Source organism: Erythrolamprus reginae, chromosome 1 (genome assembly GCF_031021105.1).
Source record: "Erythrolamprus reginae isolate rEryReg1 chromosome 1, rEryReg1.hap1, whole genome shotgun sequence".
NCBI lineage: Eukaryota > Metazoa > Chordata > Lepidosauria > Squamata > Dipsadidae > Erythrolamprus > Erythrolamprus reginae.
Window position 1 is genome coordinate 96,069,500 of NC_091950.1, and position 274,263 is coordinate 96,343,762.

The 274,263-nt window shown below is 41.1% G+C and overlaps 5 protein-coding genes and 1 long non-coding RNA gene across 16 annotated transcripts in view; 3 read left to right on the forward strand and 3 right to left on the reverse strand.

The window, feature by feature from the left end:
• Positions 1-7,781: 7,781 nt before the first annotated feature.
• Positions 7,782-143,137, forward strand: PHF21A (PHD finger protein 21A). Of its 8 annotated transcripts, none has more exons than XM_070760365.1 (18): positions 7,782-8,277; positions 47,051-47,092; positions 47,749-47,905; positions 65,256-65,288; positions 67,533-67,598; positions 110,291-110,476; positions 114,972-115,223; positions 116,373-116,459; positions 118,282-118,581; positions 120,222-120,320; positions 125,916-125,967; positions 126,864-126,943; positions 128,522-128,582; positions 131,129-131,151; positions 135,361-135,516; positions 137,522-137,597; positions 137,869-137,972; positions 141,574-143,137. In XM_070760365.1, the coding sequence occupies exons 3-18, from the start codon at positions 47,852-47,854 to the stop codon at positions 141,826-141,828; spliced, it is 1,884 nt and encodes a 627-aa protein (XP_070616466.1). In that variant the 5' UTR covers positions 7,782-8,277; positions 47,051-47,092; positions 47,749-47,851; the 3' UTR covers positions 141,829-143,137. The 8 variants fall into 8 exon arrangements, with proteins under 8 accessions (XP_070616466.1, XP_070616440.1, XP_070616457.1 ...); XM_070760339.1 differs by lacking the exon at positions 131,129-131,151 and adding an exon at positions 131,203-131,363; XM_070760356.1 differs by having other exon boundaries at positions 7,797-8,277; positions 116,370-116,459.
• Positions 143,138-155,787: 12,650 nt separating this feature from the next.
• On the reverse strand, positions 155,788-159,313 carry LOC139171829 (uncharacterized). Its single transcript, XR_011559809.1, has 2 exons — positions 159,019-159,313; positions 155,788-158,095 (listed from the first exon to the last, which is right to left on the reverse strand). It is a non-coding gene; the product is annotated as an uncharacterized lncRNA (long non-coding RNA).
• A 3,016-nt stretch (positions 159,314-162,329) lies between these two features.
• Positions 162,330-240,426, reverse strand: LARGE2 (LARGE xylosyl- and glucuronyltransferase 2). Of its 3 annotated transcripts, none has more exons than XM_070760299.1 (15): positions 240,366-240,426; positions 187,279-187,424; positions 184,589-184,848; positions 182,605-182,687; positions 181,495-181,618; positions 176,878-177,049; positions 176,005-176,109; positions 173,639-173,751; positions 173,142-173,267; positions 172,833-172,979; positions 170,234-170,397; positions 167,992-168,270; positions 165,171-165,317; positions 163,324-163,519; positions 162,330-163,219 (listed from the first exon to the last, which is right to left on the reverse strand). In XM_070760299.1, the coding sequence occupies exons 2-15, from the start codon at positions 187,364-187,366 to the stop codon at positions 163,022-163,024; spliced, it is 2,202 nt and encodes a 733-aa protein (XP_070616400.1). In that variant the 5' UTR covers positions 187,367-187,424; positions 240,366-240,426; the 3' UTR covers positions 162,330-163,021. The 3 variants fall into 3 exon arrangements, with proteins under 3 accessions (XP_070616400.1, XP_070616391.1, XP_070616384.1); XM_070760290.1 differs by lacking the exon at positions 240,366-240,426 and adding an exon at positions 213,152-213,430; XM_070760283.1 differs by lacking the exon at positions 240,366-240,426 and adding an exon at positions 210,936-210,957.
• Positions 240,427-240,661: 235 nt separating this feature from the next.
• On the forward strand, positions 240,662-265,704 carry PEX16 (peroxisomal biogenesis factor 16). The gene is made up of 11 exons (XM_070760386.1): positions 240,662-240,879; positions 243,878-243,913; positions 248,367-248,443; positions 250,113-250,246; positions 253,402-253,502; positions 255,870-255,950; positions 256,082-256,234; positions 260,377-260,449; positions 261,686-261,805; positions 263,926-263,990; positions 265,280-265,704. Exons 1-11 carry the CDS (start codon positions 240,744-240,746, stop codon positions 265,336-265,338), a joined length of 1,035 nt encoding a protein of 344 aa, XP_070616487.1. The 5' UTR covers positions 240,662-240,743; the 3' UTR covers positions 265,339-265,704.
• Positions 265,705-266,943: 1,239 nt separating this feature from the next.
• Positions 266,944-270,426, forward strand: FREY1 (Frey regulator of sperm-oocyte fusion 1). Its single transcript, XM_070760520.1, has 3 exons — positions 266,944-267,005; positions 268,546-268,619; positions 270,222-270,426. The coding sequence occupies exons 1-3, from the start codon at positions 266,944-266,946 to the stop codon at positions 270,356-270,358; spliced, it is 273 nt and encodes a 90-aa protein (XP_070616621.1). The 3' UTR covers positions 270,359-270,426.
• Positions 270,427-271,040: 614 nt separating this feature from the next.
• Positions 271,041-274,263, reverse strand: part of MAPK8IP1 (mitogen-activated protein kinase 8 interacting protein 1) — an 89,467-nt gene continuing 86,244 nt past the window's right edge. For both annotated transcript variants that reach the window (XM_070760469.1, XM_070760477.1), the window contains exon 11: positions 271,041-272,993. The gene's annotated coding sequence lies outside the window, so the exon portion shown is untranslated. The remainder of the gene's footprint in view (positions 272,994-274,263) is intronic.

Consider the following 274,263-nt stretch of genomic DNA (forward strand, 5'->3'; position numbering starts at 1 on the left):
CTGGCAACCCCACTATCCCAGGGTATCCAAAGGGACCTGTCTCACCCTCCTCAAAATCTGACATTACCAGAGGTGGACAAGGAGCACTCACAACAGGAACTAATCAAGGATAGAAACAACCTGGAATTAAGGAGAAACTTCGTAACAGCGAGAACAATTATTCAGTGGAAAAGACTTTCAGAAGTTGTGGGTGCTTCAACACTGGAGATGTTTAAGAAGAGTCTGGACAGTCACTGTCTGAAATAGTATAGGACCATGATGGCAAACCTATGGCAGGTGTGCCTGAAGTGGTATGTACAGCCATCTCTCCGGGTATGCAAGCCATCACCCATTGCTCTTCAGGGTTCCGGTGTGCCAATCAGCACATGGGGAGTGCCAGAAACTAAAAGATCAGCCGACTAGTGCACATGCCACCATCAGGGAAGTGAGCTGCCCCAGGAGGGTCGGAGAAGAGCACAGCTCCTCACACATGGAGATGCTGAGGGGTAGGAAGCGTGCCAGCCTGGTAGTGGGCTAGGGCAGCGTTTCCCAACCGGTGTGCCGCGGCACAGTAGTGTGCCGCGAGACATGGCCAGGTGTGCCGCGAGAAGCTCAAGCTGGGCAGGGCACTGCTGGCGCCCCTGCCTGAGTGTCGTCCTGTGGGTGGTCTTGGGCTTCACAGGCACTTCCTGGTTCCCTCTCCTCCCACCGCCTGTGTCTCCCGCCGTCGCCTCCCACCAAGCCGTCGCCCGTTGCCGTGGGTTCCTTGAGTGGGAGCTGCCGCTTCCCTCCGTCCAGCTCAGCCACGCTGCCGTAGAAAGCACAGAGGTTATTGCCACCGCTTCTGCCTCCACTCAGGGAGCCACCGTGGTCACCGCGCCTTTTCCTCTCCCTCAGCTCAACCACGGTGGCTCCCTGAATGGAGGCAGAGGCGGCGGCAATAACCTCTGCACTTTCTACGGCAGCGTGGCTGGGCTGCCTGGAAGGAAGTGGCAGCTCCGAGGAATGAGGCGCTGGCGGTAGACACAGGCGGAGGGAGGAGAGGGAACCAGGAAGCCACCGTAAAGCCCAAGACCAGCCACAGGACGACCTTCAGCCAGGGGCACCGGAACCGCGCACAGCCATGGTGGGAGCAGCATGAGGTAGCAACGAGGCGCGAGGACAAGTAGGCAGCTTGGCGGAGGGGAAGCGCTGAGGGGCTCTCCTCCTTCCCCACCCCCGCGCTTCTCTCCCGCCCTGGCTTTCGCTTCGCCCCATGATTTCCCCGCAATTTCATCCAGGCCACCTCTTGCCTCCTGCCTCCTTTTGAACTGCGGGGAAATCTGCGGGCAAAGCAAAAGCCAGGGCGGGAGAGAAGCGCGGGGGTGGGGAAGGAGAGCCCCTCAGCGCTTCCCCTCTGCCAAGCTGCCTACTTGTCCTCGCGCCTTGTTGCTACCTCCTGCCTTTTTCCAGGGGCCTTTGGAAGGCACCCAGGGAAGGGGGGGGATTGGGGGTGGCTGCAGCGGCTTCTCGTCCTCCTCATCCGGCTGCTAATGCTCGCCCGGCCCCTCTTGCAGTCCCTTCACGGAGCGCTTTTGTCCCAGGCTGTCAGCGAAAGGGCTGCAGGACAGGCGGGGCAGGCGTTCTTCTCACAGCTGAGGCAGAATTTGGAATGTCGGGGGTGTGTGCGTGCGGGCTCCGCATCCCCCTGCCACCCAGAACATTTAAAATAAGAAAAACCTTCGCCGGCCTCCGCAGAGAAGAAAGGAAGAGAGAGAGAGAGCAAGAGAGACATAGCAAGAGAGGCAGAGAGAGAGAGCAAGAGAGACATAGCAAGAGAGGCAGAGAGAGAGAGAGAGACAGAGAAAGAGAGAGAAAGAGCTAGCAAGAGAGAAAGAGAGACAGAGAAAGAGAGACAGAGAGAGAGAAAGAGAGAAAGAAAGAAAGAAAGAAAGAGAATGAAAGAGATAGCAAGAGAGGCAGAGAGAGCAAGGGAGAGAGAAAGACATATAGGGAGGGAAGGAGGGAGAGAGAGAGAGAGCAAAAAAGAGAGGAAGAAAGAAAGAGGGATGGAGAGAGAGAAAGAAGGGAAGGAAGAGAGAGAAAGAGTGAGGGAGAAATAGAGCGAAATGGAGGAAGATTTTTTTTTGTCAAAACTTTTCTTTAGCCACCCCCCCACCCCCCGTTCAGTGTTCCCCAGGATTTTGAAAATATGAATAATGTGCCGCGGCTCAAAAAAGGTTGGGAAACACTGGGCTAGGGGACACTTCATCCTGGTCAGAGTCAGAGTGAAGCTTTCCCACCTGTTGACCTCCCAACCTGAGCCCTGGGAATGCCCTTGCCCCTTCCCTCTGAGGCCACGAAGGGGTGCTAGCTTTCCAGCAAAGGGAGGCGGCATTCCCTGCCCAACTTTCTCTCCCTCTCCAGGACCATGGAACTAGATCATCAGTGGGGATGTCCTGCCACCCCATTGGGGACCAGAGGGTTGGGCAAGGAGGCGTGAGGACTCCTGAAAAGCCAGGTGGAGCTGGCGCATGTGCACCAGACAGCTGGTCTTTGTGCGTGCATGCACCCCAGAAACCGGAGGCCAGGTGGCTAGTATGCATAGCTTCCATTATGTGGGTGCCCGTGCGCTCCAGTTTTGGCACTCGGTGCCAAAAAGGTTCACCAACACTGGTAGAGGACCTCCTGCTTGAGCAGGGAGCCTGCATTAGAAGACCTCCGAAGTCTCTTCCAGCTCTATTCTGATTCTGAAGTAGAGTAACTTAGACTTTAACGCTACTAAAATAGCTGAAACTTTCAACTGGCTTTTGACAATCTTGAATATTGGAATTATCTAAGAACATTAGCAACTTTAATGTAACTCCTATGTCTCACCTGGCCCAATTTTCTATTTCTAAACCAGATAAACATAGAATAAAAAGATCAATGCAGCATTCAAACTAGAATATTGAAATAATTTTAAAAATGAATAAAAATAAATCAATGCCAATTTTCTTTTTAGATTTCCAAATTCGTGAACATATTTTCTTGAAGATTATCACATTGAAACCAGAACTTTTTCAGTAAAAACTGCATCCCAAAATTAAAATGGATTCTACTACTAAATAAGCAAGATGATGCTGCAGAACCTGGAAATCCATTCATTTTTTAAATTTATTTCTTGGTTTTGTGTAAAGTTGAGTGTCATCATCAAATTCTTTTTGTAATAAACAATACACTCTCCCCTTTTGAAATTTTTGCACAGAAGTTCAAAGATATCTGGAAATGCAAATTTTTTATTGAATTTCTGTGCTCACAGAGTAGAAGATTGTAATGCTGCTTGCTTTTGGTTTCGCTTGTATTATGAACTCAATTATCATAGTTTATAAACTTATTTTTAACTGTGTTATATAAGCCTTATTCAATAAACCATGATTAAAACATACTATGCTTAGTGTATTTATATCATCTCAGTTTGGAGGTCAAAACAAGGGAGGAGGGGAAAAAAACCTGGCAATAGGACCTATCTAGGCAAGGAATCCCTATGTATGTTTTCCCGTATATATCCATAAGATTTTAATAAAAAGGCAGAATACAACTATCAATAGTGTAACACTGAACATCTATATTGCCTGCACTTTATCTAGGAAAGAAAGAAATGCCCCAGAAATTATCAGTATGACTTTGCAAAAACCTTCTAAATGCAGAATGGCATTTACAAAATCAGTATACTCAATAAAGGGCTTATAATGCAGTAATTATATTTGAAAGGCATACTTCAGAAACAAAAATAATTATACCACAGGTATGCCTCAATTTGTGTTTCTATTATTTATCTAAGTAAGTCCATTAAAATGGGTTAAATGCAAGTGAAGTGATTAAAAAATGTAACTGTATGGTCCTTAAAAAACCAATTTCAAGCAAAGGGCAGTTTACTACTTATTTAAAGTACTTTTATACTGTCTTGCTAAAGTTTCCTAGACAAACACTCTACAACTTTATTTCTCTCTCTGTGTGTATGGCTTTTTGTGTGTGTGTATACACATACACAGCACATATATTAAATTATTGCAGAAATTACATAAAGAAGTAGCAAAATATAAATCTATATAGCAATTGGGAAATGATTATGTACTATTCAAAAGTAAAATTATGTACTTTACAAAATATAATTATAGAAAATTAATAAATATTCATTTGAAGAAAGCATTTACATTTATTAGCCAATTTCTTACCAATACAAAATAACAGAACAATATTCTCTAAGGTTATCAGTTTTTCGGAATCTGTGGCTTCCCCTGTATTGCCCAATTAAAAGTTGTGCCTACAGTTGCAGGAAGCTTTACTATCACAGAATGCCACAAGCTGCTCCTATTTTAAACATCAGCAGAAAGTCCAAGATTATAAAATATGTTACTGCCATATTACTCCCATCCTCTACTCATATAACAACCACTAGCTTATCCACGTGTTTGAATTGGTTAGAATGATTAGTATGTATGCTATTAAATTGTTTTAGTTTTAATGATGATTTTTAGAAATTAGTTTTTTTTCCTTGACTACTTTTTATTATTATTGTTATTTTATTATTATTGCAATTTTTATACTGCTGTAAGCCGCCCTGAGTCCTTCGGGACTGGCGGCATAGAAGTCAAATTAAATGAAAATGAAATAACTATTGTTACTAATTGCACAATTAATTCATCCAGCTTTCCCAAACCATATATTTATCAAATATAGGTCATAAAGTTTCAAAACTGTTTGTGCAAGGCACCTTTCTCTACTGCAGCCCCAAAAGACAGTGGACTGGATCCAATCTTTGGAGATGCTGAAATTAATGAAATTGTTTGAGAGATGCCCAAACATGCTTTGTGTTAACCAGAATACTTAGTGTGAATGTAAGTAGCATCATCTCAACCTGTCCATACAGCTCTTCAATTTGTAGCTTATCTAAAGGTGAGCATAGTATCTGAAATATTTTTGGTAAGAATGAAGTAAACTTACATTTAGTCCCTTGTTCATTCTAAAACTGAACCCAGCCCAATTAAGAGGGTTACACATCTTATTAACTACTACAGTGATTTATTTGGGATAATATGTATTATGTATTCTGTCAAAGTATTCTCATTTATAATCCATGGAATAACGCTTAAGGAACTATGCCATAGCTTCTTTAGCACATGAATCATTATTACTCCCTTGTAGCTGCTGTTAAATGGCCTACTGCCTTTGAAGTCGATGGCTATATGATCTAATTATCAAATGGTTAATGGCTAACAAATTCATATGTTACCACACACACACACACACAAACTTTAAATGTTCTCATTCAGGGTATGGATATGTAAAGTATATTAAACTTTTAGCTGTCTATTAAGTATTATGAAGGGCATAATCAATTCAATGCATAGCAGAAATTGAAAACAAACCATAATATTACATCTAACATCATAATTCTAAATATATCTGCTGTCATTAAATTTTGCATGTTCTGCAAATAGTTTGATATAATCTGGTAAAAATTACACAGTATGTGCATAATACTTTATTCACAATTATATGAAATATCACTTATTTATTTTGCATGAATTTTAGCAATATATTTAGAATCCAAATTTTAGTTTGATCAACGTTAATTGATCTGAGTATTCAATTCAAAATACTGTAGAGCGCAAGTATACAGTCTTTGTAAACTGTACATTTATAAATAAAAAAGTTATAATAAAACTTTATTGCATAGACAAAATTTCCAACAAATCCAACATTGGATAACAAAGAGAAATCGTATTTTCACTTTCTGTTAATTTAATTTCTAACCTTAGGTTAGTATTACAGAAGTTGTCTGGTGCTGAGAAAATCTCATGAACAACCAAAAAGACATTATAAACTTCAATTAAAACCCAACATTAAGACACCTAAAATAAACACAAGCAAGGAAAGAATCTTACAATCAAGTAAGTAAACATAGATATTGATTTTGCAGAGTACACCCTTGCTCATTCCAAATTATGCCTGGGATGCTAATATGATAAGTCTTATTTCTACTTTGGTACACTGGCAAAGTATTTCCTCTGGTAGTTGCTTTCCAGGATTTGCTAAATGGTTCCAACCGCTGATGCTCCAGCCTTACAACCATTAACTAACCCCACTTGGCTCAGTTCACACACCACCTTCAAATTAAAACATGGTCGGCTGGTTTTGTGATCAGCTGTAACCTCAGCTTGTCTATTGTGAAGTCACTCTAGAACAGTGTTTCCCAACCTGGGCAACTTGAAGATATTTGGACTTCAACTCCCAGAATTCCCCAGCCAGAATTTGCTGGCTGGGGAATTCTGGGAGTTGAAGTCCAAATATCTTCAAGCTAACCAGGTTGGGAAACACTGGTCTAGAACTCGCCCTCGCCTTTTAAATTTTACCCAGCCACCCCTAAACACGTTAACTTTGTAGCAGCGACCTCCATTTATTGCAGCGATGGTTTTCTTTTCCGCTTAGGTAGAATCCGAGGGCTCTTCCCATTGTTAAGGCTGGTGCATGTATAGTTATTTTTCTCTCTCTCCTTCCCTACTCGGCAACACCTCCCCCCCCCCCAAAAAAAAAACCTCGCAGTCCTTCACTGCCCTGTTGCATCAACTTCCTGTCCAAGCTCCTCGCTTTGGGATGATGGTGAGAATCCTTGGGTCTCTCACACCCCTTTCCCTCCTCCGGTATGTCAGCTTCCTGTGCAAAAATCCCGTCCGCCAGGCTAAAAGATGCCTGTGTGCTGCCGCCGCCGCCGCTGCCCTTGGTGCATCCACTTCCTGTGCAAAGCAAGCCCCCTTGCATTGGGGCGATTGTTCCTCTTTTTTAAAAAATAAAATAAAATAATTATTATTATTATCCCTGCCATTGGTGCATCAACTTCCTGTACGGATTCTTTTGCAAATGGGTGAAGAGCACGTTTGCGAGGACACTGCCCGCTTTGCTGCTGCTGTTGTTGTTCTCCCCCCCCCCCATTGCCCTGGTGCATTCGCTTCCTGTGCAGAATCCTTTACACTGGGGCGGGGTATGGAGGGGGGCGAGCGAGGATGCTCGGCTGCATTTCTCCACATTCCTTAGTGTATCCGCTTCCTGCGCAAGAGCCACTTGCAATAAGGGGGTGGTGGGAGGGGGGCAGAGAAAAAGATGCTCGCACTTCTGGTTTCCTCTCCCTGCTGCTACTCCCCACCGCCTGCCCCGGTGCGTGAGTCCCGCTTCGTTTCCTCCCCGCCTGCCTCCCTCCCTCCTCCGCCTGCCCCGGTGCGTGGTCTTTTTTTCCCTTGCCACCGCCGCTACCGCTGCTCTGCGAGAGTTTGCTGCCCTACTTCACTCTACTTTAGTTTCACTCACTTTACATCCGGGTTTTTTCCCTAGGCAATGGGTGCCGCACCACAGCCCGTTCCTTAGGCAAAGGGAAATAAATTCGCTGCACCGACACGTCAAGTAGTCCCTCTGGAGAAGCCTTGAGGCGCCCCCCTCCACTCCCCGAGCAGGCCGGCCACCCCACCATTCCTTCCTCCTTCATTCATAAGGTGGTGGGGAGAGCCCCGGTTGAAAGGGGGAGGTCGCCTCCTCCTCCGCTTTTGTCCCCCAAAACCTCGTCTCCTTCCTTCGCTTTCGGCCGAAGTAAAGCCGCGTTTTAACGTGAGAGAGAAAGAGAGAGAGAGAGTTGTGTCGGGGGCGCGCGGGCAAAAAAGCGGAGGGAGCCAAGGAGCGCGCGGGCGCGGGCGCGCGCGCCGCTGTGGCAGGCCGAGGCAAAAAAGCAAAAGCAAAGCAAAGCGAAATAAATAAATAAATAAATAAAAAATCGGAGGGCCGGTGGCGGAGGGATCCAGGCGTGCGGGTGCTGCGGCCGGGCCGGGTGAATGGGATTGAAGAAGAGTTCAAGCTTTTCTCGGCTTGTTTTTGTGTCACAGTTTTCTTCTTCTTCTTGCGCCTCTCCTGCTTCGTTCCTCTCTTCCTGTCCGCCCCCTCCTCCCCTCTGCAGGAGGAGCCCCCCTGGGAAAGGGGAAGGAGAAGGACCCCTCAGAGGAGAGAGAAGAGAGAGAAAAGCAGGAGGAGGAGGAGGAGGAGGAGGGAGCAACCAACCAACCATCTTCCACTCCCAGTTTAGATTAAAGAAAGTGAGAGGAGGAGGAGGAGGAGGAGGAGGAGAGAGAGAGAGAGGAGCCAAGAAGAGGGGGACGGGGAGGCCCGGAGGAGCAGCTGCACCGCCTTCTCCATATGAAGAGGATTCCTTTCCCCCTCCAAGAGAGGTCCTGCCAGGGGGACCCCCAGCCAGATCACCACCTCGGCGGCAACAGCACCACCACCACCAGCAGGGTGTAGTATCCCACCTTTTGGATATTCTCTCTCCTCGTCCCCCCCCTTTCTTTCTCTCCCCCCCACCTCCTCTGTTGCCTGCCTCGGGAGTTTCGGGGGGTGGGTGGGTGGATGTGGGGTGGGGGGAGAAGAAGGGTGGGTGGTGTGTGGGGTGCGCGCTTGGGAGGAGGAGGAGGAAAAGAGGGAGTCCACCATGGAAGACTCCGGAGCCAACTTGGAGATGAGGAACCACAACTTCAGGGTAATTCACCCGACCCCCCCTCCTCCCTCCCTCCTTATCCCTCACCCGGAGGTATAATGCCGAGGGATGCGGGAAGGAAGGGGGCATGTCCTTTCTCTGTCACCTGTGAGGATTGAAGTAAGTTTCTGTGAGAGGAGGAGGAGGAGGTGGTGGTTGGTGGTGTGGTGGAGCAGCAGCGGGAGGGGTTAGGTGACACATTGGAGTGTGTGTGTGTTTGTGTGTGTGTGTTGGTGGGGGGGGGGAGAGAAATGACACATTTTGCAAAAGGAAGAGGACGGTTTTTATCCCCCACTCCTTCTTTCCAGGATGATCTTTTTTTCCTAGGCCGTTTATTTTTCCGTGGGGTTCATTTTCTTCCCTGATGCTGCCGCCGCCGCCGAAGGAAGTTTTATTACCTTGAAGATGCTCCTGGCTTTGATGATCGAGGCTTCGTAGTAAAGCTGCTGCGGCGGCGGATTTTCCCCCTCTCCTCCCTTCTCTCCCCCCCCCCCCCTTTTGCCTTTTAATTTGTCTTGGTAGCCCGAGTAGTGCTGGGAAAATTCCGTTTCTTCAGCAACTTGTTTATTCTGAAGTCTCTCTTGCCCCCCTCACCCTGGGGCAGCCCATTTTGCATGGATACAAAGCTCAGTTGCAAGGACACCTTTGGGATTTCACACTCCTGCTCTGGCACATGTTTGCAGTGACTGGAGATGTGTACCTACTTCTCTCTCTTCCTCCTCTTTTCCTCCCATTTTCTCGGTGTTAGGTACAAAGAGTAGGGGGGGGGATTGTATGTGGGACTGCCATTTGGTCTGGTTGTTTTGTGCATGTGTATCTTGTTACTTTTTCGATGTGTTTGTTTCTTTGTTATTCAGAGCTTACTACAGATGGGATTCTGTCCCTCCCCCCACTTTACATGTCTGCAGTTCAGTTGTTAGTTTCAGGATTAAACAGTTGATACTTTTTTTGTTGTGGATATAAAAATGAATTAGATGAAACACAATTAAACCAACTGGCAGAAAATGAGGTTTTGTGATCAGTATGCATTTATCTATGATGCTTTTGGGATACTGTAATGAAGAGCTTTGCTAGTGACAAGGATGTTCTGAAAGGTGTGAGGATGTCATTCCACTAAAATTGCAGGTTATAAGTCCTTATTTCAAATGACACATTTATGTGGAGAATAAATTGTTAGTAAAATTAGTGAAAACAACTCCCAAGTAAATGTGCTGTTGCCATTTACTGTGTCATGTTTGTAATAAACTTCTTGAACTAATGATCTGCATATTTTGATGAATTAAATCTTATGTTCTTGATTATGGTACAGAGATCTTGGTTGTTGAGATTGGGGTTTTCAGATATATTTTCAATCAGGATGTTATCTTAAAAAGTTAAGACTCTCATACAAAACAGTATAAATATGAGGTAGGATATTCTAAACATAATGATAAAGTTACATGTTTTTTCACTGAATAACACTAGATTTGAAATTAGTAAACCTAGGCATGCAAATCAGAATAAATTATGTATTATTATAATACAGTGTTCAGGAAAAGTGCAGTTCCATCTCATTGTTGAAATACTATTATTCTGTAGCACTAAAGAGTAGCAACAGCTTTAGGGCAATCATTATTAACAATTTTCAAAATACATATGATTCTGTAATATCACATTCCAGTATGTTGCCATACATACTGTCCAGTCTTAAACAAATGTCTATTGTATTTATGGAACTTTTTGAAATAAAAAGTTTGATATCAGAAGTTTTTATAGAAAGAGAATAAGAGTTTTAGGAACTCACTTTCATAGAACTGCTAGCATTTTATTTATCATTTCCTTTGGCAGATCTTGTCTGGTTTCACTTTCTAACTATTTCTTTCCTTTATTTCTTTTCTCTTTTCTAATGGCCTAAGTGTAGTGACCAATACAATCTGAGTATATTAGTGAATATTAAATGTTCTTTTCTTATGGAAAGTAAGATGAAATGGGATTGAAAGTCTTGTTTAACATTCTGGTATTCCAGGGAAAACTGAAATTAGCTGTCATAAACACTAGTGATCTTGATAAACATGTGAGGAACTTTGCAGATCCCTAACTTTGAATATATTTTAAAAAATACTTTTCACAAAATATTGTCTTATTATATAAATGATTCAGAATTTTAAGTAAAAGCACTATATTTTTACACACTCTAAGAATTTCCTCACAATTCTAATTCTTATTCTGGATTTGAGGTAGTGTAAATTGGTCAGAAACTTTGGAAAGTGTTATCTCTAATAAAATACATTGTAGCAGCATATATAACTACTGTATTCTTAAATGACAAATTCAAGCTTAACTTCTCAGATCTCTTCTACAGTAGTGGGTAGTCTGGAGAAATGAAAATAATACATTGTTATGCTTCTTTTTTAAAATGGACCATTTGCTGGGGAAGGGGTTGGCAAGTTTTGTTCTTTTGATTGGTATAACAACTGCCAAAAACTTTACTGGTCTAATGTTGTGTATTTATGGGAAAATGAGAGGTGAAGGCTATCTTGACATTTCTCTAATATGCAGCATTGAAGATGTACTTTTTAAATCAAAGTGCATCTTGAATTGGGGTATGTTCTGTTTTACTATTTACATATGATGGTCTTCCAAACTGATCAAATTGTTTACTTCCTTAAGACTGTACTCTATATAAGCCTTGGTTGGTCTTTTGAGTAAACATGTTGTAAATGCAAGAAAACAGGTGGATATTCTTCTGCTCTTTTTGTTTATATTCTATCAAATTAAATGTATTGAATTATTACATTTTATTACAGACTGTCAAACACATATTTTTGCACTGCAAACAGAAATTTATGTGATACTTCGTATCAATATTGGGGCATATTTTCAAGAATAGCTTCCCCATACTAGTTAGACCTGACTTCCACTGGCCATTCCTACTGAGGTATTAAGGCTGTTGAACTCCCAACGGATTTGGAGCAACAGTTAGGTGAAGCAGATCTAGACTATACTGTATTTGAAAAAATAGATTCAAATGTGGAATCGGTTTATTTTCTCTTTCAGTATTATAACAAGTTATTTTGATCTTGAAACACGTAACATTTTTGGTACTGCATAAGTGTTCACTACTGGGCTTCAATATTTATTTTTTGTAAAAACAAAAGTTCTTAAATTCCAATAATTATTTTGATGTAACCCATCTCTTAAATTTATTTTAATTTTAGCAGGATCGGATCTAATTTCATGCTTAAAATGTAATTGAAATAATGCACCTTGAATATAAGTTTAGGTGAAGTTTTTTCTTTTGTTAACTTGAGTCTATATGGAAAAAGTTTCATTGCATTTTTGGACCATATACAGTATTTCTTATACTATAGCATTAATAACAGAATGTAATACTAAAGCAAAGTTTTACTGTTTCATTCACATACATATGGAGGGAATTTTTGCTAAGCACTGGCACCCTAATTGTAAGGCACCTATACTGAATTTAAATTGGGGTGAATTTGTTTAGTATTTTTGGAATAGATTCAGCACTAAAATTTATTGGGAACTTAAGTATTCAGGGTATTACTTTGCATAGCTTATTCCATTCCATATTAGTCCTAATTAAAAAATTATTAGACTATGTACTTAACTGGAAGTCTGTTGAAATTAATGGGAACAATTTCTGAGTAGAGATGTATAGAATTACAATAGTGAATTTGAAACCTATATGGTTAAAGACACATTTTTTCATTCTTTTCACTTTTAGTTTGAATAATATAAGTGGATAATATAATATGATTCCTTGTAAATTTTGGATATGAATCCATTTCTTTCTTTTGTGTTGTATGGTTTTAATGTGGGGTTTTAGATGTGATGTTTTTAATATTAGATTTGTTATATTGTATTATTTGTTGTGAGCCGCTCTGAGTCCACGGAGAGGGGTGGCATACAAATCTAATAAATTATTATTAATTATTAATTCTTGCTTTTGTAGAAACTTTTGAATAGTTTGTCTTTTTAAAGAACTCACGGTGCAAGGAGAGATCGCTGCTTCTTCATTAGTTTAAGTTTCACATTTTAAATACAGTTTAATGAAGTTCCGAACTTGAACTAATATCTGATATAAAGTGATAATTTAAAGGATTAAGGTATTTTTGGGTAAAGATTTTTATTTATTTACACAATGCTGTTTATGTTCCCCACTTTTGTAGACTGTAGGTGGTAGCTTCATAGCTCTATGAAAAAGCCATGTTTTGAGAGGAAGTGGTCTTTTTTTTTCTTTTGAAGGCCAGGAAATTAGATTCATTCATAACACAGGATACAATCACAGGCCCTTTTTGTGAGACTCCATGGGATAGGTTGAGAGAGGTGGTCCTGAAAGTGCATTAATTGCAAGGAGAAATAATTGATTAATTTGTCTCTAGCTGAAAGTATTTTGGGAATGGTATATTTTAAGTTGAGTAGATATTTAGAAAGTGATGTGTTTGCAGATAATTGAGTATGTGGTAGGAATATATTGACTGCAAATATGTCAGAGAATAATGAAATTCCCAAGTTGTTATCTTATTGCTTCGGATATTACGACTAGCCACTATAACTGGCTTATTTATTATTAAACTATATAAGTATTGTAGATTTTATTTATCTTTGTTATTTTATTTATGTTTGTAATTGCTGACAAATATTTTACTAAAGTGTTTGGAGAATTAAATTTACCGTAATTTGATTATAGATCCATGGATTATAAATTACAGAATAACAGAGTTGGAAGGACCTTGCAGGTCATCTAGTCCAACCTCACAAACAATTCCTACAGTAGCTATGGCATTTAAAAATCCTCTGATAGTTAATGTGTCATCCATTGGGAAATGTTTTAATAAGAAAAACCTCTTTGCTATGCTTTTGCAAGTTTTTGAGGACTGAGGTGTTTCTGAGAGTTTTACCCTCATTTCACTTGGTGTCATATTTTTATTTTCTTTCAATTCTTGTAGTATTTTTATGGAACATTATATTGTGTTTTTACTATGTGAGTTGCCTAGATTTGTTTTTGATTTTGGCAACATAGAAATGTTTAGCGATTAAGTGAAAGTTTTAAAATTTATCCTTGTCATATGTTCTAAAATTTTAATCTTGTATTACTGCTTTAAAACTAAAAACTGGAAAATGACTTAAATGTAAGATTTCAAACTTTTAAAAGAACTTGAGACTTATATAGAAATAACTACATTTATAAACCTTACTTACATTTAGAACAGATATAACTTAATTGTTACATTGTATTGAAAATGTGTCCTCCTGTTTAATACTTTACTCATTATTTTCTACAACCAAGTCTGGCAGTGATTATCTAAAACAAGAATTCATCTCATGATAGAATTGAAATGAAAGCTGGGAATTTTAGGATTATAGTATGTAGTACTATAAAGTGCAAGTTACTTAGAGTAGACAGTAAAAATGTGCATTAAATGCTTCACTGGTTGGAAACTTATTCCATATATTCTATGTTTTACTTGCTCAGGACAAAACCAATATTTTATCATTCTAGACAGATAATAGATGCAGTATTTGTTGTCAACAACATAGATATGCAGTCCAGGAGAATGTTCCCCATAGAAGACATTAGGAACTGTAGAAGGGGTTGGAAAATGTATGGTATATGGAGCAAAAGGAAAATTAGTCATATATATATATATAGTTTATTAGATTTGTATGCTGCCCCTCTCCGAAGACTCGGGGCGAGTCTAGTATATGGGATTCTGCTTAGGTCTTCTTGATTGGGATCCATAGTGACTTTTGTATTGTTTATCAACAGAGTTAATCATTGCTACCTTGCAAGTCTCCTGTCTGCTGATTGTATAACAAGCAATGTATAGCAACTGAGGAAAGTTTAATTTCTATCCTTTCAGTGAAGTAAAATAGTGAAATAAAATAGTTCTCACCATGAAAATAGAAATGGGTTTTAAAACCTCTCTTGTTGCCCTGAATAGGAAAAAATGAGAAGAGTTGAAATGTGTAAGTGGTAAAATGAAAAAAAATATGAGGCCTAACACCCTGATCACTCTTTTTGACTCTGTCAGTAGGGCTATATATTTTTTTAAAAAATATCATCAACCCTCACATAAAATGAAAATGTGTGTGTGTTTTGTTTTTTGACTGCATAAGGAACACAAACTGTCAGTACTTGAAGAGCACTAGCAGAAAGGCATTGATTCATTCTTTTCCCCTCCTGCTGTGTATCCTAGTATTGTTAACCATGGCTGTTTGAAGACAATATATTTGGTTGCAGAATCATAGTTGATCTCCTCAGTCAATTAGCCATCCAAGCTTAAGGATCTTTTAAACCCAAACTTCTGAGTAATCACAATATTTTTTCTGATAAACTGACTTATAGTAGCCATGGCAACAGCTGTCTTGGCTTTTTATGGACAGTTCTGTTGCTGCATCTGCAGGCTTCATCAATACTTCTGCTGCCTACAGAGGAAAGTGCAATAGAATGTCTCCCTTATACTTTTGACAGCTTTGCATATTATACTGTTGCGATGTACTATTATGTACTTCCCATGTTTCAAAACTTTATAGACTGTTCTTTTTGCCAAATAATTGTTTAGATGCTGGAGTTTTAAGTACTGCCACTGTACTTAAATTATGTGACAACCGTGTCATCCTTTTGAACATAAATTGTCATAAATTGTTTCTAGGTTCTTCACTACCCCTATGGAAGTTATTTTAAATAGATAGATACAGTACATTTAAGATGATGTCATCTTTACTCAATTTATTTGAAGAATTTCCCTGTCTTAAACTTCATAGTAAATACTTCAAGATGACTTTTTGTTGGAAAAAATACAGGTTTGTATTTAACGTTTGAAGAAGGGGAAAGACAAATTTAAGCAAATGGTTTTTAGCTTTGGAGTAATCCATGTCTTCAAGGTACATGTTTTAAGTGATGTAATTGATATGTTTACCAAAACACTTTAAATAGAAGAAATTCTGTCCTAATAAATGGAAATGAGAAAATCATGTTACATGATTTTAATTTAATGAACAAATTTAAAGTACCGGTATATACTACTGATTTTTTTATAATATACTGTATAGTATCTTAGAAATTCATCAGTGGTAATATATCATACAATTTAGTATAAGGATAATAAAATATACATAATATATCAGTTGAAGTATTTGATGAAGCAGTCAAAGTGTAGTTGCTGTGCTAAAATGTTTATTTTCATAGATATATAAGATTACTTAGAAATTACTTCAATGTGAATATTTTATATTTTAGGACATGAAAACTTTGATCAGGGATATAGACTTTAGAGTATAAACTTCTGAATTTTTTAAGAGCACCCCAATTGACTCTAAATGGTTATTCTCAGAATTTTATTCATCAAATAGGTACAGGATTAAATTATTTGTCTTTTTTTATTATCCTCATCTCATATCCTCAATTTGGATCCGATTAAGATGTATATAAGGAGAGGAAAATAAAAGGACATCTGACAATATCTCTATATCATATGGACTCTATATTCTGGCATATAATCATTATGTTGTGAATTATTTTAAAGTAATTACATTGTAAAAGTAGAAAACTCCAGAATGTAGTTGTTTATGATCTACTTTTCATTTAGTAAATGTGATAAAAGTGATGGTGATTATAATTATAATTAGCTAGCACTGTTTGGAAAAGACAATGTCTCTTTGAGCTAATTCGTATTTTGATATATATGATTGATTTGATGATGTATCTATGTAAATATGGTTCAAGGCAAGCCTTTGCACCCTTTGTATGGTATTTTTGTTCAGTTTTATCCACTAATTGAATTGTTGAATTCTAATTGTGTTGTTTGAAGAATGTCCCCACGTAGATTTTGGATTAAAATTTTTTGGTATTGATTTACATGCTTGATTTTGGATGTATACACAACACTTGTCATTTGGGTATCCTTATATTATTGATCCTTCATTTAGCTTCATTTCAGTGATGGCAGAAACAGAGATAAAATATTGGGGATATAAAAGATTCCCATAGAAAGATCTGTGACCATATTTAGCTTCTATAGATAAGGTGACACAGATTCTTGACCTATCTCTAACAGTATGATGGGTTAATACTCTCATCTATCACAAATGAGATGAGATTTAAACACAAATAATTGCATGTTTAAACTTGCTTTATTGCTACAGAAAGTGTTTCTATTACTTCTATAAAAGTAAAATCGTGTTATATGGAAAATTTCATGTACTACTTTGCATTAGTGCACTCTTATTTCAGTACCAGCAAAACTGATTGTGTGTTTGAGTTTGAGTTTAATCAGATTTGTATGCCGCCCATCTCCGCAGACTCGGGGCGGCTCACAGCAACACAATACAATGTAAAACAAATCTAATATTTAAGTTAATTTAACTACTTTAATTTTTCAATTATGAAATAAAGGACAAAACAAAATATATTTTCGTATTTATCTGACTAGAAAAACATGCTGATATTTAGGACCTTGGCAGAAAATGCTTCCAGATTTTTGTAACACTTATGGTTAATGTTTTTTAATATTTGAAAATAGTCTCTTTAACTTTTCTCCTTTATATATGCGGCCAATACTCTTACTTTCTGGGCTTTCCCTCTCTTAATACTTGAACTCTTAAAAACTATATTTGAGAATGCTGTGAAGTTAAAGACAATGCAGACTTTTAGTGGATCTTAAAAATTAAAAGCCACATGTTTATAGCAACACAGATAATAACACCTATACATCCATAGAATAAATGTGATTTTGTGCTTACAACTACTTTTTCGTTTAGCAATTGCCCTGTTTAACAACTGTTGATAGTTACAATGTTGAAAAAAATAACATTAGGACCAGTCCTTGCATTTATGACCTTCTAGGTCTGTAAAACAAAGGAAAACACAAGGTTATAAGCATAGTTGCAGTTTCACATAGCAACCATTTTGCTTAACCAGTTTTGCTGTTGCTGATCCAAATTGTGGAAGTTAGTTGAGGATTACCTGTATTTTCTCTGCCCACATGTACCGGTAACACTCTATTTACAACCATTTCATTTAGTGACTATTTGATGTTGTAGCAGCATTGAAAAAAGTGACATGGTTGTTTTTTATACTTGTCCATTGCAGGGCCCCTGTGGTCACATGATCAAAATTAGGATTCTTGGTAGCTAGCATGTATTCATTACAGTTGTGGTAATCATGTTTTTTAAACTTTTGATAAGCAAAGTTGATGGAGAAGCCAAATTCACTGTTACTAACTTATCTTCAATAATTCACTTAACAAGTGTGACAACAAAGGTGGTAAAATGGGAGAAAAGTCACTTAACAATTGTCTTGATAGCAGTGGAAATTTTGATCATAAGTTGTGGACTACCTTTACATTGGGGATTTCTTTTAGGAACTATGACCAAGAAATAGTAATAATAAACAAAATAATAAATTTTCTTTCTAGGAATACATTTTTGACTTGCCCATACATTAATACCTAAACTATGGTTGATTTTCTGAATATACTGTATAGTAAATAACCATGGATTGGAGCAGAGATGGATGATATTTGAATTTCAGTTCCCAATAGCTTTACTCCGTATAGCTATTGGTGATTGGAAGCTGAATATGATGGTTCAGAGCTGAAATGCAAAATGTTTTGGACTGAATTAACTGCAAAACATCCGGTTCAAATGCAAAATGGCTGTTTTAAGTATTTTGGAGTCTGCTGCATCTTACATTCAGAATAGTCTTTTTGATCTGGGAAAAATTCTCCATTCAAGACAGATTGCTTTACCCCCCACCCCCACCCCATCTCATTTGAAATAAGTTACTTTGAGTTTGTTGTATTCAAACGTTTTGCACACTGCTAATTCAGAGTCCTATTCCTACTCCTATTTTAAATGAGTGTTGTTTAGTTTCTTCCCTTACTGATTTTTAGTTCATATTGCAGAATGATTATAATAATAATTGGACAATGCATTGAACTAAACTTGAGATGTACTGGTTTTATTTTTAGAATCTTTGAGGAAAGCAGTTTATAAAGACCTCTTTATAAATTTATAGCAAAAATTAAAGTTTAACATTTCCAAAATATCAAAGATAATAACTGTGTTAATGTTATGTGTAAAATATTTGCAAATTGGTTTATATATTTGTTAATGGATATAGAATTTCGCTTAACTTATAGAGGGTTCACACTGAGAAATAATTGTTTTTTAGCTAAGTAACATAGCGAACACTGATTGCTGGATCACGTTTGGTGTACTTACTTCTTTGTTATGTATGTATTTATATTAAGTCATTATAAAGCTTCATATTTTAGAATTACATTTTAAAGTACAGTATATATTATATTGGCTGTTTTGAAGATTCTTTAAGTAAAAACCTAACTGTGTAAAATGAAGTAAATATGACAAAAAGGAAGAAAAAGCTTAATAAAAATCTATATGATTATCAGGGTGGATTTGATTTAAATCAAATCAATTTAAATCACAATTTATATCATGATTTAAATTACTAGTAAAATGGCTTGATTTAAATCAACTCAATTTAAACCATAATTTTTAAAGAGCACTGTCATCTCTTTCCCACAGTGGCAACTCCTCTGACCCGCGACCCACCGACAGGCCCAATATTGCAGAATATATAGCCTTAGTTACATAACTAAGCTCCATTTCATTACTAATGTATCTTAAATAGAAAACTATCTTTAGATTTTTACTCCAAAAGCATTTTATTAAAATAAATTTAATAAAAATAAAAAAAACCCGATCTAAATCAATTTTTTAAAATTGATTTTTATCCACCCTGATCATAATGAAAATTCAGTTATTAAGCTAATTGTTAAACTGTGTTGCAACTTACTGTGGCAGCTCATTTTTAAGAGACAGATTTTTCAAAAGTAGGTAATTTATATCCTGGATCCATTCCTTAAAATCAAGGCCATATCTTTCTGATTATGTGAATTTACCTTCCTTACTCTAGGTTCAATAAACCAAACTCTTCATAAAATGATAAATTCCAAACTTTAGAAATATAATTCAATCTCTCATTAAGATCTTTATCTATAGTATTTCTTCCCAAGAATAGATTAATACAGTGGTGGCGACCCTTTTTCCCCTTGGGTGCCAAAAGCCTGTGTGCATGCGCTATTGCACATGCGCGAGTGCCCACACCCATAATTCAATGCTCGGGGAGGGAGAAAACAGCCTCCCCCGCCCCTCTTGGAGGCCAGAAACAGACAGTTTCCCAACTTCTGGTGAGCCTGGTAGGCCTGGTTTTCACCCTCCCCAGGCTCCAGTGGCTTCCCTGGAGTGGGCAAAAATGCCCTCCCCCCTGGAGACCCTCCGTAAGCCAGAAACACACTCCCAGGATCTCTGTGCCAGCTGAAAATTAACTGGCGGGCACACACATGCACGTTGGAGCTGAGCTAGGGCAATGGCTCACGTGCCAGTTGATATGGCTCCATGTGCCACCTGTGGCATCCGACATGCCATAGGTTTGCTATCACTGTATTAATATATGCCGTAACTTTAAGCCAAAACAAATCAGTAACAGAATAAAACCAAATCATATGGGCTAAAGAGTCTTCATGTTTCCCTACATAAATAATCTAGTTTCCATTCCTTCTTTAATAGTTGTTGAAGGCTCCGACACAAATTAATGTTTTATGAGGAATTTATTTCATTTTTTAAGTCATAAGAAATTTATCTTTAACCCTAGATCAGTGGTTCTCCATAGTATTGAAGGGAGGTCTTGGATAGATTGCTCTACTCCCATAGCTCTATGGACTGGGTTGAATTTCTGAGGATCTGCTTCCCTGGTGATGTTTCCTAAGTCGTTTAACTCAGTCCTCATCTCATGAATGCTTTTTCTCAGCTCCTATGAGCTTTGGGTCTGCAGTTTGACTTTTCCTGCATCTTTCCTGAACTTTCCCTGGTTTTTCTCTCCAATTGCCATTGGAGTGGCAAACCGTATAATTCTGCCTATTATTCAACGGCAAGGCCAGCAGGTGAGCACAAACTTGAGTCCCTCCAGCTTATTTTGTGATCCCAGCAACCTTACTTCCTTGGGGTCAGGGCCCAGGTTGAAACTGTGCCTGCAATGGGCCATTAACCCTTTAGGGATTTTCCACGACACTGAGCTGGCAGCAGGCCTTTTTAAGCATGTCTGCCTTTTATTCTATATCAAATGCAGAATAAATGCTCATGATGTTATTCATGAGCATAAATGCTCATGATGCTATTCAGTGGTGAAGGCCAGCATGGGGATACAAGTTTGAGTGATCCCAGTGACCTTACTGTCTTGGGATCAGGGCCCAGGTTCCAATCGTGCCTGCAGTGGACCATTACCTCTTTGGGTATTCTCCACAACGCTGAGCTGATAGCAGGCATTTTTAAGCGTGGCTGCTTTTTATTCTGTATGGAATACAAATAAATGCTCATGATGGAAAGAGAGGCAGGGTCTGCATTGCCTCAGACGGGGGCTTGGTCAGCCCCACCCTCGATAGAGCTGTCAGAGCTCCAGCTAAGGCCAGGTCTGCTAGCCTGGTGATGTTGGAAAAAAATCAAGGCCAAGGCCTCTAAACATGACATTTCTACCAGAGCGAAGGAGAAGGCTGCCCACAAAACGCAGAAAGCCTTGGACAAGAAATTCACCAGGGTGCAGCAAGTCGCCGTGAGTCTAGTAAGACTGGCCCCTGGCTAAAGCTTCCTTTGGCATGCCACCCTTCTCCGTCTATTCAGCCACAGGAGAATTCCCCAGCCAGCCAATGTCCTTTCTGGAGTGGATCCTGAACTCATTCAGCTGATCCAAGTCCCGCAGGTGGATGCCCCAGTAGTGACCTTGACTTCTACATTTAGTTTTTCATGAGATGCAGATGACGCCTTGAAGGCAGATGGACGATGGAAGGAGATGGGTCTTCGCAGGGCTCATCAGGATGATTCCTGGGCCATCTGGGCCTCTGCCACGGTGTCCTTTTTTATCAGAGCGTCTGTGAGGTGGCTACTTCATCTGCATGACTGGATCCCTCTGGGGGACCTCCAGGTCCACTAGGATCTCTTGAAGATTGTTGCAGCTGCAGAGTACATGGCATCCGCTTCCTTGGCAGCCACCAAGTCCTTGAACTGAGCTATAGCCTCTTCAGTGATGGCCCGCCAGTTGTTCAGGCATTGGCACCTGGACATTTAAAACTGGTGGAAGCTGGCCTCTGGCTCATTTGAGGGGCAAAACCTCTTTGGGCAGTCCCTGGAGCCCTTTCTTGTGTAAACCAGGGACAAAAGAAAGATTCTTTCCTCCCAGAGCACAGGTCCGACCTTTCGTTCTTTGCCTTATTTCAGGCGGTCCTTTTCGAGGCAGGGGGCAGCTGGGGCAAATGTCTCATATCAGTACACGCCCTTCTAGGCCAGGTCTGAGTATTAGACTGATCGCCCAGCCTTTAGCAGCAGGGGCAGGCAGGCAGCAGCAGCAGAGCAAGTATCAGGGTCGAGGTAGTAACAAGCCTTTCCATCGGCAGAAGTAACTTTGGGCTTCACCCTCCTACCAGGGAGACTAGGCCTGTTTGCAAAATGCTGGAAGGACACTACCACAGATGCCTGGGTCAGGGGGACCATAAGATCAGGCCTCTCCCTGGAATTCCTCTCCCTTCCTCTGAGGCTTTTCCTCTATTGCCCAATTTCCGGAGACTTGATCCGCTGGGGGTTCATAGAATCTACAATCCAGCATTTGCTGGACATTCAGGCAATTCAGCCAGTACCACCAGAACAGCAGGGGAAGGGCTGCTATTCCATTCTGTTCCTAGTGCCCAAGACCTTGGGGGGGGGGGGGGGGGTTGGAGGGAAATTTTTAACCTCAAGGGACTAAATAAACACCTAGTTTACAGAAGGTTCAAGATGCATTCCCTTCATTCCATTTTAGCAGGAATCAAGGAGGGGAATTTCTTGACCTCAGGGAAGCGTACCTACATGTCTCTATTTGTCCAAGTCACAGAAGCTACCTGAGATTCTCTATGCCGGCTGCCATCATCAATACACATCATTCTCCTTTGGGCTGGCCTTGGCCCGGCGGACCTTTACCAATTTAATGTCATTAGCAGCTTTCCTCAGGACGATCCCTATAAGGATTCAGAGTTATTTAGACAACCTGCTTATCCAGGTGTGCTCCTAGCAGCAGGCGGAGAGAGATCTGGCCACCACAATTCAGGCCTTCAGGGGCCATGGTTTCTATGTGAAGGTGGCCAAGTGCCACTTGGTGCCCATCATGAGGCTGGCCCATTTAGAGGCCTTGATAGACACTGTTTCAGGTAAGGTTTTCCTTTCTCAGGAGCAACAGGACAGCACCATGTCCTTGATAGGCAGGTTGCAAGTGGACAAGATGGTCTCGATTGTGCTCCTGTCTGATCATCTCCTGGGGAAGATGATCTTGTGCCTGGAAATCATCCCTTGGGCCCGGTTCCATGCCAGGCTGCTCCAGTGGCTCCTGCTACCCCATCAGTGGGCTGCTCATTGCTCCTCTGGATTCCACTAGATGTGTTTTAATCCTTCCGTTGGTGGCAATTAAGAGGGAATTAACAAAGGGATGATATTACAGAGATCCAGTAAATCTAACTAACTTTTTATGCCAGCCTCTTTGGCTGGGGGGCCCACTTCAGCTCCAGGGTTGCACAAGGCTTGTGGACACATCAAGAACTCCAGCACAACATAAATTGGCTGGAGCTCAGGGCGGCCCATTTATTCCTCAAATTATTCCAAAGGGTTTAACGGATCATCATGTCCTCCTCTCGACAGACAATTTCCCTACGAAGGCCCATGTGAATAATGTGGGGAAAAAGTGTCAAAAAAGAAAAAAAATGAAATATATCTAAAGTTAAACATAAGAAAAAATCCACTGCAGCTAAATGCTGAAAGATACGTTAAAAATAATCTTAATAATTTCCCTCCTGGCAGGATAGAAATCCAAACAAATAAATAATAGATCTAAAAGACTTAAAAACGTTCTCACCTATATTTAAGAGTGAAGAGGAACAAATGAGCCTCTTGATATTGGTGAAGGAGGAGAGTGCAAAAGTTTGCTTGTATTAAGAAAACTGAGATCATGGCATCCAGCTCTTTCAATTCCTGGCAAATAAGTGGGAATAAATGGAGGTAGTGACAGACTTTATTTTCTTGGGCTCCAAGATCACCATAGATGATGACTGCAGCCAAGAAATTAAAAGACGCTCCTGGGGAGGAAAGCTATGACAAATCTAGACAGCATACTAAAAAGCAATCATCACCCTGCCAATAAAAGTGTGCATAGTCAAGGCTATGGTTTTCCCAGTTGCAATGTATGGCTTTGAAAGTTGGACCATAAGGAAGGCTTAGCGCTAAAGAATTGAGGCCTTTGAACTCTGGTGCTGGAGAAGACTCCTGCGAGTCCTAGAGGAGATCAACTCTGACTGCTCTTTAGAAGGCGAGATCCTGAAGATGAAACTCAAATACTGTGGCCACCTAATGAGAAGGAAGGACTCCCTGGAGAAGAGCCTAATGCTGGGAAGGGTTGAGGGCGAAAGAAGGGAACAACAGAGAATGAAGTGGCTGGATGGAGTCACTGAAGCAATCGGTGTGACCTTAAATAGACTCCTGAGGTTAGTAGAGAACAGAAAGGCCTGGAGGAACATCCATGGGATCGTGATGGGTTGGACACAACTTCACAACTACTGTAACAACAACAACATAAATGACTTAAATGTTTATGTGAAAAACTTCATGTAGACTTTTTTTTTTAAAGTAATGTTTTTTCAGATCAATCCATGCTGTTGGGATTAGGATTTGAGCAAAAACCTAGATTTAAAATACTAAACTACTAAAATATTTAATCATTATGGTATGATAATGACCGCTCCGAGTCTCTGGAGAGGGGCGGCATACAAATCTAAATAATAATAATAATAATAATAATAATAATAATAATAATAATAATAATAACAACAACAACAACAACAACAACAACAACAACAACAACAACAACAATGATAGTTATATTATACTATACCATATATCTATGGGTATATAAATTTGGTATGGATTTCTTCTCAATGTTTATAGCTTGATAGCCATGTCTGTTTATGTATTGTATCTTGAGATCCAAAGATATTTCAGTATACAAGCCCCTTTATCAGCCACAGGTGTAAGGATACCTGTGGTATATTTTCAAATTTTGAAATTAAACATTTTTAGAAAATGGGAGGCACTTTGTTCTCTAAGGTCTGTCACCACTTGATCTTGTATCTTAACGGTCCTGTTGCCTGTTATAATACTTATTTTTAGGACGTTAGCTATTGAGAAATACAATAAGAAGTAATAATAGAAATAGAAGTACTGCTGGAATATTGGTCTTCCTCAATCTGCTGTCCTACAGGGGTAGTTGGTTGTACTTGCCATCACTCCTAATCTGTTGAATGTAGATTGTGAAGGTTAACATTCAAGATATGTGATAGTTGCTTCATGTTTCATTTTTATCATCAGGGAGGACAAGGTGCTTGTCTAAATTGTAATGTGAAAAGTTAGATTTTTTTCCCATGGGCAGTATGCAAGATGAATTTAGAGTTATAGTCTGATTAATACACACTTTTTCGAAGTAAATATGTCATGTTAAAAATGTACACATCCCAAAAATTTATTCTGTATTTTGAATTTGAGAAAGAGAGTCTGATGAAAACAAAAGTGGGAGATAGACTTACGGTATCTCTGATTGTAAAATGGTAATTAGATGACACAGACTTTCTTGCATTAAAGAGGTCCTTAATTCTTAATAATTATTGGCCTTTATTTTAGCTGTATAAAATTGCTTGATGAATTCAGATATAGTTTTAATGATATTTCCACAATTTTTTTTCTCAATGTTAACTATCCTGAGAGCTGAAAATAATTTGTTAGTTTTTACAATGTGAAATAATTTATTTTTATTGTAAAGTAGTAACATGGCTGCCCCAAAATGGCCATGTAGAAACTGGATTAATGTTTCTACATAATGTATGCTTTGTAATCTGAACCCACAGCCACATGAGATATGAAAAGTACAATAAATTCTAAAATTAATTAATTTGCAGTTATGAAGTAAATGAATAATCAAGAAGCCAAGTGAAAGAAAACTCTGTCCCTATTATAACAAAGAAACCAGGAACATAGCATTCTTTGAAGCATATGTAGTTATTTGTGTGCTTTCAATATTATTATATTCAAGTCAGATTCTTTTCATTGGCGTTTACAATAATTTTTTAAAAATGTTTTTTTATGTATGTATGTATGTATGTATGTATGTATGTATTTCTTTAGGACTCGTGTACACACACACACATATACATATTAAACATGGCTCGGCATGATGTGTGCTATCTGTCTGTCTGTCTGTCTAAATAGGCTGAATTCATACATCATGCCAAGCCCTGTTTAATTTTCCAGTAGTTTATTGAATAAGCCTTAATAGCTTGCTTCACACATTACCGAAGTATAAAATGCTGAATTGATACACGTCATGAAGCCAAAATCAACTACAATATGATTTTGATTATTTGGTCAACACTGTAGCTTTGAGGAACACGTTTTTAGTTGGATAAATTTTGAAAGGGACCAAGTGGACTATTGTCCAGTTATTAGTATTTGTCAAAGTAATGTTTATACAGTATTTAGTAAAGAAGAATCTTGTATCAGTGATGGTATAGCTGTTTTAGCAAATCTATAGGGAATAGAAGTGGTCACAGAAACAAGGAAACACAAAAATAGTGTATCAAAGAGTTTTAAGTGAACAAAAGAGAAATCATAATCTTGTCAGGTCTAGCAGCCAAAATATTAATCAGAACTTCAGACAAAGAATGATGTTTCATTATATTCAACAATGTCATTGTAGAGAACTCATATCTAGTGATAGGTTTGTAGAGGAACCTTTGATAGCTCAGTAGGTTCGTTGTGTTTCAATGTGCATTCCTTGTATATAGGAAACTATATTTTACTTGTTTGACAGTTTAGCCTAAAGAATTTAACTAGCTAATCTCCCCTGAATTTAATGAAGCTATTTAAATTTTATTGTTCTATAGTGTGAACTTGTTTTATTTTTCTTCTTTCTTAAATATTGTTCTTCTGTGTTCTACATAACAAAAAAAAAATCCAATTATAACATTACATAAACATTTACTAGAGAAATTAATTGCTCAATTTACACAAGATTTATTTGACGTAGAAGTTCAAAATGTACAGGTAATCCTAAATTAACAATGGCAAATTGGGACCAGAATTGCCATTGCTAACTGATAGAAGAAAATGTAGCTCAGGGTAGAATTTTGGATTTTTGATGTTCTTGAGCTTTTTTGTTACCTTGCAGATTTTTCATTATCCAACTAGGTAACATCATCAGTGCTAGAAGGGAATGGGGTTTCTCTCTGTTTAGATACAAATCGCTTTCCCTGTCAATGTTGGTAGTTCTTTGGTTAAGATGCTGTTTACTGTTGGATAGTTTGCCTGTGAGTTGCTTCTTAATTGTGTTGTTTATAGTTTGGTTCTTAATATTAGTGTTAATCTATTTATCTGGGTGGTGATCACAAGCAAGAAGGTGTTTTGGTCATATTTATTTATTTATTTTTTAAACTTAGATTGTTCTGAATGGTATGTAGATGTTATTTTTCTCTATGTGCCTGTTGATGGCTGACTTGTCTGAATGCCATGCTTCTGAGAATTCTCTTAATATTTTTGAACTTTTGTTTGGTCTATGTTTAGGATGCTTACAGTTTCCCAGATGAAACTATGGTTAAGTCCATGTGTTGTGAGTTAAGGAATTTCCATCATGTCTTCTGACTGATAGTTGGTGTTCATGTATCACAGAGAATTTCCAGCCAGATGACCATTAATGTCCAGATTTGAAATCTATGTTTCTGAAGGAAACTCTATAGTAATTAGGGAAACTGTAACTAATTAACATTTAAAAATGCAGTTTAATACAATCAAAGTTAAAGTGGGAATTGTGTGCAAAAAGTTAAAAATAATATCATACAAAAATTGACAAGTAGAGCTGAAGATTACAGCAGAATGAAGAGCCAGTGAGTAAACAGGTTCTTTGATTATACATCTCTGGATAAGGAGAGAGGCCTTGAGATCACTCACAATTGTTCCAGACAACTTCTCCTTGTGAAGAGACTGCAAAATAGCAGTCTCCAGTGGATCTAGAGTTCTGGGAGATGAGGGCATAACCATCTTGTTTGAGCTATGGTCATCGTTTTTTAAATCATTTTTTGGAAATAGCTTCTTAATTGCTATTGAACTACTAAGAACCTTTGGATTAACGAGTTTTATAGCACTGAGCGAGTTTTCTTCAATTCCTAATGAAAACTCTTAACTAAAAGTTTAAAATGTTTTTTTAAATGATGAGTGTAAGTGCGTGTGTATTTGTATGTGTAATAAACAGCAAAACAGTAATTAAAACTTTGATTTTAGAAAGTTAAAAACTGATGAACAGTACAAGATAAATTTGAAATCAGATTTTTGGAATTATCAAGAATCCTTCACATGGGAAAATGCTTTTGATTTGAATTTTGTTTTTTAAACAAACATAGTAACATTTTCAAAATTGCCGTAATTTTCAGAGTATAGGACACACTGAAGTATAAGATGCATCTAGATTTAGATGTGAATAACAAGGGAAAAAGTATTCTGAATCAAATGGTGTAGTAATATATTATTTAATAAAATATCAGTGCATCAGAATACTTTTACAAACATGTATACTTTCTACAACCATGTACACCTTTTACAAACCTCAAACTTGACAGCTTTAAGATATCAACTCCCAGAATTACTCTTCAAGTCATGCTAGCTCAGGAATGGGAGTTGAAGTCCACAAGTCTTAAACTTGCCAAGTTTGAAGACCCTTGCACTCCTAACCTGTAACCCAGGAGTCTTCAAACTTGACAGCTTTAAGACTAATGGATTTCAACTCCCAGAATTCCTCCTCCAGTCATGCTAGATGGCAAAACAGTCCCATTTTTGAGGGGGGGGAAAAACAGGTTGGTTTTTTGCCCACTTTTTTTGGCAAAAATTGGGTTGGCAAAGGTCTGGGAATCCTGCAGGGAGCTCCTGGGTGCTGGGGGAAGACAAAAATGCTTCCATTTTTGTGAAAAAGTTTTTGTGAAGGATCAGAAAATTACAATTAAAGGAAAAGAACACTGAAACTCAATTACAGAATGAAGCTGAACCCATTGGATATACTGTATTAAAAATTATTTTGAAAAATTGACTCAGAAGTTAATTTTCAAAGTGTCTTCCTATATTGATAAACTTTTTTGAAAGGATGTTATGGAAGAGAAACAAGTTCTGCTAGCAATGTCAAGACTGAATTGAAAGTGGATTTCTATAAAAATGACAAAGAAAAAGATGTTATGTTGGACATAAAAGAAACTGACTGATGTCTTAATAATTAAAATGGATAAAGAAAAACCAAACCAAGATAATGATCTAGATAATTTTCCTATATTGGATTTACAAAAGGGGTTAAAATTTTGAGAAATTTTGTGACAAAGAAAAAACGAAGGGAAAAAAATCAAGCTCTCTGGCATTATTTGAAGATATTAATGATTACTATTAGAAGTAAAATAATGGAATATGAAGTTGATTTGTTTGATCAAGATTAAAGAAGTATGTTATTATTTCTGGTAATCCTTAATGGATTTTTATTAACATGTGTTTATTAAATTTATTTGCTGACCATCTCACAATTCAGAGCAGTTTTGGGTGGATTACAAATGTGGACATCAGGTGTGAAATGATGCTTAATGAATCTGTTTATAGAAAGATATGGGATATGGAAGGGAAGATATCATTTGTGTTTTAAACTAGGGTGATAAGTTACAAAAACAGTTTTACTTGTGATGTAGGTGGGAAGTACCGGTAATGTATGTATGTGTGTATGAGTACTGTATATTATACGAAAAATATAAAGATTTTAAAAAGATATATTTCACAAGTGTGCAGCCATTATAAATCAAATAAATAATTTAAATTAAAAACACAGTGCTGAGGGTGAGAAATTTAGAAACTGATCTCATAGAACCATGATGGCTTAGCTCCACCACACAAGCCTCCCGTTGGCCAGCTGGTTTTTGGGTTTGTGCCGTGCATATGCGGCGGGGGGGAGGGGGGGCAGGGTGCACATTTCTTTTTTCATTAAACATCTCATTATTATTATGGACAGTGAAGGCCTGAGAAGTTTTCCACTTTTCTTGAATACATGGGAAAACTCTTGGATGGGCTTGATTCTCAGGGCTCAATTCTGCAAGCAGCAGCTCACAGGATAGATAGACACCACCCCAGGCAAATCTGTATTGTGCACACCCAGCAACTATTGCTGAAGGCCACATCAAGGATGACTGAGATGGGATGGTTTATTTTCTTAAGGCCTCTGGGGTCATCAGTCTTTTGAGCGGGGAAAGGGACCCATGATTGGAAGGGATTGAGCAAGCTCAGCAGTTCTGTCTGGACGTTGTATCATGGCAACTAGACTTTTCTTGTTGGTTTGAAACATTTTGCTGGTTATCCAAGTAGTTTCTTCAGTCTAAGTAAGTTGATTTGGGAGAATGTGCATGATCTGAAGTTTCCGAACACTTTTCAAAGGTAGCCCCATGTAGAGAGCGTTACAGTAGTCGAATCTCGAGGTGATGAGGGCAGGAGCAATTGTGAGCAATGACTCCCTGTCCAAATAGGGCCGCAGCTGGTGCACCAGGCGAACCTGTGCAAACGCCCTCCTCTCCACAGCCGAGAGATGTTGTTCCAATGTTAGCTGTGGATCGAGGAGGACGCCCAAGTTGCAAACCCTCTCTGAGGGGGTCAGTGATCCCCCCCCCCAGGATAATGGACGGACAGATGGAATTGTCCTTGGGAGGCAGAACCCACAGCCACTCCGTCTTGTCAGGGTTGATTTTGAGCGTATTGACACCCATTCAGACCCCAACAGCCTCCAGGCACCGGCACATCACTTCCACTACTTCACCGACTGGACAAATAAAGGGCCGATGTTAACAACTATAAGCCTCAAGAGCTATTCCTAGGTACCTGTATTCTTTTGATCATCCCTAGAGTTGATCATGTTTTCTGCCCTATGATATAATGTCCTAAGGGAATAGTTCTGCTTTCCTCAGCCTGCTTCCCCTCTAAATTCTGCTTAATAAAGCAACTGGTCCCTTATGGAGCTTTCTACACTTCCATTCCAATGCTCCTTCAACGCTCTTCGTTCTTTTCCTTCAAGGAAACATTCCTATGTCCACACAGCCAGACACCTAATAGCTTCCATGTTATAGAAGCTTGGGAGATGGTTGTCTAACTCAGTGTTTCCCAACCTTTTTTGAGCCGCGGCACATTATTCACATTTTCAAAATCCTGGGGAACATTGAGGGGGGGGCGCAAAAAAGTTTGGACAAAAAAAATCTCTCTTTCTCCCTTTCGCTCTATTTCTCTCTCCCTCCCTCTTTCTCTCCCTCTTTCTCTCTCTCTCCATCCCTTTCTTTCTCCCTTCCTTCCTCTCTCTTTTGCTCTTTCTCTCTCCCTCCTTCCTCCCTCTTGCTGTCTTTCTTTCTTTCCTTTCTTTCTCTCTCTCATTCTGTCTCTTGCTATCTCTTTCTTTCTCTCTTCCTTCCTCTCTCTTTTGCTCTTTCTCTCTCCCTCCTTTCCTCCTCTTGCTGTCTCTTTCTTTTTCTCTCTCTCTCTCATTCTGTCTCTCTTGCTATCTCTTTCTTTCTCTCTTCCTTCCTTCCTCTCTCTTTGGCTCTCTTTCTCTCTCCCTCCTTCCACCCTCTTGCTGTCTCTTTCTTTCTTTCTCTTTCTCTCTCTCATTCTGTCTCTCTTGCTATCTCTTTCTCTCTCTTCCTTTCTTTCTCTCTCTTGTTCTCTCTCTTCCTTCCCTGCGGAGGCCAGCAAAGCTTTCCCAGGTAGACTGGCTGGGGGATAGAGCGCGTGCGCACACGCACCCCCGACGTTCCAAAGAACCTTCTCCGACCCTCGCTGTGAGAAGGTTTACTCCGAGCACTCGCCGGAGGAGCTGGAGAAAGGGGCAGATCGAGCGGGCGGGCGTCAGCGGCGAGAAGCCAGGGGCGCGAGGGGAATGGAGGCAATGGGGGGTGGGGGCAGCCGCGGCGCCAGCCTCCGCACTTTCATCGCTCCCCACCCCAAACTCCCAACGCCCAGCTCCTTGCGCGGCACTGGAAAAGGGTGCTGCATTGCCGGCTTCTACCTGGTGCTGCCAGGGAATCTCCAGCTGGGCAGGGCTCTCCTTAAGCTCTCCTTTTTCCCTAGGAGCTTGGCGGCACACCTGGCTGTGTCTCGCGGCACACTAGTGTGCCGCGGCACACCGGTTGGGAAACGCTGGTCTAACTGTTACCGAGTCTCCTAGCCATAGTTCCCTCTAAGCTGAGCAGTGAGCAATCGCTCACTTAAAAATCATCATCAACTCAGAGTTTTCCAAACCTGCCCAGAAGCCGAGAGGGAAAGAGTGAGAGGGAAGGAGAGAGAGAGGAAGAGAGGAAGAGAGGAAGAGAGAGAAACAGATAGAAAAAAGAGGAAGGAAAAGAGAAAGAAAAAGAATGGGAGTAAGGAAGAGAGAAAGAAAATCAAAATCTAGTTTGAAACTAGCTCAACTATATAAGTGGCATTTTGATATTGATAGAGTTGCCCTATTATGAGCTCACTGTTATAGACACACAGTACAGTATTTTATTTTGAAATTCTCTGAGGCAAAACAGGGTGGGTTTTTTGTTTGTTTGTTTGTTTGTTTATTTGTTTATTATTTCTGTGCCGCCCAGTCCCGAAGGGACTGCCGCTCAGACACTATACTTTTCCGCCCACCCCCCAAAAAATTAGAGGGAACACTGCTTATAGTTGTTTTTAAAAGTACCTTCAGCAGATATAATAACACTTCTCTATTTCAGTTGACTGCCCTTTTTATTTTTTATTTTCATAAGTTTTTTTTAAAAAAAATTAACTTAAACATATGAACATGTCTGCTTGGCCGGGCCGAATTAGCTATAGAGACAGTGGCTGAGTGTGGCTGAGAAATTACGGCTCGTGGAGGGGATCCAGCCTTCCCAGATGAAGCTCAAGTGATTAAAATGCATGTTTTACACCTTCTACTGTTTATAAAACTCTAGAAGTTGCTAACAAACTTACTTTTAATTAGTAGGGATAAAGATGCCAAGATATCCATTCCAATATAAGTTTCATATTTCTAACCTATACTTGAGACCTTATGTTCTTTATTATAAAACTCTTTTTAAAAATTTATTTATTTATTTATTTAATTTATATTTTATTGGGTTTGCTCTTATAGAGCAAAATTATAAATTTAAACATTTCCCCCTTATGAACCTATTTCAGTTTTTTTCCTAGTTCAGGCTTGTCCTTTATTTTTTCGAAGAAAATATATTAGTTGTTCACCATGTAAGAAGTATCTTAGAGGAATTTCATCTATGGAAATTTATATTGAGAGCATTCAGTTGGAATATAGGTTTTATCTAAAAATTTTGATCGTAGTTCTATTCACACTATCCTTCACTCCCAGGATACAACTTGAAAAAATTTGACTTACAGTATGATACCCTTATTATGTGAACTGATGAATAAAACTTCAACTCAAGTGAGATCTGTCAATGAATCCATGCTGGTTTTGCCCCACACCAAGTTTCCAGATTAAAAACAATTTTCATTGATTTGGTCAATGTTTCTCAATAAACTTGTTAAAGAGTTCATAAAGTATTGATAGTATTGAATAGAAATTAAAGTTCATAAAATATTGATACTATTGAATAGAAATTAAAACCAATGCTTTAAAAATGCAATCTGTCTGATCCATATAGTACTATTTTTTTCCTTGTAGGTTTCTCAGGTGTTTTTAAACTTGTCCTCACTTGGGAGGGAGCGTCCCTTTGCAAGATAGAACCCACAGTTAGTAATTTGTTAGGTAGGAAAAAAGTATTGTAATTTAGGATCAGGGTGATCATGTTATTCATTTAGGAATGTCTCATTAGCCTGTCAATTTTATTTGGAGTAGAAAATACTTTTAGATATAAATTTGTCCATTTAACAGGTATTAATTTAAACACGTTCCATTGTACTTGGTTTCCATGGAAATAGTGTACAATTAATGTTATTTATAAGGTGGAAGTAAAATAGGGTGTCTAATGGGACCCCCTGCAACTCTGATGAGGAGACTTTGGGGGAAGGATGAAGGCTCATGGGATTTTTAACAATGTTAAATGGAAATGTCTTGTAACTGCATGTAAAAGATCAACATAAACATTAACTATAACTTCATTATTAGAAAAACATAGTTTCTAACTTCTTTGTATTTGATTTCTTAAATGTGTGTGTCTGTGTGTGCCTGTGTTTGTGTAAAAATCCTAAAATATGAATGGAAGATTTGAAAAAGTTTATAGAAATCTCCATTACAATAGACTTTGGTTAATACATACCAATAATTGTCTGAAGCAATTTTTAATAACTTTTTGTATTGGGATTTTCTCAGTGCTTTTGCACACCAGTTCCCCTTGTATCAAGTACCCCTTCTATCAAGTACTTTATTGATTAATATAATAAAGTAAGTATAATATGAATTCTATGCAGTTTTGTTCAAATTATTTGTTTGGGTTTTTTCCCCGGTCCTATATGTCCTGGGTGACTTCCTATCTAAATTGCTTTTTACACTCAGGGACTAAATGCAGATTCCCAATGCAGGATTACCAATGAAAACATTACAAAGAGCATAGCATATTTCCTTCCAACTTTTCTAACAAACAAATAATAACTCCATAGTTTGAATTAATCCTGTTACACATGCATAATTTCTAGTCCATTTCTATTGTGGAATATTGTATATCTGCAACATTTAAAATAATGAAATAATTATTCCTGTCTATATTATTGTGCTAAAATACCGTATTTTTCAGAGTATAAGACACACTGGAGAATAGGACTCACCTTAGTTTTGGGGAGGAAAATAGGGAAAAGAATCTGCTTTATTATTTATTTATTTATTTATTTATTACTTAGATTTGTATGCCGCCCCTCTCCGAAGACTCGGGGCGGCTCACAACACGTGGAAACAAATCATAAATAATTTGACAAATTTAAAATATTTTAAGATTTAAAACAGACCCCATATACTAACAGACATACACACAAGTATACCATATATAAATTAAACATGCCCAGGGGGAGATGTTTCAGTTCCCCCATGCCTGATGGCAAAGGTGGGTTTTAAGGCGTTTACGGAAGGCAGGAAGAGTAGGGGCAGTTCTAATCTCCGGGGGGAGTTGGTTCCAGAGGGCCGGTGCCGCCACAGAGAAGGCTCTTCCCCTGGGGCCCGCCAACCGACATTGTTTAGTTGACGGGACCCAGAGAAGGCCCACTCTGTGGGACCTAATCGATCGCTGGGATTCGTGCGGCAAGAGGCGGTCTCGGAGATATTCTGTTCCAGTGCCATGAAGGGCTTTAAAGGTCATAACCAACACTTTGAATTGTGACCGGAAACTGATCGGCAGCCAATGCAGACTGCGGAGTGATGGTGAAACATGGGCATACCTAGGTAAGCCCATGACTGCTCTCGCAGCTGCATTCTGCACGATCTGAAGTTTCCGAACACTTTTCAAAGGTAGCCCCATGTAGAGAGCATTACAGTAGTCGAACCTCGAGGTGATGAGGGCATGAGTGACTGTGAGCAATGAGCCCCGGTCCAGATAGGGCCGCAACTGGTGCACCAGGCGAACCTGGGCAAACGCCCCCCTCGCCACAGCTGAGAGATGTTTTTCTAATGTGAGCTGTGGATCGAGGAGGACGCCCAAGTTGCGGACCCTCTCTGAGGGGGTCAATAATTCCCCCCCCCAGGGTAATGGACGGACAGATGGGATTGTCCTTGGGAGGCAAAACCCACAGCCACTCCGTCTTATCCGGGTTGAGCTTGAGTCTGTTGACACCCATCCAGGCCCCAACAGCCTCCAGGCACCGGCACATCACTTCCACCGCTTCGTTGACTGGGCATGGGGTGGAGATGTAAAGCTGGGTATCATCTGCATATTGATGATACCTCACCCCATGTCCTTGGATGATCTCGCCCAGTGGTTTCATGTAGATGTTGAATAGCAGGGGGGAGAGGACCGACCCCTGAGGCACCCCACAAGGGAGAAACCTAGGAGTCGACCTCTGACCCCCCACTAACACCGACTGCGACCGACCAGAGAGGTAGGAGGAGAACCACTGAAGAACAGTGCCTCCCACCCCCAACCCCTCCAGCCGGTGCAGAAGGATACCATGGTCGATGGTATCGAAAGCCACTGAGAGGTCAAGGAGCACCAGGACAGAGGATAAACCCCTGTCCCGGGCCCGCCAGAGATCATCCATCAACGCGACCAAAGCGGTTTCCGTGCTGTAACCGGGCCTGAAACCCGACTGCTGGGGACCTAGATAATCGGCTTCTTCCAAGGACCGCTGGAGTGCCACCACCTTCTCGACAACCTTCCCCATAAAGGGAAGGTTGGAGACTGGACGATAGTTGTTAAGGACAGCTGGGTCCAGGGAGGGCTTTTTGAGGAGGGGGCGCACGAGCGCTTCTTTATAGAGTGATGGAAAAACTCCCCTCCCCAAAGAAGCGTTGGTAATCTCCTGGGCCCAGCTCCGTGTCAACTCCCTGCTGGCCGAAACCAACCAGGAGGGACACGGATCCAGTAGACAGGTGGCGGAACTCACAGCTCCAATGGCCTTGTCCACTTCATCAGGTGTCACCAGATCAAACTCTTCCCAGACAGGTGGACAAGTACGTGCCCCAGTCACCTCGACTGACTCATTGTCAGTTGACTCTGTTTTACAATTGGAGTCGAGGTCGGCCCGGATCTGAGCGACTTTATCAGCGAAAAACGTGTTAAACTCCTCAGCACTACTCTGCAAGGGCTCCCCAACTCCCCCCTGGTTAAGAAGGGAGCGGGTCACCCTAAACAGAGCGGCCGGGCGGGATTCCGCTGATGCAATCAAGGCGGCATGGTACGCGCATCTTGCCGCCTTGAGCGCCACTTTGTAAGTCTTAATAAAAGCTCTTACAAGTGTTCGATCAGATTCAGACCTACTCTTCCTCCATCGCTTCTCTAGACGTCTCTTTTGGCGTTTCAACTCCCGGAGCTCCTCGTTGAACCATGGGGCTCTACAGGGTCTAGCGCCACGGAGAGGTCGCAAAGGCGCAATCTGGTCGAGGGCCTCCGCAGCAGCCGTATTCCAGGCCTCCGCAAGAGACTCCGCCGAACTGTGGATGACTGCCTCTGGAATAACCCCAAGCGCCGTCTGAAAGCCCTCTGGGTCCATCAGGCGTCTGGGGCGGAACATCTTCATTGGTTCCGCCTCCCTGCGGGGAAGGATTGGAGCCAGGAAGTCAAGCCGTAGTAGAAAATGGTCTGACCATGACAAAGGCAATGCTTCTAAGCCCCTTAGTCTCAGACCATTTCTCAATTGCTCGGAAAGGAATACCATGTCAGGTGCGTGCCCTCCCTCGTGAGTCGGACCCTGTACTACTTGAGTCAGGTCCATGGCTGTCATGGTGGCCATGAACTCCTGTGCCAACCCAGAGGTTTCGCCGAGCGACGGCAGATTGAAGTCCCCCAGGACAATGAGTCCGGGGAACTCCACCGCCAACCCGGCTACCTCCTCGAGTAGCACAGGCAGGGCTTTTGACACACAGCTGGGAGGCAGGTACGTGAGAAATAAGCCCACCTGGACCCCTAAGTCCAACTTCAACAAGAGAGACTCGCAACCCGCAATTTCCGGAGCAATGAGTCTACGCAGGCAAAGGCTCTCCCTGGCTATAATAGCCACTCCTCCCCCCCTTCCCTGGGGTCGAGGTTGATGCCATATCTGAAACCCGGCTGGGCAAATTTCAGAGAGAGGAACACCTCCCTCCGGGCCCAGCCAGGTTTCAGTAATACACGCCAAGTCGGCCTCCTCATCCAGGATCAGATCCCAGATGAGGAGAGCTTTATTTACCACCGACCTGGCGTTAAGCAGCAGCAACCTGAGCCCAGGGCCAGAGTTACACTCATCACCAGTACCCAAGATTGGGCTCACGGAGCCAGAACAAGGGACCGTTATTAAGCAACGGTCCCTCGTTCCCCTGGAACGGCTAGCTCTGTGGCCCCCGCCTACCGGGTATTCATCTGGCTAGCATCCTTATTCTGGTTATTTTATTCCCTGGTTAGGGCTTAAAAAAACTTTATTCTGAGAGAGTAACAATGAAATAGCTTGCAAGCGAGTAAGAGCTCGGAACATCATTAGCACCTGGTCAGAGCTGGAAAGAAACTTATTTGGAGCAAATTAGAGCAATGAAAAAAACCCTGCAAATATTTAGGGCTTGGAGAACATTCTTTGCAGAGAGAAATAATGAAAGAGCCTGCAAGGTAAGAACTGGGAAGATCATTAGCAGCTAGTTAGGGCTGGGGGGCGGGGGGGGGAAGAGAGAAGAAGCTACATTCAGAGTATAAGACGCACCCAAATTATCAGCCTCTTTTAGGGAGGAAAAAAGATGCATCTTATACTCCGAAAAATATGGTATATATATATAATTCTTTTTTGTGTTTTCTGATTATTGACCCACTGATGTTTTTGAAAAAATGCTGGGTATTGATTTAACTGGTATTATATTTTCCATCTAATAAAAGAAATAACATTTCTGACTTAAATCTACTCCTGTTGAGTTAGGGTCATTAAGCAGAGTATATGAATGCCTTGAAAACTTTGCATCTGAAACATATAAATTGTTTATATGCAATTGGCTGTGAGCATAACTATTTCCTGAACTGGATATTAACCACCACAGATAGTCCTTATTTAGTTTCCACAATTGGTGGTCACTAAATAAGCACATCCTGGTGCTTACGGACAACATGGTGGCGAATCTGCACATTAACAGACAAGGGAGCACCAGATTGCGGACCCTTATGATGGAAGCCAAGAGACTGGGGCTTTGGGCAGAGTGCCACCTCCTGTCAGTCTTGGCAGACTATATTTCCATGGTGTCCAATGTGCAGGTGAACTTTCTAAATTAAATGACCATCAACCACACCAAGTGCGCCTGCATCTGGACATCTTTCAAAAACTGATGGGTCACTTTGATCATCTGGATCATATGGACGTCGACCTCTTAACCACCCCGAAGAATACTCACCTGCCGAGATTCTACTCCAGGTTACAGACACAAGATGTGGCAGGAGTAGATGCCTGACATTGCCAGTGGCCTCCTGGCCTGCTCTATGCCTTCCCTCCTCTTTCCTTGCTTCCAAAGGTCATCTGGAAGATTCTGTAGGAAAGGGTGGCAATCATTCTGTTGGCTCCGCATTGACCCAGGAGGCCTGGTTTGCAGACCTTGTGGCCTTATCAGTGGCCCAACCCTGGAGGATATCTCAGCACGGAGCCTCCCTCAGCCAGGTGGCATTGGTCCATCCGGAGTGCTGGTGGTTCCAACTGACCGCCTGGTGCTTGAGAAGAGAAGGGGAAGCTCTCAAAGGCTTAATGGTCAGAGAAGGAAAATAAGAAAGGATACACTCTTAATTGGTCAGAAAATTAGAAGTAATGGCGGGAAGTTTGTACTTTTATTGTTGGAAGATTCTGTTGTTCCGCTTTACAATAAAGTGGAAATAACTCATGTACAAGTAGTCCTTGACTTACAAGGTTATTTAACAGCTGTTTGAAAGTAAAACTGAATCTCATAAAACACTTCTGGCCATTGTCTCTCTCCGATCACACGATCCATTTCAGATGCTTGTCAACCAGCTTTCTTTTACAACTGGCTGCAGTTGCAGGCGACCTTGGAAGGATGGAAGGATGAGTCAACCTTGAGCCTATTGAGATTTGATCTGCCAAACTGCTGGCAGATGGTGATCAGCAGAAGTTGCTTGCAGTACTACACTCAAAACATTGCGCCACCAAGGCCCTTATACTGATTAATTATACACAGCTAATAGTGTTGACATGATTGAATATAAAATAATTCTAAAATTGTTTATAACATTCCGCCATCAAGCTTATATAAGAACTTTATACCCTACTTAATTATATACAATTACCTAATCTCTCTTCCTTTCTATTGATCTTCCCTTTTTTATCCATTCTCTTTTGGTCTCTCAAAAATTCCACTTTTTGTAGGTTTTTCCTTTCCAATCCCTTCTCTTAACTTATTCTTTCTTTTATTTTTATGCCAATCACTTCTTTTCCCCCCCCAAATTCATTTTCTTCCTTTTGAGTACAGTGGTTCCTCTTCTTATGAACACCTCTTCATACAAATTTTTTGAGATACGAACCCAGTGTTTAAGATTTGTTTGCCTCTTCTTAAGAACCATTTTCACCTTACGAACCCGAGCCTGGGTGCCTGTGCTCTCTTACTGCGCGTGCGCTCCCTTACTGCCGCAGGGATTCCCCTTCCTTGTGACTGCCACCCTGCAGGGATTCCCCGCTTCTGGACTGCCAATGCCGACTGTTGCCGGCTGAAGCGCCTGGGATTTCCCATTTGCTTGCGGCAGCAGCCTGGAGGTGGGGAATCCCGGTTGTAGCAAGGACCAGCGCTTCAGCCTCAGACAAGGCTCCCTGGCTCTCACTCCGTGCCTGGCACCCACTTCCTCTGGGGGAGTCCCTTCAAGGTGCCCAAAGCAGCGGGCTTTAATTCCTCCTACCTTCCATCCCCGCAGACGCTTCCCAACGCCTCCCTGCCAACCGCCGAGGAAAAAGAGAGCAGAAGGACCCACGTAAGGAACTAGAAGGAATCCCGTTGGGCTGGGTGGGGAGAGCCAGGCAGAGGAGGAGGAGGGCGCAAGGCAGGGTTTATGCCAAGCCTTGCTCCTGAAGGCCAGGCTGCGAAGCAAGCATCGGAGTCGCCGCGGTCTTTTGGGCAGCACTCCATCATGGAGGTCTCCAAGTTATGGCTACTGAGGGCTTCGGCGCCCAAAAGCTAAGGACAGGTGCTCCCTTCTGGTGAGGGGGACTTGGACCGAACGATCCTCCATTGGAGTTTTTGCCGATCCATGGTGAGAAGCCAGGGCTGCGGCAGGAAATATGTCGCCACCGCCACGCTTTGGCTTCCCAGGACCGCAGTCCTAAATCCCTTCTGCCTTGGTGGGGTTTTTTGCCTGTCACTGCGAGATTTCCCCAGCAGCAAGGAAGGCTCGATGTCCTGACTCCTGAGGACCTCGTTCGCCGGTCTTCCCAGTCCTGAAATCGCCTTGCAAGGAAAGGAGACAACGTCATCTCTGCGGGTGAAGATGGAAGGAGACAGTCCCTTCTGGACAGGAGGGAGGGCTAGACGATGCCCGGGGCGGAAAGCCAAGGAGGCTTGTGTCCCAGCCGGAAAAGGTTCCTCTGGATTTGTTTTCACCGCCGCTGGAATCGCTTCATCTTCTTAGTGACTTTTTTCTTTTTTTTCATTCAGTTAAAAAAGCCACCCTTCATTTATTCCTTCTTTTCACCTCCCCCCCACCTCTTTCTCTTTGTCTCTCCGAGCATCTGGGCTTTTTGAGTGAGGCTGTGTTTATTTTCTTTCTCAGAGCTTGGGAAGGAGAGGACGGGGCAATGAGAGGTCCCTGGCTTACCTGCACCCCCCCCCTCGCCTGCCTGCGTTTCCAGTGACACTGCACCAGAGCCATGCTGAATCAGGCCAAAGCCCATTGAGTCCAGCATTCGGTGTCACAATTGTACATGGGGATCTTGAGTAGAAAGAGAAGGCAAAACCCTCCCTTTCCCTTGATCCCCAACAAATGGTACTCAAGGGAATCCTGCCTGCCTCAACCAATATAGAGGCATCACATAGACATCCATTTCAATAACCATCGATACACTTGACATCCATGAATCTGTCTAATCCTGCCATGAAGCTATCAAGGCTGACAGCTGTCATGACCTCTTCTGGAAGTGAATTCCATGTCCTTCTCTCAGAGATGTGCCCAGACGGGTTTCAAGTACTGCATCAGCTGCGACCCCAGGGAAGGGATGGAGGAGTGGCAATAATTGTCTTCAGAAGTCTGCTTCCTTGCAGGATTGTTGCCCTGGAGATTGTTGAGTCTGAGTCTCCTCTTGAAGTTGGATGCAGGGGTTCCGTTGGGCTTATTGCTGATGTACATGCCTCCCAGCTGCGTTATAGTAGCCCTGCCTGTACTGCTAGAGGTGGTAGCTGAGTTGGTGGTAGAGTTCCCTAGGCTTATGATACAGGGGTACTTTAACTTGCCATCACTTGGTGAATCCTCGGATGCGATTCAGGAGTTCATTAGTAGCAATGATTTCCTCAACTTGTCTATTGGGCACATATATATCTCCACCCACCATCAATTCAGTGAACGGGGTGAGGTGGGGGTGGGGTGGGATGGGGGGGTAACACGAGGTTGGCTCCAGGCATTAGTTAACACATCCTTGAGTGAGGGATCATTTCTGCAACCGTTAAAGGACGGTTGTGAGACCCCTTCTCAAGAAGCCTTCTCGGAATCCAGCTGAATTAAAGACCTCCAACCTACTCTTTGCTATATAGCCACTCATTCACTCCCTCTATTTTAGAGTCTCTTTTGTTTCCTTTTAAATTTAAAATTCCTTTAAAATTTCTTATTTTTATCATTAAATTGGCCAAACACTCACCCACCTTCAGCACTTCTTCATCTCTCTCCAGCACAAGCGCTTAGATCTTGTCACCCAGGCAATCCACTATCTCTCCATTTCATTTGTTCCGATTGTGGCGACAGAGTTGTCTTTCTCAGCTGCTGGCCGAGAGGCTGGTGCTGTTTCTCTGGAGATTTGCAACCACCACCACCCGCCCCCGCAAAAAACTTTGACTGTTGCCTCTCTTCTTTGCCACCCCTTCAGGGTGGATCTCACCTGGTTGCAATCCAGTTCGAGGTCTTCAAACAGCTGGGTTTTTGTGATTTCCGATGGAGTGTGGGAGATAATCGTAGTGCTGTGTGACATTTGCTGTGCCCCTTCCCAGTCATTTTACTCTTTTTACAGGCATTCAGATTAAAAATAATTTTTAGGAACTTCTGTTTTAGGCATTGTTGAAAATAAGATTATCTAATTATTAGATAATGAGTTAATTTAGGAATGTGTGTTTTTTATGTTGAATGAAAAATTAAATAAAGGCAGACTAGTGAAGGTCATAAACATAAGCATGGGTTGTAAAGTTAGTTTTTCAACATTGCCATAATTGAATGTTCTCTAAATGAGGCAGTTGTAAAGAGGGATACCTGTACTCTAAACTGGCTCTTTCATAGTCAGAATTTAGATACATTTAGATAATATTTAGATTAATAATATTTAGATTGTACATTTAGATAATATTTAGATTTATTTATTTATTGTTAATTGTTTATTTATTGTTATTTACTCTCATAGGTCAGTGATGGCAAACCTTTATCCACTTGAGTGCTGAAAGTATGTGTGCACAGACACTGTCACACATGGTGCGAGTGCCCCCACACATAATACAGGCCCGTCCCACACATCACACCCCCTGCACATGCATGCATGACTCACCGCCCATTCAGGTGCGACCATCACCCCATTTTGGCCTCACATCCCAAAACAGCATTGGGAGAAGGGAAAAGCCTCCCATCCCTAAATGTAGCTGGCCTGGGGGTGGTTATTTGGAGTGCATGCCCAAACAATGCTGGGGTGGAATCGCCAGAGATTTGGGAAGGCTCTGGCTGCAGAAAGTAAGGAGAAAGCATGAGCTTGTCTGACCCGAAAATCAGCTGGCCAGTGGGAAGCACTTATATATGCGCAGTGGAGCTGAGCTGGTTAAACGCTCTGAAGAGGGCTCTGGGTGCCATTACCTATGACCGTGATGGCGAACTTATGGCATGTGTGTTAAGTTCACCATCATGATCATAGGTAATATGAGAATTTAGAATCCAAATACATATACCGCATTTAAGGGAAGTTATGTTATATTCTGTTAAATTACTATAAAAGGAATTAAAAGAGCTAGAAATTGTATTTTTTTTATTCCTGTGGCTCCCTAAAGGTCACAAATAACAGAAATTGCTTGATGAAATAGTAAACACTTTGAAGATATTGAGCATTCAATTCATTTTTTTATGTCCCTTCCCTCCATAATTATGGAATACATTATTTCTATATACAGCCTCTACATTGCATCTGTTAAATATTTTGTACATATTCTCCATTTCATGGATTACAGTATGAAATTAAAGTTTACTTTTTAAATTTGTAAGTGAGCACCTGTATTTTGAGGCAATATGTGTTATAAATCACATGTTGTAGTACTGTATATATATTGGGGCTTTCTAATAGGAAATATAATATATGAAGTTGTTAAAGAATTTCATTCTGCTTTTTTGTGTGTATCAAGATAATTTAGTGTGGGAGTGAAATAATCAGGATAGGATCATAAATTGTGCAGAAAGTTATATGACCCTAGGAAGAGCTGAATTTGTTTTTCAGTCTAACTTAATTCACATTTTTCTTACGTTTTTCTAATTTGAAAATATAACAAGCAAATTTGCATAATTTAATCTTCTAGCATATAACTGTGTAGTGAGGATATAATCCATTTTTAGATGTATGCGTAATGTCAGTTAATTTCAATTAAAAATTTAGCTTTTCAAATATTTCTTGGTTTGATGTTTTGTTACTTCTCAAATTTTTACTAGTGTTTTCGAAATCTGAGTTACAGGGGTGTAGAATTTCAAACTTCAATTGGGAGGAATTGTTAAGGAATATTTATTTATTTAATTCAATTTGTATGCCAGCCATCTCCTGAAGGACTCTAGGCCGCTTACAACAAAGATACACAAAATACACATAAATAGTACTAAAAGCTCTAAAAAAGCCAACCTAAAAACCATTTTAATCCCACAGTTAAAAATCATACATACATACATACATACCATTTATGGCCAGATCTTGATGGCACACCATCCAATCAACAGCCCCAGTCCTGCCGGAGGTTCCTGGTCTTTACAGCTTTCCAGAAGGCCAGTAGGGTGGGGATAATCTGGATCTCAGGAGGTAGCTTGTTTCAAAGAGCAGCCATACAGAAGGCCCTCCCCCGTGGATACACCAGCCGACACTGTTTAGCTGACAAGACCCGGAGAAGATCACTCTGTGGGGCCTTATCGGTCACTGGGAGCTATGTGGTAGGAGGCGATCTCGTAGATAGTCTGGCCCTTGTAGAATAAAGAGAAAAACAAGTATTTGTAGAACTGTTTGGATGGTTATTATCCATCATTGTTTCTCAAAATAGGCCCAGAATTTAAATGTAAGCCTCACAAAAACTAAATACCTTTATTAAGTAGTCTATGGAGAGGGGCGGCACACAAATCTAATAAATAAATAAAATAAAAAAATAAATAATTGTTAGATCTTGGCTAAAATGACAGCAAGTGGTGTGTGTTTGATCAAAATGCAAATAGCCCCTAGCAGGACCTAGGCTTGTTGATGCATTCTGGATATTTGAGAAACCAAGGAATACTGAAAAGATGTCTATATGTGTTTCATTGATAGAAACACTTTGTGTTGACCATATCAAGATGTAGAATATGTTTTGGACAATGGGAATTCTAGAAGCTCTTATTATCTTTATGCAAAAGCTATATACAGCATAAGAAGCCATAGTCTGGATGAAACAGCAAAATATGTTATCTCCAGGTCTAGAAGTAATAAGTCAAGGTTGGCCCCAGTCAAACAATATGATGGATATATATAGAGGATAGCTGGCTTGGAAGAAGACGTGGAAGGAAGGCTTTAAAAATGGAGAAAGAAACATAAATAATTGTCATTATGCTATTGATACTACTATGGTAGCTAAAAATGCAAATGATCCTGAGGTCTAGTAATAAAAATCAAGGGAGGCAATAAAACGGGACTAACATTATTAAAGAAAAATAAGACTAAGAAAACTAATGACAACAGGTAACATAATAAATCTAGAATTGAAAGTGAAAATTCTGAAGTTACAACATGTCCTTTAAAATCTATCAAGGGTGTTTTAGAATCAACAGTGTACCAATCAGCTATGCACCACAGATATCATTTAGTAAAAGCAGCGAAAGCCTTAGAAAATATTCAGATATGTTATGTCTATCCCCATAAAAATCAAAATTGTGGCAGTGAGTTCTCCGTACTGAGAGAGCGGGTCCAGAAGTCACATGAGTTGCTCGCTGTCCAATCCGTCGAGGACCAAGCCTAGACTTTAAAAAGCCTGCTGGATCTGCCCCTACCCCAGAATTTGCTCGGTCCTGCGATCCCGCAGGACTCTTGGTTGCTCGTTCCTCTCGCAAAACACCTTCCCTTCGTCTTCTTTCTATCCAGATAAGTAAAAATTTATTATTGCCTTTTACTTAAAGCTTGCCTTGGTTGCGTGCCAGCCTTACTGGGCTGGACCCGCTCTCTCAGTACGGAGAATAGGCGTTGATTGCTTACCTGAATGCCTCTTCTCGTACGATGAGCAGGTACAGCAGTCACTTCCCTCCCTGTTTTTCATTTCTAACTATGGTTATTCCTTTAACCTGTATCTTTTCTATCATGAGAGTTGAACACTATTGAGCCACCACAATTGAGCCTAAGTCTACGGATTCGCGAATTCTGGGGAAGGGGCAGATCCAGCAGGCTTTTTAAAGACTAGGCTCGGTCCTCAATGGATTGGACAGCAAGCAGCCCACATGACTGCTGTACCCGCTCATCGTACGAGAGGAGGCGTTCAGGTGAGCAATCAACGCCTATTTCCTGTGATTGGACTTTGGAGAACTAAGGAAGAAAGTCTGCTAACATTTTTTGAAATCAGAATACCGTGAGTGGCCAAGCAACCATGCATCAAAGAATTAATCAACCCAGAGCTCTCATTTGGGGGACAGATATCTAGGTTTAAATTATCCTAATTTTGGACAAAATTATGAGAAGTAGTAGTTGTCTAGTGAAGTCTGTAATACTTTGAATGGTGGGGAAAAAGGACAATCAGTGGCAAGTTGGATGGACTTTATTGCAGAGGCAGTGGATGCACCATTGCATGACCTGAAAGTATGATTGCATTGATTTGGTGGCATATCATCATCATCATCATAACTCAGGAACCAATAACTATTGATTAGAAAGTTGGTTTATAAACTGGAGAGATCCAGGTTACTTAACAAATATTAAGGAATTTTTCAGTAAATTTATCTCTCAAAATTATTGAGCAAATTAAATAAACCCACTTAACAACACCACAGATATTTAATTCATCAATTTATTCTGGTTTGGAGTTTGGCTTTGCTTTGAGGTATTTTCAGCAAGCAAAAGGGAATAATAAGCATTCAATTCAGTTTTAAATACTTGTCCATTTGGAAAAAGAATTTTACCCCTTTTCTGATATAGCAAAATTCTCAAAGCTACTTCACCCACTTTCTTCAATTGTAAATTTCCTTCCTCTCTTTATTTAATACATATTGTCATAATTTTGTAAACACTATTTTTAACAGTTGTCTCCTAATTGTATTTTTATTCAAAAGTTAGTATTACCAGTATATATATTGTTAACGGATCAATTCCTTTCTCTCTTTTTCGTAGGGGGACTAGAGGACTGAAGAGGATACTTGTTTAGCAAAGTTGGTAAGCTGCTTTACCCTTTTGCAGTTTCTACACAAGGGAATTTAGAATGTACACTTTTTAGCTGACATAAAGTATATTGTGTGAAATATTTATTACAGAACATAATGTTCTCAGAAGAGGATCTTAAAGCACCAGTATAAACTTGGCATATCACACTTTAAAAGGTGGCAAAAAGGTCTAGATTCAGAATTATTTAATTGTAGTTTTTAATAGTTACCTTATGGCTATTATAATGGCTCTGGAAATAAAATGTTACAGATATTTTGTAAATTAATTATTGAAAGAAGTGATTTAGTTTCTCAGTTTTAACTTATTTTCATTTACGTAATATAAAATTATTTTGCTTAGTAATAACTTGTGAGATTACTTAGTATTTGTCATTTGCTTTAACAGAATATTTTAGGAATATGCATTTTCAATTTTATGGACATTGATTATGAAATAAGTTAAATCAAATGTTTAGGATTTAGTAGCAGATAAGTATGTGGCTCGTAGATGTGTTTTGTAAGACAATTACGTTGCAAAGTTGTTGAAAGTCTTGAGATAAAAAAATAGGATTATACAGTATGCTTATGTGTTTTGACCCCAAAAGTGGTTCTATGGATGGGAGTTTATGATTTTTTTCTCTTTTCTTTTATTAAAACACTTCTTTATAGGACTACTGTAAAGAGCAAAGGTTTTTCTTTTCATTAAAACAAGAATCTGAAGGTGTGGGGATTTGGTAACCTCAACAGCGCAAGAAAGTGGAGAAGGCAGAGAATGGAGTTGCAGACTCTACAGGAGGCTCTGAAAGTAGAAATTCAGGTTCACCAGGTAAATAACTCCCCCCCCCCTTTGTTTTACTTGCAAAACGTATTAGAAACAGATCTAATTTCAGGAGATCGGGCTAAAAGATACTAGTTGCTTGGTAAGTTTTTGCACATTTCTAAATTCAGCACAATGGTTAGTGTTTATCTGGTCTCCACCCCCTCTGTTTATTTTCTACAATTTTCCGGGACTCAAAGAAATATTCATTGGTCTTCCATAAACTGTAAACTTCACATGCATGTACATATGAAACTTACAACTGATATTAATTAAAAGTCTTAGGAGACAGGCGGAAAAAGGCATAGAAATAAATCAAAAATAAATGTAGTAGTGTGTACTCATTTTAACAGTTAATTCTCCACCAGTTTTTTTTTCTCAGCTAGCTGAGTTCTTTACCTTTTTCTCAACTTTTTGAATCCATGTATATTACTAAACTATTTACTTGTTTTCAATTCATAAACTATTGTTATTTTAATCGAGTTTAACATATTCGGTTCTTACTTACAATCCATGCGACATTAAAAACCTAAAAAATATCCAAGTTGCAGTGATCTCACTTTTCCTGAAAACATTGTCTGCGATCTGTCCTTAAATACCACACTTTGCATCCTACTCTGTTACAGAGCCTCAGACGATGACATCACACATGCAAACAAATTAACCTCACTGCTAACGTGGGCAGCCTCCTGCCCATACCCTCTTTTCTTTCTTGGAAACTTCAATCTACCTCTCATTAACTGGACCCTAAATGAATGCATGACTGAACCCACCCATAAAACCCTATACAACGCTGTTACCAATCTGGGATTTGACCAACTAGTAACAAACAATACTAGACTCAACAACTGCCTTGAATTCATGTTCTGCAACAGGAAAAGTGTAATTTATGGACTACAAATAAAACAACCCTTTTCCAACAGCGACTACAGCATGATAGACTTCAGCCTCAATCTACACCATTTCAAGAATCACCTTAATAAGGGGACTACAACTTTAAAAAAGCCAACTATGAACTCATAGATGCCAGCTTCTCAAGTCTTGACTGCCAAATTATACTTTCTGGCTGTAACACTCGAAGTCAAAAGTCAAAAGAACTATCAGACTACATGTACCACTGATAACCACCATAAACAAGAAAAACAAAGCACCTATGCCAATAAGGAATTTACAACCCCCCCCCCCAAAAAAAATCCCCCTGGTGGAAAAATAAAGCAGGCTATGTAGCTAGCTTCAAAAACCGCTACAAGAATATATGTTTAGTTTAGTTTAGTTTATTTAGATTTGTATGCCGCCCCTCTCCGAAGACTCGGGGCGGCCAACAACAATAAAAAACAATGTAACAAATCTAATATTAAAAAGTAATCTAAAAAAACCCAATTTAAGAGACCAATCATACCAACAAACATACCATGTATAAATTCTATAAGCCTAGGGGGAAGGGAGAATTTTTTTTTTCCTGTCTGGAACGCACACCAAATAAAGATGGAATGCTATCACAGCAAACAAGAGGAAAACCTTATTCGCACAAAATCCAACTGTGCCTTCTACAATTTTGTAAATAACAAACTCAAGGACTTGAGACCCTTCCCACCACTAAAAGGGCCCAATAACAAAGAATGCTATGATGAAACATTCAAAGCTAACCTCTTCAACACATTCATTGGCTCAGTCTTTGTAAAAAGCAACAGCTCATGCCCCAAATTCCCCAGTCGTATCACAAATACAACAATTTAACACAAATAGACTTCACTGACAATGTTGAAAAAGCACTACATGACCTAAAACCTTCCCTGTCAATTGGACCTGATGGAGTATGTGCATACTTCCCAAAAAAACCTCCATAGCCATAGCCGAACCACTAGGCATAATCTTTGAAAAATTCTACAGGACTAGTTCCCTAACAAACCTATGGTCACTAGCCATGGTCATTCGCATCTTCAAAAAGGGAGATCCCAGTCTAGTAGAAAACTACAGACCAATCTCTATGCTGCGTTACATGCAAAGTCATGTGAATAATCGTAAACCAATCCATTACCTTCACCAAGAAAGTAACAACCTACTTTCAAGCAAGCAATTCAGTTTCAGGAAAAAATTGTCCTGCAATCTACAACTACTACACTGCAAAAACATATGGACCTCAAAACTTGACCAGGGCAAAACAATAGATGCAATTTATATAGACTTCTGTAAAGCCTTCAACTTAGTGGTTCATGATAAACTACTTCTGAAACTGAAATCCTATGGCATCTCTGGATCCCTGTATGACTGGATAACTGTGTTCCTGTCAAACAGACAACAAGTCAAAATAGGGATCGCCCTATCTAATCCTGTTCCTGTTATCAGCAGTGTATCCCAAGGCAGAGTACTAGGATCAACATTCTTTATACCCTATATAAATGACCTTCATGATCACATTACAAGCAATTACGTTCTCTTCATTAATGATGTAAAACCATTCAACACAACTGACAACACTGCTACCCTCCAAAAAGACCTTGACTCTGTGTCAGAATGGTCAAACATCTGGCAACTCCAAATCTCAACCAACAAATGTCCTGTCCTGCACATTGGCAAAAAGAATCAGAACCCCAAATACAAGCTGAATAAACAAATCCTTGCAGATGACCCTCACTCTGTCAAAGATCCTGGAGTACTCATATCAAATGACCTAAGTGCCAAAGCCCACTGCAACAACATCGTCAAAAAGGCTTCAAGAATTGTTAACCTAATCTTACGTAGCTTTTTCTCCGGTAATATCACACTACTAACCAGAGCATATAAAACATTTGCCAGACCAATCTTTGAAAAAAGCTCATCTGTCTGGAATGCACAGTGCATATCGGCCATAAATACATTAGAAAGTATCCAGAGATACTTTACTAGAAGAGCCCTTTCCTCCTCTGCTTGCAACAGAATACCTTACGCAGCCGTCTTGAAATCCTGGGCTTAGAAAGCTTAGAATTACGTTGCCCTTGGCACGACCTAAGCATAGCTCATAAAATTATCTGCTACATGGTCCTACCTATCAACGACTACTTCAGCTTCAATCACAACAATACACGAGCACACAACAGATGCAAACTCAAAGTGAATCACTCCAAACTTGACTGTAAAAAATACAACTTTAGCAACAGAGTGGTTAATGCCTGAAACTCACTACCTGACTCTGTGGTTTCATCACCAAACCCCCAAAACTTTGCCTTTAGACTATCCACTGTTGACCTCACCTGATTCCTAAGAGGTCAGTAAGGGACATGCATAAGCACGCCAGCATGCTCACTGTCCCTGTCCAATTGTTCCCTCTTATCAGTACCCATCTTATGTATGTAAACAATGTTATACAGTGGAACCTCGACATACGAGCAGCTGTACTTACGAGCTACTCGAGATAAGAGCTGGGAGGGGAGAGACATTTCTGTTCGTCTCCCGAGCTCAAATCCGGGATACGAGCTGAGAAGAGTCGGGCTGGTTTGCTTTCCTTCCTTCCGGCGCTGATGCAGAGCAAAGCGTCAGGCCCCCCTGGCGCTTTCGGCGGCTTCCGAAGCAACGCTGGGCTCTTTTGCCGCCAAAAGCGTCGGGGGCGTGACACTTTGCTCTGCATCAGCGCGGGAAGGAAGGAAAGCAAACCAGCCCGACTCTTCTCAGCTCGTATCCCGGCACTTGGTGAGTGGAGAGGCGGTCGCCTCCCCTGCCGCCCCACTCTGCGGGTCCTTGGCTTCTGCTGGGGGTGGGGGGATCTGAACGCTTTCCTGAAAGGGACGGAGAAAGCCCTCTCGCAGCGAAAGCGCTCCCAGCCAGGGGTCTGTGAGAGAGGGCTTTCTCCGTCCCTTTCGTGAAAGCGCGCCGCGCCCCTCTCACAGCTCAGAACTGACAGGGCGCTGCTCTCTCTCTCTCTCCCGTGAGGCGGGAAAAAAAAGAAGCAAAAAACCCCTTCTTGGGGGCTGCGAGAGGGGCGCGGCGCGCTTTCCTGAAAGGGACGGAGAAAGCCCTCTCTCGCAGCCCCCTGGCTGGGAGCGCTTTCGCTGCGAGAGAGGGCTTTCTCCGTCCCTTTCAGGAACTTCCCCGCTTCAGGAGTCAGCGGAGAAGCGGCACGCCTGTTTTAAAAGATCGGAGCCGGCCTGGGGGGGCTTTCCAGCAACCCCCGAGCCCCCAACCCGGGCTCCGGGGTTGCTGGAAAGCCCCCCCAGGCCGGCTCCGATCTTTTAAAACAGGCGCGCGGCTTCTCCGCTGACTCCTGGCGAACTTCCCCGCTTTAGGAGTCAGCGGAGAAGCCGCGCGCCTGTTTTAAAAGATCAGAGCCGGCCTGGGGGGGCTTTCCAGCAACCCCCGAGCCCGGGTTGGGGGCTCAGGGATTGCTGGAAAGCCCCCCCAGGCCGGCTCCGATCTTTTAAAACAGGCGCGCCGCTTCTCCGCTGACTCCTGGCGAACTTCCCCGGGCTTGCACGCATTAATCGCTTTTCCATTGTTTCCTATGGGAAACAATGTTTCGACATACGAGCTTTTCGACGTACGAGCCTCCTTCCGGAACCAATTAATTTCGTAAGTCGGGGTTCTACTGTACATGTTTGTATATGTTATAAACAATGTATATTACAAATACATACTTGAATAAATAAATAAATAAAATAAAAACAAGTATAATTCATGAAACTGAATTACAAAATTGGAATCCTAAAACTTTCTGAAATGATTTATAAAATTTACACTGTAAGCTTGAAGGCAGCTTATATACAGATACTACAAGTTATTGCAACTGACAGGCATGCCTTTTTTGTCTTATTGTCTTCCTGACAAAGCTATAAGAACATAATACTATGATTTTAACATTTGTTTTCTCTTAAAGATACAGTAATTTGGCTTTGAATTGAAAGATGTTGAAGTCACTCTGGTCTCTAATATCAAGATTTAAGTGGGTGAACGTTAAGGAATTTCTATTTCAACTTCGTTGATTTGAATTCTTGGTGAAGTGTTAATATCCACCAAAGGGATTCCAGCTTCTGCTGGTAACCAAAGTGAACAGAAGTTGCCCCTGGGCTAATACATGAATGTCAGTGAATAAATAGCTTGCATATTCCCACAAATGGGATAGAACCTTTTTAATTTTGTGTTAGTGTCCAATAAATTAATCACTTTTGCATATTATATTTTTTGCACTGTAAGATGCTCCAGAATATAAGATGCACCCAACTTTTGGGGAGGAAAAAACAAACAAACGATCTGCCTCTGCCTCCCAGCATCCATCTGGTATTCATCTGGCTAGCATCCTTGCAGCAGACAGCCTGGTTAGCTTTAGCACGTTAGTTATCGCAGTCCCAGCATGTGGCTCGTCAGGATTCCGCTTCGTTGTTACCATTACTGGTTAACTGAGTTAAGCTGCTGCTACCGGCGAAGAATGCTGGAGCCTTCACTGCTTATCAACTGATTGGCGGTTGGATTGGTGTCATGGAATACCGCTGATCAGTTGTTCTAGGAGGTGCGGATTGCCGATTGCTGCTGCTGATCACCGCTGCTGCATGACGATTGGTAGTGGTGATAGGTGATCCCTGCTGCCTAGAACAACTGATGGGCGGTATTCCAAGAGACCGATGCAACTGCCAGTCAGTTGATCAGCAGTGAAAGTTCCAGCATTTCCCAGCAGCAGCGAATGGCAGCAGCAGGGACAGGCAATGGCAGTGATCCCCCTCCCCTTCCACCCCACTTCAATATTTGCTCTATAAGATGCACAGACATTTCCACCCACTTTTATGGAGGGAAAAGTGTGTCTTACAGTGCAAAAAATACTGTATTTTGAAGTTAACTTTTTAGATGGCCATTGGCATTTTAATTCCAGACATTTTAGATACAACTGATTGTCTTGGTTATTTCCAACTTACTTGTTCAAACTGTTATAGTTTTCTTGATAGTGGACCTATAATGAGAAAAGAGAGAATACAATCCTGTTATTTTTTTTTCAAACTTTCCAGTTTAAAAAATTGAAATTGATCAGTTATTTTGAAGATGAACTAGTTATACCCCAGAATGTTAATCTACACATGCTACCAAAATTCATTGGCAAATAATGCTTTAAATGGCAGAGTAGTAGAAAACAACCTACAGTGGAACCCCGACATAAGAGCTGCTCGACTTAAGAGCTACTCGAGATAAGAGCTGGGAGAGGAGAGACATTTTTTAATTTTATTTTATTTATTACTTGGATTTGTATGCCGCCCCTCTCCGCGATACGAGCCGAGAAGAGCCGGGCTGGCTTACTTTCCTTCCTTCCCGCGCTGATGCAGAGCCACTCGAACAAAGCGTCGCGCCCCTCTGATGCTTTCGGCGGCTTCTGAAGCGACGCTGGGCTCTTTTGCTGCCAAAAGCGTCAGGGGGGCGTGACGCTTTGTTCGAGTGGCTCTGCATCAGCGCAGGAAGGAAGGAAAGTAAGCCAGCCCGGCTCTTCTCGGCTCGTATCCCGGCACTTGGTGAGTGGAGAGGCGGTCGCCTCCCCTGCCGCCCCACTCTGGGGGTCCTTGGCTTCTGCTGGGGGTGGGGGGATCTGAACGCTGTTTTGAATTTCACATTCCGAGTGGCCCAAACGCCAAAGGCGAACTTCCGCACCTCAGGAGTTAGCTCGCAAACGGCGCGGCTGTTTTAAAACATCGCTGCCGGCCTGGGGGGGGAGAGGGAAAGGGGGGAGAGGGGGGAGAGAAAGAGAGAGGGAGAGAGAGAGAGAGAGGGAGAGATGCTCAGTGAGCCTTTCTTTGAAGTTGCCTTTCTTTCTTTCTTTCTTTCTTTCTCTCTCTCTTTCTTTTTCTCTCTTGCTCTCTTGCTCTTTCATTCTTTTTTCTTTCTCTTTCTTTCTTTCTTTCTTTCTCTTTCTTTCTTTCTCTTGCTTTCTCTCCTTCCTTCCCTCCTTCCATTTCTTTCATTCTCCCTCTCTATTTTTATTTCTCTTTCATTTTCTTTCTTTCTCTCTTGCTTTCTTTCTTTCTTGCTCTTTTTCTTTCTCTCTTTTACCTTCCCTTCCTCTATTTCTTGCTTTCCTTTTCCTTCCTCCCTTCTTTCCTCCCTCTACAGGATTGGGTGGCAGTGAAGTTACTCTCCCCTTTCATAAGTTTCCTTGCTTCCTTCCTCTGTTCCTGTCCCTTCACCCTTTCTTTCTTCCTTTCTTCCTTCCTTCCTTTTTTTCTTTCCTTCCTTCCTTTCCTCCCTCCATTTCTTGCTTTCCTTTTCCTTCCTCCCTTCTTTCCTCCCTCTACAGGATTGGGTGGCAGTGAAGTTGAATAAATAACTACAGTTTAATGAATAAAAATAAAAGTTTGCCATGTTGATTGTTTTGGGTAAAAAGAGGAAGGGAAGGAAAGCTCTCAGCTTATCATCTTATTAATAAGTAAAGTTACATTTATTCTTGCAATGTCTTTTTGCATAATTTAGACTAACTTTGTGAGTTTTTTGAGGGCTGGAACCAATTAAAATTATTTACATTAATTCCTATGGGGAAAAGTCGTTCGAGATAAGAGCTGCTTGACTTAAGAGCGCAGGTCCGGAACGAATTAAACTCGTATCTCGAGGTACCACTGTATTTAAAAGAGGTGCTTTTTTCATCCATGTATACATGCCTTCAAGTTAGTTGGCACCTGGTGACTTTATGGACAGTTTCCTAAGCAACATTTTTATAAGTGGTTTGTCATTGCCTTCTCAGAATTGAGAGAGATTCTATCATAAGGCAAGACTAGAACTCAATTTCCTCCACTTCCATTAGCTTAAACAGGCACTTTTGGAAGAATTGGGAATTTTAAAAAGTATTAAAATATCCCAGATTGCATGTACTTGACATTTCTGATTATATGTAAAGTTCAAAAATAGCTTTCAATGTATCCATTTATTTCTAAAATAATGGCAAAACAGATATATATTTTAATAAACACACAAGATGTGTTATAGAACTTTGTAACTTTGTAACAGGAAATAGTAAAAGGGCAGACTAGATGGACCATGGGGTCTTTTTCTGCCGTCAGTCTTCTATGTTTCTATGTTTCTATGTAACTGGTTCAGACAGCTTAAATTAGTTAGGCAGTGATGGCAAAAGTATGCTGTCTGTTAAGATAGTGATACCTTTCTTCCATATCTTTCTGAAATACACGTTAGGCAATTGCCAGTTGAAGAATATTTGTTTATCCACAAATCTTTAACTTGTGGTTTGTTTGACTTTGTTCTGATCCTGTCCACTTTACTCTTTCACTCTTGCCTTTGGCATGCCACCTAATGCTGAATGCTGCCATCAACTTGGAAAAGGTTGTCTGTTCATAACGCTTTGAGGCATAATGTACCTCTTAATACGTGGCTTCTGGGAATTGGGGAATTCCTTTAATACTGTAGTTGCATTTGAACCTGCAATCACTATTTCCACAAGGTGGTGCTACGGGACTATTACTCTGTATTTTGACATTATTTTGACATGTAAAGTAGGCCTGAATTTTATCTCCCATAATATCTAAGAACATTGTGCAATATTTCAGGTCACCCACTAATTTGGGATGATATGCTATCATTTTGCTAAATAACATCTAGCTCTGATTTCAAGTGAGTTAGTAAATATGTATCTCTGTATATCAGTATCTTATTTAATGGAAAGTCTGAATAAGGGCCATTGCACTTTGTCCATGAAAAAGCTAGATTTGACAATAAGAAATTCATTAAATTGAATCAGCTATTGTGTGTGTGCCATTTTGTGGTCTACTCAGTACATGAAATCTGGGCAGAATAAATTTCTACAATACATTTTATATAGAGCTCTCTACAAAAATATCTTGACATTTAGTTGTTATGCTTTTGAGTAAAAAACTACATTGCCCAATCATCATCCAAAAATGCTTTAGAAACTGGATTGTCTTAAAGGAGGCATGCATATCAGAAAAACTATACATAGGATGAAAAAGATTTGATAGATACTTTCTTGAAAATAATTTTGATGACCATTTTGGTGATCAAATATGGCTTGGATTACTTTTAGAAAATTGTTCCAGCTCTTAAAGTTGATTATAGCCAAGTATTCATTTTAGTAAATGTTGTTATGCTGCTTCCTGATTCTACACTTGTTGAAATTCATTTTTTTCTCATTAATCAACACTCAGTATCCCATCATGACAAAGTGAAAACAGAATTTTTAAAATGTCTATAAATTTCTTTTTAAAAAGTCTATAGGCCGATAATCAGTTGCTTGTACTAATCAGGTTCTACTCTGTTTGCTGCAAGGAGGAAAATTGCTAGGAGGAAGAAGTGGGGATGGTTGAGTGAGGCTACATTTGGTGTATAAGGCACACCCAAGTTTTCACCCTCTTTTTTGGGGGGACGGGGGGGAACGGTACGTCTAAATATTTTAAAAAACACAGTGTATGAATATGATTTTGAAACAGCTGCTTCAGAAGTTCAGAAAGAGATGCTTTGAACATTCTTCTGGACTTTCTGCATCTTTTAAAAAGACTTTTACAACCCAATTATATTGTTTGCTGAAGCAGCTAATACTTTACTATCTAGGCTGTTATGCTTTCGACATACAAATGTCTGTGTAAAGGTCTTCTCATCTAATATCTCAAAATTATTACTTTTTCAGCTGAGATTTTTTGAGCTTTCAAAGAATTATAATTTTTGCAACCTGTTCACTTAAAAGAACTAGCAAATTTATGCTTTGGCAGACCTGTGATAGTAGTATATAAGGAGTAATAGTTTGACTGTTAAAAGGATTGTCCATATTTTAATTGTTTTCAGTATCAGAAAAAGCAACAATAAAACATAACTTATTTATAGCATCTCTTGGAGTGATTTTACAATTTTAGAAGATCAAAGGTGTATCCTTCAATATATATATATATATATATATATATATATATATATATATATATATATATATATATATGTAGATTGTTCTGAGTTCGGGTTTTGCCCTGTGTAATGTTTTGCATGTCTATGCGACGTTTCGGTAAAATCACATTTACCATCATCAGGCTGGAGTTCCAATCTCTGTGTTTTTGCAAATGAATATTAGCAACTGACATTCCTTCTTAGCATGTAGTGTGGGGGTGGAGATTTGCTTTGAATGTAGCAAATAGATTGGGTGACTATGCTTCCGTGATCTGATTGGTTGGTGTAATCATGGTTATAGAAGGAATGGTATGAAGATTATGAAGTGTTTTGTTTAAGTCTGATTTCCAAATATAAAATTCTAAAATCATAATAATTAAAGGATTGACATATTGATTATAATGAAGTTTTTATTTTGTTTAAGGCTGGTTTCCAAATCTCTGGCAGACGTGAGGTATCATCCCGTTTATTTAAACAAAAAGATCTTTTTTCAATTTCAATAGCTTCTAGAGAGATTCTTTTATATAAATTCTCTGTTTTGTGGAGTAATTTAGTTTTTTCAAAGTCAATTTCGTGCCCTGTTCTTTTAATGTGCTGGACAAGGGAGGAGGTCTTCTCCTGTTTCTTGACTGCATTCATATGTTCTGCCATGCGCTGGCTCACTCTTCGGTTAGTTTGTCCAATGTATGTGGCTGCACATGTTTTGCAAGGGATTTCATAGATACCTTGGTATTCTAATTGGATTTTATCTTTGGGGCTCCTTAGGATATTAGATATTTTTTGGTTAGTGCAAAATGAGGTTTTGATGTTATGTTTTTGTAGAATTTTACTAATTTTATCCGTGGTGCCTTTGATGTAAGGAAGGATGGTGGTGCCATTGTCCTGTTCTTGATCTTGTTTTTTGGGGGGTGTCTCTTTATTGATTAGGTTTGTTATTGTTTTCTCTTTGAATCCATTAGAAATTAGTACATCTTTGAGTTTGTTCAATTCAGTTTTTAAGTGCTCATGGTCAGCTAAGCGTTTGGTTCTGGTGATGAGAGTTTTGGCCACTGAGGTGATTTGTGCGGGGTGGTGGTGTGAGTGTGCATTTAGATAACGGTTGGTATGGGTTTTCTTTTGGTAGATAGTATGTCCTAGGCTGCCATTGGGTTTTTTATAGACCAGTACATCTAGAAAGGGAAGTTGATCATTGATTTCTGTTTCCATAGTAAACTGTATTTTGGGGTGTAGGCTGTTGAGATGAGTGAGGAAATTGTCTAGTTTTTCTTTACCATGTGGCCAAATTACAAAGGTATCATCAACATATCTCAGCCAAAGTTTGGGTTTGTATTTGGCTTGCTCTAAAGCATTATTTTCGAAATATTCCATATAGAGGTTGGCTATGACAGGTGATAGAGGTGATCCCATGGGGGCTCCCTCTATTTGTTTATATCTTTGTTCATTATAGATGAAGTATGTATTGGTCAGGCAGTGGTTGGTAAGGTCTAGGATATATTTGGGGGGTTTGTGTTTGTCTTGGATAGCTGTCAAGGCTTCTGTAATAGGTATTTGTGTGAACAGGGACACGACATCGAAACTTACAAGTAGGTCATCGGGTTGTAGGTTTTGTTTTTTAATTATTTGTATAAAGTGGGATGAATTTTGAACATATGAGGTAATAGTTTCTGTATATGGTTGAAGGTATTTGGCTAAAAATTTGGCAAGGTTTTGTAGAGGGGAGCCTATAGAACTGACTATTGGCCTGAGAGGTATTCCTTCTTTGTGTATTTTTGGAAGGCCTTCCAAAAATACACAAAGAAGGAATACCTCTCAGGCCAATAGTCAGTTCTATAGGCTCCCCTCTACAAAACCTTGCCAAATTTTTAGCCAAATACCTTCAACCATATACAGAAACTATTACCTCATATGTTCAAAATTCATCCCACTTTATACAAATAATTAAAAAACAAAACCTACAACCCGATGACCTACTTGTAAGTTTCGATGTCGTGTCCCTGTTCACACAAATACCTATTACAGAAGCCTTGACAGCTATCCAAGACAAACACAAACCCCCCAAATATATCCTAGACCTTACCAACCACTGCCTGACCAATACATACTTCATCTATAATGAACAAAGATATAAACAAATAGAGGGAGCCCCCATGGGATCACCTCTATCACCTGTCATAGCCAACCTCTATATGGAATATTTCGAAAATAATGCTTTAGAGCAAGCCAAATACAAACCCAAACTTTGGCTGAGATATGTTGATGATACCTTTGTAATTTGGCCACATGGTAAAGAAAAACTAGACAATTTCCTCACTCATCTCAACAGCCTACACCCCAAAATACAGTTTACTATGGAAACAGAAATCAATGATCAACTTCCCTTTCTAGATGTACTGGTCTATAAAAAACCCAATGGCAGCCTAGGACATACTATCTACCAAAAGAAAACCCATACCAACCGTTATCTAAATGCACACTCACACCACCACCCCGCACAAATCACCTCAGTGGCCAAAACTCTCATCACCAGAACCAAACGCTTAGCTGACCATGAGCACTTAAAAACTGAATTGAACAAACTCAAAGATGTACTAATTTCTAATGGATTCAAAGAGAAAACAATAACAAACCTAATCAATAAAGAGACACCCCCCAAAAAACAAGATCAAGAACAGGACAATGGCACCACCATCCTTCCTTACATCAAAGGCACCACGGATAAAATTAGTAAAATTCTACAAAAACATAACATCAAAACCTCATTTTGCACTAACCAAAAAATATCTAATATCCTAAGGAGCCCCAAAGATAAAATCCAATTAGAATACCAAGGTATCTATGAAATCCCTTGCAAAACATGTGCAGCCACATACATTGGACAAACTAACCGAAGAGTGAGCCAGCGCATGGCAGAACATATGAATGCAGTCAAGAAACAGGAGAAGACCTCCTCCCTTGTCCAGCACATTAAAAGAACAGGGCACGAAATTGACTTTGAAAAAACTAAATTACTCCACAAAACAGAGAATTTATATAAAAGAATCTCTCTAGAAGCTATTGAAATTGAAAAAAGATCTTTTTGTTTAAATAAACGGGATGATACCTCACGTCTGCCAGAGATTTGGAAACCAGCCTTAAACAAAATAAAAACTTCATTATAATCAATATGTCAATCCTTTAATTATTATGATTTTAGAATTTTATATTTGGAAATCAGACTTAAACAAAACACTTCATAATCTTCATACCATTCCTTCTATAACCATGATTACACCAACCAATCAGATCACGGAAGCATAGTCACCCAATCTATTTGCTACATTCAAAGCAAATCTCCACCCCCACACTACATGCTAAGAAGGAATGTCAGTTGCTAATATTCATTTGCAAAAACACAGAGATTGGAACTCCAGCCTGATGATGGTAAATGTGATTTTACCGAAACGTCGCATAGACATGCAAAACATTACACAGGGCAAAACCCGAACTCAGAACAATCTACATACATATACCCGTGAAAATTTACGAAAACAAATATATATATATATATATATATATATATATATATATATATATATATATATATACTTTTGCTTACACTTTATTTAAACTAAATTTGTATATTAGTGATTGCATGACATCTGTAGATGCCATATAGTAAATAAAAATAAAATAAACTGTTCACCACAGATGTCAAACTCTAATCACATCACGTGATATATTGTGATTTTTTTTGCCTTTGTGATGGTTTGTTAACTTTTAGGCAGCTACATCTTTTGGAAGCTCAAATCAGCATGGCTGATAACTAGAAATATTGAAAATTATAATTCAGCTGTAATTTCAAGTTTATTTTTCAGCCTGCTTTTAATTTAAATGTTAAGTCAGGAAGCTTTGAGACAAAGTTTTGGAATTGAGCGGCAGAAGTAACAAGATTTTTTTTTTACAATTTTTTTTATATTTTTAAAATTTAATTTTAACACAGAATTTTAAAGTTTCATTTTAAAAACATTTGTTCTAGATATTTTTCACTAATTTGTTTATGCTAAAAAAATCTGAAAAAATAATAGGGTCATAGGCATTTTTTTAAAATTTTCTCTTTCGAAGCTTATACTAGGTAATATTCCCATTTGCCTGAAAAAAATGACACGAACAGTTTTCCTACTTATTGCAACATCCCCACAGTCACATGATCAAAAATTGGGCACTTGGCAACTGGATGTATTTATGACAGTTGCAGTGTCCTGGGAGTGGAGTATGTGCTCTCCATTTGTAACCTTCCCATCTGGCTTCCTGCAAGCAAAGTCAATGGGGAAAGCCAGCAAAATTCACTTAACTGCAATGATTCATTTAACAATGGTGGCAAAAAATGTCATAAAATGGGGGCAACATACTTAACAGCTTCCTTGTTAGCTACAGATGTTGGGATCAATTGTGGTTGTAAGTCGAGGACTACCTGTATTTTACTCTCACCTGGTATTGCCATAGCAATTATCCACTTTCTTTTTTTCAATCACAATTAAGTATGGTGTGAAGACTTAATTTAAACCAAGACCTTATCAGTTCGGAAGTCCCACAGTACTTTAATCTGCTGGCTTTCCATGTTTCTTTTCCTTTTTATGTTCCTACCAGTTTTTAATTATTGGCATACAATTTTTACATATGTTCCAGTGAATCATTTTGGTGACTGTTAAGGTGGTGTTTATAGGCAATTTGTGGTACAGTTTCTTCTGCTTCTTTGCAAAGTCTGCACTTAGAATTGGATGTTTTTCTCAATCTTGGCCTTGATTGGCATTAGTTCAAATGGCTTGCTTTTGAACAGCCAAAGTGACATAGGGAATTTTTCATGAATTATGTTAAAAGATAAATCTTCTTTTAATACTTTTATTAAAGAGCCCTACCTTCTATCACTGAAGTTATTCTAATTTAACTCTTTATTTCTTTCACTTTGTCCCAAGGAAAATTGTCCACTTGTGCCAAAACCACTATGATCCAAAAATCGTTTCATATTCAAAATTTCACATTACCTTTAATTCTTCGCATATTTTGTCAGTTTTTCATCACAGATCAATAATGCTTTTTAGATTTATGTTTCTTATTTTGCTGTTTATATGTAAATTGTATATGTATATATGCGTATATGTAAATGTTTACTTACATTCTTTGATTCTGATGCTGTTGTAACTTCTGACTTACAGTCTTTGATTAAGGGTTTGTGTCTTCTACGTGACTATTTCTAAAACAGTATCTTTATTAGAAATTGAAACATGTAAAATGAAATCCATGTAATCTATGTGACCTTTAGAATAGTAAGTTTGAATGTCTTATCTTTTTTAATTTAATGATGAAGTGTTTTAAACCCATGAAATAAGATTCTATTGACTTTAAAATTGTTTTTTTAAATTTTTTTTATTACAAATATATACACATTTACATACAATATATGTTTTATATTAATACAAGGCTAAATCAACGCATAACAAATAAACAAACAAACAAACATGACAAACAAACAAACAAACAAACAAAAAGTATTCTTAAAAAAAAGATCTAATTGCTTATTTAAGTACATTAATAACAATAACTATTCACTTAGCATATTATTATAATATTTGTACTTGTATTCCCTTCAGGAGGTAAGTTTTGAATGATTTTTGATTTTAAATTATTTTCTGCTGAAGTATATTGTGTCCTCAGCGTATACCATTTTCTCTTGTAGGTTGTCACTGTTCTTTAAATCATTTAATTCTTTCTTATCCTCCTTCTTTTATTCGTATTCAATTTCTTTAATATCATACAGATCTTTCTTTATAAAAAGGTTTTTTTTGGTATATATGTCTTTTAAAATTGTTAATTCAGCAAAATAATCATACTTCGGATAACTGAGATAATGTTTAATTACGGTATTTTCTTTGTTATTGGAGATACAATAAAATGTTAAAAGGTGAACTAAGAACACAATTTATGCTTATAATACTTTGGCCACATTTTGGATTGAAAGCATAGGATTGTAAGTGCAACTCTATAACGAGTGCTGCCACTCAGTGATGCACACATTTCTCCAAATTATATCTCTAGTAAATGGAATCTGTCAGTGTACTAAGATTAATGGATACTTTGTGCTGGGGTGATACTTACCCAGATTTGCATCTGGCTTTGTGGATGTCAGTTCTTTGTCACCCATATGATGTAAATTTGATATTTAATTGCTACTGAAGAAGTGCTTAGAATGCTGCCCTGTTAGATTTTTGGAGTTCTGTTTACATCATTGTAGTCTATGGAAATGGAACACTGTTAACTTGATCCTTGCCTAACTTGGCTGATAGGTTCTAACAAAGCAGTTACCGACTTGGTAAGCATAAGTGCAATTGAATGTCTTGTAATCACTTCTGAAAAAGGCAATGTATGCCCTTTCCTAAAGAGAATCTCCATGGGTCCAAAATAGTTAATATGCCTGCCTTGATTATAATGACTGAGAGTCAATTTTAACCGCTCTTAAATTATTCTAGTTAACATTGGTCTTAACGCTATACTGCAGTGGTAAACAATTTGAGGGGACTTATAGGCATATTATGTTTTAATAGACTTCTATCACCACTCATCTCAATTACAAGTAGCAGTTCTTGACTTATGACCACAATTGATCCCAAATTTATGTTGCTAAGTGAGACTTTTGTTAAGTGAGTTTTGCCCCATTTTGCAACTTTGCTTGCCACAGTTGTTAAGAGAATCACTGCAGTTATTAAATTAGTAACACAGTTGTTAAGTGAATCTGGATTCCCCATTAACATTGCTTGTATAAAGGTTGCAAAAAGTGGTCTCATAACCTGGGACACTGCAACAGTCATAAATATGTGTCAGTTGTGAAGTGTCTGAAGTTTGATCATGCGACTGTGGGGATGCTGCAGTGGTAATGTGTGAAATATGGTTAGAAGTCACAAGTGCCATTGTAACTTTGGATGGTCACTAAATGAATTATTGTAAGTTGAAGACTTCCTGTACATGATGATTCTGGGTAGCTAATAACATTAAAAATACCAAACATACAAAAAACATAAAAACATGTAGAACCTGGGAAAAATGATAAAAGACATCAGTCAACACAGGCTAGCACAGAATCAAGTCTTCAAAGTAGGACTTATCGCAGGCCAACAGAGACATGGACAATCCAACCTCTGGAGGATGGGTGCCATAAGAGGAAAGGTTCTCTTAGATCTGTCGTGTGATATTCTTTAACAAATGGTATCTATAGAATGCCTCTCCTACCTGATCAGACAGGAATGGTGGAGACAACTGGGGATAGTCCTATAAGTAACCTGACTCCAAGCCATAAAGGGCTTTAAAGGTGACTACTAGCACCTTGAATTGTACTTGGAAGTGTACTGGTAGCTAGAACAGTTCATGGAGCAGTGGTATCACATTTGTTGAAAACAGGCAACACTAACCTCATCTTTGCTGGACTTTACTAGAATCTTAGAAAGTCATAGAAAGTACTGTACTAACAAAATCTATCTTCTGTTTTCAGAAATTGGTTGCCCAAATGAAACAGGATCCACAGGTAAAATATGCTTTATATGTATTCTTAAATGAATGCTTTATTATTGAATTTTCATGTAAGATCCAATTTTATGTCTTTGTCTGGATTACTTTTTGAAATTAAATTAAAACATTCATAAAATATATTCAATATATTAGTATGTTTGATACTTTGTTTTGCTCTTCAGAAAATTATGATTAATTTTGGGTTTGTGTTAAACCAGTGCCTTAAAACTCATGCTTGCTTTAATTCATAGTTTGCAATTCTTGTTTGGCAGACAAGGAAAATCATAGTTCACTACCACTGGTGAATCTATAATTTGCTTTTAATCCAGAAATAAAATTAAACAGAGCATGGAGCTAGCATAGTGAATGAGGTCTGACATGAGGTCATGTTACAAGTAAACTGCAGTTGAACCCAACATTTCTGTTGCTAAGCAAGATAGTTCTTAAGTCAGTTTTGCCCCATTTTCTGGCCACAGTTGTTAAGTAAATTACTTCAGTTGTTAAGTGAATCATTTGCTCATTAAGAGAATCTGGAAAGGTTACAAATGGTGATCATAAATACATGCCAGTTGCTAAGCACTCAAATATTGATCATGTGACAAAGGGATGTTGCAGTACAGTGAACCCTCGAGTTTCGCATCCTCAAGGATCGCGAAAGGGCTATTTCGCTAGTTTTCAACCCAGAAGTAAACTTCACCATCTGCGCATGCGTGCCCTTCCACGCATGCGTAGATGGTGGAGTTTCCCCGCCGGGCAGAGGCTTCCCTGGGTCTTCCCCCTCTTGCCCCGGTAAGACCCCAGCGGCGGTGGGCTGGAGCGCGAGCTTGGGGCAGCCTAGCTCCGCTTCCCAGCTGGGAAGCGGAGCCGGCAACAGCGTGGGCGGGCGGGCGGCGCGCGCGAGCTTGGGGCAGCCTAGCTCCGCTTCCCAGCTGGAAAGCGGAGCCGGCAACAGTGTGGGCGGGCGGGCGGCGCGCGCGAGCTTGGGGCAGCCTAGCTCCGCTTCCCAGCTGGGAAGCGGAGCTAGGGTTTCCCCAAGCGCGCGCGCACCCCAGGCGCGAGCAACGGGGTGGGCGGGCGAAGGGCGGGCGGCAGTGGAAGTAAAAACACCATCTGCGCACGCGCAGATGGTGTTTTTACTTCCGCACCGCTACTTCGCGAAAAATCGATCATCGCTTGGGGTCCTGGAACGGAACCCTCGCGATGATCGAGGGTTCACTGTAGTCATAAGTGTGAAAACTGGTCATTAATTTTTGTTTTCAGTAACTTTAAATGGTCACTAAATGAATTGTTATGATTTGATATTCCAGAATAGACTTATATTTTTATTATGTATGAATTAAGCAGTAATATCAAATTATATAGTTTAGTGTGTTTTCAAACTTCAAACGTTCTCCTAAAACTATGGTTTATATGGAAGTTATGACAGATTGTATAATTCATGTACATTTCCTTATAAAAAAGCCATTCATGCATTGAATGTTGAAGGAATATTTTACAGTTGTAGCTTTATTAAATATCTTACAATATAGGGCACATAGTTTGCAATATTATAAAGAAAAGTGCTTTGCAAAGCATTTAATGGGGTGTTTAGTAAAGTACTGAGTTCTGGGTACTGCAATTTCTGCACACTTGTGTGTAGTCTCAAGCAAAGCATTGTCTCTACATATACACTACTCTAGTAAATTGTGTTAGAATTTGAAATAAAAATTCAAGATGTATAGCTAATTACTAATACTAGGTTTATCATCTTGCCTTCAATGCAGATAATAGAATTCCATTGCTCTTGATTTTAAGGAACTTGATAATGTTCAGTGAATTTATAATACATATGTGTATACATTAAATTTTTTGAAGTATATCTGCTTTTATCTCATGCACATTGTAAGATCCAGCGGCTGGACATCAGATTTAGAGATGGGCGATAGTTTTCTATTAAAGATCTTTTGAAATAATTTATTATTATTTTTTTTGCAAAGAATAGCCTATAGAGCTTCCATATTTACTTTAATAGACTATTTAAAGTCCTCTTCATGCCTTTATTAAACATTTCCAGTAAATCATACTTCATATTTTACCTTCTGTCAACTGTGACATTAGCCTAAGAGTCACTAAACAAATATAGTACTGTACCAGGAAATTCAAATGTTCTTTGTATGTTTAGATGCTTTATTATTTTTAGTGTCTTTTGCTTTATTAAAGCAGTCTTATTGCAAATCTCTGTTAATAAGCAGAATTGTTGTTATCCTTTTTTTCTAAGCAGAATGCTGACTTGAAGAAGCAGCTTCATGAACTCCAAGCCAAAATCACGGCTTTGAGTGAAAAACAGGTAGGGAACTGATTCCAAACATTTACTACTTTAGCAATTTTGTTTGTGCTTAAAAATAGATGTGGCAAGCCAGCGTTTTAGATTTTCTTTAGTGTATGTACCAAAACAGAAATAATTATTTGGTATTTGTATTATGTATGTATGTATGCCTTTGAGTCATACCGTCTTTCACCTTTAGCAGCTACTTGGAGAAGTCAATGCAATTTTCTTTGCAACATTTGCCAGTTTCTCAGGATTGAGTAAGTAACTGGATTGAAGTCATGCAATTGCTTTCTGTGCCTAAGGCAGGACTTGAATTCATAGATTCCCAGCTTGTAGTCCCAGTGTCTTTAACCACTACACTAAACTGAATTTCATTTGGGACAATATTTTAACTGCAATTTATCTGGGGATGTTTGATTCTGGAATCTAGTTTTATTACTCTAATGTCATAAAAGAGTATTGTGTATACTCTAAAAGGTGCAAATTGGAAAAAAATGATAACTTAAGAAGAGAAGTAACTATCAAGGATTGCATACCGCTTCCAGTTTGCCATTGCATTTGAATGTTGGTGGTGAACTGCCAAGTAACATTATCTAAATTTGGGTTAAACATCAAAGATAGGGAAGAAATGAGAGGTAACTAACAATTAGGCTTTTACGGCTTTATATAAAAAACATCCATTAAAGTATACAAATGTATGGGATTGCTCTATTTATCTTTTAACCTTTTCTCATATTTGAAAACCTTATTTAATGAAGAACAGTTGAATATTTGAAAACTCAGTCTGTGTTTATGTGTATGTAATCACCTAGATCTCTCAAAAGCATCTCGCTAACCATTTCGAACAACAGATTTTTCTTTTACATTTTACTTTAATATTTTTATAGATGATTAATTAATGGGTTAATTTTCCCTTCTGGAACAGCCTTTCCCAATCCCTTTCTCCCAAAAGGTCCATGAGGTTTGCTCTCACTTCTACCATTTAGGAAAGGAATTTTAAAAAGGGAAGATGCCAGGAAAGTTTTCAATTGTTAAATCTTATAGTTCGGAGATGCTTACTGCTGTGTGTAATTCTTATTTTGTGTTTTATTATATTTTCTATGCTGTGCATTGCAGTGCTTTGAGACTGGATGAGTGGGTGGGTTTGGATGGATGAAGTGAATGAGTGAGTGACATTACATGTTTGAAAGGCCTGTCTCATATGTTTTCAAATGTATATTATTCCGGAATTTCCGATTGATGGAGTATATATATATGCATATAAACATTCAAAGAAGAAATCTCTGATATGTATATAAATTAAAAAATAAATTTATATGGCCCACCTCCTTGTCAGATTGACTCTGGGTCAACATTAAGAATACATTTTTTTAAAAATCCAACATAAGTAAAATTATAAACTGACATATTCTGGCTATCAAATACATATATTGATTCTTTAAAAATATTTAGGAAAGATTGAATCAGTGTAAGATACTTAGAATTGGTTACAACTCAAGTTGTTATAACCTAAATAAATACAAGCAGAATTCATAATCCTGTCAAAACTTTTTCTTAAAGCCTCAACATTTTTTAAATTAAATTCTGGAATGTTCTGAATAGAACCCCCAAAAATGTTTAAATCATACAGGGGCTTGAGTTGTACAAAGGCTTTAATGTGTTTATTTACTTGCTTTATAAAACCACCCATCTCACTTTTACTTGAAGCAGAAATAGGAACAATTCTTTGGTTAATGTATGCCTCTAAATTATGTTCAGATGCTCAATGAATTATATTTGTTAATATATACCATCACAATATTGGGATGAGGTCTGTATAAAAATAAATTGTGTTGAATGCATTTTTAAAGAATTGATATTTATCCAATTTGTCTTGACTCCCAATGACTGGGGAACTCACAACAGCTAAAACAAAGAAAATACAATAATAACAGTATAATACTCAGTGAGAATGGCAGACTGAGCAGGGATCAAGCAAAATGTCTTAACTTTTTCTTGCTCAAAACCTGAGCAAAGATCCATATCTTCAAGCCCAGACAGAATTGTTAAACCAATTATGTAGCTCGGAATATTCTTATAAAAAAATAATACAGAGTAATTTAGGAATAATGATTCTCACACTTGGAAAAATAAAGCTATTTTAACTTGGACAAAGTAAAAATGATCCTAGTTAGGAATAAATTGACTTCAAACTATATATGTATATATACCGTTATCATATTTAAAATATTTCTATTGTTATCATGATATTTTAATACATTAGCTTTTGCTTGAATTGTTAAATGAAAGTACAGTTTTACATTTAAAAGGAAATTTTAATTTATTGTGACTCATTTATCTTATATTGTCCAATTTAGTTGGCCAATGAATTGAACCTCACCATTAGAAATCTTCCTTTAATGCTAGAAAATTTACTATTCAGCTGGGTGTATTTTTGTGTTCATAGTGGCATGATCATTTGGAAAATGAGATTTTAGTTTCTGATTTTCAGTAAAGTTTTATTAGCTTTGTGCCATGAATTATATTACCTAATTTTTTTTTTTTTGGAGGGAGGGTAATTTTCATACTTTAGAGAATTTTCAACTTCTACCTTTTTCTGAGAGAGAAAAAAAGAATGATCAGGTTGCAATAATTATCTGTATGATAAGAACTAATTGTGCTTTCATGGCATCAGTTATTTAAATTTCTCACATTAATTAATACAGTGAACTATTTTTAAGTGAGCCCATCGGATTTTCCATCTTGGGTGAAGCCAGCATTCAGGATGGTTTGTACTTATCTATTTAGATAAAGGACCGAGTCTATCTGGTTTTTTGCTTGCTAGGATCTGCTCTGCTGTGACCCAATTTTGACTCGGTCCTTCAGCGGGATGGAAATGGGTATAAGGTTTCCTTGCACGATAAACCAGGAAGAAAACTCCATATAAAGTCCAATCACCCCACCAATGAGGAGGACCAATCTTCCTTGGGCCAACTCTCTACCAAGTCCCATATATCTCAATCTCCTCCTTCCAAGGCAGTTGAACGAGCTGACAAATGCATGGACAAAGCCCTGCAGAAAATTTATAATAAGTAAGCCTGGACTAGATCAGGCAGGCTGAAGATGACCCCACTAGCCCTGGATGCTCCTGGTTTTCCCAGGTCAAACCCAGACCCCTGGGGCATTGCGGAGATTAATCCTGCCCCTTGTCTTCCTGCAGCCCCCATTGTGTAGGCCCACCCAGTAACTGATGCCAGTCCTTAAGCAGAGGTACAACCACATCAGGCAGGGCCTCAGGAGATCTTGGACACAGCAAAATTTTAAGCCCTGATCATTTCAACTCTCCAGCAGGTTCTTATCGCCAGTCTGCAGTCATTGGTAGGCCCTCTTCCAAGGGCATCAGGCCAGTCATCAGAGGTCCCCAGGCAAGCAGCCCTTCCTGGCCCTACTGTGAGATCAGTTAGTCTTGATAGATCATCTGAGATCTCTGTATCAGGCAGTCAAGTTGAGGAGGAGGGCAGCGTGATATGGGAGCTATCATAGGATGAAGGGAAAGTTCCAGATCAAACCAGTTCTTCTGGTCTATTTCCTCTCAATCTGTTGTCCCTTTTTTCCAAAGCCCATGTGGTGTCAAGCTTTGAGGTTTCATCTGTAGAGTCGAAAGCTCCAGCAGGGGGCTAATTGGACCCCCTTTTCGGAGGTCATGTCAGAAATGGAAGTCATCCCTCCATCATAGCATCAGGTCCATCTACAGTACATCATCTATGGACAGGAGATTCTTTAATGTGGACTCAAATTTGTCTGATATTCTTGCTGTCCATACAGTTGACGCCCTGATTCGGGCTTCACACTCCACCACCACCATGCCAGGGAAGGCCGAAGAGTTGTTAAAACCAGAAGATTGAAGGATGGGACTCTAACAAAGATGTGCCAGGTGGCTGCCTGGGCAGTCAGGGCCTCTTCTACATCTTCATTCTTCACTCGAACCACTTTGATTTGGCTACATCAGATTTAAGATCACATTCCCACTTCTAATTTAGAAGCTCAACAAGATTTAACAAGGTATTCGTAGCCATTTAGTTTCTCCGGATGCCACTCTGCATGCCTCTCGATTCGCCTCCAAGGCCATGGCCACATCAGTTGTGGCCAGACACACACACTGGCTCCTCCAGTGGCCCACGGATTCCAGCCACAAGTGGCAACTAGCTTCTGCCCCATCAAAGGGAAGTCTCTGTTTGGGGAGGCCCTGGACCAGCCCCTGGTGGAATCAAGTGATAGAAAGGTCCTGCCCTCTCTTTCCTGAAGAGGATCACCTCGGGGTGCACTGTATTATCGCTGGCCCTTTCGATTGTCTGACCAGGGCTCCCACTTTCCCTGGGCCCCAGGTCAGTATAACTCCTGTAAGCGTCAGTCAGCAGATAGGGCAAGCAGATGAAGGCAGTTCTGCAGACAATCAAGGGATGGGACTGGCAGTCACCTCTTCCAGAAAACAGGTGGTGAGGAGCATTCTTTCCCAATAGGTGGCTGTCTGGCCAAGTTTTATCATGCCTGGGAATCAAGCACTCAGGATTCCTTGGCGAGGGATACCATTAAATTTGGACTCTCATTTCAGCGCTTGCTGAGTTGGTGGCGTTATTTGTCCATCTCTCAGGGCAGCCTTTTCCAACTTCCTCACAAGACAATAGTCACCATGGATGCCAGCCTCTCAGGTTGGGGAGCTCACTCACAGGACAACCCTCCCTCTCTCATCCCACTGCCTGCGAGCTGGAGGAGTTGAGCGGCACAATTGAAGAGCAGGGCTAGAAACGGCTGTGCACAGCTCAGCTGCGGGAGGAAATGAAGTGAGTCATCAAGACTGTGTGGCACTTGAAAGCACTGCACTGAAGTTTGGTTTTGTATGTGTGGTCACATGGCCGTACAGCTTAGAGGGAACAGTGGAGGCCAAATGCTCAATTAATTGGCTGGAACTCCAAGGGTTTATCTGGCTGTTTGCCATTTCCAAAACTGGATATTAGGAACCCACTTTGTGGTCCTCACCAACAATATCACAACTAAAGCATACATCAGTCATCAGGGAGGTACATGGTCCAGATCTCTTCTGAAGGAGGCAATGCACCTTGGTCTATGGGCAAAGCATCACCTTCTCTCTTTATCAGCAGACCTCCAACAATCCAACAGTGGACCAAGAAGAATGGTGCCTTCACCTGTCGTTGTTTCACGAAATCTCATGCTGTTTTGGTCTCTCACTGGTAGACCTCTTCGCAACTCCACAGAACTCTTACCTGCCAAGGTTCTTTTCTTGATTCCAGTCACAAGGAGTGGAGGGAGTGAACACTCAGGAGTCTTTCCTCCCCTTCCAGTTCTGCCCCCAGCTGATCCAGAAAATTCTAGAGGAAAAGGCAGAGGTCATCCTGTTATCTGTTCTGGGATTGATGAGCTCGGTGTCAGCGCCCCAAATAGCATCTGAGAAATAAATCAGATTCCAGTCCAAATCTCTCATCCAAGGTTCAATTTATTAACAGAGCTATGTGGTCACACTGTTGCTATTCCTATATTTATGCATGGTATGTCTGTGTGTGTGACTGTTAGCATATGGGGTTTTTTAAATATTTAAATATTTTAAATTGTCTGATTGCTTATGATTTGTTTTTTACATGTTGTGAGCCGCCCCGAGTCTTGGGAGAGGGGCGGCATACAAATCTAAGTAATAAATAAATAAATAAATAAATAAACTTCCTTCCAGTACCCCACCCAGGTTAAGGTTCATCCCTCATCCCCACACCCACAAGTTCATTACGAGGACCAGTCCGGTTGCAGGGATTCCATCGACCTCCTTACATCTGCTGGTGTAGAACAAAGGGTGACTTGGACTTCAAGAATGGAATTTGTTGTGGCTAGTAACTTTCCCTCTCATGCAACTCCCCCTCCCAGTGGCCATGATACTATTCTACTGTGGCAGGCCAAAGTCTATAACTCCCAATGATGGCTTCGGCCTGACACTTGGTTGCCTGACTTCAAAGCTCTATCAGTGGCCCCGCCATGGCAGTTGCCTCATTCTGCAGGGATGCCCAGTCAGGGAGCCTTAGAACATCGGAATCCTCTCTTCCTCCAACTAACTACCTGGCGATTGAGCAGAGCAATCTAAGGCAACAAGATTACAATCCGGATGTAATCCTCACCATTCAGGCATCCCGTCGGCTGTCTACCGAAAGTATCTACTCAGCAACATGGAAAAGCTTTTGTGCATGGTGCAAATCAGAGGGGCTCTCACCATTGTGTATACCCAAAGATGCTACGATTCCTACAAAGAGGTTTTCATAAGGACCTTTCCCAGAGCATGCTTCACAGACAAGTAGCAGCTCTCTCATCTGTATTGTCCTGTGAACTAGTTGATTCATTTGTCCAATTTCCTATCATCTGACATTTTCTCCAGGGGGCATCCAACCTACAACTGCTGAGGGTTCATCAATACTCAACATGGGATCTTCCACGTGTGCTAAACTCTCTCATTGGGCCTCCATATGAGCCTCTCAGAGAAGCTTTTCTATGGCACCTCTCTTTCAAGGTGGCGTTACTCATAACCATTACATTCGTGCGATGGATTTCAGAGCTCTCTGTACTCTCTGTAAGAGGGGATCTCTACATTTTCCATCTCAACAAAGTAGTCCTCCAATTGGATCCTTCCTTTCTTCTGAAGGTGAATACCACCTTTCACAGAGCTCAGTTCTCCCTTCTTTCTGCACTTGATCATCTCATCCTTCTGAGTAACATTGGCATTCGCTCAATGTACACAGAGATATACATTGAAAGCACTCTTTCCAGAAGTCAGAAGCTCTTTTTGTGGCTTTTCATCCTCGATCATTGGGCACACGAGTTTCATCTTCTACCATTGGCGGCTGGATCAGAGGCACCAATCCCAAGATATATGAGTTAGCAGCTCTGCCTTAATCCTCAGACATCACTGCCCACTTGACTCAGAGCGCAGCAATGTCCACAGCGTGGGCCACTCAAACTTCTTTGTGCCCTGCAGCTACGTCTCCGTCCCAGTTTATCTGGCATTATAAGATTGACATCTGCACCAGCAGATGCAGCTTTTGGCTGGAGGGTGTTACAAGGGATGGTCGAGCACACATTGTAGACAGGACAGACAGTTTCCACCCAATGGGACTCAGAGCTTTGGTGTGTCCCATCCTGAATGCTGGCTCCACCCAGGATGGAGAATAGGTGTTGGACTTACCTGATATGCCTCTTCTCATCAGATGGAGCCAGCATTCAGTCCTGTCCTTGTACTGTCCATCTCTTTGTACGTTCCTTCTGATCCATTGAGTACACCTCGGCATCAGCTCTTCTTGCATAACATATGAATGGGAGTCCCAACAATTAGTTGTTAGTACCTGCAATTTACCACGTCGAGTCTAGTCTTTGGGTTCGTCAAACCTGGGTCATAACAGGTGGATCCTAGCAAGCAAAAAACCAGACAGACTCGGTCCTCTATCTGAATGGATGAGGACAACCCATCCTGAATGTTGGCTCCACCTGATGAGAAGAGGCGTATCAGATAAGTCCAACACCTATTTTCTAATAGTTTCAGAAAATATGAAATTGCAATTATTTTTTAAATAAATAGAGATAAAATAGAGTTTTGCATTGTAATGGGGTTTATAATTTTGTTAAAATAGATATATGGTGTTTTCCTAATTTTGTATCAGAGATCCTTCATTGTAGGGAGCTGCATTCTGTTACGAAGACTTGTAACACTTAACATTTTTAAATTTGTGAACCTTTGGAAAATCTTCATTTTTAACTATTAATCTTTTATTGCTGTATAATATATATTAGTGACAAAAACTGTCAGATAAGAACAATGTAGATGGTGCTTCCAGGAGGTTTTGATTGAATTCAATTGAATTGTTAATTGATTATAAGTATTGAATCTTCTGCAAAGAACTTTGTATATAAGTTATTTTCATTTGGAAAAGACTACCTAGTGTTGATAGTATCTTGACAAAATAAGAAAAAGACCTAAATTTCATTGTGAACGTGCTAGAAATAGGGCTCACATATTTGTAGTTCAGCTGCTTGGTTAGTCCTACTCTATGTGATGACTCAGGTAATGCATTTTTTGAAAAAATGTACTTTGATGAATCTTTATATGACTTTCCACAAAAAGTTCTTTTTTTTCTTTCCCCCCCCAAAAGGTTTGCCCCTAGAATAAAAATAAATTAAAAGCACAGGTTTTTTAAAGGGATTACAATAAGTTAATTGGTTAACTCAAGGTCACCTGTGTCTTTGTGTTTAAGGTGCCTAAGTTGGGACAAGAACTCCGCCTTCCAATTTCTAGCCTAATGGCTACACTAAAAGTGTCCTGCACCAGTTTTTTTTCTCAAAAATGGGGGTGTTTGTGCGTTTCCCCAAAGCCCGCAGGAGTACTCTGCAGGGTTTCCAAGCCCTCTCACACCCCATTTTTGCAAAAAACAGGCCCATTTTTCAGCTAAAATGGGATGCAGGGGCGGGGCTTTGGGAGGCCAAAAATGGTTGTATTCGGTGTATAAGATACACTGACATTTACCCTCGTTTCCAGGGGGGCGGGGGAAGATGTGTCTTATACTCTGAAAAATACGGTATTAATACTATAGGAGAATCTATAACAAATTGACAATTTACAACACAACTTGCAAAGTTTCAAAGGTATTAATTTTTAATTTATCTCAAGTTTTTTGCCTTGTGTTGTGGTTGGTGGAAGAAATCATTTTTGTTATTATTGTAAATTTCTGCTTTATTTTAGATAGTAATTAAAAATACTCTAGTTTACTGCAAATTAGTAAAGTTGCTGGGAATCAAAATATATTTTAAATTATGCTCCCATAGCAGTTTTACAAGTAGGAGCATAACTTTATTTTGACTTCTATTTTTTATTTTACTTCATTTTCTTTTCTTTCAAATAGATACTTTTTTAAAGCACATATATATGGGCTTAAAATATATGCATTTATATAAATATAAAGAAATGAATGGAATTCTTTTCTTCCTGTTATGGCTTTATTCTGCTTTCATAATTTGTGGCTTTTGGTTTATGTCTATATTTATATTGCTATTTTGATTATTATAAATGGTTTGAAGCAATTTCCAACCCCAGGCGGCAATTGAATAAATCAAGAAACATCTTTCTGCCCTTATATTAATTGTGAGCGGGTTTTTGGGAAGGGGCTTTCTTATTTTGAATATAATGTAACAACTTATGTTTTCAAACCAAAATAGAAGTTACTTTGACACATTTATTCTGGAGAGATCATGAGAATAAGTTCTACACAAAATTGGTTTACATGGGTCACTGACTTATATGACATTCTGCAAGTGAAGAATATTCTTTTGTACTTTTATTTGCAGTTTAAAGGATTAACATTTTTATTAGATCCTTTTCCTTCCCTATAGTTCAGGAGAAACTATAAAGAATAAAAAAGAAGTGTGACATTAAGCAGACAGTTTTTTGCTTTCATCTATATATGGAAAAGCACAAAGTTCAGGGAGGCACGTCTATAAAGCTATGCCTAAAACTAATATTCTCTTGGTGGAACACATGTTTGCTTGCAAATTAAATGTTCTCCTATTATAGTTCACTTTACACCAAGGTGTCAAACTGATGGTCTGTGGGCTGGATATGTCACGTGCAGGCCATGACCACCCCAGCTCTGTAAGGGGGAAAATGTGATACATTGCATGATGGCAATGTGACGCCATGAGTTTGACACCCATGTTCTATACCTAAATCTGTTCCAAATGATTAAAGGGCCTTCCAAAATACCGTATTTTTCAGAGTATAAGATGCACTGGCGTATAAGTGGGGGCAGGGGATTCCCCTCTGCCTGCCACAGCCTCCCTCCCCTTTGACATTGGAAGGAGGATGGGTGCGCGCGGTGTGTGTGGGGAGCGTTTCTCCATTGGGAAAGTAAGATGGCGGCAAGTTTCTTGGTGAGTTAAAGCCACCGCTGAGGTGGTCCCCGCCGAGAAATTTGCCACCATCTTACTTTCCCAACGGAGAAACGCTCCCCCCACACACAGCGCGCGCCCATCCTCCTTCCAATGTCAAAGGTGAGGGGGGTAGGCAGAGAGGAATCCCCCACCCCCACTACCCCAGCCTCCCCACAATGGGATTCTGGGGGTGGGGATTTGATGTCATGGAGACGTCACTTCCTGGCCAGCCGAGGCGACCGAACGCCGAACGCGACCCCGAACTTTGCCCAAAGTTTTTTAAAAATTCGTGTTCATGTTTGGCATGCTGAACACTACAAAGTCCGCATGGACCCGAATTGTGCAAGTTTGGTTCGCCCAACACTATAGAACACTAATAAAGCAGTCTTTAAAAAATAAGTCTAATAATTTGAACATTCTATAGGCATTTATAGTTGTTGACTTACCATCTTGAAGCAAAAAACAGCCAGTTTCAGCAGTTGCCTTTCCCTGCAGCAATTTGTCTCAGTGCACTTTTAGTTTCACTTTCATTTTAGCACTTGGGCCAGCAACTTCAGTCAATCAGCTGAGTGTTGGAAGGCAGATAATCAGTGGCTTGTGCTAATCAGACTCTGCTGCTGTTTGTTGCAAAGAGGTAAATTACTCTGGGGATGGCTGGGAGTGGCTACAGTTGGTGTATAAGACACACCCAAGTTTTTACCCTCTTGGAGGGTAGAAAGGTGCGTCTTATACTCCAAAAATACAGTAGTTTTGAACAGCATGTGAAAAAAACCACACAACAAATGATGGGGAAAGAATGCTGAATACAATTTACGGATACAATTACTACTGTAATTTACATACTGATACAATTTACTAATTCTTTGATTTCAGAAATTTTTTAAAATTCAGAAATAATTTACCTTGTTCATTTGACTTGTATACAAGCAGAACATGCTAAGTACAGTGGTACCTCAAGATATGAACCCCTCGTCTTACGAACAACTCAAGATACGAACCCAGGGTTCAGAAAAAATTTGCCTCTTCTTACGAACTTTTTTCGTGTTACGAACGCCAAACCCGAACTTCCGGGTTCAGCATTCGGGGGGCTGCTGGGAAGCCCCCCGGCTGTTTTAAAAGGTGACAGCTGGGCTGCGGGGCTTCCCAGCAGCCTCTGAACGCCAAACCCGGAAGTTCGGGTTTGGCGTTCGTAACACGAAAAAAGTTCGTAAGAAAAGGCAAATTTTTTCTGAACCGTTCGGAGGCTGCTGGGAAGCCGCGCGGCTGTTTTAAAAGGTGACAGCCGGGCTGGGGGGGCTTCCCAGCAGCCTCTGAACGCCGAACGCAGAAGTTCGGGTTTGGCGTTCGGCTTCGGGAGGCTGCTGGGAAGCCCCCCAGCCCGGCTGTCACCTTTTAAAACAGCGCGCGGCTTCCCAGCAGTTTCCGAACACCAAATGCGGAAGTTCGGGTTTGGCATTCGGCTTCAGGAGGCTGCTGGAAAGTCGCACGGCTGTTTTAAAAGGTGACAGCCGGGCTGGGGGGCTTCCCAGCAACCTCCCGAACCCCGAACCTTTGCCGAACTTCCGGGTTCGGGGTTCGGGGGTTGCTGGGAAGCCCCCCAGCCCGGCTGTCACCTTTTAAAACAGCCGCGCGGCTTTCCAGCAGCCTCCCGAAGCCGAACGCCAAACCCGAACTTCTGCGTTCGGCGTTCGGAGGCTGCTGGGAAGCCCCCAAGCCCGGTTGTCACCTTTTAAAACAGCCGCGCGGCTTCCCAGCAGCCTCCGAACGGTTCAGAAAAAATTTGCCTCTTCTTACGAACTTTTTTGCTGTTACGAACGGCAAACCCGAACTTCCAGGTTTGGCGTTCGGAGGCTGCTGGGAAGCCCCGCCGCCCAGCTGTCACCTTTTAAAACAGCCTGGGGGCTTCTCGGCGGCCTCCCGAATGCCGAACCCGGAAGTTCGGGTTTGGTTTTCCGGCGTTCGGGAGGTCGCTGAGAAGCCCCCAGGCTGTTTTAAAAGGTGACAGCCGGGCGGCAGCGTTTTTTTGCGGGGGTTTTTTTTTGGTTGCACGGATTAATTGACTTTACATTGTTTCCTATGGGAAACAATGTTTCATCTTACGAACCTTTCGTCTTATGAACCTCGGTATGACTGTACTTGAAATGCAGATACCATTGATTTGTATAAAATGTTAAAAATCAAATATTTTCATGGAACTTTGTGAGATTTTTTTTCCTTATTAAAATAATTTGACCTTTTGATCCTAGCCAGCATTGTTTTCATTTTTATAAAAGCATAGCAATTTGTAAAAGCCACTTCCCCTCATTTAGAAGTAGTTGACTTTAATAGATTGCTGTAAAATAAATAATATTTGGCATATCTTTCATGAAATAGCTGTTAGTGATATAAATAATGACCAGAACTTTTGCTTTGGAATACAGTGATCCCCCGATTATCACGAGGGTTCCGTTCCAAGACCCCTCGCGATAATCGATTTTTCGGGATGTAGTGGTGCGGAAGTAAAAACACCATCTGCGCATGTGCGCCCCTTTTTCCATGGCCGCACATGCGCAGATGGTGGAGTTTGCGTGTGGGCGGCGGGGAAGACCCAGGGAAGGTTCCTTCGGCCGCCCAACAGCTGATCTGCTCCGCAGCGCGGCAGCAGCGAGGAGCCGAAGATGGGGTTTCCCCGTTGCCCAGGCAAAGGGGAAACCCCATCTTCGACTCCTCGCTGCTGCCGCGCTGCGGAGCAGATCAGCTGTTGGGCGGCCGAGGGAACCTTCCCTGGGTCTTCCCGCCGCCCAGGCAAAGGGGAAACCCCAAGATCGCTTGCCGCTTCTCCGTCACCCGCCCGGCCGCTCGCTTGCCGCTTCTCCGTCACCCGCCCGGCCGCTCGCTTGCCGCTTGCCGCTTCTCCGTCACCCGCCCGGCCGCTCGCTTGCCGCTTCTCCGTCACCCGCCCGGCCGCTCACTTGCCGCTTGCCGCTTCTCCGTCACCCGCCCGCCCAGCCGCTCGCTTGCCGCTTGCTGCTTCTCCGTCACCCACCTGCCCGGCCGCTCGCTTGCCGCTTCTCCGTCACCCCGCCCGCCCGCCCGCTGCCTTGCCGCTTGCCGCTTCTCCGTCACCCGCCCGCCCGGCCGCTCGCTTGCCGCTTGCCGCTTCTCCATCACCCGCCCGCCCGGCCGCTCCCTTGCCGCTTGCCGCTTCTCCGTCACCCGCCCACCCGGCCGCTCCCTTGCCGCTTGCCGCTTCTCCGTCACCCGCCCGCCCGGCCGCTCCCTTGCCGCTTGCCGCTTCTCCGTCACCCGCCCGCCCGGCCGCTCCCTTGCCGCTTGCCGCTTCTCCGTCACCCACCCGGCCGGCCGCTCGCTTGCCGCTCGAGAGCAAGAGGGGGAGAGATAGAGAAAGAGAGAGAAGGAAAGAAAGAGATGAGACAGGGAGGAAGAGAGTGTGAGAGAGGAAGAAGCAAGATAGAGAAAGAGAGAGAGAAAGAAAGATGAGAAAGGAAGGGAGTGACGTCATCGGGTGGAAAAATCGCGATATAGCGTTTCGCAAAGATCGAGATTGCGAAACTCGGGGGATCACTGTATATTATAAAAAGATGTTGATTGCCAAGTAAGGCAAAACTTTATGAGAAAGAGTTACATATTCTTAAAACGGAAAGGGATTCTTCAGAAAATATAAATGTTAATTATTTTTGCCCATCTATTTTTTCAGTATAGAATTCTGTGTACAAAAATGTAAGATAATTTTGTAATTTGACACTTATCATCATCTGACCAATTGCAGTTTATTGCAACTGTTACATCTGACTCTGAGCCAGCACAGTTGTGTTAAGTATCTGATGTTTTGCAAGTACTAGCTGTAATTCCTTTGGGAAAGTTGTTCAAGAAATAGAGCATTATGTACTGATGCACTATCTAATATAGAACAAATATTTAAATGTGGAACTGTTGGTCCTTTAAAGCTTAGAAGAGCACAGAATGAATTTGTACATTCATTTTTTAGTTTGTTCCAGTGGGAGAAAATTGACATGACACCAGCAGAGGCTCTGTAAATGTTCCTGACACATTAGGTTTTTAGCCTAGGACTAAGAAGATCCAGTTTTATATATCCAAATGATGATAACCCTCACTAAGGAAGCTTTGGCCTGTTATTGTATTTTATTCTAAGTCATATGGCTATTTATTGTGTGAGGTTAAGATATTACTACTTTGAATTTCTATACGAAAGATTTGATACAATATAGTAATGAAACAAATGACTTTAGGGCTGAAAAATATATCCACATCAATTCTGAAGCTTAGTCATTAGGGTAGAATCGATTGATTGATTTGATTGATTATGTGCTATCCAGACAGCATCGACTCGTGGGAATAACGTAGTTATTTCTCCCTGATGACCTGTCCCTAACTGGTTCTTTAGAACTTAAATTGTGCACCTATTGCCTCTATAACTGATTCCACCTATGTTGTTTCCTTGCACCAAAACAATACCAGTTTTGAAAAATGGTGCACCTTTTAATCAATGGCAAAAAATTATACCTAAATTAATATACCAAGATTAAAAAAATCAAAGGTTAAATATTTTTTTTTTCAAGATGTAGAAGAAAGATGAGGATTAGGATTACTTTACTTTAAATTTTTATTTTACAGCCTGCTGTTTGGTATGGATTTTTTAAAAAAGGGTTCCGCTGAGAAATAAAATAATGCTAGATTTAGTAGAACAAAACAGAGATTTGGTTGGCATGGATTTTATGGTATGGTAAACTTAATGTAGACTTTAAAACATCATGGGAGAAGTGCCCTATTAAGAATATCAAGTTGTGCCTGAAAATAGCTTTATAGGTTTCAGCACAGGAAATATTTTATTAAAAATAACAGGCAAAGATCAATACCAGTAGTTAACATATCAAAATTTATTAATACAAGAAAAAGAGGAATTTAAGAATCCATTGGAGATTATCAGTTAATAAAATATACTGTTAAATAAATAAAAATATTATATAACATCAGATTAAATAATACAAATTTTGAATTGTTGAAATCTTGTGAGTTTGCTAAATCTTCTGAAAATCTCATTTTTTTCACATGTGATTTCAAGGAAGAATTTTAAAATATCAGATGAATTCAAAAATCTTTTGTTATAAGATTGCTGAAAACTTGCAATATTTCGACTATTTTCTTTTTTCTCACCAGTTCCTAGCTGATATAAGCGAATTTGCTCACTGAATTATTCCCAAATACTTTCTGTTCACATTTAAGAGACAAGAAAATGAAACTGTTTCTACAGAAAATATGAATTACTTAATTATATTCAGAAACAGTCTACTGAGATTTTGGAAATTTATACTAAAGAAGATAAAGATACAGTGTTCTCCAGTCACCCTCTGACCTCAGGTGCACATAGTTATAACTTAAGAATAATCATATCTTTTGAAGACTTGTTACTGAATTTTCTATATTTTAAAAAAGTTATGAAAATTGCAGATATATCAATGAGCTGCAGCAAGGTACTTACTATACAAGATTACATAGCTTTCATTATTTTACATGATAGGATATGGAAAGAAAAGTTTGCAGTGGCCAGCATGAGCTCTTCCTGCTTTGTTTTCTCCCCTGGGACTTTTAGGCATCACAGAGAGCATTGCATCACACCTGGTTTCCAATTATAAAAGGAAAATGCTGGGAATGACAGAATCTAGTTATGTGGAGGAAGATTTGTGTTGTGCAGGGGAGCAGAAAGGAAGAATTTGCAGTTGAAGGACTGGAGCAGTTGTCAGCTCGACAGGCAACTGAGGGTAAAGGAGGAGCAGATTTGGACATAATTAAACCAGTTGACGGGAGAAGCAGAACCCACCAGCTTCACTACTCCAGCAGCTGACAGGTAGTCCTCAACTTACAACCACAGTTGAGCCCAGAATGTTGGTCATAAGTTGTAGTTCTTAAGTGGGCCACCAAGTGTCCAGTCTCAATTTCATGATGCTCTTATTAATTTGTAAAGCAAGTCACTGTTTTCTGTTAGAAAATGGCATTTTTTTAAATAAGTCACAGTTGTGGGATACTGAAACTGGTGTTCAAAATGTGATTATGTGATGCGGGTGTGCAGGAGCAGCAGTGTATAGATTATAAATTGTGTGTAACTTTTGTCTTGTCCCAGGCAAACACATACAAATACCCACAGGGGTGGTTTTGTCCTCTGTACTAAACTAGACTTGCAAACGCACACTTTTGCAGTATAGAGACAAGTCCCTGTTCCCTTACCTCCCCTTCCCAGATTTAGCAAGTTTGGCTTGCAAGTCTTCCAAATCAAAGCAGCATGCAGAAGAATGTATCAAATGAAGTCTGAAGGTCCAAGTTTGTAACAGATTTGACAGCTAGTCCAGGTTCTAAGTCAGGGTTATGAAGTTTCAAGGCACATGGAATGGACTTAATGGCCGGTTGTTGCCAATAGAGATCTTGAATTTGTTCCGTTTTAATAGAAGCAGGGCCTCTTGTAACCCATTTAGCTGGGTGAGATTCTTTCTGCATGAACAGTCCCACAGAGTCCCTTTGCTCTACTCTCTTTGTAGCCTGCAGCCTTGTGTTGGGAGCTGGCACTAATTCTACACTCTCATCATCATCATCATCATCATCATCAATGTTGGCTTGTCTCGGTTAGCTAGGCTATGAAACCGTCGCAAAATGTCCCAACACTTGGCAGCTGAGCTCTCACCACGAATGTGAGCTAATTGCTGGTCTGCAAGCATAAGTCCAATCATACTGCGAGCTCTTAAATTGTCCCGGTTAAAGTCCTTTACCTTCTTGGCATCCTCCTCCACCTCAGGATCCAAGCCATCCAATTTGGGGGGTTCAACAACAATACCCCACAGTCCCTCACATTGCAACAACAGTGCATTTCTCAGCCCATATGCTGTAGTTGCTTCCATCCATCTTAGCAATGGAGAAAGTTTTAGAAGACTGAAACGTTGCCATTTTTCTCTTCTTGTTTCTTCTCCAACAATACTTATAGCAACAACTAACTGTGATACAATGCTGGCTAAAATAAACCACACATTAACAAGCCATGATTCTCTGCCACTGGGCCCATAACCAATGTTGTCTTGTCTTGGTTAGCTAGGCTATGAAACCTTCGACGACACCGAGCAGAGAATTTTAACAGAGCGTGGATGTGTGATAAAGCCAAGACACCGACTTAGTTAAATAAGTATTATTTACATATAAACAAAATATAAACAATCAAGAATAAGCATGAAGCTAATACAAAATAATAAGCACTGAGCAATTACAAGATTAGAAGCACAAAGCAAAATACAATATAGATAATAAGCACGAAGCTAATACAAGAAGATACGCACGAAGCGTAAACACAACTCCCCCTCTCTCAGGCAAAGTGAAAAGGAAATGACTGAGCAGAATACTAAGCTTTTATAGCTTCAATGAGAAAGTGACGATACAGCCTTGAATATTAACTCTTCAAGTACAAGTTAACTCTTTAAGTGCACATTAACTCTTTAAGTACAATTTTGGTACAAGTGTACAATATGCAGTTTACAATGGCAATCCCTAACAACCATGTACCCTGTGCTAACAATCATCATCATCATCATCATTATTATTATTATTATTATTATTATTATTATTATTATTTATTATCATTTATTAGATTTGTATGCCGCCCCTCTCCATAGACTCGGGGCGGCTCATCTTCAGAGAGTGATGGCATGTTTCTGTGATTTTACCCTACCTCTGTAGTTGCCCCTGTGTATTAGATGGCAGTCTGTCTGATGACATTAGAGCTGGATGCTTGTCTGTCAGTACTTCTGAAGCTGGCTTTGTTGTCAGCTGCTCATCATCGGTCTCCTCCTTTGACTCTGAATGTGAGCTCATCAAGACAACTTCAGACAATCGTTAAGTGACTGTTTCTAAGTTAAGGTCTATCTGTACAGCCATCCATTCTCTTCTCAGCCCAAACTGAAAAACTGCTGTGCTAATACTTTCAGCAGTAGGTTAGCAAAGCACCTAATAGCAACAGAAGCCAGTTTAAAGGTTGCTACATATTGACTCAAAGCAGTGAAGATTCAAGCAATAAAGAAGAATAGATTGTTTAGAAATAGGAAACACACATAGCTTGGTAGGCATATACTGTACCTGTATTTCTGATGTCCTGCATGAGTTCAATGCATCCAAAAGTGTTTTGTTGCTGATTTTTCCAATGCAACTCATTGCTGTGTCCAACAATAGTCAGACAGCATTGTTGCATCAGTTGCTGTTGATAATATTTTTTCATTATAGCAATACCCTTCTTGAAACCTTTCACATGTTTGTCACTGACTGCGCCTAGAGTTTTGGGAAAGAAGTCCAAATGTTGAATGCAGAAAATGAATCTTCAGTGACATGCTGCACTTCATGGCCTCGCATGCTGTAATAAGTTTGTCAACCACCTGAATATAGTTTGGTGTTCTGTAGTTGCCAAGAAAATTCTCAATGACATCCTTGAATGCTTTCCAGATGATTTTCTCTAGCCCTACTAACAGATCTTTGACCCACTTGTCATTGATGATGTATCTTATCTCTGGACCAACAAAAATGTCTTCATTAATCTATACAATATTATTCTTGAAAACTTTTGTCTCAAATAAGAAAGCCTTCACCTTCCTTGTTCATATCTTTCACAACATCTTTTATCAGTCCAAGATTTTTATGATGTGGAGGCAAAAATACCTTCGTTGTTTCAAGAAGTGATTCATTTGCTACATGTTTTTGTCCTGGAACCCAGTTTTTTCAGAGTGGCTATTTATTTTTAATGTAATGCAGCTCTCTTTCACAGAGGTCTCATTCACATATGTAACAACAATACTTGATATATCTGACCTGCATTTCAAGCATTAGCATTCCACTTGTACTTGATGTACTGGATGTGCTTTAACAACAGTTCCATGTTTTTGTATGTTCCTTTCATGTGTGCAGCGTAGTCAATAGGTATTGAATGGTGTATACTGCAAAACCAGATTATTTCTATAAAACGGTACATGATAAGTTAAATTATTGGTTATTTTTGTGATTACCAGCCAAAGATCTAAGATACACTCAAATGGTGTTCATGAAACAAAATATTTATTGTTCAAGCTAGACATTTTAAAATATTACAATGAAATTTTTTGTTATTTCACTTGGTTTTCATGGTAATTTAGCAAAATACAGGAAAAAGCTATTCTTTATTGGAGGCAAAATTTTAGGACAGCAGGATTCTAAAGTACAAGTGGGCCTTGAAATTCAGGCATTTGGCAGTCTGTATACTCTTCCGAGCAACCATAGAGTGCTACAATTACTTCTACCCACCTATCTCTTCCCCCATAGGCCAAAGTCTCCAATAATTGCAGCCAGGTAGAACCCAAGACTTGAGAGGGGAAGGTAGGGGGTTAAACCCTAAGTGGTGTTAATGAGGGAAGCTACTAGCAGGGTGTTTTGGTTGTGGTTGCCATGCTTGGTGAAAGACAGAATGCATTAGCTTTAATGGCTTCCTGATCCCTGCTGCCTGTCTTCTTGTCCCAAAATGAGTGGAGCTTCTGGTGTTTGGCCCTTTGTGGAGGGGCCCCTTGCCCCTCTTGGACCTTGCTAGGCATTTGACAGTGCCCAGACCATGGCACATTTTCACCTCACTGTTGGGTTAGATGGGCAGCTGTGGCTTCTTTTCCCAACCTCCCTGAACTTACACTGTATGCAGCACCTCCCAACTAGCATACAACCTGTGCTCAGCCTCCCAGGGTCTTCCCCATCTTTCTGAGGTCTACTGAGAATCTGCTCACATAATGACTTACAAGATTACTAAATGACCACTTTGTTCAAGAGCTAAGATTCTGATCCCAATTGTTGTTGTAAGTCAAGGATTAATTGCATGAGCCAGTTATTAAATATTTTCATGATGTTACATAGAAAAATGGAGAAAAGATGGAAAATTAAATGCTAATTAATTTAGTGTTTGTGTTTCAGTGTATAAAAGAGTGCAATCAAAATTGATTTACTATTGAAGATAGAAGTTGGTTTCATTTTACACTTTGTTAATTTTTGATCAATTTTTGCTATTACAATTATTTTTTCCTAGCTGTCTTAACAACCAAAATGATGCCTCTATACATGAACTTCACCTGATGGAGTATATATATAAATTAATTGATTGTATTAGTATTACAGTTCATTGCAAAGTCATCTAGATGTTCAGACTAGATTTGGCATTTTTTTCTACCTATCTCCAAGGACCTGGGATAGGCAGATCTGGATGTTTGATGGCATTATTGATATTGTTGCAGCATGTAAGCTGTTCCAAGTGAAGACATCTTTTGCAATTGACTGATGGTAAATTTAGTGTCCAAGTGGTGTTCCAGATGTTTTGGGATTGCACCCAAGGTACCGCCCACAATTGGTACCCATGTTTTCCTGAAAATAAGACTGAGTCTTACAGTAATTTTTGCTTCAAAACATACATATTTTCAGGTCACAAATGAACCCCTTTCTTCCCAATGTGTGAGTGCTGACAATGTAATGCTTAATTTTTAACTTGAAATGCAGCTTCAAAAAAATGTAGATCTGTATTTTAGCGGCACATACAATACAAAAAGATTGATGTCGAACTTATATGAATAATAATACAAATAGGTGTAATAATCTCTGTTATCAATATTTTGTCTACTACAATAGAAGAAATATACACACAAAAAACTTATGTAAATAAACAAAGAACGCATGAAAAATGGAGTGTTTGGAAGCTGCTGTTAATGCTTCTAGAATTGACTATTTATAATGCAAGACCCTTGTGTAACACTTTACATTGGAACAATTGTGCATATTACTACTTTAAAAAAATACAGATAGAAGAAGCTAGGTATATAGATAGTCCTTGGTAGTTCCCAATTCATGAATGGAATTGAGAGTGAAATTTCCATTATTAAGCAGTGCAGTTGTAGAGTGTGATGTCACATGATGGCATTGCTTGGTTACAGCACACCCACAGTCTCCATTGCCTTCGCTAAGTGAGGATCATGTGACATTCAGCAAATCCCAGGCAGCTCATCAGTAGGCACTTAAGGCATGGAGTGGCTGGAGAGAGTTGCTGCCCAATGGGAAGAAGTACATGAATGCATAGTTCCCTCTAAGCTGAGCAGTGAGCAATCGCTCACTTAAAAATCATCATCAACTCAGAGTTTTCCAAACCTGCCCAGAAGCCGAGAGGGAAAGAGTGAGAGGGAAGGAGAGAGAGAGGAAGAGAGGAAGAGAGAGAAACAGATAGAAAAAAGAGAGGAAGGAAAAGAGAAAGAAAAAGAATGGGAGTAAGGAAGAGAGAAAGAAAATCAAAATCTAGTTTGAAACTAGCTCAACTATTTAAGTGGCATTTTGATATTGATAGAGTTGCCCTATTATGAGCTCACTGTTATAGACATACAGTACAGTATTTTATTTTGATATTCTCTGAGGCAAAACAGGGTGGGTTTTTTGTTTGTTTGTTTGTTTGTTTGCTTATTTATTTATTTATTATTTCTGTGCCGCCCAGTCCCGAAGGGACTGCCGCTCAGACACTATACTTTTCCGCCCACCCACCCCAAAAATTAGAGGGAACACTGCATGAATGGCCCACAAAACATGGGGTGGATTCAGCCTATTTGGGCAGGGGACAGTGCAAATGATTTACTGCCAACTTTCCCATTGACTTTGTTTATAGGAAGTAGGCAAGAAATGTCACACATGGTGCTTGCATGATTGGGATGCTGCAATCATTATAAACCAGGTGCTTAGTGCGCAGATTGAAATCATGCAACTACAGGATACTGGGAATGGCTGGACTTTTGAGGTCTGCTGTTGCAGATATTCCTCTTTTACCGTTGCTATGTTCAAAACAAGATTTGATATTCAAATTAGGCAACTTTTGATGTGGGTATTTGTAGTAAGGCATACAGCTTTAGTGAAATTATGATAATTCATGCCGTGTTTTACGGCAGGCAGACAGTTATCATAAGATTTGCATGTCAACATGCCTGTTATTTATAGAACCAATAAGTGTTTACTTACTTCAATGGCCACTTACTTGTTAAAAGCTGAATCTGAAATAAGTGGTCATTTATACTGGAGGGCAGAGCAATTCAATCGGTTCAGTAATTGCTAAATCATTTCCTTTAGTAGGAAGGATTACAACTCTATTTGGATTTGAAATGCTGTATGAATTAGAAGAGTTGCATATGTTGCATTTATTTACCTTATTTGAAATAGCATGTCATTGAGGACAACATCTGATTTTTAATATCGTGTAATATTTTTATTTGTAATTGTATGCCAAATTAATTAGAGTAAAAAAAAATAGACATTTGTTGTCATTACAAAAATCTCACTATTCAGAAAGGTTTTTCAAATATATATATCATTAATATATGCCAGCATGCTGTAAATGAGAAATTGAAACAAATTAATCTTCAGCAGTGAAAATATCCTATCAAACTTTTAATAAAAACATGCTGATTTTGCAAGGGAAATTTAACTCTGCTATAGTTCATCATCAACCATTTTATATAAAATAAATAATTTGTAATAGCATAGTCTTTAAGCTTCAACTTTTAAAGAAAGTAAATCTTGTATTTTGACTATTGAAAAAACATTAATTGATTTTTGTTTTCATTTTCATCATGTGTTTCATTTTAGAGTTCTCAAACCTTTATGTGAATATAAAGTACCATTTGACCATTCCTTAGATAGAATAACAGAGTTGGAAGAGACCATAGTGGTCCTCTAGTCCAACCCCCTGCTCAAGCAGGAAACCATTTCAGACAAATGGCTGTCCTGTCTCTTCTTAAAAACCTCCAGGAAGCATCCGCAACTTTGGGACACAAGTTGCTCAACTGACTGATTGTTCTATCTGTCAGGAAACTTCTTAGTTCTGTTTTATGATGATAAATTGAATCTCATGAGTGATTGAAAAATGTTGCATGAACTACTGGTAATACTTATTCATTTCTCCGTATGCTTATAGTGGGAAGGAAAACCACAACCACTTTATATGTGTTGTCTGCTTGTACATATTTATTTTTGTACAAACATGTTTTACACCAATTTGTCTATGCTTTTATCTTTGGCCTAGAGCTTTTTACAGATAATTTCTAAGCAGTGGTCAATTATGTAATATGAAACAAAAGAGAGCAATGCCTAGAACTTAATAGTAATTGTTTTAGTATTGCCCAAAAGCATTTTTGCTTATTCAGATGTTTACAATAGTTATAAGGTTTAAAATATTTTAAAGCCCCCCTTCCCCCCCTGCAGTTTGATTGCTTTTCTATTTCATATTGACAAACTTTAAAAAATATACCTTGGAATGAAGGATAGGACTACAACACCTTAGTTGGGAAAATCTACACTGATTCTTGTAGCCTTTAATAGGGTGAAATGGTGCACCATTTTCTACCAAGATACCTTAAATGGGCTAACTTACAGAATGCGTCCAAAATCCAGACTGATGACTCCTGTTGGAATTGAAATTTGGCAGATTTCATAACATATTTTAATAATAAATATTTTATTATTAAAACAATAAATATTTTAATAAAAGCAGTTTGTGATATCAGTAATGTTTCCAGACGGTATGGGCCACTCTGTAGAGTGGAAGCCAAGATGGAGCTGCGCGTGCGGTTCCATGTGATCAGAGAGTGGGCTCATGCGCCCGTGTGAAATTTGGCTTCTGCGCATGCTCAGGAGGCCAAATCCTGTGCAAGGATGCTCGCAGGATATGACAGAACCTAGAAATTTGAAGGTGCCAACGAGTTCATGGCTTAAATCAATTCTTAATATGAAACATTTGTGAAATCTGCCCTACAAATACAAATTCCAATTATCATTATGGACTCTGGAATTAAGATAACCTCGAATACTGAATGTCAGGTCCTAAACCATTTCATCAATCATGCATGTTGCCCAGTTGTACGAGGCCTTTCTTTTAGGTTGGAGTAGTGTGTGCTGAGCTGCAATCTTATAGCATAGTTGGGTTGTTATAATTTTACATTTTAATTATAATCTTGCTCGTTGAACTGAAAAAGCTACTCTCAGTGTATTTTGCATCGGCTCTAAAATATAACCCATTTTAACATTATAGGCATGGATATGCTTAATTGCTCTCTCTCATCCTTTCACAGAACTTTTATGAGAGCTATATGATTGTCACATTTTAAGAAATTGATTAAATAATTCCAGGCATGCATCATTATATTTCACTGAACTTCGGTTTTGGGGGTTTTTGGTCCATTTTCAGTATGCCTTTACTTTTTCTTTTGATACCAAATCTCAGAAAAATAACTGCTCTAGGTATTGTTTTTTCACACAAACATACAATACCCCATAATTTAATTGTATGAATTATTGTTTTTAAAAAATAACAATCAAGTAAATATAATAACTGGATGCTGTCAGTGAAGATTCTTAGTCAACTAGGTAGGGTTGTCTGGAAATTGAATCATGGCCACTGGACTTATTTTTGTTTGTTTGAAATATTTCAATGCTTGTCCAACTGGCTTCTTCAACTGGATGATGTAACGTATACATACTTTTTTCAGTTGAATATAGCAAATTGAAGTGTATGTAAATAACACCAAAGATTATAAATAATAGAGCATATCTACTGATTTGGTGTAACTGTTGCTGGCCATATTCGTAACTATTTTTATTTATTAATTTAATTTATATGCCAACTCCCTAAGAACTCTGGGCAGCTTACAACAAACAGAAACAACATTGAAAAGGAACAATTTTAAAATCTTTATGGTGTTTAAATTATGATTATGATCATAATTATGATTATGACAACTAATATGAAATTATTAACCGTTTGTTTGTTTGTTTGTTTGTTTGTTTGTTTGTTTGTATGTTTGTATGCTGCCCCTCTCTGAGGATCGGAGCTTGTTTTTTCTTTTCTGTGGAATACTTTTTTAAATATAGCATTCATCACAATTTAATTCTGATGGAAATGTAATGTAATGAAAGAGATTCAATCTTTTTAGTATTTTTCATTCTTCTTTAATTTACATGATTTGATTGAAAATCTTAAAAAACCCCACTAGGTGGCAATCTTGGCAACTATTTCTGAACATCTTTCATAGTTTCTATACAAGTTTGTAACAATTCATGGACAAAAGATTATCTTAGATGATATCCAGTGATAGATTCTATTGATCATATATCCACATCTCCGCTATACTGCTTCTAAGTTTGATTTTCTATATGAGAACTGGAGAGGAGAGGAAAGAAAGTCCCATTACATAAACCACTTGCTTAATGTTTGTTGAAGCCTATTATGTTTCTCAGTTCCCCACCTCCCTTTTTGCCAGTGAACAAAAATAGATAATAACATGAACTATTTATATCTTGAGAGTCATTTTGATATAGTAGTTAAGGTATCAGACTAGAAACTAAGAATCTGTGAGTTCTACAGTAGAACTTTAGGCCTAAACCAGCTGGATGAACTTAGACTAGACACACTTTCAGTCCTAAAAAGGAGGCAATGAGAAAAGTTCTGAAAAACATTTCTAGGAAAATGTCAGAGACTTGTCTAAGCAATCTGTAATGGCTGGAGATTCAATGGAAGGGGTGTTTGTGTGTGTGTGTGTGTGTGAAAAACACATCTGAAAAAATTCTCCTAAAACTCCCCTCTTCATCAGTTCAGCTTTCTACTTATAAACATAGCTGCAAGTAATAAAGTACCTGTATCTGCCTTTATGTAGTTTATGAAAATAAAATGATTTTTTGGTTTATTTTCATGTAAGTTGAAAATATATTTTATGACTATCTGAAAGGAGGTTAACTTAAATGCACTGGGAAGTAAAGATTATCCTATGAAATAAACACTCTATATTTAAAATTACTCTGAAAGCTAGTATTCAAAGTATCATCCATGCATATTTCTTAGGTCTTGAAGTGCCTGATCTACATATCCAGTGAGAGATCACACAACTTCTATAATGATGGATAAAATCAAAAGTACGGTTATTTTCTATAATTTGACAATAAATGTTCTACAGATGGGAAACCAGGTGATTTCATGAGTGTACATTATGTTAACCATTTGTTCACCTATTATATAGCTTCTGCATTTTTGTATGTGGATGCTTAACCAAAATAAACAAAGTGTGTATATAGTACAGTGTGGTCAATATTGGACACACTGCTGTCATCTTCTAGATCAGTGATGGCGAACCTTTTTTCCCTTGGGTGCCGAATGAGCGTGGACACACGCTATCGTGCATGCATGAGTGCCCACACCCATAATTCAATGCCCAGGGTGGGCGAAAACAGCTTCCCCCACCTCCTGGAGGCCCTCTGGAGGCTGGAAATGGCCTGTTTTCCAACTTCTGGTGGGCCCAGTAGGCTCATGTTTTGCCCTCCCCAGGCTCCAAAGGCTTCCCTGGAGCCAGGGGAGGGTAAAAATGCCCTCCCCCATGCCCATGGAGGCTCCCTGAAAGCCAAAAATGCCCTCCCAGGGCCTCTGCGTGAGCCAAAAATTAGGTGGCCAGCACACATATGCACTTTGGAGCTGAGCTAGGGCAACAGCTCATGTGCCAGCAGATATGCAGAGCCATCACTGTTCTAGATCAATCTGTTTGCTTCTGGGAGACAAATGGGAGGAAGGTTGGTACAGCACCTTAGTGTATAAGAGTATTTTGAAAGACAATGGTAATTTTAAAATATTCTTCATTTTGTTTGAGACAATTAACCATGTTAATTATGAGTTTCAGAGGGTGTACCTTGTGGTTAATCTTTCCAATTTTTCAAAAGTTTGCTTGTGTTTTTATTGAGGTCAGTCCAACATGTGTGGAGTCAGGAATATTACAATCGGCTTGGCTGCTGCGAGAATTAAGCGTAGCATCAGTGTTTTGTTTTAAACTAGCAGAATTGCTCTTATATTCTCATTTTCATTTTTACCAATATTGCAATAGTAATAGTGTTTCTTTCTGCTCTAATAGGTCTCCAAAATTCTTCGTTGAGCTGCATCCTGAGATATCTGCCTCTCTTGGCTTTGGTTTCTCTTCTTAGCAAGTTCCATTACTTGCTCTCTTTTATCTATCGTATTTGAAAGTCCCTTTTCACATTCATCCCTAAAAAAATTCTTTGATTTCATTCCATAGTTCCTATAGTGGCAAATCAATAATTATGCAACTATAAATAATGTTGCTATATTTAGTGGCATATCAGTAATTCAAACAACTGAAATGTTCTTAAAAATTGTGATATATGATCAGGATCAGAAACTGGCTGACTCTGTATTTCCTCTCTAGCTTGGAATTTATATATGAGCAGATTGTGAGTTATTCCATAGTCAATTTGTAGTGATACCTTTGGTGTTATAACTGAGATTCTTAATTTTTTTATACCAGTAATATAATCAATCTGATTTTTGTATATTCCATCTACTGATGTCCATGCAAATAGGCACTGTTTTAGTTGTTGGAAAACTCTTATAATGATGAAACCATGAGATCAACAGAAACTAAGTATTTTCTAGCTTCATTTCTGTTTCCAAAGCTATATATTTGAATTATTTTTCCTCTTTCTTATTTTTAACTTTGGCATTCCAGTCTAAACAAGTCCTCTCTGGATCAAGAGAAACAAATTCAGACTCAGCTTAATCTGGACAGTACAGTATTGCCATTTTTTTGTTAATAGAAACTTGATGTGCAGATTTATTTATTTATTTATTATTTAGATTTATATGCCGCCCCTCTCCGCAGACTCGGGGCGGCTCACAGCAAGACACAACAATTCATAACAAATCCAAATAAATTTAAAATATTTAAAAAGAACCCCATTTTTCTAACAAACACACACACACAAACATACCATGCATAAATTGTACATGCCCGCGGGAGGTGTTTCAGTTCCCCCATGCCTAACGACAAAGGTGGGTTTTAAGGAGTTTACGGAAGGCAGGGAGAGTAGGGGCAGTTCTAATCTCTGGGGGGAGTTGGTTCCAGAGAGTAGGGGCCGCCACAGAGAAGGCTCTTCCCCTGGGGCCCGCCAACCGACATTGTTTAGTTGACGGGACCCGGAGAAGGCCCACTCTGTGGGACCTAATCGGTCGCTGGGATTCGTGCGGCAGAAGGCGGTCTCGGAGATATTCTGGTCCAGTGCCATGAAGGGCTTTAAAGGTCATAACCAACACTTGGGGCTTGAGCTTCCTAAAACAGCAAGGCTTGGTGTTCTCTTGCATTCATGACTCCACCTAGAGAAGCGGTTAACAGATGTGGCCCTTGCCCAGCTTTAGTTAGTGTGCCAATACAGTTTTGCCTTGAATGAGGTGCACTGAGAGAAGTAATTCTTACCATTATCAATTCCCATTTTGATTATTGTAACTATATCTACTGTAAATGGGATTGTCCTGGAAACCATCTAGAAATAGAAATAACATATACTGTTTCACAGTAATTCACATCCCTCTCTACGCGGTTTACAGAGTCTGCACATTGCCTCCAACTTTCTGGGTCCTCATTTTACCTACCTCAGAAGGTTGGAAGGCTGAGTCAACCTTGAGCTGGTCAGAATCAAAATCTTGCAATACTGCATTCTAACCACTGTGCCTCCATGGCTCATAAAATTAGGCTGTTGCAAATTGAGGCTGCTTGTGTTCTTGTAGACTAGGCTTGATAATACATATCATGCTATAGCTATGACATTGCATTATCTATGGCAGTGATGTCGAACCTTCTTTTCCCTTGGGTGCCGAAAGCACATGTGTACACACTATTGCGTGCATGCACATGCCCACACCCATAATTCAGTGCCCCATGCACCCTGCCCCATGTGCATGTGCCATGATCCCCCCATGCATGCGCGCATGACCTCCCTCCCTAGCTGCCCACTTTTTAGACTTCCAGTGGGGCCTACCTTTCACCCTCCCCAGACTCCAGAGCCTCCCTTGGAGCCTGGGAAGGGCAAAAATGGCCTCCCCTGCCCCTGGATGCCTCCGGAGCAGGGGTCCCCAAGCTTTTTACACAGGGGGCCAGTTCACTGTCCCTCGGACTGTTGGCGGGCCGGACTATAAAAAAACCCTATGAACAAATTCCTATGCACACTGCACATACCTTGTTTTAAAGTAAAAAACAAAATGGGAACATACTATTTAGAGAGGGGAGAAGGTCTGAAATTCATATATGTTTATGTTTTGTTTTTAATTTTCTTTTGTTGACATCTGATTGGGTATACAAGGTTTTCTTGGCTTATGAAAAATGTATAAAGAAAGAAGGAAGCACTTTGGCATAACGGTTAATAAGTTAGAAATATAATTGGTGTTGCACTTTTTGAAGGAACATTAAGGAGGAAATTTGATTAAAAGAAAATGAATGTAACTGGATGACAAAATTAGAAAAAAAAACTTGCAACTTTTTTGATGATTGATATTAGTTACTAACAAAATACTGCATTATATTTATGGGAAATTAGATGGTACACTGTATTGTTTGAATGTATGTTGAGAGAAAAATTTAAAAAAATTACCCCCCCTCCAAAACAGTCCTTCCTTCCTCTGTCCCTCCATACATTTCTTCCTTCCTTCCTTCCTTCCTTCCTTCCTTCCTTCCTTCCTTCCTTCCTTCCTTCCTTCCTTCCTTCCTTCCTTTCTTCCTTCCCTCCCTCCCTTATTCCTCTTCACTTCTCCTTCCCTCCCTCTCTTTCCCTTTTCTTTCTTTCTCTCTCTCTTTTCCCTGTGCTCTTGTCACTCACCGGCGGGCCGGATAAATGGCCCGCGGGCCGTAGTTTGGGGACTGCTGCTCCGGAGTCTGGAAACAGCCCCTTTACCAACTTCCTGTGGGCCCAGTAGGCTAGTTTTTCACCCTACCTATGCTCCAGAAGCTTCCCTGTAGTCTAGAAAGAACAAAAATGTCCTCCCTTGCCCCCCAGAGGCGGGAAATGCCCTCCCAGAATCTCCCCGCAAGCCAAAAATCAGCTGGCGGGCATGCCCATGCATGTTAGAACTGAACTAGGCTTGCGTGCTGGCAGATATGGCTCCTCATGCCACCGATGGCACGTGTGCCAAAGATTCGTCATCATGGATCTTCCGTTTATTTATGGTCTGGTTTATGATGCTGGCTGTATGTGGTAGAATATGCCTGTCTGCTGCATAAAAACTGGGTCTCCAGAGAATCCCTACCCATCAGGATATTTAAATAAATGAACACTGAAGCAGGCATTCTTGCTAGGACCTCCCCTCCTGTAGGAATGCTAGCTCAAAGATTCTTCAGAAGACTTTTTAAAATTTGGCTACTCTGGGAGGCCCTTGAATTTTATTTTTACAATTCTGAGATTAATGTAGGGTGATGGATATTACAGTGCATTAGAAGATATTCTTGTTATTTTTTTCTTATATAACGCTTACCATTTAACTTGCTGGCTGATTAGTTGTGATATGAGTGAAGCATCATAATAGATCATGGCAATAAATAATGAATTTAAGGTCCATTATATTTTATTGATCAGAGGGTGGACTCTGTCATCTAAATTATCTTGTTCAGCTTTATAATTCTATAATATTTAATACTGGTAAGTAGCATCAAGCACGTCTATAAAATATTAGACCAGAGAAAATTGGTTTAAAGTATTCTGTATCACCTATTCTACAATAAAATGTGGGATCAATTTTAATGTTGAAAATAAGTGAATTTAGTTAGTGTTTATGCATTGCTAATGCATTATTTAGAGAAAAAACTTCTTCACAGTGTTGACAACAGGAAATATTCTTACTGTAATCATTCAAAAGACTGTCCATCTGACAGATGTGTTTACAAGATACCACGCAACTTCCTATCTTCTTTGTATATGTCTGTGGATTCAGCAGTATTTTAGAGAATATTAATGCCTGATCTCCATGTTAAAGAATTGCTGTAACTTACCATTGAATGCTGACTGACTCAGCTGCCTTTGTGCCTTAAAGTGAATTGCTAATATAGATTAAAAAATGTCTTTTCTAAACAATTTGCTCATCTCCAAAACAGTGTGCTGAGCCAGCACAACGTATAAAGATAAGGCATTTTTAAGTTTGTATAGTGAGCCAGATGATCACCAATTTCTGTGTTGGGTAAAATACAGACATGTAGTTCTCTTAATAGGAAGCTGATGGTGTTTTGATAACTGCTGTCCACATCTGACGTGTTTTGGAATAGTGGGGTCTTCTGGATCACCTAGCATTGCAAAGTGTGCAAGTCTGCAGTGGAAATGAAATATACTCTCTTTTTTTCTTGATTGGTTTTTGAAACTCTCTTATGTCTTTCATAGAGCTTTTTCTGCAGGTTTCGTACATTTCTTGCCTATAGATGAAGAAAGAGTCTTGTGATGGTGTTCAGAGTGATGGCGTTCAGGAAGAAATTGTTCTTGTGTCTAGTTGTTTGGTGTGCAGCACTCCATAGTGACATTTTAAGGGTAGGAGTTGAAACAATTTATGTCCAGAATTACCTTAGACAAGGATACAGGGGAAGACTGCTTCTGATCTTAAAGAGTGACCAAATTGATAAGCTAAAAAATGTTTCTTGACCCAGGCTCATTTTAATCTTTAAAGGTAAGAAACAGCATTCTTAAATTGGTGCTGGACATTTTCAGCTCAAACACCAGCTGGGGAGGTGGGCCAGAATGTTTTTTTTTTCAATTAAAATGTTCCATAGTAGTTTTAAAGTTGTATGACAGGTAATTTTTTTAAAAATAAAAGATTGAAATCACATTGTAGTTTCAGATTATTATATTGCCTATTGTCCAACATTGTTTCCGATATAGGAATAAAAATATTTTTATCCACAAATGAAATTTTTCAGGGATTTGTTTTTTACAGTGGATGCTTCAGACATCATAAACCAAGCTAGATTTATTACTTTCACATCATATAGTATAGTTTAATTTTTTTAGGAAAACTGGTGGTATTAAGGTGAATACCTTAGTTGAATTCCTATTTACTTGCATAGGATTTTCTATGGAAAACACATTACTTTGCTCCTAACATTTAGACCATATTCTGTATCATTGAAAATGTATTACAATATTTCTAGATTACTGAATCCCAACAGGCAGATTTACAATATAAGAGTATAAAACACAAAACATTAAAACACTTCATCTGAAAAAGAAACAACATAATAATCCCTGAGGTTGGAACAATTCCTCTATTATTCAGATGTTCTGTGGAAAACCTGTTTTGACTGTCCTCCATAATGCTATAAGAGATGATAATATTTGAATTATATTCAGTTTCCTATTGATAGACAATGCACAACCAGCAGCACTATTGTTGTATGGCCTTGCAGCTTTTTTACAGCACCACTTCTTCAAAATCAGTCCTGTATAGAGTCTACTTCAATTAATAGTCTAGCAGGGATGCTAGTACACAATAATTGTGGAAGGGACCACAGGTGAGATATCACATATGCCAGTGAAAAGTGCACCCGATTACCAGAGATTCTCCAGTGAAACATCTACAGAATCCGTCACTTCTGTCAAAATTATAAAAGCAGTGTTGCAGGGCTAGTTTCTTCTCTTTTGCTTGTGAATATGATGTCACAATCTATACATAAAAGGACACAGCTTGCAATGTAACACAGTGCTACTTTCATCATTTGCCCTCTTCCAGAGTATTGCATACAGTTAGCAATCCTAAGGTTACTTGTAAACTCTTGTTTAAAGTCATAGTTTAGTTATTTAGTTGTTTAGAGTAGTTTCTTCACATCATTTTGCACTGTCATTTTTCCATTGACCCCATCCATCATAAAATAGTCCCTAGATGTTGGTTCATGAATTCCATATTTTTTTTAGATGTGCAAATGGCAATGTGAGATAGAGCCATGCATTATAAAGATATTGATTGTACTTCAACCAAAACCTCAGTATAATTTTCCAAACTGATTTAATATAGATGTTGAAAAAGACGGAATCTTGCCTAAAGCAAGTAACTTGCACTGTTTTAAAGATTAGACGAACATAATCTATCAGTGTAATAAAACGTGAGTAGTTTTGGCAATAGAGTGCTTCATAAATGTGAGGTGAGCCAAAATAAATCATTTAAAAAATTATTGTAGAAAGAAGAGAATTTTGGTATCCTGGCAAAAAATGATAAGGAAATCTACCATATTAGCTGAAGGAATACTATTGGGGAAATGCTGTAAAGGGAAAAGCAACATGATTTGGTTACAGATTGTGTATTCCAGGTCCATATAAAGGGTACTGATCTTATCTAAATGTTGCTTCCTTTCACAAAAGGCTTGTTTATTGTTTATTTGTTTATTTGTGCTGAAGTATTTGTTGCTTTCTGTGCTTTGTGTTGTTGACATAGTATATATAATCCAATAAAAATGCAGAAAGTAAAAATATAAATTTTCACGGGTACAGGTATGAAGGTCTTGGCATATTCTGGCTACTTCCCGTGTAAGTTTCAGAGATTCCTGGCAACGTTTCGACGAGGTCCCACTCGTCCTTATCCCAGCCAAGAAAACTGACACCAGACCCAGAACAACCCAGGACACCACCACCAATCACCCTTACCAGACTCAAACCCACACCCACCCTACAGATCAAATACAGCCACCATCAGAAGCCAAACTACAGCAGCGCCTCCAACTGCTGCACCCCCTCCAACATGCACACAAAGCAAACTGACACACACCATAAACATGTGACCAGACCACAAACTCGCAGCCAAACCAAAACCTCGGGATGTTACACCACAGACATACATTACAAAACAGCTGACTAGTCTGTAGGCTACAACTGCCACAACTACTCAGGATATCACCCCTAATCTGCAAACATAAATTAATCTGCATACATCAATTGCTCAAGGTGTTACCACACCAACTAAGCAGGAAGTTTCAATACAACTTGCAACAACTAAGCCAGCACTCCACATCCACCCACCAGTATTTATATAGAGAAGACAGCTCAGCTCACATTTTGTTTGCCCTAGCACAAAGCCGAAAGCACCATCCTGAAGATAACAACTGGGACCTCGTTGAAACGTCGCCAGGAATCTCTGAAACTTACATGGGAAGAAACCCGAATATGCCAAGACCTCTGTTTATCCAAGCCTCTTTTTTCTGTTCTTCCGCTTTCTCCACCACTGGAATTCAACCAGGGAGCAGTTTGAAAAGCAAAACCACTGCCCCCTCTTCAAGAGCTTTTTGACTTTTAATACATATTGGCAGCTATTTCCTCTGTCCATAAACCTTCAAAACGATCACTTTAAAAAATGTTCTCGCCCAAGTGACTCCACTTCCTTACCTCAATTCTTCAAGCAATGGCTGTCCCGGCTAATGGCGACTGAGTCGCCTCTTCTCAGCTGTAGGTTGGGAGGCTGCTATCTGCTCCCTGGGGGGGAGGGTTATGATTCCCCATCAATTTATGCCTCTCTTCTTCACCTCTCCTACATATAGGCTCTGGCTCGATTTCTTCCAATTTTTGGCCCGCTATGGTTGGAAATTTCAGGGTTTTCTCTCAGGGTGAATAATCCCTTGTAGTGATGAGATGCCTGGCCACGCCCCTCTCTCCCAACTTTGGCATTTCAGTCTTCAATGAACTTGCATATTCTGCTACTTGCATATTCTGCTACTTGCATATTCTGCTACTGCTTGTTTAAGCTGACCTTCATGCCTTGGAATAATAAACTCTTGGTAAATACTCCTGACTTCTTTTTTCACGCCTCCCTCTCCTCACTGACACAATAAGGAATAAAGCAGGATTTGTTGAGGATCTAGCTATACTGGATTTAAAGAGCTTGGAATCTTATTTATGTTTCTCATGTTCTAAAAGGGACATATATTCATTCAGAAAATATTGTCTTTATGTTTTTAAAAAAGTTAATTGTGAAATTACTTTGGTCCAATTTTAGAGTACAGTGTTCCCTCGATTTTCGCGGGTTCGAACTTCACGAATAGCCTATACCATAGTTTTTTCAAAAAATATTAATTAAAAAATACTCGGTTTTTTTCCTATACCACGATTTTTTTCCATCCGATGATGTCATACATCATCGCCAAACTAATAATTTTTGCAAATAAATAACAAAAATAATAATTATTGTTAATAAATAATTATGTTTATAAATATCAGGATCACTATTCAATGGTGAGTACCAGTAATAATGGTGAGTAAATGGTTGTTAAGGGAATGGGAAATGGTAATTTAGGAGTTAAGGGTAATTTAAGTGTTAAGGGATGTCTTGTGATACTGTCCATAGCCAAAAAAAATTGTATTTACTTCCGCATCTCTACTTCGCGGAAATTCGACTTTCGCGGGCAGTCTCAGAAGGCATCTCCCGCGGAAATCGAGGGAACACTGTATTACCAAAGGGGTGTTGGTGATTTTTAAATCAAAATACATTGGCAGGCCAAAGTCTCTGAATCCACATGATGGCTTCGGCCTGACATATATATTGTTTCATTTACAAGAAACCTGAGTATTATAGATAGGTAAATTAGCATCAAGAAAAGATAGCATTTATAATAGTGTTTCAACCAGGGTTATTTTATTATTGTGGAAGTGAACTGTTGTCTGTTGTGTCATCTTATCCTTTGTTGCTTTTCTTGTATAAATGGCCCTGATCATGCTGAATGGCCTTTTGGGAAGGATTGTGCAATGAAAATGGATCACGATAATTCTTTCAATATGACAAGTAATCTTATTTTTTATTTTGTTTCATATGTATTGAAGTTTTACAGAAAGGTAGGTAGAAGAAGATTACCTTAAATCTTTTCTAAGCTGAGTGCATGTGATATTAAATCATAAAATTGTGCTTAGCCTATGTTTAAATGTTCAGTATTGAAGTGATTCTTTTTTTTTATATTTCCCATTCTTGCAAACTCCGTACAACCTTATCAGAAATGGGCAGTTGGTGCTATTGGTATGAAAGCACAAGGGAACTCTCATGTAGAAGGTTAATGGAGTGTAATTATAAAGAAAAATGGACTGTTCACACATTCTATCTCACTATACCTGTTATGAGAGTGACAAGCAGTTGATCTTTTTAAAGCTCTAGTGCAGAGGTTCCACAGTCTATAATTGTCACAGTCACATTGTCAAACAATTGTTTTATGAGCTATTGGTGAACTTGATAGGAAAGTTTGCATTCTGCTATGTAGCATTTATTTTTACAATAGTATGTGAAGTACAATTCTTATATTTGTTATACTATTTTAGAGACATTTTATTTATATGATCAATGTTGACATTCAGAAACATTTTGCCCCATCAGATGTCAAATGAAATCAATACTTCCTCTTCAAAATTGTTGTTGTGACAGTTCTAGCTGAGAACGCATTCAGTCTTCCAAGATATGGTGTCCATGACCTTGTAGATTAGGTATTAGTGGAAACGGTAACGTGTGACAACTGCCACTCCTCAGGAGTTAAAGCCCTCCCCCCATGAATACCACTGAACAGAATGTAATGCTTAATCATAAGATTAGCAGCCTTTGAGAATCAAGGCAATTTTTCAAAATGGTATTCTACTACATACTATTTTATTCTCTTCATTTTTTCTATAAAGGATACTTTAACTGAACTTTCTAATTCAGGAATGGTTTATTTATGGGGGGGGTAGAGTTGTATTCAGTCTTGTTTAGTGCTGAAGGACTACCTGCAAAAATGGCTCTGTTGACAAAAAGTGAATAGGATAAAAAATATGTTAAGTCCTTCTAAATAAAAAATATAAATGAAAACAGTCATTAAGCGCTCAATACAGTGGTTCTCAAGCTGGGAGTCGGGACCCCTTTAGGGGTCAAACAGCCATTTCACAGGGTCACCAAAGACCATGGGAAATGATTAGATTAGATTAGATTTATTGGATTTATATGCCGCCCCTCTCCGCAGACTCGGGGCGGCTTGCAACAATGGCAAAAACAGTACATAGTGAGAAATCTAATATTTACCAATCTAATTACAGTTTTAGATTAAAAAATTCATAAAAGCAACCCCAATATATATAAACAAGCACACAATCAATCATACACCAAAACAACATGGGCAAGGGGGAGATGTTTCAATTCCCCCATGCCTGACGGCAGAGGTGAGTTTTAAGGAGTTTACGAAAGGCAAGGAGGATGGGGGCAATGCTAATCTCAGGGGGGAGCTGGTTCCAGAGGGTCAGAGCCACCACAGAGAAGGCTCTTCCCCTGGGTCCCGCCAGACGACATTGTTTAGTTGACGGGACCCAGAGAAGGCCCACTCTGTGGGACCTAACCGGTTGCTGGGATTCGTGCGGCAAATTTCTATTCTGGCGCTTTGGAAAAATTTTCTATTCTGGCGCCTTTTACAATCCAACCAATCAGGGGTGTCCCTCTGACCTTCCTGCCAATCAGCTTAAAGCTCTGTTGGGAGAATTGACGCTGGGGGTCACCACAACATGAAAACCTGCATTAAGGGGTCACAGCATTAGAAAAGGTGAGAACCACTACAGTGTAGAATGAGCAGTTGTGTAAATATATGAATGCATTCAGGATAGCTCTGCTATATTCCTTAGCTATTATGCACAATTATTAATTTTCTTAGGATATAATTATTATTCTTTGATCATTATAAATCATGGTTGTGTCACCTGACTCAAGTATATTTTCTGCATCCAAAGCCAAAGTATAATTGCATCGAGCTCAGCTTTAAGGAAGGTCTGAATGATCCTAAATGGAGTTGGATGAGTAGATGGCAGAATGTTATAGACAGGTGGTGTGGTGAAGCTTCAGCTGAGAAAAAAGAGATTGAAAGTGGAAATGCTTACCAAAACAGAAATTGATGTGATTTACAATATATCAAAGACATATTAGAGGAAATGGATCCTATGTAGCTGGGTAAATTAAAAAATGGACTGATACTCCTGGAAAAATATTACATACAGGATTACAAAGAATGCAGTACTACCCTTTATTTATTTTGATTTGTATGACTGCTTTTTTCATTGACATGATTCTGGGTGGCTTACAAGAGACAAACACAACCTAAAGAGCATAACAACAAATACATATAAGCAACAGCTTGAATAAAACTAGAAACAAAAATACCTGAAACTGAGATTGTAAATACATCCTCCTCAAAAGGTAAAATAGGACACACATTTGCATTAGAAACATGTAATAGATTCAGTCAAACCCATAGGCAAATAGAATTACTTTATTAAGAGCAATGATGCCAAGAAGACTGGATGGAATGACCAAGCTTCTGTTTATGTAGTTATAGGAATTGAGTTTGACTTAAAGGATATTTTCTGCTTGTACCTCAAAATCCTTGAATTTCTGAAATTCATTTTTGACCTGGGTTGAAGACTTTTTGTAGGACATCTATACCAGATGACCAGTATGTTTGCATTAAATTATTTATGTATTTTTATTTCACATATGTCTATCCTACTCTAGCCTATAAAACCAGTTAAAACATCACTATGCTAACTTTGCATCAAGGGAGTAGCAATCAAATTACCCAAACAATTAAAATAAAAGTTAAAGATGGCATAATGAAATCAGGGGAACACTCTCCAAATTCTTCTTTTGCTAATCCTGTATATCAACAAGGAGGGGGGCATCCTTATCTCTGACAGGAAAGTTGTTCCAGAGTCTTAGCACTACCACTGATGCACCTTGCTTTCTGGCTTCAGTTCCTCAGACCACATAATAATGTCGGATTAATACATTTCCAAGTTGATCTGATTTGTTGGGCCAGTCCTACTTGTACTATACAGTATAGTGTTGCAGACACTTATTTTATAGTATTCCTATAATACTCTTTTCTGACATCAATTATATTGTTAATTGCTGAAATAGAAGATGAATGAAAGCAATATCACTTTTAAAAGTTCTAATCATTATAAAATTATTTAGTTTCCTTGGAATAAAAGTTCAGAAAGTTAAAATTCCTAATGACCATCAATAAACTCTCTGTATACAGTATGTCACAGAAGTGAGTATACCCCCTCACATTTTATAAATATTTTAAATATATCTTTTCATATGACAACACTGAAAAAATGACACTTAGCTACAATGTAAAGTAGTGAGCATATAGCGTGTATAACAATGTAAATGTGCTGTCCCCTCAAAATAACGCAACACCACAGCCATTAATGTCTAAACTGATGGCAACAAAAGTGAGTACATCTCTAAGTGATAATGTCCTAATGGGACCCAAGTAGCTGTTCTCCATAGTCGGTGAAGCCAACATCCAAGAATGGGATGACACTGTCCATTCAGCCAATGATGACCGAGTCTGTCAAACTGTAGATCTCCGCCTCTGCCTTCATTTCCCCCTCTTTGACTCAGTCCTTGGTCTGACAGGACATATTTTTTTCAATCTCCCTTCTTGTGATATCATCTTCACCTTGCTATGGAGTCAAGATTATGATATTTGAGAATTTTCCCTCAGCTGACTCCTCTCAATATTGTTTGGAATCACTGAGGTTGAAGGCAGCTCAGAGCTTCAGCTCTAGACACTTCCCATTGCTGAACTTTCAGCTGAGGGCCACCTAACAATCAAAGAGGGGGGGGGGGGAGATTTCCTTCCCAATTTACCTTTGCAGCTTCTAGCCCCAACCTTTCAAATATCCAGCTGCTCACAGGTATTGTGGGTCTGGCCTCAGAGTTCTGGCAGGCTTAACAAGCTTGCGCCTTACAGCTGATCATAATTTGAACTGCCAGCGTGCACTCTGCCTCTCTGAACTAGCCATAGTGGGTCCCCACTGTCCGTAGTCATTCCTGCCATTTGTGACAACAATCATGCCCCTCCTTGACTGGAGTCAGACATTTTAAAGTGCCATGATGGTCTCTGTGTGACAGTGGCTATCTTGTTGGAGGGCTAAACCACTTGGTAAAGCAGTGGCCATTTTGATTCCATAAAGGGACAAGTGACAAGGTAGCCCCCATTTTGAATCCTCCAAAGATGTTACATGAGGCGCTGGCCATTTTCCAGGTCATCTGCTCCTAAGGCTAACAGAACGGCGAATGACATGGGCAGACTAAGTCTTCAAAGCCCCAATCCACCAAAAGGCAAAAGAAAACCCACAATCCATCAGGCCCTGTGGAAGAGTTGGGCTACTCCCAAGCCTCTGCCAGACAGGACAGGATGTACAGTCTGCCTCCCTCTGAGAGTCTTTCCCAGACCAAAGCCTCCAGGGCTACTCAGAGGGACAAGTCCCACAGAGACAAGGCCTTGGAGAAAATTTGCACCAAGTCCAGCCACACTGAGGCCTCAATCTCACGTGGTCATCCTATTGATACCAGTCAGCTGGTTTATGACCATCCATGACTGCCCTGTAACTGTCTATGGACAGTCCGAGCCTTAATATTCCAGATGTTGATTGGTGGGGTCATGTGGACCTCCATCCACTGGCAGGCCTTTACCTTCTGCAACCTTTACTCAATACCTCCGGGTCGAGGGATTGTCTATTTGAGGAAGCCACTGCGGAAACCAAGGTTTTTGCAGCTTCTCCTCTTTTTGTGAATGAGATTCTGTGTCAGTGGCACCTTCAAGCGCCAGGGTCTGGCCCGTTGGCGGCGGATACACACTATTACAATGTAGCCACAGAGCCTGAGCAGAATCTCCAGATCCCATTAGTAGAGGGGACAGCACATTTACACTGTTATTCAAGCTGTATACTCACTACTTTATATTGTAGCCAAGTGTCATTTTATCGGTATTGTCACATGAAAAGATATACATAAGTATCTACAAAATGTGGGGGAGGTGTACTCACTTCTGTGACAATACTGTATATATAGCAATAGCACTTAGACTTGTATATTATTTTCACAGTGCTTTACAAGACTCTCTAAGTGGTTTACAGAGTCAGCATATTTCCCCCAACAATCTGGGTCCTCATTTTACTGACCTCAGAAGGATGGAAGACTGAGTCAATCTTTAGCTACTCATGAACGAACTTGTGTCAATGGACAGAGATAGCTTGCAATACTACATTCTAACCACTGTACCACCAGGCTCATTATACATACAGTATACAGTATACACAAACACTGTACTTCAGAGAGGGGCGGCATACAAATCTAATAAATAATAATAATAATAATAATAATAATTATTATTATTATTATTATGAACTTATTGCATAACTACGTTAATTTTATGAAGTAATTAAAATAAACTCAAATTTTGCCTTTGTGTAGCTGATCTTTTATAAATGGAAGGTGGTAGGATGTGTATTTTGCCAAAGTTTTCTAGCGAAGGCAAAAAGAGCAATGAAGAGCAACATCCTTTTTCTCACATGTTGTAGGTAAAGCCTACTTTCAAAGAATTTTGAAAGCTTACAGAAATTTCATTCTTGGATTTCCTTAATCAACAAATTTCTTGAACAAGACAGCTGGGAAGAATTGTAAAATTGAAACAGGATACTTGACTTTTGTTCTTCCTAACTTTTCTCTTCTGATTGATTTATTCTTTTTATTGCAACCTAGTTTGGGAATCTTCAAGCCTAGCATCTCTTGCCAGTTCTCTAGCCAGATAAACTAACATATATTCTTCTGCTGTGAATAATTAGAGTAACAGTTTGGCATGTATAATTGGCTTCTGTTCTGTTATTTTCCTGATGGTATTCTGCTTCCTGCAAATGATCCTTCTGTTCTTGCCTACACTTGCTGACACATCATTTTGTACTTCAGAAAGAAACAGTAAATAATGCATCAGTATTTGAATGCCTAAATAAAGAATATGGAACTTCATTGTCCTGATCTCTGGGCAAATACATTTAGAACTTGAGTCGATAAAAATAAGTGCCAAGGTTCTAAAATTTCCATGTGTCTATTGGCTTATAAGAATTACTGTAAGATATTTAAAGTCTTACCATCAGATAAACAAAAGTTTGGGTGAAATGAATTATAAGAACGGTAAATTGTATCAGAATACCACAAATGACCTACATAGGCATGTATGAATAACGGGCTAACAAAATCAGTGGAAATGTTAATGGTACGGGTATTATTTAAATATATTCTTCAAGCTTAAAAAGGACAGAAATAATTGAATTCCAAAAAATGTGGTACAGTTTAAAACATGCATCACTTCTATGCATGTGGAAAAGGCTTGGTGAAATAAACATCAGGAACACCATGAATAGTTTTGATTATAGGATTGGAGATCACCCAGACTGGGGAAGATCATTCTTTTATATTAGCAATGCACAGAGCATATGCAGGATTTAAATATTTTGATAATGCAAGATTGTTGTTGCTTATAGCACATACATAATTTGTTATAAAAGTTTGTGAAAGATTTGAATGATTAATGTCCTCATTTGACTCCACATTTTTATCTGAACTGTGAACGAGCAATAGTTCCTGTGGGAGGGGCGCCTTCGTTGAATTGCCTACAACTTCTGATTTTAGTGATATGTTATCCTTGTATAAATTTGCTGTTTTGACATTGTCAGCAATTTTCAAAATATGAATTTGCTTTCTTTATTTGATATGAAATTTATGTAATCAAATGTTTTATAGCTTACAGTGAGTTTAACAAACGGTGATAAAAAGAAACATTATATTTAATACCATTAAATATAAATACACATACACATATATGTAATAATAATTAAAATGAAGCAGAACTTAAAACTCATTGTTAACAAAATTCACAATTTTATTAAGATTAATACAAAACTGACTATTTAATATAGAACCTTAAAGCAAGGTTCATTTTATAACCGGTTACATTATTTCTATTTGTTTTTGAAAAATAATTCTTGAAATGTATTTTAATGTAATGCAAAAAAGTATATGATGCTATTTTTGTTTGCTCTTATTCTTTTGCTAGAAAAGAGTAGTTGAACAACTCCGAAAGAATTTAATGGTAAAGCAAGAACAGCCTGATAGCAAGTTTCAAATACAGCCATTGTCACAGACAGAAAATAAAATACAAACATCACAGCCTCTACAGCAGCAACTGCAGCAGCCACAGCAGCAGATCACAGCACCCTCTCCAAACCTGCTTGGATCACAGGTAAAGGGTTTGGAATAGTTACTATGATTTTGGAAAGCTATTTCTTAGGCTGAAATTCATCTCTGTATAAAATCAAGGTTAGTCTAGCGACTAACATTTACTAGAAACTAAATCATTTTGATCTGAATAGGAATGAATGAATATTTATAAGATCGGGTAATCTTTAAGTAAAAACAAAGGTACTTATCTTCTGTCTTTGCCATTTTCCTCTCTACCCTTGACTAATGCTCATCTTGTTTCTATTTGGTTTTATTCCAGATGACATCCAGGGATCTTGAACTTTGATCAGTTCAGGTTATTTATTACAGTGAATGGCAATTAAACTACAGGGATAATGTATTATTAATTGTTTGTAAATAAAGAGGTACATGCAGAATAATATTATGATATCAACTGATAATCAACCATATATTTTCTAATAAATCTAAAATATATAAACCGAAGTACTTACCCATCAGTCTTAACAACTGCTTTTGGAAAAGTAATCTCTGCATGAAAAAGCTTCTTGTTGCTATTGGTCAGGAAAACCTCTACAGTTTATAGGTTAAATGATGTTAATTGCCATTCATAAATGGTGGAGAAATGTTTTCTCCAAAAGTGACTATAAATAACATAGCGGAAAGCAGTTTCTTTTGTCTTGTCCAATAAAAGATTGTGTGCGTAAATAGTGGAGATAATGAATAATTCTGACCTTTAAGTTCATTTTTAATAAAATGTTAACGCATTTCATACTGCCTAACTTCTCAAACTGAGGATTACATTTTCTCATTGCATACTCTGACACTTATTTTATATAGGCAATAAAGTCAAATATTTCTTCTCTTGAAATTCAGTTTTGGACTGAATTACAATAAGACTAGAACAAATTTTATGTATGAATTCTAGTCAAATTGGTGAAGGCAGCTTTGTGAACAAGATAAAGTAAATTAAGATTTTTCATAAAGAAACATTTTTGGCAATTTATTGTGTAATAAAATCTGAGAAGAATATGCCAACAGGAAGTAAATGCATTTCTATCCTCAAGTACATGTACCTTGGAACTAAAGAGCTTGGTAAAAATAATACATTATAGTGATGGTGTAATGATACAAAGTATTTTTGGATTAATATTCTCTATTCTTACCAAATTAACATAATAATTTAGAATACTAAAAACAATGCTTGACTAAAAATTATTTTGCTGTCCAACTAGTCATAGTAAAAGGTAACAAATTGAACCTCAATTTCCCCCCCAATGACTGTGATGTATTGCAAGTAGTAGTAAAGAGAGTAAGGAAGTACAACTGCAAATATCAGTAGCCCTATGTGCAATTACCACTGCCATTAGTAAAATAGAAAGACTGTTTTTGACTGTTGGCCAACTCCAGTTGGGGGAAAAAATTATTTAGTCATAACCCACCTTTATTATTATTATCAACTCAAGGCAGTAAACATATCCAACACAATTTTCTTCTCCATTTCCCCCACAACAACAACCTTTTGAGGTGAATTGCACTGAAAGAGAGTGACTGGCCCAAAATCACCCAATTGGCTTTCATGGCTAAGGCAGGACTAGAATTTATGGTAATTATTCCTTTGATAACAGCATATCTTGTAAGCCGCCCTGAGTCCTTTGAGATTGGGCAGCATAGAAGTCGAATGAATGGATGGATGGATAGATAGATAGATAGATAGATAGATAGATAGATAGATAGATAGATAGATAGATAGATATCGTTGTCCCTTTAAATTACTGGGAAAAAATAGTCAAATTATACAAACACTGCTGGTAAACCAAGAAAAAATACTATTCAATTCATAAATTTTAATTCTAGAAATCCTTTCTTATGAAGTAGACATTTAACTGGTTAGACCATCTTCAGGTTTGAAATTTTAATTGCAGAAAATTTATTTTCTGACTGTTTTGATTAATGTGCTGTTGAAAGTAATTGACATTAAGTAAAACATACAGAAATTGTATTGATTAAGTTCATTTTGAATAATATTACATAATTTATATTAGCTAGAAACTGTGATGATTAAAAGATTACAATTGTAATAACTTTACTCTGTTTTATAGTTTAACTTGCAGCTAATATGCTGCTTAAACAAGATGATATTTAAAACTAAAGAGCCCTCTAGTGAAATTGCCTTAAAATTGCTACACTTTTTTCTACTATTATTCAGTTGCAGGCCTTTTAAAAAAGTTTTAAACTTATAAACCTATTTGTTTAATAAGAGAAAAATTAAATTAATCAAAATCCCAAATATTACATTGTTATCTAAATTGCATATGGACTTAATTCTGATACAACATAGAACTTCGAAAATTATTCTTTAAAACTGTCAAGTCCAATCATTTGGAAGAATTAAATTAGTTCTTTCAAAACATGGTGTAGCCTTAGAAAAGAATCTTAGAGGATTTTAAAGATGTGCACAATTATGAAAAGGAGCTAGAAAGAAACACTAGTGATAACAAATTATAATATTTGTAAAATTCTTAATTGTAGTACTGTGACCATACTGAAAATTCATAGTTTGCTGATGTTAAAATGTTGAAGTGTTATTTCAACTTTTGCCAAACTTCCGGGTTCGGGGGGTTGCTGGGAAGCCCCCCAGCCTGGCTGCCACCTTTTAAAACAGCCGTGCGGCTTTCCAGCAGCCTCCCGAAGCCAAACGCCAAACCCAAACTTCCGGGTTCGGCGTTCAGAGGTTGCTGGGAAGCCGCGCGGCTGTTTTAAAAGGTGACAGCCGGGCTGGGGGGCTTCCCAGCAGCCTCCGAACGCCAAACATGGAAGTTCGGGTTTGGCGTTCAGCTTCGGGAGGCTGCTGGGAAGCCCCCCAACCCGGCTGTCACCTTTTAAAACTGCCGCACGGCTTCCCAGCAGCTTCCGAACGCCAAACCCGGAAGTTCAGGTTTGGCGTTTGTAACACGAAAAAAGTTCGTAAGAAGAGGCAAATTTTTTCTGAAACGTTCGGAGGCTGCTGGGAAGCCGCGCGGCTGTTTTAAAAGGTGACAGCCGGGCTGGGGGGCTTCCCAGCAGCCTCCTGAAGCCGAACGCCAAACCCGAACTTCCGCGTTCGGCGTTCGGAGGCTGCTGGGAAGCCCCCCAGCCCGGCTGTCACCTTTTAAAACAGCCGTGCGGCTTCCCAGTAGCCTCCGAACACCAAACCCGGAAGTTCGGGTTTGGCGTTCGTAAGACGAAAAAAGTTCGTAAGAAGAGGCAAATTTTTTCTGAACCCCGGGTTCGTATCTTGAGTTGTTCGTAAGACAAGGGGTTTGTATCTTGAGGTACCACTGTATAGGTGAAGAAATCTTGAAGGTCCCAGTTCTAGTTTATTGTAACATAGCATATGAAAGGGTTAAAATAGAAGGGTTCCTCCTAAAATCCACTATTTAGCTTCAGATTGTTATGGCTGAACCACAGGGCCAGTTGTTCAACCTCCCATCTGTGTGTAAACTCATCACTGTCTTGAATGAGGCCAGTGACAATTGTACTGTCTGTGAACTTCAGAACTTTAACAGAGGATATGCTTCTTTCTGATAAAATAATCCTATCCCAATTGAAAATATAATACAGCAGCAATAAATCTAATACTAGATACTTACTTTGAAACTTCTTCTAAGATAAAAAATACTTTGCCAGTGCACATTATCATATGATATTTGTAACTGCTTTTCAATTTTCAATGACTGGGAGTTTCCAAAAGTCATATAATGTTCTTTTAATTTTGGGAATTTCTTGTCTGGACTAAATTTCACCTATTAACCTTTGTCTACTTGAACCAAAAATTGTTTCTAAACAAATACAGTTTTATGACATTCTACAGATAGAGTGACATTTCCATATACTGTACATATTCACATCTATATTTATTGCATTAAGCACGTAAGGTAAAGGTTTGCACAAATTAGAAATTATGTGCCATGAATGCTTGGCTGGATTGTCCTAGACATATCACACTTCAGAATAACCTGCAATGTGCAACATTTTGGTTATTTCTGGATTTTCTTTCAAGAATAGTCCAAAAAGTTAGAGAGTAAGATAGAGAAAGAAAGACACAGCTCACCCCTCCCTTCTCCCTCATAGTTGACATAGCAGCCATGTATGGGTTAATCCTGTCTTCAAGGATAGCTTGTGCACGGAACATTCTGGATATTACTAATATAAATTGTTAAGAAGAGGCACGCCTTTCCAAAAGTCTAGAGTTATGATAAGGATACATTCCAAGGAGCCGAAAGACAAACATTGAAGGATGCATACAAAAATTGCATTGTCCATTAACTCTGATCAAATCATGACCTAGTATTTCTGCATGAGTAGTTGTCAAGTATATATGAGATTTGTTATGAAGTATTAATAAATGTATTGATTCCAGGGGAAGGATATCAGTGTTTAAATTTTCCATAATTTCCCCATTGTGCTGTTTTGCTTCTATTTCCTCACAATTCTGAATAATAAATTTTTCTCGGTGGGCAGTCTTCCAGAAAAACTGTGTTTTCTGTTTCTCTTAGAAAACTGTAACTACAGCTTCTATGATCACCACTAAGACACTACCTCTTGTTCTGAAAGCAACAGCAACCATGCCTGCCTCTGTTGTGGGTCAAAGACCTACAATTGCCATGGTGACTGCCATCAATAGCAGCCAGAAAACTGTCCTTAGCACTGATGCACAGAACACGCCTGTCAACCTCCAGACAACAAATAAAGTCACCGGTCCAGGAACAGAGGCAGTGCAAATAGTGGCAAAAAATACAGTCACATTGGTAAGCAAGCTGGGTAACTCAGCGCTTGAACCATTTTTCATAATAAGCATAATATGAAGTTATGTATACTAGATAATAGAGTGTATTATTTATATATATTTTAGAGAATATATATTATATTCTGATGCTTTGCTTAAATTACAATTAGATACCACACTTATTTTAGAAATTTTCAATTTTAATTACTATTTTAATGCTGGTTAATATCGTTACAGTATTACACAATTGTGTTCTTAACATATGTTCCAATAATAAGATGTTAAATTGTTTCTGAATAATTCTTAATCTCCTTGCTGAAATGACACAGATTCCTTAATCTTGATTGTAAAAGTTTATGCTTGGAGACTCTTTATTTGAATAGTATAACTTCTGACATAGTTTATTTTTTCAATTTCATTGCTTGCGAAAAAAACAATCCATCAAGATTTGTTTAACTTCATTAAATATTACTGCTACTGGGTCCATAAAATGGTACCTTGCACAATGAGTTCTTGCCAGCATTTTTTCACTCTATAACAATTACAAGCAATATTACAATCAAGGATCAGTTGACAAAATGTCAAACAGTTGAAACCTATTAAAATGTAAAATTTAATTTTGAATGTGAAGTCAGCTATTTCAACAAATACAATTTGGATTAGAAAGATAATAATAATTATCAGTGTACTGTTAAATATATGAGCCATCTGAATGTTAACATTTGAGAATTAATCCGGAGATACAGCTGTAAGTAAATCTACTTACGACCCTAGTATTCTAATAATAAATTATTTCCTATGTGTTCCTGGTAATTAGGAGAATAGCTCATTCGGCAAAGCAATGCTTTGAGATACTTCTTAACATAGTTAAACTTCTTGTGAAATACCATTTGAATGGGTAACAAGACTGATATTATATTCTAATTATTGTAGAACAACCTGTAATGTATAAAAATTCAAAAGATTCAGATGGTCTTACGTGATAACAGGTTTATGTATTTATGAAACAAGCAAAAAGGCTAGTTTTATACTAAGTAAAAAAGACAGGTTCGGTTTATTATGGAAAGACTGGCTACCATTATATAAATTTAAAATAATTCATCGTACCTATACTTTGCTTAAAGCTGCTTTAGTTTCATCGCCACCTGAGCTCACTCCTGTTGTTTAGCAGGTTCAAGCTACAGCTCCTCAGCCTATCAAAGTGCCACAGTTCATCCCTCCTCCCAGACTTACTCCTCGTCCAAATTTTCTTCCACAGGTGAGTCTGTTCAGAATAGAGGGCAACTAACCAAACTGTGTAAAACTCAGCTATGACTTTGATTTGCGGTTTTAAAAAGACAGCATTAGATATTTCACACATTCAATAAGAATTAGGGGCTGTCAAATCCAAGTCGCAAAAATCTGAATGATCAGGAGGGCCATTCAGATTATTAGATGACAGCAGTGAGCATTAGCATTATAACTACCAGTACAATTTATTGTTGAGTTGGATTCTTGCAGTCCAGGCATGGTAGCTAGCAATAAATTCTGCCCAGTGAGTTCCTTTTAATATTAAAGCTCCATTTTTGAATAGTGTTTTTGTTCCAATTGTTTCTACATGTTTCACCAGAGCTGGCAAGAGAGGTATGCTTCCGGCCTTGTCAATTAAAATGTCACCTGGTGGGACCAGAACTTCGCCTTTTCCGGCTCAGAACCTATCCTTTCTATCCAAGATCACTTTGTCCCTAACCTTGCTGCCATTCAAAAACCCTTTAAGATCTGGCAGTTCTCCCAGGCTTGGAGGTCAGGAAGTTAGCTGAGGCTGCGAATGGGGTTAAATTTTTGTTGCTGGGCTGTACCCAATTGCACCCAGTTGCTTCTCGGTATTTATTCTGAGCTTTTAATTTTGTTTCTTTTCATTATACTAAAGTATACCAATAAAGTCTTTGTCACCTAGTTGTTGACATGGTGATGAGTTTGTTTGTAGTTTAACTAGTGCAAATTTCTCTTATTGTTTTCTACAAAGGATCAAATTTGCCATTGAAAGATTGGTTGAGCAAATAATTTTCTGAAATAAATTCTCTCCAACTATTGAAGGCAAAATATACAAGAGTAGTATAGAAATCTAGATGATCATTAGATTGCAGCAGAAAGTTAGACTTTTCTTATTGTTTTAATGCAATGTAATGGTTATCCTGAATTTTGCATCCCACAAGTGGTAGCCATACTTGTAACAACTTACATGCAGTGCTTTGAATGTCTACTAGTTTCTTTCACTACGTGGTTCTTATACCTCAGTGATGTTACATTTGTCACCTTCAGCTCCATTCCCTTCTTTTTAGCGAACCAGTTTTCCATCTCTGAAGCATAAAGTCAAGATTATATTAAAAAAACATCGTAATATTTAGATTCAACATTTAAAATAATAACTTAAAAATGTATACATTTTCTCAGCAGAGATAGTTAATATAAAGGCAGCTGCATTTAATTTATATTTATTTTGCATAGATAATTCAATTTTACTGTTAATATTCTTAAAGAATATAGTACTAGAAATTCATTATATTCTATGCTATCATATCAGGACTTGAAAAATCACATGACCGTGCTAATCTAAGAAATAATAGAAAAGAAAATATAGTAATAGAACATATCAATGAAAAAATAGAAGAAGAGATATAGGAATAGAAGAAAGATATAGGAGATATAGGAGAGCAATAGGACAGGGGACGGAAGGCACTCTAGTGCACTTGTACTCACCCCTTACTGACCTCTTAGGAATCTGGATAGGTCAACCGTGGATAATGCAAGGGTAAAGTTTGGGGGTTTGGGGATGACATTAGGGAGTTCAGTAATGAGTTCCACGCTTCGACTACTCGGTTACTGAAGTCATATTTTTTGCAGTCAAGTTAAGTATGTGAAGTTTCCTGATGCAGAGGCAAGGAAGTTTTTAGTACCATTATATTTAGAATCTGAGACAGATTTCAAATTAAGTAGCTTTGTGCTGATGTGTATTTCAATGTAATACAAATACTGTTGCATGCTATGTCATATTTGTAGGAAATAGTCTGATACCTCTGTCTGTCTGTCTCTCTCTCTAGGTTCGACCAAAACCAGTTGCTCAGAATAACATACCTATAGCCCCAGCTCCACCTCCTCCTATGCTTGCTGCTCCTCAACTTATTCAGAGGCCTGTGATGTTGACCACAAAGTTCACCCCCACCTCCTTACCCTCTACACAGAATTCCATACACCCAGTTCGTGTTGTGAATGGGCAAACAGCAACCATAGCCAAAACTTTTCCAATGGCACAACTCACCAGCATTGTTATAGCAGCCCCAGGTGCCAGGCTTGCTGGACCTCAGACTCTACAGATCAGCAAACCAAATGTTGAGAAGCAGGTACAGCTAGAGGAATGTTGTTTGATCGGTCTGTTTGCCAGAACTATTTTCATTTGCCTTGAAAAATTTCATTTTCAGCAAAAATAAGTTTCCATTATTTTGCTAACATTTCTAATTAATCTGACTTCAAAATGAGATAACAATTTTGCAACAATCTTTAATTTATCATTGGTATACAAAGGTGTTTAAATACTTTACAACCTGGACAGTTGAAAGAACATTGCCTTAACACAGGGGTCAGCAAGCTTAAACATTCAAAGAGCCACAAAGTTCCTAACCAGAAGCCCCCCATTCAATTCTGGAGCCGATTGGAAGTCCACTTTCCCCATAATAGATTCTCCTGCTAGCGCAGCATCCTTTTTCCTCTACCTATCCTAACTGAAAGTCCTATCAATTGTGAGCCAACCGGAAAACCTGTCCTTTGCTCCCCCCTGGTATGCCCTGCTTCTCCCCCCCAACCAGAAGCTCCTCGCAAAATTGTGGTGCCAACCAGTGACAGAAAGCCACAGTAGTGGGATGAAAGAACCACATGCGGCTCTAGAGCTGCGAGTTGCTGACCCCTGCCCTACCATAACAGAAGGAGTCATCATTTTCCTGGCAACACGTCTTTTTAAACCTGATTTTGAAGCTTGCTAATTTGAATTGTGAAAAATTGCTTTTAAGTTTGACAAATTGTCCATTGATGTATGAGGAAAATGATCCATTTTTTGTCTCTTTTAGGAAGGTGCAACATATGCATATATTAATTCACAGTATATACCAAATTAGCACTCTGATTTGCACAGAAAGGAAGGAGAAGTGTTGCCTTCTATTTTGAACCAACAAATCAAACTGAATTCTAACCGACACTTGAAATATATATTCTTAATAACCTTAACCATGATTGACTTACTCAATAAATGGCGCCAAATGTTTCCAATGCTGTTTCACAGTCATGCCAGAATAGACTAGACCATTAAAATAAACTACAGTTCCAACAAATGTTTCAGACATAGCCAATATTCACCCATAATATAAGCCAGTTTTTAACTATATTTTATTGAAAAATCTATAGCACATTAGTTTGTATGGCATATGAAAACAAAAAGAAACAAACCACAATGTGGCTTATTATTAAGTACAAACCAATCCATATCTATATTCCACATATTGCTCATATAGCATGCTGAGATGAGCTTTGTCTTCTTGGAACAGATTTATGACTTCACAACCATGTCATAATTATTGTGCCATTGTGGAGGAACTTATGATGCAAAGGATTCTGCCATATACTATGTATACTTCAGGAAAACCCACTTTTTCAGGAATCATGGAGAACTAATTTTCAGGCACATTTCATGTTAATACTAAAGCATAGAGTGCAGAGTGCCTGTTCCTAACAAAATGGTGTCTAAGCAAGCTTTTCAGGGAGATCATTCTTTAAAATACCAACTCATCTATACTTCTGCTTCCCAGGTCTTTTACTTAAGCGTTGGAATTTGGGGAGCAGGGTGGTGGGGGCATGGTCTTCTGAAAAATTAAGTATTATTTGGGATATTTTCACATAATTGAGTCTCATCATTATTGTGATTTTGGCATTGCTTTTTTGGTTTTGTTTTATGTTAAATCGAGGAGTATATATTCAGTTATTTCTATTTCAGACAGTCAAGCCCCAAGTAGAAACAGAGGAGAAGCCAACAGAGATTCGTACTGTTACCTCTCCTGCACCTCCCAAGCCAAAACGCGAAGAAAACCCACAGGTACCAATAGTTAAAATATTATTTTCTGGAAACTAATCTAATATATTGCCAGATTTTAACTTGGCTTTTGTTTATTGTTTGAAATCTCATAAGTATCTGGGAATACTTTTTCCATAATGCTTTTGAGATATATATTAATGCAATTGATGGTATAATTCGGATTAACAGTAATACTAACAGAAAAGTGAAAATACTTATGAATGTATGGGGAAGAATAAATGTGAAAATTTCAAGATTAGATTACAAATTTAAGAGAGATGTCCCTATTCCAACTAGATATTTTGAATAGATCATTAAGCTTCTTATGACTTTTTAATAAAATGGTCAGACCCCAATGTTCTTTCTTTGAAATCTAATTACATATGAAAATGAAGCTTCTTATTTTGCAGAATTCTATTTGTATTATTGAGAAAATAATAACTTTGTGGCAGTAGCCATGGTATTTTAAGTATGGTTTATATAACCATACATTTTAATTTTTTAAAAAGAAGGTAATATGAGGTATATTTTTAAGTATTAAAGGCAGCCAGATTTATTTGCATGTTATTGAGAAGGATATTCAAATTTGATCTTATAAAAAAGGATACTTATTTTTGTTTTTAATATTATATTAATACTTTCTCTGGAGTGACATGTACATGTTGGTTGGTTAAGTAAGTAAGGGAAGAAGGGGAGGGAGGGAAGGAAGGAAGAATGGAGGGAGGGAAAGAAAGAAAGAAAGAAAGAAAGAAAGAAAGAAAGAAAGAAAGAAAGAAGGGTTTTATGGAATGATACCAATTTAGAAATGGTGGATAAAAGTGCTTGTACATTTAATTTTAGCTTTTGAAAATTCAGCTGGAAAGGGATTAAGATCATATTAAGGATTTCAGTATTAATTATACATTTCTCTAACTGAGAAGTACAAAAATAATGTAATCTGCCAAAAGAGACTAAATGGCAAGTATAAATAAAATATTTACATTTATAACAAAAATATTTGTTATTTCCCCCAATTTGAACCTTACTTTTTTGGAGAATATAAATTATAAGAAAGAAAGAAAGAAAGAAAGAAAGAAAGAAAGAAAGAAAGAAAGAAAGAAAGAAAGAAAGAAAGAAAGAATATAAAAAGACTCAGCTGTCTCAATTTTAAAAAGATGTTAAATGTGTCTCATAATGTTTAGAGGAGATTAATTCATCAAAACCTTATTTAAATATATGGGACAACTCAGAAAATTTCAAAAGTAGTTATCTATTTTTCTAGATTGGATATGCAGTATATTTGAAGATTTGTTAAAAATGTATTCAAGAGGCCTCTGACAGTTCTATGGTGGTGGAATATTCTTAATGTTATTATTAAAGTTTCAGCAAGGGATTTAAAGTTTTAAAATGCCAGTTTTTTGATAAATTGTATTTTAAAAAATCCTTGAATTTTGTGAATAATTTGGGGGTATATCATATCACAATTGTTGAGGGAAACTATTGTAAAATTTTCGCAAAGATACTAATTCACCAGATGTCAATGTGGATTGAAGAAATGTATGCATTCTGAGTCTTTGAATTGATTCTTTATTAGTATAACGAATCAATTCTTAAAGTATCTAGCCAATGTGTCACTCGGATCTTCTGTGAATTGCAAGAGATGACAGTAAGCTTTATTGTGGTTGGAGATGGGGTGGGGCACAGTGGACAATTAGTTGAGGACATGATGGATTTAATAAAAGAAGTTTTCTTTACTATTTTCACCAGTATTTAACAGTTACCGCCATGTTCTGCTACAAATTCTCTGCACAACTTCTATCAAGTTATTTAACTATCAGATCAAAGGGCTGAAAAATCAGTGGTATGCTACTGTATGTCCTGTGTCAATAACACACAGTCACCCCAGTCACCATGGAAAGCAGGAAATGGCATCATTCAGTTGTATCTCAGTATCCCTGGGTAAGAGAGTAAGGGAAATTGCCAGGCATATTCTTCACAATGCAGAGAATCTGTAGTGGGTAAAACAGGTGCTATTTGTCCCCCCTCAGTTTGACCTAGTAATTATCTTGTCTAGTCTATCTCACAGGATTATCATGGGGGGAATATTAGAGAAAGGGGAACTCTGTATATTTTTTTGAGTTCCTGAAAGGAAGATGTCTTATGCATTTATCAAATAAATAAGTAAACAAATATATACTCAAAGCCTTTAAATTAATACTTTTTAAAGAATGCCTTTAAAATAATCTATTAACAATTCGTGATTTGCCAGGAATTACATGAGGTTATTTTGAATGTCTTTTATTAGGGACTTAATACCACAAAGATTCAACCACATTCAAACCCAACATTTTAAGAACGATGTAGTATGCTACTCTGGAGTTAATTCCTACACATTTCTGATGGTGACACTTTTATTAATTTTTTAAAAAGCATCATTCATATGAACTCTAATTTTTGAATTTTTTTCTTATGGTTTACATATTTATATTCATTTTATCCCAGCTTAGGATAAACTAGGAGAAAATGAGTTACTTGTTACTTTATTCCCAAAATGGATGTAAAATATACTATAATTAAAATTGTAACATATTTTACTGAGAGTGATTTGGGGCTGCTTCAGATGACATGTAAGGAAGCCAGTTCCCTAGACCAGCGTTTCCCAACTGGTGTGCCGCGGCACAGTAGTGTGCCGCGAGACACGGTCAGGTGTGCCGCAGGAAGCTCCAGGTGGGCGGGGCACTGCCAGTGCCGGACCGCCAGTGCCTCCAACCTGGAGCTCCCACTGCAACTGTCCCCCGGCTACTGCCCGATGCAGCTGTTTCCGGCTGGGCCCCAAAGAAGGAAGGCGGGAAAAAGGAGGCAGGGGCGGGGAGGTCCGGCAGTAGGAGTAAAGGGAGCCGCGGCCGCCCCTGCCTCCCCACGGTGCCTCTGGCCAAACGCGCCCCTGGCTTCTCTGCCCTGCCCCATTGCCCGTCCGATCCGCCCACTCTCCTCCTCCTCCTCCGCCGCCGCCTCCTGTATTGGGGCGTGATCCGCCCCCTCTCCTTCGCTGCCGGAGAGAGAATGGAGGGCGCCGTTGTCTTCGCCTCCGCCCGCCGGCTCCCCTCGCCCTCCCAGACGTCCCCAGCGCCCGGCCGCGCGCCGCCTCCCGTTAGCCCGGCCGACCTTTCCCTGCTGCCGTTTTCATGGCGCTCGCTCGCTTCTCCGGTCAGCAAAGCCATCTGCCCAGGAAAGCGCCGCGCCGCGCTTGCTGGCCGGAAAAGCGAGCGATCCGGGAGTCCGGGACTGTGTGGCTTTGCGCCATGAAGAGAAAACGGCAGCAGGGAAAGGTCAGCCGGGCTAACGGGAGGCGGCGCGTGGCCGGGCGCTGGGAACGTCTGGGAGGGCGAGGAGGCTGATGGCTGCTGTTGCCTCTTAGCTGCAGAGCCGGCGGGCGGAGGCGAAGACAACGGCGCCCTCCATTCTCTCTCCAGCTCTCTCTCTCTCTTTCTTTTTCTCTCTGTTGCCGGCATGGTGAACGAGAGAGAAAGAGAGAGAGAGAAAAAGGAGGGGAGAGAGAATGAGAGAAAGAGAGAAAGAGAAAGAGAGGGAAAGGAAGCAAGAGAGAGAAAGAGGGGGGAAGGAGGGAGAGGGAAAGACATGGAGGGAGGGAAGGAGGGAGAGAGAAAGAGCAAAAAAGAGAAAGAAAGAAAGAGGGATGGAGAGAGAGAAAGAAGGGAAGGAAGAGAGAGAAAGAGGGAGGGAGAAATAGAGTGAAATGGAGGAAGAGATTTTTTTTTGTCCAAACTTTTCTTTAGCCCCGCCCCCCGCCCCCCCTTCAGTGTTCCCCAGAATTTTGAAAATATGAATAATGTGCCGCGGCTCAAAAAAGGTTGGGAAACACTGTCCTAGACATTGAGTTTACAGTACTGAGTAAATAAATAGGAGGTTGCCTATTTAAGTTTGACTAAGAATATGGAAGAGGTAGGAGAGATTTGAAGAGAGAAAAAGCCAGGGAAGATGAAGACTGGTGATTGATTACATCTGCTGACTATGGAGATTCTCAATCATACAAGACAGGGCTATAATAAAGCTGCTTTTCAGAAGGCAACTGGATTTCTGCAATCACTTTGGGGCTTCTGCTTACTCTTTTTCTGATAGTCCAATGGGCTGCTGATTGCTTATTATACATGATTGGACATTTCTTGCAGTTTTTCTACTTGTGATGAAGCTTGTGGGGAAGCCAACACCCCAGCAACAAGCAGATAAGAGATTGATGGGGAAATTTCTGTATAGGAATCAAGGAGGTTTTATGTGTGTGTTATTCATTCTTTCTTTCATCAGAGGAACACAGAAGGAGAAAATTGCTGTTGTGATCAGTAGGAGATGTTCCATATTTGTTTTCTTTGCTGAAGGCAAGAGCTCCAGTGCTACAAATGCAAAAAGATTACCATCCCAGAAGAGAGGTTGAAAGAACTATAGATAACATTTTCACTCCCTAGTTTATCAGGAGAGATAGGGAATTCATAAATAGGTCATGCTTGTGGAAAGACAGCTGAATTAAGAAGCCCTCTAGAAAATAAAGCAAAATGGGAGGGTTGGAGAGATGGAGGAAAGCAATCTGGCTTTTAAAATTTAATCTATCCTGTAGAATAGATTCCAGAATATCACTGTTTATTATATTTCTGTATTGAAAGAAAAGCAGCTGCCATAAATCTAAGGAACTGAAGAAGTGGGTACTACAGATTCTGCAAAAGGAAGGATGCCATCCTCTTCCCGGGGGCACAGGAAACAAGTGTTAACCAACCAGTCTATCGAGAGGAGTATGATGCCTTTCTGGGCGCACATTTGGAATGTGACAAAAAGCTCCCCAACCCATTGATAAATACTCCTTCCTTCTGATCCAGATGGGAGCAAATACATAGCCAAATACAATCTTGAAATCATTGTAAGGACTAAGAAGCACTGGACAGGAAGGCAAAGTTACTTGGGGCTCAGTTTGTGTTCTCTTCCATCTTTCCTGTAAAAAGGACATAGCTTAGAAAGAGAATCCTCCAAAAGAACAATGAGGTCTACTGATTAGGTACCAATGAGAATGCTTTTGTTTCTTTGATGTTGGAATGCATTATTTGGGATTCTTCGCAAGAGATAGGTTGCATGAACTAGGAGTATAAGTTTGGAAGCGTCCTTAGTCAGGAGGACTGAATCCTATAGGAAAGGAGAGGACATAATTGAAAATAGTATGATGCTGGTAAGGAACTGCAGCATGTAGTATCAACTATGAGCATGTAAATACCAGAAGAATAGATAGATCAGTAGAATAGATCAGTATGTCCAAGTATTCCAGCATTGTAACACAAATGCACAAAGTGTGGGACACAAGTTAGAATAATTAGAATGCTTAATGCAGGAAGAATATGATTTAGTTGTATTACTGAAAGCTGGTAGGATCAAATTCATTATTAGAAGCAAAGATTGAAAATTAGCATTTTAATTTTTCAGATCTGTCTTGAAAAACCAACAGCCAAAACTGCAGAAGAAATTCTTAAGAGTTGATACATATTTTGAATCATTTGTGTTAAGAAATGGTTATCAGATGATTTATTTTTTAAAAAAATTACTGTGTGATTTCATTTTTTTTTGTTTCTCTTAATTTAGAAACTTGCCTTTATGGTTTCTCTTGGACTTGTTACGCATGATCATCTGGAAGGTAAAAAGATAATCAAGCTTTTTCATTATTTTTTAATCAATAAAACATCCATTAATAGGGAAAAGTTCCATTTCACCTTATTGGGCTTATTTTCAGAGAAATGCTTGGGATTTAGTGTGAGTATAGACAAAAAAAACCCAGTTTTATACTACCCAGAAAGAACTATGTGCTTAATATATTCTAAGAAAATCTCAAACATGATAAAGGATATGTCCTTTTATGGTTAAAAAAAGGAAGTTATATTTTGGCCTGCAACATATATTTTTAAAAAATCTGATTTACTAAGTGCACCTAATCAGGTTTTATGTTTCATAAAAGGAGTTTTTTAATTTAAGAATTATTAAAATATTTCAACAGATAATTTTATTTTCTCCTAAATAACAATGAATGAAATGTTTACATATATTTTGATGCATTTTTCTATGAATGTGTTCGCAGTTTTTAAAAAAAATAATCCTTGTATATTTGTAACCTGTCACAGACTTACTGCATGGAAAAGAGTTGCAATATACATTGAGCAACTAAATAGGTCTTTATACTTCTCTGCAGCTGTTGATTTTGACTTTAATGCTTCTTGTCATTAATTTGTAATACTCATGGTAAAAATTCCTACACTATAATGAATCTTGCTCAAGTGAAAATTTCACTTGATTCATTAATTGATAAAAAAATATAAAATTAGATTTTTGAAGATGTAGGCTGTAATCTTTTAAGTTTAATTGGTGTTGTTTACTGGTGTATTTTCAATCTATTTATATAATACAGCTGCTTCTTTAGGATTATTTTTGTGTAAGGATTATCAGAAATGATAGATTCTGATTCCTGGTTTCTCAGACTCAAACAAAATCTTGTGTGCTTGGAAATTACTTCTAACCAAATTATTTCTTTTCCTCAAGAAATACAAAGTAAAAGACAAGAAAGAAAACGAAGAACCACAGCAAATCCCGTTTACAGTGGAGCTGTTTTTGAACCCGAGGTAACAATCTCTTATTTATACATCAGAAATGAAATCTGATTGAAAAGAAATTGCTTTGATGCTCTTGTGTCCACCCATCCAGACATGGGATGGCCAAAGAAGATTAAAATTACTTTCCTTCCCAGGGAAATTTAGCAAATGACTTCTAAGAATGATGGCTATCCTTACTGCATCTGAGAGAAACAGGGTGGTTTTGGGTTGCTCTGCTTTCACAGTTCTGGGTTGCTCTGATATATTTCTAGAAGTTATAGACTAGTCGTTGAATGATAAAATTCTTTATTGGCCAAGTGTGATTGGACACACAAGGAATTTGTCTTTGATGAATATGCTCTCAGTGTAGTCTCCCTATTTGGACCGGGAGTCACTGCTCACAGTCACTCATGCCCTCATCACCTCAAGGCTCGACTACTGTAATGCTCTCTACATGGGGCTACCTTTGAAGAGTGTTCGGAAACTTCAGATCGTGCAGAATGCAGCTGCGAGAGCAATCATGGGCTTTCCTAAATATGCCCATGTTACTCCAACACTCCGCAGTCTGCATTGGTTGCCGATCAGTTTCCGGTCACAATTCAAAGTGTTGGTCACCACCTATAAAGCCCTTCATGGCACCGGACCAGGATATCTACGAGACCGCCTTCTGCCGCACGAATCCCAGCGACCGGTTAGGTCCCACAGAGTTGGTCTCCTCCGGGTCCCATCAACTAAACAATGTCGTTTGGCGGGACCCAGAGGAAGAGCCTTCTTTGTGGTGACTCCGACCCTCTGGAATCAGCTCCCTCCAGAGATTAGAACTGCCCCCACCCTCCTTGCCTTTCGTAAACTCCTTAAAACCCACCTCTGTCGTCAAGCGTGGGGGAACTGAAACATCTCCCCTTGCCTATGTAGTTTTCTGTGTATGATATGACTGTATGTATGCTTTTTATATATTGGGATTTCTTGTTTTTTAGACTTTTAAAATGTATCATTGTTATTTTAGAATCTAACTATTAGATTTGTCATTATATATTGTTTTTATCATTGCTGTAAGCCGCCCCGAGTCTACGGAGAGGGGCGGCATACAAATCTAATAAATAATAATAAAATAATAATAATAAAAGAAAATATACATTTGTCAAGAATCATGAGGCACAACACTTAATGATTGTCATAAAGATCAATCAATATTAATAAAAATCTTAAGGATACAAGCAACAAGTTACAGTCATACAATCATAAGTTGGAGGAAATGGGTGATAGGAATGATGAGAAAAAACTAGTAGTAATAGTAGTACAGGCTTAGTAAATAGTTTGACAGTGTTGAGGGAATGATGAAGCTTTAGCATTAAATTTTTGTTGCTAGTGCAAGTTGGTCTGCTGTGTTCTGTCAGTGTTTCCATGAAAGTCCAAATTCTCTGGAGTAGGTGTTCTAGTTAATACAATGATGAATGCATTCTTTAAAATACTGAAAGCTTGCTCAAATCTTTAGAAATGCTTTTTAATAGCAAAGCATGTTTGTTTATGTTATATATGCATCAATGATTCTATAGATTTCAGTTACAAAATATCTTCATAATTATTTTTTTCCTATCTTTTACAAAGCGCAAGAAGAGTGCGGTCACATATCTGAACAGCACAATGCATCCTGGGACACGTAAACGAGGTAAATTTCTAACTAAGAGAAGGGATGATACATGAATCAAATATGTTAAATAATCATATAAACAGAAGAATAACTGTTCTGGTTTCAGCTAAGTGCCATCATAATCTAGAATGTTGTTTCTCACAGTGGCCAACCACATGCTTCCATGGTAGTCACATAAAGCAGGGGTCTCCAACCTTGGCAACTTTAAGGCTCATGGACTTCAACTTCCAGAGTTCCTTAGCCAGCTTTGCTCCCTCCTTGGCCGCCAGAAGCACTCTGTAGTGCTCTGTATGGCCCATTTTTGCCAAGAAAGGGCACATTTTTGACCTGCAAAGTGCTTCTAGGGGCCAGGGATGGAGAAAACATGATGTGCGGGGGGCTTGGAAGTCCCAAAACAGGCCTGTTTTTGGCAAAAGCGGGACATGCAGCGCACTGCAGAATGCTTCTGGAGGCTTGGGAGCGGAAAAATGCAACATGCAGTGGGTTCGGGAGGCCCAAAATGCCTGGATTCAGTCTATAAAATGCAGCTAAATTTCCATCCATTTTTTTTGGGGGGGGGGGGGTGTTTCTTATACTCCAAAAATACGGTGCTTCCCACATTTTTTTTTTTTTTAAATTCTCATTCCAAATTTGAATTTGTAAAAAGAAGGTGTGCCTCTTCAACAATTTTCAGTTTGATGGCTTAGTCACAAAGAACATGTGTGGATGGCCCAGACCTGGTTGGTTCTTAAAATATTTTCTTGATAATATGCCTGAAAAAGCTTCTTCAAACATTTATATTTTGTTTTGGGTGTAAAATATTGCTGATGTAATCCAGTGTGATGGGTGCTTTATTAGTTGCACAATAGAGCTGAGTAAGCATTATTTAATATCTGGCCTTGATTTTGTTAATGATTTTTAATACAGTAATTCCCTTGCTGCTGAGCTTGTTTAAAAATAAAGTTGATAACTTGAAATACAAGCTGTAATTTTAAAACAATACTTTTTAATTAAAATGTGTATTGATGAACTTTAGTTACTGTTCTTCTAATAGTGTACTTGAATGTACTGTTTAAATGAATATAAGTGATTAAAAGGCTTAAGAGTTAATTGTAGGTTCCACTGTGCAATTTTTTTTCTTTTCCAAAATATGTCATTGTAAAGTGAGGTTTTCCAAAATACTATAGGGTTATATTTTCAATTAGAATAATTTTTTACTTTAGAATAATAGTTTTTACTTTATTAGGCAATGTTATGTCATAGTTATTTTACGAATAACAAAAGTGCTCTTTATATTTATGATTGGTCTAGACTCAGAATGCTTTATAATTTTAAAAAATACTTCTTAATAAACCAAAAATATTTCCCAAATCTCTGGAGTTAAGTGTTCTAGTAATAAATATTCTTGCCTAAATGAAAATGTTGTGGACAGCCTCCAAATGATATCTCAGTTGTTTAGATTTCTAAGAAAAAGAGGAAATGACACTTGGAAAATGAATGAAGTACAGTGAACCCTCGATCATCGCGAGGGTTCCGTTCCAGGACCCCACGCGATGATCGATTTTTAGCGAAGTAGCGGTGCGGAAGTAAAAACACCATCTGCGCGTGCGCAGATGGTGTTTTTGCTTCCACTGCCGCCCGCCCTTCGCCCGCCCACCCGTTGCTCGCGCCTGGGGTGCGCGCGCGTTTGGGGACTCCCTAGATCCGCTCCCCAGCTGGGGAGCGGATCTAGGGAGTCCCCACCCCGCGCGCGTTGCTGGGGAAAGCGCGCGCGTTTGGGGACTCCCTAGATCCGCTCCCCAGCTGGGGAGCGGATCTAGGGAGTCCCCACCGCGCGCGCGTTGCTGGGGAAAGCGCGCGCGTTTGGGGACTCCCTATATCCGCTCCCCAGCTGGGGAGCGGATCTAGGGAGTCCCCAAACGCGCGCGCGTTGCTGGGGAAAGCGCGCGCGTTTGGGGACTCCCTATATCCGCTCCCCAGCTGGGGAGCGGATCTAGGGAGTCCCCAAACGCGCGCGCTTTCCCCAGCTGGGGAGCGGAGCTGGGATGTCCCCAAGCGCGTGCCGCCCGCCCGCCCACGCCGTTGCTCGCGCCGCCGCTGGGGTCTTACGGGGGCAAGAGGGGGAAGACCCAGGGAAGCCTCTGCCCGGCGGGGAAACTCCACCATCTATGCATGCGTGGAAGGGCACGCATGCGCAGATGGTGGAGTTTACTTCCTGGTTGAAAACTCGCGAAATAGCCCTTTCGCGATACTTGAACACGCGAAACTCGAGGGTTCACTGTATTACTAGATACTGTTTTAAGGATATTTCATTCAATCTTTGGGGATATGGATCATGGCAACTTTTGGTAGAAATCATGAAGGGAAAGATTGAACATTCAAAACATTAAGACTGAAATGACATGCCGTTGTTAGGAATAGCAACCTTTATCCTTCTGAAAAACTGCAGTTTTTTTCTTCATAATATCCTTTTTGAAGTTATTCTTGTAAATGTCTTAAAATTAATGTGAGAATCTTGGCTTCCTTTCACTTGACTATTATACTAACTACCTCTCTGTACCTCATCGCTTCCTTTTTCATGCTAGCCAATGAGGAGCAATGTCCAAAGGTATGTAAGATTATTTTCCTCCCCTTTTTGTTTCCTTCTGTTAATGTGTAGGTCGTCCACCTAAATACAACACTGTGCTGGGATTTGGGGCTCTCACCCCCACATCCCCTCTGTCCAGTCATCCTGATTCCCCTGAAAATGAAAAGACAGAGACATTTACTTTCTCTGCAACTGTTCAGCCTGTATCCTTACCCAGCCCCAGCTCCATGGACGTAAGTAATTCTTGCTGAATAATACACAGGTGGAAGCAAAGCTACTGTGCAGAAACTGCAGAAAATATCTCTAGGATATTTTCTCTCCATTCATCTTTTCAGATGCACGGAGAGATTGATGCAGGTGTGTGTGTATGTTTTAGCAAAGGAGTGGCAGGAAGGAAATCAAGTTTCTTTAGTGTCCTGTCATATTCAGATCATAAGAATTCACGATGAATATGAATCATCAACAATGGGATGAAATAATTCCTCAAGCGTCACCAAATCAATATACAGGCAAACAGTTACAATGGTTGTTGCCAGCATCGTGTGCTTTTACAGATTCCCGGACAATGGATTCTGCTCTCTTACTTTAGCCTTCAGTGGTACAGAGTGCTTTGTAAAATCAGTCCTCTGTTTGATACAGATTTGTTGTTGTGTAAAAATTGTTCTAACCCTTTACTTATATGTATAATTAACATTCATAGGAACAACATTTGTTCTTATGATAACCAATTAGAACTGGAAGTTCTGGATTCATATCTTTAATCAGGCTTCATTACTATTCAGCTACTTACTCCAGAATTTTATCACGTGAACTACTCATTGTTCTTGCCATTATTGGCTTCAAAATGCATGGGTCTACCATTATGGAGAAGCTGCTCACATTCAATCTATATGGGATGGGTGGAGTCTAAAACAGTGTGCTGTGGCCAACTTGCCACAGCCAACGTGTGATTAAGTCGCCACGGCCAACTCCCCACCGGATAACTCATCACAGCCAATTTGCCACAGAATAATTCAAATATGTATTAATTGTTTCAATCAATTACTTTTACTATTGGTGACGTTTTTGTCATAATTATTTAACACTTGTATTTCTGGATTCGTTTTCTTGAATTTATTATTATTGACCTCTGTTCTGTTGAAATTAATGTAACTTTTGTATCTGTTGGATTCTCCTGCAATTAATTGTCCTGTGTTGAGTTGGCTGCGGTGAGTTGGTCACAGTGATTTGGCTGTGGCGAGCTGCCCCATCTGGGGAGGAGTGCAAGGAGTAAACAGTTGCTGTCCAAAAAGACCCTCCAAGCAAAACTAACATTTATTTGTGAACACCTATACAAAGACCAAGATTTCTGAAATAATGTCCTCCAGAGAGAAAAAGCAGGTTGTTTGGCACAGTACCAAAAGACATGTTCGGCAAAAACAAAAAATACTAACCATAAAGAATGGTGACTAAAGCTTTGCTATATCAGAACCTGGGCAGCTCACCATTGTAGAATCCACTAGATTTTTTTCATTGATACTTAAAAAATAATGTGAGATCATTTGTCAGAATATTTAAGCTCAATTGAAAGTGGACCTTTCAACATGACAATGACCCTAAATCTTCATAAAGAAATGGGGGGCGGGAGGATTCTTCCCAGTCTATGCTAGAAACTGGTAGATGGTTTTAAAAATCGCCTAGGTCAGGTTGCTTTTGCCAAGAGGGGCAGTACCAGGTATTAAAGCCAAGGTTGCTTTTTCCACGAAAGAAATGGTACATCTGTTAGGTTTCTGTTAAATAAATGAATGCAAAATCAATTTTCATAGCTTTTTTGTTCAGTTACATCACATTTATATACTGTTTAAATGAAGATTAAAATAATAATAACCCTAAATTAATATTAGAAAAGAAAAAGGCTTTATGTGGGTTTATGTGTTTTTTCACATGACTTTAAGTTAAGATTGCTGATACCCCTATAATTTGAATCCTGCGTAGTCCTTGACCTACAATCATTCATTTAGTGATTGTTTGAAGTTACAATGGCACTGAAAAAAATAACATATTACTGCTGTTCTCACTTAATGGCCATTGCAGCATCCGCATAATTACATGATCACTTTGGATGGTATGGCAAATGACATGTATTTAAGATGGCAGCAGTATCCCAGGCATAGTTCCCTCTAAGCTGAGCAGTGAGCAATCGCTCACTTAAAAATCATCATCAACTCAGAGTTTTCCAAACCTGCCCAGAAGCCAAGAGGGAAAGAGTGAGAGGGAAGGAGAGAGAGAGGAAGAGAGGAAGAGAGAGAAACAGATAGAAAAAAGAGAGGAAGGAAAAGAGAAAGAAAAAGAATGGGAGTAAGGAAGAGAGAAAGAAAATAAAAATCTAGTTTGAAACTAGCTCAACTATTTAAGTAGCATTTTGATATTGATAGAGTTGCCCTATTATGAGCTCACTGTTATAGACACACAGAACAGTATTTTATTTTGAAATTCTCTGAGGCAAAACAGGGTGGGTTTTTTGTTTGTTTGTTTATTTATTGCTCAGACACTATACTTTTCCGCCCACCCCCCAAAAAAATTAGAGAAAACACTGATCCCAGGTCATGTGATCACCTTTGTGACCTGAGAAGCAAAGGAGAAGCCAGATTCACTTAACACATTTGTTGCTAATTTAACTACAGTGATTCACTTAACAAATGTGGCAAGAAAAGTTGTAAAATGGGACAAAACTCACATAACAACTGCCTTGCTTAACAATAGAAATTTTGAACTCAATTGTGATCAATCATCCAAAATTGGGATTGGAGGAAATCAGGAAAAGAGGGTTTTTAAATTTTGAAACTCTCACTCTTCCAATATTTCTTCCTTAAATTGAGCCCTAGGAATTCATCACTCATTTGATATATTGTGCTTGTGGAACCATACCACAATAATTCATAGTTCAAGATAGCATACTCATGCTGGAAATTAATGATGTTACCTCCAGAGCGTGAAGCATTGATTTTCATGTGGTTAGAAAGTTTAAGCATTAGCCAGTGCTTGGGAGTAATCTCATCTCCCAAATGGTTGATACTCTGTCATTATTTAAGACATCACTCATAGTAAAGGTAGCCTACTGTTGTTTTAAGGGTAGGGTGAAATAGCTTATATAATTCAGAACCAATTTGCAAGCTGTGAACTGCCCTATTTACCATTATTCAAATTCTTATGGAATGCCATATTTTACAGAAAAAAGGTTTTTTCATTAAAAAAAGATTTTTTTTCTTTTTTCATCATCTTAACATAAGCATACATACATTCACCATATTATTAAAACTTACATAATTATATATTTCTGCCCAAGATGCTATAAACAAATATCCTAAATTTTCACCTTTTGTATTTTTATCTCCCATCTGTTTTCCCTTCTATATTCCATATTACTCCCTTCCCTCTATCTCTCTCTTTCTTCCCTCTACTTTCTTTCTCCCTCTTTCCTACTTCTATTTTTCTGTTTCTATTTTTTTATATTCTGTCATTTCTAAATGCCCTAAATTTCTGATCTTTTTTCCCATGTCATATCTTGCTTTCAACTTTATTACTCCATTTTTTATTTTAGCTCATTATCCATATCTAAACAAGTTATGATCTCATCACTATATTTCTATCCCTCTTAACATTGCTGACTTCCCAAGATACAATAATAAAGGAAAAAAAGAACCCCTAATTATCTAAAATCTCTACAATAAAAAAAAAAATTTATAAAGTATATAATCTTATATAAGGACCTTTAAAAATACTAATTATACAGTTCTTATAACATTCCAACAATTTCAGTAATTTTCATAAATCTTTTTCAGCATTAAATCAATTTTATAAATTATACAAATCTTTTATAAAAACAAATATTATAAAGAAAATTAGTACTGTAATTCAAATTTTATAACCTTCCAATACTTGACATACTATAGTTTAATTTATTTCTCTCCTTTTCTTTATTCTTCCCTTCATCATCAAAATTTAATTTAAACCATCCGGTACTAATCTAATATAAAATTATTAATTTATTTAAAAAACTTTTAACAAACTAATTATGCGGACTAATTATACACACTTATATACAAATAATATTGTTGTTACAATTGAATGTAAAATAATAACTATTTTTTCCCCTTTCTGTTGATATTTTTCTCTCATGCATAAACTTGACTTTCATTTTTAATGTAGATTGAAAATATTTTTAAAAGCCTGTTTTTCTTTGTTTTATAGGGTGATATTCATGAAGATTTTTGCAGTGTTTGCAGGAAAAGTGGCCAGCTACTTATGTGTGATACATGCTCACGTGTATATCACTTGGATTGTCTAGAACCACCTCTGAAAACAATTCCCAAGGGCATGTGGATTTGTCCCAAATGTCAAGACCAGGTATTGTTGTTTCACATAAGAGATTAGGCATCAAAAAAGGTTGTCAATAGCAGATTTTTTTTTAAAAAAAAAATTCATTTGATTTACGTAGAGTTGGAGGAACTGTCCTATAATACAATTTATCTACAAATTGGTAGGCATTGCTAAATTGAATGAATTTTGCAATTCTTATCTTGTTTGTTAATAAAGTTGCCTCTGTTTTCTACTTTGCAGGATATTATTCTGCCATTGTTATGTCATAAAATAAGTACTGTGGTTAGTTGTCAAAGGCAAAGTCAGAAACATTGACCATGAATTAGCTATTGCATCATTATCCATAACTATTTCTCCCTGCCGAAATTAATATTTTTATTTATGTAAAAAAAAATCAATTTTCAAGCCAGTTAAGGAAAGCTATATAATGAAACATACCATTAATCTCAAAAACAAGGGACATTTATGGGAGATACACATACCAAAATGTCCAATATTCCCCGAAACATTTCTCAGAGTGGTTGTTGAGGTGTCCCCACCTTCCCACCCCCAGTTTCTAATGTGGTAATTTGCTCTGCAGAGAAATAGTTGGCCCTGCAAGCAAATACAGTATAAAACCTATTATTGGATGAAGAAGATCAATAAAGAGTGATTGTAATATCCAGATGTGTCTAAACTCCCTCCTCTATTTGTTACTTCTGTTTAAGAAATGCATTGCTATTCATTTATAAATTTAAATAGTTTCTATGTGCAGAAAACATCCCGGAAATATACGCCGGTTAAAATAAATACAGAATAGTATAATTCAATAAACATAACATATAATAAAAGACAAAAACACAAACAAGTATTAAATGAAAAAAATGAAACTAATGTGTGGTCATTCTTTGCTGTGTGGCTAGGGAGACAGTTTCCCAAAAGCTGGTATCACAGCAACAAGGCCAGCCTTCCTGAATGGCTGCCAAATTAATATCCATGAGCAGTGATGAGGACAGTGGTCAGATGTAGTACCATGACAAAAGGCATTTTTATATATTATAATGTTACTTTCCTTCTGAAAATCCAGTGCATTTGGTATTTGTGCTCCTTAAAACAGCAGTTTGTGAGTCAGAAAGTCATTGTCCTCTTTACTGAAAATGTAAGATCAGATATGTTGCCTTTTCATTCCAGTTTGGGTTTTTTTATAATTCACAGCAGGAAAGATTTGTAGATTCATGGGAATTGCTGAGTTTGTGATTTAGCTGGCCTCCTTTGTGGGAGGTAAAACACAAAAGAGTATTTCATACTGTTAATACTTTAAGGCTTTTTCCAGCCTGTGGAGGAGGTTTTTTGCATGTGGGTAAATGAAATGATTACTAGCTTGGGGAGGGTGTTGATATCTTTTCCCACCTAAAAATGCTTTATTAAGAAATTTAATCAATACTCCCAATTTTATTTATTTACTTATTTGGGGGGTGGGCTGTTTTCCTTGGCAAAGCAGTTGTTGAGTCATGCAAAGCATGCTTTTCACTATCATAAACACTTAGGGTTAATCGTGCAATTCCTGCCTTCCTGTTACTCTTTTATTATTTTCTGACTGTTTTATAATTCAATGTATTTAAAACGTGTGTCTTTATTTAGAGGCAGCGGCAATCATCTAAGCTCCTTTAACAATTTCATAGCAGCAAGGACATATCTTCCATCCCTCTATTTTCCTCAAAACACAATCATATATTGTTTTAGTACATTTATTTTATTTAGTTTGTGAATTGTGCATTCTTTATCAGAATTTACATCCACTGTGCAACCAGGTGCTTTTATTGTGTACATGCTCATTTCTTTAGTGAAACCTCAAATTCCAGCCATCCCAATCCAACTGCTTGTCTCAGGCCTAGAAATAAATCCTATAAGAAATTAAAGTTGTTTAATTTTATAAAACAGTTTTAAGAAGACAACTATGAATGTACATATTGAGAATGGCTTGAGGGGGCTAAATGAAATCTTCCCTACAAGTTGAATATGTCAGCCAAATGTTCACCCTTCTTTCTTTCAGATGCTGAAAAAGGAAGAAGCCATTCCGTGGCCAGGGACTTTAGCAATAGTTCATTCATATATTGCGTACAAAACAGGTAAATTAAGTAATCTTTAGTTTGATTTAAAAGAAAAACCAGAATGTTTTTTCTACTCAGTTATTAAATAAAAACAATGAAATCAGTAACCAAATATTTGATAACCATAGTAATCAAATTAGCAGGACAATGTGGTGTTATTTTTTAGTGAATCCAGCTAAAACATCAGGAATAATGCATCATCTCAATCACTGCCATTTAATTCTGGTGGTTAAAAAAATCGATAAGAGCACACATCCATATAGTACAACTAATAATCTCTCTTCCACAGCAAAAGAAGAGGAAAAACAGAAATTACTAAAATGGAGTTCGGATTTAAAGCAGGAAAGAGAACAATTAGAACAGAAAGTCAAACAGCTCAGCAATTCTATAACAGTAAGTATTAACCCTTGCCAGGTGATCATCTGTGTGTACTTCCTTGCTTTTCACTAAGAACTATGAAAAGATGATATTTTAAAAATCCCACATCAGTCTAAAGATGAGGGGTCCTTGGTGCTCTCTGAGCAATCACCCAATCAAGGAACTGACAATCTAACACTAAACAGCCCAACCAAAGAACCACCAAGACCACTCCTACCTATACTGACAGGACAAGTCACTGGATTATAAATGACAGCAAATTCCCCACTCCATGCTAGTACAGCTGATGTTACCTAATTTGGGTAATGAAACGTCTTCAAGAAAACAAATAAGCTAAGAGAACACGAAGAACCTCTCATTTCAACCTTGAAACCCTGGGTGCTTGATATCTCACTTGCATGTATGATGCATTCTTTTAATTTGTTATTTTCTTTCAAACTCAGCAAAGTTTGTGCATTTCAACAAACACGCATTGGTTATTTGTATACAGTTCAGTTTCAAATTCTGTTTTATGTTTTTCAATTTCAGTTATTTTTTAACTACACTAAGTCTCTTGTGCATGTGAAAACCATATACAGTGATACCTTGTCTTACGAACTTAATTGGTTCCGGGACGAGGTTTGTAAGGTGAAAAGTTTGTAAAACGAAACAATATTCCCCATAAGAATCAATGGAAAAGTGATTAATGCGTGCAAGCCCAAAACTCACCCCTTTTGCCAGCCGAAGCGCCCGTTTTTGCGCTGCTGGGATTCCCCTGAGGCTCCCCTCCATGGGAAACCCCACCTCCGGACTTCTGTGTTTTTGTGATGCTGCGATTTTGCTGAGGCTCCCCTCGCTGGGAAACGCCACCTCCGGAATTCCATTGCCAGCGAAGCGCCCGTTTTTGCACTGCTGGGATTCCGCTGTGGTGTTTCCCATGGAGGGGAGCCTCAGAGGAATCCCAGCAGCGCAAAAAAGGGCGCTTCGCTGGCAACAGAAGACTCAAAGGCGGGGCATCCCAATGGCGGCGGCTTGGGTTTGTAAGGTGAAAATAGTTTGGAAGAAGAGGCAAAAAAATCTTAAACCCCAGGTTTGTATCTCGAAAAGTTTGTATGACGAGGGGTTGTAAGACGAGGTATCACTGTAATGCTAAGTCCCTCTGCAGTAAATTAATCTCTTAACTTCATTTAAGGTCTCCATGTTTTTGTATCAGCAAATGTATGTTAATGTTAATGATATCTTTGCCCACCTTTTTTTCTGTAAAATGCTTTTTATGCTGAAATCAATGAAGGCATTTTGGGGTACAGGCTGAGTTTGTACCTATTCCATATTCTTTATATTGTACTCCCAACATAATCTAATCTGAAATTAAAGATGGTAATTTATCAGATCTAGGAGTACACAAAACCCATAGCCACTTAATCTTGCTAGGGTTTACTTGCAGTCTTCTATCCAGCTCTTGGCACTGGATAAGATCATCAGTATTTTAATACTGATTTATTTCTACTTTTTCTCCATATTAAAATAAAACTATATCATATTTGAATTAATTTCTAAATATATAAATCAAAAGGCTATATTCTCTTTCTCCCCCCCCTCTCACTCACTCACTCTCTCTCACACACACACCACATTAATGCAAATCCAAATTTTATTAATCTTTTTTATATTTAAAAAAAACCCTAGTTGTTTGCAATCCCAGTGTGATTTTTGGCCAGTCCTTTGGTCTACATTGACTGGGTTTTTATGGAGATAAAAGAAAGAGTAAACTCATGTAAGCTACCTTGAGTTCCTGAATAAGAGGCAAAATATGCATTTAGCTAACAAGAACTTTGTAGGCTCAAAGCTAATCATATTCCAGGGATGAAATTCAAAATTTTTCCCTACCAGTTCTGTAGGCGTGGCTTGGTGGGCATGACAGGGGAAGGATACTGCAAAATCCCCTTTTCCTCCCCAATCCTGGGTGAAGGATATTGCAAAATCCCCATTTCCATCCCACTCTGGGGCCAGCCAGAGGTGGTATTTGCCGGTTCTCAGAACTACTCAAAATTTCTATCGGTTCTCCAGAACAATCTGAATTTCATCCCTGTCATATTCTATATTACGAGGGTTGCCCAGAAAGTAATGCACCACATTTTTTTCCTTCAACAATTATTTATTGAATAATGAATGAAACTTACACACAAGAAAGAATGACGAATGGTGTTTCTTCTACACTTCCTATTTTTCCACGTAATCTCCATCCCATTCTATGGCCTATCTCCTGCGAGACACAAGGGCGTGTATGCCCTGTCGGTACCACTCCTTGTTCTGGTCACAAAGCCATTTCTGCACTGTGCGAATCACCTCTTCATCATCCTCAAAATGTCTTTTGTGACTAACCATACTTCTGTCGACTGCAGATTCTCCATAAACTGTACACAAACATTTGTGAATGTCCCCAACAGTTTCTTTCTCTGCAGGGAGAAATCCAATGATGACACCCTGCTTGTAACATACATCACTTACAGATGCCATTTCGAAACACTGCTGCAGCTATGCTATCTGTCTGAAGAAACACAAAATATACATATGCACTCCTGACAATTCAAATAATATATATTTAAAGTTTTGCATTCATACCATTACTGGAGGCTGAGAAAAAAAATGTGGTGCATTGCTTTCTGGGCAACCCTGGTATTTTAAAATCCCTTTTTCAAGAGATTCAAGAGAAAAAGAGATTTTAAAATCACTCCATTTCAAGAAAACACATTAGTTTCACATACAAGGAACCATGATTAGATTCTGGTTAAATTGATTGATTAGTTACGTACCAAAAGGTCATTGTTGACTTCCAGCATTCACATAGATTTTCTTCATGACAGTCTGTGCCTGATCGTTCAAGTCTTCCAATGGTCTGTCGCTAGAATATTTAAGTTCTGTGAGATGCCCAGTGTTATGGTACAGAAGATGGGCAGTTATAACCAGTATATATACATAGCATCTGTTTGCAGTTGCTAGCAGTCCAAATTATCAATTTGATTATTTCCCTTTCTATGAAACTTGTGAGAAGTAAACGAGTTTATGTTCTAAATCAGAGCTATACTGCAAAATATGTTTGCACTAGCCACCCAAATTTAGATTGTACCTCTCCTTCTCTCCAAAACAGATAGCTCTCATAGTCATAATGGACTTGCTGTTCATTAGACATAATATAGAAATATGAACCATGTACCACCTTTGCAGTGTTTGTATAGAATTTTATTTTCTTCCAGAGATTGTTCCTGTTGGATCAAGGTATGTATATGGTGTATCAGAGATATCAGATAAAGAGAAAGGAATTTCAGCCATTCAGCGGCAGGAATTCGGTGTTTAACTTGCTTTTTTAAAATTGAGAATCCAAGACTATTTCACATTACAAAATATGGTATTTTTCTTCTGTTATAAACATAGCTTTAAATCAAATGTACACAGAGCTATATGTAAGCAAAATAGTTTTTTTTAAAAGATCTTTCTGTAAATGTAAGACCATTTGAGCGAAATGCAGTTAGTTCTGCACACCACTTTCACATTTTGCTTTCTTTTCTTTTCTTTTTGGTATTAGTTCAGGTTTTTTCAGCCATGTACTCACTAAGATTTATGTTCTGATTCCCTTCAGAAATGTATGGAAATGAAGAACACAATCCTGGCAAAACAGAAGGAAATGCACAGTTCACTGGAGAAGGTAAAACAGTTAATTTGCCTCATCCAAGGCATCAACCTTTCCAAATCCATAAACTCTGAGGGCAGTTCAGCAGCCATCTCCAATGGCATGGACTCCGCCAGTAACGTGACAGCTGCCACCTCCGCCCCAGCATCTTCCGCCTCCCAGAGCTGCATGGTGAACTGTAAGAAGGGCAATGAGACTAAATAACAGAGCACAATAAGAAGGAGCCAGAGGAGATGGCAGCAAAGCAGAAGAACATAACAGATTCCTCTAGTAAAGGAAATGGATTTCTTCTGGAAAGTACAAGAAACTCTTTAGTTCCAGAAAGAGTGCGAAGATGCTCGTGCCGGGCGGCACCACGTTTGCCAATTGATCCTTCTTATTCTGTGTGTACGTGCAAAGTTTGGACCATGTTACATGAATAGTGCCAGCTGGAGGGTCTTAGCCAGCACCATGCCAAGTTAAATAAGATATTTACTCTCTATATTTTACACCAGAGTGTGCCTGCAGCAGCCTCCACAGCCACTATAGGTTTGTTTTTTATTTTTATTTGGGGGTAGGGAGCAGGGAGGAGCAGGTTTCAGACCTTATCTATAGACCAGTTTTTGTTTAGCTAGGAGAACTTCAAATCCAAAGAGCCCGTGGGCTTTTCCTGTTTCTAAATTGTCCATACTACTAAACCAAAAATGCAAAAATAAGAATTAACAAATCCTAGTATCCTAAAAGGATATGGGGAAGGGGAGAAAAACTTATCCAGTAAGCAGTATTTACAACTGTTTTTACAGAAAACAAAGGATGAGGAAGGATTTTTCAGTAAGTATCCAAAAAGGCTGAAAATCACTAAACTGGGCAACTTTGGGTTGTCCCCCCCCCTCCCACTTTCTCTCTCAGTGCATTCAGAAAAATATATTCAAATGCAAATAAAATGCATTGTTGATTTAGTTGCTACATTAAGAAGGAAGCATTTACTGAGGTAGGGAAAGAGACTAACATGATCAGCCTGCGCTATTTGTAAAGCAGGCCACGAGTGAAAAGAATTTTTTTTTCTCTTTTTGGTACATTTGTCCAGCAAAAACAGTATCCCAAACAGCACAGCACATGTCCCTAATGTATTGCCCAAATAGGTAAAATGCCTGTTTCCTTTGTTCCTTTCTCTTTTGGTTACAAATGTAAGGAATAGAAAAAAACCCTCTTTTTTTCAGGCTGACAGTCCAATAAAAAGGTAGATGGGACCTTGCATGGTATAGATTAGAAGTAATAGTGTCAGTGAGATACAGTGAGTCTTTGTGAGTCCGTGTGTCATCGTTTTGGGCACTGTTTTTTTATGCAAGGGCAAATCTTTGTATCTGGGGAAAAACAACTTTTTTTAAATTAAAAAAAGAAAAAAGATATTGAGGTCTTCCTAGTGTTACTTAAAATAAGATCAAGGTAAGAAACATTGTAAAAAAATTACAAAAGTGCTATTTGTTTCCTAAACAAGTGATTTCTATTAAAAAGGTGTCAGAACTGGAGTAAATTCTGTGTACTTAGAATTTTTTTTTTGGAAAAAAAAAAACAGATTTTATTTCTGGTATTGCCATAATGCTGTGGTTTCAGTTTGAAAATGCCTTGGGGTGAATATCTTGATATTTGTCATGCCATTGAAATAGTCTTCATGATTAAAACTGAATCTGAGCTGAAACCATTTTTTTAAACTAAGGGGATTTCTTCTCTGTAAAAGCACAGAGAATAGCATTGACAGCATTAATCAATTTTATTCTATTGCAATATAGCACCTAAGCTGAGGATAACACCTCTTATCTTACTTTTTAAGATAATTGTCAAACTAATCCTGCAATGATCAAAAGGCTGATGCTGGACATCAAATCTGTAAGCCTGAAATGGCCAGTTTTGTATATATCAGTGCAATCATCCAACATGTTTTTTGGTGGCAGAACTCATGTCACTAAATCATGACAATGTTAGCCCAAACATTATCTGGATACATGTTAGCAGAAGTCTTATTTCTGCTAATCATTAATGATACAGGTGCGCTTATTCTACATTAAAGATCTATGCATCATTATGCACTTTATTTGTACACTCATTTCAAGTTTGCTAGTTATTGTGGCTGTTTTGTTCTTCTTGTGGCTCCCATTCTTGTCCCCAAAGCTTCAGTCATTTTTAATTAGACTTCCTGTTTTTAGTGCCCAGCAACTGATGGTTCATTCTCAAGTTAATTATTGAACAATAAGAAAAAAATCATTTCAGACAGAACTTGCTTTACATTTGAAAATGTCAGGGTTAATTGTCAACTCTTGATATTTTGTAGTGAAGCTAGCATATTTCCAACAATTATATGTCATTAATGGGTATAAATGAAAGACAGACACTCAGTCAGATTGACAGTTGCTCTGAGTATACAATATTATTACAAGAATGCCCAGAGCAAATTACAAGTTTGTAAATTTTGTGTCTTAGTAAGCCAACCATTTAATAAACCATTTCATATTGTTGCCTGTCTGAGATGTTTAAGCAAGCAAGATTACATGTGTGATGAGTTGAATTTGACTTTACAGGTTGCAAGCTTTTAGCCCTGTATCAAGACCCCTTTTAGAGAAAAAGGAATCAGGGAAATCCAGTTTCCTCTGCTGGTGGTAGCAAACAATATCTTAAATATTAGGGATTATATTCCATTTGCTGGCTCCCTGGATCATGAGTTCACTTTGAATTGACTGGAGTTTGGTAGCCATTGTCACCTCCTGTCCTTCAGAGGGAAGTAGAATTAATGCAGAACTACTCTTCCTGCTAAATCTGACTTAGAGGCTGAAACAGTGATCCCAAGTTATTATCTTCCTTGTAATGTCCATGTGCTGCCTCTATGTTGGTTCAGTCAGGCAGGATTCCCATAAATACCATTTGTTGGGGGTCAGGGGAAAGGGAGGGTCTTGCCTTCTCCTTCTGCTCAAGATCCCCAGGTACAATTGGTGGGCCACAATATGACACAGAATGCTGGACTCGATGGGCTTTGGCCTGATTCAGCATGGCTCTTCTTATGTTCTTATGTTATGTTTAAATGCTGTAACAGGGGTGTCAAACTCGTGTTGTCACGGCACAGTCACATGATGTATCGGGACTTACATCCCTTTGCTAAACCGGGAGTGGGCGTGGCCAGCGCATGACGCATCCGACCCGCTGGCCGCAAGTTTGACAGCCCTGCTGTAAATTGTGAATAACAACTTTTGAGTCAGTGCCTCAGAAAGCGAGGGCAACTTCTAGTTTATAAAGAAGCATTAAACATGGTGGATTCCAGTTTTATAATTGTAAAAAGAATATGATTTCTTGAGGCAAGTCTCTCATCTGTTTTGGATTTATTCTGATAAAATGAATAAATCTTTTGTTTTGTGACTAGTAGGATTGTCACCCAGCACAATTTGATACTATGAATAAGGCTGTTGTCAGTTTATCATTCTGCAATTTTATACATGCATACTTTTTTTTTTGCATCTCCTGCCCTGGTATTGTAACCAGTTAAGATGAAGGGAAAGAGAGGAAAGCAATCATTAGCAGGCTAGTCTGAATTCTCAATGTCCAGGAACAAAATGATGTTAATATATTTGAATTTTGAAAACACCGCACAAATTATAAAATAAAATTCGGATTTTACAGAAGGATTCTCCATTGCATCTGGAAGGAGAGTCCAATATGGGTTATTCTCAATCCTATTGGTCGAGACTGAGTTTAGAATTAACATACTATTAGGCACCGCCCCTTGCCTGCCCCCAGTGAGCTCAGTTTTAAAACTCAGTCTAAGTATCGAGACGTATGAGTTAGTTTTAATAAAGAAAATGTTATTTAAATCTGTTTTTTACTTGTACTAACTGCCTTTCTTCCTTTTATTTCTGTTTCTACAGATGATGCAAGGATGGAAGGGGTTTTTGCCCTCCGTGGGCAGATTCCCCCACCGAGTTTTCCCCAGGAGACCTCTTCCCTCATAGAGGGTACCGTCCCATAAGGGGAGCAGCCTGGTGTCACTGGCCTCCGTGGCCAAACTCGGCTGGGAGTCGAAGGTGGGGGGGTCCGCCCCCCCCCACTGGGAGACTCGGGGACGCGGAGTCCCCCCGAAGACAAATTACCTCTCTCAGCACTACCCTGTACCCAGGGGAATAAGTTGCTGTTTGGCGCTAGTTCGGAGCCGCCGGGAACGCTGCCGCCGCTCTCAGAAACACCGCGGCTTCTTCAAAGCGTTCCTACCGCCGATCATATGTTCGGCGGCCAAGCCGGAATCAAGGAGAGCGCTCTCCGGAGGCCTCGCGGCGAGCCCGAGAATGCGGAGGCAGGATCCGCCAGGGGAAAAGAGCCGGCGAAGGAGAGGGCTGTGAACCCTCTGTTTTTATGTTGCCTCAGACAGCGCCCGCCATTTTGAGCGCCCGAAGGGGAACCCCCCCCTCCTCTCCCTTCATTGTCTCTGCGTCCTGTTTAGGCGCGAAGAGCCGTTGGAAGGGCTGACAGGCGCATGCGCACTGCGCAGCAGCTCCGAGAAGCCATTTTGAGGGAGTTAATCAATCGGAGGAGAGAGAGCATAATTAATTCAGCTCTGTGCGCTAGTTGCCTTTAATACTCTGATTTCTACTTATACTGTGAGTATTATGGATTCCTGTGGCAATACAGACCCAGCCCCTGTCTTGGGATCTGCAGTTTCTGCCCCGGTGGCCAAGCCCAAGGATAAGGGGAAGATAAAGGCTAAATCATCCCAGTCCTCTTCCTCAGCCATCAAGGAGGCCGAGAGGCGAATTCAGGCCCTTGAACAAAAGTTGGAGGCTGCACTCCACAGTGTTCCACTGCCCAGGCCTGGACCATCGTTAAGCCTTGATGTGCCTGCTGGCCCACAAACCCCAAGAGAGAGGGTTGAGAGAGACTGGTCTCCTGATCACCCAGCCCTGACTCAGCTTCAGGCTCCCAGAAGCAGGCCGGGATCAGCCACCCAGGAGAGACCTGTATGGGGTTTTTCACCTCAGGCCAAAGCTGTCCCAGCAGCTACCTTCACCCCTACAGCTGCGGGGTTCAGGGACAATCCTGATACGTGGCAGGATATGCCACCGGCCTTCCAGGAATTACTTTCCAATGTCTATACCAAGGGCATAGCAGTGGGAGCACAGCAAGGGCCCCAACAGCCAAGGCAAGCCACGACCCGGGACCTCTGGTCTGCACCGCCCCTTTCAGGTTTAGGATCTGTACTTGAGGAGCCTGTGTTAATGGAGGATAGTGATAAAGACTATGATATGTCAGAGGATGAGGCACCTCCAGAACCACCTCAGGTGGCGGGACTGTTCAAACAGTCCTCTTTCAGGACTCTTTTATATAAGGCAAGACAGACTATGGAGTTGAAGGATCCGGCCCAACCATCGCAGGCCGTGCCATCTAGATCCTCTGCTCTGCTGAAGGAACCTAAGCCTGAAACAGACCATGTTCCGGCATCGGAAATTTTTGTACAAAGCATTAAAAGACCGTGGCAATATCCGGCAGCAGCCCAAGGGCCATCAGTGGTAGAGAGGAAGTTCTACACGTTTGACGACGAGGTAGAGGCTCTTCTCCAATTCCCCCCAATAGACTCACCAGTGGTGACACTGGTTTCCAATGCTCTGGTTCCCGCAGAGATGGGTGATAACTTGAAGCCAGAGGACAAGAAGGCTGAGGTGCTCCTCAGGAAGACCCACATGATGGCCGGATGGGGGTTCCGCGCAGCAGCGGCTGCATCGTTTTTTAATAGAGCCTCCATCGTCTGGATCGAGGACATGATGTCTCGCTTGGGGCCGGAGGAAGGACGGATGCGCCAGGACCTTAGTAAGTTGTTGGCGGCGGCAGAATTTTCCGCCGATGCCACCTTACATGCTGCCAAGTTTGCGGGGAGAGGGATGTCTGCTACCCTTGCATCACGCCGACTACTATGGCTGCGCAGTTGGCAAGCTGACACCAAATCAAAATGGCGCCTGGCATCATCGCCTTTTCAGGGGTCTCAGCTGTTTGGCGACATATTGGAGAAGGTCCTCATAGAGGACAAGGACAAACGGAAGATCCTTCCCAGGTCCAGGAGGGGTCAGGATCGTCGTCAGACTCCATACAACCGACGTCAGTCCTTTCGTTGGGACACCTCACGGTCAAACCAGCAGTTTAGGTCCTTTCCCCAGGGCAACTTCGGTCAGAATACCTACAGGAATGACCGTACCCCCTTTCAAGACAGGGCCAGAGGCTATCAGTCTAACCGACGCCCATTTCGAGGTTCCAACCAGCGTGGATTTAAGCGATCCAAATGACTTTGCTCTGACGCAGCCAGTAGGAGGGAAATTACACCTTTTCAGCGCCTCCTGGCTGGCCACTTCTTCAGACAAATGGGCTCTATCGACAGTGACACAAGGACTACGGTTGGAATTCATTCAGCCCCCGCCCAACCGATTCTTACACTGTCCCACACCAAAGAACCCTTCCAAACGGAAGGAATTGCTTCAGGAAGTAAGTCACCTCCTTCAGATTCAAGCCATAGAGCCTGTGCCAGAACACACAGAGGGCAGGGGATTTTATTCTATGGTGTTCATAGTCCCCAAGGCATCCGGGGGCTGTCGCTTAATTCTGAATCTGAAATTGTTAAATCAATTCATCCTCTACCGCAGATTCAGGATGCACACCTTGCATACTATTCTGGCGGCAGTACGCCCTCAGGACTTTCTCACTTCCTTGGATCTGAAGGAAGCTTATTTACATGTGCCGATATTTCCACCACATCGCAGGTATCTAAGATTTTGTGTGGAAGGGAAGCATTACCAATACCGGGCCATGCCATTCGGCCTATCATCGGCTCCTCGTACCTTCACAAAATTACTCGATGTGCTCACGGCTCATCTCCGTACTCGGTCCGTCCGCCTGATGGCATACTTGGACGATATCATCGTGTTGTCCAAGTCCCAGGCAGGAGCGCACCGAGATCTCCAACTTACGATGACATTCTTGGAAGAACACGGCTTTACCATCAACGTTCCCAAGAGCCAATTGATCCCTGCTACAAGACTTCTACATCTGGGATCGGTGATAGACACCACGACATGCACAGTGTCGCTTTCACCAGACAGACTAGACAATATCTTGGCCTTAATAGCTTCCATCCAGAGACAACCAAAGGTATCCCTAGCCCTTCTGTCCAGGGTACTGGGAACCATGGTCTCCTGTATAGGGATTGTGCCATGGGCCAGGCACCACATTCGTCCACTACAAGGATTTCTGCTGCCGGCCCAGAAGGCGAAACTCAGCCAGTCAAACCGGCTGATCAGGTTACCAAGGAGCGTCAAGGCCTCCTTGGACTGGTGGACTTCCCCAGCACTGTTCCAGGGTTGTTCCTTCCTGCCTCCCGATCAACTAGTCATGACTACAGATGCCAGTTTGTCGGGTTGGGGCGCACACATCGGTTCCCAGGTAGCCCAGGGACTCTGGACCAGGGAGGATCTCCTTCCTGTGAACATCAACCTTCTAGAGCTCAGGGCTGTGTTTTTAGCGCTCCAGCATTTTGTAACCTTGGTTCGGGGTCAACACGTCTTAGTCCTAACGGACAATGTGGCCACAAAAGCTTACCTCAACCATCAGGGAGGCACGAGGTCCCCTCGCCTCATGAGGGAGACCATGGCCCTCTTCACATGGGCCGAGTCCAACCTGGCTTCTCTATCCGCGGAGCACATAGCAGGCGTCAACGATGTCCAGGCCGATTGGCTCAGTCGAACCACCTTGGACCCCACAGAGTGGAGGCTGGACCCGTGATTGTTCCACAAGATCACACTACGATTCGGGACACCGCTGTTGGACTTGTTCGCCACTCACAACAATACACAGCTCCCCAGGTTCTATTCTCGGTTCCACTCTCCCATGGCAGAGAAGACAGACGCCCTACGGTCGAGCTGGCCTCGCGGTCTGCTGTACGCCTTCCCTCCGACAAATTTGGTCCAGAGAGTGATAGACAAGATTATACTGGAGGAAGCGGAAGTGCTACTGGTTGCACCACATTGGCCACGTCGCCCGTGGTTCTCGGACTTAGTAGCCCTGTCGATCTCCCCACCTTGGAGGATTCTGGACAAGACAATTTCACTCAGTCAGGGGTCAGTATTCCACCCAGACCCTCAATGGCTCCAATTAGCCGTTTGGCATTTGAGAGGAACAAACTGAAGGAGCATTGTCTGCCGGACAGCATCATTGACACCATGCAGGCCGCCCGACGGCCGTCAACATCCCGGATTTACCAGGCCACGTGGTCGGCCTTCTGTAAGTTCTGCACCGGGAAAGACATACAACCAGAAGGAGCCCAGATACTGACAGTCCTAGAATTCTTGCAGTCAGGCCTTGAAAAAGGACTGTCTCCAAACACTCTTAGGAGACAGGTGGCTGCATTGGCAACCGTTATCCGAATACCGGAGTTCCGCTCCTTAGCAATTCACCCTTGGATACGGGACTTTCTAAAAGGAGCTTCAAACAGCCATCCCCCGCCTCTTCATATGTTTCCATCGTGGGACTTATCTCTGGTGTTGAAGGCCTTGACTGGGCCTCCGTTTGAGCCTCTAAGATCTGTTCAGCTCAAATTTCTTTCCATCAAGACGGCCTTTTTAGTGGCTGTCACTTCAGCCAGACGTGTATCGGATTTGTCTGCATTATCCATCAGGCCAGACCTTTGTATATTTTATCCGGACAGGGTGGTTCTACGTTTAGACCCGTCATTCCTTCCTAAGGTCAACTCGCTTTTCCATAGGAAGCAAGAACTAATTTTGCCGGACTTTTGCTCGCAAGGGAGCCATCCTACAGAACTTAGGTGGCACAAACTAGATGTTAGGCGAGCTGTTAAAATCTACATCAGAAGGACTGAGGCCTTTAGAAGGTCCGAGTCATTGTTTGTTTTATTTGCAGATCCAAAAAAGGGTCTGGGCGTCTCCCCCAGTTCAATTAGTCGATGGATCCGGGACTGCATAGGGGAGGCGTATAAGGCTAGAGCTCAGAGTCCACCTCAAGGGGTCACGGCGCACTCTACTCGCAGTGCAGCCACGTCTGCGGCTTGGAGGACTCAAGCCTCGATTGAGGACATCTGCCGGGCTGCGACGTGGAAGACTCCTTCTACATTCACTAGACATTACAGACTGGATGCCTATGCTTCAGCGGAGGCATCTTTTGGGAGAAGGGTATTACAGAGGGTGTGTTCCTCTCCAGCTGCCCTGACCAACAATCTCCCTCCCATTTGATTGGAACTTGGGTATATCCCATATTGGACTCTCCTTCCAGATGCAATGGAGAAGAACCGTTGTACCTACCTGAACGGTCTTCTCAGTGCACTGGAAGGAGAGTCCAAACCCACCCAGCATTAGATTGTTTCAGGGAAGCTGGGCTTGGTTGGTTGTTATTGTTATATATATATATATAGATAATGGTTCAATAAAATTGTGTTGGATTATATTACCTTTCGTTTTAAAACTGAGCTCACTGGGGGCAGGCAAGGGGCGGTGCCTAATAGTATGTTAATTCTAAACTCAGTCTCGACCAATAGGATTGAGAATAACCCATATTGGACTCTCCTTCCAGTGCACTGAGAAGACCGTTCAGGTAGGTACAACGGTTCTTCTTTCATATTTACAGAATGGATAAATATTTGTTTTATTGAGAAAAAATGTGCAATGATGTAATGAATGTTAGATTTTCTTCAATGCAAGGGGTTTCTCTTAAAATAAAAGGGAACCACAGAAAAGACAACATTTCTCTTTAGATAAGATTGCCATTGTAAATTATTTTATTAGCTAGAATGACCAAGTTCAGTGTTTCTGATAACACTTCATGTCAGCACTGTGTCAGAGAAATATCCAGAAACATCATTAGAATTAGGAGAAACCATGCTTGTGGTTGCTAGTGGCTTACAATTAACCTTGGTTTCCTCCTCCTCCTCTTCCATCTCCATTTTCTACAGCCTCTACTTAGTGCCACATTTTTCTGTTTATATCTTGTCAGCTGTATCGATATATCACAGTACATTATAAATGTGTGGTGCTGTATATCCTGGAATTCACTGTGAATATGTGAGGAAGTAACTTGGAGTTAAAATGTTTTGATTTATATTGTAAAAAATGAAAGAATTGATTAGATGGGCTGGTCCTTCATGGGACTTGATGCAATTAATCTACTGGGAATTTGTATCAAATAATTGTGCAAACACAGATTTGTGATGCAGCTGTAGGCCAGCAACATGCTTCCCCTTGTGATTTCCCCTTATTTTAAGATTTTGATCCTATTTAATCCATTGGTTTCCTTTAAAATGTGAACACATAGCAAAGCATTCTTGCAGTCATTCTACAATCCTTTTCTTTTTTAAAAAAAGTTCCTACTTAAGAGGTGTACTCATGATCCATTCAGAATTACAATATAGAGTTAATGTTTAACTCCTGCTACAAATCCTAAGATTACATATTATGTTCCTCATTATAGTTTATTTCCTCAACCCCTCCCCAAAGCAACTCAACTCTGACAATGAGTGAAAGCAAGGTCTCATAAGTGGATTTGGTTCAGAAAAAACACATATGACTTGTAAAAATTGGCTTGATTCCTTCCTCCATCTCCAACTGATTTAGGTAGTGTTGTGTAAAACATGAGGTTATGCTAAATTACTGGGCTCTACCAATGTAGTATAGTTGAACACAAAAGCAGGGTGCCCTAGTCCTTTCCCAATGTGTCTTCCCATTAACACATGATCACAAGAGACCATAAAGTTCTGTAATGTTCTTCAAATATTGATAAATGTATTGCATATCTAAGAATGGATAATAACTAGCTGTTGTCTTATGTATAGGCCTTGCCATTTGTAGGGTAGCTCTACACAGCTCTTCCATTTTTAAAAATCATGACTGAAATAACTAGCTATTTATTTAGCATTAAATACTGTATCTCCTTATCACCCAACACTTATTCTACCTCAATTTATCTAAGGTCTCCTTCCTAAAGTACAAGATCTTGAAAATGAACGGTTGGGGTTACATATCACACTAAGCCATAATATGACTTTGGCATACAGTATACAAATCAGACATTATGATTTACTCAGCAAGGTTTGGTTTAGCCTGAAGTATGAAACCTGCTGAAGAGTCAGTTCTAACCCACATAGAACCGTAAATAAGTCTTTTCAAATATTTGCAGAACTTTCTTTTAAACACTTGGGATGAAGCCGTGCGAAGCATGTTAGCTTAGTCTCTCTTCTATAATCCTTTTCACCACTCTTTATGTGTAGAAGACCGCTGAGATATGCTTCTCTTACCCATAAAGGCTTTCCTTGCAATTTAGAACCCTGATTAAAACCACAAAGAAGTGAGTCTCTCCTTTGCAAATGTCCCTCTATATATTGAAGGTGATAACAGCGAAGATCAGGGTGTTACATCTGCTATTTATATTCTTTAGATACAGAGAGACTGCTCTTTGGAAATGGTTGTTAAGTTTTAAACTTTGTTTCCCTTCTCCAATATGTCAGTGATTTTTTGTACTTTGTAGCTGTGTATTTACATACCAGCCTTGATGTCAGAAACAGAAGAGCCTTGTTCTTGAGAATCTTCTATTTCAGTAAGGTGTATGCCAAACTTTTCTGTTAACTTGTTTTACTCTTGTTGTGGCATAAAGGTAGGTCTTGGGGAACAAGATACCCCCTTCATAATTGTATCCCTTAAAAACACCAAGGAAAAAAAATCCCATTTGTGCTCATTTGTATTACAAATTTAAGGCCAACAGGAATTAAACCAGGACTGAAATTTCAGCATTTAAGTAGAAAACTCTTGGTTTATGGGGTTTTTTGTTAAAAAGGAGGGGAATTAATAAATGCTAGTCTATTTAGGCTTCCTTGTCGAGGACACATGATGTATTTAATGTTACATTGATTTGTATCTTATTTTGTAATTTATTCAGTTTTGCAGTTAAGAGATATTCCTGCTGACTTCCCTATGAATCACTTCTGTATCTTTATTTTTAAGACCGGGTTCAATGGCTTATAACAACAGTTTCTGATCATTGGAACAGGACTCTTGCAGTTAACTAGTGTGTGATAAAAAGTGGCTGACCTCACCGAAATCTCCCATTTTTGCTTTTCCTGCAGGAACTCTCTAGCCATGTATATCCGTCTTTGGAATCACGTGTAGGAACACGTGTAGGAACATACAGGAACATAGTCTCATACAGCCAGCAGTTGGCTGCTCCATACTGCCCATTCCTTTTACAATATACCGTACATTTCAACTAAAACTCAATTACCCCTGTACTGCTTCTGCAGCCCAGTCCTTGTATCATTTGTAAAACTTTTAAGTGAATTGAGTGCAACCTGTTTTCAGATTGTCACCCTGTGAATGGTATACAGATACATGATTTGGTTTAGCTAAGGGTTTTGGTTTTGCTTTGGTTCATTTTTGGATTAAAATTAAAACGAAATAGCCTGGTGCTCATAGTACTTTTTCAGTCTCTTTGCTGCCTTCTCTCTGTAGACTTCTATTCCCTTGTGGGTTTGGTAACTTCATGTCTAGATTTTAGTCTATTAAACCGGGAAGAAAAAGAGGGTGCAGAATAAATGATCAATTTGTATTTATTTAACATTTTACTAAATAAAACAATAAAATCTATTGTCTCTAGTTTTGTTTCTCATGGGAAGGCGAGAGCTTATACCCCCTGCTAACAGTCATCAATTAGGAGAAACCGCTTTTAAAGATAGCTTGTCAAATTGAACATGATCTTTTTTTAATGGGCACTTCCATTGAGACTGCAAAAAGGATGCAGCTATTTAAGAAGTTCATTACAGTTATTGTCATTCTTAAAGCAGCGGCATCTTAATTTTAAACTTGCAATGGAAACCAAAACAAAGTTGCTTTAATGAATGGCAAAAAAGGTCTTATTTTCTTTCAAATCATGTTTAAACTGCACAGGTCCAGTTTTTATTACTTTCATGATAGATTGAGTTTTTGGCGCTAGGTAGATGGAAAGCTGTTTGTCTTGAGAGTTGGAGAAGTTTACACAATAGATTTTTAGCCTGTACATATGCACAATTCAATTACTAACACTAAAGCTGGTTTTCTATTTTTCAAATCTAACAGAGTTTGCCTCTATCCATTCTTGAATTTCTTTGAGCTAGGGAAACTAATCCTTGTTAGCTTTACTGTTGTGGTCTGACTACAGTATTCTTGGCTCTCTTTGCAACTTAACTCCTTTTTCCAACCCCAACCCCCCTTTTTACTACATCCTTATAAAGCACATGAAAAACACTGATTTAGTTATAGTACTGTTTCTGCTGTGTTTATTTTTATGTTCCCAACTAACTAATTGGAGTATTCCCCCCAGTCATATTTCCTTGTACATAAATCGTACATAAGATTTTTGCCCGTTAATGCTAATTTTATTATAACCACTCAGATAATATATAATTCATGTTTTCCTTTCTAAGCTGTTACAAAATTTGATTGGGAAAAAAATCAGAGCCCTTCAGCAGAACAATGAGTGATGAACTACTTTAAAGGACGCCATAAGTAAAAGCTTTGTTTTTTGCATATCTATTTCCTTATCAAAACATTGTTGCATTTGGGAGTGGGTGTTTTGTTTTTCTTTTACAAAAAGCCAAAAATTTGGTGGCTCAGCTTCCCATATTTTATATATAAATGGCAAATTAAAAGTTCCTGCCATTTTGAAAAGATTGGGCAATGGGCTGATATCAACTAGGTTGTTATTGTCTGTAGTTTGAGGCAACACTCTGGGAATAGCATGGTCTTGGAGACAGGATTTCCCATGCCTTCCTAACCTGTGATTTTATCTTTCCAGCTGCCCTCACTAGTTCAAGAACAGGCAATTTATGATGCCACAGATGCGGATAAACTTCTACTTATCAGCAGCCCTGGCCAGCAGTGTAGTGTGGGCAACTGAAGGATCACCAGTTTCCCAATTATAATGTAGTACTTCATATCTTCTGTTGTTTTAGATTTAGCACTAATGCATTAATGAAGTAGGAAAACTGAACGAGGATAACTTAGAACTCTTTGTGCAGGAAAACCTACCAGATTTTCCTAAACAAAAAATGGGAATAACTTTACCGGTTGTTTCAGTCATCATTTAGTTTAGGGTTCTTTAGCAAGAAATAACCACACAATTTCAAACAGAGGCTTGAAAATTAATTTCTAAAAACTTTACTTTTTTTTTTTTACAAAAAGGCAAGAAATACAACTTGTTCTCTATATTTTCAACTTGGACTAGGATCAATATTTATATGACTCCACCTTAAATTAGGATGGAACACTTCTGTCCCATCACTTTTACATTCCAGTTTAATACCAGAAAAATCAGAATAAACAACCTAGCAGCAGAAAGTACTGGAGATTCTCCAGAATGCAAAGATAAAAGGGAACTGTTAGAAAATTCCAAAGACATAATTTACATGTGAGAAATCGATTTAAATTATATAAATAGTAACTGAAGAACCAACTCCATGTGATCCAGTGTGTCATAACTACGAACAAGTGCTAGGTTCAAGCTGCTCCCAGCACACAATCCAGTACAGCATTCATTAAAGGCACATTGTTATAACAGTTGTGCAATCCTTGGATCGGATTCAGATGATGTGCTTTAGAATACACAGCAGTACAAATACACCAAGACTCAATAAAATAGCTATTTCTGTTTCCAGGAAACTTCTGCAGTTACATGATCCTGAGGACAATGCTGCTTTAATGAATGGAATATGTTTTCATGCTCACACACCTCCCAAATCACTTCTTTTTAATAATATCTGAAGTACGGCAAGCCAAATGTTTACCATCTTGGAACTCTAGGTTTTTCCAATCAAAGAACTGATGTTCTTTGGTTTTAGAATCTGGTTTTTTGATCAGATTCCCTAGGCGTCTATGCGGATGATGGTGGGCAGGAAAAGACTTCCAGGACTGCAAAGATTCAGCTGCCTACAAATTGAAACACTAGCTCCATCCCTGGGGAAGAGAATGCTCTTGTACTTTAGAGATGGGAAATATGAAGGGCCTTGGATGAACTTCACCTTACACCATGGAGAGGCAAGTGTTTGCTTGGCAGTGCTGAGCAATAAATTAAGCTGCACTAAGGTGATTTCGTGAGTGCAGGAGTCAAATAGAGCAGGGGTCTCCAACCCTGGCCAACTTGAACACTTGTGAACTTCTCCTCCCAGAATTCCTTAGCCAGCAAAATTTGGAGACCCCTGAAATAGAGCTGCTGTATGGCAGAATGGCACAACCACCACTTTTAGATGGTGGAATCATGAAAAGAGGCAACAGAAAAAAGAGCCTTTGCTTCCAAAATACCTTCTTAAATTTTTAAAGAGCATTTGCTTTAGTCAAGCCCAATTCAAAAACTTAGCACAGGTAGGCCTCAACGAGCACAACTGAACCTCAAATTTATGTTGCTAAGTGAGAAAATTTGTTAAGAGAGTTTTGCTCTATTTTATGATTATTTTTCCTGACATATTTGATAAGTGAGTGACTCACTGCGGTAGCTAGAGTAGTAACTATGGTTGTTAAGTTGAATCTGGTTTCCCCATTGACTTCGCTTGTCATTAGGTCAGAAAAGGGAGATCACGTAACCTCAAGACACTGCAACTGTCGTAAATATGAGCCAGTGGCCAAGCATCTGAATTTTGATCACGTAACCACAGGGATGCTACAAGGGTCATAAGGGTAAAAAATGATTGTGTCGCTTTTTTCAGGGCCTTTGTAAGTTCAAACGGTCACTAAGCGAACTGTCGTAAGTCGAGGACGACCTGCCTTAACAGTGGTGCTTAAAAGTTCATGAAATCTTGAATTCTCAATTTTTCTGCATAAAGATGACCTAAAATGTCTTCTAGGTCATCCTACACACTTCCTAAAACTAGATAAAAACACAATTAAGGAATGAGTTGAAAATATTTGCTCATGAATACACTGAGGAAAACAATCCAAAGCTACATACTGGTTTGTATGTGTGGCAAAAGTATATGAAACTCTAGGATATGGGTGTCAAACCCAGCAGTGTCATGTTGCTGCTACGTGACGTATCGAGACCTTTTTCTCCTTCGCAGAGCTGGGGTGGCCAGTTTGACACCCATGCTCTAGGACAGTGGTGGCGAACCTATGGCCCAGGTGCCACTTGGAGCCATATCTGCTAGCACACAAGCTGTTGCCCTAGGTCAACTCCAATATGCATGTGTGTGCTGGCCAGCTGATTTTTGGCTCACAAAGAGGCTCTGGGAGGGCAGTTTTGGCTTCCAGAAAGCTTCCAGGGGGATGGGAGAGGGCATTTTTACTCTTCCCCCAGTTCCAGGGAAGCCTTTGGAGTCTGGGGAGGGTAAAACATGAGGCTACTGGGCCCACCAGAAGTTGGGAAACAGTACGTTTCTGGCCTCCAGGGGGCCTCCGGGAGACAGGAGAAGCTGTTTTCTCCCTCCCCAGGCATTGAATTATGGGTGTGGGCACTTGCGCATGCGCAATAGCATTCACGCACACTCGGCACCCAAGGAAAAAAAGGTTCGCCATCATTGCTCTAGGATGGTCAGTTGATTTGAAGAGACAAATCGAGTCAGGTGGTTAAATCAATGTAATAATCAGGGGTGAGCATGGGAAGTTCTACCTTATTTAAAAAAAACCCAATTCTACGATCTTCACAGGTTTGTAGAAATGTGTCGGGGCTCTCAAACAAAAAGATTTCTGAAGACCCTTGAAAAACAGTTGTTGATGTTCACGAGACTGGAAAAGATTACAAAACTATTTCCAAAGAGTTTGTATTTCACCAGTCCACTATCAGGCAGATCATATGGAGGCAACTATTATTACCCTCCCCAGGAGTTGTTGACCAAGCATCAACCCAAGAGCAAGGTGTGAAATATTCCAGGAAGTATCAGAGCCCCCAAGGAGACGCCCTATCTAAGGAACCAAAGGCCTTTCTTACATTGATGAATAGCATAACAGAATAATGGATAATAGCGGTATGTATGGCAATGTTGTAAGGAGAAAGCCACTACTCTACCGTCTATGAAAGACCACATGGATAAGAGTCAAAGGCTATTGGGAGAATGTTGTGTGTACGGTGTTGTGGCCCATCACAACTAATAACAGATTCCGAGGATCGAGAGATGGGTATGGGTTGGTATCCTAGGCCAGTGTACTTGACACCCAAGTGATAGCAAGGAGGTTGGAGAGGATGTGGGGTCAGAGGCTGAAAGCCAACCAGAGCCTGTTGCACCTGCAGAAGTGCCCATGAGTGACTCAGGAGAAGAGGAGGAGCCTCTTGATGCCAGAGTACACAGAAATGTTGGAAGGCATGAGTGGCTGAGCAGGAGGAAGTATCTGCGTGAATAGATCTTTAGAACACTTGGCTACGCCTTGACTAAGGGTGAGCCTCATGAGAAGTCATTGCGGAAGTCAACTTTTGAATGTGCTAGATGGCTGATCGGATCAAGTTTTTGGACTAATGTTTAATTACAAATTGAGAAGTGGAATATCTGTTTCCTGGCTTCCTGGCAAATCAAAGTGAGTCATGGTAATGAGAGACTGGAGATCAAAGAGACGTATTTGGGGAGTGATTTATTGTTTGAGACTCTAATGAAGGGCTGAGACTGAAACAGATTTATTTCTTGCTTTCTGGTGCATTTTTAAAACATTTAAAGCTTGCTACTAAACTATTAGAAATTACATGCTTAATCTTGTCAAATCTATGTTTATGGATCTATTTCTTGGTGGGGTTCATTGCTGGGACAGAACAGATGGATCAGATCAAAACAGAAACTTTTTGGTTTGTATGAAAAGTGTTTGCCAAAAATGGAAAATGCTGCATTTCAGCATAAGGATTTAAACCAATTTGTGAAATGCAGTGCTGGTATCAGGTTTGAGCCTACTTTACTGCTTCTAGGCCAGGATGATTTGCCATCATTGATGGAACTATAATTCTGAACTAGACCACCAAATTATACAGAAAAATGTCCCTGAACTGAAGCTCAAGAGAACGTGGATCATGCAGCCAGAAGATGACCCAAGACATAAAAATTGTACAAGCAAAAGCAGATGGAAATACAGTGATACCTTGTCTTCCAAACTTAATTGGTTCCGGGATGAGGTTCTTAATGTGAAAAGTTTGTAAGACGAAACAATGTTTCCCATAGGAATCAATGGAAAAGCGATTAATGCGTGCAAGCCCAAAATTCACCCCTTTTAGAAACATAGAAACATAGAAGACTGACGGCAGAAAAAGACCCCATGGTCCATCTAGTCTGCCCTTTTACTATTTCCTGTATTTTATCTTACAATGGATATATGTTTATCCCAGGCATGTTTAAATTCGGTTACTGTGGATTTACCAACCACGTCTGCTGGAAGTTTGTTCCAAGGATCTACTACTCTTTCAGTAAAATAATACTTTCTCATGTTGCCTTTGATCTTTCCCCCAACTAACTTCAGATTGTGTCCCCTTGTTCTTGTGTTCACTTTCCTGTTAAAAACACTTCCCTCCTGAACCCTATTTAACTCTTTAACATATTTAAATGTTTCGATCATGTCCCCCCTTTTCCTTCTGTCTTCCACTTTTGCCAGCCAAAGTGCCCATTTTTGCGCTGCTGGGATCCCCCTAAGGCTCCCCTCCATGGGAAACCCCACTTCTGGACTTCTGTGTTTTTGCAATGCTGCAGGGGAATCCCAGCAAGGGAATCCCAGCATCGCAAAAACGAGCGCTTCACTGGCAACGGAAGTCCGGAGGTGGGGTTTCCCAGTGAGGGGAGCATCAGTGAAATCGCAGCATCGCAAAAACACCGAAGTCCTCGAAACCCCACCTCCAGACCTCTGTGTTTTTGCGATGCTGCGATTTCACTGAGGCTCCCCTCTCTGGGAAACCCCACCTCCGGACTTCCGTTGCCAGCGAAGCACCCGTTTTTGCACTGCTGGGATTCCCCTGCAGCATCACAAAAACACGGAAGTCCAGAGGTGGGGTTTCCCATGGAGGGGAGCCTCAGGGGAATCCCAGCAGCACAAAAATGGGTGCTTTGCTGGCAATGGAAGTTCGGAGACGGGGCATCCCAGCGGTGGCGGTGGGTTTGTAAGGTGAAAATAGTTTGGAAGAAGAGGCAAAAAAAATCTTAAACCCCGGGTTTGTATCTCAAAAATTTTGTATGACGAGAGGTTTGTAAGACGAGATATCACTGTAAATGGTTTGGAAGGGCAAGTCAAAGTCCCAATTTCAATCATATAAAAAAAGGTTGTGGGGAAAAAACTTTACCCCAGAAAACATCAACACCCATTTTGGAAGGATCCAAAATAAGCACCTCATGCAAGGAAACCTGCCAATAACCCTAAATTAAACCTATTTCATAAGGAGGAATGTGCTAAACTACTACAGTGTGTAATACAAATCAATAGTTGTTGAAAATGTTTCGCTGCAGTTCTTGCTTATCCGGGTCTGGGTGGTGGGCATGATAGCTACTGAAAAGCAAACATTCACACTCATTTGTCACATATAAATATGTAGCTTTGGGTCGTTTTGCTCAGTAAAACCAATGAATCTATACTGTTATTTTGACTCATTCATTTAATTGGGTTCGTTTTATCCTGTTTTAGGAGTTGGGTGGAGAACAGATAACATCTTAGCTCATATTTACACAGAACTATTGAAAAATTTTAAGCATCACTCTACATGGCATAAAGCATTACTTTATGCCATATGCTCTCAGCAAAATATGTAGTATGGATTTCTTTTCATTTAATCTTTTTTTCCCAGGTGACATATGGTTCTTGTTTTAGAATACGATTAAGCACAAAAAGCTCTTCAATCAATATGGCCAATAACTAAACAGATAAGAAAGAAACACAGAATAATTTCTCTTGCAAATGCTGAGAAATATTCAGAGGCAGGTAGGAAAAGAAAGAAGACCAACATTAATATTAAGTGAATTGTCTTGCTTCAAATTTGGTTTCCAGTGAAATGCTAAAACAAGAAAGGGGATGAGGCTGGAAATAAGATCTGAGGGGTCCTTGTTTTCTTGCAGATGTTTCATTATCCAAACTAGGCAACATCATCAGAGGTTTACCTAGGTTCCCCATTTAGTTTCCATAGTGGCCAACTGATATATACACTGCTCAAAAAAATAAAGGGAACACTTAAACAACACAATATAACTCCAAGTAAGTCAAACTTCTGTGAAATCAAACTGTCCACTTAGGAAGCAACACTGATTGACAATCAATTTCACATGCTGTTGGGCACATTCAACTTTGTACAGAACAAAGTATTCAAAGAGAATGTTTCATTCATTCAGATCTAGGATGTGTTATTTGAGTCTTCCCTTTATTTTTTAAAAAAGAGGAAAATCAAAGAGCAGAACAGCAGTCTTCTAACCTGTGTTGCTCAACAACAGGTTTTAGAATTGATTTGCAGTCCAAATCAATTATAAAACTCAGAAATCTGGTGGATTCCTGCACTGAACAGGACAGCCTCTTTCAGCTCTATGATTTGAGCAATTAGGACCACTTCTCTTATAAAATAGCTTAAAGGACAAAGGCTAGAAAACAATAGGCAAAGTGAAGACACTAGAAAACAGTAACGGCAGCCTTGGTATTTGATAAACAGAAAGAAAAAATGTTACAATTAGGAACAAAAATGTTCCTTTCCATCATTGAATGCACTAAATTAAAACAGTGCATGTGCGACAGTGGTGGGTTCCTACCAGTGTGCTCAGATGCGCTGTTTCGATGACGGCCCCCCAATTACGCAATTTGTGCACGACGGCATGGCGCCATCTTCACTGGTCCGTCACATGGCGCCATATTTTTTAATTGTTGGCCCTTTTTTGCTCCCTGTGCATGCGCAGAAGCGAAATCTCACGAGGGGACACTTGTGCACATACAATTTTGGCAATTTTTTGCTTCCACACATGCGCAGAAGGAAAAAAAGCCCACCAAACCCGCACAGGAACGAGTGTCCCCTTGCGAGATTTCAGCACTTTTGCTTCCTGCGCGTGCACGGAAGCAAAATCGTGTAATGGGGCGTGCTCCCCGAATCGCCAGGATGTGCACGCAACGCTCCGGTATGCGGGTAAGAGGAACCAACCACTGAGATGAGAAAGAGAGAGCGCCCATTTTCTTTCTCTTCCTCTGATTTCCTCTTAATCTGGGAACAATCTGTAAAAAGAGGCAGAGGCATACAAATGTAATTTGCCTAGTGAATCTGAGAATGGAATTTGCCACGAAACATAGTGCTGAACAACAGCCATGGCTAAAATTCCATTCACAATCTAGGCATGGCCGTACCATTGGGTCATCGTAGCTAGGAGGACGGGGCTTCTGATGAGTCTCTCTCCAAGAAGTCTGAGCCTCGTTTGTTTGCAGGTCACGCGATCCTTTGGTATCCTGGTTGCCATTCATAAACTTCTCTCTGCAGTGAGGTATTTTAGTGCTGCTGCCCCATACTTGCGGGACAGGTCCTGGTGGAATTCTTCCCTCAGAGTCTGGAGGCAGTTCCGGTAGCTAGTACTCTGGCGGAACTTGGAGATGTCAAAACTAGGAGCGTGAGGCATATGGATCATGAAGGCGTTGGGCAGGACCAGCAGCTCATACTCCTGTGAAAAGGTAGGAAGTGGCTGACAGGAAGCACTTTCCTTCAACCCTGGTCTTCCTCAACAAAAAGGACAGAGAGCGGACTGATGAAAAGCCACATACTCACCTGAGCATCAAGCTCCATGATGTGAGACACCTTGTTCCAGCCAAAGCCTACAAACCGCTGGTCGTAGAGGGGACAATCACGCCTTACTACAACGTAAGGCTCAAACTGTGGTTGCCATTCCACTTGATAGGGCACTGTGGCTGTCCGCCATTTGGCATAATCTGTTGGAGCATGGCCCTGGGGCCACACGTGATACCTGTACACAAAAATATACATCATTGGGGAAAACACCGAGGGAAAATACTTCAGTCTGGCTTCCTATACTGAAAACTAAGCTTTTGGAAAAACAAGCTTAGATTAACCAGACTTCCTTATTACTTCTATCAAAAGTCACACTTCTTGGATTGTCATAAGATATTCATTTATTTATAAATTATTTACTAATTCATTTTCCAAAGAGGTTACAAAAAATGTAGAACAATTAAAAATTCGGCTTCTGGTAGTGACGTTACAAGAAAGCGAAGCTCTGCTTTCAAGCTCTGTTTTTTCTGATCCGGAGGCCCTTGTCAAATCTTTTGTAAAAGGATTAGAAAATATGTATTTAAATAAATATGAAAATAACAAAATTGAAAGTCGATATTCTGTGATTGAGAGAAATGTATGTAAGTTGTTTTTAATGTATAAAATCCAATAAACTTTATATAAAAACAATTAAAAATTCCTGACAATCCAATTAATGTCTTAGGACAGCTCTGTATGATCAGCATTCAAATCCTCTGCAAAATAAACATCTTGGAGAACCCGGATTGTGGGGGCAATAGCCTGGCTTTATTAAGAAGTGCTATTGCTAACATGTTGTAAGCCGCCCTGAGTCTAAGGAGAAGGGCGGCATAAAAATTGAATAAATAAATAAATAAATCTTCCTGAAAATCAGGAGTTGGGCACATTCCTTATTTTAGGATGAAAGCTGTTCCGAAGAAGGGCTAACCCATGTGAGAGATTGTAAGAAAATATTACAATCCCAAGGAAATTGGCTTTATCTCGTGCCTTTGCAAAAATAAAAGTGGGAGCACAAATATTCTAGGAAGAAAACTCCCAATTTAACTTAGTACCCCCAACCAAAGAAATTGGTATTGTGCTACTAAAGTACAGGCATTCCCCATTGAATTTCAGCAGAATTCTGATTTCTTTTGGGTTTCACAAATATTTGAGAGTAAAAATTGACATTTTTTCCAAGCAAACCTTAGATGATAATGGGACATGGAACCAAGGTTCTAACCACCTAGATGAATTGGATTGTGTGGGAGAAGCAGCCTTTTTCCCTGGTATATATCCATACATATTACAGACAAAACCAGCCATTTTTATTATGCCTGGAAACAAATGGGGATAATGGGGCGGACTCTAAAGTATCAATGAAAACCAAACTATTAGCCGATTAATTTTGCTATAAATAAATAAAGCAAATGGAAGCATAGTAGTAAATGATTCACATGGGGGGAGGGGAGGGGGAGAAGGGGCAGAAATTGAGAAGAGAAAATGGTTTAAATGATCTGAGAAATGCAGAGTAGGAAACAGTAATGGGAAATGAAAAAAAGTGAAAGGAAAATGAGAGAAAATTTGTGCTCAGACCATCAGATTTTCTGTGATATTCTGAAGTGCAATCAGTTCCAGAAAATGAGAGGGCTGAATGTAAGTTGAACTGGGAGAAAACAAATATATTCATAGCCAGGAGCAGCAGCATTGAATTCATGTATCAGTTTCAAATAACTAGCTAAATCTTGGTTAATAAACTACTGAAGGGAATTGTGAAGCTGGTTTTGCCCTTTAGTTGCTAAACATGGTCCAGCAATTGCTTAACCCAACCTCTGGTTCTTGAAAATGGACCTTTGCTGATCAGCACTTACCTGAAAGTATAGAGGGAGCCCATGTCCAGCATGGTAAGCAGCTCCGCTTTGGATTTAGGAAAGTTGAGGCGGTAATGCAGAGTCTCAAACGCAGGCACTATGAGTGCTACCTTCTTTGGGGGCAGCTCCAGCTGCATGATGGAAGACCTGGAGACAAATTGCAAGCAGAACGTTTCAAGATTTCAACACTGGAGGGTATTAGGACTGACATATTTCTTAGCCTAAGGAATCCATTAGAATATTTATTTTTTTTATTTTATTTGTCAATCAAGTATAGGATAGTAATTTATACAAATATAACATAAAAAGTAATGATAAAAGAAGACAATAGGACAGGGACGGTAGGCACGATAGTGCGCTTATATGCGCCCCTTACAGACCTCTTAGAAAAGAGGAGAGGTCAACTATAGATAATCTAAGGTTGAAGATCTTGGGGTTTGGGGAAGAAAAACAGAGTCAGGTAGTGAATTCCAGGCATTGATCACTCTATTGCTGAAGTGGTATTTTCTGCAGTCTAGTTTTGAGTGGTTTAAATTTAGTTTGAATCTATTACATGCTCACGTGTTGTTGTGGTTGAAAGTGAAGTGGTCATTAACAGGAAGGACATTTTGGTATATGATTTTGCGAACTATGGTTAGATCAGTTCGGAGGCGACCGAGTTATAATTGGTCTAATTTCAGTACAGTGGTACCTCGACATACGAGTTTAATTCGTGCCAGAGCCGACCTCGTATGTCAATCAATTCGTATCTCGGACCAATGCATTTAGATTTGGCTTTTCGCCCGGAGATAACTGGAAAAAATGGAATTCTTGCGCCACCTAGTGGACGCTCTGCTCGTATCCCGAATTTAAGCTCGTATGTAGAACAGAAATTTTGCTTGCCTCTCTGCTCGTAACTTGGAATACTCGCATGTGGAGCAGCTCGTATCTAGAGGTACTACTGTATTTCAAATCAGGTGTACTAAGGCAGCGTTTCCCAACTAGTGTGCCGCGAGACACCGCCAGGTGTGCCGCGAAGCTAGGGAAGCTCCAGCTGGGCGGGGCGCTGCGGTGCCTCCGACCTCTCGGCTCCTGCCCGATGCCGCGGTTTCTGGCACTCTCCTGCTGGGCCCCAAAGAAGGAAGGCAGGAAGGAGAGCTTCATTCTTCGCGCCTTTTTCGCGCCTTCCTTCTTTGGGGCCCAGCAGGAGGGCGCCAGAAACCGCGGCATCGAGCAGGAACCGGGAGGTCGGAGGCACCGGCACGGCAGCGCCCCGCCCAGCTGGAGCTTCCCTGTCGTCGTCGGCACACCTGGCCGTGTCGTCGTCGGCAAGTGTCCTTTGGGGCCCGGCGGGAGGGCACTGGCGGTGGGAGCGGGGGGGTTGGCGGCTGCAGCGGCGCAGGCAGTCGCGGGGAGAGGGCGGTGGGAGCGGGGGGCAGGGGGCGGCTGCAGCGGCCCCGGGCAGTTGCTGGGGGATGGCAACAGCGAGCAAGAGCTCCAGGGCGGAGCCACCGGCAGCACCCCACCCAGCTGGAGCTTTCCTGGCGGGGGTGGCAACAATTGTCCTTTGGGGCCCGGCGGGAGGGCAATGGCAGCGGAAACAGGAGGTTGCCGGCTGCAGTGGCCCCGGGCACCGTTCCCTGTAGGCTTTTCCAGGGGCGCGCAGGGAGCCGCGGCCACCCACCCGCCTGATTTCCCCCGCGCGGCTGGGGATGCGGGTCCACAGCCCTCGCCAGCCCGATCTCCCTCCACCCGGCTGGGGAGGTGGATTCGCCGCCCCCGCCAGCCCGATCTCCCTCCAGTGGCTGGTGACGCAGATCTACCGCCCTCGCCAGCCTGATCTCCCTCCGTGGGGTGGGGGGCGACGAACTGACGACCGGGGGCTGTCCGTCCGTGTTGGGTGGTGCAGGGCAGGCACAGGCAGCCCCAGGGGAGAACAAGGGAGGGATAGAAAGGAAAGAGAGAGAAAGGGAGGGAGAGAAAATTGAATGAAGGAGGGAGAGAAAGAAAGAGTAAGAAGTAGAAAGGATAGAGAAAAAGGAAGAGAAAGGGAGGGGGAGAAAGGAAAGAGGGAGGAAGGGGGAGAGAAAGAAGATATGAAGGAGGGAGGAAAAGAAAGAGAGATAGAAAGGAAAGAGGGAGAGAAAGGAATGAGAGAGAAAGGGAGGGAGAGAAAGGGAATGAAAGAGGGAGAAGGGGTGAGAGATAGAAAGGATAGACAGAAAGGGAGAGAAAGGAAAGAGAGAAAGGGAGGGAGAGGAAGGAAAGAGATGAGAGAGGAAGGAGGAGACAGAAAGAGAGGAAGGAAGGAAGAGAGAAAGAAAAAGGGATGGAGAGAGAAAGGAAGGAAGAGAGAGAAAGAGGGAGGGAGAGAGAAATAGAGCGAAAGGGAGGAAGAGAGATTTTTTTTGTCCAAACTTTTTTTAGCGCCCCCCCCCTCCATGTTCCCCAGGATTTTGAAAATATGAAAAATGTGCCGCGGCTCCAAAAAGTTTGGGAAACACTGTACTAAGGTATTATGTTGCGGGAGGAAGAGTGAAGGACTCTTCTGGTGAAATATTTCTGGACGCTCTCAATTGTATTAATGTCTGATATGCAATGCAGGTTCTATACAGGTGAGCTGATTTCTAGAATTGGTCTGACACATGTTTTGTAAGCTCTGCTTAGCAGTTCGAGGCGACAATTTCTTCACAATGAAGAAACTTGACACCAGCTAAAAGGGACAACTAAAACCTATGTGGAGGCATACTGAAGGGGACTTCACAATTTCTTAGATCTCTGGGAGACTCGGTTAAAAACCATATTGTTGCCCTCACCCACTTTGGACCTTCAGAAGACACACCTGAGATAATCATAGAGGCCATACATAGGCAGAAAATCAATGTCCATCAGAAAAACATGGGAGGTCTGTGCACTTTTCAGGGCCAAGTTGCGCAAGAAGTTGACTGGGTAAAACTGCCCTTCCTTGTATACAATGTGATAGGCAACATTCTGACGGTTACTCAGCACCTCCGATGCTTGAGCATAGCGTAGAAACTGCTGGGCCTCTGCATCAGACATGTACAAAGCCAGGCTAACGGGGCCTGTCCAGTGTTTACATATTGCCTCCAGCATCTGCAACCTGCAAAATCAATGACAGCATCACAAATGATCATTAGTCAACAAAAAATGAAAGAGCCCAGACTTCCCAGGCCCCACCTCTAAAATACAATTTAAATGCTCTTTAGTTCCCAAATGTAATTTTTGATGTTCCATCGCTCCATTTTTAAAGTTTTCTTATCTCCCATTCCTACTGCTTCCCCAATACCATGCCAGCTATTATCTACCATTTGTTGTGGTTAGCTCTGGCACAGCTCCTGCCCCAAGGACTGTGGATGTGGGGGAGACATCCACATGCTGCAGGCCTGTTTTGGCCCCGGTGGAATCTGCTGATGAAGGCTCCTCTGACCAAGGAGACATGAGTGACAGGGAGGAGGAGAGTGTGGCAGACAGCTCAGAAGGAGATCAATTATCTAGCTCCTCTTCGGATTCAGAACAAGAGTTAATGATACAGCCACGCATGCGGAGAGCGATGCATAGGCAGCAACAACTGAGAGATTATTATCAAAGAAAATGAGGCCACCTGTGTTTGGTGGGGCTGTGGTAATTAGTGAGGCTGCTATAAATAGCAGCCTGTGGGTTTGGCCATTGTGGAGGATTATCTGATCATTGTGTTTCGTGCCTGCTTTGCTGCCTTTGACCTTTTGTGTGCTGATTTTTCCCCGCTTTGAAACTAAACCCGAGCAAAGTGTGTTTCACTTTGTGAAAGAAGGACTGTGAATTGCCTCACAGCTGCAAGCTAAGTATCACAGAACTGATAAGGGACTTGTACAAATTACCAGTTTGTTTGGAGATGAGTGCTCTTGGCTATACAAAAAGAGGGCTTGGTTTAAGTGAATTTTCATTATAAAGAACATTGTTTTGAATTTTCAAACGTGTGTGTCTGAAATTTGTACCTGTGAATTTTCGGGAGGAGTCTATCAGAGAGCCCGACAGAACACCATTGAATATAAAAATAACAGATACCTGAGAAATAGGTATTTCAGGAATGCTCCTATTACGACAAGCACAAGGATTTGTGTTCAGACAATCAGATTTTCTGGGACACTCTGAAAAAGTGCAATTAGCACTGTATTCTAAGATCAAATACTATTTATACAAAAAATGGAATGTATAAATTGTCCTTGTTATTAATATTTTCTCTTTGATTTTAGACAATTTTGTGCTGTCTCCATGTCAGTTTCAAAATATGCTCTTTGAACATGCTCTCCATCCAATTTGCACCACTAAACACATTTAGTGACTCATGCAGACCTTTTGTTAATTGGGTCTAATCATTTTCCTTCCATAATTGATTCTGTCCAGAAAACAGATTACTTTACAATTTTGGCTCAAGTTAAAGGATCCAAAGCTAAAATCTCAGCATTTCCTTAAAAATTTTTTTAAAGATGCCTCAATTCAAGAAGGGCACATCTAATGCAAAGGAAAGAGGTTAAAAGAAACATCAAAAGCAAAAATATGATAAGATGCAGCTCAGGATTCAAGATTGGGGGAAATTAATTCCTCTCCTATCCATTTGAGAGCCTATAATGCTTTCCTAGTATCAAACTGGTTGACCTTGGGAACCAATGTTACACCTTTTAACTGGGCTTACATGGTAGGGGGAAAATGAAGATTGAACATCTTACCTATAGCTGGTTATAGAGTAGTTTGTGCAAAGGCTACATCTTATCTTTTATCAAGATTTTTACTTTATGGACTATAGTTGTAATCTGATGCTCTTTCTGTTCATGATTTTCAAAAGAAAATAATATTGGACTCCAACTCTTGGTGGATTTCCCTTTGGGTTTAATCCGTTTGCTATTAAATATATTTGAAAAGCTGAATAGCATTATATATTGCATGTGGTAAGATTATAATAAATTTTCTCATTTTTAAGCCAAATGAAAGCACCACAAACTGACGGAATTCCACTTCTATAGCAATGAAAGGAACACCTGAAAGAATCATGTCTCCACACCCTTCTGTTTTTCCCCATCTGGTACCTGTCCATGGACAACTGAGCTATGAGAGTTACATCTATTTCATCAGCCGACCCTGAGAAATCATATTGCAGGAAGAAGGGATGGATGCGGTGCTGAATAAGGCTTTGCCTCCGAAAATCATAGCAAGGATCGTCTTCATCCAGCTCTTCCAGAGCTTGCTGGAGCTAAAATTTACAGAGGAGTGTATTTGAGACACAGAATGAGATCTCAAAATAAAACAAGTTGATCGAGAAGGACATGTAACTGTCAGAGCTGCACTTTCGGAAGGTAGCCAGCCCAACCAGCTAACCAGCCCAACCAGCCCAGCCAGCCACGGACTAATAGATATGGAGTTGAAGTCTTCAATCAAACACAGCAGCAGCAGGAAGTCTTGCAAAAATATATTTACTTCTTATTTACACTACTCTCTTTATTCTATCTTACTATATTCTATCTTACTATACATACATCACACTGGTATCTCACTAGTATATCACTACAACTATCTCAATTACAGTAACTCACAGGAACCAACAGATCAATACAGCAACAGGAACATAAGAGAGCAAATCAGACATCAGAGAGGGCAATACAAAAGCTCTTACATATTTATCATCCAATCAGGTTGCTGCATGCTTAATTGCCTCAGAATGACTCAGCATTCTTTTTGTAGTCCTTCCTTCTGCATTGGGATATTACCTCAGGATATTGCTTAATCCTGACAGTAACCACTGTGCATCTTTAGTATGCTATTGACTGTAGCACAGGTGAACAACCAAGGAATTTGGCAGCAGTGATCAATAATAATAATAATAATAATAATAATAATAATAATAATAATAATAATAAAATCTCAGCGGACATTTGAAAACCATCGGAATTGACAAAATCTCCATCTGTCAATTGCAAAAGGCCGCTTTACTGGGATCGGCAAACATAATTCGCCACTACATCACGCAGTCCTAGGTGCTTGGGAAGCTCCCGACTGATGATGAAATACGAAATCCAGCATAGTGATCTCGTTTGCTGTGTTGTACTGACATAATAATAATAATAATAATAATAATAATAATAATAATAATAATAATTCTTATTATAAGGTTAAAGGGTTAAATAAGGTTCAGGAGAAAAGTGTTTTAATAGGAAAGTGAACACAAGAACAAGGGGGCACAACCTGAGGTTAGTTGGGGAAAAGATCAGAAGCCACGTGAAAAAATATTATTTTACTGAAAGAGTAGCAGATGCTTGGAACCAACTTCCAGCAGAAGTGGTTGGTAAATCCACAGTAACTGAATTTAAACATGCCTGGGATAAACATATATCCATTGTATAAAATACAGGAAATAGTATAAGGGCAGACTAGATGGACCATGAGGTCTTTTTCTGCCATCAATTATCTATGTTTCTATGTTAATAATAATAATAATAATAATAATAATAATAATAATAATAATAATACAACAGAGTTGGAAGGAACCTTGGAGGTCTTCTAGTCCAACCTCCTGCTAAGGCAGGAAGCCCTACACTACTTGAGACAACATCTTCCTAAAAACTTCCAGTGTTGGAGCATTCACAACATCTGGAAGCAAGCTGTTCCATGGATTAATTGTTCTAACTGTCAGGAAATCTCTCTTTAGTTCTAAGTTACTTCACTCCTTGTTTAGTTTCCACCTGTTGCTTCTTGTTCTGCCCTCAGGTGCTTTGGAGAATAGATTGACTCCCTCTTCTTTGTGGCAACCCCTGAGATATTGGAACACTGCTATCATGTCTCCCCTGGTCCTTCTTTTCATTAAACTAGCCATGCCCAGTTCTTGCAACTGTTCTTCATATGTTTTAGCCTTTAATCCCCTAATCATCTTTGTTGCTGTTCTCTGCACTTTTTCTAGTCTCAACATCCTTTTTGCATCGTGGCGACCAAAACTGAATGCATTATTTCAAGTATGGCCTTACCAAGGCCTCATAAAGTAGTATTAACACTTCACGTAATCTTGATCCCCCTTTTAATGCAACCTAGGACTGTGTTGGCTTTTTTGGCAGCTGCTGTACACTGCTGACTCATATTTAAATGGTTGCCCAGTAGGACTCCAAGATCCCTCTTACAGTTACTACTGTTGAGCAATGTACCACAGTAGTACCCCTAGATACAAGCATAATTCGTTCCATAAGGGAGCTTGTATCTCGAGGCAACTCGTATATGGAACAAGTTGTTTTTCCCCTCCGAGATAACCAAAAGCAAGGATTCTTGCGCCACCTAGTGGACGCTCGGCTCATATCCCGAATTTGAGCTTGGGAATAGAACAGAAATGTCTCTCCCCTCGTGGCTCGTATCTTGAAATACTCACATGTAGAGCAGCTCGTATCTAGAGCTACTACTGTACTGTACCTGTGTGGGTTTTTTTTCTTGCCTAAATGCATTTTTTCACCATTGAATCAAGACAATGTATTTGTTGGAGTGTTAATTTAGGTTAATACAACCCCTGTGAGATAGCCCCCTTCCAATAATCCCCATGGTAACTTCCTCCTCCATGGTTTCTCATATGCAGATTAAATTAGCTAAATGAATTAAACATTTCTCCATTTCAGACATAACAAGGGGGTAGAAGATCAGGAAGCCTCTCACCTGGCCACTGGGCAAGCTGGCACAACCAAACAGCTCTCTGCGCAACAAATTGCCATCATACTCTAAGAAGGTCAAATAAAGGTTCCGAAAGAATTCCACGTGCTTATTTTTGACTCGCAACTTCTTGGGAGAGTTCCAATGAATCACCTGAGAACAGAAAGTTAAAGTGGCCAAGTCCAGCACCTTCAGCAATCGGCAGCACCCCCCTTTACTTAAACTACAGAATGCTGAAAGTTTCAGCAAGACAATAAATCCAAGATTTCCCCAAGGTTACAAAAGGAGATCGGCAAAGCCTCAGCAAACGCTCACCTTAAGATCAGACACCTCCGTGTAGCACTGCTCTGAACGGGTATGGTCGGAGAGCTGCACATTCCAGAAGCAAGGGAGTCGGTACACAAGGGCTGGCTTTTGTTTAATCACCGCGTTAAAGATGTCCTAGAAGAGAGATTGCAGTTGGCACACTGGGCACTCTGGAAGAGGAGAAAGCTCCAGGATAAAAGCGAGTGTGGAGTCACGTCCGAAGGAAACAAATTAGCATTTTTGTCAATGGGCGACATCTAAATCTTTCTCTGCCTAGGTTGAAATGAAAGGCACATTGTGGGCCTAGACCAGGGGCCCTGAAACTTGGAAACTTTTAAGACTTGAGGACTTCAACTCCCAGAATTCTTCAGCTAGCTATGTTGGCTGGAGAATTCTGGGAGTTGAAGTCCACAAGTCTTAAAGTTGCCAAGTTTGGGGACCCCTGGCCTAGTCGAAAGGGCAGTAAAGTACACACAAACACACAAACACACCCCAAGAATACTCGCCTGATCTGCTAGTGAGGTGGACAGCATATTCATGAGCTCTTGCTCGGCTGTCACTCGCCACAACTGCTCCCAGCCAAGATGGCGCAAACGCTCCAGCAGCAACAAGATCACCCCTATGGAAGAGGAGACAAAACTCAGGCCTGAAACACCATCTTCATAATATCGCTCAATCTCTGCATTCCCACAAACGTATCCAAATCACGACGTTGCAACGTTCATTTGTTTACCAAAATATTTCTATGCCCCTGACACCAGACCCACTTATTAAGACAACATTATCAGGGATCACATAAGACCCAGGCTTTTGAGGGTTTTTTTTAAAGCTGACTGTCCTAGCAGTGGGAGAATTTTTAGGCAGAATTACTGGGTAAGAACAATGATGGCGAACTTTTTTATCCTCAGGTGCCGAAAGAGCATCCACATGCGCTATAGCGCAAGAGTGAGTGCCCACACCCATAATTCAATGCCTGGGGAGGGTGAAAACAGCCTCTCCCACCCCCCAGAAGCCCTCTGGAGGCTGGAAAGGGCCTGTTTCCCAACTTCTGATGGGCCCAGTAGGCTCGTGTTTCACCTTCTCCAGGCTCCAAAAGCTTTCCTGTAGCCGGGGTTGGATAAAAACGCCTCCCCAATCCACCAGGAGGCTCTCTGGAAGCCAAAAATACCCTCCCAGAGCTTCTGTGTGAGCCAAAAATCAGCTGGCCGACACACACATACACATTGGAACTGAACTAGAGCAACAGCTCATGTGCCAGCAGGTATACTTCCGCATGCCACCTGTGGAACCAGTGCCATAGGTTCGCCATCACTGGGGTAGAATAATGATTCCCCTGCCTAGTATTGGGTGACTACATGGACGGGAGGGGGGGAACACCCTTCCAGTAGCAAAAATGGAGCTGTGCGGACAGCTCCAGCTAACCGGCGGGTAGCCGCATGCATCGGAGCGAGATTTGCTCCTTGCGCATGAAGCCAAATCTTCTGTGAAGACATGTGGGCATGTGAGATTTTGCTGATTTTTTTCCCCACACATGTGCGGAAGCAAAAAAAGTGGCATAAATCGGCAAAATCTCATGCTCGCGTACATTCTCATGCGAGATTTGGCTTCCTGTATATATGCAGAAAGAAAATCTTGCTCCAATGCATGCACGTGTGCCAGGGTTGTGGAGTTCCACTGGAAACACACTATGGTAGCAGCAAGCAAGTAGAATCTGCCCCTGCCTCTTAATCCCAGTTTATCCTGCACCAGCAATAGTCTTTCCTAAAGCATATGGCGAACAAAATTGGAAGGATAAACTATAAGTAGGTCCTCATTTAGCACCTGATCGTTCACAGTTTATGGTGATTAAAAAGTAACTTCACAACCAATCCACCCATTTATGACCTTTGCAAGTCTGTCAAGCAAAGGAAAGCTGAAGCAAGATCATAAGATAGTTACGATTTCACTTCAAGATTGCTTCACTTAGCAACCAAGTTGCCAGTCCCAACTGTAGTTGTTAAATGAGGACTACTGAAACAAAGCTCCCTTCTGGGCCGTCTATGCATCTATCCCAAAGTACAGTAATACCTCATGATACGAACTTAATTGGTGCAAGGAGGAGGTTCGTAAGACTAAAGGTTCGTAAGACGAAACATTGTTTCCCATAGGAAACAATGTAAAGTCAATTAATCCGTGCAACCAAAAACCCCCCGCAATAAAACGGTTTTCGGCGACTGCTGGAAAGCCGCGCGGCTGTTTTAAAAGGTGACAGCCGGCCTGGGGGGCTTCCCAGCACCCCCCCAGGCCGGCTGCGACCTTTTAAAACAGCCGCGCCGCTTCCCAGCTGTCTCCCAAAGCCGAACGCTAAAGCCGAACTTCTGCGTTCGGCTTCGGGAGACAGCTGGGAAGCGGCGCGGCTGTTTTAAAAGGTGACAGCCGGGCTGGGGGGCTTCCCAGCAACCTCCCGAACCGAACCCGGGGTTCAGAAAAATTTTGCCTCTTCTTACGAACTTTGTTCAAGTTACGAACCGGCGTTCGGGAGGCTTCTGGGAAGCCCCGCCGCCCGGCTGTCACCTTTTAAAACAGCCGCGCGGCTTCCCAGCAGTCTCCGAACGCCGGTTCGTAACTCGAAAAAAGTTCGTAAGAAGAGGCAAAATTTTTCTGAACCCCGGGTTCGTATCACGAGTTGTTCGTAAGACGAGGGGTTCGTATCTTGAGGTACCACTGTACTTGCTTTCAGTGTTTTTTTTTAAGTTTAATAAACTTATATTTGTTTAATAAACAAATTATGCCTTGCTAGTTCACCACTGCTTACTCATAGCCTTAAAATAAAAATAGCTGATACGATAATTGTCCCAGCTAAATAAACATATATATCTGTCATGGAGTGTACCTGTATTGAAGCCACGATCCAAAGCCGGCCATGGTTTATGGTTCTTCCACAGATTCCCCAGGTACCAATCACTTTGGTTTTCCACCAGTCCAATCACCTGTTTATCTGGATTTAAGATGACACCAATCAGATCCGATGCAAGGAGTAGACATTTGTCATTCTCACTGCACTAGACCCCAATAATTGATTATCTCATTCTTGGTTTTTTTTTTTAACAATTTGGAAACACAGCACAGCTGGATGGATTAGAAAACAAATCCATATTATGTCACATTCCCATAAACCTGCTCAAACCACTAGGCCCTAGAAGTAGCCCTCAATTTATAACTATATCATTCAGCAACTGTTCAAAATTATGACAGCACTTTAAAAAGTGAGTTACGGCTGGCCCGCAAGGTTACAACTGTTACATACCCCACGGTGGTTAAGTGATCAAAATCTGGGCGCTTGGCAGGTCAGATTTACAACCCAAGGGGCAATTTATTTATTTAATTTATTTATTAGATTTGCATGCCACCCCTCTCCATAGACACAAGGGGAGATAACGACATCATTTAAGGGAGGAAATTATGTTCCCAACAGTGACTGTAAGTTGAGGACTACCTGTAGATTTTAAACTACTCCCCAGAGCAGATCATCAAATAATATAAACCATATTGGCTAGCTGGGAATCCTGAACAGAACACCAATACATCTAGACAGCATCCAATTAGGGAAGAATAGTCTGAAGTTTAGACCCGCCAAAAAGCAAAATTGTGGATCTCAGGAAATTGTTGAACAACTTGTAGCAGCATTGTACATTATATTGGCTATATAGCAGTGCAGCATATTCTAAGATCTAAAAACAATCCTCCCCTCCCGTTTCTTACGTACCTGAAAACTTCCCAAAGATAGCCCACAACTCCGCAATGTCAGTAGCAAATGTGATGTCGGTATCAAGGACGATGACCTTGGAAAGGTCAGAGGGCAAAGCTTTAGTGAGTGTCAGCTTCATCAACCCATAGATTCCAGAGTAATGTTTGTTAGGGATCCAGGAAACGTCTGGCTGTAGCAAGAAGAGAGGAATAAAATGGCAAGATCACCCACTTAAGCTATGGGCAAGCTCAACATCCAAACATAATGCTTCTATGGCCCATCATGAGTGAAATTTAACACAGGAAGGCAACAAAAAAGAGACTCTCTGTCTCCACTGTGATCCAGAGCCCCAAATGAGTATTGTAGAAAGCCTTCCAGTGTGACTTGTATGTGGGCCATCATTAGTCTCTTATGGAAGAGCAGCAACAATTTAAAGCAGCGCCGGTACTAGTGACTGTTGTCAGAAAATAACCCATGTTTCTGCATGCACACGCCAATATTGGGCTCCTACCTGGATTGCAGGGTGGGAACGGCATTCCAGTAGCAAAAATGGAGCTGCGCTTACATGCGTAGGAAGCAAAATCTTGCAAGAGGACATGCGGGCGTGCAAGATTTACGCTATATTCAGCTATTTTTTGCTTCCACGCATGCACAGAAGCAAAAACACCGCCAAAATCTTGCAAGTGCACAAGCCCCCTCGAGAGATTTTTCTCCCTGCGCATGCGCAGAAGCAAAATCTCGCTCAGTCGTGTGTGCACGGTGGGGTCGCGGAGCTTCACGGGAGGAGCAGCGGTGGAAGCAGGAAGTAGAATCTGCCCCTGACGCACACCATGAACAAAAGCTACACATTTCACAATGCTGGTCCTGTGAGCATTTCTTGAAAGGGTTTGGAACCAGTGGGGAACCAATAGCATTCCATGTGCTGCTGAGCTACAATTTCCAAAAGCCACAGGCAGTATAGCTTTGGTGGAAAACATACGGGATTTTAGCAACTTTTGGAGGACCACAGATATTTTGCCCTGGTGACAAAAGTTTCAAAATGGGTATTGATTCGGGTCTTCTCCATCATTTGAGGACATCTATATTAATCTATAGATCTGTGTTGTGGTTAGCTCTGGCCCAGCTCCTGCCCCAAGGACTGTGAATGTGGGGGAGACATCCACATGCTGCAGGCCTGTTTTGCCCCCGGTGGAATCTGCTGATGAAGGCTCCTCTGACCAAGAAGACATGAGTGACAGGGAGGAGGAGAGTGTGGCAGACAGCTCAGAAGGAGATCAATTATCTAGCTCCTCCTTGAATTCAGAACAAGAGTTAATGATACAGCCACGCATGCGGATGCATAGGCAACAACAACTGAGAGATTATTATCAAAGAAAATGAGGCCACCTGTGGTTGGGTGGGGCTGTGGTAATTAGTGAAGCTGCTATAAATAGCAGCCTGTGGGTTTAGCCATTATGGAGGATTATCAGATCATTGTGTTTGGTGACTGCTTTACTGACTTTGACCTTTTGTGTGCTGATTTTTCCCAGCTTTGAAACTAAACCAGAGCAAAGTGTGTTTCACTTTATGAAAGAGGAAGGACTGTGAATTGCCTCACAGCTGCAAGCTAAGTATCACAGAACTGATAAGGGACTTGTACAAATTACCAGCTTGTTTGGAGACAAGTGCTCTTTGCTATACCAAAAGAGGGCTTAGTTTAAGTGACTTTTCATTATAAAGAACATTGTTTTGAATTTTCAAATGTGTGTGTGTGTCTGAAATTTGTACCTGTGAATTTTTGGGAGAAGTTTACCAGAGAGCCCGACAGAACAGATCTGTATTAATACCTCCCACTAAAAGCCACCAATTCCGCTTAATGTGAGTGTTTTCCCAACTATCAAGACAAAACTCTGCTAAAAAGGATCTGCTTTAGCAAAATCCTGAATTGATCATGCAATTTTGTCCATTGTTGGTCAATGTAAAAGAGGCAGAAAATGTCTCTTCTCTTATACTAGTTTTGGTATTTATTTTACAATGGAGAAGATCTATGGGTACCCTTTACTTACGACCACAATTGAACCCAAAATTTATGTTGCTAAGTGAGACAGTTGTTAAGTGGGTTTTGCTCCCATACAATGACCATTCTGGCCAGGGTTAAGTGAATCACTGAAGTTGCTAAAGTTAGTAACATGGTTGTTAAGGGAATTTGGCTTCCCTATATTGTCTTTGCTTGTCAAAAGCTTACAAAATGGGATCACACATATAATGGAGGCTCTTGTGTCTCTCTCCTCATTTAAAGGTTTCAATAACCTTATCTTAAGTATTAATACTTAATAATGGAGTATTTTTCTCCACCTTGCACCTAAATATAAACATTAGTGAAATCTCATTTATCCAAATCTTAAACTTTCATATCCCCATTTAAATAGTTAATCCAGTATACACATCTTGTAACTATTTGAGATTCTTTATGTTTTATGATAAGCATTTTTGTAGAGTTTGGAGAAAAATAAAAATTTATACCCCACCCCCCTAAAAAAGGTGATCACGTGACCCCATGACACATCAAACATCATAAACAGGAATCAGTGCTAAGTGACTGCATAAGAGCTGTGGTGGCCCTAAACCCCTTAACTTTAGTCTAGTTCCTTATGAATCTGTGTTTCTAGTTCTGTTTGATTATGGAGAACATGTACGTGGCAGTGGCTGAGAAATTAAAATAGAACATTTAGGGTCACCTATGGGTATTAAATACCGTGTTATGCCTTTGGACAACTTCACGGCCCTCTTGAATTGAAGTGCTCCAGTCTCAGCCTTTTAATTTTCTGCTCTTGTTTTAGCTTTGCAAGGAGATTAATCTTCTTAGAAGTCCTGAACTGCAGAATGGTATTCTATGTATATGAATTATTTCAACTTTATATCCTGGTTGGTTGGCTTCTGCAGCCTTGACAATTATTCATTATGCCCAGGCTTGAAGACAATTCATAATCATTTGAGTCCAAGATCTAACCTTCTTGCATTAATGGAAGTGATATTTTTTTTGGCTGAAACAATGCATCAGCACTGACAAAGAGACAAGTTTAGCATACCTTCCTCTCCCTGCAACAAATGAACAGATGGATGCCAGGCTTCCAGCCACGCCCTTGGCTCAGAGGTTCTCAAATCTGAGATGGTTAGAAATGTTAAGAGGCTTGTGCGTTTAATATCCAGGCAGAGCACAATTTGGCAGAGCTGCAGCACAATTAGAAAGATTCCAACCCCGCGTATCTATGACATGCACACCTACAGCTGGATCGCTCTCTGGGTGGGACTGGGAGACCTAAGAGCACAAACTTGTTTTGGGTGGCAAAACATGCACAGCCATGTTTAGGCTGCTGTTTTGGACAAATCTGTAAGGAGAAAGGCCAGAGCACATTTCCCCAGGGTTTTAGCCGTGGAACGTAAGATTTAATTTTTGAGGACGGGGAAAGTATCTGTCAGGGTTCCAAGTAATAGACCCATAGCAAGCAAAACTCCGAGGCTGGTAGATTCCTCAAAGAATAACTTTATCAGATACATCATATTGGCACAGATTTGGTGAAAACCAACTCTGAAGGTTCACACAGTTTCCACCTAATTAAAAGTTTTTTAACTTTCTCAAAACAATCAGTCACATGGTCCAATCGAAGCTCTGCCTGGTTGCCTGATGACATCACTCCTCCTTCATCTGACCTGGTATGAGAATGTCGTTGGCTCCCAAGAGAAAGTTTAATTTTGGCTACAAAGTCCAAGCTATCTCAAATCCCTTCCTCCCTATCCCTCAGCTCCAGTGTGGCAACCCTAAAGCTCCAAGATAGCTTCGGTCAGGTCAACTTCAGGGTTGACAATGTCTATTGTATGGCCAGATGTTACCCCAATGACATTATCAATTTAGTTAGTGGAACAACTCGGAGAGGGGTGGCATACAAATCAAATAAATAAGTAAATAAGTAAGTAAGTAAGTAAGTAAGTAAGTGTTGGCATGTCTCAGTACAGCTAGGCTATGAGACCTTCGACATCCACCAAGCAGAGAATTTTAACAGAACGTGGGTGTATGATAAAGCCAAAGAAACAAAGACACAGACTTAGTTATACTTAATAAGTACTATTTACATATAGACAAAATATAGAAACAATTCCATAACAAGCACTAAGCAAATACAATAAAATATGCACAAAGCTAATTACACTCCCCCTCTTAAGGCAAAGGAAAAATGACTGAGCAGAAATGTGCGTCACAGCGTCATTTGACGGAAGGAGTACTGGTGCCCTCTAATGACGTACCAGCCTAGAATATTTAACAGTTAAAGTAACAGTATAGTTTTACAGTAGCAACTGTAATATTTAAAGTGATAGTATAAGTTTACAGTGACAAACCCTAACACACATGTACCCTGTACTAACAATAAGTAAGTAAGTAAGTAAGTAAGTAAGTAAGTAAGTAAGTAAGTAAGTAAGTAAGTAAGTAAATAAATAAATAAATAAATAAATAAATAAATAAATAAATTCAACCCACCCAGATTCTCACCCGGTCCTCAAAAAAACAACAGAAAATGTGGGACATTCCAAAGGAGAGGAGATTGGGTGGAGCGGGCAAGGAAAACAGAGGCAATTCAAGTAGGGATTTCTGTCTCCTACCTTCAAGTCATCAGCATTGTAAAAGCTAATTTGAACTGAGGGCACCATCCAGGTCTGGAAGACTGTCTGAAGTATCTGTTGGGCCACTGAGTCTGTGATGAGATGGAAGTGGAGAGGGTTCTTCCTATCAGACAAGAATAAAGATTATGCTGAAAAGAAATGGGAGCATGGCACTAAACAACCAGTCATATCCCATTCTCCGTATGCTTTTCTTCATCACCAGGTGGATAGCATGATAGTTTACAAACCCAAGACTACAGTCTCATCTACTCTCCTGGGCAGAACAGGGTAGGGCAGAGTAGATCCCATAAAGGGGAGAAGATTACTATATTTTTTGAACTATTAGATGCACCAGTGTATAAGACGCATCAAGATTTCAAAGAGCTAAATAAGGAAAAAAGGTTTTTGTCCTCCCTGCCCCAAACCCTCTGTATGCCCCATTTTTTGCAAAAAAAAAGGCCTAGTTTTTGCCCATTTTTGGTGAAAAATGGGACATTCAGAGGGTTTGGGAAGCCTGCAGAGTGCTCCTGGGTGCTATGGGAAGGCAAAAACGCCCCCATTTTTGTGAAAATCAGCCTCTTTTTCACCAGTTTTCTGCAAAAATGGGGTGGACAGAGGGTTTGGGAGGCCTGCATAGCGCTCCTAGTGGCTGCGGGAAGACAAAAACATCCCCATTTTTCACCTATTATTTTGCAAAAACAGGTGTTTTTGCCTTCCTCCAGCCCCTAGAAGCACTCTGCAGGCCTCCTAAACCCTCAGTGCACCCCATTTTTGCAACAAACTGGCCAATTTTTCACAAAGTGGGGCTTGGGGAGGCCCCCCCAAAAATGGCTATATTCGGTATATAAGACACACCGACATTTCCACCCTCTTTTAGAGGGAACAAAGATGCGTCTTATACTCTACAAAATACAGTAAATCCAAATTTCCCCTTTGCTTCATCTTTTCTCCCATATCCAGAATTGCAGCTTGGAAGCCAAGGTGGAGACCAGCATCACATCTGAAACCCCCCACCCCACCCCCAAATTCTAAAGACTGAAAGAGTCAAAAACTTCAAGAGCTGCTGAATGAACATTAATAACAATATTTGCCCCTTCATGTTCAGGTTACCTGTGGAAGAGGATCGATTTCACCAAGGTGACTACATCCCGGCTTGCATTGTATCCAGCACAAACAATGGCAACATGAAGGAGCTGTTCAGAAACACAAAAAAACCACCAAGCTTGACTCCCCAATGAAATTATTTTCCACTTTTACAAGTCAAACCATTACTCCACCCACCATTCTATAGGCTCCGATGGATTTTGTTCCCTTAAATCAGTGTTTCCCAACCTTGTCAACTTGAAGATATTTGGACTTCAACTCCCAGAATTCCCCAGCCAGCATTCACTGGCTGGGGAATTCTGGGAGTTGAAGTCCAAATATTTTCATGTTGACAAGGTTGGGAAACATTGCCTTAAATAATAAACTCTTTAAAAGAACCAGAGTTCGGATACAAATGGAAGCCAGATGCAAACTAATAGGGGGTCCCACCTCTTTCAGCTCTATTATTCCTGTTAATACAACTACTTTGCCTGCACTGATTTTGTGCTTCCCGTGAAGCCTCCTCCAGATTCAAGAGTTGAAAATTGGAATCATTTTGGGGGGTTGTTTTGAATCCAGAAACCTATCACAACACCGGCATAAAAATAGGTTTGACGTATTTTTTTAAAAAAACAAAGGTATTTACCCCAAAATAAGGGAGAGAGAAACAGGGAGTTCTGACCCTATCTAAGGGTGTGATGTGACCCTCTCTATTTGCTTTGACTGCTGTGACCCTCACATTCCTCAAAGTTAACAATTATCCCACATTACTAGAAGGCTGCCAACTTCTTGCTCTCGGTGAATTGGAGCACAAACACTTCTGCAAAGTAAATAGCACAGTACATTTAAGCAAAAAAGGAACCAGAACAGGAACACTACAAATACAGTGATACCTGTATACTGCACGAGTCAAAAAGAGGGCGGGTAAAATATTTACTGACCCCTCACATCCTGGACACAAATTGTTTCAACTCCTACCCTCAAAACGTCGCTACAGAGCACTGCACACCAAGACAACTAGACACAAGAACAGTTTTTTCCCGAATGCCATCACTCTACTAAACAAATAATTCCCTCAACACTGTCAGACTTTCTACTAAATCTGCACTTCTATTCTACTAGTTTTCCTCATCATTCCTATCACCCATTTCCTCCCATGTTGACTGTATGACTGTAACTTGTTGCGTATATCCTAAGATTTTTATTAATATTGCTTCTTCATTGCTTATTTGACCCCTATGACAATCATTAAGTGTTGTACCACATGATTCTTGACAAATGTATATTTTATTTTATGTACGTTGAGAGCATATGCACCAAGACAAATTCCTTGTGTGTCCAATCACACTTGGCCAATAAAATTCTATTCTATTCTATTCTATTCTATTCTATTCTACCTTGTCTTACGAACTTAATTGGTTCCAGGACGAGGTTCGTAAGGTGAAAAGTTCTTAAGACGAAACAATGTTTCCCATAGGAATCAATACAAAAGCGATTAATGCTTGCAAGCCCAAAATTCACCCCTTTTGCCAGCCGAAGCGCCCATTTTTGCGCTGCTGGGATTCGCCTGAGGCTCCCCTCCATGGGAAACCCCACCTCCGGACTTCCGCATTTTTGCGATGTTGCAGGGGAATCCCAGCAGCGCAAAAACGGGCGCTTTGCTGGCAACGGAAGGTCCGTAGATGGGGTTTCCCAACGAGGGGAGCCTTCGCCTGGCAACGGAAGTCTGGAGGCGGGGCATTCCAGCGGTGGCGACGGGTTTGTAAGGTGAAAATAGTTCGGAAGAAGAGGCAAAAAAATCTTAAACCCCGGGTTCGTCTCTCAAAAAGTTAATATGGCGAGGGGTTCATAAGACGAGGTATCACTGTATGTTCAATAGTTTAGGAAACAGAATTTATCAAGGACATTGGACTACAGTATGCCTCTTCTTGCGAGTACTTCCCTAATTTGGGCAGACATCTTTGTTCATGAACAGGCAAGTCCACAAGAGGATAATGAGTTTCATCTTTACCTCACACTTCTGAACCGTCCTCTGTTTAGGGCAACCGCTATAGTTGCTCCTTCCCTCCTGCTCTTTGATGAACTGTGATCCCTGCTGATTGAAGTCCGTTCTACCCAAGATCTCCTCCTGTGCCTGAGAGTGGCTGAGCTTCAGCTTCAACTGCTGGTTTTCCACTTCCATTTTTCTCACCTGGGATGCCAAGGCTTCGCGGTCAAGGTACTGACTTGGCTGTTCCCCAAAGCAAGGGGGCAGCATAAGGGAACATCCGTCTGTAGAAGAAATCGCCCCAAAAATGTAAACGGAAGAATGGAAAGAACGATACCTCTATGACCACTGAGCCCCCCATGTCATGTCATGAAATCAGAATAAGCAGCTTAAATTCAAATCACAGCAGGAGCAAATAATTTAATTCATACAGAGAAGTTAAAATTCACGATCTTTTAAAATATTCTCCTTCCCACCCCTCCGCTTTCAGTTTCAATAATAATAATAATAATAATTATTATTATTATTTATTAGACTTGTATGCTGCCCCTCTCCGAAGACTCGGAGCGGCTCACAACAAAATACAAAGCACAAATCTAATATTAAAAACAGTTATAAAACTCATTATAAAACAGTCATACCATCCAATAAAACCAAACATAAAATGAAACAGCTAAGGGTCAATTATGTCCCCCAAGCCTGGTGGCATAGGTGGGTTTTCAGTAGTTTGTGAAAGGCAAGGGGGGTGGGGGCAGTCCTGATCTCCGGGGGGAGTTGATTCTAGAGGGCCGGGACCGCCACAGAGAAGGCTCTTCTCCTGGGGGCCCCCAGACAACATTGTTTTGTTGATGGGACGTGGAGAAGGCTTACATTCCATATAAGCTGTCTCTTTTCGTTATGTTTTAAAGACTTCCATGCTTAAACAAAATGGCTGATTAGCCCAAAGGGGGGGAGGGAGAGTGAAGACAGAGTATCAGATTGAATGTTCAAGGAAATCGAAACCTAATATAGCTATTTTATGGAGTTTGATGTGCTGATTCCAAAAATATGCTTAGTTGTGCTCTATCACATAAAGTGTCTAATACAGAAGCATTTTTGTTATTATGTTATTTCTGCTATGTAGATTACTGTTTTCTTCATATTGTCAGTATATTTCCTATACCCTATAAAAATGATGCTGCTCCGTGGAAACTATACCTGCTAAAGATAAACTATATACATTTTTGAAATCAGAACAAAAAATTGATTCAGAAAAGTACAAAGTCAACTGTGATGATTACAAAAAATATTTTTTGGTAGACCTGTTTAGTGTTGGGTGAACCCAACGAAGTTTGGGTTCAGCGGACTTACCCGAACTTGGCGACGGAGTTTGGGTAAGTTCGCCAAATCTGAACCCGAAAACCACCAGCGCCGCCGTAAAAATAAACAAGGAGGTGAGGAATCCCACGATGGGATTCCGGGGGCGGGGCTTTGACGTCACGGAGACTCCTTCCTGGCCGGCCGAAATGGGGAGTTGAGGAGGAAATAAAGTCACGGGCCAGGAAGGAGCCTCCGTGACATCAAAGCCCCGCCCCCGGAATCCCATTGTGGGATTACCTGCCTCCTTTGCACCTCCCTCCCAGCCTCCAACCGGCTAACAGCTCCCCAGCATTTGCCTTCCTCTGCCGCCACCGGTGCCCAGCTCCTCCTCTTCTCAGAAGATTACAGCCCGCCGGCGGTGCTTTGCGGTGTTTGAGCAAACGCCGAACCCGAACTTTAAAACTTTTTTAAAAGTTCGGGTTTGGGTTAAGCATGCCGAACAGTGCAAAGTTCGGCACGAACCCAAACTGTGCAAGTTCGGTTTGCCCAACACTACCTGTTGCTCTTTTCTTAATGTTGCCAGTATATTTCCCATACCTTATAATAACAATGCTGCTCTGTGGAAATTATACCTGCTACAGAAAAACTACATATATTTTTGAAATCAGAACAAAAAATGGTTCAAAAAAGTACAAGTCAACTGCGATAATTACAAATAATATTTTTTTTGTAGACCTGTGTAATCCACATCATGTGTTTAAAAATATAGAAACCTTTTCTAGTCTGACATCTTCCAGATTTGAGACTTTAAAAAAAAAAATCCTATAATTTATTTATTTATTTTATTATTTGGTTTTTTTGTTTTGTCACGTATGTATTGATGGTATACAAAGTTATAATAATATTTATATACACGATACTAGTAAAATAGAAATATTAGGACAGGGGACGGAAGGCACGCCCCTTACTGACCTCTTAGGAATCGAGAGGTCAACTGTGGATTCAATTTCAATTCAATTTATTAGATTTGTATGCCGCCCCTCTCCGAAGACTAAGGGTAAAGTCTAAGGGTAAAGTTTTGGGAGTTAGGTGATGATACTACAGAGTCTGGTAGTGAGTTCCATGCATCAATTACTCGGTTACTAAAATTGTATTTCCTGAAGTCGAGTTTAGAGCGGTTTACTTTAAGTTTGTATCTATTGTGTGCTCATGTGTTGTTGTGGTTGAAGCTGAAGTAGTCGTTGACGGGAAGGATGTTGTAGCTGACGATTTTATGGGCTATGCTTAGGTCATGTTTAAGACAGAGCAGACTTTATCCAAAGATTTTCAAATGCTACCATATCTGTACTTGCCATCAACCTGGGCCCATTTTTTGGGAACCACCCTCTTCCCATTCCAACTCCAAATTACCGTACCCATAAAGAGGTAAAGCCATGAGATCAGGAAAACCAGAGTCACAGTGGCAAGTAGCAGCTTCAGCTTCACACGCCAAGGACACAGCATGATGGGGGCAAAGGTCAGGTGGGCAGACCCAGCCTCACTGGAGCCAGCATTCTCTAGCCTGCAAAAGTAAAGGAACACATGGAGTGTTACCAGCATCCTTTATCCCACTGGTCCCCAAACCTGGCAGCTTTTTAGACTTGTGGGCTCCAAGTCCACAAGTCTTAAAGACCAACACACCTCCTCGCTAGCAATCAACACTGAAAAAAGAACAGTATTTCATTATACACCATATTATCACAGCTACCAGCATATGTATCACCCAAAATTGGAAGAAAGAGGAAAAGCCAACAGAAAGAATTATTATAAATATATATATACATATTTATATGTATAGAAACATAGAAACATAGAAGACTGACGGCAGAAAAAGACTTCATGATCCATCTAGTCTGCCCTTATACTATTTTTTGTATTTTATCTTAGGATGGATCTATGTTTATCCCAGGCATGTTTAAATTCAGTTACTGTGGATTTACCAACCACGTCTGCTGGAAGTTTGTTCCAAGGATTTACTACTCTTTCAGTAAAATAATATTTTCTCATGTTGCTTTTGATCTTTCCCCCAACTAACTTCAGATTGTGTCCCCTTGTTCTTGTGTTCACTTTCCTATTAAAAACACTTCCCTCCTGGACCTTATTTAACCCTTTAACATATTTAAATGTTTCGATCATGTCCCCCCTTTTCCTTCTGTCCTCCAGACTATACAGATTGAGTTCATTAAGTCTTTCCTGATACGTTTTATGCTTAAGACCTTCCACCATTCTCGTAGCCCGTCTTTGGACCCGTTCAATTTTGTCAATATCTTCTTGTAGGTGAGGTCTCCAGAACTGAAGACAGTATTCCAAATGTGGTCTCACCAGCACTCTATATAAGGGGATCACAATCTCCCTCTTCCTGCTTGTTATACCTCTAGCTATGCAGCCAAGCATCCTACTTACTTTTCCTACTGCCCGACCACACACATATATATATGATTGTGCAGAACTAGATAAAATGATACAAGAACTGAAAAATAAGGGTGAATCGAAATACAGTATTATGAAATATGGAAAGAATTTTATAAATGGGTGGAAAAAAGGAAACAGATACTGTATTATATTAAACAGTCATAAAAATATAGGATGGCTATTGTAGAAATTGTATTGTAGTATTTTAGAAATTATGAATAACAATGCTAAAAAAAATGGAGAAAAGGCTTCACATAAAGCCAAATGAAAACCAACCAAGCGTCATAATATAACATAAATGAAAAATGGGCTAGCTGTCAAGATGGACATCTTTTGTTTGTTGTAAGACAAATGTACAATGCAAAATTAGTTTATAGACATATGAAATGGATACTACAGATTAGGTACTGTCTTTTTTAATTGTATATAAATTGTATAAAACCTTTTTCAAAAAAAAAAACCTACTCAAGTGAGCAGAGATTAATACAGTGGTCCCTCGATTTTTGCGGGTTCGAACTTCGCAGAACGTCTATACCACGGTTTTTCAAAAATATTAATTAAAAAAATACTTCACGGTTTTTTCCCCTATGTCATGGTTTTTCCTGCCCGATGACATCATATGTCATTGCCAAACTTTCATCTACCTTTAAAAAACATTTTTAAAATAAACTTTAATAAATAAACATGGTGAGTAATAATCTAAATGGTTGCTAACGGAATGAGAAATTGTAAAATTAGGGGTTTAAAGTGTTAAGGGAGGGCTTGGGATACTGTTCATAGCCAAAAATAGTGTATTTACTTCCGCATCTCTACTTCGCGGAAATTCGACTTTCGCTGGCGGTCTCGGAACGCATCCCCCGCGGAAATCGAGGGAACACTGTACCATGATTAAAATCAGGCTAACAACCAAGAAGCAAACCATACCCCAATCATAGAACTACCAACTCAGAGAAACAACCTAACAGTAAACAACAACTCAATCAAGGACCTACAAAGATCCCTTCCACCAACAGCAAGCCACTAATACATCAAATGAAAGCAAACCCCCCTTCTCTACTAGTATTGATTTAACTGTTGTTCATAAAATCATACATCATAATGTACTCGCTGTCAGTGACTACTTCACCTTTAACAACAGTAACACAAGAGCACGTAATAGATACAAACTGAACGTAAATCGCTCCAAACTTGACTGCAGAAAATACAATTTCAGCAATAGAGTGGTCACCGCCTGGAACTCATTACCTGACTCTGTTGTTGCTTCCCCCAACCCCAAAATCTTCAACCTTACATTATCTACAATTGACCTCTCCCCTTTTCTAAGAGGTCTGTAAGGGGCGTGCATAAGTGCACTTATGTGCCTCATGTCCCTGTCCTACTGTCTTATTATCCTTTCTATTACTAGGTTCTACTTATGTTATGTTATGTTAATATGTCCATGCCCATACTTGTTTGACAAATAAATAAATAAATAAAAATAAATAAATTGACGAGGTTACCTAGTTGGGCAATGAAACATCTGCAAGAAAACAACCAAGATCAGAGAGCATCAAGGACGCTGCAGGTTATAAAGACTGCAAATAAATAAAAACATAGAAACTCTGGAAAGGGTACAGAAAAGAGCAACCAAAATGATAAGGGGACTAGAAACCAAGTCATGCGAAGAGAGGTTGCTGGAACTGGGCATGGATAATCTAGCAAAAAGAAGGGGCAGGGGAGGCATGATAGCAGCCTACAGGTACTTGAGAGGTTGTCACAGAGAGGAGGGGGGTCACACTATTTTCCAGGGCACCAGAGGGCCAGATGAGGAACAACGGATGGAAGCTGACCAAGGAGAGATTCAACCTGGAAATAAGAAAGAACATCCTGACGGTCAGAGCGATCAACCAGTGGAACGGCCTGCCAGCGGAGGTTGTGAACGCCCCAACTCTGGACATTTTCAAGAGGAGATTGGACTGCTATCTTGATTTCCTGCTTGAGCAGGAGGTTGGACTTGTAGGGTTCCTTTCAACTCTAAATTAATGAATGAATGAATGAATAAATAAATAAATAAATAAATAAAAAGAATAGCTAACAATCAGATGTATTTCTGTCCATGGATAAGTGTTATTTTTAACAGGATTTTAATCGTATTGCTTATTGATCTTTGATAAGGTTTCTTATAGCAGGGATCGACAAACCCAGGTGCCTGGTCGCCAGTGGCGCCTAGAAAATGTTGTCTGGCGCCTAGAAAATGTTGCCTGCTGTACTGTATGTATACAGCAGTGTTTTTCAACCGGTGCCGCGAGGTGGCTCCTGCAAGTGGGAGCTCCAGGGCTGAGGCTTCAGCCCTGGAGCTCCCACTTGCAGAAGCCGCCCCCCGGCTATTGCCCGCCGCCGCCGCCGCTACTCGCGCACCCCAAAATACCCCCCCTGCGTGCCCTTTTCCATGGGCGCGCAGTCCCCATTCCCCTGCCTGCCTGGGGGGGGGGGCGGGGAGGCGCCGGCAGTAGAAGGCGCTGCCCCCGCCCGCCCGATCCGCTCCCTCTCCTCTTCTTCCGCTGAAAGAAACGCGCGGAAGCTGCCTGCTTGAGCCTCGCGTTGCTCCACCCCGCTTCGTCCTGCTTGTCATCCTCCGTTGCCAGGAAAGCCGGGTTTGTTTTCCGTGAAAGCAGCGCGCCTTTTAACACGCTGCTTTCCTGCACCAGCGACGTTTGGCTGCCGGGGGGGGGGGCGGGGAGGAGAAAATCCTCCCCCCCCCAGGAGCAGCAAAAGCCTAAGCGGCGGGGTGCGCCGTTTGCCTTCCGGCTCAGTCGCAGAGGCTTTTGCTGCTTGTGGAGGGGGGGGGGTTGGCGGTGCCGATGCCAAATGCTTTCCCTCCGCGGTGGGGGGTGCAGGGCAGGCGCAGTCAGCCCCAGGAGACAAAGATGGAATGAGAGAAAGGAAAGAGAGAGAAAGGGAGGGAGAGAAAGAAAAAGTGAGAGATAGAAAGGAGAGAGAGAAAGGGAATGAGAGAAAGGAAAGAGAGAGAAAGAGAGGGGGAGAAGGAAAGAGTGAGAGATAGAAAGGATAGAGAGAAAGAGGGAATGGAAAGAGAGAGAAAGGGAGGGAGAGAAGGAAAGAGTGAGAGATAGAAAGGATAGAGAGAAAGAGGGAATGAGAGAAAGGAAAGAGAGAGAGAGAAAATAAGAGAGAGAGAGCAACAGAGAGAGAAAGAACAAGAGAGAGAAAGCATGAGAGAGAGAAAGAACAAGAGAGAGAGAGAGAAAATAAGAGAACAAGAGAGAGAAAAAGATAGCAAGAGAGAGAGAAAGCAAGACAGATAGGGAGAGGAAAGGAGAGTGAGAGAAATGAGAACAAAAAGGGGAGAAAAAAGGAGAAATGAGAAAATGATTGAGGCAGAGAATGAGAGGAGAGTGAAACAAAAGAGAGAGAGAGGTGATTCTTGAAGCATATGGTAAAAAGCATCCAAATAATAAGAAACCCCCCCCCAGCCCACACCTGTTTTTGAAAAGGATAAAAGAGAAAAAAAACCCAGCCCTCAACTGGTTTTGGAAATGGTTGGAGTGTGTATACATACACACACATAAGGGGGGGAGAGAGACAGGGATGGAAAAAGAGGAGAAGTGAGAGGGAGAAGGAATGAGGGAAAAAGGGAGGAAGAGAGAGAAATGAGAAACATGAGAGAGAAAAGGGGGAAAGACAGGAGAAGTACCCAGAAATGAGACAGTGGTATAAATTTCAGGAGGGATGATTGATGATTGACTGTATTTATAAGGGGATGTTACATGGGATTGTATATATGAGGGGGTTATTTATGTATGTATGTATGTATGTATGTATGTATGTATGTATGTATGTATGTATTTATTTATTATTTATTTATTTATTTATTAGATTTGTGTCATTTTGGTTGGTGGTGTGCCCCAGGATTTTGTAAATGTAAAAAATGTGCCGCGGCTCAAAAAAGGTTGAAAATCACTTGTATACAGTATATTTTTCCCGCCTTGTGTTTACGCCCAGAAATGGTACATCTTGGCTTCCGTAGCTCCGCCCATCAACCTCGGAGCGAGCTGCTTTCCCAGCGTCCCCTGCGCTTGCGTGCGTCTCTCCCTCCCCCCCTTGCCTCCATTCCGCCTCCTACTCGAACCCCTTCACTCCCCCCCACCGCACACAGACGCTCCGATCTTGGCCGCTCACCCGCCTTCGGAGAGAAGCGGAAGCCCCTCCCCTCCCGGCGTGAGGTTTTGTTCATTCCTCCTCCGGCCGCGTGCGCGGTGACTTCCGACCAGTAACCCCCCCTCCCCCCTCCCCCCTCACCCGCGTCCCCGGCCCGGTCTCCCTTTCCTTCTTCTCTGTTTCGGTTTCTGACTAACGGTCTCCCCTCGGATCCCGACGGGAGTACAGCAGAGCCGGCTCGGCGGAGCCAGGCCTGCGCCGGGGGGGAGGGGGTGAAAGCGATGTCAGGTGGAGACTCGGCAGCTGCCGCGGCCTCCCCTCAGCCGTTGCCCTTCTCGCTGCCCAAGCCTCCCCCCCTGATGCAACTGAACCCCGGCGAAGGCGTGCGTCCTGTGGGACCTCCCGGGCCGGAACAGTCGCCGAAAAGCGCTCGCATGGGTGGCCGGCCGGACTGGCCTGCCGGGAAACCCGTCAGTCTTCTGGCGCCTCTCCTTCCGCCGCGCGGGGAACCCGAACCGCTCCTTCCCTTCGGGCCAGTAATCTCAACCACACCGGACTACGGTGTGGTTGAGATTACTGCATTGGCTCATCATTTTCGTAAACAGCTATCTCCACCTGAAAGTGATGACCAATGCATTCACTCACTCCTCAATGAGTGGTATGAGTTTAAGGTCCTTGGAAAAGGAAAGAAACTGTGTGAGCTTCTGGATTTGGCACTCTCCAACACCGAGAGATTTCCAGTTCTGGGAAACCTGTTGTCGATTGTAGCGGTGCTCCCTGTCTCAACCTCATGTTGTGAAAGAGGATTTAGTTTGATGAACATGGTCAAAAATAAATTCAGATCAAGGATGCAAGAAGAAAGTTTAAGTGACTTGTTTATGATCACCATGAATGGGCCATCTGTGAAGGCGTTTGATCCTGCCAAGGCTGTGGACCACTGGTACTTCAGCTCTAAAATCACAAGGCATGTTCATGGCCACAAAACGCAAAGTGAAAAACACTAGAATGTTGCCTAAAATCTAAAATATCAAAATATAATATTTATTATCTTTAAAAGTAAAATGTTGTTTATAACGTTTGTAATGTTTTTTTTGTTAAATTAAAAACCAAGTTTGCTTAAAAAAAATTCTGGCTCCTAAATTTTTTGGCTGGCTCCTAGATTCTGAACAACTTTGTCGACCCCTGTCTTATAGTATTATGTAAGGTGACTTAGTTGCTCTTAAAGGAGCTGCATTCTGGAGCTGTTCAGATTTCAAAAGCACCCTCTGATGTTTTATAGGGCACAGAATCTCTCTTTTTTTGTACCAAGAAGAAAAAATGTGTCTGCTTAAAGAGCTGCATGAATTTGTGGTACAGAAGCTGGGGGGGAAATCTATCTGACCTAATGAATAGCATAGGTGCTGTCATTCACTAGTACAAGATCCCAAACACTTTTTGAGAGTTATTTCTGATATGTGCATCACCCTCTTTCATTTCATTAAGATTTTGCTTGCATAATGCAGATTTAATTTGCCGTTATCCCCAAACTCAGGAAACTATTATAAGAAGAAGTGGTGGTGGTAGCTTTACTGTTTTCCCAGCAACCGCTTGACTGATGGGGCCAAAGATGCTTGCTGGTGTTCTATAACTATGATTGTCAGTTGCTGTCATTAATCATGAACTGTATTATCAGTTTTGATGACCGTTAGCCCAGGCTCTGCATGAAGAAAACTCAGAGTTATTTGGAGAGTTAATGAAACTGCTATTGCGAAGAGAGAGAGAGAGAGTCAGTCACTCAAACCATCTGGTCGCTGAGTAGATTAAGCAGCAGAGCGTTGGGTGCCAGTAGTGTTGGGATGCGTTCATGTTCATCAGAACTAAATATGGAGCGCTTGTTCTTGTGAATGAGGCGTCTTAGCAACTGCTGTTTGCCTGGGCTCTGGAAAGTCCTCACGTCAATTTTTGAAATGAGGCAGACTCCTTTGGTTAAAGCAGAGGTCTTCAAACTTGGTGACTTTAAAGCTTGTGGACTACAACTCCCAGAGTTCTACAGCCAGCTTTTGAATTTTTTGAGAAAGAAGGAACACCTCAGGAACTTATTTTAGATTCTAACTATTAGATTTGTCATTATATATTGTTTTTATCATTGCTGTAAGCCGCCCCGAGCCTACAGAGAGGGGCGGCATACAAATCTAATAAATAAGTAAGTAAGTAAGTAAGTAAGTAAATAAATAAATAAATAAATAAATAAATAAATAAATAAATAAATAAACAAACAAACTGTAAGACTGAATCATAGTTCAAAAACTCCCATTTTTTGATAAGTCAGGTCTGTATTGTCTTTATATTGTTCATGAATGAATGTTTCATTCATTCATTCATTCATTCATTCATTCATTCATTCATTCATTCATTCATTCATTCGATTTTTTAATGCCGCCCTTCTCCTTAGACTCAGGGCGGCTTACAACATTTTAGCAATAGCACTTTTTCACAGAGCCAGCCTATTGCCCCACAGTCCGGGTCCTCATTTTACCCACCTCGGAAGGATGGAAGGCTGAGTCAACCTTGAGCCGGTGATGAGATTTGTATCGCTGACCTACAGATCTACAGTCAGATTCAGTGGCCTGCAGTACTGCACTCTACCTGCTGCGCCACCCCGGCTCTGTAAACCAGCTTGTTCTACCATTTTGTTCCAGTGGTGGGTTGCTCTCAGTTTGACCCGCTTCACTGAACCAGTAATAGTGGGAGGCTCTGCCCACCCATCCAGGACCCTTCTGCATATACGCAGAAATGTCACACGCAAGCACGAGCGTGAACTGGTAACAATGGGATTTAGAACCCACTACTGGTTTGTTCCCATGGCAGCCTGACCAAGTATAAATTTATATTGCCCAGCATGGGACGCTTTCCATTGATTTTGTTCCAAAGTCCAAATTTGGTTTTAAAGCACACCATACCACCAGAGGAATCAATTCCATCATACAATGAGGCCGGCAAACCAAAAAGAACAGAAAGCCAAGAGAGCGCAGAAGTCAAGATCACCTTTTATTTCTTTATCCCGTGTGTGTGTGTGTGTGTGTATACATGTGCATATATATTTGTTTTCGTAGATTTTCACGGGTATGTGTATATAGATTGTTCTGAGCCCGGGTTTTACCCCATGTAATATTTTGAGTATCTATGTGACGTTTCGGTGAAATCACATTCACCATCATCGGGATGAAATTGTTAGTTTTGTGCAGCTTTGAATATAGTTTATTGAATACAGTGTTCCCTCAATTTTCGCGGGTCCGAACTTCGCGAAAAGTCTATACCACGGTTTTTCAAAAATATTAATTAAAAAATACTTCGTGGTTTTTCCCCCTATACCACGGTTTTTCCTGCCTGATGATGTCATATATCATCACCACACTTTCGTCCACCTTTAATAAATATTTTTTTAAAATAAATTTTAATAAAGAAACATGGTGAGTAATAATCTACCGTATTTTTCGCTCTATAAGACGCACCTGCTGATAAGACGCACCTAGATTTTAGAGGAGGAAAATAGAAAAAAAATATTTTGAGCCAAAAAGTAGGCTAAAATATTTATTACAATAACACTGCCCTAGGGGAATTGGGAAAATATACAAACAAGCAACATCTCACTTGGATCATTTTGATGTTAAATATAATTGACTTTCTACTAAAGCTCAGAGACAAGGGTAAATAATAACTTGTATGACAATGCCAGGCAGCATCTTACATAAAGTAGCTAGCAGCTATCACTGTTAAAAGAGAATTTAATGAGTTTCAATCTCCTGGGCTAGATTAACTACACTTTGTAATACAGTAGAAACTTAATAATAGTCTCGCTAAAACTTTGGGTTTTTTTCTTCCTTTCAACAAATTTTTGAGAAGTGGAGGAAGTCAAATATCTGGTGATTTGCAAACTAATCAATCTGACACGTCTGAAAAAACTATAGTACAGAGAGAGAGAGATCTTGAAAACTGCAATAGTAGTTCACAACCTGGATATGGATAAAACTCTGAAATTTAGGAAATTTCACAGAATAACTTGTTAGACAACATAAAGAAGAATCTTGCCAAAATAGGCAGTACAGTAGAACCTCGACATGAGGGCGCCCGGTTGGACGCAGCGCGGGCCCACGCACCGGGAGCGAGAGAGCGAGCAAGCGAGCGGGCGGGGGGGTTGTCCTCCAGTCCCAGAGGCGCTCGTGGGGCAGAGAATCATCCCGGGCGAGCCGTTCTGCCCGAGCCACAACGGGCCGCGAGTGGGCGAGCTTCGCTCCCGCTGCATCTGCCCGGAACGTCGGGCTCGGAGGGGCGACTTCTCCGGCGCGGGGCGGGGGCGCTTCTGCTCGGCCTGCTCCTGCGGGCGAGGAAGAGGTTGGCGGCGGCTGCTCTCCGGGGCGAAAGCGCTTTTGGGGCGAGCCCGCGGGCTCCCGGCCAGGCCTTTAGGCGAGTGGGGGGGAGGGGGCTGTCGAGGCTGATCCTGCAGGCGGGAGGGCCCAGCGGCCTGCGCTGCCAAATCCCCGGACGGGCAGCTGGGCGGACAGGGGGCTGCTTCGGCTCCTCACCCCTCCTGCAGCGGTGCGCGTTACCTGCCCCTCCCCCACCCGCATCCGAGGGGAGGCCCCTAGTTTCTTCTTCCCCCGCAGGAGCCTCTCTGGATGCTTTGCGGCGCGGGACCCCCTGCCTCCCCCGGTGTTGCGGGCTCTTTTCTATTCCGAAATGCCCGCAGCCAGCGAAGCGCCTCTCCGCTCGCCAAGTGCCGCTTTGCTGCTTGCCTTCCGCCTTCCTTCCCGCTGATGCAGAGCGGCTTCCGAAGCGACGCAAAGACGGGTGAAGGTGGCTGGGCCGCTGACAGGGACAGGCGGCGAGCGCTCGGAGGGGGCACAGCCTGGAGCGAGACTTGGCCTCCGCTGCGGCTGCTTTTTGGGCTTGCGCCGCCCCCCCCCTCCCTGCCTGCATCTTCGCTCCATAAGACGCTGCTGATTTTTCAACCTACTTTGGGAGGGAAAAAACTGCGTCTTATGGAGCGAAAAATACGGTAAATGGTTGCTAAGGGAATGGGAAATTGCAATTTAGGGGTTTAAAGTGTTAAGGGAAGGCTTGTGTTACTGTTCATAGCCAAAAATAGTGTATTTACTTCCGCATCTCTACTTCGCAGAAATTCAACTTTCGCGGGCGGTCTCGGAACGCATCCCCCGCGAAAATCGAGGGAACACTGTATAGTTAACTATATTTATTGAATAAATGTATATTTATTGTATTGTATTGTATTGCCACGTGTATATATACAGTATACATGGCATCGGACCAGAATACCTCTGGGCCCGTCTTCTGACACACGAATCCGAGCAGCCGATAAAGTCCCACAGACTTGGCCTTCTCCGGGTCCCGTCGACTAAACAATGTCATCTGGCGGGCCCCAGGGGAAGAGCCTTCTCTGTGGCGGCCCCGGCCCTCTGGAATCAACTCGCCCCAGAGATTATAACTACCCCCACCCTCCTTGTCTTTCGTAAATTGCTTAAGACCCACCTATATCGCCAGGCATGGGGGAATTGAGACATCTCCCCCAGGCTTACAGAGTTTTATGTATGGTATGCTTGTGTTGTATGTGAATCGCCCCGAGTCTATGGAGAGGGGCGGCATACAAATCTAAGATATTATTATTATTATTATAATTATTATTATTATTATTATTATTATTATTATCATTATTATTATGTTAGTACAACACAGCAAATGAGATCACTATGCTGGATTTCGTATTTCATCACCAGTCGGGCGCTTCTCAAGCACCTAGGACTGTGTGATGTAGCGGCGAATTATGTTTGCCAATCCCAGTAAAGGGGCCTTTTGCAATTGACAGATGGAGATTTTGTCAATTCCGATGGTTTTCAAATGTCCACTGAGATCCTTTGGTACTGCGCCCAGCGTGCCAAGTACCATTGGGACCACTTTCACTGGCTTATGCCAGAGTCGTTGCAGCTCGATTTTTAGATCTTCATATTTCACTAATTTCTCTAGCTGCTTCTCCTCAATTCTGCTGTCTCCTGGGATTGTGATGTCGATGATCCATACTTTCTTTTTCTCCACGGTCACAATGTCTGGTGTGTTATGCTTCAGAATTCGGTCAGTCTGAAGTTGGAAATCCCACACTAGTTTTGCTTGCTCATTTTCGACCACTTTTTCGGGCTTATGATCCCACCAATTCTTTGCCACTGGTAAATGGTAGTTCCGGCACAAGTTCCAGTGGATCATCTGTGCCACAGCATCATGTCTATGCTTGTTGTTGTTGTTACTATTATTATTATTATTATTATTATTATTATTATTATTATTATTATTATTATTATTATTTGTGGCTGCCCACCTCAAGAAAAGCAACTCTTTGCCCCTTAAATCAACAGCAATGGAAAAGGTAAGTAGGCTTCTTGAACAATCCATATGCTGACTCCAGTTTAAATCTGTCTTAATATAGAACCGCTATGCAATTTTCACTGTGCCAGAATTAGGTTGCATGACCCATAACTAACTCATGAGCTGTACCCTGGCACCAATTCCAACCCTTTGACACACTGGCATTGGCCTAGCCGTAATCTACTGTTGCCAATTTGAAAAAAAAAATTAAAAAGTACTACTGCTGCTTCTTATGGCTTCAGGATCCGCAGACATTATCCACATCCTTTAAAACCAGAATTGGTAGCTGCCTCCAGTAAAGTTAAATAGTTATATTAAAGTAAATCTACACCTTGGTAAAATCAGAATATTGAAGTCAAGCTTAGGTTCAGATAAAAAGAGACATAGAGACTATGGAAAAACTACAAAAAAGAGCTAGCAAAATGATAAGGGGACTAGAAACCAAGTCATATAAAGAGAGATTGCTGGAACTGGGCATGGATAGTCTAATGAAAAGACGGCCGGGGGGGCACATGATAGCAGTATACTGCTACTTGAGGGGTTGCCACAGAGAGGAGGGGGTCACTCTATTCTCCAAGGCACCACAGGGCCAGACGAGGAACAAAGGTTGGAAGCTGATCAAGAAAGGAAGGGAGGGAGGGAGGGAGGGGGGAAGGAGAAATGGAGGAAGAAAGAAAGGAAGGAAGGAGAAATGGAGGGAGGAAGGAAGGAATGAGAAATGGAGGGAAGAAGGAAGGAAGGAAGGAAGGAAGGAGAAATGGAGGGAGGGAGGAAAGAAGGAAGGAGAAATTCTCTTTCCCTGCCCTTTTGCAAAAGTCCAATAAATGCTCATTTTTAAATTGTTCATTGGTTTCATTGGGCTTTCCAAGATATTTAAAGCAAACCCCCCACCCCACCTCTCAGGGGGGGAAAAGGGAGGAGGAGGAAGAAGAGGAATCCAAAGCTACTTTCAGGCAAAGTCTCCACTATGTTTTCTCAACTGACAATGTAGGTCAGTTGAAGAGAGGCACCTGAAAGGAATATTTTGAAAGAGAAGTAAAGAACTGCCCAAAAGCAGAAATAAAAGGCAGAGAAAATCAGAGAAACAGAAGCTTCTTTCCATCTGGAGAAGGAAGGAAGGAAAGAAGGAAGGAAGGAAGGAGAAATGGAGGGAACAAAGAAGGAAGGAAAGAAGAAAGGGTGGGCAATTAATTTATAATTATAATATAATTATAATATATAATATATAATATAGTATATACTATAATATATAATTATACATATATAACATATAATATAATATAATATAAAATTATAATTTTAATTATAATATAATTAACTCAGTTCTACCCAATAATATACAGGATTGAATAGATCTGAGTTAATTATATTAGTCCGGCCCTCTAAAACCATCCCAATTTCTCATGCAGCCCCATGGCAAAATTAATTGCCCACACCTGATCTAGCTCAAAGAACCAAGCACCTTTAAATCTCAGTCTGCCTTCCGCAACATAAGTGCCCCCCCCCCCCACATCATCATATCCCCAAGGTATGCAGAGGAACATTTTTGCATCTGCTTGAAACCTGTGTAGCTGAATCTTGCCTTTCTGCCTGCCCTGCAGCTGGATTAAAAGGAGATATACATGCAGAGCTAGAGGATGATGTAGGATTAAGGCTCCTGAAGCTAATAGTAGTAGTAATGGAGCCTTGGTGGTGCAGTACTGCAAGCTACTTCTGCTAATCACCAGCTGCCAGAAATTTGGCAGATGGAATCTCAGTAGGCTCAAGATTGACTCAGCCTTCCATCCTTTCAAGGTCGGTAAAATCAGGACCCAGATTATTGGGGGCAACATGCTTACTCTTTGTAAACAACTTAGAGAGGGCTGTAAAGCACTGTGAAGTGGTAATATATAAGTCTAAATGCTATTGCTATAGTAAAAACTTCCCCCAAAATGGGGAAGTTAAGAAAGTGACAAGGGAATTTTGTTTTTAGATCACATTCAGTTTTTATCTCTAGTTACACATTGATGGCTATTTTTATTTCTAGTTCCCTTAAAAACTTGAATGGCTTTTGTTTTGTTTCTTGATAGATCGAGGGCTATTATAATTGGCTGAAGGGTGGATTGCTGACATCCCAGAGGTGAGGTAGTCATTCAGTAGGTCCCCTCAGGTGCTCCAATACCTGTGCTTACTAGATGGCTTTCGATGACCCATTTTCTTTTAGACCAAACTACCTGAGAGCCTCTGAATTGAATTGAATTGATTTGACTAATATGCAGCCCAATCCCGTAGGACTCAGGGCGGCTTACAACAGTAAAATAATACAATAATATAGTAAAAAATCAAATATCAAACAGTAAAAACCCATTAAACTAATTAATCAATTATAATAACAATAAAAACCTCCTAGACTAAACTACACATTCATACACTCATACACACCAAGTGAACCATAATTTGGCTGAGACTAAGGTGTTAACCCTCACGGCCCCCAGGCCTGCTGGCAGAGCAAGGTCTTCAAGGTTTTTTGGGAGGCCAGTAGGGTGGGAGCAATACGGACATCGGGGAGGGGATAGTTGTTTCCAAAGGGCTGGGGCCACCATAGAGAAGGCCCTTCCCCTTCATCTTAGGGATGAAGTAAAAATGAGTCCACCTACATTGCTCAAATTCCTTAGAGGAAAATATATATATATGTCTCTGTCTGTCTATCTCTCCCTTCCTCTCCTCCCCACTCTCTGCACAAAGCAAGGGAGGGAAACAATGGCCCTTTTAGAACCTGTGGACTTCAACTTCCAGAATTCCTGATTAGGAATTGTTGAGTTGAAATCCAGAGATCTTAAAACAGGCCAGAGTTTCCCACCGCTGCTCCAGAGGTAGACGTCAGGCACAAAAGCAAGAATGACGCGTGAGTGTTCGGAAATTTCAGATCGTGCAGAATGCAGCTGCAAGCAACCATGGGCTTCCCTAAGTATGCCCATGTTACACCAACACTCCGCAGTCTGCTTTGGTTTCCGATCAGTTTCCGGTCACAATTCAAAGTGTTGGTTATGACCTATAAAGCCCTTCATGGCATCAGAACAGAATATCTCCGGGACAGCCTTCTGCCGCACGAATCCCAGCGACCAGTTAGGTCCCACAGAGTTGGCCTTCTCCGGGTCCCATCGACTAAACAATGTCATCTGGCGGGACCCAGGGGAAGAGCCTTCTCTGTGGCGGCCCCGACTCTGTGGAACCAGCTCCCCCCGGAGATTAGGGTTGCCCCCACCCTCCTTGCCTTTTGTAAACTTCTTAAAACTCACCTCCATAGTTCCCTGTAAGCTGCGCAGCGCGCTATAGCGCAGGCAAATTTTAACGACAGCCCAGAGTTTTCCAAGCTGGCGCGGAGCGGGTTTCTCCCCGACAGACAGCTGATCCGCCCCTCCCAAGCTGTTGGTGGGAGAGAAAACCCCGGCTTCCTGGGCTCTGCCGTCAGCCGCGCCCATCTCCTCCCACACCCTTCCGCTTCCCCTCGGCGTCGGAGGAGGCGTTGGCTTCCTCCCCAGCCGCCGTGCTGGGAGCTGCCCCCTGGAGTCGGGGGCGACGGGCCCGGAATCGGCCTACTCCACCTCCTCCCCCGCGCCGTGCAGGCCAGCAAAGCGTCAAGGCTTCTGAGGTGAGCTGCGTGGCGGCAGCGGTTGGCAGAGCCAAGGGGAGGGCATGCCGGTCAGCAAAGCTGGCTGCCCACCAGCCTGATGCCCGTCCATGTGTGTGTGGGGGGGCGAATCCACCAGCCATGCTGCCAGCCTGATATCCGTCCGTGCGGGGGAGATGAATCCGCCAGCCACACCACCAGCCTGATATCCGTCCGTGCGGGGGGGGGGACGAATCCGCCAGCCACGCTGCCAGCCTGATGTCTGTCCGTATGGGGGGGGCTCTCTTTCTTTCTCTCCCTCCTTCATTCCCTCTTTCTCATCGAGCTGGCGGTGTGGCAGATGGATTCACCCCCCCCCCCCGCACGGACAGACATCAAGCTGCGGGCATGGCCGGTGGATTCGCCCCAACCCCACACGGACGGACATTCCGGGAAAGCAGCGCGCTTTTCAAATTCGCTGCTTTCCTGGGCAGGGGGGGGCAAGAAGGTGGCCGCCTCCCCCCCTGCCCAGGAAAGAGGTGCAGGAAAAGCGCGCCCTGATGTAGCCAAAGCACAAGCTTTGCTTCCTCTCCCGCCGCCGCGCTGGGGGCTGCCCGCCGGTGGGTCCCCTCTGCCACCCAATCCCAGTAAAAGACTTCCTTGGGCACGCTTTCAAACGCGTCATTTACCCGGGCAGCCGGCTTCGCCTTCTCCTCCACCGCTGCCACGCTGGGGCTGCCTCCTGCCCCCGGGGGCGACAGACCCGGCCTCGGCCCACTCTGCCCCAGTGTGCCTGAAGCACAAGCTTCGCTTTGTCTCCCGCCACCGCGTCGTGCAGGCCAGCAAAGTGTCAAGGCTTCTGAGGTGAGCTGCGCAGCGGCGGCGGGAGGCAGAGCCAAGGGGAAGGCATGCTGGTCAGCAAAGCTGGCTGCCCGCCAGCCCGATGTCCATCCATGTGTGTGGGGGGGGCGAATCCGCCAGCCACGCCGCTAGCCTGATGTCCGTCTGTGCGGGGGGGGGTGAATCCGCCAGCCACACCGCCAGCCTGATGTCCGTCCATGCGGGGGGGGGGGATGAATCCGCCAGCCACGCTGCTAGCCTGATGTCCGTCTGTGCGGGGGGGATGAATACGCCAGCCACACCGCCAGCCTGATGTCCGTCCATGCGGGAGGGCCCCGAATCCGCCAGCCACGCCGCTAGCCTGATGTCCGTCTGTGCGGGGGGGATGAATACGCCAGCCACACCACCAGCCTGATGTCTGTCTGTGCGGGGGGGGGCTCTCTTTCTTTCTCTCCCTCCTTCATTCCCTCTTTCTCATCGAGCTGGCGGTGTGGCCGATGGATTCGCCCCCCCCCCCCGCATGGACAGACACCAGGCTGCCGGCATGGCTGGCGGATTCGCCCCAACCCCACACGGACGGACATTCCGGGAAAACAGCGTGCTTTTCAAATTCGCTGCTTTCCTGGGCGGGGGGGGGGGGGCGAGAAGGTGGCCGCCTCCCCCCTGCCCAGGAAAGAGGTGCAGGAAAAGCGCGCCCTGGTGTAGCCGAAGTACAAGCTTTGCTTCCTCTACCGCCGCCGCGCTGGGGGCTGTCCGCCGGTGGGTCCCCTCCGCCACCCAATCCCAGTAAAAGACTTCCCTGGGCGCGCTTTCAAATGCGTCATTTACCCGGGCAGCCGGCTTCGCCTTCTCCTCCCCCGCTGCCACGCTGGGGCTGCCTCCTGCCCCCGGGGGTGACAGGCCCGGCCTCGGCCCACTCTGCCCCAGTGTGCCCGAAGCACAAGCTTCGCTTTGTCTCCCGCCGCCGCGCCAGGGGCTTCCCCGCCACCACCGGGTCCCCTCTGCCACTCAATCCCAGTACAAGATGATGGCAGCCCACATCAAGACGTAGCCGGCCACCGTTAAACAGGTAGGAAGAGGGTGGAGAGAGAAAGAGGGGGGAAGGAGGGAGAGGGAAAGACATAGAGGGAAGGAGGGAGGGAGAAAGAGCAAAAAAGGAAGCAAGGAAGAAAGGAAGAGGGATGGAGAGAGAGGGGGAAAGAAAGATGAAGGAAGGGAGACAGAGAGAAAGGGGGAGGGAGAGATAGAAAGGAGGGAGAGGGGGATAGTAGGATAGGGGGAGGGAAAAGGAAGGGCTTGGAGAAAGGCAGGGGGAGAGAAAGATAGAAAGGAAAGAGGGAGGAAGAGATAGAAAGGAAAGAGGGAGGGAGGGAGAGATAGAAAGGAAAGAGGGAGGGAGAGATAGAAAGGAAAGAGAGAGAAAGGAAAGAAGGAGGGAGAGATAGAAAGAAAAGAGGGAGGGAGGAAAGAGGCAGGGAGAGATACAAAGGAAAGAGGGAGGGAGGAAAGAGGGAGGGAGAGATAGAAAGGAAAAAGGGAGGGAGGAAAGGGAGGGAGAGATAGAAAGGAAAGAGGGAGGGAGAGATAGAAAGGAAAGAGGGAGGGAGGAAAGGGAGGGAGAAATAGAAAGGAAAGAGGGATGGAGGAAAGGGAGGGAGGGAGAGATAGAAAGGAAAGAGGGAGGGAGGAAAGAGGGAGACATAGAAAGGATAGAATTATGGATGCAAGAACTCGCTCATGTGTGATAGCGCACACCCACACTTACTTTATTTGGTGTGTTTTTTTTAAATTTATTTATTTATTTATTTATTCTTATATGCCGCCCAGTCCCAAAGGGACTGCCGCTCAGACACTATACTTTTCCGCCCACCTCGAAAAAAAATTAGAGGGAACACTGCTCACCTCTGCCATCAGGCATGGGGGAATTGAGACATCTTTCCCGGACCTATATAATTTACGTATGATGTTTGTGTGTATGTCTTGTTTTTAAATAAGGGGTTTTTAGATATTTTTAAAATATATTAATTTGTTATTGTACATTGTTTTTATTATTGCTGTGAGCTGCCCCGAGTCTACGGAGAGGGGCGGCATACAAATCTAATTAATAATAATAATAATAATAATAATAATAATAATAATAATAATAATAATAATAATTATTATTATTATTATTATTATATGGCCCCCGGAGGCCATTTATTCGGCCTGCCGCCAGCTGCCTCCATTCGAACATAAGCATTCCCCTCACAATCCCTCCAGCTATCAGGGACAGGAAGAGTGGAGGCACAGGGAATGCATCACAATGTGTTACAGTGTCATTTTGTGTCATTTTGGTTGGTACGGTGCCCCAGGATTTTGTAAATGTAAAAAATGTGCCGGGGCTCAAAAAAGGTTGAAAACTACTGCGGTAGGGGTCTGCATTAGATGCATCTTATACTACATTCAAAGTATAAGATACATCTAAATTTTCAGCCTCTTTTAGGGAGGAAATAAGATGCGTCTTATAGTCTGAAAACTACAATATTTTTTTTCTTTTATGTGCCCTGAGATCATATGCACCAAAGACAAATTCCTTGTGTGTCCAATCACACTTGGCCAATAAAGAATTCTGTGTGTGTGTCTGTCTGTCTACCCATCTATTCTATCTATCCACATTCACCCCTTTTCTATTTTAAAACACCAATGAGCTACAGCATGTTTTCTACCGAAAACCAGAAAGAAACCAGTAATCTCCGAGTATCCAGGCAGTCATGAAATACTTGCATCTCACCACACTTGAGAAGTGATTCCAACCCCTTCGTCCTGAATCCTTTTCATCTTGTTCACTATGACTTTCTGTTGCCTGCTTAAAAGCAGGTATTATCTGGTTCTTTTTAATTATTACTGCTGGCCTGTCTATCACTATTTTCATCTCCCAGATAAAGAGAAAATTAAAGCTTTAAATAAGTATCCATACTTTTCAAAACCATCACTGAAGTAGAAATGTAGGGAGTGGCCCCAAATCCCAAGCCATTCACACATAAATTCATCTAGACTATATACAGTCTAAGATCCATGTTTCATTATGATTTGGAAGCAACGTTTCTCATATTTTCAGTTGGCTTCATCTGATTTCTTTCCGACAACAAAATTAGTGTTAGAGAGAAAGGCAAAAAATTATTGTGTACTATTTCTAGCTTAATGTCCCACTGTTTCACAGAACAAATCCTTAAACCTTCAGCTCGTGTTAACTTACTGGATTCTCTTAGTGACCAAAGGTAATTTTCAACCAGCTCAAAGCTCCATTCAGACTAATGTGTCACTAGCTAAACCAAGTGGAAAGCACATTATAAATGCCTGCTCCTTAATTTTCCTGCTTGCTACAATGAGAAGGCTTCAGTGTCCCTTCCTTCCTATTTATATAGTGCCACTTGCCAAGCAGCTCAGGTGATCTCCTGCGATTCCATTTTGTATTTTACTGGCACAGATAGCTCCCGCACAAAGGAACTGAGAAAAACTCTGCTGTGCTTTAAGGGGAAAAGGAGAAGAAACTAATAACAATGGGGAACAATTTGTAACACAATTTCTGTTGAGGTTTATTTTTGAGCTTCTTTATAGAGTTAATTAGGCATGCTGGTTTCAAAACTGTAGTTAGTTTTCTTCTACCACATCAAGTTTTTTTTCTCTACACCTTATATATATATATAATAGTTAATTAGGCAACATGAGCATCAAATTGCATTTTTTACATAGCCATCTTGCTAACTTCATGGAAAATCTTGGTGCAGTCAGTGATGGGCCGGGTAATTCCACCAAAATTTGAAGGTCATAGAGGCATGGTATCAAAGTAGATGGGATGTACATACGATGGCTGACTATTGTTGAAGCATCAAGTGGGAATGTCCAGAGATTAAACACTCCAGAAAAAGCTATCACCGAATTTTTTTTATCTTAATATATATAATTACCGTTTGATAAAAAACCAACTATTTCTATGAACACAATTTAACTTGAAGTAACTATTATAGTCTTTGTATGAATAAAATCATTCTTTGTAAACAGTATACAGTATTTAGTAAGTTTTTACTTTCCTTTATATGCCCAATTTGTATGACTTTTGAGGGCATCCTGTAGCTTAAAAAGTTGACATGATAGACAAAAACTATGGTTATTTTGGGATCCAGAGGCCAAATGTTAGTTGGAAACAAGTCATAGATTTAAGACAATGAAATTGCTGTTCCCCAGTGTAAAGGATATACCTAAATTCAGGGGTGAAATGCTCCAAGATCACTCATGCCTGTCGTTTGTCATAAAGCTGATTGCGAAGGGAGCACGAGGCCCCTCCCTCCCTCCCGGCTGCCGCTATTTGGGTTCTTTTACCCTCTGCGCATGCACAAAGCATTCTGTGTATGTGCAGAGAGTAAAAGAATCCAAATGGCGGTGTCCGGGCAGGTGGGCGGGGCTTCATGCTCCCTTCGCGACTGGCTCTCGACAACTGACAGGCACGAGCGAACCGGGAGCACTTCACTCCTGCGTAAATTGCCTTAAATTTTTGGAGAGACAAACTGTAAGAACCACGTATTTCTACCATTAGTAATCAGAAATTAGAGAAAAAGCTTGAGAATCAATGCCTGTTGTGGTGCTTTTGTCTTGAGCTTCTGCAGCTTGGGCAAAACACAAAAATAAACAAGGACTAAGCCAGAATTTGAACATAAACCACATTACTAGCCAGATTTTGAATATAAACCAGCCATTAGGATGGCTATGGACCAGGGGTGGAATTCACCAGGTTCTGGAGAAGTGGTAGAGGAAACTTTGAGTAGTTTAGAGCAGTATTTCCCAACCTTGGCAACTTGAAGATATTTGGACTTCAACTCCCAGAATTCCCCAGCCAGCAAATGCTGGCTGGGGAATTCTGGGAGTTGAAGTCCAGATATCTTCAAGCTGCCAAGGTTGGGAAACACTGGTTTAGAGAACGGGCAAATACCACCTCTGGCTAGCCCCAGAATGGGGTGGGAATGGAAATTTTGCATTATCTTTCCACCGTCATGTCAACCAAGCCACGCTCACAAAATTGGTAGGGAAAAATTTTGAATTTCACCCCTGCTACGGACTAATATTTTTATCTCACCATAATGTCCAGGCTGAAAACAATATCAGATACTTCTTAATGAATGCCCTTAGCTTTGATTACTACCATCAAAGGGGTGGTTAGAGTGCAGCACTGCAGGCTACTTCAGCTGTTAGCTGTAGTTCAGCAGTTCAGATCTCACCACTGACTCAAGGTTGACTCAGCCTTCCACCCTTCCGAGGTGGGTAAAATGAGAACCCAGATTGTTGGGGGCAAGAGGTTGACTCTGTAAACTGCTTAGAGAGGGCGGTAGCACTATGAAGCGGTATATAGGTCTAAATGCTATTACTATTGAATAGAATAGATACAATAGAATTCTTTATTGGCCAAGTATGATTGGACACACAAGGAATTTGTCTTTGGTGCATATGCTCTCAATGTACATAAAAGAAAAAGATACATTTGTCACAAATCGAGGTACAACACTTAATGATTGTCATAGGGGTCAAATAAGCAATGAGGAAACAATCAATATTAAGGGGAAGAGCCTTCTCTGTGGGGGCCCCGACCCTCTGGAACCAGCTCCCCCCTGAGATTAGGATTGCCCCCACCCTCCCTGGCTTTCGTAAACTCCTTAAAACCCACCTCTGTCGTCAGGCATGGGGAAACTAAAACATCTCCCCCTTGCCCATGTTGTTTTGCCGTTGATTGATTGACTGTGTGCCTGTGTTTTTTTATATATATTGGGATTGTTTTATGAATTTTTAATTTAAAATTGTAATTAGATTGGTGGGAATTGGATTTGTTACTATGTACTGTTTTTATTATTGCTGTGAGCCGCCCCGAGTTTGTAGAGAGGGGCGGCATATAAATCCAATCAATCAATCAATCAATCAATCAATCAATCAATAGTAATAAAATATCTTAAGGATATAAGCAACAGGTTACAGTCATGCAGTCATAAGTGGGAGGAAATGGGAAAGAGGAATGATGGGAAAAAACTAGGAGTAGTGCAGACTTAGTAAAAAGTCTGACAGTGTTGAGGGAATTATTTGTTTAGTAGAGTGATGGCGTTTGGGAAAAAACTGTTCTTGTGTCTAGTTGTCTTGGTGTGCAGTGCTCTGTAGCGATGTTTTGAGGGTAGGAATTGAAACAGTTTGTGTCCAGGATGCGAGGGGTCAGATTGCTATCTATATACGCCATTAACAATAAAGAAGGGAAAAACATTAATGCAATAACTCCCTCTAAAACTTTCTCCTCCCCCCCCCCATACAAAAGGAGATATGCATCCATTGAACATGGCACTTAAAATGAAAACCTTCCCAAAGGAGAGCAAAGGGGTTTCCATACCAGTCTTTTCTGAGCTGGATCCTACCCAAAAAAGGAATTTCAATCTACCCATTGCTGAAGGACTTAGGAAATTGGAAAGGACATCTGAACAGCCCCTAGGCCAGAAGGTCAGTTTGCTCATAAGAAGTAAGCCATAATGTAAATTGTTAAGGGGGGGCAACAATTAACAAAAATAGGAAAATCTGAATAGAAAACCACTGATGCATCAGATCTCTGGTAAATGCTGAACAACTGCTAGAAAAAGTCTGTGTTCTGCATAACAGCTGGAGGCCATGCAATAGCCACTCCTTTTAGACATTGGAGGATAGGACTATTGACCCCTCTTTCATTCTGAGCACTTGGGGCTCTTGCAAAGATGTTTCCATGAATCTCTAGCAAAGGAGAGGCGGGGGGGGGGGGAAACATGGCCCGTGGCCCTGGAAACTACTTTCCACTGGGAATAAATAAATCTGCACCATTGCTTTCTCCCTCATTCATTGATTAAAAAAAAAAAAGTTCTTCAAGTTCTTTCCGTTCTATTTATGGCGGAATGTGCTAATATAACTTATGTTAAAAAGAGGCTGTTTTCTTTCCAAGCCTTTATAATGATTCTTTGATAAGGAACATTGCAGCAGAGCGGCTGCTCAACCTATGAGTGAAGCCCCACAGCAGATACATTACTGTAACAAATGTAACACGTGGAATTAAACTGACTTGCAAGAGTTTACAGGATACTGATGTCAGCTAAACATATGGAAAGCAACAAATAGCTTTTCTGTAGCACTGGCTTGGATTTAGATCAGTGGTTCTCAACCTGGGGGTCGGGACCCCTTTGGGAGTCGAAGGACCGTTTCACAGGGGTCACCTACGACCATGGAAAAAGACAAATTTCCCAGTGTTAGGAACTAAAACTTCTATCCTGGCGCCTTGGAACATATTTTTACAATCCCACCAATCGGGAGTTTATAGTGGGGGTGTCCCTCTGACCTTCCTGCCAATCAGCTTAAAGCTCTGTTGGGAGAATTGGCGCTAGACTTATGGCTGGGGGTCACCACAACATGAGGAACTGTATTAAGGGATTGCGGCGTTAGAAAGGTTGAGAACCACTGATTTAGATCAAGTCACAAATGTATTTTCTTCACTTATTTCAAGAACAGCAGTTTCTAACAAACGAAACAACCACCAGTGAGACAAGCAACTTCCACTCCCCATCCCACCTTTTCAGCATCTGACTTTTTCCTTACCGTATAACTATTTGAAGCATTGTTTTCCTGATCTTGCCTGAGTTACAACATAACAATCAAACATTGTCTGATGAATTAAGCGACAGCTTGTGAAAGCCTGCTTTCTTCTATCAGTGTCTGTCCGTCTGTCCGTCCGTCCGTCCGTCCGTCCATCCATATTTTGGAATTATTCATCTGCTCTAGCACGGCTGCCGAGCCATTATTTCCACACCTTTTATCTTATGCCTTTTCAGTAAATTTTGTTAACATGACAAGGTACTACCAGCCTGTTTTTAAATGGATTATAGTAAGCTTATAGATAACATTGTGAAAGTCACGCTTATCAGTACAGACAATAGTGGACAAAAATCCACCTTATTTCCTGCAGTCCTCTAAAGGTGTTGGGCAAAATCTCAACCTTTGCAGTGGGAGCCTGTCTAAAGGGCAGATTGTGAAAGTTTAATTTAAAAGGGAAAAGGAGAAAGGGGAGAGAGGAATGCACGCTAACTCCGCAGCCTACTTTTAAATGGATTTTCTAAGGACCTGCTAATCTAGAAATAGTTTAGAATAAACAGCAGCGGGGCTGTCAACAAAGCATTATGCTACCTTCACATTCCTATTATCTCCCATGCTGAAATAACATTCTGTTTGTTGCCAGATGTTTTCTTAATAAAACCCAAATAGTTCACATATCAGAGAGACTTTTCAACCAATGTTCCTGGATAAGGCAGCGAAAAGGAGACTATCTTTTGGAAATCCAACTTTCACTCTCAGGGGGCCATCTGAGGACCACCTTCTGAGTTTGGAGGCAAATAGGATCAAACCTAGTTAATTACTTGGATGGGTGTCAGGAGATGCAGGTTAGTTTGGAGGCAGGGGGAAGGACAGCAAAAAAGAGACAATGCAAGCAAATTATATACTGTTTCAAAATAAAGGCAACCCAGATGTTTCCATGCAAACAAGAGGAACTTAACTGAAGAAAAGTTTTACCTTGCCCCTTCTGCAGGGTTCCAGAATTAGGAAATGTCCTCCCTTGGGAGAATGCATTTAAGCCTCCACTTTCTTTTAGAAAATGAGTCAAAACACAACTTTTTAATAAGCATTTTCATTTTTAAAAAGGCATTTTTAAAAGAATGGGATGCGTTTGAAGGGCCTACTTATTTTTGTTTCTTGTTATTTTAAGCTGGATTTTATATTATACTGTGTAAATTTAAAATGTTTATTTTTTAAAAAAACTATTTTTAACAAAGTGGGATGCGTTTGAAGGTGCTACCTATTTTTGTTTCTTGTTATTTTAAGCTGAATTTTATATTATACGGTATACATTTTAAAATTTTGATTCTTTTTTAAAAAGAACACGGTTCCTATCTTTTAACTACCCAAATCCTGCTTCTTGAGCCGCCCCGAGTCTGCGGAGAGGGGTGGATACAAACCTAACAAATTATTATTAATCATTATTATTATTCTTGGAAGTAAAACGGGTCATATAGATCTAAATAAATGAATAATGCAGGAATTGGGGTCTTCCCCCCCCGTGGCTGTATGTTTAGGTCCTCACCAAGATGGCCATAGCCACCTGGCAGATCTCCTTGTATTTATTTTAGTGCAGCTCCAGATGCCTGATTGATTGATTGATTGATTGATATTTATTTATTTATTTGGTTGGTTGGTTGGTTGGTTGGTTGGTTGGTTGGTTGGTTAGTTAGTTCCATTTGTACACCGTCCAGCTCCCTGAGGACTCTGGGCGGCTGGGCGGATTTTACTTTTTAAGAAAGCCATTTACTGTACTCCCTTTCCCCGCGAGATTGAAAAAGGTCGTTCCTGGGACGAGGTTTCTCTCTACGTGTCCTTCACGGGCTAACAAACACAAGAGGCGGGCTACTGGGTCCCGCGTTCCGAGAACTTTAATTTCTCAGCAAAAAAACAAAAGGAAGAAAGTTTTATTTCGCCTCAGGGACGACACGGCTCTCGACCGCGGGCTTCAAGAGACTGACCAAAAGAGAGAAACCATTCCAGAACAAGCTCTACTAAACCCGGCCTCTCCAGATTAAGGACGAGGTAAACCCACCACGCGCTCCCGGAATCGCGCAAACCCAACTGCGAGCGCCAGCCTGCAACCCGCCTAAACGCGGGGGGGGGGGGGGAGACGGGGGACGGACAGGAACCACCACCGTTGCAATCCACAGGACCGCGGCTGGACCTCCCGCCTCTACCCCCACCAGCCCTTTTCTTCACACCTGCTTCAAGCCGCGGTCCGGGCGGCCTGGCGTGCCTCCTCTGAACTTTGCGCGCGGCCGACACCCGCTTCGCCTGAACTTTGCGCGCGGCCGACCCCGCTTCGTTTGTCTCAGTCAAGACAGATGGCTGAAGAAAACCGTCGCCCTCACTTTCTTCTGTCGGCTCAAAGAGCAACTCCCGAGAGTCCTTTGCCCAATCGGCCGGGGCAAAAGACCTCCGGCTGTCCCGCCTCCTGGGTGCCGTGTTCCCTCCCCCTCCTCCCTCCCTCCCTCTCCCATCTACCTTGACTCCCGAGCCTTTCCTCCCCACCAAACGAGCTTTTCTCCTCAGAGCGGCTGATGCCCTTTGACAAGCGAGGAAGAGCGCGGCCCCCTCACCCCCAAGATTAGAACCGCTCCAAACTCGACTGCAGGAAATATGACTTTAGTAATCGAGTAACTGATGCATGGAACTTACTACCTGACTCTGTGATATCATCACCTAAGCCCTAAAACTTTACCCTTACACCAGGGGTAGGCAAAGCTGGCTCATGTATGACTTGTGGACTTCAACTCCCAGAATTCCTGAGCCATGCTAGCTCAGGAATTCTGGGAGTTGAAGTCCACAAGTCATACAAGAGCCAGCTTTGCCTACCCCTGCCTTAGACTATCCACTATTGACCTCTCTCCATTCCTAAGAGGTCAGTAAGGGGCATGCATAAGCGCACCAGTGTGCCTTCCATCCACTGTCCTAATGTTTCTCAGTGGTATCATGTATATAAATGTTTATTATATCTTTGCATACTATCAAGTCGTACTTGACTAAACAAATAAATAAATTTATTTCTATGCTTGCCCAACTCCCTAAGGCAGCGATGGTGAACCTTTGTTTCCTCAAGTGCCAAAAGAGTGTGGGCGTGCAGTATCATGCATGCGCGAGTGCCCACACCCATATTTCAATGCCTGGGGAGGGCGAAAACAGCTTTCCCTGACCTTCGGAGGCCCTCTGGAGGCCAGAAGCGGCCTGTTTCCCAACTTCTGGTGGCCCCAGTATGCTCGTGTTTTGCCCTCCCCAGGCTCTAAAGGCTTCCCTGGAGCCGGGAGATGGTAAAAACGCCCTCCCCCATCCCCCCCGGAGCCTGTTTTGAAGTCAAAAACGCCCTCCCAGAGCCTCTGTGCGAGCCAAAAATCAGGTGGCCAGCACACACATGCACATTGGAGCTGAGCTAGGGTAACAGCTCATATGCCAGCAGATATGGCTCTGTGTGCCACCTGTGGCACCCATGCTATAGGTTCGCCATCACTGCCCTAAGGACTCAGGGCAGCTCAGAGCAAAATAAATATGAATCAATATTTTAAAAAACCCAGTATGATTTAAAATAATTGCAGCTATCCATACATTCATGGGCTGACCACCTCCTCCCCCCACCCCAGGTCAATGGTCCCAAGCCTGTCCAAAAAGCCAGGTCTTTACAGCTTTCCAGAAGGCCAATAAAGTGGGGGCAGTGCGTATCTCAGGAGGTAGCTGATTCCAGAGAGTCGGGGCAACCACAGAGAAGGCTCTGCGCCGCTCTGACACTGTTTAGTTGACGGGACCCAAAAAAGACCATCCCTGTGGGACCTAACTGCTCGCTGGGAGGTATGTGGTAGAAGGCGGTCTTGAAGATTAGAGTTGGAAGGAACCTTGTAGGTCATCTATCCTAACCCCCCAACCCCCCAAGCAGCAGTCCTTACACCATTTCTGACTATTGGCAGTCCAATCTCTTCTTGAAAGTCTCAAGTTTTTAGATTAGATTTAGATGAGTTTTAACGTTTGAGGTTTTTTTCCTATGTTCTAATCTGTATTTATTCTTGTTTTGTAAAGTGCCCTGAGTCTACGGAGAAGGGGAGCCTAGAAATCCAAACAATAAATACATAATAAATAAATAAGTGTTGAAGTTCCCCCAACTTCCGAAGGCAAACTCCTCCACTGGTTGATTGCTCTCACCATCAGAAAATTCCTACTTTCCAGGTTGAATCTCTCTTTGGTCAGCTTCCATCCATTTTTGTTCCTTATCTGGCCTACTGGTGCCTTGGAAAACTTTCAGAAGACCAATGGTGGCCCTGAAAAAAAGGGCGGGGTTGCGTAATTCCCAGAGGCCAAGAGGTCCCCCCTCAATTTGGTACAGTCTTCATTAGGGTCCCTAAGGCGGATCCTCCCAAATACACAAGAAGGGGGGGGCGAATCCCCAGAGCCCATCCTGCGGTATCTTCCCTTTCTACAGGAGGGTCTTTGAAAGCTTCAGGGGCACATCCCCCCCCCCCCCCGGACTATTGGTTTGTTTTCACCACTTGGGAATGCATGTGTACTTCCCCCCACTCCCCAGGGAGCGATTGTAAAAATTGACTCAATTCCCTGCAGTGTTTAGTAGTTTGCAAATCCCAGGGAGTTCTTTCTGTGAGATTGAGATTAAAGCCTGGAGAAAGGGAGGAAAGCAAAGGCAAGAGGCCGAAGCATCCCCCTTGATCAGGAGGGGCTTAGGTTGAAAGGGAGGGCTTAGCGGAGGCCAAGGGGCCTGCTGGAATGCCAATTATGCGGAGGCTGCTTGTACCTGCAGCTGCGTCCTTCCTCAAGGCCCCTGGAGAGGGAGGCTCCCAGGGATTCCCGAAGGAAGGAAGGCACAGGCAACATTATTGGGAAGTGTGTTAAAGAGAGGCAAGTCTATGTGAGCACCTTTCCGTGCATGAGCAAGTGCAGGCCAGCCTGCTTTATTCCTCCATCCCCGCCAGGCATGTCTGGACTTGTGCACACCGTTTGGTAGGCAGAAAGCTTGCCCCGAAGCCACATTTTTCCTCCCCACTGCAAAACTAGGAGAGATCCTTTGGGAGTGACAGCTAATTCCCTCTGCACTTCCTTCTCTAACGGCTATAAAGGGTGGGGTGGCTTCCCAGCACAACTCTGCGAGACTTTTCTACAGTTATTGCTTTAAGAAAGCCGCCTTCTGAAGCAGGGTATCTATTTAAGCAAGGTTTTTTTGGGACAAACCGGTGTATTTGATTAAATGGGGGGACTTGGGCCTGAAGGGAGTTGAAAAATATATTAGCCTTGCGGTATTAGGGGGCTCTCTCTCCAAGGGCCTTTAGTAATCCACCGATGGATTCCCACCAGTATTGTAAATAAGAATTTTACACAGGCTTCTCAATAGTTGCTATCCAGTGTCCTTCTGCTTCTGGAGTTCATAGTTCATGGCTTGGGATGTTGTTCTACATGAATAGGTTCAATCCCACTTTTAAAATCTTTTCTTTCTTTCCTTCCTTCCTTCTGTTTTCTTTTTTTCTTTCTTTCCTTACTTCCTTGGATTTGTATGCTGCCCCTCTCCGAGGACTCGAGGCAGCTCACAACATAGCAAACAATATACAATGTACAAATCTAAAAATCCAGTTAATTTCACTAGAACAAACTTTAAAACTCTACTAACATTTAAAATCATTCATTCCCATTCACACTGCAAAATATACTACATTTGTCAGCCGGGGGGGGGGGGGGGGAAGGATCTAATGGCCCCAAGCCTGGCGGCACAGATGGGCCTTTAAGCTTTTTCACAAGGCGATGAGGGTGGGGGCAGTATGAATCTCTGGGGGCAGCTGATTCCAGAGGGCTGGAGTCCTCACAGAGAAGGCTCTTCCCCTAGGTCCCTCCAAGCGACTTTGCCTAGTTGACGGGACCTGGAGAAGGCTGACTCTGTGGGACCTAACTGGTCACTGGGATTCATGCGGCAGGAGGCGGTCCCGCAGGTATTCTGGCCTGAGGACCTTGCGTTAGTGGCTGTAATATCTGCCAAAATGTGTACATCGTTTTATCTATTTGGAATCTTCCTCAAATTCCATTGCAGCAAAATATACAACTGTCTTTATAGTTGCCAAAAGTAAAATTTCACTTAAAGACAACACACACAGACACACTTAACTGAACAAGAGAGGCCTACTTATATTTCCACTTCTGCATAATGTTATTCTCCTCTATTATGTCCCCATATATTGACCTGTCCTGAGCTCAAAACATTTCCACCTGTGGGAGGGTCCTAGGTTGCCAATGGTATCTTGTTCAACCATTTTTTGCAATTTTTTTTCTAGCAAATATTATTTTTAAGTAACAGCATTTGAAGTACATGAATGAAGACACTGGAATGTTGGCATCTTTCTATTCCTAAGTACCACAATATGTGCAATTTACTTTTTCCCAAATAGCTGTCCTCTATTTGACCAGTTATTTCATTAAGAAATCTACTACCCTTCCCATTACTTTCTTAGTTAATCACTGCCAGCTAAAACCACAGGAAGAGAGAGATGGATAGAGAGAGGGAGGGTGTTCTGCCTTTTTACCAAGTTGATGTTACATTAATTTATGTTAAGTTGATATAGCACCTAGACTTACATATCGTTTTACATATCCCTAAGTGGTTTACAGAGTGACATACTAATTTCCTCAATCTGAAAAATCATTTCACAGCTCTTCACTATCCCTTTTTGTTTTAATTTGAAATTGCTACTTTTATTTTAATTTGTAAACAGCTAGTTCAAGGACGGCGAATCTGTGGCACGGGCGCCACAGGTGGCACGCGGAGCCATATCTGCTGGCACACAAGCTGTTGCCCTAGTTCAGCTCCAACGGGCATGTGTGTACCGGCCATCTGATTTCTGGCTTGCACAGAGGCTCTGGGAGGGCTTTTTTGGGTCCCAGAGAGCCTCCAGGGGGCAGGGAAGAGGGCCTTTATACCTCCCACCCACCCCCGCTCCAGGGAAGCCTTTGGAACCTGGGGAGGGTGAAACACAAGCCTACTGGGCCCATCAGAAGTTGGGAAACAGGCTGTTTCCGGCCTCTAGAGGGCCTCCAGGGAGCGGGGAAAGCTGTTTTTGCCCTCTCTAGGCATTGAATTATGGGTGTGGGCATTCATGCATGCGCGCACATATGATCTTTCAGCACCCAAAGAAAAAAAAGTTCACTATCACTGAGCTAGTCATTTCTTGCTCACCTGAAACCCCTTACCATGTACGAAGGCCAATCTTTTATTTTATGTCCCCTAACTATCAAAATTAGTCCATTCATCTAAAATGTTTGTGGTTTGTCGGTTATTGATCAAGAAGGCACAATTTCTTGGTACTCCTGTTTTATGATATTTGGTATTGCTTGACTATTATTGCTCATTTTCATTTGTTGTTCTTGCTTTTTTTTAATATTAAAGAGATAAAATTCTACTTTAAAAAGAAACAAAGGTTTGGGATCATCTTTGGCAGATGAAAAGTAACAGGAGGCCAGAGAAGTTGCATCCCCAACTGCTGTGCAGCAAACAACGCTATCACACCAATAGTAAGATGCAACAGGCAGCAGAACTGTTTATAGAAAAGAGGATGGAAAGCATCTCACCATTTGTTCCAAACAACTGACCCAACCCTATGGAAATATTTAATCTAGCAAAAGCTGTGTATCATTACAAGCCAATTGCCCACCTACCTAATTACGGTGGTACCTCTACTTAAGAACTTAATTCATTCCCTGACCAGATTCTTAAGCAGAAAAGTTTGTAAGTAGAAGCAATTTTTCCCATAGGAATCAATGTAAAAGCAAATAATGTGTGCAAACTCATTAGGTAAGAAATAAAAGCTTGGAATTTGGGTGAGAGGAGGAGGAGGAAGAAGAAGAAGAGGAGGAGGACAGTCGCTGCCGAAGGAAGATGGTGGGAATGGCAGGAAACTGGCCGGGCCTTTGTGCCGCTCTCAAATTTCCTGGGAAATTTTTCCGGGCTCGGGTTCTTAAGTAGAAAATGGTTCTGAAGAAGAGGCAAAAAAATCTTGAACGCCCAGTTCTTATCTAGAAAAGTTCTTAAGTAGAGGCGTTCTTAAGTAGAGGTACCACTGTATTTAGATCCTCCGGGGGTGGGGGGAGTGCGGACAGAGGACTAAAAAGACAGATAACACCACACAATAGAACTTTTTCTTTCATTATCAGTTTTGTTCTGCACGGAAATCATTTAGCTCTACTTTGCAGTGATACAATTCTATAAAATCCCACTGAAATATTTTTATGTCCAGATTTCAGAAAATATGTGTGTGACCCGACACAGAAATTAGAAGGTTATGAAGCCATCTGCCAATGGTAGAAAACCCCGAGTAAGATTTGCGCCTTGTATGTTATAGCATTCTTTATTGGCCAAATGTGATTGGACACATAAGGAATTTGTCTTGGTGCATATGCTCTCAGTGTACATGAAAGAAAATATAGATTTGTCAAGAATCATATGGTACAACACTTAATGATTGTCATAGGGGTCACATAAGCAATGAAGAAACAATCAATATTAATAAAAATATAAATATAAATATCTATCAAGACTTTCTGTTTACATGGAAAGAGTATCCCTTCCTGAACATGACTGTGGTACTCCTAGGTAGACAATGGATTATGTAGCGACTATTGCCACTTGAAAGCTTATACAGGAGGAAAAGCAGATTTTCTCCAACTAACAAATACGGCATTTAATTGGACAAATGGCCCAGATATTAATTTATAGAACACTTACTCCATTTGCATGAACCCACATATTTCAAAATGTAACCGATAACGTACATACAACTTGATTTCCTCATACCTTACAACAGAGGTCCCCAACCGCCGGTCCGCGGACCGGGACCGGGCCGTTGGGGTTTTCCAGCCGGTCCACGGCGCCGCTGCCCTCCCGGCAGAGGACATTATGCAGGACAGGGTGGGGCGTCGGGCAGGGCGGGGAGAATCAGGAGGCTCCTTTGGCGGCTGGGGGCTGCCTGGCTTTGTGATTTTGGCTGGGGGGGAGTTAGGAAGGTCCTACTTCTCCCCCCCCAGCCAAAAACTCAAAGCCTATCTGCTGGATACGGGCGATGAGCGGGACGAGCGGCGCCGAAGCCGGTGGCTGTGGCAGCTGCTGCAAGAGGCTTCCGCGCCGCTCTGTCCCACTCATCGCCCGTATCCAGCAGATAGGCTTTGAATTTTTGGCTAGGGGGGGGGAGAAGTAGGACCTTCCTAACTCCCCCCCCCAGCCAAAATCACAAAGCCAGGCAGCCCCCAGCCGCGAGGTGCCCCCTCCCCTCCCATGGAGCCCTGCCCTGTTTGGTGCCCGCTGGCCGGGCAACGGCCTCCCTCCCTCCCTGCCTCGTGTTTGCAGAGCTCCGTCGGGCAAAGTTCGGATGCCTTCCGGGCGCACGCACACATCCACACCTCCACCCCCCCGGGAGGAATTCGCCCCCTGCCCAGAATTGGCCAGCCCAGCAACGCTGCCCTGCTCCCTTCGGAGGTGCGGAGAGGGTGGGGAGAGGAATTTAACCCCGAAAGTGGCCGGGGTTGCGCAGAAATTCCCCCAATCTTCACGCTGGTTTCGGGCCAGGGAAGAGGGGGCCGTGTTTACCTGGCTGATTCGGGGATGAGAGACCACCAGGAGCTCCGCAAGGCTGCGTGACTTGGATTGGGAAGTCCGAAAAAGACCCCCGGGATGGGTGAGTGGAGGGAGAGGGAGAAAGAGAGAGGGAGAGAGGGGGGAGAAAGAGAGAGAAAGAGATAGCAAGAGAGGGAGAGAGAGAAAGAGATAGGGAGAGAGGGGGGAGAGAAAGAGATAGCAAGAGAGGGAGAGAGAGAGAGAGGGAGAGAGGGGAGAGAGAGAGAGAAAGAGAGGGAGAGGGAGAAAGAGAGAGGGAGAGAGGGGGAGCGAGAGAGAAAGAGAGAGAGGGAGAGAGAGAAAGAGAGAGGGAGAGGGGGGAGAGATAGCAAGAGAGGGAGAGAGGGAGAGAGGGGGAGAGAAAGAGAGAGGGAGAGAGAGAGAGGAGATAAAGGAAGAGGAGAGATAGAAAGGAAGAGAGAGAAAGAAAGAGGGATAGAAAGAGAGTGAGAGATGCTCAGTGAGCCTTTCTTTGAAGTTGCCTTTCTTTCTTTCTTTCTTTCTCTCTTTCTTTTGCTGTCTTGCTCTCTTGCTCTTTCATTCTTTTTTTCTCTCTTGCTTTCTTTCTTTCTCTTGCTTTCTCTCCTTCCATTTCTTTCATTCCCCCTCTCTATTTTTATTTCTCTTTCATTCTCTTTCTTTCTTGCTTTCTTTCTTTCTTGCTCTTTTTCTTTCTCTCTTTTACCTTCCCTTCCTCTATTTCTTCTTTTCTTTCTCCTTCCTACCTTCTTCCCTCCTTCCCTTCCTTCAGTCTTTCCTCTCTTACTCTCCCCTTTCATAAGTTTCCTTGCTTCCTTCCTCTGTTCCTGTCCCTTCCCCCTTTCTTTCTTTCTTTCTTTCTTTCTTTCCTTCCTTTCCTCCCTCCATTTCTTGCTTTCCTTTTCCTTCCTCCCTTCTTTCCTCCCTCATTCCCTTCTTTCACTCCTTCCTCTCTTACTCTCCCCTTTCACCCCTCCCCAAAGAAGGTAAATTTCATACATAATTGGTATGTCGCAAAATAAAGTAGTTTTAAAATGGTGGGGAGGGGGGGCCCCAGACACTTAGGCTGTATGGGGCCCCAAAATTCCTGATGGCGGCCCTGGCTCCACCCCTCCATAACCCCACCCCCATATGACCAAAGTCCCCACCACCACCACCACCGGGCCATGGAAAACTGGTCTAGCTTAAAGCCGGTCCCTGGTGCAAAAAAGGTTGGGGACCTCTGCCTTACAAAACTGACTATATTATTATTATTATTATTATTATTATTATTATTATTATTATTATTATTATTATTATTATTAATTGGATTTGTATGCCGCCCCTCTCCGTAGACTCGGGGCGGCTAACAACAGTAATAAAAAATATCAATACTAAAAATCCAATACTAAAAACAACTAAAATACCCTTATTATAAAACTAAACATCCATACAACAAACATACCATGCATAAATTATAAAGGCTTAGGGGGAAAGAATGTCTCAATTCCCCCATGCCTGATGACAGAGGTGGGTTTTAAGGAGCTTACGAAAGGCAAGGAGGGTGGGGGCAATTCTAATCTCTGGGGGGAGTTGATTCCAGAGGGTCGGGGCCACCACAGAGAAGGCTTTTCCCCTGGGCCCCGCCAAGCAACATTGTTTTGTTGACGGGACCTGAAGAAGGCCCACTCTGTGGGACCTAACCAGTCGCTGGGATTCATATTTCTATCCCGCCACCAATATATATATTTTACTACTGTTAACCATGTACTTTATGTCATAGGCTAAATAAATAAATAAATCAGAAGTGTGTATTTATGATCTTACTTCAGCTTTTTTTTTTCCTTTAAAGATCTGTGAAGGCCAGTTATATTTTCATCATGGGCTATTTATGCTATTTTGTTTTCCCCTTCAGGATTTTTTATTTCCTGATGCTTCAGATAGAACAGAAAACGGCATGATCTGGACCTGGAGGTAGAAAACGAACAGCCCAGATAAAGGAGGCCTATGTTTCCCCCATCCTGTATTTTCAATTGGTCATAAGAAAAAAATATTTCTCCTTCCTTGCAAGGAGACTTAATCTTTCCCTCCATCTTTCCAGGCTTTGAGCAATGTTCCTCGGCAGTTCCTTGCTTGCTTTGGACAAATATTGGTAGCAATATGATTGGAGGTCTCCTACTAAGGGTATTCTTTGTTAACCAGTTTACCATGAGAAGGATGTGAATCAGTTCATTCTATCTTGTCTCCCTAAAGCTGACACCTTCTTATACTATGTACTTTATCAGTGATGGCGAATCTTTTTTGGTCCATGTGCCAAAAGGGGTGGGGAGCCTGGAGGGCTGAGTTTGCACGTGTGTGTGCCCACACCCATAATTCCATGCGCCCTCCCCACACATGCTCGCATAACACACACACACACTGCTCCCGGCATGCGATGACACACCTGTTTTTTGCTCTCCTCAGACTTCAGAACCTTTCTAGGAGCCTGAGGAGAGCGAAAACAGTCTTCCTCAACCCCCCTCCCCCCTAGAGGCCCTCCGGAGGCCAAAAATGGCCCATTTCAATTTGGGAAACAGGCCATTTCTGGTCTTCGGAGGGCTTCCATGGGGTGGGGAAGGCCATTTTCACCCTCCCCAGGCTCCTAGAAAGGCCTTGAAACCTGGGGAGAGCAAAAAAAAAAAGTGGGCCTTCCAGTCCAAGTAGAAGTCAGCAAATAAAACTCTAGTGGCTGGAAACAGCCTGTTTCCAGACCCCCTGTGGGCCCAGAAAGTCCAAAAATCAGCTGGCCAGCATGCACATGCGTGCCAGACCTGAGCTCGTGTGCTCACCGATATGGCTTCGCGTGCCACTTGTGGCACCCATGCCATAGGTTCGCCATCGTGGTTACGCATTCTTCTGACAATCGCTGGCCAAATAAAATATGTAGCTTTCCGACAGTTTTTAAAAATTCTATCTTCTGTTTGTCCTTAACTATTACATTGCTTTCTGGTCTGTTCATATACTCAGAACAGTGCTATCTGAGATATTCACTTCCTTAAAACATTCTGATTCTTTGTCAAATTAAGCCAATAATACTCAACAACCAAGGCACCTAACCAACCTCAAAGCAGGCTCATCTGGTTAATACCAGGATTTTGAGGGGCAGGGGGCGGGAGAACCTTCTGGAAATATCACAGCTGTAAACAAGTCTGGGAATTTTTTAAAAGAAAAATCCAGGAGGATGACAGGGGCAAAAAAAGCACTTTCAGAAAATGTACTTGTCTTTAGGAAGACTTTACTTTTATTTGTAGAATTAGATTTGACAAATAAAGTACTTGTCCTCTGTTGGCTTAACATAAAACGTATTCTCATTGAGGAACTAGAAGTCTTCCAGAACAAGGATAGCTGTTGGCTGGAGATGTTTAGTTCTAGATTTCCTTCACGGGAGAGTTTAAATGATAATGATCTACAAGATTCTTCCTTTCAAACTTTCAGCCCTATGATAAGGGATCATCTATAGCAGAGCTCTCCAATGTTGGCAACTTTAAGACTTGTGGACTTCAACTCCCAGAATTCCTGGCTGAGGAATTCTGAACCACTGCACCACTGAGGCTCTCTTATAATAAGAATAAAAATAAGCCCTTCATGCCATCGGACCAGAATATCTCCGAGACCGCCTTCTGCTGCACGAATCCCAGCGACCGATTAGGTCCCACAGAGTGGGCCTTCTCCGCGTCCCATCAACTAAACAATGTCAGTTGGCGGGCCCCAGGGGAAGAGCCTTCTCTGTGGCGGCCCCGACTCTCTGGAACCAGCTCCCCCCAGAGATTAGAACTGCCCCTACCCTCCTTGCCTTTCGCAAACTCCTTAAAACCCACCTTTGTCGTCAGGCATGGAGGAACTGAGATATCTCTCCCAGGCCTATATAATTTATGTTTGTAGGTATGTCTGCTTAACAATGGCAGCATAAAAATCAAATACATAAATAGATAGATAGATAGATAGATAGATAGATAGATAGATAAATAGATAAATAAATAAATAAATAAGAATAATTTATTAGATTTGTATGCCGCCCCTCTCCGGAGATTCGGAGTGGCTCACAACAATAATTACATTACAATCACAACAACAATCCATTAGTTCAACTTCCCTTGCTTATTGTTTCTCTCCCCCCCCCCTCTAAATTTGAGCCTAAGGGAGTTTTTATGTGCCTAATACATTGTTTCACATGGGAGACTAAGAGGAAACCTCAGAACTATGTATATGCTAAATCAGAAAACTGAAAAAAACACGAGGGAGGGAGGGAAGGAGAGCACTTCCTTATCATTGCCAAAAATTACATGGACATATTCAGAAAGTGTCTAGGTGTCAAGCTTAACTTGGAGGATTAAACTAATAAAACCCATAGAGAATATAGCATCTAGCTGTTCCACTTTTCTTTAAATGAAAAAGCAGTTATTCAGAGAGATGACAAGACAAGACAAAAAATTCAGAGTGGCATTATCCCCCTGTGCAATGACTTGACAGTTCTTTTATTCTCACCCAGACTCAACACAGCAAAAGCTTCAATTTTTTAGTGATCAGGTCCCGAGACCTCCTTCATTTCCACTCCGAGGAGGACCCAGCCTTCTCATGTAAATTATATTTTAAATGCAAAATAAAAAAATTTCAATGGGAGGGAGGCGTAGACACACACAAATTTGCTGAGAACATGTAACATAAACTCAGACCTAAAAAACATAGAAACGTAGAAGACTGACGGCAGAAAAAGACCTCATGGTCCATCTAGTCTGCCCTTATACTACGGTATTTTCTGTATTTTATCTTAGGATGGATATATGTTTATCCCAGGCATGTTTAAATTCAGTTACTGTGGATTTACCAACCATGTCTGCTGGAAGTTTGTTCCAAGGATCTACTACTCTTTCAGTAAAATAACATTTTCTCATGTTGCTTTTGATCTTTCCCCCAACTAACTTCAGATTGTGTCCCCTTGTTCTTGTGTTCACTTTCCAATTAAAAACACTTCCCTCCTGGACCTTATTTAACCCTTTGACATATTTAAATGTTTCGATCATGTCCCCCCTTTTCCTTCTGCCCTCCAGACTATACAGATTGAGTTCATTAAGTCTTTCCTGATACATTTTATGCTTAAGACCTTCCACTATTCTTGTAGCCCGTCTTTGGGCCCGTTCAATTTTGTCAATATCTTTTTGTAGGTGAAGTCTCCAGAACTGAACACAGTATTCCAAATGTGGTCTCACCAGCACTCTATATAGCGGGATCATAATCTCCCTCTTCCTGCTTGTTATACCTCTAGCTATGCAGCCAAGCACCCTACTTGCTTTCCCTACCGCCTGACTGCACATAAAGTCTAATACTCCACCGATAGTCCTCATTTACTAAACCACAATCAGGACTGGCAACTTGGTCACTAAATGCCACAAATGTTGTAAAGTGAAATGTGTACATGATTATGAAAGATAACATTTCCACTGCAGTTGTTAAGCAAATCACTGTAAGTTATTACGTGAGACATATAATTTGTGACAATGGTTCAACAAAAATAAGAAAAGGAGATGTATGTAGCTGTACCATGTAACTTTTAGCTCTGCTCAAGCCCTGGCATTTCTTGGCATCTATTCCCATAAGGATGGCCTCTATGCAAATAATTGTTCTGCATGATACACTTGGCAGGCATGGTTTCCCCCATTATTCTGGGTTAATGGGTAAACTGGCAAAGACACAGATCAGGGCTTTTGCAGAGTTATCTGATATTGCTTGAGGCTCTGTTGATGTCACACTCTTTCAAGGATCTCTCCTGCACATGGATAGCTTGAGTCTTCCACTATACCCAGTTCATTTACCCCTTAATCATTCCTTCTGCCTTCAGGGAAAAACAAACAAACAAACCTTATACTCTTCAGGAAGATGACCTTAAATAGCTCACTTTTTAAAAAATGAAAAAAACTCACAGAAGCCAATATCCAATTACACAAACATACAAGCAGCAACATTCCAAAATGCTGCCCAGGGTGGGAATTTTGTTTGGGGAAGTGATCTTTAAAAGGCACCACAGGACAATTGTTTAAATAGCCCAAACCTGGGGCTGCTGGCTCTTTAGGAAATAATATAGAGACGTCTCCTTGGAATGCAGTGTTGCAAGCTGTCAAGAGATTGTGCTGATAACCTGATGCCCGGGCAAAGGCAGATAACAGGCACAGTTGGTGTTTCTTTCCATGTGTAATGGCACAAATGCACCATGTGGTGAATGCCACCCATACACCACAGATCCTCGCTAGGAAGAGTTATTTCTGGCCCTGTAGTATCCTAGCAATTCACAAGTCTCCTCTTCGGTCTAAAGAGAAGCAACATGCTAAAAATAGGGAAATCTCTATGAAGATAGGCAAGTAAAACAATTTGCACTGCCCAACTTGTTCTCCATTTTTTTTCCATAGTAAGAATGTCAGATGTTTCAGAGATATTGTGTTTGTAACTCTCCCTCTCTCTATCCATGTTTGTATGTATGTATGTATGTTTGTAACAAATTTGAAAATTAAAAAAACAATTAGTATTTTATTGAACTAGATTCTTCATATCTAAAACATGGCACTTTCCTCATAGCCCAGCCACCTCAACCACACATGCATACAAAATTGTGAGCCACTAGGTCAGACAAAAAATTGCAATATATGATTAAGAAAGCCCCTGTCTATAAATTAAGGCATTGAAAAATATTGGGGGGGGGGGAAGTATGTGTGTGTAATATATTTTTGCTGATAATGAAAGTGGAGACTAGTATAGATCTATTTCAAGCTATTTAGCTCTCATCAGCTAGCCATACCCTTACCCTTATAGTTCTTTAATTTGAACCTGGGCGGCCTGTCTACAAGGCAGTAGCCTTAACCTCTAAGCCAGGCTCTCCTCCTGTATCAGCTTTTACCAGGGAAGAGTTTTATACATGTTTTTTTTTTGTGTGTGTGTTGTTGCTGAATTTCCCTGGTATACAGTACTGATAGACAGACAGACAGACAGACAGACAGACAGACAGACAGACAGACAGACAGACAGACATAGAGATATAACCACACTTCCTAGTGAAGAACTTGCTTTGTATTCTGATATAAGCAAAATCTGAATCACCATGCTGTATTCTGGCAATCCTCTGGCATTTGGGGGGCAATTCAGGTGAGGCTTCCAGATTGAAAGGTTAGAAACATAGAAACATAGAAGTCTGACGGCAGAAAAAGACCTCATGGTCCATCTAGTCTGCCCTTATACTATTTTCTGTATTTTATCTTAGGATGGATATATATTTATCCCAGGCATGTTTAAATTCAGTTACTGTGGATTTATCTACCACGTCTGCTGGAAGTTTGTTCCAAGGATCTACTACTCTTTCAGTAAAATAATATTTTCTCATGTTGCTTTTGATCTTTCCCCCAACTAACTTCAGATTGTGTCCCCTTGTTCTTGTGTTCACTTTCCTATTAAAAACACTTCCCTCCTGAACCTTATTTAACCCTTTAACATATTTAAATGTTTCAATCATGTCCCCCCTTTTCCTTCTGTCCTCCAGAAGGAAAAGGGAGCACACTAGGCAACTGTTTAATCCCTTATCTAATTATGATTTTGCTAGTGATCTTGTTGGCAAGTATTTCATACAATGAACAAAAAAACCCAACAGAATTCTACGCTTACCTGTTACTTGCTGATAAGTGAGAAGGATATTCCAAGTGCTGGCAACCACACATCATACTCAAATGAAATACTAAAATCAGTGACAACTCAAAATACATTAGGGAACCTTGAACTTTAGTGTGTTTACTGTCAGGGGATAAACAACAATAGTTGTATTCTGCATTTCTTGCTCCAGTCAATAACAATTCTAACTGAATAAACGGGATGATCTTGTGCCTCTAGGTAGTAATTCTGTTTGAAGGCCAGCACCAAGAGCAATTTTCACAGACTTACTCAAACATTACAACCCAAGCTAAAACCATGTCACTAAAGGAGCTCAGCATCTAAAGATATTGCGCTGGTTTTAACCTCCCTCTCTTTCCTTCAATTCCGAAATAATAAAGGGATCAAAATGTCTTCAACAACTTTCTCTCTCCTGGATCAATCCTCCTCTTAGGCGCTTTTCTTCCTGCCATTCCTTTTGTTTCAAAGTTCAATAGACAGGAAAAAAAAGAAGGAAAGATCTTGACAAATCCCATCAAGGCTCACAGAAAGAAAGAAGAAAGGGGGGGAAAAACAGGATGCCTGCAGCAAACATGCCAGGTCCTGTACTAATGAGACGTAAAAGAGGCACCTAAGGAAAACAGGCAACCGCAATTTTAAAGGAAGGGCTCAGAGAAAGGGCATTATTCACTCGCAGTAGAATGAAAAACTGCAGAACCAGAATTTCCCATTCAAAAATCCGGCAAATATCAAATCCCCCCCAGATCAAAACTGAGCTCCCAATTCTTTTATCCCAAGGGAGGCAACCAAGAAGTCAACAACAGAAAACATCTGGCTACTGGAATTTGCAGCTGAAAGGCTTTTGTGCCCTTTACAATAGATAGGCAAGCAAGCACACATTTAGGAAGGCTGGTGTTAGAGGCTCCTCTTCCCCAAGATTCAAGATCAGGGGAAAGAGGAGCCCCAAGCTCTTTGGGAAGTGGGGGATCTTGTTGTCAAGATCCTCCCTCCCCAAAACAAAACTGAAGTTGTTTCACTCACTGTTTTATGACCAAATCCAAGATTTTTTTGATATTTTACAGCCTCCCAAAATGTGTTACTTTGGGGATGAAATCAGTTCATTGCAACTATACTGCTCAAAAAAAAAATAAAGGGAGTACAGTACTCAAATAACACATCCTAGATCTGAATTAATGAAATATTCTCATTGAATATTTCATTTGCACAACTATTCCATTTGCACAACAGCATGTGAAATTATTGTCAGTCGGTGTTATTTCTTAAGTGGACAGTTTGATTCCACAGAAGTTTGATTTACTTGAAGTTATATTCTTTTTTTAAGTGTTCCTTTTATTCTTTTGAGCAGTGTATCTTTGATTACTAAAATCCAAAGGTTAATAATAATTTAAAAAATAAGATACTACAAAGTCAAGGATGCCCATTTTTATTTCAGATAAAGACTACAATCTTCCTGCAGAGAAATGCTGAATACTGTCCAAGGGTCCCCAAACTTGGCAAAGCTGGCTGGAGAATTCTGGGAGTTGAAGTCCACAACTCTTAAAGTGGCCAAGTTTGGAGATCTCTACGTATACCAATAGCCATTTAGGCAGAGAAAGTGGTTTCTTAGTCAAGCTCCTTTCCAATGTTTCTATCCAACTTACTTTCTAAAAGAGTCTTCAGAGAGGGGCAGCATACAAATCCAATCAAATCCAATCAATCAATCAATCAAATACATTTTCACAACCTAATGCTCCATTACTTTGCCGGATAGTGTCCCCTAATCCCAGCTACTGGTAGTAGGGATGTGAATATTCAATGTGTTTCTAAAGCATTCACACAATTTAATTGGCTTGAATTTTTATTATCATAAAGGAGGGATAATAAGGGAGAGAGGCGGCATACAAGTCAAACAAACACTTTCATGTAGTCCAGTAAATTGTATACAATGGGGAAACCAGTCAGCTCCAGATATTGCTTATGAAAAAAACAGTAGGGAAGTAATTGAAAATAAGAGTATATTTCCCATACTGAATGTTACTCAACACTGACAGGAGCAGGCTAGCATTCCTGTAATAGCAGCAGACAAATAAGACAACTGATTTTGCTATATCACTTAAATCATCCAATTGTAACTCAAAAGTTATGCACAACGTGACTTTAAATAACTCAAAAGTTACCGTAAAACACTTACATTTGTAATTCATACTTCTATCAAATGCATCATTGTAGAAAAGTGCTATTAAAAATATTCATTTTGTTCTTTAACATAAATGAAAATGTACGTGAAGAAAAATATTTAAAATATGTAGTCAAACTTTCTTAAATCTCCTTGTGTAATTCATGAATCTAATTTTTAGTCTAATTCTTTATCCATTCACTTGAAGACGCTCCTAACTTTTATTCAAGCAGGATTAATTAAATTTAAGAAATTTTTTGTTAATAAACTCAACAATTATTCCAGCTAGCATTAGGCCATTCAGTAATTTCCAAAAACCTGCAGCAGCACAGCGCAAAATTTACAATGAATTTTTGTGTTTCACAAATTATCTGAATCATTTGCTTGTTTGTGGGGTAAACATTGCAACTGGCTTAAATATCCCATCTCTGTTTAGCAGCTGGAATTAAAAAAGATGACACACAATCTATTAAATTGAAATTGATAGCTATCAGCCTTGGAAATGGAGCAAATAATTGCTCCATTTGCTTGAAGATTGCCACAACAGCAAAACCCATCTCTTAATTCACATGCTTTTTTCAGAATAATTTGGTATTTTGGATCTTAAAAGGTATATAAAGTCACTAATCTCTGCTGCTTCTTGTTCAAGTGGAGAATGTAAGTTAAACAGTTAAGGAATGGAGCAGGTAGGATCACCTTTGCCCGATTTTGGAAAGATTCGGGACCCTCCCAGAAAGCACAATAATTAGCAAAATTTATGAATATGCTGAGATGGATAGGCTAACAATTGCCTTGTGAGGCCTGAAAGACTCAAGAGTATTTTGAAATATGGAATAGATGGTATCATTGGATCGAGCATAGAAAAACAAAATAAAAATAAAGAGTTAAAATAGAAGCATAACATGTAATTATGCATATAGAAAAATATTTTAGCTATTGTAATAATATAATATCAGTACAATATGTCCAAAGATATAAAATGTGAGGTAACTCAAAAAAAGAAGATGCAATGATGTAACAATGCACAATCACTTATTGTATTTATGGTATTATTGTATTATTGTTTTTGCAAAGGAGACTGAAAATTAATAAACTCTTTTTTTTTTTAAGGGAATGGAGCAGGTATGAATGATGGAAGGCCTGCAGAGGCAATGGAGTGCAGAGCAACCGAAAGGGCAGAGATAGAAGGTAGGAAGATTTGATTGATTGACTGATTGATTTGATTTATAACCCGCCCAACTCCTTCCGGACTCTATGCGGCTTACAACAGTATAAAACATAGAAACATAGAAATATAGAAGACTGACGGCAGAAAAAGACCTCATGGTCCATGTAGTCTGCCCTTATTCTATTTTCTGTATCTTATCTTAGGATGGATATACAGTATGTTTATCCCAGGCATGTTTAAATTCAGTTACTGTGGATTTATCTACCAAGTCTGCTGGAAGTTTGTACTACTCTTTCAGTAAAATAGCATTTTCTCATGTTGCTTTTGATCTTTCCCCCAACTAACTTCAGATTGTGTCCCCTTGTTCTTGTGTTCACTTTCCAATTAAAAACACTTCCCTCCTGGACCTTATTTAACCCTTTGACATATTTAAATGTTTCGATCATGTCCCCCCTTTTCCTTCTGTCCTCCAGACTATACAGATTGAGTTCATTAAGTCTTTCCTGATACGTTTTATGTTTAAGACCTTCCACCATTCTTGTAGCCCGTCTTTGGACCCGTTCAATTTTTTCAATATCTTTTTGTAGGTGAGGTCTCCAGAACTGAACACAGTATTCCAAATGTGGTCTCACCAGCACTCTATATAAGGGGATCACAATCTCCCTCTTCCTGCTTGTTATACCTCTAGCTATGCAGCCAAGCATCCTACTTGTCGGTAAACAATGTCGGTTGGCGGGCCCCAGGGGAAGAGCCTTCTCTGTGGCGGCCCCGGCCCTCTGGAACCAACTCCCCCCGGAGATTAGAACTGCCCCTACTCTTCCTGCCTTCCGTAAACTCCTTAAAACCCACCTTTGCCGTCAGGCATGGGGGAACTGAAACATCTCCCCCTGGGCACGTTTAATTTATGCATGGTATGTCTGTGTGTATGACTGTTAGTATATGGGTTTTTTAAATATTTAAATATTTTAAATTTGTCTGATTGCTTATGATTTGTTTCTACATGTTGTGAGCCGCCCCGAGTCTTCGGAGAGGGGCGGCATACAAATCTAAGTAATAAATAAATAAATAAATAAATACTTGCTTTCCCTACCACCTGACTGTACTGTTCACCAATCACTACCCCTAAATCCTTTTCTTCTGAAGTTTTTGCTAACATAGAACTGCCAATACAATACTCAGATTGAGGATTCCTTTTCCCCAAGTGCATTATTTTACATTTGGAAACATTAAACTGCAGTTTCCAGTTTCAATATATGAAACCATAGGCAGATGGGTGAGAGTTGAAGTGCCTAGATTTTGATTTGTGGGAATCAGCGTGCAGCAATCATTTAGCATGGCTGTAATTTTGAATAGTCAATGAACAAACCATTAATAAAATGCTTGTAGTCTAACAAGAGAACTACACCACCACCTGAACAATATAATTTGGTGCACAGACCTTGCTCCCATATTTTGGGATCCCCCATTGGGCTTATGCATTTCTGGACCCAGTTTGGTTGATTGGTGGCAAAGCAGTGGCAGAAATCACTCACGGATGGGGGAAAATCAGGGAACCTAATGCATGGCCAGTAGAAGGCAGAGGTGGGAGGAGTACAAATAAAAACTTTTCTTTCATCATGCATTTAGGCTGTTCTTGCTTTAAACTGCTGGCATAGACGTCTGGCATTTGGATGAGAAAGGTATGTTTGACCTTTCTTTTAGTTGTCAGTTCTTGGAAAAAGACCTTTACGTTCCTAAATGTTTAATGTCAGGTATTGGTAAGATTAAAAACCGTCCACCCTGTAGCAGTCTGCTAATTCACCATTACAAGACAATCCTACAGCCTACAAATAGGAGGAAGAATTCACCATCGGTAATATCTACATCTACAGTCTCTCCAAGGTAAAGATTTAATATTTCCCGTAAATCTTCTTTCTGAATTATCAGCATCGGCCCATTATAAACAGACAAGGGTAGATGTTTACTATCACATTAGCTGCAACCCCACAGATATTAACAAAAAGAATGTAACCCTCAGGCCCAGCTTTCTAGTAAATTGCTCACGGCAGTCCTATTCAGCAGGATAAACTGCAGCTGTGTTACAGAGTTGCTGACAACAAAACAACTTGCATTAATGGAAAGAGCCTTCACCTGGAGCTGCAGAGTCATCCTGGGCTTGGAAATGTCATCTCTTGTGCATTACCATTGATTTACACAATTCCTGAAATGATTGAAAGCTTCTGTAACCAGTACTTGTGGGGCACATGGCCAACAGAAGGAAGGGCTACACTTCAGGGATATACATAGCAATTTGACAGTCCTCTTCATTTACTAATTTACTACTGATAAGATACCCTTTCTTTGCTTCCCTGTTCTGTACTGCAGGCGCCACTGGGTTATTTCCCAGATAGTCACAAACTAAAAGCAAATCAAGCCAGGTCCTAGTTCTTTAATCTATTGCCAAATAATATTTTAAACTCAAGGTAGGCTTAAGTTTCTAAGTTGCCATCAAAGAGGTGGATAAAAAAAATGATGCTTGAGAATATAATTGCTGATAAATCCAGGATGGATGTTTATTAAATACGGTAGGTGAAACTGCAGCCTTCCATAAATGGTATCCTCTTGGAATTCCCAGCTGGCTAGGAAACATAGAAGGTGTGGTTAAATTTAACAGACAGTTCTTTACTTTGATTTCTTGCAAAAGCAGCCATTTCTTATCCCAACAGTCTGTTGGGTGAAGAAATAGAGAATGAGGGTGCATAAGACTCCCTCCCCCTTGTTGGCTCTGGCCCAGCTCCTGCCCCAAGGAATGTGGAGGAGGATGCAGGGGAAACATCAACATGTCATAGGTCTGTTTTATTGCCGACAGAGTCAGGGAGTGAAGTTTCCTCGGAGAAGAAGAAGGTGGGGGTGACTTGGAAGAGGGGAGTTTGGCAGACAGCCCAGGAGGAGATCAATCATCCTTATCCTCCCTGGATTCTGAACAAGAATGTATGACACATCCACCCATGCGTAGAGTGATGCATAGGAGACAACAATTGAAGGATTATTACAGGAGATAAATGAGGCCACCTGTGGTAGGGTGGGGCTGCTGTAATTAGTGCTACAGATAAAAGAGCAGCCTGCTGTTTTAGCCTCATGGCAGTTTATCTGATTCATAGTTTCGTCAAGATCGTGGTTTTTTGCTGTTCAAGATTGTGTGTGGGCTTTCTGGACTTTAGAATTGGACTCAATTTCCCAGTTATTGGGTGAGCATTTGGATTGCATTTAACCTGTGCCTTGTGTGTACCAGAAAATCCCTTTGACATTTAAAAAGGGAGCTGTTTCTGTTTTTCTGTTGATAAAGACTTTTGGGTTTTCCTTCTATCGTGTGGTGTGTGTCTTTCTGGACTAATTACCCTGTAATTACGGGCGGTTGAGACATGCAGGCAGAACACCCCCCCCCTAAAAAAAAAACCCAACAAGAGATAAAGAAGCCTTTTCATTCTTTAGGAAATGTAGTGAAGGAAGGAAATCAGTGGATAGAAAATTTCAGTGACCCTTTTCAGTTGGGTTGTGCAAACAGTACAACACTGATTGCACTTCTTTATCTCTTGGTGGCCTTTTATACCACAAATCATGATATCATTCTGGTTGGCTCAGAAGTGGCGAGCATACCATATTACTGCAGTTGTTATTATTATTTCTTCCTTTACAGCCAATTTCATTTGGTGCTGATTTGGAAGAAGATACCCAGCCCCACACTTGTGGTGTGGTCTCTCAGCATTCTCCCCCTCTTCCTACTGCTATGCAACATCTATATGAAGCTGTTGGTTAAGCTCACCTACTAACACCAGGTTAGGTATCATCAGTATGTTGATGAAAACCAGCTTTAGATATCAGTCCTAGGCTGACCAAGCAATGCCATATACAGTATTAGTATCTTGATCATGCAGGACTCTGATTGGGGAAGAAAATGTTTAGGATCAATCCTAGCAAGATTATGGATTGGGGGGGGGGGGCTACCTTCATCTGGAATGTCCACCAATAATTCTGGATGATATTCCCTTTCCCAAAGAGAACTGGTTTGTTTGATACTTATCTTTTGGGATTACAGAGTTGAAAATGCAAATGGATCTTCAACTTTCAGTAATGAAAATCAAAGAGCACAATGAAAATGCAAGGGGAATACATATGCTAATTTTGTACTAATTTAAATCCTTCATGAACCTTGGTGATATTAAGTAAATGTACTGCTTTTTAGACTCACAAATTTAACTCTACATCTGTACAGGGTGTCCAGGGGGAAGGCATTTTGAAATTCCCTGGTATTTCCCTGACATTTCCCTGTAACTTGCGATCTAATTAAGCACGGCCATAGATGACATCATACCAAATGGCTAAGCCATTGAGAAATATCGGTAGCTGAGGAAGCAAGTTGTTGCCAGTTATGCTCATTTTTGTTTGACTCTGCCAGGCAGCACACTCCGTTTGTTTTTTTACATGATTGTTCCTGACTTTTAAACATTGTAATAGTTTGTTTCCCCCCTGATTTATTCCATATTTTTAATGAATTCCCTGAAAATTCCGATATTTCCTGAACTGCCGATTTCCCTGATTATTCCCTGAATTCCGTTTTCCAGGTTTTCTGTAAATCCTGTCTGTAAAATTATTATTATTATTATTATTATTATTATTATTATTCTATAATTATAATTATATAAATTATTATTCTATAATTATAATTATATAAATTATTATTTATTATTTATTATACTTGTATGCTGCCCTTCTCCGAGGACTCGGGGCGGCTCACAAAATACAATACAATAATAATATGCGTACAAATCTAATAGTTAAAATTATAAACTAAAACCCCCTTATATTTAAAAAAAGTCAATTAACTCAATCACACCCACACATAACATTTCGTGGTCAGGAAGAAGGGTGGGGCATGCTGTAACTGCCCCAGGCCTGAGGACATAGATAGGTCTTAAGGCTTTTGCAGAAGGCGAGGAGAGTGGGGCAGTGTGAATCTCTGCAGAACTGGAACACATGAATTCCAACATGCATTTTTCACCACCAGGATTGTTACTTCACACCAAGTATTGAAACAAAATTGATTGATTGATTGATTGATTGATTTGATTTGTATGCCGCCCCTCTCCGTAGACTGGGGTGGCTAACAACAATAATAAAAACAGCATATAACAAATCTAATATTTAAAATAACTAAAAACCCTTATTAAAAACCAAACATACACACAAACATACCATGCATAAATTGTATAGGCCTAGGGGGAAGGAATATTTCAATTCCCCCATGCCTGACGACAGAGGTGGGTTTTAAGGAGCTTACGAAAGGCGAGGAGGGAGGGGGCAATTCTGATCTCTGGGGGGAGCTGATTCCAGAGGGCTGGGGCCACCACAGAGAAGGCTCTTCCCCTGGTTCCTGCCAAACGACATTGTTTAGTCGACGGGACACGGAGAAGGCCAACTCTGTGGGACCTAACTGGTTGCTGGGATTTGTGCGGCAGAAAGCGGTCCCAGAGATATTCTGGTCCAATGCCATGTAGGGCTTTATAGGTCATAACCCACACTTTGAATTGTGAACGGAAACTGATCGGCAACCAATGCAGACTGCAGAGTGTTGGTGTAACATGAGCATATTTAGGGAAGACCATGATTGCTCTCGCAGCTGCATTCTGCACGATCTGAAGTCTCCGAACACTCTTCAAAGCTAGCCCCATGTAGAGAGCGTTACAGTAGTCGAGCCTCGAGGTAATGGGGGCATGAGTGAACAACAATGCTGAATCCTGCATCAACAATGTTCATTTGACAACAGCTAGCATTGTTGTTGAAGAGATTCCTAGTTTAAGAAATTCCTTTAATCAAAGGCCTAGTTTATCACAACCAGAAGCAAATATACAGGTAGTCCTCACTTACTGACAGCAGTTGTGATCTGCAACTCTACTTCTAAAAAATCTGGTTGTAATGTGAAAAATGATGTGACAGTGTCTGAGCTACAATGGCAATTTGTCAATTCCAGCTGCAATCATTAAGTGAATCATCATTGGTCATTAAGTGTGATTTCATGCGAACACGATTTACATCTTCCTGCAGGCTTCCCCAATGAGTTTGCTAATTGGAAGCTGGCAGTAAAGATGGCAAATGGGGATCATGTGCTATAGGATGTCATGACTGTCTTAAATCTCTGTCAGATGCCAAGTGTGCAAACTGAGATCATGTGACTGCGGGGAAGACAACTGCAATTTCAATATCAGTCATAAGCTACCTTATTCAATACTTTGACAGACAGAATGGTCAGTAAGTGAAGACTACCTATATATTATTCTCCAAGGCAGGGGTTCCTAAAATTGTTGCCATCACAAGTCCCTTAGTGCAGTCTTTCCCAACCTTGGCAACTCGAAGATATTTGGACTTCAACTCCCAGAATTCCCCAGCCAGCGAATGCTGCCTGAGGAATTCTGGGAGTTGAAGTCCAGATACCTTCAAGTTGCCAAGGTTGGGAAACACTGCCTTAGTGTTATCTTAATGTAAAGAGTTATCCTAAAAATCCAATACCCCCCCAATGAACAATGAAAATAATACAATGAAACTTCGGGAAAGCTGCATTTATAGTTATAATGTAACTAAAAAGCTCATTCACACATTCCCCCACCCCACCCCAAATTCTGTAGCCAACTCCTAAAGAGAATTATCTCTTTTTTTTAAAAAAAAATTATTCCTTTATAAACTTTTTTTTAAAAATACACAAAAGAAAAAACAAATAAGACATTATGCAATACGAACCAAAAATTAAATATACATGTATTCCCTCGATTTTCGCGGGTTCGAACTTCGCGAAGTCTATACCACGGTTTTTCAAAAATATTAATTAAAAAATACTTCAGTTTTTCCCCCTATACCACGGTTTTTCCCGCCTGATGACATCATGTCATTGCCATACTTTCATCTGACTTTAATAAATATTTTTTAATAAACTTTAATAAATAAACATGGTGAGTAATAATCTAAATGGTTAGCAATCTAAATGGTTGCTAAGGGAATGGGAAATTGCAATTTAGGGGTTTAAAGTGTTAAGGGAAGACTTGTGATATTGTTCATAGCCAAAAATAGTGTATTTACTTCCGCATCTCTACTTCGCGGAAATTTGACTTTCGCGGGCGGTCTTGGAACGCATCCCCCGTGAAAATCGAGGGAACACTGTACATCTATACCTTTAAGGTTATTTTATGGTACATATATCAACTAGTATTTTTCACTTATTTAACTATTTTTGCTTATTTTTACTGTCATTATAATTTATATATCTCTAAGGATCTTAATTATAACACCATTACTTATATATATTTCTAAATATTGATATAATCTAATATTATATTCATTTGTAAGCTGCCCGAATCCTCGGAGAGGGGCGGCATAAAAGTCCAATTAATAAATAATAAATAAATTTGTCCTTACAATGTTAATACTAATTTCCTAATGTTTAATATATTATTTTATTTCCTTCTGTCAAGCCACTCATACAACTTCCATGTTTTATAATATTCCAAATCTTCTTTCTCTTTCAGTTCAACAGAACCATCTCAGTTTGGGAAACTATGCTGTAGTCTAGAGTCTAGGGTGAGCTATTCCCCCAAATCAATAAGTCCAAAATCTAATAGGACCTATCTCCGAATTGATCTCTTTAAAAAAAAAATCCCATGAGATACCTGGCCCGACTTCCCATTTATTTTTAAGCCAGGTGTCCAAGATTTTAAACATAGAAACATAGAAGATTGACCACAGAAAAAGGCCTCATGGTCCATCTAGACTGCCCTTATACTATTTTCCTGTATTTTATTTTAGGATGGATATGCATGTTTATCCCAGGCATATTTAAATTCAGTTACTGTGGAGTTACCAACCACGTCTGCTGGAAGTTTGTTCCAAACATCTACTACTCTTTCAGTAAAATAACATTTTCTCACGTTGTTTCTGATCTTTCCCCCAACTAAACTTTTAGGGTGTTTGCTTTTAACCCAGAGACCGTGCAGTTTATAAGCCGCGGACTTCTAAATAAAGACAGACACGCGATCCAGTCAGAGAGAAAGACTTTCCAAGGGAGCAGAGTTAGCGAATAAGACACCGCCCGTGGACCATTGTCAAGCAGACGGCTCTTGCTTATTATAGCTCCAACTATTGCTTCCCTTTAGCCCAGGGCGCCACCAACCCACGTGCCAGTCAGTGCTGGCAAAACGGGAGAGGGCTTCTATTTTTACGGTAAGGTTTCTCAGGGACAAGAGACTTTCCCCTAGCAGCCTCTGGTATCATTCCCTCGTCAGGCCGTTCCCTCACCATTTATTTATTTTTATGTGTTAAATTAGTATGCCGGCTTACAAACAATAGGCATAATAAAACAATGTGAACAATAAATTATAGCAATACAGGTACTACTACTAATAATATACTGTATATGTAAACTCTCATTCATGCAGTCACACCACATGCGCTCTCTCTCTCTCTCCCAGGAGAGGATACCCTATACTGTATTAGACAAGACACCTGCTGGGCATCCTCGTCAAAGCGGGGCAAAACGGCATCCCCGGCACATTTCCCCCCCTCCTCCCCCCCAAAACAGCCTTGGCCAAGGTCCTCCACCTAGCGCTTTCCTCATTAACCCCCCTCCCTCTGCAAAAGCCAAATTTGGCGGCAGAGTTTGGGACCCCCTGCTCGCCGAAGAACAGCCACCCCTGAGAAAGGAGCACCGCCTCAAACGCCGGGGCAACCCCGTGCAAGGAAAAGCCTGTGGCGACCTGCAATATTCCACCACCATCCCCCTGCACGCGCGCGCGCAATACTCACGCCCGGCGACGGCGCGCGCCTTCCTCTCCAGCCCTTAAAAAAAAAAAGTTCTTCCTTTCTCCACACCTCCTCCGGCGAAGCGGAGCGCGCGCCCGCTAGCCCGGACCTCCTCGCGCTCGGCTCATTCCTTCCACTCTGGGCTGGTTTCTCAGGGCGCCGATTGGCTTCGCTCGCGCCAGCTTTGCGAGCAGGTGCTGCGCAGGCGCAAAGGTTAGAAGGCCGATTCCCGGACCAGGAGAGAGGCGGGGCCGGCGTGGGTGGGCGTGTGTAGGCGTACCCGGGCAGCAAACCGGAAGTGTGTGCGCAGGCGCAATGGGGGGAGTGTCTGTCTGCGTGTGTGTCTATGTGTGAGCGTACGTCGATCTTTTTAGGGCAGCCATGGCTGGATCGGCGCCGGGTTTAGCGGGGAGGCTGCGGCACTTGTGTTACCGGTATCAGGATTACGTGAAGCGGCATCCAGCGGCCACCGCTCAGTTGGAAAGCACCGTGCGGGGCCTCTCTTACTTGTTGCCAGGTAGGAGGGAACAAGCACCATTGCAGATGCCCAGGGAAAATCGTTGTTTTATTTATTAATTAATTTGATTAATATAAATGATTTCCTCACTGCTTATTTGACGGTCCCCTATGACAATCATTAAGTGTTCTAATTTGTCATGATTCCTGACAAGCGTATATTTTATTTTATGTACACTGAGCATCTGCACCAAAGCCTTGATCACACTTGGCCAATAAAGAATTCTGTAGTGGGAGTTGTTTTGTGCAGTGTCCCAACCTTGGCAACTTGAAGATATTTGGACTTCAACTCCCAGAATTCCCCAGCCAGCGAATGCTGGCTGGGGAATTCTGGGAGTTGAAGTCCAGATATCTTCAAGTTGCCAAGGTTGGGAAACACTGCTTTTGGGTGTACGAAAAGGTTGTTGAACTTGTGTTTTGCTCTCTTTTGAATCCCAAATAGGATCCATCTAGGCTCAATATTTCTAACAAATCTATAATAATAGGCAAGACGTTTGGCAGGTGAAGTTTCAAACCCTGGAATTCCAATGTTGGAGGAGGCTTCATTCACTTTGTTGGGTTTCTTTCTGTAGCTTTTTTTTTAAAAAAATGTCCAGCAGGTTTGACAGGAAAAAAAAGGGAGTAGTTTACAGGCTACAGGGGAAAAATAAATAGTACTGCGATCCTTCTCTTAAAATCTTTCAATTGGCCCTGGGTTTGAAATAGTGATTTGGAGAAAGATTTTTTTTTTAAAATACTTTTCCTTTTAAACAATTTCAGAGCCTGATCTCAATTTAGGTCATTCTTTAACACTGTGTGACTGATTGTTATATAGGGTTTTTAGTTGTACCTTTTTAATATATTAGATTTGTTTTACATGCTTTGTTTGATACTTACCGTATTCTGTGAGCCGCCCCAGGTTTTCGGAAAAGGGGCGGCATACAAATCTAATAAATTGAATTGAATTGTAGTCTAGGTTCTGCTTGAGCAGGGGGCCCGACTAGAAGATCTCTAAACTCCCAGCTCTATTATATTCCACTCTGTTCTCTGCTATTCACCTATATGTTAAATGTCTGCAGCTCAATGCTGTGGGAACTGCAGGTTTTAATCTCTTAACTTGGCAACCTTTTTCGAAATGGTTTGGATTGTGCTTGGTGTGAGCTGGGCAGCTCAGGTCTCTTAATGATTGTAGTCACAGTCTTGATTTAATTTCTTTCTATTCTACATGAAGGGCCCTAGGAGATTAAAACACAATCCATGTAAGCAGCACTTCATTCATTGATTATGAAATCAAGATCGCTCCCATTCATTTGTCTGTTATCTAATATTTGGAAGCATGTGGCTTTTGAACAAGGAGGTTGTCTTTATTCTGATTAACATTAATTCAGGGTGGGAGTGCCCAAATGTAAGATCAATATTGTGAAGTGGTGATTGCTCAGAGTCCCCCAGCCTATTTGTTGGTCTCTTGATAGATGGGACTACCCTTGAAAAGCATGCAGAGACTACAATTGATCCATTATGCAGCCACGCGAGCTTTTGTGGGTGCACACCCACATTACACCAACACTTGGCGAGTGCACTGGCTTTCAATCGGTCTCTGGGTGCAATTCAAGGTGTTGGCTATCACCTATAAAGCCCTACATGGCTTAGGGCCAGGCTGTCTTCAAGACTGCCTCCTATCACATAGCTCCCAGTGATCCACAGAGTTGGCCTTTTCCGTGCCCCGTTGGCCAGACAGTGTTGCTTGGCGGGACCGTGGAAGAGGGCCTTCTCTGTGGCAGCTCCGGCTCTCTGGAACCAACCACCCCCACCCCCCGAGTTTGTGTAGCCTCCACCCTACTGGCTTTCCGGAAAGGCGTTAAAACGTGGCTTTGTCAGCAGGCCTGGTGTCGAGGATAGTTCTAGCAATTTAAGGATGAATGCTTTTAATGGGTTTTATACTGTTTTATGTTAATTTTATATTGTTTTTATGTTGTACGCCACCCAGAGTCCGAAAGGAATTGGGCAGCCTAGAATAGAATAGAATAGAATTTTTATTGGCCAAGTGTGATTGGACACACAAGGAATTTGTCTTGGTGCATATGCTCTCAGCGTAGGTAGGTAAGTAGATCGATCTTGACTTAACATCACAATTGAGCCAAAAGTTATATTGCTAACAGCCCAGCTTTAAATTGGAAGACCAAATTCCAAAGTCGGGGTTGCTGTACTATCTGTATTGATGAAGGGATAAATACAAAACAGGGATGAAAGAAGAAGTAGATCATACATAATTTCATGGAGGGAGACAGGTCCATTTTTAGAATAGAAGTAAATCTGAATCAGAAAAAAAAAACAATGTCACGAATCCTTTGGTTACTGCTCATCAAGGAAAAATTGTTCTTAGACTATTTTTGAGGTGAGGTTTCAGTGATTTTAACGTTAGAAGCTGCTCCATTCAATTGCCCCAACTCCACCCTAAATAAAGCGATTAAAAAGTTGTAAAACGGGGGAAAGAGGAAGCATGTGTGAGTTGGGGAACCATATAAATTTATTTAACACATTTTTGATTACTGTGATCCATATGGTCTTCGTTATATATGTAAAACCTTAGATTACACTTCAAAAATATTATGGCAGACAGGAAAGCAGGGGCAAGACATTTGTTACAAGTCTATGAAAAATATATGTTTCCCATTGTAGATAAACCTGTTGTACTACTTTGAATTAGTTAAGCATATATATATATAATTAAAAATAGATGTGGGAAATGTAGTTCTCTGGGATGGTTGGGCAATACATTGGCTTCATTGTATAATTCAGTGTTTCCCAACCTTGGCAACTTGAAGATATCTGGACTTCATCTCCCAGAATTCTCCAGCCAGCGAATGCTGGGAGATGAAGTCCAAATATCTTCAAGTTGCCAAGGTTGGAAAACACTGGTATACCTGTTGCTTCACAGCTATTCCTTCAAAAATCTTGCAATGACTGTCCTTGAGTGGTATGAATAGCGGCTCACCTTTCATTTGTACTTATTTTTACAGGTCGATTTTCTGATTCTCATGAGTTGTCTGAATTGGGTAAGTAGAACTGCTTTCAGATTCTAAAATAGTAAAAATATCATTGGCTTCTCTCAGAAATCCATGTGGACTGGGGGGAGGGGGGGAGATAAATGTTCATTGCATATCCTGGGTTATTAAATAACTTCCAAAAGTTTCAATGTAAAATACAGTGGTCCCTCGATTTTCGCGGGTTCGAACTTCGCGAAACGGCTATACCACAGTTTTTCAAAAATATTAATTAAAAAATACTTTGCTGTTTTTTTCCCTATACAGTGATCCCCCGATTATCGCAAGGGTTCCGTTCCAAGACCCCTTGCGATAATCATAAACTCGCGATGTAGCGGCACGGAAGTAAAAACACCATCTGCGCATGCGCGTCCTGTTTTCCATGGCCGCACATGCGCAGATGGTGGAGTTTGCGTGTGGGCGGTGGGGAAGACCCCTTCGGCCGCCCAACAGCTGATCTGCTCCGCAGCGCGGCAGCAGTGAGGAGCCGAAGAAACCCCAAGATCGCTTGCCGCTTGCCCGTTCGCCCGCCCACCCGGCTCCTCGCTACTGGGGCGCTGCAAGCGAGCAGCCGGGCGGGCGGGCGAACGGGCAAGCGGCAAGCGATCTTGGGGTTTCCCCTTTGCCTGGGCAACGGGGAAACCCCAAGATCGCTTGCCGCTTGCCCGTCCGCCCGCCCGGCTGCTCGCTTGCAGCAGCTGAGTCCTGAAGCCAGACGGCAAAGGCGAACTTCCGCGTTTGGCTTCGTGACTCAGCTGGGAAGCGGCGCTGGGGTCTTACTGGCCGCCCACGCAAAGGGGAAACCCCGGCTCCTCGCTGATGCCCGCCGCTCGCCCTCCCGCCAGCAAGAGGGGGAAGACCCAGGGAAGCCGCCCAGCAGCTGATCTGCCCGGGGAACGCAAACTCTACCATCTACGCATGCGTGGCCATAGATAAAAGGGGCGCGCATGCGCAGATGGTGTTTTTACTTCCGGGTGGAAAAATCGCGATATAGCGATTAGCAATGATCGAGAGCGCGAAACTGGGGGGATCACTGTACTACGGTTTTTCCCACCTGATGACGTCATACGTCATCGCCAAACTTTTGTCCGCCTTTAATAAATATTTTTTTTAAATAAACTTTAATAAATAAACATGGTTAGTAATAATCTAAATGGTTGCTAAGGGAATGAGAAATTGCAGTTTAGGGGTTTAAAGTGTTAAGGGAAGGCTTGTGATACTGTTCATAGCCAAAAATAGTGTATTTACTTCCGCATCTCTACTTCACGGAAATTCGACTTTTACGGGTGGTCTCGGAACGCATCCCCCGTGAAAATCGAGGGAACGCTGTATAGATTTTGACTTTTAAAAAACCCTCTGTTTTTAGCTTGCAGCTAAGTTGGAGACAGGGTACATGCACCTCCAGTATCCTGAGATTGCTAAGATTGTGTGCCAAAATGTAACTTTCGGCAGCACATGTTTTTGATTTCCCTCCATACCATGTTTCCCCAAAAAGAAGACCCTGTCTTATTTCAGAACCCTTAAATAAGTGCTTGGCCTTACTGCCATGCACTCGAAAGCCGGATTGGGTTCATTATCATGGGATGTCTTATTTTGAGGGAAAGAGGTTACAAAAACATTAAGGTGGAAATGATAGCTGGAGCCTTCTGAGATGCAGAATGTTCTCATTTCCAATTTTGACATATACCCCAAAACATTGTAATTGTCAAAAACTCATATTACCAAAATCTAGCTATTTCTGTGCTACCGATAATATTTGATAGCACAATTAGAATTTGAAGAGTTTGAGTTCTCTACAACAGTGTTTCCCAACCTTGACAACTTGAATATATCTGGACTTCAACTCCCAGAATTCCCCAGCCAGCATTCTCTGGCTGGGGAATTCTGGGAGTTGAAGTCCAAATATCTTCAAGTTGCCAAGGTTGGGAAACACTGCTCTACAAGATGCATTTTAAGAGTCCTAGTTTGGAGAACACTGTCTTAAATAAATTATCGATTAAAAATACCAAATACTTTAAGTCAAGTATGATCCCTGTAACTATATGAATATAGTCTCATTTTATGGCAGTGGTTTGACCTTTTTCCTACTGGGATGTTTTTTTGACTTCCTAGTCTAGCTTATAATGCTGATCTATCATGGGGGTCTTTCATCCAAGTAGAAACCAGGCCTAGTCCTACTTAGCTTCCAAGTCCAGACAAGGTTAGTAGCTATCTAATGAAATATTTATTTAATTCAGCACTGCTCTAAGAATTTCACATTGTAACGGAAAAAAGATTAAAAGAAAATAGCAGGAAATGTTATTTTTGAGCAATCTTACATATAAATACAGTAATACCTCGTCTTACGAACTTAATTGGTTCCCGGAGGGGGTTCATAAGGCAAAAGGTTTGTAAGACGAAACATTGTTTCCCATAGGAAACAATGTAAAATGAATTAATGCATGCAAGAAAAAACCCCCCGCAAAAAAACGCCGCCGCCCGGCTGTCACCTTTTGAAACAGCCGGGTGCTTCTCAGTGTTCTCCTAATGCCGAACCCAGAAGTTCGGCAAAAGTTCGGGTTCGGGTGGCCGTCGAGAAACCCCGCCGCCCGGCTGTCGCCTTTTGAAACAGCCGGGGGGCTTCTCAGCGTCCTCCCAAACTTTTGCCGAACTTCTGGGTTTGGCGTTCAGGAGGACGCCGAGAAGCACAGCCGCCCGGCTGTCGCCTTTTGAAACAGCCAGGGGGCTTCTTGGTGTTCTCCTGAACGCCGAACCCAGAAGTTCGGCAAAAGTTCGGGGTCGGCGTTCAGGTTCAGGAGGACGCTGAGAAGCCCCGCCGCCCGGCTGTCAGCTTTTCAAAAGAGCCGCAGAGCTGTCGGGCTGGTTGGGAGGCTCAAACGGAGGTGGGGAATCCCAATAGGTAATTCCATGGGCGGAGCTTTGACGTCAGTAAGACGTCCTTCCTGGAGTTCACATTTCGGCCGGCCAGGAAGGATGTCTTTGTGACATCAAAGCTCAAGGGGTTCGTATCACGAGGTACCACTTATATGAACATTCCTAAAAGGAGATTGTCTAACCCTATTCTTTACTGTTGGCCAACTTAGTAAGATATACACTATCTCCTAAAACCAAGGCAAGTATATTCCATAATGTATTTATTCTTTTTTGAAATTAGCAATTGGACTTAGACTTATATACTGCTTCTCAGAGCTTCACAGCCCCCTCTAAGCAGTTTACAGAGTCAGCATATTGCCCCCAACAATCTGGGTGCTCATTTACCTACCTCGGAAGGATGGAGGGCTGAGTCCACCTTGCGGCTGGTGAGATTTGAACTGCCGAACTACAGCTAGCAGTCAGTAGAAGCAGCTTGCAGTATTGGACTGTAACCACTGCGCCGCCAAATCTCAAATTTCTGCAGGGTCAGGGTTTTCGTTGAGATTACAGTTTGGCTCCAGATGCCATTTCAGAAATGTTTATGCCTTTGCATGACAGAATATGTTATCAAAAGTATGACCACTTTGAAAAGGGGTTGTGAATTAATGCCCTGTGTTCCTTTGCTTGGATCCTATGGAAGAAAGCCCAAATATGATCAACACTCATACTTCAGATGTAGAAGGTCACATCTGGATCGGGACTCACTGCTCACAGTCACTCATGCCCTCATCACCTCGAGGCTCAACTACTGTAACGCTCTCTACATGGGGCTACCTTTGAAGAGTGTTCGGAAACTCCAGATCGTACAGAATGCAGCTGCGAGAGCAATCATGGGCTTTCTCAAATATGCCCAGGTTTCATCAACACTCCGCAGTCTGCATTGGTTGCCGATCAGTTTCCGGTCACAATTCAAAGTGTTGGTTATGACCTATAAAGCCCTTCATGGCACCAGACCAGATTATCTCAGGGACCGTCTTCTGCTGCATGAATCCCAGCGACCAGTTAGGTCCCACAGAGTTGGTCTTCTCCAAGTCCCGTCAACTAAACAATGTCGTTTGGCGGGGGCCAGGGGAAGAGCCTTCTCTGTGGCAACCCCGGCCCTCTGGAACCAACTCCCCCCCGGAGATTAGAATTGCCCCCACCCTCCTCGCCTTTTGTAAGCTCCTTAAAACCCACCTGTGCCGTCAGGCATGGGGGAACTGAGATATTCTTTCCCCCTAGGCCCTTACAATTTATGCATGGCATGTTTGTATGTATGTTTGGTTTTACAATAAAGGTTTTTCAGTTGATTTAGTATTGGATTGCTTCTTGCTGTTTTTATTACTGTTGTTAGCCGCCCCGAGTCTACGGAGAGGGGCGGCATACAAATCCAATAAATAAATAAATAAAATAAATAACCTATTTAAATACAATCTGGGCTTTGAAATAAAAGTATTTTTCAGTTAGCAATCTCTTTATTTTCCAGTCTCTAATGGGGAGAAAAATAGCTTTTTACTTTTATTCCTTTTTAATTACATATACCCCTCTCCCAATTCCATCTTCCATTTCTCAGTGTATTCTGCCTCCAGTCTGCTGGTCCTACTCAATGATTGGATTCTTCGGAAGGAGCTGCAGCGATCCCTCCCAGTGGTAAGAAAGGAAGTTGTTATGAGCTTTCTCTTGCCTTTTGCTCTGTGGATACTTCGACTCTGAAACTTCTACCTAAATTAACTTTGGGCTGCTCACTTTTTCGCTTGCGACATTTAGCATGCTAGATGATGAAGATTACAATGGTGTTCAACTCCCCGGATGTTCAGAGTAGCCCTGCCCAAGGGGAAAGGGCCATATTGTTAAATTAAAAACAATAGCATCACACAGAGGTCTTCAAACGTGGCAACTTTAAGAGTTATGGACTTCAACTTCCAGCATAGCTGGCTGGAGAATTCTGGAAGTTGAAGTCCACAACTCTTAAAGTTGCCAAGTTTGGGGACCCCTGGCATAAAGAATACAGGCAGTCCTCATCTGATGACCACAATTGAACCTAAAATTTCCCTTGCAAAGTGAGACAGTTGTTAAGTGGATTCTGCTCCATTTTCTTGCTACGGTTGTTAAGATAATAATAATAGTAATAATAATAATAATAATTATTATTATTATTATTATTATTATTTATTTATTATATTTGTATGCCGCCCCTCTCCAAGGACTCACAACAACAATAACAATACAGTACAAATCTAATGGTTAAAACTAAAGTTAAAAACCCACTATCATTAAAAACAATCGATACTACACAATCATACTACACTCAAGTCTTAGTAGTCAGAAGGGGGCTGAATGGGGCCAAAGCTCACTGAGTCCAGTATTCTGTTGTATATGGAAATCTTGAGCAGGAGAAGGCAAAACCCTCCCTTTCCCTTGACCCCCAACAAATAATAATAATTATAATAATAATAATTTATTAGACTTGTATGCCGCCCCTCTCCAAAGACTCGGGGCGGCTCACAACAAATGGTACCCAAGGGAATCCTGCCTGCCTCAACCAACATAAATGCGGCACTTGGACATCCATTTCAATAGCCACGGATATACTTGGCATCCATGAATCTGTCTAATCCTGCCTTGAAGCTATCCAGGCTGACAGCTTTCATGACCTCTTCTGGAAGTGAATTCCATAAACCAACGACCCTCTGGGTGAAGAAATATTTCCCTTTATTTGTCCTCACTTTCTTACGTATGAGCTTTAGGGAGTGCCCCCTCTTCCTAGTATTGTGTGATAGAGAAAATATTTTTTCTCTATCCACCTTTTCTATCCCATGCATGATTTTATACACTTCGATCAAGTCACCCCTTAAACACCGTCTTTCAAGGCTGAAGAGACCAAGGCGTTGCAGCCCGGTTTTATAAGGGAGGTGCTCCATTTCCTTGATCATTCTTGTTGCCCTTTTTTGCACCTTTTCCAGTTCCATTATTTATTTATTTATTTATTACTTAGATTTGTATGCCGCCCCTCTCCGAAGACTCCTTGAGGTGGGGTGACCAGAACTATACACAGTACTCCAAATATGGTCTCACCATCGATTTGTACAGAGGCAATACAACACTGGCCCACCTATTTTCGATTCCATTCCTAATCATAGTCTATCTGCTAAATGTCTCTATGTCTACTGACTCCAGTGATCAGTGGATTTATAGATGCAGAAAGCTGGTGTATCCACTAATCAAAGTATGACAATTAAAAGAAAAATCAGTCTTACTGTGCATTGAAGCTAATTATACGGAGTCTGTCTCACAGGTTTGTTTGCCTTTTCTTGTATAGCCACTTTCCCAGCAGAAATTGCTAACATGGCTGAGTGTTCTCGAATGCCTGGAGGTCTTTGCCGAGATGGGAACTGCCAAGATGTGGGGTGAGAATGGCCGGTGGGCCACTATTGTCCTCATCCAGTTAACCAAGTGAGTGTTGAACATAGAGATGGGGAACCCAGGGCTGTTTGACCCCTTATCAAAATGAATTTGATGGGCAAACAAAAGAAACAGGGACTTTTTACTGGTAATTCCTAAGTGTTTATAGGTCACACAAAGTGATTGTATGCAGTGCAGGCCACTCTATAGAATGGTAGTAAAATTAGGGATGCGTGCGCAGCTGCAACCCCCCCCCCCCCGCATGAGATTCAGCTTCTGCGCATGCGCCCAAAACCAAATCTTATGTAAGGATGCTCACGTGAGCAAGATTCCAGGGACTTTCACCGATCTTTTTCTTCCGCGCATGTGCGGAAGTAAAATATCAACAAAAATCAGCAAAATCTGATTTTTGGTGAGACCTGGTGAGACCACATTTGGAATACAGTAGACCCCCGCTCGTTGCGAGGGTTCCGTTCCAGGACCCCCCGCAACGAGCGGGTTTTCGCGAAGTAGCGCTGCGGAAGTAAAAACACCATCTGCGCACGTGCAGATGGCATTTTTACTCCCACAGCGCTAGCGAGGAGCCGAAGATTGGGGGCGGGGCGGCTGTTTGCCGCCGGCATGGAGGGCTTCCTAGCAGCCCCCCAAACCCGGGTTGGGGGTCCGGGGGGCGCTGGCTCTCGGCGCTTTCGAGCTGAGTCCGGTAGCGAATTCGCTTCCGGACTCAGCTCAAAACCGCCGATAGCAAGCGGCAAGGAACGGCTTGTCTCGGCGCTTTCGAGCTGACCGGACTCAGCTCGAAAGCGCCGAGACAAGCCGTTCCTTGCCGCTTGCTATCGGCGCTTTTGAGCTGAGTCCGGGAGCGAATTCGCTCCCGGACTCAGCTCAAAAGCGGCGAGAATGAACGGCGTGGGCGGGCGAAGGGCGGGCGGCAGCGAGGAGTTTGCGTGGGCGGTGGGGAAACTCCTCGCTGACGCCAGCAAGAGGGGGAAGACCCAGGGAAGCCGCTGCCATCTACGCATGCGTGCCCGGCACGCATGCGTAGATGGTATTTTTGACTTCCGGGTTGAAAAATAGCGAAGTACCCTGTTCGCAATGGTTGGGGACGCAATAAACGGGGGATCACTGTACTGTGTTAAGTTCTGGAGACCTCACCTACAAAAAGATATTGACAAAATTGAATGGGTCCAAAGACGGGCTACAAGAATGGTGGAAGGTCTTAAGCATAAAACGTATCAGGAAAGACTTCATGAACTCAATCTGTATAGTCTGGAGCAGTGATTTTCAACCTTTTTTGAGCCGCGGCACATTTTTTACATTTACAAAACAGTGGGGCACATTGAGTGGGGGGGGGGGGGGGCTAAAAAAACTTTGGACAAAAAAAATCTCCCTTTCGCTCTATTTCTCCCTCCCTCTTTCTCTTCCTATTTTTTTCTTCTCTCTCTCCATCCCTCTTTCTCTCTTCCTTCTTTCCTCTTTTTTGCTCTCTCTCTCTCCCTCCCTACCTCCCTCTATGTCTTTCTCCCACCTTCCCTCCCTCTCTTTCTCTCTCTCTCTCTTGCTTTCTTTCTTTCTCTCTCTTGCTCTCTTTTGCTTTCTTTCTCTCGTTTTCTTTCTCTTTCTTGTTTTCTTTCTTTCTTGCTTTCTCTCTCTCTTGCTCTTTCTCTCTTTCTCTTTCTTTCTCTCTCTCTTGTTTTCTTTCTCTCTCTCTGAGCTTCGTGGCACACCTGACCATGTCTCGCGGCACACTGGTGTGCCACGGCACACTGGTTGAAAAACACTGGTCTGGAGGACAGAAGGAAAAGGGGGGGCATGATCGAAACATTTAAATATGTTAAAGGGTTAAATAAGGTCCAGGAGGGAAGTGTTTTTAATAGGAAAGTGAACATGAGAACAAGGGGACACAATCTGAAGTTAGCTGGGGGGGAAATCAAAAGCAACATGAGAAAATATTATTTTATTGAAAGAGTAGTAGATCCTTGGAACAAACTTCCAGCAGACGTGGTAGATAAATCCACAGTAACTGAATTTAAACATGCCTGGGATAAACATATATCCATCCTAAGATAAAATACAGGAAATAGTATAAGGGCAGACTAGATGGATCATGAGGTCTTTTTCTGCCGTCAGTCTTCTATGTTTCTATGTTTCTAAAATCTTGCTTGTGCGCACATCTTCATACAAGATTTGGCATGTGCAGAAGGTGAATCTCGCGCTGACGCGTGCACGCTCACCCTCCACCGCCCCCACGCCCACCCTCGGGAGTATACCGGTAGGGCCAGCGATGTGCAGACCTTCCCTGATTGTGTAGTATCAACCACATGGTTTTCAGAAAAAGTTCAGAACAAGTTTGGGCTCTTGTCAAATGCACTTGATTTTTATTTGTGACCAAAATAATATGTGAACTTTCTGCTTGATAAGTGATTTTATTTAAGCCTCCTACTTTTCATTAGCCCGAAACATTTCCAAGAATGATCATAGGGTCAGGTTGTTGGAAGTGTCTATCAAAACTGCCAACATTGTTTATCCAGTTTGAATCCTACTCTTCATTAGTACCTCTGCGCTACTCTGGTATCTTGATTGTGTAATTGTGTGCCTTTGTTTCATTCATTCATTCATTCATTCATTCACTCACTCACTCACTCACTCATTCATTCATTCATTCATTCATTCATTCATTCATTCATTCATTCATTCATTCATTAGTTCGATTTCTAGGCTGCCTTTCTCCTGAGACTCAGGGTGGCTTACAAGATAAGTAATAAATCAAAAGCACATTATAAATCGAAAAAAATTAAACTAACCCTAAAAATATATTAAAAATCTTGTCGACTACACTCATCCAAACATTCAACCCATTCATCCAATCTCCACTTGTAACAGGGCTGGAGCAGTGTGTCCAAGCTCAACAGCCCCAGGCCTGCCGGCATAAGTGTGTTTTAAGCCTCTTCCGGAAGGCCAGGAGAGTGGAAGCGGTGCGAATCTCGGGGGGGGGAGTTCGTTCCACAGGGCCGGGGCCACCACAGAAAAAGCTCTTACCCTGGGGCCCGCCAGCCGACATTGTTTGGCTGACGGGACCTGAAGAAGGCCAACTCTGTGAGCCCTAACTGGTCGCTGGGATACATGAGGCAAGAGACGGTCCCTTAGGTAATCTGGTCCTAAGCCATGTAGCCATGCTTATAACCATGACTTTCTCTGGCACACAGAGCCATTTTGCGTCTCCTGCTCTTGCTCTGGTACAAAGCTGGCATCCAGACCTCTCCTCCCATAGTACCACTGGACAGGAGACAGTCACTGTATCAGAAAGGTGAGTCAAAGCCAATTAACCTAATCAGCATAATCAAGGGGAATGGAGGATGTTTGGGATGTTGTTGAATTATTGTTGTTTCTTCCAGTCTTCCCAATAACCCGTACTTGGATAACAACAGCAAAAATATTTTGTGGGTTTCTTGTATTGCTCTGTATTAAATACTCATTTCCACTGATGTGGAGTTCAGGCCTGAAGTAAATGCATTTATTTGTCTGCATGGAGAGACCTAGCTATTAGAGAGGTCATCATAGCTATGATGATTATTCCACATTTTTGCAATCGTGTATTGTTTCATTTTGGTGAAAGTTTACAAAAAATAAAAATAAAAGGGCTTATAATTTATTAGATTAGATTAGATTATTAGATTATTAGATTATTAATTAGATTAGGTTAGATTATTAGATTATTAATTAGATTAGATTAGATGATTAGATTAGATTAGATTATTAGATTACTTTATGATCGGATCACTACTGAACAAAAATATCATTAGTGCAATTCTGTTAAGATAACTGACCTGAACAAGCAGCTAAATCTCAGGGCTCTGAAAAAGTATGCATAGGTGCATTCTCAAAGATTCCTTTGTAGATGCTTAAGCAACTTCCAGCTCTATTTTGCCATCCCATATTGAAAAGAAGAAAAAGACTCACTACCTAAACATGAGATCAAATGGCTAAGGAGATAGTTGTAGGAAATTTCTGGATAAATAGCCTAGGACAGTGATGGCGAACCTATGGCACGGGTGCCACAGGTAGCATCCAGAGCCATATCTGCTGACATAAGAACATCAGAAGAGCCATGCTGAATCAGGCCAAAGCCCATCGAGTCCAGCATTCTGTGTCACACAGTGGCCCACCAATTGTCCATGGGGATCTTGAGCAGAAAGAGAAGACAAAACCCTCCCTTTCCCCTGACCCCCAACAAATGGTACTCAAGGGAATCCTGCCTGCCTCAACCAACATAGAGGCGGCACATGGACATCCGTTTCAATAACCACCGATACACTTGGCATCCATGAATCTGTCTAATCCTGCCTTGAAGCTATCCATGTCACGACCTCTTCTGGAAGTGAATTCCATAAACCAACGACCCGCTAGGTGAAGAAATATTTCCCTTTATTTGTCCTCACTTTCTTGCCTATGAGCTTTAGGGAGTGCTTCCTCGTCCTAGTATTGTGTGATAGAGAAAATAATTTTTATCTAACCACCTTTTCTATCCCATGCATGATTTTATACACTTCCATCAAGTCACCCCTTAAACGGCATGTTTCAAGGCTGAAGAGACCAAAACGTTGCAAGCTGACACCCAAGCTGTTGCCCTATCTCAGCTCCAACGTACATGTGTGTGCCAGCCAACTGAGTTTTGGCTCCTACAGAGGCTCTGGGATGGTGTTTTTGCCTTCTAAAGAGCCTCCGGGGGCGGGGATAGGGAAGGGCCTTTTTACCCTCTCCCGGCTTCACAGAAGCCTTTGGCGCCTGGGGAGGGCGAAACACAAGCCTACTGGGCCCACCAAAAGTTGAGAAACGGGCCATTTCTGGCCTTTGGGGAGGGGATGGAGGGAGCTGTTTTTGCCCTTCCCAGGGCACTCGTGCATGCGCAATCGTGCTTGTGCAGGCTCTTTCAGCACCCGAGGAAAAAAAGGTCCACCATCACTAGCCTAGGACTATCCATTTGCGTTTATTGGTCATATTTGTATATACATAAATAGACCTTTATTACAGTAAAAAACCATCAATATAATAATAATAATAATAATAATAATAATAATAATAATAATAATAATACCCAGAAAAACAGAACATCCAAGAACCATTTCAGATTCTTAGAATCTAGACATTTTAGTATCTCTTTGATGCTAGTAGTAGATTCTTGGGTGATAAATGTAGTCCTTGTATATTTGTTGAAGTTGCCTTGAAGTTCTTTTTGCAGCACGGGATCTCTGGAGCCTCATTTTTCAAAATTAGGCAAACTTCGAAACTTTGAGCAACATTTTCTGGGGACCTGCCTGGATCTGCTCAGTGGTCCGCAGGGGTTTCCATTCCATTTGGAGTGTCGAGTATCCCCATCCCTACTCTTGACTGGGGACTGCCTGTACTGCAGGCCACTTCTGCTGCCTTCCTGCAATTTGGCAGATCCAGTCTCACCAGGCTCAAGGTTGACTCAGCCTTCCATCCTTCCGAGAGGGGTAAAATGAGGACCCAGATTGTTGGGGGCAATAGGCTGATCTGCAAACAGCTTAGAGAGGGCTCTAAAGCACCGTGAAGCGGCATATAAGTCTAAGTGCTAATGCTAGTGCTATCTTGGTGCAGGTGGGGGAATTGAACGCTCCTCTGATTGTGGCCTTACATCCCTATCTTTTGACAGCCCTGGAAGCCAGCTTAGTAGGAAAAGAACAGATCTTTGTGGGGAAGCGCAGCAGTCGTGTAGTGAGGTCCCTCGAAAGCAGTAAGTATCATTCTAGCTTGCTTTTTCGGAGGCTAGGTAAACTATTGGCCGTTTGTGGCTTTTTCTGGCCAAATATCTTGCTGGTTGCTGATAAATATCCATGCGTGGCCATACTTTTGTCTTAATTTCAGCCCCTTCCCTGCACTCTAGACATTGGGGTGAGCCTCAGCAACGTGAAGAAAAGCAGAGCCAAAGAACAATGGAGAGCAGCCAACGGTCAACACCTCTGGGCACCCAGGAGACACTTGCCGAGTCTATCTTTGTTACCCGCCCGTTGTTGCACTGTATCCTATTTTGACTTTCCGTGGTTCTTGTAGTCTGTTCTGTGTGCCACTAGAGAGAGCTACAGCCTTAGTATAAATTGTCCTAGTTCAGAAAGGTGCTTATTTCCAAGCAGGCTCTAGAGTTTGTTTGAATCACCATTAGAGATTCGACATGGTGAAGCAGTGAGGAATTTAAAAGGTGGTATTGATTTTTGACATTTCCAGACCATACTTTAAGATAGACTACATAAAACGGTCTTGTACAATATATGGTCATTGAGAAATAAAACCCATTTTTTATGGTGGTCCCCCAGATCAACAAAGGTCATTTATGTTAATCACATAGAAGCAAAATTAAGAATATCGTCCAAATTATAGCAGCTTCTGCATCCTATGCTAGCAAGGAATATGTACCTTTTATAGCTTGAGTTCTGAAAAATTGAGCAAAACCAAAATAAGGCAGTAGAAACTGGGAGATGTCTGCTATAAAAAAATATTCAGACATATGATAGTATTACAAATTAGTGATATGTTTGAATTTTAAGTACACTCTCTAAGTTCTTGAAAAACACTGAACCCGTCAACCACATTCTACAGGGACAAAATGTGAAAATTTTCCCTACTGGTTCTGTGGCCGTGGCTTATTTTATGAGCATGGCTTGAGGTCCAGTGGGTGTGGCTTCAGGTGGGTGTGGTGTGGTGGTCATGTGACTAGATGGGCATGCTTGGTGGTCATGTGACCCGATGGGTGTGGCTTGTGGTCGGGTGGGCATGGCCAAGTCAATGTCACAAAGAGCTGGAAAAAAACCCCTTTTGCACTTTACACACATAATAGAGAAGTACTATGGAACACACATACACATACATTCTATATACATACATACATACATACATACATACATACATACATGTAACATTTTGCTGATAATGAAAATGAAAGGAGAAAAACTCCATATACCATATATATATACAGTGGTATCTCTACTTACAAACTTAATTTGTTCCCTGACCACGTTCTTAAATAGAAATGTTTGTAGGAAGAAGCAATTTTTCCCATAGGAATCAATGTAAAAGCAAATAATGTGTGCCATTGGGAAACCACAGGGAGGGTGGAGGCCCTGTTTCCTCCCAGGAGATTCCTAGAGAGGCCCCACGAAGGCTTCTCTCGCCTTTTCCGGCCCTGTTTCCTCCCAGGAAATTCTTAGACAGGCCCTATGGAGGATTCTCCCCACCTTTTACAGTTACAGTTTCAGAGGCTCGGATTTGTAAGTGGAAAATGGTTCTTGAGAAGAGGCAAAAAAATCTTGACCGCCCAGTTCTTATCTAGAAAAGTTCGTAAATAGAGGCGTTTGTAGGTAGAGGTACCACTGTATATGTTTATAACTATATATATACATAACCCTTCCCTGGTACAAGCTGATACAGGAGATGAGCCTGTAGCCTAATGGCTAAAATCCCAGTAAAGGGGTGGCTACCTGATGAAGGCAAATAAGCCCGAAATAGATCTACAGTGATCCCTCGATTATCGCGAGGGTTCCGTTCCAAGACCCCTCGCGATAATCAATTTTTCGCGATGTAGGGTTGCGGAAGTAAAAACACCATCTGCGCATGCGTGCCCTTTTTCCATGGCCGCGCATGCGCAGATGGTGGAGTTTGCATGGGCGGCGGGGAAACCCGGATCTTCGTCTGCTCGCTGCTGCTGCGGCCGCCCAGCAGCTGATCTGCTCGGCGGCAGCAGCAAGGAGCCGAATCGGACTTTCCCCTTTGCGTGGGCGGCGGGGAAACCCGGATCTTCGTCTGCTCGCTGCTGCTGCGGCCGCCCAGCAGCTGATCTGCTCGGCGGCAGCAGCGAGGAGCCGAATCGGGGTTTCCCCTTTGCGTGGGTGGCGGGGAAACCCGGATCTTCGTCTGCTCGCTGCTGCTGCGGCCGCCCAGCAGCTGATCTGCTCGGCGGCAGCAGCGAGGAGCCGAATCAGGCTTTCCCCTTTGCGTGGGCGGCGGGGAAACCCGGATCTTCGTCTGCTCGCTGCTGCTGCAGCAGCAGCGAGCAGACGAAGATCCGGGTTTCCCCGCCACCCACGCAAAGGGGAAACCCCGGCTCCTCGCTGATGCCCCCGCCCGCCGCCCGCCAGCAAGAGGGGGAGAGATAGAGAAAGAGAGAGAAGGAAAGAAAGAGATGAGAGAGGGAAGAAGAGAGTGTGAGAGAGGAAGAAGCAAGATAGAGAAAGAGAGAGAGAAAGAAAGATGAGAAAGGAAGGAAGAGAGTGACGTCATCGGGTGGAAAAATCGCGATATAGCGTTTCACGAAGAACGAGATCGTGAAAATCGAGGGATCACTGTATAGTAGTCTCCCTTTTTCATTATCAGCAAAATATGTTACATATGTATGTATGTATGTATGTTTACATATTTTTGCTGAGAAGTGAAAAGGAAGGGAACTTAATATAGATCTATTTTGACCTTGTTATGGTCTCATCAACTAAACATGCCCTTACTGGGATTTGAATCTCTAGCGTGCTACAGGATCGCCTTGGAATCAGCTTTTACCAGAAGAGAACCATATGGTTGATTTTCTGTTGAAATTACCCTGGTATACCAGGGTGGTATGAAGCAACTGTGCTTTCCTTTTGACTCTCAGCCCCACACAGGGGCCATTCCAAAGCAGATAATTTTTTTATAGTCAACGACTATAATTTTACATGGTTACATACAGTATTTTTGCTGATAAGTGAAAAGCCTGTAGCACAGAGCTTAATATCCTGCCTTGCATGCAGCACGCTACAGGTTCAAATCCGAGTAAGGGTATGTCTAGCTGATGAGACAATAACAGGGTCAAAATAGATCTATACCAGGCTCTCTTCCTTTTCACTTATCAGCAAAAATATGTAACCATGTAAAATTATAGTTGTCGACTATAAAAAAAAATATCTGCCTTGGAATGGCCTCTGCGTGGGGCTGAGAGTCAAAAGGAAAGCCAAGTTTCTTCATACCACATTTGGGAATACCAGGGTAATTTCAACAGAAAATCAACCCTATGGTTCTTCTCTGGTAAAAGCTGATTCCAAGACGACCCTGTAGCACTGTGTGTATATTCTCTCTCTCTCTCTCTCTCTCTCTCTCTCTCTCTCTCTCTCTCTCTCTCTCTCTCTCTCTCTCCCCCCCTCTCATTATATCTCTCTATATTGATCTATCCATCTATCTATTCATATTCATGAGTGGGTTCTTCTTTTCGCTGCTGGGTCGCTCCTTTATGTGCTGCGCATGCGCAGTTCTAAAAAACCCAGCTTCTACGCATGCACAGAAGCAAAAAACAAGATGGTGGCGCCTAGGACACTGCCAAGAAAGCCAATTCAGGGGCATGTGAGGCCTGGGTCTCTGCCAGTTTTAGTGGCCCAGGCTGCCAAGTTACTACCGGTTCCATAGAACCAGCCTGAACCAAGAGGAACCCACCTCTATTCATATTCCATAGTACCTCTCTATTGATGTTCATCTGACTTGCACCCCTCAATTTCTGATATTTTATCTAGTACAGTGGTACCTCTACCTAAGAACGACTCTACTTAAGAACTTTTCTAGATAAGAACTGGGTGTTCAAGATTATTTTGCCTCTTCTTAAGAACCCAAGCCCGGAAAAATTTCCCAGGAAATTTGAGAGCAGCATGAAGGCCCGGCCAGTTTCCTGCCATTCCCCCTGGGTTTCTCTCTCTGGTGTAGTGTATGGAGGCAGCCTCACACCGGGTGTATGGGAGGCGCATGCTCCTCCTTGCCATCTCAGAGTCCCTCTCTTTTTTTTTTTTAAGCCTTAAAGTTTTGGATTTTTAAAAATTCCTCTCATCTCACCTTCTTCCTTCGGCAGCGACTGTCCTCCTCCTCTTCTTCTTCCTTTTCCTCCCACCCAAATTCCGAGCTTTTATTTCTTTGCTAATGGCTTTGCACGCATTATTTCCTTTTACATTGATTCCTATGAGAAAAATTGCTTCTGCTTACAAACTTTTCTACTTAAAAACCTGGTCACGGAACGAATTAAGTTCTTAAGTAGAGGTACCACTGTATTTATAATTCCTGTTATAATTTATATAATTTGTTATAATGCCTGGATTTGAGATTTTCTATGAGCAGTTCCATTGCCTCTTGGTTCTTTGTTCCTTAATGTTGGTTTGAAGTATTGAGTTTAGCCGTGTGGGGACAAAAGTCTTGGAAACCCTGGCTCCTGTCAGGCATCTTGGATGTGGCAAGGTCAGTTTGGAGAAAAGCAATCTTGGTTTAAGTTTTATTTTTACCTCTTCCTATGTCATAAATTTTAATTTCCACTTAATGATACCTTTGGTCCCAGCTGAGAGAGGAGATCCTGTACTTCCTTGAGACGCTGGAGAAGTTTGTTTATTCAGTTTAAATCCTGCTGCTCTTTTCAAGCAAGTATACAAGGTAGCTAAACAAAATGGGACGGGACCCAAGGGAAGAGCCTTCTCTGTGGCCCCGGCCCTCTGGAACCAACTCCCCCCAGAGATTAGAATTGCCCCCACCCTCCTTGCCTTTCGTAAGCTACTTAAAACCCACCTCTGCCGTCAGGCATGGGGGAATTGAGATCCTCTTTCCCCCTAGGCCTTTACAATTCTATGCATGGTATGTATGTATGTATGTATGTTTGGTTTTTATATTAATGGGTTTTTAATCGTTTTTAACATCAGATTACTATTGTACACTGTTTTTATAGTTGCTGTTAGCCGCCCTGAGTCTCCGGAGAGGGGTGGCATACAAATCCAATAAATAAATAAATAAATAAAATGCAGAGATAAACATTGTTAAACTTTAATTTAAAACTTCATACTTAAAACTTTGATGAAGGACATTTATTTGTTTGTTTGTTTGTTTATTCATTTATTCATTCATTTATTCATTCAATTTTTATGCCGCCCTTCTCCTTAGACTCAAGGCGGCTTACAACATGTTAGCAATAGCGCTTTTTAACAGAGCCAGCATATTGCCCCCACAATCCGGGTCCTCATTTTACCCACCTCGGAAGGATGGAAGGCTGAGTCCACCTTGAGCCGGTGATGAGATTTGAACCGCTGACCTACAGATCTACAGTCAGCTTCGGTGGCCTGAAGTACAACACTCTACCTGCTGCGCCACTCTGGCTCCTCCTTTTTAACTGCAGGCAGAGTGAAAACTAAATGCAGCTTATCCTTTTGTTGTAGTAGTTGCTTTTTATATAATATAAACTGTCTTAATTTGCAGTTCCAAAACTTTTATTATCAAAAATTACCCTTGAAATGTACAAATAGTAAACACAAAATTAAAAGGAATGTCTTAAATCAAACAGCTAAAGTCTTGTTGCTCTGAAACTGGTAACTGAGAATGAAATGAAGGATCTCTTCTCTTGGAAAAAAATGAGACTAATTATGATATGATTGTGAAAATGCTCATAATCGTGTCAAACACCTTTGAATCTCCTTGTATTTTCCCCCACAGCTTGAGTTTACTGAGTGATAAGAAAGATCTCAACAAACGTGAACAAATGGAGCTGAAACGCCGGACTGTCCTGCTACTATATTACCTATTAAGATCTCCCTTCTATGACAGATACTCTGAGTAAGTCTGCCAACTTCTGCAAAAAAAGAAAAAGTCCTCTAGAGCAGTGTTTCCCAACCTTGGCAACTTGAAGATATCTGGACTTCAACTCCCAGAATTCCCCAGCCAGCATTCGCTGGCTGGGAAATTCTGGGAGTTGAAGTCCAAATATCTTCAAGTTGCCAAGGTTGGGAAACACTGCTCTAGACTACCTGTGTAAATAAATATACAGGACCACAATTTCTGCCTAAGCCAAATAGAGATCATACATTTTTGGGTGGCCAGAAGCTTTAGAAGCTAGTTAAGAAAGGAGCACTATTATATCTGTAGCTGTGATGGCGAACCTATGGCACGCCTGCCCCAAGTGGCACATAGAGTCATATCGGTAGACACGCGATCTCAGCTCCAGCCAGCTGATTTTTGGGCCTTCTGGGACCACTAGGCCTTCTTGGCCCATTTGCCAACTTCTTTAACTTCTTCAAGTTGGGAAATGGGCCATTTTCTGCCTCCGGAGAGCTTCTGGTGTATGGGATAGGGAAGGCCATTTTCGCCCTCCCAAGGCTCCTAGAAAGGCTCTGAAACCTGGGGAGAGCGAAAAACGGACGTGCCAGCAGTGTGTGTGTGTGGTTTCAAGCATGGGAGGACCGCATGGGATTATTAGAGTGGGCACACGCACCCCCACTTTTTGGCACGTGAACCAAAAAAGGTTCACCATTACTAATTTATAGAGTTCTCACTCTGGGGACGAGAGAAGGAACGAGGTCATCCTTGGGTACCTTCTCAGGGTCTGACCCCCAAGCTCCCCACTTTGGGCAGCCTTTGGTAAAGACTGCACTCACCAAGCTGCTTGTTCTGCCAGCACGAGGACTCAAGATACAAGGAGCATCTGTCTGCATCTGGTCGAGGGTCAGATGCACCAAGAGATGCTCCATCCTCCCTATTTTTTGGCACTTCAACTCTTTCTTCCACACTAGCCTCCCAAAATTCCTCCCTGCCACTGACCATAAAAGTGGCTTTTTAAGCAACTTGGAGTCTATCACAGTCAGCAAACAGTATCCATCTCTGCTTCAGAAAGTCTCTTTCTTAATGGCACACTCCCCAGATTTGTCTTTAGGGAATAGAAGGCCATCCTAAGATCTAGCCCTGGAGTCACTATGGCCTGAGCTACTAGCAGCTAATAATAATGTTATTATTTATTTAATTTATTTAGAAACATAGAAACATAGAAGACTGACGACAGAAAAAGACCTCATGGTCCATCTAGTCTGCCCTTATACTATTTCCTGTATTTTATCTTACAATGGATATATGTTTATCCCAGGCATGTTTAAATTCAGTTACTGTGGATTTACCAACCACGTCTGCTGGAAGTTTGTTCCAAGCATCTACTACTCTTTCAGTAAAATAATATTTTCTCATGTTGCTTTTGATCTTTCCCCCAACTAACTTCAGATTGTGTCCCCTTGTTCTTGTGTTCACTTTCCTATTAAAAACACTTCCCTCCTGGACCTTATTTAACCCTTTAACATATTTAAATGTTTCGATCATGTCCCCCCTTTTCCTTCTGTCCTCCAGACTATACAGATTGAGTTCATTAAGTCTTTCCTGATACGTTTTATGCTTAAGACCTTCCACCATTCTTGTAGCCCGTCTTTGGACCCGTTAAATAAATTTAATTTATTTAATTTATTTAATTTATTTAATTTATTTAATTTATTTAATTTATTTATTATATTTATTAAATTTGTATGCCGCCCCTCTCCATAGACTCGGGGCGGCTCACAGCAGTAATAGAAAAACAATATACAATACAAATCTAATAATTAAAACTAAAAACCCATAATTTAAAAAAACATGCACACAACATACCATACATAAACAATATAGTCCTGGGGAAAGTTATCTCAGTTCCCCCATGCCTGACGGTAGAGGTGGGTTTTAAGGAGCTTTATTATTAGCACCATTATACTTCATGGGAGTCTTGAACAAGCATTTATTATTTTAGAAAGCCATGGTTTGAGAACCTCTGACTAAGGCAGAAATGTAGAGGCCTTTGAAATCCCTGACCTTGTGGTGGTTCAAGAGAGCATTTGGAAAGAAGCCACTAACCTCTTTTCCTTGTCTTTTTTTCCCATTTCTAGGGGCAGGATCCTCTTTCTTCTGCGCTTGTTGGCAGATTATGTCCCTGGCGTCGGCCTAGTGACTCGTAAGTAGAAGCCTGCCAGGTTTTTCCCCCTGAAGATAGCTTTCATCGATGAAGGAAATCACGAGGATGGAATCCCACTGCATGCTTGTCTGAAGAATCTCTGCATATTTACAGGAGGGAGAGTTGAACTGCTGTATCGATCAGGGGTGTCAAACTTGCGGCATCATGTTGTCACATGACGTATTGCAACTTTCCCCCCCTTCGCTAAACTGAAGATGGGCGTGGCCAGTGCATGACACATCCAGCCCACGGACTGAGAGTTTGATACCCCTACTATAGATCAGTGTTTCCCAATCTTGGCAACTTGAAGATATCTGGACTTCAACTCCCAGAATTCCCCAGCCAGCGAATGCTGGCTGGGGAATTTTGGGAGTTGAAGTCCAGATATCTTCAAGTTGCCAAGATTGGGAAACACTGCTATAGATAAAGGCAAAGTTGGAAAAGTTGAGTTTGATGATGTCACTGTGGAATTTGAAATGTTTCCCCAGAATCTTCAGTTGCTGACTCAGTTATGTTGACAGTGAGACATTGGACTTGTTTTATCAGGCTTGCTTAGTGGAGGACGTCTGCTATCTGCCATTAACATGTTAACAGTCATGAGGCTCAAATGTTTTGGATCTAGCATCTGGAAATTTCTAGGCCATATCTAGAAATGCAGCTGATTACAGGAATAAGATCAGTGCATAACATTCAGGGCTCCCCCACCCCTCCTGTAAAGTTACTACTTTTTTCAAAAAAATAAAAAAAAATAAAATTAGGCTGGGTAATAGGAACCTAGAAACTGGTAAGGATTTATGACTTCCTTGACATTCCTATCACATCACCTGCTAGCCTGCTACGCGGATTAATTTAGTTTAGAAGATTAAGAAGTATTCTTAGGTATTTAGTACTTAGCTAACTCATTTCAGCTTGCCCTATTTTTTTCTGTTGTCAAGGTTCTTGCCTAAATATATCCTCGGGTAGGGAGGGAAGGGTATCATGAACAGCAAATTTTATTGTTTGAAAATATTATTTTAAAATATTGTTTATGTATGGTATGTTGTGTGTATGTTTTCTTAAATTATGGGTTTTTAGTTTTAATTATTAGATTTGTATTGTACATTGTTTTTTCTATTACTGTTGTGAGCCGCCCCGAGTCTACGGAGAGGGGCGGCATACAAATTAAAGAAAGAAAGAAAGAAAGAAAGAAAGAAAGAAAGAAAGAAAGAAAGAAAGAATTAATATTGGAAATCCAATTAGCAATTTGCTCCTTTAAAATCTCTGTTTTCCCCTGCCCCTTTCAATTTCAGGACCTTTGATGGATTACTTGCCAGCCTGGCAGAAAATTTATTTCTATAATTGGGGCTGATCTGGCTTCAGCTTGATCTACTGCAACCAGAGAAGATTCGAGCTGGAAGCTCATAATGACAGAATGACTTTATACAGAGGAAAACAATCATGAGACTTGTGGTGGGGTGGGGAGAGAAAAGGACAGGGGCATATCCTCTCTATGATTTGTATTAATGGTTTGAAGGAAGAAGAATAAGGCGTTTCCTGACTTCAGTACTACAAAGACGGCTTAAAATGTGTATGCTGTTTCTTTCCTATTTGGTAATAACTGGTTTCAAAGCATGGGACTTGGGTTGGGAGGGCTGCAGAACTCTTTTTTTGTAAGCATTTTGTACAGTTGTGGATTAATAAAGCCAGGGGACTGCGGTGCCTTTGGGCTAACTGGTCTGGTCTCTTGAGTGTATGAATCTGCAGGAAGTAAACTGATGGGAATGGAGCACCTCCCTTATGAAATCAGGTTGCAAAGCCTTGGTCTCTTCAGCCTTGAAAGACGGCGTTTAAGAGGTGACTTGATCGAAGTGTATAAAATCATGCATGGGATAGAAAAGGTGGATAGAGAAAAATTATTTTCTCTGTCACACAATACTAGGACAAGGGGGCACTCCCTAAAGCTCATAGGCAAGAAAGTGAGGACAAATAAAGGGAAATATTTCTTCACCCAGGGGATCATTGGTTTATGGAATTCATTTCCAGAAGTCGTGACGGCTGTCAGCCTGGATAGCTTCAAGGCAGGATTAGACAGATTCATGGATGCCAAGTGTAGTTATTGAAATGGATGTCCATGTGCCGCCTCTATGTTGATTGAGGCAGGCAGGATTCCCTTGGGTACCATTTGTTGGGGGTCGAGGGAATGGGAGGGTTTTGCCTTCTCTTTCTGCTCGAGATCCCCGTGTACAATTGGTGAGCCGCCATATGACACAGAATCCTGGACTTATGGGTAGCAGAAAAATTTCAAAGCAACGTTAGGACATGGTATTTTAAACTTATTTCTAGTACAGGGGTAATTAAAATATAGGTGACTGTGGGGCAGAAGCAGCAGCGAAATGCTGAATTTGTGGACAACGTCATATTCAGCTATGAATATTCATATATATGTCTCAGAATTGTTTATGGTGAGGAGGGTTCTGTAGGTATCACCTTTCACATTATGGTAAATCTTTGTTTACAGAATTTCTTGGCTGCCTCACCGGTCTCTGATGCTGTTAAATTCACAAGTGTTTCTTTAAAAGTTAAGCCTGCTTTGTATGGTAATCTCCGGAAACGCATCTCAAAGGATGCTTATAGAATTTTTTAAAAATGGGAGAAGGGTCAGGGAGTATTTAAATCAAGCAGAAGTTGGGAAGATCAAAAAATTAAGGATGGGCAACTGTGGCGGATGGAACAAAGTATCTTTCTTTAAAGTGGACTTCAACCACACAGCTGAAGCAGTATTGGGGGGTGGGTTGTGGAGGAGGATGCCTGTTGGTTGTTCTTAAAGTGACCTTTATTCACTGCCCAGGACATGGAATTCAGCATTGTCCTGCATTCTATACCTTTGTCATAACGCTGTAGCCTTTGAACGCTGCCTTCAGTTCTGCCAAGGAGAGAGAGATATATCAAACTGGGGCTTGGCTTTGTAGGCAAGATGGGATTTTTGATCATCTTACTTCTGATGCAGACATTACTGCCTGTACCAGGTCTTCAAAGGTAACGGTTTACAGCTTCACACTTTACTGATCTTATGCACCCTATACATTCATAGTTATGATGGGAAAGGTTATAGTTATTGATGGGCCATCTAGCTTGGAAAAAAATCACATAGTGGTGCTATCTTCCCCATCCATACACAATTTTAGGAATATTTTAATCTTTTTAGCATTGACAAAGAAACTTTAAGTTTGGCGTACATTATGTTTAAGCTCAGTTTCAGAAAAAACGGACAAATTCAAATATTGAATTTAATTGAAATTAACCACTTTTTTAATCAGAAAAGACTTAAAGCATCTGATATCTGACGAGTGCGTAAAGCGATGTGAGATGCCCGTTTTAAGCTTCGGTGGTGGGTTTTTTGTGGAACTTTTTGGTATTTCCACCCACCTACCGGATGCCCCGAAATAAGACTTTACTTCAGAAAATTGCAATTACATGATGTCTCTGTGTAATTGCGTATCTCAAAAGAGGTGAGAGATCATGACAACCACAGATAATATAAAATGCTAGTTACCCAACATGCAGTTTTGTTTTTAATAAATATATTTTATACAGTTACCACCAGCATATTCCAGGGTAGGATATTTGATCATTTGTTCAGTACTGGTGTTTGTCCCCCCCCCCCCTCCGCCACACACTTTATTTTCTTGTTTCATTATAGCTGTGGCATTGTGATCTTGCACACAAGAACTCTTCATCACTCTGTAGTGTGTAGAAATTGGCGTTTTGTGATTTTTTTTTTTACTAACAACAAGTAATATTTGGACTGATACAATCATAGAGTATTAAATCTGAAGGAAACACATTTTCTTAGAACATTTTAGACCATGGATTATATATATTATATTTCTTTTTGGACTGTTAGAGATTGCAATAGAAAAGAAAAAGATAACAACAATCCGCATAAATATTCTTAGAGACTAAATTCATATTTTAAAAAATAGAAATAATTTCATTTGCAAGGATTATCCATTAAAAACTAAGGGTTGTTAAAACAAATTTGTCCCACCCATTAAACATGCAGGCTTGTTTCAGTCACATTCAGGCACAATAAGAGAGAGTTCCAGCGGGCACCTGCAACAAATAGACACTTAAATTGAAAGAGCGCCAGTGTGATTTTATGGCAGAGATACATCAAGATTTGCAAGTCCTGATTTAACAAGTGATGTGCATGGCAGCTTGCAACCAGGCACACCACTGACTGGAGGAATTCCTTGGAGGATTTGTATATCCAATACCAATACAAAGAGAATTAAGGTTGAAATATGTAAATTACATTTATTTATGATCCACTAATTGGATTTTACAGCATTTTTGTTTATGGATTCAAGAAATGTCATGTGGTTATGGAGGATTTGTGACGGCTACTGTTAAAAGAGCAATTTAGAAATTAATCGCTTGGATATCTGCCCATGAGATTTGTCAAGAGATGATGAGGAAATTGCCCTGTATTGATTTGGGTTTTTTAAAATAAATAAACATCAGTGCTTTAAGCAGTAATCTTAGCCCTTCCTCATCTTGTGCTCTCCTATGGCAGATTCAGAAGATCTGTCCCAGAAGACTTCATCGCACCCTTGGAGCTCCAGCAGAAACATTTTGGCTTAGTGGACGGTACGCACATATTAAGTCTAGTTATAAGGCATGACTGGGTAAAGGCACATTGCTACATCTCTTCCACATTAGACAATGGGCTACATTCACTTGTTTTGCTGTGCCCATGCCCCCTCCTGTCCTGGAACCTCAGGAAATCATGCTATTGTCCCCACAACATGGCCACGCTCCACATTACGGACAGGTCTCTGTTTCGCTATTGTCCATACAGATTTACCCAGCATTTCCCAAGTTTAGGGTGGGCTTCCGTTTCCATGTTGGCTGAGGGAATTCTGGAAATTGAAGTCCACCCCTCTTAAAGTCTCTGAGATAAACACTGGCTTAAATACATATGAAAATGCGACCTCCAATTGGCATGTAGAACACTGTTTACTCAGTCCGCCACAATTTTTGTCTTTTTCTCTCGTCTTTGAACCTGGGATTCAACTGGCCAACTATTTAACCTATCAATCTCAAGTGGTAACAAAGAGGGATTTGGGGTACCTTCTAGTAGTTACCCAGATATGTGCAGCCAAGATACAGACACATCTAAGGGCAGTTTGAGAGTTTGAGTTCAATACTCTATGACCGTGATGGTGAACCTTTTTTCCCTCGGCTGCCAAAAGCACACTTGTGCCTGTGCGAGTGCCCACACCCATAATTCAATGCTCCCCTACCCCCCTGAACATGCATGTGGGATCTCCCCATGCTGCCCTGCCCCCTGTGCATGCTTGTTTACACGTTTCTTGACCAGGTAGGCCTTTTAGGCCCATTCTTCACCCTCCCTACATGTTTCTCGACCAGGTAGGCCTTTTAGGCCCATTTTTCGCTTTCTCTACACACGTTTCTCGACCAGGTAGGCCTTTTAGGCTCATTTTTTGCTTTCCCTACACGTTTCTCGACCAGGTAGGCCTTTTAGGCCCATTTTTTGCTCTCCCTACACGTTTCTCGACCAGGTAGGCCTTTTAGGCCCATTCTTTGCTCTCCCTAAATGTTTCTCGACCAGCTAGGCCTTTTAGGCCCATGTTTCACCCTCCCTAGGTGCCAGAAGCATTATTTGGGACTGGGGAGGGCGAAAACGGCTTCCCCACCCTCTGGAGGCTGTAAACGCCTTCCCAGAGCCTCTGTGCAAGCCAAAAATCAGCTGGCCAGTGTGCACATGAGCACTGCAGATTAATTAGGGCATCAGCTCGCGTGCTGGCAGATATGATTCCATGTGCCACCTGTGGCACGCATGCCAATGGGTTCACCATCACTGCCCTATGAAGATAACATGAAGTAAGGCAGCAAGGAGACAGGATTTGCCTAGGAAAAGAATTTCCTGTCAAGAAGGCTACAGGCATGCAAGAACAAAATCCTTCCAATTACATTTTCCAACGTGTGCATTAATTGACTTGTTGCTTGCAAAACTTTGCACTCTCCAGGTCTGTCGGTTCCAAGCCAACCAATCAATTACAAAAAGTAGTAGCCATGGAAGTTAGTGTCTCCCTTGTAGCCAAAAGAGGATTGAAATACGCTCGTGTGACTATGGCCTGCTTGTAGGCCTCTGGGGATGCATAACCACTATGATACTCTTTCCCATTTCTACCATCTGCGGTTTTTCACAAAGTTGTGTTTTCACAGATTATGGCCTTAAGCCACGCCATCCCAAGTTCCAGATACGGAAACAACGCAAGGAGTCAGAAACACTACAAAGAAAACATAAAAGCAAAAGGGATGAACCCAATTTTGAAGAGTATTATTACGATGACCTCCTTTGAAAACTGACAAGAGAACATGCTGTTTTGCATAGCCTTGCCTGATAAAATAGCCAAATGCACAGAGCAATAATCCCCATCCTGTTGCTTGACGCTATTCTAAAAACTCTCCATGTATTTTCTATGTGTCCCTACTGTAAACACAATATTTTAAGGTGATACTGTATTGGTATTTGTAGAGTCTCAGCTTTCCTTTCATCTTTTAATTCCTACTATGCTAAATAATATTTGGAAACGTTTGGACATTGGCTGGAGATAAGATTTCAATGCCAACATTGAGTGTGTAGTGAAAAATAAGTATCCCATACAGTTTTCAGTGCCATGATTATTTTTACCTCTCCAGCAACAACTTCTTCAGTGATTCTGAATCTGGGTTCCACTTCACATTAGAATTCTAATTTATATAAACTAATATTATGAACAGATTTTATAGCTTACATTTTCAACAATTATTAAATAGACCTAGCTCTCAGAAACCTTTCTGTATTTGTAGTGCCATTCATTTATGTAATATTTAGTAAAAGCACAGATCCAAACCTCTCTAAAGGCATTTTAGAGCATTCCTATGTAGTAGGCAATTACATATTTGGCTGAAATAACAACTGGCATTAGAGACACTAAAGCTGATTCAGGTTCCTAAGTTCCAATATCTCAAAATCCTTTATTTTTATTCCATCTTTTAATATTTTTGTAAATAACTCAAGGGGGCAATGATACTGCATATTTCCTCCTCCTATTTTCCTCACGATCTTGTGAGATGGATTGAGTTGAGCATGATTGGTCTGGTTTTCATGCCAAAGCGGGACTAGAACTTTCAGTCTCCTGGTTTCCGGTGCTTTAAACATTAGACCAAACCAGCTGCTCTTTAAGAGAATGTGAGGATGCAACTATTAAAGCAGATTTCTACTGAGTATGAAATGGCAGAATGGTAACCTCCAACACACATAAAAACAGGGCCCTCCACATTATACTGTACATAACAATAAAAAATACAGAGACAGCTTGGCTCACAGGGGCTACTATGTTAGCCATTTCTCCTAGCAGAGATGTAGGATATCAATCTTGAAAAAATAAATGGAGTGCGGGAAAGAAACACAAAAAGAAAATGGTTTCATTATACCCCTGAATGGCCATTCCATACAAGCCAAACAGGACTGTAATATAATACAATGCTGCAATGTTTACAATGAACAGTTCTGAAAATTGCAGGCATGTAAGACTTCTCTTAATTTAATGTAGGCTACTTCTCAAAGTTGGGTGGGTGGGTACATTACAATACTATCTTTTGGAACATCTAACAGTTGGCTCCTGCAATTCAATCCTTAAGGGCTTCAAACAGTTGTTAAAAGACCTTGTAACACAAAAGCAACACGGTTCCTTTGAAACATCAATGTTTAATCATTGTTGTCACCAGAGCAGATCCAGCAGAAGCACAGAGCCCCTCTACCTGGAAAGCTCGGGCTGGTAGGCAGGGGAAGAAGGCAAAGGCACATCTTTCTGCAGCTCTTGGCTCCTTGTTACCCACGCTAGTCCCCTAGCTTTTGCCTCTCCCACAAGACCTCACTACTGTTTCCTGATTCAGCATTGTGCTTAATGGCTGGAGCATCTCCCAGCCCTCTAATATGGATGAATCAGGTTCTCGGCTCATCGTGGTATCCATCTCCCTCCCATCCCTTTGAGTTTAGGATCTGCAGATAGATGAAGGAAAAGGGATAGCACAACCAGAGTTGCAACAGAGGGTCTTTTTTCCTATATCATTTTTCATCAGCCTCCCACAACCTGGTACCCAGAAGATGCATTGGGGCTATAATTCCAGACTTCTCAAACTCTCCTCCCTTTCAAAGTCCAAGGGCCAAAGTGTCTCCAGTACAGTAGCCCTGGATTACTTTTACAGACATGGGAGGTCAAAACCAAAGTGGATTTCTGTTTACTGGGACTTGTCGGAAATCTTTTGCTTTCTATTTATTATTTCCTTATCTTTTATCTAAGCATGTCAAACTATCCAATTTTCCTGGAGGAAATCCAGCACTTCTGTCCTATTAAACAGCAAATGTTAAATGTGGAATATGTGACAGACTAGAGCAGTCTCCAGGACATAGCAGAAACCCACAAAAGTGTGGAGGATGGTGTTTTTTTTGCCTAGGCACCAAACCATCCCCCTCCTATGCCAAACACAAGGGATATTCAACCCTGCCTGTTCTCGGGCCAGTGCTTTGCTTGCTCATCCAGGTGTGTGGGGGCAGCAACTGCTTTCACTGGTGGCATTTTTCTTTGAATTAAAGAAAAAAGAGAATGCACTTCTTTAAAAATAGTAATCCCCATGTTTTGCCACCCATCCCACCCATTCTCAACTCCCCAAACCCCCTGCCCAAGGAAAGGAGGTGTACTGAAAGAGGAGGGGGGCTCTGCATACGGAGGGAAACTGCTCCCATGCCTCTTCCTCCTTCAGACTTGAAGCAGCTTTGTCCATGCACAATGGAGAAATGGGCCCTTGTCTATACAGAGAGAGGGCTGGGCCCTGCCCCTACTCTAGATAGATATCCTCTGTGGGGCACGTATATTCCACACATTCCTTGTAGAACTGATGGAAAGCCTTCCTGCAAAAGAATGAGAGAGAGAAAGGTGTGTTGAAGAGAAGCTAGGTGTGTGTCAATAGTGTATAGGTACAACATAATTCAAGAACCAATGTGCTTCACCCATCCATTCTTTTTAATTCAAGTTTAAATTTCAAGTTTCATTGGATTTGTACGCCGCCCCTCTCCGAGGAATCGGAGATTTAAATTAAATTAAATTTAAATCTCTTTTAAAACTAATTTTAAAAAATTAGTTTTTCATATTTTCAAGCACTTTAGAAAAAAGAATAAGATTTCCCTAAAACGGTGTTTTCTCAACCTTGGCAGTTTGAAGATTTGTGGACTTCAAATCCCAGAATTCCACAGCCAGCAATGCTGGCTGGGGAATTTATTTGTTTGTTTGTTTGTCCAATACACAAAACACATCAAGGGGAATGGGCATGGAGTATTACAAGGAAAAGATATGGAAATGGAGGAGGAGATATATGAAAGGGAGGAAAGATATATGACATATGGGATAAGGGGAGACAAATTGGACAGGGGACGAAAGGCACACTGGTGCCCTTATGTACGCCCCTTACTGACCTCTTAGGAACCTGGCGAGGTCAATTGTGGATAGTCTAAGGGTGAAATGCTGGGGGTTAGGGGTTGACACTACTGAGTCAGGTAATGCCAGGTAAATATTGGGTGTCAAAGTCCACACATCTTCAAATTGCTCAGGTTGAGAAACACTGCCCTAAAATAGTCTTTTTTAACCAGGCAAAGAATGATACAAATACAGCACATCCAAGAACTGTAAAGATCTGGCAGAACAACCTGCTTACTGCACATATTATGTGCCAACTATACAGGAAAGGGCAGTAAGTTTATGCAAGAACTTGTGCCAAATAACTGGGAACCAAGTACAGTATCATAAATCTGTAGTAACTCTTGTTTTTTTAACAAACAGCATTTCAGAAATGGATTTTTCACAGACCTGGTAGCTCTGATCTCATGCACATATATTATTATTCATGCAAATAGAACATTTAGGCACAGATATGTACAAACCGGTCTCAGAAAAATTAACCAGCCTTATGAATAATTCTCTTTCCACACCGTGGTGGGTCTGAGTATCTGTTAGAAAATGTTGCATATTGAAAAACAGAAGTAGCTCCACAAGTCATTAAAACATGGTGAAGAATCCAAGCACCAGATTGCTTTTTAAAGAACTTCTTGACTCCATACTCTAAGATTTTTCAGGAAACACATTACATTTCTGCGAACTCACTAAGTTCAGTGAAGATGGTTTCCAGTCAAACGTTGCACCTCTCTGAAACAAGTCTTCATGCCATG

Bases quoted from the DNA above. Each gene is read 5' to 3' on its own strand.
- PHF21A (XM_070760312.1), top strand. From the start codon at position 47,852: ATGGAGTTGCAGACTCTACAGGAGGCTCTGAAAGTAGAAATTCAGGTT. The intron at 47,906-65,255 runs GTAAATAACTCC...TTCTGTTTTCAG, and splicing joins TAGAAATTCAGGTTCACCAG to AAATTGGTTGCCCAAATGAA. The intron at 115,224-116,369 runs GTAAGCAAGCTG...CCTGTTGTTTAG, and splicing joins CAAAAAATACAGTCACATTG to CAGGTTCAAGCTACAGCTCC.
- LARGE2 (XM_070760283.1), bottom strand. From the start codon at position 210,955: ATGCTTCAAATAGTTATACG. The intron at 182,688-184,588 runs GTAAAGATGAAA...GTTTCTGAACAG, and splicing joins GGACGGTTCAGAAGTGTGAG to CTCCTTCATGTTGCCATTGT. The intron at 173,268-173,638 runs GCGAGTATTCTT...TCTCTCTTCTAG, and splicing joins CCACCTCACTAGCAGATCAG to GACATCTTTAACGCGGTGAT.
- PEX16 (XM_070760386.1), top strand. From the start codon at position 240,744: ATGGCTGGATCGGCGCCGGGTTTAGCGGGGAGGCTGCGGCACTTGTGT. The intron at 240,880-243,877 runs GTAGGAGGGAAC...TTATTTTTACAG, and splicing joins CCTCTCTTACTTGTTGCCAG to GTCGATTTTCTGATTCTCAT. The intron at 261,806-263,925 runs GTAAGTCTGCCA...TCCCATTTCTAG, and splicing joins TTCTATGACAGATACTCTGA to GGGCAGGATCCTCTTTCTTC.
- FREY1 (XM_070760520.1), top strand. From the start codon at position 266,944: ATGGGATTTTTGATCATCTTACTTCTGATGCAGACATTACTGCCTGTA. The intron at 267,006-268,545 runs GTAACGGTTTAC...CTCCTATGGCAG, and splicing joins CCTGTACCAGGTCTTCAAAG to ATTCAGAAGATCTGTCCCAG. The intron at 268,620-270,221 runs GTACGCACATAT...GTGTTTTCACAG, and splicing joins ACATTTTGGCTTAGTGGACG to ATTATGGCCTTAAGCCACGC.